This window comes from Chiloscyllium plagiosum, unplaced genomic scaffold, assembly GCF_037043375.1.
Source record: "Chiloscyllium plagiosum isolate Xiang-an unplaced genomic scaffold, Cpla_swu_hap1 HiC_scaffold_1, whole genome shotgun sequence".
Lineage (NCBI taxonomy): Eukaryota > Metazoa > Chordata > Chondrichthyes > Orectolobiformes > Hemiscylliidae > Chiloscyllium > Chiloscyllium plagiosum.
In genome coordinates, this window is record NW_028270139.1 from 159,707,950 (window position 1) to 159,996,307 (window position 288,358).

The 288,358-nt window shown below is 49.3% G+C and overlaps 1 protein-coding gene across 1 annotated transcript; it reads right to left on the reverse strand.

Moving 5' to 3' along the window:
- Nucleotides 1-274,635: 274,635 nt before the first annotated feature.
- On the reverse strand, nt 274,636-275,690 carry nanos1 (nanos homolog 1). Its single transcript, XM_043700915.2, has one exon. It carries the CDS (start codon nt 275,556-275,558, stop codon nt 274,887-274,889), a length of 672 nt encoding a protein of 223 aa, XP_043556850.1. The 5' UTR covers nt 275,559-275,690; the 3' UTR covers nt 274,636-274,886.
- Nucleotides 275,691-288,358: the final 12,668 nt, after the last annotated feature.

Here is a 288,358-nt window from a genome sequence, read left to right on the forward strand (position 1 = left end):
CAGAGGTTAACATGACCAATCGCCCACAGAGGGAAGAGAGGTTAGATACAGAGCTGAAAATGTGTTGCTGGGAAAGCTCAGCAGGTCAGGCAGCATCCAAACAGAAGGAGAATCGACGTTTCGGGCGTGAGCCCTTCTTCAGGAATGCCCAAAACGTCGATTCTCCTGCTCCTTGAATGCTGCCTGACCTGCTGCGCTTTTCCAGCAACACATTTTCAGCTCTGATCTCCAGCATCTGCAGTCCTCACTTTCTCCTTCCAGGTTAGATACAGAGTAAAGCTCCCTCTATAATCTCCCCATCAATCACTCCCAGGACAGGGATAGCACGTGGTTAGATACAGATTAAAGCTCTCTCTACACTGTCCCCCATCAAACACTCCCAAGACAGGGATAGCACGCGGTTAGATACAGAGTAAAGCTCCCTCTACACTGCCCATATCAAATACTCCCAGGACACGGACAGTGCGGGGTTAGATACAGAGTAAAGCACCTTCTACACTGTCCCCATCAAACCCTCCCAAGACAGGGACAGCACGGGGTTAGATACAGAGTAAAGCTGCCTCTACACTGTCCCCATCAAACATTCCCAGGACAGGTACAGCACGGGGTTAGATACAGAGTAAAGCTGCCTCTACACTGTCTCCATCAAACACACCCAGCATTGGGACAGCGCGGGGTTAGATACAGAGAAAAAGTTGCCTTGACATAGTGCCACACAATTCTCCTTGGCCACCTGCAACATGGGATGGGATATGGGGTAAAAACCCCCCTCTTCACCACCATCCTGATGAAGGCTGTCCTGAGGGGACTGGATTTAGACCATCCCTCCAATCTCACAGGGAGTTGATCCTGAAGCTCGAAATTGGAGTTAACCTGGGCTGGAAGCAAATTGCAAATTGTGCAAACTCAGGAGCAAGGACAGGCTTTGGATGAATGACAATAGGCAGAGCAGAAATCATGGCCCTTCCAGTACATTAATCATCCGGTGAGTAGGCACTGATAATCAAGAGTCAAGATTTCAAAGGTATTTCTTCATGCCTTCAGAATAAAATTAGTTTTCCGACTCACTAAGCTGTGACAAGCTTCAATCATGCACCATTTTTTTCCGATGTTACCCTACAGCCTGCTCTGCGTTGTATTTTTATCTGCTGCTCTGGATTCTTTCAGTTTTCTTTATCTAGTGGGGAGATGCAGTTGCCTGATAGGCAAGGACACATGGTCACTATCTCAGCCCTCCCGCTGATGACATTCATGCTGACAAAGTGCTAATGAATGGGGAATAAATGAGCAATTGAATTCAGCAGCTCCCGATTAAAATTTATTGCGGTTTCAGCATTTGCTGACATTCTTTATGCTATTTGTGAGAACCCACAGTCGGTGCAGCTTGTACAAAAGGGGCTGATCTCTCAGTTAAAATCCTCCTGTGGCTCCTCTTTTATCATTCCCACCTCAGTTTCCAGTCCCAATCACACCGTCACCTTTAAATTCTCGTCCTTTCTTTCTGATCACCTGTCCGCAGATCACATAAGGTGTGATATTTCATTTGACTATCCGCCTGGGTTGACATTTTATTGTGTTTAAGGGTCCATGTCAGTGCAGTTTGTTTGGGTGAACTGAGAGTGATGTCAGAAATAGACAAGCAGGAGGCTGGAAGTACACAGCAAACTAGGCAAGTAGAGAAGTCAATGTTTCAGATTAAAAATCACGCAACACCAGGTTATCGTCCACCAGGTTTAATTGGAAGCACTAGCTGTCGGTGCGTCGCTCCTTCATCAGGTGATTTTCCCACAACCACCTGATGAAGGAGCGACGCTCCGAAAGCTAGTGTGCTTCCAATTAAACCTGTTGGACTATAACCTGGTGTTGCGTGATTTTTAACTTTGTACACCCCAGTCCAACACCGGCACCTCCAAATAATGTTTCAGGTGTAACTTTTCTTCAAGGACCGCGTTTAACCCTGTGTGACAGCAATACAGGGCATTATGGGAGTCAGGGGAAACCCTGATTGGTCAGAAACATAGCTGGCACACAGGAAGACAGACATTAATGTTGGAAGTCAGCCATCCCAGCTCCAGGACATCTCTGCAGCAGTTCCTCAGGGTAGTGTCCTAGGCCCGACCATCTTCAGCTGCTTCATCAATGACCTTCCCTCCATCATAAGGTCAGAACTGGGGATGTTCACCAATGATTGCACAATGTTCGGCACCATTCACGACTCCTCAGATACTGAAGCGGTCCATGTTCAAATGCATCAAGATCTGGATAATATCCAGGCTTGGGCTGACAAGTAGCAGTTAAGACTCACGCCACAAAAATGCCAAGCTATTGACCATCACCAAGAAGAGTGAATGTAACCACTGCCCCATGACATTCAATGGTGTTACCATTGCTGACTATCAACATCTTGTGAATGAAAAGAGCAAAAGCTTTTGTGAGGTAACCTGGGATTCTTCTGTGCTGAGCTAGGTAGCCAGTTGGCACCTGCCACCCTGACCAATGAGGATCACTTGACTTTGGAGAGACATTGAAGTCCAACTCTTATTCAATACACATTCCACCAAACATCGATGAACAGGACCGCCATCTGAAGCAGCCCTTCCCTTATGGAGACCATTTCAGACTCAATGCCATTTTGATTGCACGCAGTTTAATTCTGACAGCTTCTTTATGCGCACAGGTTGGCATATTTACCCCGTTGAGTGAGAAAGAGACACCTTGTTTCTAGAATCCCTTTTGTAACCATAACATGCCTCAAAACATTTCCCAGCCAATGAGCTGCTTTTGAGACGTAGCCATGGTTACTGGATATGAAAGGCAGCAGCCACTTGCTGCACAGAAAACTCCCATACACAAAAATGCCAAAGACCTGATGATTTTATTCATAGGGGACGTTGGCTGAGGGATAAATACTGGCCACAGGACAACAGAGAGAATTGGTATTCTCCTGTTCCAATACCGTGGGATCTTTTACCTCAGTCTGAAGGTCAGAAAAGATCACCTATGAAACATCTACATACTAGCTCTTTCCGTGGCAAAGTACAGACTTGATGGGCCAAATGGCCTCCTTCCGTAGTGTCACATTCTATGATTCTAAGACTTGGGAGCAGGAGGTTTTTCATTCAGGAGGTTGTGCGTGTGTGGAATGAGGTACCAGAGAAAGTGGCGGAGGCTGGCACAATTACAGCATTTAGAAGGCATCTGGATGGGTATATGAATAGAAGAGGTTAGAGGGATATGGGCCAAATGCTGGCAAATGGAACTGGATTAATTTAGTCAGTATGGACGAGTTGGACTGAAAGGTCTGTTTCCGTGTTGTATAACTCTACGACTCGAAGACTCGATTTGGGCCTGCTCCCCCATTTTAGAGGATCAGGGATGATTGTGTGCCTCTATGTGCGTGCTCCTAAACCTTCCCCCCGTTGTGACCCTACTCAGAGGCGGGAAAATTGTCACGAGCCCATAGCGGGACCTGAGAGAGCAGGGGGCTGGTTAGAGCAGGCGCTCAGCTCTTCCTACCTTGCTGACAGCTCCTGGCATTGCAACCTCAGAACTCCCCCCACCCCCGACACACACGCGCACACAGATGTTTCAGCTCGCTTCGGGAATGCGTTTGCATCCCCCCCCCCGCCAGGCAGGGTGAGAGGTCTGGAGGACGGGGTGATGGGGTTGCGGGTGGGGGAGGGGGCACGGTTCTCAGAGGCAAAGCTGGGAGCATCACTTCGGGACAGTGGTCTCTGAGCTGAAGGGTGAGAAATGTTCCAAAAGTTCACACTGAAGCGTCGGGGAAGGAGAGATCGCTATCAAGTGAGAAAAATGAGGTGCGATACGGGTCATAGCAGAGAGCTGTTCGGAAGTGGGAGGAAAGGTTAAGGAAGGTATGGAGTAGGATAAATGACGAGGCAGGGGGGGAGATAAAAGAGACGGATGAGGTGGCAATCTAACTTAACTCAGCCGAGCTAAAGAGATGCTGCCTTTTGCTCTGGTAAACCCATTTATTGCTTACACACATGTCCATTTAAAAAGCAGGGGTCACACAGTGTGTTCACAGCCTGGCTTGGTCTCTCTATTCATTGCAATAACTGGGCACCAGGTCCATCTGGTGCCCACTGTAGAGTGGGCAGTAAATCAGCATCCAAACAGCAAAGCTGATGATTATTATCATGCTCCACCCCCACCACGTTACCCTGACTGCAAGGGGCTCGTTTGGTCAAGACTTGGCCATCCAAGGGGAGAATGGCAGGTGGGTGACCGGGTGGGTGAGGGTGCAATGCCATAAAAATAGGCACCGTGCCAGCAGCGCAGTTCCCAGTGCCAGGCCAACAGCTGCTGCCTTCGAAGCAATTGTACCAGCTGGTGTCCAACCATCAGTGACCTCGCCAATGGTGGGCATGAGGCCTTTCTCAAACTGGCTGTTTTTCTATAATTCAGTCACATGTCGCTGGCTGGGCCGGCATTGACTGCCCGTCCGTGTTACCCAGAAGGCAATTAAGAGTCAGTCACATTGCTGTGGTCTGGAGTCACATGCAGGCCGGGCCAGGCCAGGGAAGGACAGTGGGTTTCCTTCCCTCAAAGACGTCAGTGAACCAGATGGATTCTTCCAACAATTGTTGAAGAGTGTTTTAGACTGGGAGACTGAGAGCGGCACTGTGGCTCAGTGGCCAGATGGCTGCCTGGGGACCCAGGTTCGATTCCAGCCCCTGGTGAGTGTCCGTGTGGACGTTCTCCCCATGTCAGTGTGGGTTAGGTGGACAGGCCGTGGGAATGCAGGGTTATGGGGTGGAACTGGGTCTGGCCGGGATACTCTTTGGAAGGCTGGGGCAGGCTCGATGGGCTGAATGGCCTGCTTCCACAATGTAGGGATTCTGTGGTTCTATGACAGGCAAAGAGCTAAGTTGAGGAAAGCAAGTCCATACGATGGAGGAGCAGAATTAGGCCATTTGGCCCATCCGAGACTACTCTGAAATCCCATCATAACTGATGTGGTTCTCAATCCTACCTTCTCCCTGTAACTCTTGACTCCCCCTTACTAATCAAGACCCTATCTAGCTCTGTCTTCAATACACTCAATGATGCAGCCTCCACAGCCCTCTGCCACAATCTCCCGGTCTGTCCAAGTCCTTCTGCAGCCTCCTCACTTCCTCAACACTACCCTGTTCCTCCAAGTATCTTTCTGTCATCTGCACAATGCCCTCAGTTCCTTCATCCAGATCGTTAGTGTATAATGTGAATAGTTGTGGTCCCAACACTGACCCTGGTGGAACTCCACTAGTCACCGGCTGCCATCCTGAAAAAGACCCTACTCTCTGCCTTCTGCCAGTCAGCCAATCCTCTATCTATGCTAATACAGAGCAGAGGACGCAGCCACCAACAGTGGAGAGATTAACGTTAGGAATGCTTAAGTGATGGAATCCAGCGAAGGATGAGATCTCCCTCATGAAACCCTCCGCATCCGCTCCGAATCCGTGAAAATGGTGGAAACCCATCTGCTGCCAATGCCCCTTGAAGAAGGTCATCCCTGAGCTTGGTTCAGCCCTTGTGTGAGGGCTTGGCTCAAATCCAACTCCACCATCCTGAGAGTGAAAGTTGTGGCCACTCACGGCATGGCACTGAGAGAGTGCAGCAAGGCTGAAGAGGCCATTCCTTAGGCAAGGCAGTGAGCTCAGGCACAGGGCTGCTGGCTGTTAAAGATGCTGTGCCTCCAGTGAGAGGAGCGGGAGTGGTACTCCCTGTTGTTCTACAACCTAGTATAATTACCTCCCTATTTCTCCCTTTTTTTAGCTTTGACAAAGGGTCAGTTAGACTCGAAACATCAGCTCTTTTCTCTCCTTACAGATGCTGCCAGACCTGCTGAGATTTTCCAGCATTTTCTCGTTTGGTTTCAGATTCCAGCATCCGCAGTAATTTGCTTTTATTTTAGCACCATATTGATGTTTGTGGGGAGCTTGCTATGGCTGTTTGACTGCTACATTCCTGATGAAGGGCTGATGTCTGAAACGTCAACTCTCCTGCTCCTCGGATGCTGCCTGACCTGCTGTGCTTTTCCAGCACCACCCTTTTCAGCTCTGACCCTCCAGTATCTGCAGGCCTCACTTTCTCCTACTCCTCCCTGCTACATTTTTGACATGACAACCACGGTTACAGTTCAGTTGAGCCTTGGGGGGTGTTCTGCAGTTGTAAATGATACTATGGAAACCCAAATTCTTTCAAAAGGGGACCTGGTTGAGCTCAGAGCCCTGTAAGCTGAACACAGCGCTGACACGTGGTTTTCAGCAAACCCAGGAATGGCCTGGAGTCCCAGGACACTGTGGAAAAACGGAGGAGAGGCAGCCGCACAACAAAACAGAATAGCACGGCATTAATTTCTTCAATGATCATCGTTTACTTATTTTCAAGATGGTGGGCCGGGAGAGCGGAGAATGAAATGGCTGTCCAACAAGAGATGGCAGCTCTCACTGCTGGCATGGGTCCAATGGGAGAGTGTGACTGGGCAATCGGAACCGGGAAGCTTTTAGCTACGCAGGTCTGTACCAGGTTCCGTGTCTCTCCTCAGTTGCTGCTCCCACTATCTCCTGCAGCTGGGAGAACAGCAGAGAGGCTGTTATGTAACTGCTTGATTCTGGGCCAGGCCATTTGTCTCTACTCCAAAGAAAGCTCTCCTTTAAAGGAACGGGCATCGTATTTCAAACAAACTCACTCTGATGTACAGCCACAAAGATAATCTCAACAGCAAAAGGTGGATTTACAGGAACAGGTCCCAACCTCATTGTCTTGACTGATTGCAGTAACAGTATCTTGTTTTAATACACAGTTGAAAACACACCATTAAACCTCGCATCAGATATCATGGCAGTCGATTCACAGAGATGATCTGGACAAGGATAACGTTAACCTCTGCGAGAAGGAAGGGGGCCCCGTTGATCTGGAAATGTTTTCAGAAAGACAGCAATGTGTCTCAATGCAATCACTTTGACTATGAATTCTAAACCACACCCCGAAGAGAATACAGCTCCAGTAGTTGCTGCCCGCAATGCCATAATGAGGGAGTGCTGCACTGTCTGAGGGTCAGTACTGAGGGAGTGCTGCACTGTCAGAGGGTCAGTACTGAGGGAGTGCTGCACTGTCAGAGGGTCAGTACTGAGGGAGTGCTGCACTGTCTGAGGGTCAGTACTGAGGGAGTGCTGCACTGTCAGAGGGTCAGTACTGAGGGAGTGCTGCACTGTCAGAGGGTCAGTACTGAGGGAGTGCTGCACTGTCAGAGTGTCTCTACTGAGGGAATGCCGCACTGTCAGAGTGTCTCTACTGAGGGAATGCCGCACTGTCAGAGGGTCAGTACTGAGGGAGTGCTGCACTGTCAGAGGGTCAACACTGAGGAAGTGCAGCGCTGCCTGAGCGTCAGTACTGAGGGAGTGCTGCACTGTCAGAGTGTCAGCACTGAGGGAGTGCCGCACTGTCAGAGTGTCAGCACTGAGGGAATGCTGCACTGTCATAAGGTCAGTACTGAGGGAGTGCTGCACTGTCATAGGGTCAGTACTGAGGGAGTGCTGCACTGTCAGAGGGTCAGTACTGAGGGAGTGCTGCACTGTCAGAGGGTCAGTACTGAGGGAGTGCTGCACTGTCTGAGGGTCAGTACTGAGGGAGTGCTGCACTGTCAGAGGGTCAGTACTGAGGGAGTGCTGCACTGTCAGAGGGTCAGTACTGAGGGAGTGCTGCACTGTCAGAGTGTCTCTACTGAGGGAATGCCGCACTGTCAGAGTGTCTCTACTGAGGGAATGCCGCACTGTCAGAGGGTCAGTACTGAGGGAGTGCTGCACTGTCAGAGGGTCAACACTGAGGAAGTGCAGCGCTGCCTGAGCGTCAGTACTGAGGGAGTGCTGCACTGTCAGAGTGTCAGCACTGAGGGAGTGCCGCACTGTCAGAGTGTCAGCACTGAGGGAATGCTGCACTGTCATAAGGTCAGTACTGAGGGAGTGCTGCACTGTCATAGGGTCAGTACTGAGGGAGTGCTGCACTGTCAGAAGGTCAGTACTGAGGGTGTGCTGCACTGTCAGAAGGTCAGTACTGAGGGTGTGCTGCACTGTCATAGGGTCAGTACTGAGGGAGTGCTGCACTGTCAGAAGGTCAGTACTGAGGGAATGCTGCACTGTCAGAAGGTCAGTACTGAGGGAGTGGCGCACTGTCAGAGGGTCAGTACTGAGGGAGTGCTGCACTGTCAGAGTGTCAGTACTGAGGGCGTGCCGTGCTGTCAGAGGGTCAGTGCTGAGGGAGTGCCACTCTGTCAAACGGTCAGTACTTAGGGTGTGCTGCACTGTTAAAGATTCAGTACTGAGGGAATGCCCCCCTGTCAGTGGGTCAGCACTGAAGGGGTGCTATACTGTCAGGGGGTCAGTACTGAGGGAATGCTGCACTGTCAAAGTGTCAGTACTGAGGGAATGCTGCACTGTCAGAGGGTCAGTACTGAGGGTACTGCTGCACTGTCAGAGGGTAAGCACTGAGGGAGTGCTGCAGTGTCAGAAGGTCAGTACTGAGGGAGTCCTGCATTGTCAGAAGGTCAGTACGGAGAGAGTGCTGCACTGTCAGAAGTTCAGAGTGAGGGAGTGCTGCACTGTCAGAGTGTCAGTCCTGAGGGAATACAGCATAGAACATAGAACATAGAACAATACAGCACAGAATAGGCCCTTCGGCCCACGATATTGTGCCGAACATTTGTCCTAGTTTAAGCACCCATCCATGTACCTATCTAATTGCCGCTTAAAGGTCACCAATGATTCTGACTCTGCCACTCCCACAGGAAGCTCATTCCATGCCCCCACCACTCTCTGGGTAAAGAACCTACCCCTGACATCCCCCCTATACCTTCCACCCTTCACCTTAAATTTATGTCCCCTTGTAACACTCTGTTGTACCCGGGGAAAAAGTTTCTGACTGTCTACTCTATCTATTCCCCTGATCATCTTATAAACCTCTATCAAGTTACCCCTCATCCTTTGCCGTTCCAATGAGAAAGGGCCTAGCACTCTCAACCTATCCTCGTACAACCTATTCTCCATTCCAGGCAACATCCTGGTAAATCTCCTCTGCACCCTCTCCAAAGCTTCCACATCTTTCCTAAAGTGAGGCGACCAGAGCTGCACACAGTACTCCAAATGTGGCCTAACCAAAGTCCTGTACAGCTGTAACATCACTTCACGACTCTTGAATTCAATCCCTCTGCTAATGAACGCTAATACACCATAGGCCTCCTTACAAGCTCTATCCACCTGAGTGGCAACTTTCAAACATCTACGAACATAGACCCCAAGATCCCTCTGCTCCTCCACCTCACTAAGAACCCTACCGTTAATCCTGTATTCCGCATTCTTATTTGTCTTTCCAAAATGGACAACCTCACACTTGGCAGGGTTAAACTCCATCTGCCACTCCTCAGCCCAGCTCTGCATCATATCTAAGTCCCTTTGCAGCCGACAACAGCCCTCCTCACGATCCACAACTCCACCAATCTTCGTATCGTCTGCAAATTTACTGACCCACCCTTCGACTCCCTCTTCCAAGTCATTAATAAACATTACAAACAGCAGAGAACCCAGAACTGATCCCTGCGGAACTCCACTTGTAACTGGGCTCCAGGCTGAATATTTACCATTTACCACCACTCTCTGACTTCGACCGGTTAGCCAGTTTTCTATCCAACTGGCCAAATCTCCCACTATCCCGAGCCTCCTGACTTTCCGCATACCCCTACCTAGGGGAACCTTATCAAATGCCTTACTAAAATCCACGTACACTACATCCACTGCTCTACCCTCATCCACATGTTGGTCACCTCCTCAAAGAATTCAATAAGACTTGTAAGGCAAGACCTACCCCTCACAAATCCGTGCTGGCTGTCCCTAATCAAGCAGTGTCTTTCCAGATACTGATAAATCCTATCCCTCAGTACCCTTTCCATTACTTTGCCTACCGCCGAAGTAAGACTAACTGGCCTGTAATTCCCGGGGTTATCCCTATTCCCTTTTTTGAACAGGGGCACAACATTCGCCACTCTCCAGTCCCCTGGTACCACCCCCGTTGACAGTGAAGACGAAAAGATCATTGCCAACGGCTCTGCAATTTCCTCTCTTGCTTCCCACATAATCTTAGGATATATCCCGTCAGGCCCGGGGGACTTGTCTATCCTCAAGTTTTTCAAAGTGCCCATCACATCTTCCTTCCTAACAAGTATCTCCTCTAGCTTACCAGTCCGTTACACACTTTCCTCTTCAACAATACGGTTCCTCTCATTTGTAAATACTGAAGAAAAGTACTCATTCAAGACCTCTCCTATCTCTTCCAACTCAATACACAGTCTCCCACTACTGTCCTTGATCGGACCTACCCTCGTTCTCGTCATTCTCATGTTTCTCACATACGCATAAAAGGCCTTGGGGTTATCCTTGATCCTACCCGCCAAAGATTTTTCATGCCCTCTCTTAGCTCTCCTAATCCCTTTCTTCAGCTCCCTCCTGGCTATCCTGTATCCCTCCAACGCACTGTCTGAATCTTGTTTCCTCAGCCTTATGTAAGCCTCCTTCTTCCTCCTTACAAGACATTCAACCTCCCTCATCAGCCAAGGATCCCTCACACAACCATCTCTTTCCTGCCTGACAGATACATACATATCAAGGACACGTAGTATCTGTTCCTTGAAAAAGCTCCACATTTCAACGACATCCTTCCCTGACAGCCTGTGCTCCCAACTGTCAGATTGGAATCATAGGCTGCACTGTCAGAGGGTCCATACTGAGGGCATGCTGCACTGTCAGAAGATCAGCACTGAAGGAGGGCTGCACTGTCATAAGGTCAGTACTGAGGGACTGCCGCACTGTCAGAGGGTCAGCACTGAAGGAGTGCTGCACTGTCAGAGGTTCAGTACTGAGGGAGTGCTGCACTGTCAGAGGGTCAGTACTGAGGGAGTGCCGCACTGTCAGAGGTTTAGTACTGAGGGAGTGCCGCACTGTCAGAATGTCAGTACTGAGGGAGTGCTGCACTGTTAGAGGGTCAGTAGTGAGGGAGCGCTGCACTGTCAGGGTCTCCGTACTGAGGGAATGCTGCACTGTCATAAGGTCAGTACTGAGGGAGTGCTGCACTGTCAGAGGGTCAGTACAGAGGGAGTGCTGCATTGTCAGAAGGTCAGTACTAAGGGTGTGCTGCACTGTCAGAGGGTCAGTACTGAGGGTGTGCTGCACTGTCAGAAGGTCAGTACTGAGGGTGTGCCGCACTGTCAGAGTGTCAGTACTGAGGGAATGCTGCACTGTCAGAAGGTCAGTACTGAGGGTGTGCTGCACTGTCAGAGTGTCAGTACTGTGGGAATGCTGCACTGTCAGAAGGTCAGTACTGAGGGTGTGCTGCACTGTCAGAAGGTCAGTACTGAGGGAATGCTGCACTGTCAGAAGGTCAGTACTGAGGGTGTGCTGCACTGTCAGAAGGTCAGTACTGAGGGAATGCTGCACTGTCAGAAGGTCAGTACTGAGGGAGTGCCGCACTGTCAGAGGGACAGTACTGAGGGAGTGCTGCACTGTCAGAGGGTCAGTACTGAGGGAGTGCTGCACTGTCAGAGGGTCAGTACTGAGGGAGTGATGCACTGTTAGAAGGTCAGTAGTAAGGGAATGCTGCACTGTCAGAAGGTCAGTACTGAGGGTGTGCTGCACTGTCAGAAGGTCAGTACTGAGGGAGTGGCGCACTGTCAGAGGCGCAGTACTAAGGGAGTGCTGCACTGTCAGAGTGTCAGTACTGAGGGCGTGCCGTGCTGTCAGAGGATCAGTACTGAGGGAGTGCAGCACTGTCAGAAGGTCAGTACTGAGGGAGTGGCGCACTGTCAGAGGGTCAGTACTGAGGGCGTGCCGTGCTGTCAGAGGGTCAGTGCTGAGGGAGTGCCACTCTGTCAAACGGTCAGTACTTAGGGTGTGCTGCACTGTTAAAGATTCAGTACTGAGGGAATGCCCCCCTGTCAGTGGGTCAGCACTGAAGGGGTGCTATACTGTCAGGGGGTCAGTACTGAGGGAATGCTGCACTGTCAAAGTGTCAGTACTGAGGGAATGCTGCACTGTCAGAGGGTCAGTACTGAGGGTACTGCTGCACTGTCAGAGGGTAAGCACTGAGGGAGTGCTGCAGTGTCAGAAGGTCAGTACTGAGGGAGTCCTGCATTGTCAGAAGGTCAGTACGGAGGGAGTGCTGCACTGTCAGAAGTTCAGAGTGAGGGAGTGCTGCACTGTCAGAGTGTCAGTCCTGAGGGAATAGAGCATAGAACATAGAACATAGAACAATACAGCACAGAATAGGCCCTTCGGCCCACGATATTGTGCCGAACATTTGTCCTAGCTTAAGCACCCATCCATGTACCTATCTAATTGCCGCTTAAAGGTCACCAATGATTCTGACTCTGCCACTCCCACAGGAAGCTCATTCCATGCCCCCACCACTCTCTGGGTAAAGAACCTACCCCTGACATCCCCCCTATACCTTCCACCCTTCACCTTAAATTTATGTCCCCTTGTAACACTCTGTTGTACCCGGGGAAAAAGTTTCTGACTGTCTACTCTATCTATTCCCCTGATCATCTTATAAACCTCTATCAAGTCACCCCTCATCCTTTGCCGTTCCAATGAGAAAAGGCCTAGCACTCTCAACCTATCCTCGTACAACCTATTCTCCATTCCAGGCAACATCCTGGTAAATCTCCTCTGCACCCTCTCCAAAGCTTCCACATCTTTCCTAAAGTGAGGCGACCAGAACTGCACACAGTACTCCAAATGTGGCCTAACCAAAGTCCTGTACAGCTGTAACATCACTTCACGACTCTTGAATTCAATCCCTCTGCTAATGAACGCTAATACACCATAGGCCTTCTTACAAGCTCAATCCACCTGAGTGGCAACTTTCAAAGATCTATGAACATAGACCCTAAGATCCCTCTGCTCCTCCACCTTACTAAGAACCCTACCGTTAATCCTGTATTCCGCATTCTTATTTGTCTTTCCAAAATGGACAACCTCACACTTGGCAGGGTTAAACTCCATCTGCCACTCCTCAGCCCAGCTCTGCATCATATCTAAGCCCTCCTCACTATCCACAACTCCACCAATCTTCGTATCGTCTGCAAATTTACTGACCCACCCTTCGACTCCCTCTTCCAAGTCATTAATAAACATTACAAACAGCAGAGAACCCAGAACTGATCCCTGCGGAACTCCACTTGTAACTGGGCTCCAGGCTGAATATTTACCATCTACCACCACTCTCTGACTTCGACCGGTTAGCCAGTTTTCTATCCAACTGGCCAAATCTCCCACTATCCCGAGCCTCCTGACTTTCCGCATACCCCTACCTAGGGGAACCTTATCAAATGCCTTACTAAAATCCACGTACACTACATCCACTGCTCTACCCTCATCCACATGTTGGTCACCTCCTCAAAGAATTCAATAAGACTTGTAAGGCAAGACCTACCCCTCACAAATCCGTGCTGGCTGTCCCTAATCAAGCAGTGTCTTTCCAGATACTGATAAATCCTATCCCTCAGTACCCTTTCCATTACTTTGCCTACCACCGAAGTAAGACTAACTGGCCTGTAATTCCCGGGGTTATCCCTATTCCCTTTTTTGAACAGGGGCACAACATTCGCCACTCTCCAGTCCCCTGGTACCACCCCCGTTGACAGTGAAGACGAAAAGATCATTGCCAACGGCTCTGCAATTTCCTCTCTTGCTTCCCACATAATCTTAGGATATATCCCGTTAGGCCCGGGGAACTTGTCTATCCTCAAGTTTTTCAAAGTGCCCATCACATCTTCCTTCCTAACAAGTATCTCCTCTAGCTTACCAGTCCGTTACACACTTTCCTCTTCAACAATACGGTCCTTCTCATTTGTAAATACTGAAGAAAAGTACTCATTCAAGACCTCTCCTATCTCTTCCAACTCAATACACAGTCTCCCACTACTGTCCTTGATCGGACCTACCCTCGTTCTCGTCATTCTCATGTTTCTCACATACGCATAAAAGGCCTTGGGGTTATCCTTGATCCTACCCGCCAAAGATTTTTCATGCCCTCTCTTAGCTCTCCTAATCCCTTTCTTCAGCTCCCTCCTGGCTATCCTGTATCCCTCCAAAGCACTGTCTGAATCTTGTTTCCTCAGCCTTATGTAAGCCTCCTTCTTCCTCCTTACAAGACATTCAACCTCCCTCATCAGCCAAGGATCCCTCACACAACCATCTCTTTCCTGCCTGACAGATACATACATATCAAGGACACGTAGTATCTGTTCCTTGAAAAAGCTCCACATTTCAACGACATCCTTCCCTGACAGCCTGTGCTCCCAACTGTCAGATTGGAATCATAGGCTGCACTGTCAGAGGGTCCATACTGAGGGCATGCTGCACTGTCAGAAGATCAGCACTGAAGGAGGGCTGCACTGTCATAAGGTCAGTACTGAGGGACTGCCGCACTGTCAGAGGGTCAGCACTGAAGGAGTGCTGCACTGTCAGGGGGTCCGAACTGAGAGAGTGCTGCATTGTCAGAGGGTCAGCACTGAGGGAGTGCCACACTGTCAGAGGTTCTGTATTGAGGGAGTGCTGCACTGTCAGAGGGTCAGTACTGAGGGAGTGCCGCACTGTCAGAGGTTTAGTACTGAGGGAGTGCCGCACTGTCAGAATGTCAGTACTGAGGGAGTGCTGCACTGTTAGAGGGTCAGTAGTGAGGGAGCGCTGCACTGTCAGGGTCTCCGTACCGAGGGAATGCTGCACTGTCATAAGGTCAGTACTGAGGGAGCGCTGCATTGTCATAGGGTCAGTACTGAGGGTGTGCTGCACTGTCAGAAGGTCAGTACTGAGGGTGTGCTGCACTGTCAGAAGGTCAGTACTGAGGGTGTGCTGCACTGTCAGAAGGTCAGTACTGAGGGAGTGGCGCACTGTCAGAGGGTCAGTACTAAGGGAGTGCTGCACTGTCAGAGTGTCAGTACTGAGGGCGTGCCGTGCTGTCAAAGGATCAGTACTGAGGGAGTGCAGCACTGTCAGAAGGTCAGTACTGAGGGAGTGGCGCACTGTCAGAGGGTCAGTACTGAGGGCGTGCCGTGCTGTCAGAGGGTCAGTGCTGAGGGAGTGCCACTCTGTCAAACGGTCAGTACTTAGGGTGTGCTGCACTGTTAAAGATTCAGTACTGAGGGAATGCCCCCCTGTCAGTGGGTCAGCACTGAAGGGGTGCTATACTGTCAGGGGGTCAGTACTGAGGGAATGCTGCACTGTCAAAGTGTCAGTACTGAGGGAATGCTGCACTGTCAGAGGGTCAGTACTGAGGGTACTGCTGCACTGTCAGAGGGTAAGCACTGAGGGAGTGCTGCAGTGTCAGAAGGTCAGTACTGAGGGAGTCCTGCATTGTCAGAAGGTCAGTACGGAGGGAGTGCTGCACTGTCAGAAGTTCAGAGTGAGGGAGTGCTGCACTGTCAGAGTGTCAGTCCTGAGGGAATAGAGCATAGAACATAGAACATAGAACAATACAGCACAGAATAGGCCCTTCGGCCCACGATATTGTGCCGAACATTTGTCCTAGCTTAAGCACCCATCCATGTACCTATCTAATTGCCGCTTAAAGGTCACCAATGATTCTGACTCTGCCACTCCCACAGGAAGCTCATTCCATGCCCCCACCACTCTCTGGGTAAAGAACCTACCCCTGACATCCCCCCTATACCTTCCACCCTTCACCTTAAATTTATGTCCCCTTGTAACACTCTGTTGTACCCGGGGAAAAAGTTTCTGACTGTCTACTCTATCTATTCCCCTGATCATCTTATAAACCTCTATCAAGTCACCCCTCATCCTTTGCCGTTCCAATGAGAAAAGGCCTAGCACTCTCAACCTATCCTCGTACAACCTATTCTCCATTCCAGGCAACATCCTGGTAAATCTCCTCTGCACCCTCTCCAAAGCTTCCACATCTTTCCTAAAGTGAGGCGACCAGAACTGCACACAGTACTCCAAATGTGGCCTAACCAAAGTCCTGTACAGCTGTAACATCACTTCACGACTCTTGAATTCAATCCCTCTGCTAATGAACGCTAATACACCATAGGCCTTCTTACAAGCTCAATCCACCTGAGTGGCAACTTTCAAAGATCTATGTACATAGACCCCAAGATCCCTCTGCTCCTCCACCTTACTAAGAACCCTACTGTTAACCCTGTATTCCGCATTCTTATTTGTCTTTCCAAAATGGACAACCTCACACTTGGCAGGGTTAAACTCCATCTGCCACTCCTCAGCCCAGCTCTGCATCATATCTAAGTCCCTTTGCAGCCGACAACAGCCCTCCTCACTATCCACAACTCCACCAATCTTCGTATCGTCTGCAAATTTACTGACCCACCCTTCGACTCCCTCTTCCAAGTCATTAATAAACATTACAAACAGCAGAGAACCCAGAACTGATCCCTGCGGAACTCCACTTGTAACTGGGCTCCAGGCTGAATATTTACCATTTACCACCACTCTCTGACTTCGACCGGTTAGCCAGTTTTCTATCCAACTGGCCAAATCTCCCACTATCCCGAGCCTCCTGACTTTCCGCATACCCCTACCTAGGGGAACCTTATCAAATGCCTTACTAAAATCCACGTACACTACATCCACTGCTCTACCCTCATCCACATGTTGGTCACCTCCTCAAAGAATTCAATAAGACTTGTAAGGCAAGACCTACCCCTCACAAATCCGTGCTGGCTGTCCCTAATCAAGCAGTGTCTTTCCAGATACTGATAAATCCTATCCCTCAGTACCCTTTCCATTACTTTGCCTACCACCGAAGTAAGACTAACTGGCCTGTAATTCCCGGGGTTATCCCTATTCCCTTTTTTGAACAGGGGCACAACATTCGCCACTCTCCAGTCCCCTGGTACCACCCCCGTTGACAGTGAAGACGAAAAGATCATTGCCAACGGCTCTGCAATTTCCTCTCTTGCTTCCCACATAATCTTAGGATATATCCCGTTAGGCCTGGGGAACTTGTCTATCCTCAAGTTTTTCAAAGTGTCCAACACATCTTCCTTCCTAACAAGTATCTCCTCTAGCTTACCAGTCCGTTACACACTTTCCTCTTCAACAATACGGTCCTTCTCATTTGTAAATACTGAAGAAAAGTACTCATTCAAGACCTCTCCTATCTCTTCCGACTCAATACACAGTCTCCCACTACTGTCCTTGATCGGACCTACCCTCGTTCTCGTCATTCTCATGTTTCTCACATACGCATAAAAGGCCTTGGGGTTATCCTTGATCCTACCCGCTTAAGATTTTTCATGCCCTCTCTTAGCTCTCCTAATCCCTTTCTTCAGCTCCCTCCTGGCTATCCTGTATCCCTCCAACGCTCTGTCTGAATCTTGTTTCCTCAGCCTTATGTAAGCCTCCTTCTTCCTCCTTACAAGACATTCAACCTCCCTCATCAGCCAAGGATCCCTCACACAACCATCTCTTTCCTGCCTGACAGATACATACATATCAAGGACACGTAGTATCTGTTCCTTGAAAAAGCTCCACATTTCAACGACATCCTTCCCTGACAGCCTGTGCTCCCAACTGTCAGATTGGAATCATAGGCTGCACTGTCAGAGGGTCCATACTGAGGGCATGCTGCACTGTCAGAATATCAGCACTGAAGGAGGGCTGCACTGTCATAAGGTCAGTACTGAGGGACTGCCGCACTGTCAGAGGGTCAGCACTGAAGGAGTGCTGCACTGTCAGGGGGTCCGTACTGAGAGAGTGCTGCATTGTCAGAGGGTCAGCACTGAGGGAGTGCCGCACTGTCAGAGGTTCAGTACTGAGGGAGTGCTGCACTGTCAGAGGGTCAGTACTGAGGGAGTGCCGCACTGTCAGAGGTTTAGTACTGAGGGAGTGCCGCACTGTCAGAATGTCAGTACTGAGGGAGTGCTGCACTGTTAGAGGGTCAGTAGTGAGGGAGCGCTGCACTGTCAGGGTCTCCGTACTGAGGGAATGCTGCACTGTCATAAGGTCAGTACTGAGGGAGTGCTGCACTGTCAGAGGGTCAGTACTTATGGAATGCTGCACAGTTAACGATTCAGTACCAAGTGATTGCTGTACTGTCAGAGAGTCTTACTGAGGGTGTGCCGCACTGTCAAAGGGTCAGCCCTGAGGGACTGCCGCACTTTCATTGGGCCAGTACTGAGGGAGCGCAGCACTGTCAGAGGGTCAGCACTGAGTGATTGCTGCACTGTCAGAGATTAACACTGAAGGTGTGCCGCACTGTCAGAGGGTCAGCACTGAGGGAGTGCCACACTGTCAGAGCATCAGTCCTGGGGGGGTGCTGCACTGATACAGGGTCAGTACTGAGGGAGAGCTGTACTGTCAGATGGTCAGTACAGAGGGAGTGCTGCACTGTCAGAGGGTCATACTTAGGGAGTGCTGCACTGTCAGAGCGTCTGTACTGAGGGTGTGCCGCACTGTCAAAGGGCCAGCACTGAGGGACTGCCGCACTTTCAGCGGGTCAGAACTGAGGGATTGCTGCACTGTCAGATGGTCAGTACTGAGGGAGTGCCGCACTGTCAGAGGATCAGTACTGAGGGAGTTCTGCACTGTCAGAGTGTCAGTACTGAGGGAATGCTGCACTGTCAGAGGGTCAGTACTGAGGGAGTGCTGCACTGTCAGAAGGTCAGTACTGAGGGAGTGCTGCACTGACACAGGGTCAGTACTGAGGGAGTCTTATACCCTCAGAGGGTCAGTACAGAGGGAGTGCCGCACTGTCAGAGGGTCAGAACTGAGGGAGTGCTGCAGTGTCAGAGGATCAGGACTGAGGGAGTGCTGCACTGTCAGAGAGTCAGTACTGATGGAGTGGTGCACTGTCAGAGGATCAGCTTGGAGGGAATGCTGCACTGTCAGATCGTCAGCACTGAGGGAGTACCACACTGTCAGAGGGTCAGTACTGATGGTGTTCTGCACTTTCAGAGGGTCAGTACTGAGGGAGTGCCGCGCTGTCAGACGGTCAGTCCAGAGGGAGTGCCGCACTGTCAGAGGGTCAATACTGAGGGAGTGCGGCACTGTCAAAGATTCAGTACTGAGTGAGTGCAGCACTGTCAGAGAGTCATACTGACAGAGTGCTGCTCTGTCAGAGGGTCAGCACTGAGGGATTGCTGCACTTTCAGAGGGTCAGTACTGAGAGTACGCTGCACTGTCAGAGGGTCAGCACTGAGGGAGTGTTGAACAGTCAGAGGGTCAGTACTGAGGGTGTGCTGCACTGTCAGAGGGCCAGCACTGAGGGAGTGCCGCAATGACAGAAGGTATGTGCTGAGTGAGTGCTGTACTGTCGGAGGGTCAGTACTGAGTGAGTGCTGGACTGTCAGTGGGACAGCATTGAGGGTCTGCAGCATTCTCAGAGGGTCAACACTGAGGGAGTGCCGCACTCTCAGAGGGTCAGTGCTGAGGGAGTTTTACACGGTCAGAGGGTCGGTACTTAGGGAGGGATGCACTGTCAGATGGTCAGTACTGAGGGAGTGCTGCACTGTCAGAAGGTCAGTACTGAGGGAGTGGTGCACTGTCAGAGGGTCAGTCCTGAGGGTGTGCCGCACTGTCAGAGGGCCAGGACTGAGGGAGTGCCGCAATGACAGAAGGTCAGTACTGAAGGTGTGCTGTACTGTCGGAGGGTCAGTACTGAGTGAGTGCTGGACTGTCAGAGGGTCAGTTCTGAAGGAGTGCTGTACTGTCAGAGGGTCAGTACCGAGGGAATGCCGCACTGTCAGAAGGTCAATACTGAGGGAGTGCTGCACTGTCAGAGGGTCAGTACTGAGGAATTGCTGCAGTGTCAGAGGGTCAATACTGAGGGAGTGCCTCACTGTCAGAGGGTCAATACTGAGGGAGTGCCGCACTGTCAGAGGTCAGTACTGAGGGAGTGCCACACTGTCAGAGGGTCAGTACTGAGCAAGTGCTGCACTGTTAGAGGGTCAGTACAGAGGGAATGCTGTACTGTCAGAGGGTCAGTAGTGAGGAATTGCTGCACTGTCAGAGGGTCAATACTGAGGGAGTGCCGCATTGTCAGAGGGTCAGTACTGAGGGAGTGCCACACTGTCAGAGGGTCAGTACTGAGTGAGTGCCGCAATGTCAGAGGGTCCGCACTGAGGGAGTGCCACACTGTCAGAGGGTCAGTACTGAGTGAGTGCCGCAATGTCAGAGGGTCCGCACTGAGGGAGTGCCGAACTATCAGAGGGTAAGTACTGCAGGAGTGCTGTATGTCAGACGGCCAGTACTGAGGGACTGCTGCACTTTTGGAAGGTCAGTACTGAGGGAGTGCTGCCCTGTCAGAGGGTCAGTACTGAGGGAGTGCTGTACTATCAGACAGCCAATACTGAGCGAGTGCAGCACTGTCACATGGTTAGTGCTGAGTGAGTTCTGCACTATCAGAGGGTCTGTACTCAGGGAGTGATGCACTGTCAGAGGGTTAGTACTGATGGAATGCCGCATTGTCAGAGGGACATTATTGAGAGATTGTGCACTGTCAGACAGTCATACTGAGGGAGTGCCGCACTGTCAAAGGGTCAGTACTGAGGGAGTGCCACACTGTTAGAGTGTCAGTACTGAGGGAGTGCTGCCCTGTCAGAGGGTCAGTATTGAGGGCGTGTGTACTGTCAGACGGTCAGTGCTGAGGGAGTGCTGCACTGTCAGAGGGTCAGTACTGAGGGAGTGCAGCACTGTCAGAGGGTCTGCGCAGAGGGATTGCTGCACTGTCAGAGGGCCATACTGAGGAAGTGCCGCGTGGCCAGAAGGTCAGTGGTAAGGAAGTCTGCACTGTCAGAGGGTCAGTACTGAGGGAGTGCCGCATTGTCAGAGGGTCAGTACTGAGAGTGCAGCACTGTCAGAGGGTCAGTACAGAGGGAGTGCAGCACTGTCAGAGAGTCAGTACTGAGGGAATACCGCAATGTCAGAGGGTCAGTACTGAGGGAGTGCAGCACTGTCAGTGGGTCAGTACGGAGGGAGTGCTCCGCTGTCACAGGGTCAGTTCTGAGTGAGTGCCACACTGTCAGAGGGTCAGTACTGAGGAATGGCTGCACTGTCAGAGGGTCAGTACTGATGGAGGGCCGCATTGTCAGAGGGTCATTATTGTGGGATTGTGCACTGTCAGACAGTCATACTGAGGGAGTGCCGCACAGTCAGAGAGTCAGTACTGAGGGAGTGCCTCACTGTCAGAGGGTCAGTGCTGAGGAAGTGCCTCACTGTCAGAGAGTTGGCACTGAGGGAGTGCCTCACTGTCAGAGGGTCAGTGCTGAGGGAGTGCCTCGCTGTTAGAGGGTCAGTGCTGAGGGAGTGCCTCACTGTCAGAGAGTCAGTACTGAGGGAGTGCCTCACTGTCAGAGGGTCAGCGCTGAGTGAGTGCTGCACTGTCAGATGGGCAGTACTGAGGGAGATCCGCACTGTTAGAGGGTCAGTACAGAGGGAATGCTGTTCTGTCAGAGGGTCAGTACAGAGGGAGTGCCGCACTATCAGAGGGCAAGTACTGAGGGTGTGCCACACTGTCAGATGGTCAGTACTGAGGGAGTGCTGTACTGTCAGCTGGCCAGTACTGAGGGAGTGCTGCACTTTTGGAAGGTTAGTACTGAGGGAGTGCTCCACTGTCAGAGGGTCAATACTGAGGGAGTGCTGCACTGTCTCTGTCAGTACTGAGGGAGTGCTGTACTGTCAGAGGGTCAGTACTTAGGGAGTGATGCACTGTCAGAGTGTTCCAGAGGGAGTGCTGCTCTGTGAGCAGGTCAGTACTGAGGGAGTGCTGCACTGTCAGAGGGTCAGTACTGATGGAGCTCCGCACTGTCAGAGGGTCAGTACTGAGGGATTGCTGCACTGTCAGAGGGTCAGTACTGAGGGATTGCTGCACTGTCAGAGGGTCAGTACTGAGGGAGTGCTGTACTGTCAGAGGGTCAGTACCGAGGGAATGCCGCACTGTCAGAAGGTCAATACTGAGGGAGTGCTGCACTGTCAGAGGGTCAGTACTGAGGAATTGCTGCAGTGTCAGAGGGTCAATACTGAGGGAGTGCCTCACTGTCAGAGGGTCAATACTGAGGGAGTGCCGCACTGTCAGAGGTCAGTACTGAGGGAGTGCCACACTGTCAGAGGGTCAGTACTGAGCAAGTGCTGCACTGTTAGAGGGTCAGTACAGAGGGAATGCTGTACTGTCAGAGGGTCAGTAGTGAGGAATTGCTGCACTGTCAGAGGGTCAATACTGAGGGAGTGCCGCACTGTCAGAGGTCAGCACTGAGGGAGTGCTGCGCTGTCATTGGATCAGTACTAAGTGAGTGCTGCACTGTCACGGGGTCAGTTCTGAGGGAGTGCCGCACTGTCAGAGGGTCAGTACTGTGGGAGTGCCACACTGTCAGAGGGTCAGTGCTGAGGGAGTGCAGCAATGTCAGAGGGTCAGTACTGTGGGAGTGCCGCATTGTCAGAGGGTCAGTACTGAGGGAGTGCCACACTGTCAGAGGGTCAGTACTGAGTGAGTGCCGCAATGTCAGAGGGTCCGCACTGAGGGAGTGCCACACTGTCAGAGGGTCAGTACTGAGTGAGTGCCGCAATGTCAGAGGGTCCGCACTGAGGGAGTGCCGAACTATCAGAGGGTAAGTACTGCAGGAGTGCTGTATGTCAGACGGCCAGTACTGAGGGACTGCTGCACTTTTGGAAGGTCAGTACTGAGGGAGTGCTGCCCTGTCAGAGGGTCAGTACTGAGGGAGTGCTGTACTATCAGACAGCCAATACTGAGCGAGTGCAGCACTGTCACATGGTTAGTGCTGAGTGAGTTCTGCACTATCAGAGGGTCTGTACTCAGGGAGTGATGCACTGTCAGAGGGTCAGTACTGATGGAATGCCGCATTGTCAGAGGGACATTATTGAGAGATTGTGCACTGTCAGACAGTCATACTGAGGGAGTGCCGCACTGTCAAAGGGTCAGTACTGAGGGAGTGCCACACTGTTAGAGTGTCAGTACTGAGGGAGTGCTGCCCTGTCAGAGGGTCAGTATTGAGGGCGTGTGTACTGTCAGACGGTCAGTGCTGAGGGAGTGCTGCACTGTCAGAGGGTCAGTACTGAGGGAGTGCAGCACTGTCAGAGGGTCTGCGCAGAGGGATTGCTGCACTGTCAGAGGGCCATACTGAGGAAGTGCCGCGTGGCCAGAAGGTCAGTGGTAAGGAAGTCTGCACTGTCAGAGGGTCAGTACTGAGGGAGTGCCGCATTGTCAGAGGGTCAGTACTGAGAGTGCAGCACTGTCAGAGGGTCAGTACAGAGGGAGTGCAGCACTGTCAGAGAGTCAGTACTGAGGGAATACCGCAATGTCAGAGGGTCAGTACTGAGGGAGTGCAGCACTGTCAGTGGGTCAGTACGGAGGGAGTGCTCCGCTGTCACAGGGTCAGTTCTGAGTGAGTGCCACACTGTCAGAGGGTCAGTACTGAGGAATTGCTGCACTGTCAGAGGGTCAGTACTGATGGAGGGCCGCATTGTCAGAGGGTCATTATTGTGGGATTGTGCACTGTCAGACAGTCATACTGAGGGAGTGCCGCACAGTCAGAGAGTCAGTACTGAGGGAGTGCCTCACTGTCAGAGGGTCAGTGCTGAGGAAGTGCCTCACTGTCAGAGAGTTAGCACTGAGGGAGTGCCTCACTGTCAGAGGGTCAGTGCTGAGGGAGTGCCTCGCTGTTAGAGGGTCAGTGCTGAGGGAGTGCCTCACTGTCAGAGAGTCAGTACTGAGGGAGTGCCTCACTGTCAGAGGGTCAGCGCTGAGTGAGTGCTGCACTGTCAGATGGGCAGTACTGAGGGAGATCCGCACTGTTAGAGGGTCAGTACAGAGGGAATGCTGTTCTGTCAGAGGGTCAGTACAGAGGGAGTGCCGTACTATCAGAGGGCAAGTACTGAGGGTGTGCCACACTGTCAGATGGTCAGTACTGAGGGAGTGCTGTACTGTCAGATGGCCAGTACTGAGGGAGTGCTGCACTTTTGGAAGGTTAGTACTGAGGGAGTGCTCCACTGTCAGAGTGTCAGTACTGAGGGAGTGCTGCACTGTCAGAGGGTCAATACTGAGGGAGTGCTGTACTGTCAGAGGGTCAGTACTTAGGGAGTGATGCACTGTCAGAGTGTTCCAGAGGGAGTGCTGCTCTGTGAGCAGGTCAGTACTGAGGGAGTGCTGCACTGTCAGAGGGTCAGTACTGATGGAGCTCCGCACTGTCAGAGGGTCAGTACTGAGGGATTGCTGCACTGTCAGAGGGTCAGTACTGAGGGATTGCTGCACTGTCAGAGGTTCAGTACTGAGGGAGTGCTGCACTATCAGAGGGTCAGCGCTGAGGGAGTGCTGCACTGTTGGAGGGTCAGTACTGAGGGTGAGCTGCACTGTCAGAGGGTCAGTTCTGAGGGAGTGCTGCACTGTTGGAGGGTAAGTACTGAGGGCGTGCCACACTGTCAAAGGGTCCGTACTGAGGATGTGCTGTACTGTCAGTGGGTCAGTAGTGGGTTAGTGTAGCATTGTCTGAGGGTCAGTACTGAGGGTGTGCTGCACTGTCAGAGTGTCAGTACTGAGGGAGTGCCACACTGTCAAAGGGTCAGCACTGAGGGCGTGCAGCACGGTCAGAGGGTCAGTACTGAGGGAGTGCAGCACTGTCAGAGGTGCAGTATCGAGGGAGTGCTGCACTGTCACAGGGTCCGCACTGAGGGAGTGCTGCACTGTCAGCGGGTCAGTACTGAGGGATTGCTGCATTGTTTCAGGGTCTTTACTGAGGGAGTGCCACACTGTAAGAGGGTCAGTACTGAGGGAGTGCTGCACTGTCAGAGGGTCAGTACTGAGGCAGTGCTGCCCTGTCAGAGGGTCAGCACTGAGGGAGTGCCACACTGTAAGAGGGTCAGTACTGAGGGGTTGCTGCCCTGTCGGAGGGCCAATACTGAGGGAGTGCTGCACTGTCAGAGGGTCAGAACTGAGGGAGTGCTGCACTGTCACAGTGTCACGAGTGAGGAAGTGCAGCACTCTCAGGGGGTCAGTACTGAGGGAGTGCTGCACTGTCAGAGGGTCAGTACTGAGGGAGTGCCGCACTGTCAGCGGGTCAGTACTGAGGGAGTGCCGCACTGTCAGAGGGTCACTACTGAGAGAGCGCAGCAATGTCAGAGGGTCAGTACTGAGGGAATGCTGCACTGTTTCAGGGTCAGTACTGAGGGAGTGCCACACTGTAAGAGGGTCAGTACAGAGCGAGTGCTGCACTGTCAGCGGGTCAGTACTGAGGGATTGCTGCACTATTTCAGGTCAGTACTGAGGGAGTGCCACACTGTAAGAGGGTCAGTACTGAGGGAGTGCTGCACTGTCAGAGAGTCAGTACTCAGGGAGTGCTGCCCTGTCAGAGGGTCAGCACTGAGGGAGTGCCACACTGTAAGAGGGTCAGTACAGAGGGATTGCTGCCCTGTCAGAGGGTCAGCACTTCGGAGTGCCACACTGTCAGAGGGTTAGCACTGAGGTAGTGCTGCACTGTCACAGTGGCACTAGTGAGGTAGTGCTGCACAGTCAGAGGGTCAGTACTGTGGGAGTGCTGCACTGTCAGAGTGTCTGTACTGAGGGAGTGCTGCACTGTCAGAGGGTCAGTTCTGAGGGAGTGCTGCACTGTTGGAGGGTCAGTACTGAGGGTGTGCTGCACTGTCAGAGGGTCAGTTCTGAGGGAGTGCTGCACTATTGGAGTGTAAGTACTGAGGGGGTGCCACACTGTCAAAGGGTCCGTACTGAGGGTGTGCTGCACTGTCAGTGGGTCAGTACTGAGGTAGTGCCGCATTGTCTCAGGGTCAGTACTGAGGGTGTGCCGCACTGTCAGAGGACCATACTGAGGAAGTGCCGCGTGGCCAGAAGGTCAGTGGTAAGGAAGTCTGCACTGTCAGAGGGTCAGTACTGAGGGAGTGCCGCATTGTCAGAGGGTCAGTACTGAGGGAGTGCAGCACTGTCAGAGGGTCAGTACTGAGGGAGTGCCGCATTGTCAGAGAGTCAGTACTGAGGGAATACCGCAATGTCAGAGGGTCAGTACTGAGGGAGTGCAGCACTGTCAGTGGGTCAGTACGGAGGGAGTGCTCCGCTGTCACAGGGTCAGTTCTGAGTGAGTGCCACACTGTCAGAGAGTCAGTACTGAGGGAATACCGCAATGTCAGAGGGTCAGTACTGAGGGAGTGCCGCACAGTCAGAGAGTCAGTACTGAGGGAGTGCCTCACTGTCAGAGGGTCAGTGCTGAGGAAGTGCCTCACTGTCAGAGAGTCAGCACTGAGGGAGTGCCTCACTGTCAGAGGGTCAGTGCTGAGGGAGTGCCTCACTGTTAGAGGGTCAGTGCTGAGGGAGTGCCTCACTGTCAGAGAGTCAGTACTGAGGGAGTGCCTCACTGTCAGAGGGTCAGCGCTGAGTGAGTGCTGCACTGTCAGATGGGCAGTACTGAGGGAGATCCGCACTGTTAGAGGGTCAGTACAGAGGGAATGCTGTTCTGTCAGAGGGTCAGTACAGAGGGAGTGCCGCACTATCAGAGGGCAAGTACTGAGGGTGTGCCACACTGTCAGATGGTCAGTACTGAGGGAGTGCTGTACTGTCAGATGGCCAGTACTGAGGGAGTGCTGCACTTTTGGAAGGTTAGTACTGAGGGAGTGCTCCACTGTCAGAGGGTCAGTACTTAGGGAGTGATGCACTGTCAGAGTGTTCCAGAGGGAGTGCTGCTCTGTGAGCAGGTCAGTACTGAGGGAGTGCTGCACTGTCAGAGGGTCAGTACTGATGGAGCTCCGCACTGTCAGAGGGTCAGTACTGAGGGATTGCTGCACTGTCAGAGGGTCAGTACTGAGGGATTGCTGCACTGTCAAAGGGTCAGTACTGAGGGAGTGCTGCACTATCAGAGGGTCAGTTCTGAGGGAGTGCTGCACTGTTGGAGGGTCAGTACTGAGGGTGAGCTGCACTGTCAGAGGGTCAGTTCTGAGGGAGTGCTGCACTGTTGGAGGGTAAGTACTGAGGGCGTGCCACACTGTCAAAGGGTCCGTACTGAGGATGTGCTGTACTGTCAGTGGGTCAGTAGTGGGTTAGTGTAGCATTGTCTGAGGGTCAGTACTGAGGGAGTGCCACACTGTCAAAGGGTCAGCACTGAGGGCGTGCAGCACGGTCAGAGGGTCAGTACTGAGGGAGTGCAGCACTGTCAGAGGTGCAGTATCGAGGGAGTGCTGCACTGTCACAGGGTCCGCACTGAGGGAGTGCTGCACTGTCAGCGGGTCAGTACTGAGGGATTGCTGCATTGTTTCAGGGTCTTTACTGAGGGAGTGCCACACTGTAAGAGGGTCAGTACTGAGGGAGTGCTGCACTGTCAGAGGGTCAGTACTGAGGCAGTGCTGCCCTGTCAGAGGGTCAGCACTGAGGGAGTGCCACACTGTAAGAGGGTCAGTACTGAGGGGTTGCTGCCCTGTCAGAGGGCCAATACTGAGGGTGTGCTGCACTGTCAGAGGGTCAGTACTGAGGGAGTGCTGCACTGTCAGAGGGTCAGTACTGAGGGAGTGCTGCACTGTCACAGTGTCACGAGTGAGGAAGTGCAGCACTGTCAGGGGGTCAGTACTGAGGGAGTGCTGCACTGTCAGAGGGTCAGTACTGAGGGAGTGCCGCACTGTCAGCGGGTCAGTACTGAGGGAGTGCCGCACTGTCAGAGGGTCACTACTGAGAGAGCGCAGCAATGTCAGAGGGTCAGTACTGAGGGAATGCTGTACTGTCAGAGGGTCAGTACAGTAGGAGTGCTGCACTGTCAGAGGGTCAGTACAGAGGGGGTGTTGCACTGTCATAGGGTCAGTACTGAGGGAGTGCTGCACTGTCATAGGGTCAGTACTGAGGCAGTGCTGCACTGTCATAGGGTCAGTACTGAGGCAGTGCTGCACTGTCAGATTGTCAGTACTGAGGGAATACCGCAATGTCAGAGGGTCAGTACTGAGGGAGTGCTACGCTGTCATAGGGTCAGTACTGAGGGAATGCCATGCTATCAGAGGGTAAGGACTGAGATTGTGCCACATTGACAGATGTCAGTACTGAGGGAGTGTTGTACTGTCAGACGGCCAGCAATGAGGGAGTGCTGTACTGTCAGAGGGTCAGTACTGAGGGAGTGCTGCACTGTCACATTGTCACTAGTGAGGAAGTGCTACCCTATCAGAGGGTCAGTATTGTGGGAGCACCACACTGTCAGAGGGTCAGTTCTGAGGGAATGCTGCACTGTCAGAAGTGCAGTATCGAGGGAGTGCCACACTGTCAGAGGGTCATATTGGCGGAGTTCTGCACTGTTGGAGGGTCAGTACAGAGGGAGTGCTGCACTGTCAGCGGGTCAGTACTGAGGGATTGCTGCACTGTTTCAGGGTCAGTACTGAGGGAGTGCCACACTGTAAGAGGGTCAGTACTGAGGGTGTGCTGCACTGTCAGTGGGTCAGTACTGAGGTAGTGCCGCATTGTCTCAGGGTCAGTACTGAGGCAGTGCTGCACTGTCAGAGGGTTAGTTCTGAGGGAGTGCTGCACTGCTGGAGGGTCAGTACTGAGGGTGTGCTGCACTGTCACAGGGTCAGTTCTGAGGGAGTGCTGCACTTTTGGAGGGTAAGTACTGAGGGGGTGCCACACTGTCAAAGGGTCCGTACTGAGGGTGTGCCGCACTTTAAGAGGGTCAGTACTGAGGGAGTGCCACACTGTCAGAGGGTCAGCACTGAGGCCGTGCAGCACTGTCAGAGGGTCAGCACTGAGGGAGTGCAGCACTGTCAGAGGTGCCGTATCGAGGGACTGCTGCACTGTCAGAGGGTCATATTGGGGGAGATCTGCACTGTTGGAGGGTCAGTACAGAGCGAGTGCTGCACTGTCAGCGGGTCAGTACTGAGGGATTGCTGCACTGTTGGAGGGTCAGTACTGAGGGAGTGCCACACTGTAAGAGGGTCAGTACTGAGGGAGTGCTGCACTGTCAGAGAGTCAGTACTGAGGGAGTGCTGCCCTGTCAGAGGGTCAGCATTGAGGGAGTGCCACACTGTAAGAGGGTCAGTACTGAGGGGTTGCTGCCCTGTCAGAGGGTCAGCACTTCGGGAGTGCCACACTGTCAGAGGGGTAGCACTGAGGTAGTGCTGCACTGTCACAGTGGCACTAGTGAGGTAGTGCTGCACTGTCAGAGGGTCAGTACTGTGGGTGTGCTGCACTGTCAGAGTGTCTGTACTGAGGGAGTGCTGTTCTGTCAGAGGGTCAGTTCTGAGGGAGTGCTGCACTATTGGAGTGTAAGTACTGAGGGGGTGCCACACTGTCAAAGGGTCCGTACTGAGGATGTGCTGCACTGTCAGTGGGTCAGTACTGAGGTAGTGCCGCATTGTCTCAGGGTCAGTACTGAGGGAGTGCTGCACTGTCAGAGGATCAGTTCTGAGGGAGTCCTGCACTGCTGGAGGGTCAGTACTGAGGGTGTGCTGCACTGTCACAGGGTCAGTTCTGAGGGAGTGCTGCACTATTGGAGGGTAAGTACTGAGGGGGTGCCACACTGTCAAAGGGTCCGTACTGAGGTTGTGCTGCACTGTCAGTGGGTCAGTACTGGGTTAGTGCAGCATTGTCAGAGGGTCAGTACTGAGGGTGTGCCGCACTGTCAGAGGGTCAGTACTGAGGGAGTGCCACACTGTCAGAGGGTCAGCACTGAGGCCGTGCAGCACTGTCAGAGGGTCAGTACTGAGGGAGTGCAGCACTGTCAGAGGTGGAGTATCGAGCGACTGCTGCACTGTCAGAGGGTCATATTGGGGGAGATCTGCACTGTTGGAGGGTCAGTACAGAGCGACTGCTGCACTGTCAGTGGGTCAGTACTGAGGGATTGCTGCACTGTTGGAGGGTCAGTACTGAGGGAGTGCCGCACTGTAAGAGGGTCAGTACTGAGGGAGTGCTGCACAGTCAGAGGGTCAGTACTGAGGGAGTGCTGCACAGTCAGAGGGTCAGTACTGAGGGAGTGCTGCCCTGTCAGAGGGTCAGCACTGAAGGATTGCCACACTGTAAGAGGGTCAGTACTGAGGGGTTGTTGCCCTGTCAGAGGGTCAGCTCTTAGGGAGTGCCACACTGTCAGAGGGTCAGCACTGAGGGAGTGCTGCACTGTCACAGTGTCACTAGTGAGGAAGTGCTGTCCTGTCAGGGGGTCAGTACTGTGGGAGTGCAGCACTGTCAGCGGGTCAGTACTGAGGGAGTGTTCCGCTGTCACAGGGTCAGTTCTGAGGGAGTGCCGCACTGTCAGAGGGCCAGTACTGAGGGAGTGCCGCACTGTCAGAGGGTCATTACTGAGGGAGTGCCACACTGTTAGCAGGTCAGTACTGAGGGATTGCTGCACTGTCACAGGGTCCGCACTGAGAGAGTGCTGCACTGTCAGCGGGTCAGTACTGAGGGATTGCTGCACTGTTTCAGGGTCAGTGCTGAGGGAGTGCCACACTGTAAGAGGGTCAGTACTGAGGGAGTGCTGCACTGTCAGAGGGTCAGTACTGAGGGAGTGCTGCCCTGTCAGAGAGTCAGCACTGAAGGAGTGCCACACTGTCAGAGGGTCAGCACTGTGGGCGTGCAGCACGGTCAGAGGGTCAGTACTGAGGGAGTGCTGCACTGTCACAGTGTCACTAGTGAGGAAGTGCTGCCCTGTCAGAGGGTCAGCACTTAGGGAGTGCCACACAGTCAGAGGGTCAGTACTGAGGGAGTGCTGCACTGTCAGCGGGTCAGTACTGAGGGAGTGCCGCAATGTCAGAGGGTCACTGCTGAGAGAGCGCAGCAATGTCAGAGGGTCAGTACTGAGGGAATGCTGTACTGTCAGAGGGTCAGTACAGAGGGAGTGCCGCACTGTCAGATGGCCAGTACTGTGGAAGTTTTGCACTGTCAGAGGTCAGTACAGAGGGAGTGCCGCTCAGTCATAGGGTCAGTACTGAGGGCACTGTCAGAGGGTCAGTACAGTAGGAGTGCTGCACTGTCAGAGGGTCAGAACTGAGGGAATGTTGCACTGTCATAGGGTCAGTACTGAGGGAGTGCTGCACTGTCATAGAGTCAGTAATGAGGGAATGCCGCGATGTCAGAGGGTCAGTACTGAGGGAATGTCGTGCTATCAGAGGGTAAGGACTGAGGGTGTGCCACATTGACAGATGTTAGTACTGAGGGAGTGCTGTACTGTCAGATGGCTAGTACTGAGGGAGTGCTGCACTTTTGGAAGGTCAATACTGAGGGAGTGCTGCATTGTCAGAGGGTCAGTACTGAGGGAGTGCTGCACTGTCAGAGGGTCAATACAGATGGAGTGCTGCACTGTCAGAGGGTCAGTACTGAGGGAGTGCTGCACTGTCACAGTGTCACGAGTGAGGAAGTGCAGCACTGTCAGGGGGTCAGTACTGAGGGAGTGCTGCACTGTCAGAGGGTCAGTACTGAGGGAGTGCCGCACTGTCAGCGGGTCTGTACTGAGGGCGTGCCGCACTGTCAGAGGGTCACTACTGAGAGAGCGCAGCAATGTCAGAGGGTCAGTACTGAGGGAATGCTGTACTGTCAGAGGGTCAGTACAGAGGGAGTGCCGCACTGTCAGCTGGTCAGTACTGTGGAAGTGTTGCACTGTCAGAGGTCAGTACAGAGGGAGTGCCGCCCTGTCATAGGGTCAGTACTGAGGGCACTGTCAGAGGGTCAGTACAGTAGGAGTGCTGCACTGTCATAGGGTCAGTACTGAGGGAGTGCTGAGGGAATGCCGCAATGTCAGAGGGTCAGTACTGAGGGAGTGTCGTGCTATCAGAGGGCAAGGACTGAGGGTGCGCCACATTGACAGATGTTAGTACTGAGGGAGTGCTGTACTGTCAGATGGCTAGTACTGAGGGAGTGCTGCACTTTTGGAAGGTCAATACTGAGGGAGTGCTGCATTGTCAGAGGGTCAGTACTGAGGGAGTGCTGCACTGTCAGAGGGTCAATACTGAGGGAGTGCTGCACTGTCAGAGGGTCAATACTGAGGGAGTGCTGCACTGTCAGAGTGTCAGTACTGAGGGAGTGCTGCACTGTCAGAGTGTCAGTAATGAGGGAGTGCTGCACTTTTGGAAGGTCAGTACAGAGGGAGTGCTACACTGTCAGAGGGTGAGTACTGTGGAAGTGTTGCACTGTCAGAGGTCAGTACTGAAGGAGTGCCGCACTGTCATAGGGTCAGTACTGAGGGCTCTGTCAGAGGGTCAGTACAGTAGGAGAGCTGCACTGTCAGAGGGTCAGTACTGTGGAAGTGTTGCACTGTCATAGGCTCAGTACTGAGGGAGTGCCACACTGTCAGAGGGTCACTACTGAGAGAGCACAGCAATGTCAGAGGGTCAGTACTGAGGGAATGCTGTACTGTCAGAGGGTCAGTACAGAGGGATTGCCGCACTGTCATAGGGTCAGTACTGAGGGCACTGTTGGAGGGTCAGTACTGAGGGAGTGCCGCACTGTAAGAGGGTCAGTACTGAGGGAGTGCTGCACAGTCAGAGGGTCAGTACTGAGGGAGTGCTGCACTGTCAGCGGGTCAGTACTGAGGGAGTGCCGCACTGTCAGAGTGTCACTGCTGAGAGAGCGCAGCAATGTCAGAGGGTCAGCACTGAGGGTGCGCCACATTGACAGATGTCAGTACAGAGCGAGTGCTGTACTGTCAGATGGCTAGTACTGAGGGAGTGCTGCACTTTTGGAAGGTCAATACTGAGGGAGTGCTGCATTGTCAGAGAGTCAGTACTGAGGGAGTGCTGCACTGTCAGAGGGTCAATACTGAGGCAGTGCTGCACTGTCAGAGGGTCAATACTGAGGGAGTGCTGCACTGTCAGAGTGTCAGTACTGAGGGAGTGCTGCACTTTTGGAAGGTCAGTACAGAGGGAGTGCTACACTGTCAGAGGGTCAGTACTGTGGAAGTGTTGCACTGTCAGAGGTCAGTACTGAAGGAGTGCCGCACTGTCATAGGGTCAGTACTGAGGGCACTGTCAGAGGGTCAGTACAGTCGGAGTGCTGCACTGTCAGAGGGTCAGTACTGTGGAAGTGTTGCACTGTCATAGGCTCAGTACTGAGGGAGTGCCACACTGTCAGAGGGTCACTACTGAGAGAGCACAGCAATGTCAGAGGGTCAGTACTGAGGGAATGCTGTACTGTCAGAGGGTCAGTACAGAGGCAATGCCGCACTATCAGATGGTCAGTACTGTGGAAGTGTTGCACTGTCAGAGGTCAGTACTGAGGGAGTGCCGCAGTGTCATAGGGTCAGTACTGAGGGCACTGTCAGAGGGTCAGTACAGTAGGAGTGCTGCACTGTCAGAGGGTCAGTTCTGAGGGAGTGCTGTACTGTCAGAGGGTCGGTACTGAGGGAGTGCTGCACTGTCAAAGTATCACTAGTGAGGAAGTGCTACCCTATCAGAGGGTCAGTACTGTGGGAGCACCACACTGTCAGAGGGTCAGTACTGAGGGAGTGCAGAACTGTCAGCAGGTCAGTACAGAGGGAGTGCTCCGCTGTCACAGGGTCAGTTCTGAAAGAGTGCCGCACTGTCAGAAGATCAGTACTGAGGAATTGCTGCACAGTCAGAGGGTCAGTACAGAGAGAATGCTGCACTGTCAGAGGGTCAGTACTGAGGGAGTGCCGCACTGTCAGAGGGTCAGTACTGAGGGAGTGCTGCACTGTCAGCGGGTCACTACTGAGAGAGCGCAGCAATGTCAGAGGGTCAGTACTGAGGGAATGCTGTACTGTCAGAGGGTCAGTACAGAGAGAATGCTGCACTGTCAGAGGGTCAGTACTGAGGGAGTGCCGCATTGTCAGCGGGTCAGTACTGAGGGAGTGCTGCACTGTCAGAGGGTCACTACTGAGAGAGCGCAGCAATGTCAGAGGGTCAGTACTGAGGGAATGCTGTACTGTCAGAGGGTCAGTACAGAGGGAGTGCCGCACTGTCAGCTGGTCAGTACTGTGGAAGTGTTGCACTGTCAGAGGTCAGTACAGAGGGAGTGCCGCACTGTCATAGGGTCAGTACTGAGGGCACTGTCAGAGGGTCAGTACAGTAGGAGTGCTGCACTGTCAGAGGGTCAGAACTGAGGGAGTGCTGCACTGTCATAGAGTCAGTACTGAGGGAATGCCGCAATGTCAGAGGGTCAGTACTGAGGGAGTGTCGTGCTATCAGAGGGCAAGGACTGAGGGTGCGCCACTTTGACAGATGTTAGTACTGAGGGAGTGCTGTACTGTCAGATGGCTAGTACTGAGGGAGTGCTGCACTTTTGGAAGGTCAATACTGAGGGAGTGCTGCATTGTCAGAGGGTCAGTACTGAGGGAGTGCTGCACTGTCAGAGGGTCAGTACTGAGGGAGTGCCACACTGTCAGAGGGTCAGCACTGAGGCCGTGCAGCACTGTCAGAGGGTCAGTACTGAGGGAGTGCAGCACTGTCAGAGGTGGAGTATCGAGCGACTGCTGCACTGTCAGAGGGTCATATTGGGGGAGATCTGCACTGTTGGAGGGTCAGTACAGAGCGAGTGCTGCACTGTCAGTGGGTCAGTACTGAGGGATTGCTGCACTGTTGGAGGGTCAGTACTAAGGGAGTGCCGCACTTTAAGAGGGTCAGTACTGAGGGAGTGCTGCACAGTCAGAGGGTCAGTACTGAGGGAGTGCTGCACAGTCAGAGGGTCAGTACTGAGGGAGTGCTGCCCTGTCAGAGGGTCAGCACTGAAGGAGTGCCACATTGTAAGAGGGTCAGTACTGAGGGGTTGTTGCCCTGTCAGAGGGTCAGCACATAGGGAGTGCCACACTGTCAGAGGGTCAGCACTGAGGGAGTGCTGCACTGTCACAGTGTCACTAGTGAGGAAGTGCTGTCCTGTCAGGGGGTCAGTACTGTGGGAGTGCAGCACTGTCAGCGGGTCAGTACTGAGGGAGTGTTCCGCTGTCACAGGGTCAGTTCTGAGGGAGTGCCGCACTGTCAGAGGGCCAGTACTGAGGGAGTGCCGCACTGTCAGAGGGTCAGTACTGAGGGAGTGCCGCACTGTCAGCGGGTCAGTACTGAGGGAGTGCCGCACTGTCAGAGTGTCACTGCTGAGAGAGCGCAGCAATGTCAGAGGGTCAGCACTGAGGGAATGCTGTACTGTCAGAGGGTCAGTACAGAGCGAATGCTGCACTGTCAGTGGGTCAGTACTGAGGGATTGCTGCACTGTTGGAGGGTCAGTACTGAGGGAGTGCCGCACTGTAAGAGGGTCAGTACTGAGGGAGTGCTGCACAGTCAGAGGGTCAGTACTGAGGGAGTGCTGCACAGTCAGAGGGTCAGTACTGAGGGAGTGCTGCCCTGTCAGAGGGTCAGCACTGAAGGAGTGCCACACTGTAAGAGGGTCAGTACTGAGGGGTTGTTGCCCTGTCAGAGGGTCAGCACTTAGGGAGTGCCACACTGTCAGAGGGTCAGCACTGAGGGAGTGCTGCACTGTCACAGTGTCACTAGTGAGGAAGTGCTGTCCTGTCAGGGGGTCAGTACTGTGGGAGTGCAGCACTGTCAGCGGGTCAGTACTGAGGGAGTGTTCCGCTGTCACAGGGTCAGTTCTGAGGGAGTGCCGCACTGTCAGAGGGCCAGTACTGAGGGAGTGCCGCACTGTCAGAGGGTCATTCCTGAGGGAGTGCCACACTGTTAGCAGGTCAGTACTGAGGGATTGCTGCACTGTCACAGGGTCCGCACTGAGGGAGTGCTGCACTGTCAGCGGGTCAGTACTGAGGGATTGCTGCACTGTTTCAGGGTCAGTGCTGAGGGAGTGCCACACTGTAAGAGGGTCAGTACTGAGGGAGTGCTGCACTGTCAGAGGGTCAGTACTGAGGGAGTGCTGCCCTGTCAGAGAGTCAGCACTGAAGGAGTGCCACACTGTCAGAGGGTCAGCACTGTGGGCGTGCAGCACGGTCAGAGGGTCAGTACTGAGGGAGTGCTGCACTGTCACAGTGTCACTAGTGAGGAAGTGCTGCCCTGTCAGAGGGTCAGCACTTAGGGAGTGCCACACTGTCAGAGGGTCAGTACTGAGGGAGTGCCGCACTGTCAGCGGGTCAGTACTGAGGGAGTGCCGCACTGTCAGAGGGTCACTGCTGAGAGAGCGCAGCAATGTCAGAGGGTCAGTACTGAGGGAATGCTGTACTGTCAGAGGGTCAGTACAGAGGGAGTGCCGCACTGTCAGATGGTCAGTACTGTGGAAGTGTTGCACTGTCAGAGGTCAGTACAGAGGGAGTGCCGCACAGTCATAGGGTCAGTACTGAGGGCACTGTCAGAGGGTCAGTACAGTAGGAGTGCTGCACTGTCAGAGGGTCAGAACTGAGGGAGTGTTGCACTGTCATAGGGTCAGTCCTGAGGGAGTGTTGCACTGTCATAGAGTCAGTAATGAGGGAATGCCGCGATGTCAGAGGTTCAGTACTGAGGGAATGTCGTGCTATCAGAGGGTAAGGACTGAGGGTGTGCCACATTGACAGATGTCAGTATTGAGGGAGTGCTGCACTTTTGGAAGGTCAATACTGAGGGAGTGCTGCATTGTCAGAGGGTCAGTACTGAGGGAGTGCTGCACTGTCAGAGGGTCAATACTGAGGGATTGCTGCACTGTCAGAGGGTCAGTACTGAGGGAGTGCTGCACTGTCACAGTGTCACGAGTGAGGAAGTGCAGCACTGTCAGGGGGTCAGTACTGAGGGAGTGCTGCACTGTCAGAGGATCAGTACTGAGGGAGTGCCGCACTGTCAGCGGGTCAGTACTGAGGGAGTGCCGCACTGTCAGAGGGTCACTACTGAGAGAGCGCAGCAATGTCAGAGGGTCAGTACTGAGGGAGTGCTGTACTGTCAGAGGGTCAGTACAGAGGGAGTGCCGCACTGTCAGCTGGTCAGTACTGTGGAAGTGTTGCACTGTCAGAGGTCAGTACAGAGGGAGTGCCGCACTGTCATAGGGTCAGTACTGAGGGCACTGTCAGAGGATCAGTACAGTAGGAGTGCTGCACTGTCAGAGGGTCAGAACTGAGGGAGTGTTGCACTGTCATAGGGTCAGTACTGAGGGAGTGCTGCACTGTCATAGAGTCAGTACTGAGGGAGTGCTGCACTGTCATAGAGTCAGTACTGAGGGAATGCCGCAATGTCAGAGGGCAAGGACTGAGGGTGCGCCACATTGACAGATGTTAGTACTGAGGGAGTGCTGTACTGTCAGATGGCTAGTACTGAGGGAGTGCTGCACTTTTGGAAGGTCAATACTGAGGGAGTGCTGCATTGTCAGAGGGTCAGTACTGAGGGAGTGCTGCACTGTCAGAGGGTCAATACTGAGGGAGTGCTGCACTGTCAGAGGGTCAATACTGAGGGAGTGCTGCACTGTCAGAGTGTCAGTACTGAGGGAGTGCTGCACTTTTGGAAGGTCAGTACAGAGGGAGTGCTACACTGTCAGAGGGTCAGTACTGTGGAAGTGTTGCACTGTCAGAGGTCAGTACTGAAGGAGTGCCGCACTGTCATAGGGTCAGTACTGAGGGCACTGTCAGAGGGTCAGTACAGTAGGAGTGCTGCACTGTCAGAGGGTCAGTACTGTGGAAATGTTGCACTGTCAGAGGGTCAGTACTGAGGGAGTGCCACACTGTCAGAGGGTCACTACTGAGAGAGCACAGCAATGTCAGAGGGTCAGTACTGAGGGAATGCTGTACTGTCAGAGGGTCAGTACAGAGGGAGTGCCGCACTGTCATAGGGTTAGTACTGAGGGCACTGTCAGAGGGTCAGTACAGTAGGAGTGCTGCACTGTCAGAGGGTCAGAACTGAGGGAGTGTTGCACTGTCATAGGGTCAGTACAGTAGGAGTGCTGCACTGTCATAGGGTCAGTACTGAGGGAATGCCGCAATGTCAGAGGGTCAGTACTGAGGGAGTGTCGTGCTATCAGAGGGTAAGGACTGAGGGTGCGCCACATTGACAGATGTCAGTACTGAGGGAGTGCTGTACTGTCAGATGGCTAGTACTGAGGGAGTGCTGCACTTTTGGAAGGTCAATACTGAGGGAGTGCTGCATTGTCAGAGAGTCAGTACTAAGGGAGTGCTGCACTGTCAGAGGGTCAATACTGAGGCAGTGCTGCACTGTCAGAGGGTCAATACTGAGGGAGTGCTGCACTGTCAGAGGGTCAGTACTGAGGGAGTGCTGCATTTTTGGAAGGTCAGTACAGAGGGAGTGCTACAGTGTCAGAGGGTCAGTACTGTGGAAGTGTTGCACTGTCAGAGGTCAGTACTGAAGGAGTGCCGCACTGTCATAGGGTCAGTACTGAGGGCACTGTCAGAGGGTCAGTACAGTAGGAGTGTCGCACTGTCAGAGGGTCAGAACTGAGGGAGTGTTGCACTGTCATAGGGTCAGTACTGAGGGAGTGCCGCAATGTCAGAGGGTCAGTACTGAGGGAATGCTGTACTGTCAGAGGGTCAGTACAGAGGGAATGCTGTACTGTCAGAGGGTCAGTACTGTGGAAGTGTTGCACTGTCAGAGGTCAGTACTGAAGGAGTGCCGCACTGTCATAGGGTCAGTACTGAGGGCACTGTCAGAGGGTCAGTACAGTCGGAGTGCTGCACTGTCAGAGGGTCAGTACTGTGGAAGTGTTGCACTGTCATAGGCTCAGTACTGAGGGAGTGCCACACTGTCAGAGGGTCACTACTGAGAGAGCACAGCAATGTCAGAGGGTCAGTACTGAGGGAATGCTGTACTGTCAGAGGGTCAGTACAGAGGCAATGCCGCACTATCAGATGGTCAGTACTGTGGAAGTGTTGCACTGTCAGAGGTCAGTACTGAGGGAGTGCCGCAGTGTCATAGGGTCAGTACTGAGGGCACTGTCAGAGGGTCAGTACAGTAGGAGTGCTGCACTGTCAGAGGGTCAGTTCTGAGGGAGTGCTGTACTGTCAGAGGGTCGGTACTGAGGGAGTGCTGCACTGTCAAAGTATCACTAGTGAGGAAGTGCTACCCTATCAGAGGGTCAGTACTGTGGGAGCACCACACTGTCAGAGGGTCAGTACTGAGGGAGTGCAGAACTGTCAGCAGGTCAGTACAGAGGGAGTGCTCCGCTGTCACAGGGTCAGTTCTGAAAGAGTGCCGCACTGTCAGAAGATCAGTACTGAGGAATTGCTGCACAGTCAGAGGGTCAGTACAGAGAGAATGCTGCACTGTCAGAGGGTCAGTACTGAGGGAGTGCCGCACTGTCAGAGGGTCAGTACTGAGGGAGTGCTGCACTGTCAGCGGGTCACTACTGAGAGAGCGCAGCAATGTCAGAGGGTCAGTACTGAGGGAGTGCTGTACTGTCAGAGGGTCGGTACTGAGGGAGTGCTGCACTGTCACAGTATCACTAGTGAGGAAGTGCTACCCTATCAGAGGGTCAGTACTGTGGGAGCACCACACTGTCAGAGGGTCAGTACTGAGGGAGTGCAGCACTGTCATCAGGTCAGTACAGAGGGAGTGCTCCGCTGTCACAGGGTCAGTTCTGAGGGAGTGCCGCACTGTCAGAAGATCAGTACTGAGGAATTGCTGCACAGTCAGAGGGTCAGTACAGAGAGAATGCTGCACTGTCAGAGGGTCAGTAATGAGGGAGTGCTGCACTGTCAGAGGGTCAGTACTGAGGGAGTGCCGCACTGTCAGCGGGTCAGTACTGAGGGAGTGCTGCACTGTCAGAGGGTCAGTACTGAGGGAGTGCCGCACTGTCAGCGGGTCAGTACTGAGGGAGTGCCGCACTGTCAGAGGGTCACTACTGAGAGAGCGCAGCAATGTCAGAGGGTCAGTACTGAGGGAATGCTGTACTGTCAGAGGGTCAGTACAGAGGGAGTGCCGCACTGTCAGCTGGTCAGTACTGTGGAAGTGTTGCACTGTCAGAGGTCAGTACAGAGGGAGTGCCGCACTGTCATAGGGTCAGTGCTGAGGGCACTGTCAGAGGGTCAGTACTGAGGGAGTGCTGCACTGTCACAGTATCACTAGTGAGGAAGTGCTACCCTATCAGAGGGTCAGTACTGTAGGAGCACCACACTGTCAGAGGGTCAGTACTGAGGGAGTGCAGCACTGTCAGCAGGTCAGTACAGAGGGAGTGCTCCGCTGTCACAGGGTCAGTTCTGAGGGAGTGCCGCACTGTCAGAAGATCAGTACTGAGGAATTGCTGCACAGTCAGAGGGTCAGTACAGAGAGAATGCTGCACTGTCAGAGGGTCAGTACTGAGGGAGTGCCGCACTGTCAGAGAGTCAGTTCTGAGGGTGTGCCGCACTGTCAGAGAGTCAGTGCTGAGGGAGTGCTGCACTGTCAGAGGGGCAGTACTGAGGGAGTGCCGCACTGTTAGAGGGTCAGTACAGAGGGAATTCTGTACTGTCAGAGGGTAAGTATTGAGGATGTGCCACACTGTCAGATGGTCAGTACTGAGGGAGTGCTGTACTGTCAGATGGTCAGTACTGAGGGAGTGCTGCACTTTTGGAAAGTTAGTACTGAGGGTGTGCTCCACTGTCAGAGGGTCAGTACTTAGGGAGTGATGCACTGTCAGAGGGTCAGTACTGAGGGAGTGCTGCACTGTCAGAGGGTCAGTACTGAGGGAGTGCTACACTGTCAGAGGGAGAGTACTGAGGGAGTGCTGCACTGTCATAGGGTCAGTACTGAGGGAGTGCTACACTGTCAGAGGGAGAGTACTGAGGGAGTGCCGCACTGTCAGAGGGTCAGTACTGAGGGAGTGCCACACTGTCAGAGGGTCCGCACTGAGGCCGTGCAGCACGGTCAAAGGGTCAGTACTGAGGGAGTGCAGCACTGTCAGAGGTGCAGTATCGAGGGAGTGCTACACTGTCAGAGGGTCATATTGGGGGAGTTCTGCACTGTTGGAGGGTCAGTACTGAGGGAGTGCTGCACTGTCAGAGGTTCAGTACTGAGGGATTGCTGCACTGTTTCAGGGTCAGTACTGAGGGAGTGCCACACTGTAAGAGGGTCAGTACTGAGGGAGTGCTGCACTGTCAGAGGGTCAGCACTGAGGGAGTGCCACACTGTCAGAGGGTCAGTATGAGGGGTTGCTGCCCTGTCAGAGGGTCAGTACTGAGGGAGTGCCACACTGTCAGAGGGTCACTGCTGAGAGAGCGCAGCAATGTCAGAGGGTCCGCACTGAGGCCGTGCAGCATGGTCAAAGGGTCAGTACTGAAGGAGTGCAGCACTGTCAGAGGTGCAGTATCGAGGGAGTGCTGCACTGTCAGAGGGTCATATTGGGGGAGTTCTGCACTGTTGGAGGGTCAGTACAGAGGGAGTGCTGCACTGTCAGCGGGTCAGTACTGAGGGATTGCTGCACTGTTTCAGGGTCAGTACTGAGGGAGTGCCACACTGTAAGAGGGTCAGTACTGAGGGAGTGCTGCACTGTCAGAGGGTCAGTACTGAGGGAGTGCCGCACTTCGTAGAGTCAGTACTGAGAGCACTGTCAGAGGGTCAGTACAGTAGGAGTGCCGCACTGCCATACGGTCAGTACTGAGGGCACTGTCAGAGGGTCAGTACAGTAGGAGTGCTGCACTGTCAGAGGGTCAGTTCTGAGGGAGTGTTGCACTGTCATAGGGTCAGTACTGAGGGAGTGCTGCACTGTCATAGGGTCAGTACTGAGGGAATGCCGCAATGTCAGAGGGTCAGTACTGAGGGAGTGCCGCGCTATCAGAGGATAAGGACTGAGGGTGTGCCACATTGTCAGATGTCAGTACTGAGGGAGTGCTGTACTGTCAGACAGCCAGTACTGAGGGAGTGCTGCACTGTCAGAGAGTCAATACTGTGGGAGTGCTGCACTGTCAGAGTTTCAGTACTGAGGGAGTGCCGCACTGTCGTAGGGTCAATACTGTGGGCGAACCGCACTGGCAGAGGTTCAGTATTGAGCGAGTGCTGCACTGTCAGAATGTCTTTACTGAGGGACTGCTGCGCTGTGAGACGGTTAGTACTGAGGGAGTGACGCACTATCAGAGGGTCAGTACTGAGGGAGTGTTGCATTATCAGAGGATTAGTACTGAGGGAGTGACGCACTGTCAGAGGGTCAGTACCGAGGGAGTGCTGCACTGTCAGAGTGTCAGTACTGAGGGAGTGCCGCACTGTCAGAGGGTCAGTACTGAGGGAGTGACGCACTGTCTCAGGGTCAGTACTGAGGGAGTGACTCACTGTCAGAGGGTCAGTACAGTAGGAGTGCCGCACTGTCAGATGGTCAGTACTGTCGGAGTGCCGCAATGTCCAAGTGTCAGTACTGAGGGAGTGTCGCACTGTCAGAGAGTCAGTACTGAGGGAGTGCCGCACTGTCAGAGGGTCAGTACTGAGGGATTGTTGCGCTGTCAGAGGGTCAGTACCGAGGGAGTGACGCACTGTCAGAGGGTCAGTACTGAGGGAGTGACGCACTGTCAGAGGGTCAGTACTGAGGAAGTGACGCACTGTCAGAGGGTCAGTACTGAGGGAGTGTTGAGGAGAAAGTGAGGTCTGCAGATGCTGGAGATCAGAGCTGGAAATGTGTTGCTGGAAAAGCGCAGCAGGTCAGGCAGCATCCAGGGAACAGGAGAATTGACGTTTCAGGCATAAGCCCTTCTTCAGGAATTCCTGAAGATCATTCCTGAAGAAGGGCTTCTGCCCGAAACGTCGATTCTCCTGTTCCCTGGATGCTGACTGAGGGAGTGTTGCGCTGTCAGAGGGTCAGTACTGAAGGAGTGCCGCACTGTCAGAGGGTCAGTACTGAGGGAGTGCCGCACTGTCAGAGGGTCAGTACTGAAGGAGTGCCGCACTGTCAGAGGGTCAGTACTGAGGGAGTGCCGCACTGTCAGAGGGTCAGTACTGAGGGAGTGTTGCGCTGTCAGAGGGTCAGTACTGAGGGAGTGCCGCACTGTCAGAGGGTCAGTACTGAGGGAGTGTTGCGCTGTCAGAGGGTCAGTACTGAGGGAGTGCCGCACTGTCAGAGGTTCAGTAGTGGGGGAGTTCTGCACTGCCAGACGTGCCCTCTAACCACTGATGTTGTTAGAGCAACGCTCCATTTCCACTCTCTCCAGGATCCTCGCCAATAATTACCCCTCAATCACAAAGATTGGGTCTCAGAGAGTCCTGAGACTGTGAAATTGATTTAGCTCGGTGGACAGTTTTTGTGCGGAGTTAAATACATTATTAACCAAAAACAGGAATCACTGGGACACTCAGCTGATCTGACAACATCTGTGGGGAAAAAGCAGAGTCAGCATTTAGGATCCAGGGACGCTTTCTCAGTGATCCTTTGTTTGGATAAACTCTTGTCTGACAAAAGGTATGGGGTGAAGGTGTCAAGTCAGGCAGGTAATCGAGGCCACAATCAAGTCAGCCATGATCCCATCAAATGGCAGACTAGGATTGATGGGCCGAATGTTCTACTGCTGCTCTCAATTCATATGGTGGCACATTCAAATTCTTCTCTGGTAATGACCATATTGCTGTTGGTGGGAGTTTACTATTTGCTTGCTAGTGTCCTGTACTCCAAAAGTGCTGACTGACACACCAAAAGCTCGACTTCAGATGACCACGTAACCACAGTTGTTTGTCATAATGAGAGCATCCCTACAGTGTGGAAGCAGGCCATTCTGCCCATAACGTCCATACCAACCCTCCAAAGAGAAAACTAAATCTCCCTCCCCAGCCTGTCCCTGCAACATTGCATTTCCCATGGTTAACCCACCTAGCCTGCACATCATCGGTGAGGCTGCACTTGGAGTATTGTGTACAGTTTTGGTCACCCCGTTATAGGAAAGACATAATTACACTGGAAAGAGTGTAAAGGAGATTTATGAGGCCGCTGCCAGAACTAGTAGGCCTGAGTTAAATGGAGAGGTTGGCCAAGTTAGGACTTTATTCCTTGGAACGTAGGAGAATGAGGGGTGACCTTATTGAATTGTATAAAATCATGAGGGGCATAGATAGGATGAATACAGATAGTCTTTTTTCCCAGGGTTGGGGAATTAAAAAGGAGAGGGCAAAGGTGAGAGGTGAGAGGGGAAAGGTTTAAGAAGGACCTGAGGGGTAACTTCTTCACCCACAGAGTGCTGTGTATATGGAATGGGCTGCCAGAGAAAATGGTTGAGGCAGGTGCAATAGCAATATTTAAAAAAAACGTTAGGATAGGTACATGGATGGGAAGGGTCTAGAGGGATAAGGGCCAAATGTGGGAAATTGGAACTAACTGAGTGAGAACCATGGTCAGTATGGACCAGTTTGGGCCGAAGGGCCTGTTTCCATGCTCTATTACTCCATGACTCTATCCCTGATCACCTACGGGCAATTGAGTATGGCCAATCCACTTCACCAGTACACCTTTGGATTATGGGAGGAAACCGGAGCACCCAGAGGAAACCCACGCAGAGATGGGGAGAATGTGCAAACCCCACACAGACAGTCGCCTGAGGCTGGAATCACAGTAGAAGGGAGGAACACAGCAGGTTGAGTGCCTTGCGATTCCCATGTGAACACTGTCACTTTCCTGCAGCTCCCAATGTCACACCACAATGGTACTGCCTCTGTCAGATGTGTTCACACTTAAAACACAATGGGAACTACCATGGCCATCAGTCCTACTGAGGGTACTTCACAGCCAGGAGAATGGACAGAGCCAACAGGCTTTCACCAAAGGTTTGTAATGGGCCAAGGGCACCAGCCCAAAGGTGATTTCAGGATGAGGAACTGATGCACATGTCAAGCACACTCCTCTCATAACACGATTATTTTGTATCAACTGTATCTGTTTGCTAACACAGAAACGTTAATACCTAATGTCCCTATACTACATTCTTTTTAATCAGAACACAAACACACAGACACACGCACACACATACACGCACACACATACACGCACACACACACTCACAGTTCGAGGGATTGACATCTCTATCTACATGCTTTTATGTACATATGTTTATGTAGAGTGTTTATGTATACTTGTTTATGTACATGTGTTTATGTGCACGCGTTTATGTAGAGTGTTTATGTATACGTGTTTATGTACATGTGTCTATGTACAGTGTTTATGTATAGTGTTTATATACACATGTTTATGTATAGTGTTTATGTACACGTGTTTATGTAGTGTTTATGTTTACATGTTTATGTACATGTGTTTATGTATAGTGTTTATGTAGTGTTTATGTATAGCGTTTATGTATACGTGTTTATATTCACATGTTTATGTATAGTGTTTATATATACGTGTTTATGTATAGTGTTCATGTATACATGTTTATGTACACGTGTTTATGTATGTGCATTTATGTATACGTGTTTATGTACATGTGTTAACGTATACATGTTTATGCACACATGCTAAAGTCTAGAGGTAACCCCCTCCCACAGGAGAAAGTTCACTATAAGCACAATGTTCCCAGAACAGGCCCTGGGGGATTGGAAAGCTGGATACAAAGCTCTTTAGTCATGTCCACAGACAGGTTGCCTCAATGGTGGGTAAGCTCGAGGAACATGCCAGTGCTGAAGGGGACATTGGCTATCTTGTGAGAAACTCCCAGCTGTACATCAAGCAATAAATAAGGTAACATAAGTCAACCAAAGCAGCAGAAAGAGAACGTGAGGGAAAGTAGGGTTAAGGCACATCAGCACAGCTAAATCAAGTAGAATGGCATGGCCTGGGATATTGGAAGGCCATGTGCTCCTAGCTGCAGGAACCTGGTCTCTGGAGCTGGAGACACAGTGTCTCATTGAGAGTTACACAGACAGGACATTCAAAGAAGTACTCATGCTGCAGCTTAACGGCCAGGAGACAGGAAGGGAATGGGTGCCACTGAGCTGTCCAAGAGGAATGGAAAGGTAATGCAGGGGTCTCCCGGGGTCCCAACCACAAACCGGCTTCCTGATAAAGGGCTTTAGTCTGAAACATTGACTCTCCTGCTCCTCGGATGCTGCCTGACCTGCTCTGTTTTGCCAGCACCACACTCTGAACACCAGGTTATAGTCCAACAGCTTTATTTGGAAGCACTAGCTTTCGGAGCGCCGCTCCTTCATCAGGTGGTTGTGAACTTTCTACCTTGTTCTTCAGTTTTTACACCTCAGTGTTTGTACGTAAGACGCCACTGTGTTTGGCAAACATCAAAAACTTTTCACTGTACTGTTGCACTTTTCTGCTTTAGACAATAAAGTCTAAATCGAGTCCTAGAGTCATAGAGATGTACAGCATGGAAACAGACCCTCTGTCCAACCTGTCCATGCCGACCAGTATCCCAACCCAATCTAGTCCCACCTGCCAGCACCCGGCCCATATCCCTCCAAACCCTTCCTATTCATATACCCATCCAAATGCCTCTTAAATGTTGCAATTGTACCAGCCTCTACCACATCCTCTGGCAGCTGTATATATTTATTTAGATTTACATACGCACTTAGAAAAGACTAAAAAGAAAAGGCAGATCATCTGTGGAAAAAGCAGGGGAGTGGTACTAAATAGATTTTTGTTTTTTACAAAGCCCTGGCATAGGCTCGCTGAGCTGAAAGGTCTCCCCCTTACGGTTCGCAAAATGCCCAAGGCCACCACAATCTGGACAGGGGTGGCATCTTTAACTGGTTTCAATCTGGAATCTTGTCCAATGTCTGCAAACTGCTTAAACCGTTAAGGAGATGATAGAACTCAGCAAACAATAGTTTCAAAGTCACGATTTAGACAGGGACTTAAACAGGGAGCTAAATTAAACTCCTGTGGGATGGGTAATAGTAACATACTCTTTGAGAGGACTGGTAGGTTGAACATAGAGTCATAGAGTCATAGAGATGTATAGCATGGAAACAGACCCTTCGGTCCAACCCGTCCATGCCGACCAGATATCCCAACCCAATCTAGTCCCACCTGCCAGCACCCGGCCCGTATCCCTCCAAACCCTTCCTATTCATATACCCATCCAAATGCCTCTTAAATGTTGCAATTGTACCAGCCTCCACCATCCTCTGTCAGCTCATTCCATACACATACCACCCTCTGCGTGAAAACGTTGCCCCTTAGGTCTCTTTTATATCTTTCCCCTCTCACCCTAAACCTATGCCAACACCTTTGTTTACAACTCACAGCACAAACACAGGCCAATCAGCCTAAGCCTCTTCTTACACATTCATCTTTTCTCACCAAAATGTGCGACATATCTTGAAATTCAAGAAACACTGGAGTGTCAAAAATGTTTATAGACAAATGGCAGAGGAAACAGGGAGCAGGAACAAGGGAGTAAAGGGCTGCCAAATGCTTCAAGGTGTTAGTTGTTTTGTTTCGGAAGCACATTGGGGGCTACATGAGGGGGTTTTAGGATCCTGTGGATGAAGGAAGCAAAGGGGAATGAGTCCACTTAACTAGTCTTCAAGAACCAATGTCTCAAAAGCCGCCTGTCTTAATAATTAAATATTAGCAGAAATCTAAATCGAAAGTTTTCAAAACATAAGTACAAAAGAAAACTTGGCGTTTATGTCATCCATTTCACAACTTTGGATTGTTCCGAGTGCTTTCCTGTCGTTGTGAAGTGTCATAAATTGTTGTAGAAAACACAAGAACCAAATTTCACACAGCAAGATCCCACAATCAGCCCAGCTACTCAATCTAAAATGCTAACACCCACCACACCACTCCTCACCAAGTCTCGCACTATCCTGACTTGGAAATAGGTCGCCGTTCTTTCAGGGTGACTGGATTAAATCCTGGAATTCCTCCCTCAGGGCATTGTGGGTCCAGCTACACCATGTGGACTGCACTTAATCATGAAGGTGACTCACCTTGTGCAGGGAAGTTAGGGGGTGGGTAATAAATACTGGCCAAGTCAATGATGCCCACAGCCAAGATCAAATAAATCAAACAAAATGTCACGAGGCCTTGTAGTTTAGCAACTCTTTCTCGAGGTTTACCAAGGAATGGGACACCAAAGGAAAAAATATTCAACACATTTAGTTCTGGCACTTGGAGTTTGGGGTGTTCAGCAATTAAAGCTCTGAAATCTCAAATTCCTTCCCTCAGCTGCTTTACCTCTCCAGCTCCCCTTGTGTGAAATTCTTTACCACAGAGGACTGTTGAGGCTGGCATTATTAATTGTATTCAAGGCTGAGAGAGACAGATCAGTAAGGATCATGGGGGGAGGGAGGAGAGAGGAGGCAAGTGGAGTTGAGGATTTTCAGATCTGCCGTTGACTGGGGGAGCTGACTCAATGGGTCGAATGGCCTACTTCTGCACCTACGATCTTAAACGCTCGCCTCTACTCAGCTAAGGTGAATGTATCCTTAATAATGACGGCTTCCCCTAGGGGGAGCCTGGTCAGATACTCGACTGGAAGAAGATCAACCTGACGGAGGGGGCGAGGGGTGGACTGGAAGGGGGTAGGAGTGAAATGGAAAGAGAATGACTCAGTTCTGTGGCCCTTCTTACCCTCCCCACCCCCACCCCACCATCTAGAAAAAAAGAGGGAGGCGTTCCAGCCTTGAATTCCCATCTGTTGGCATCTGTAGAAGCAAGTAAATCCTCTGCAGACATAATGATTGATGGATTCAAACAAAACCCTTTGATGCCTAATTAAGAGAGTAAGACGGACAGCACTTAAGATAAAGAGAGAAGAGATACATGGGACTTTAATGCGATGTTCACTGACCTCAGATAACAGGCTGGGGTCCCCCAATAAAAAGGAAGCAGGCTTGTAACCAGGCAATTAGAAACCATTAAATCGCTATTGAACAGCCGTGGTAATATGAAGTGAAAGAGTTATAGCTGAGCTGGACTATGTCCATATTACTCGCTCGGGGAGATACTTCTGAAAGATTTATCTAAGGTCCAGTGTCAATGTGTGGCTTGTATTCTGATGACATTGCTTCATGTTTCTTCTCCAATGACCACGATCACAGAACCTGCTCCCCCCACAGTTATTCAACAATTGTCCACACATCACCTTGTTTTTGATTTTGCTACTGTTTACCTATTACTTACCTATCTACGCTACCTAACTCTGTGATCTGCCTGGATTGCTCGCAAGCTTTTCACTGTGCCTTGGTCCTCTCATTCTTGTTCTATCACATGATCTCCAGCTGCCCGGTCTCCACCCTCCCACCATTGGTTGTCTGACATGCCAATCCTCCCTGTGACCAGTCAGAAGTAGTTGTATGATGGGGTTTTTTTGCCCGCCCAGTCAGTCACTCATTACTAAAATAAAGCAAAGAACTGCACGTTGAAGAACAGGACATTGGTTCGGCCATTTTTGGAATATTGTGCGCAATTCTGGTCTCCTAGCAACTAGGAGAAAGATGCTGGAGAGTCAGAGTGGAAAAGTGCGGTGCTGGAAAAGCACAGCAGGTCAGGCAACATCCGAGGAGCAGGAGAGTCGATGTTTCAGGCATAAGCCCTTCCTATATCACTGCTACTGGAAGATGTTGTGAAACCTGAAAGGGTACAGAAAAGATTTACAAGGATGTTGCCAGGGTTGAAGGATCTGAGCTACAGGGAGAGGCTGAACAGACTGGGGCTGTTTTCCCTGGAGCGTCGGAGGCTGAGGGGCGACCTTATAGAGATTTATAAAATCATGAGGGGCATGGATAGGGGGAAGAGAAAGGTCTTTTCCTTGGGATGGGGGAGTCCACAACTAGAGGGCACACGTTTAGGGTGAGAGGGGAAAGATATAAAAGAGACCTGAGGGCAACTTTTTCATGCAGAGGGTGGTACGTGTATGGAATGAGTTGCCAGAGGATGTGGTGGAGGCTGGTAGAATTATAGCATTTTAAAGGCATTTGGCTGGGTATATGAAGAGGAAGGGTTTGGAGGGATATGGGCTGGGTGCTGGCAAATGGGACTAGATTAATTTAGTATATCTTGTCGACATGGACGAGTTGGACCGAAGGGTCTGTTTCCGTGCTGTACATCTCTATGACTCTATGACTCTATCTGAAACAAAAACAGAAATCACTGGAGAAACTCAGCAGGTCTGGTTGCATCTGCGGAGAGAGAAACAGAGTTAACGTTTCAAGCCAAGTGACCCTTCATCAGAACACTCTATCATGACCTGGTCCATCACAGTAAATCAGTGAGCTCAAAGAAAGATGTTGTGAAACTTGAAAGGGTTCAGAAAAGATTTACAAGGATGTTGCCAGGGTTGGAGGATCTGAGCTACTGGGAGAAGTTGAATAGGCTGGAGCTGTTTTCCCTGGAGCGTTGGAGGCTGAGGGGTGACCTTATTGAGGTTTATAAAATCATGAGGGGCATGGATAGGATAAATAGACAAAGTCTCTTCCCTGGAGTAGGGGAGTACAGAACTAGAGGGCATAGGTTTAGGATGAGAGGGGAAAGACATAAAAGACACCTAAGGGGCAACTTTTTCACACAGAGGGTGGTACGTGTATGGAATGAGCTGCCAGAGGAAGTGGTGGAGGCTGGTACAATTGCAACATTTAAGAGGCATCTGGATGGGTATATGAATAGGAAGGGTTTGGAGGGATATGGGCCGAGTGCTGGCAGGTGGGACTAGATTGGGTTGGGATATCTGGTCGGCATGGACGGGTCGGACCGAAGGGTCTGTTTCCGTGCTGTATGTCTCTATGACTCTATGTCCTCTCCTGAAAACAATTACTTCAATGAGGCTGTGATTTCAACCCAGGATTTTGTTCTCTGTCGTGTCCCAGACAGTAATCTTGAAGCCCTGGAGGAGACTTGTTGCAGAGTTGGCAATCACAGCGCTGTCGACTTCTACTGCAGGTGGAGAGTGAGAGACAAATCGAAAAGTGTTTGGAGAAACGATTAACACTCAGCTCCTTTGCATCTGTTGCAGCAGCTCCAGTTGAATGCAGTTTCACTTTATTAAGTAGCAAACACATTGACGTTGTTATAAACACACTGACATCGTTAAATATAGACTTTACAAAAACTCATGGCCCCCAGCCAAGCGCCCTGGATACTGTGGCTAAGTACGCCACTCCCAGATAGCATCTGTGCTAATCAGGTGCTGCTGAATGATAACTAACTCTGAGCAGCATCTGTTTCTGTGTTCCTCACACTGCACTGTGAGGCATGGAGAGAGAAACAGCTAGATTAGAAAGACATGCAAAGGGAGAGACAGAGAAGTTGTAGCAAAAGAGACAGAGAGAGAGAGAGAAACAGAAATGAGAGAGAAAGACAGGCAGCGGGAGAGACAGAGAAAGAGACAGAGAGTGAGAAAAAAAAAGAGAGAAAGACAGGCAGAGAGAGTGGGAGACACAGAGACGTTAGAGAGGAAGAGACAGAAGTTAGACAAAATGATAGGCAAAGAGAGAGAGACAGAGAAATTACGTTCAGGAAGAGACAGACAGACAGACAGAGAGAAATTAGACAGGGCTGAGAGAGAGAAAAAATAAAAATATAAACACAGAGAGACAGAGAGATATTAGAAAGACACAGAGAGACAGATGGAGAGAGAGAGAATATAGAGAAAAAGAGAGAGACAGAGTGAAAAATTAGAAAGATAGGCAGAGAGACAGATGGAGAGACAGAGAATTTAAAGAGAAAGAGATAAAGAGGGAGAGACCGAAAGAAAAAATATAGAGAGACAGGCAGGGAGAGAGGGAGAGAGACAGGGAAATTAGAACAACAAAACCAGAGATTGCTGGAGAAACTCAGCAGGTCTGGCAGCATAAGTCGGAAGAATGCAGAGTTCACGTTTCTCTGTAATGTCTGTGAGGATGCAAAGAGCATCACCAAAGGGGCAGCAATCTCTTCCCACTTCCCACAGCAACCTTGGATATATCCCGTCTGGCCCAGGGGATTTATCCATCCTTACATTTTTCAAAATTTCCACCATATCCTCTTTCTTACCATCAACGTGTTTGAGCATGTCAGTTTGCTTTACGCTGTCCTCACACACGTCAAGGTCCCTCTCAGGAGTGAATACTGAAGCAAAGTATTCATTAAGGCCCTCCCCTACCTCCTCTGACTCCAGGCACAATTTCCCTCCACTATCCTTGATTGGCCCCATCCTGACTCTGGCTATCCTCTTGTTCCTTACACAAGTGTAGAATGCCTTAGGGTTTTCCTTAATCCTACATGCAAGTCTTTTGACTCTCCTAAGTCCATTCTTCAGTTCCTTCCTGGCTACCTTGTAACCATCTAGAGCCCTGTCTGATCCTTGCCTCTTCAACCCTAAGTAAGCTTCCTCTTCCTCTTGACTAGATGTTCCACATTCCTTGTCACCCAAGGTTCCTTCACTCTACCATCCCTTCCTTGCCTCAGTGGGGACAAACCTGTCCAGCACAATCAGCGAGTACTTCCGAAACAACCTCCCATTTCTGTTGTGCATTTCCCTGAGAATATCTGTTCCCAATTTATGCTCCACACTTCCTGCCTAATAACATTGTAATTCTCCCTCCCCCAATTAAATACTTTCCCAAGCCATCTGCTCCTATCCCTCTCCATGGCTATGATAAAGGTCAGGGAGTTGTGATCACTATCATTGAAATGCTCTCCCACTGAGAGATCTGACACCTGGTATGGTTTGTTGCTAAACATCAAATCCAATATGGCCTCCCCTCTAGTCGGCCTATCTACATATTGAGTCAGGAACCCTTCCTGGACACACCTGACAAAAACTGTTCCATCCAAACTATTTGCACTAAGGAAGTTCTAATCAATATTAGGGAAGTTGAAGTCACCCATGACAACAACCCTGTTATTTCTTCACCTTTCCAAAATCTGTCTCCCAATCTCACCCTCCATGACTCTGTTGCTATTGGGGGGGTCTGTAGAAAACTCCCAATAAAGTGATTGCTCCTTTCCTGTTTCTGACTTCCACCCATACTGACTCTGTATATAAATTCTCCCCAATGACCTCCCTTTCTGCAGCTGTGATACTCTCCCTGATTAGCAATGCCACTCCCCACCTCTTTTACCTTCCCCCCTATTGCTTTTGCAACATCTAAACCCTGGAACATCCAACAACCATTCCTGCCCCTGTGATATCCATGTCTCCATAATGGCCACAACATTGTAGCTCCCAGTACTGATCCATGCTCTAAGTTCATCACCCTTATTTCTGATACTTTGAACCCATCAATTTCCCGTGGCCAATCCACATAACCTGTGGGAGGAAACCAGAGCACCTGGGAGAAACCTACACAGACACGAGGAAAATGTGCCAACTCCACACAGACGGTGTCTCCTTATAATTCAAACCTTCCAGTCCACGCAGCATCCTAGTAAATCTATTATGCATTGATTTGTTGATGTTCCTATATTGCAAGAGTGACTGTGCTTCGAAAAGCTCTTCACTGACTGCAAACTGTTTTGAAACATCCTGAGGTCCTGCTGTATAGATGTAAGTACCTATTACATCCAAGTCTCCGTCTAATGACGCAAAGACAGAAATTGCTGGAGAAGCTCAGCAGGTCTGACAGCATCTATGAAGAGAGAAACAGAGTGAACTGGGTCACTGGGCTCGAAACATTCGAATGAACTCAGAATGTTACCTCTGCTTTCTCTCCACAGATGCTGCCAGACCTGCTGGGTTTCTCCAGCAATTTCTGTTTCTGTTTCAGATTTCCAGCATCCCCAATTCTTTGATTTTCTTTTCATTTGATGACCCTGCCTCCTCATCATTGGTGAACAGAACAGCATTCTTGAATTATTGCACTGACTCCCAATCTGTGCGAATGTTCTTGTGAAAGGTGACAAGTAAATGCAGACAAAGACAAATTGAACTTCACTGGGGTAGGGCGAGCAAGAGAAAGAAGGCTTCTGCTGTGATATAATTCTTTTCAACCCCCTTCCCAACTAATTCTGTAAAGCAAGCCCCATCAATCACACCCTCAGAGGAATCCTCGCTTCCCCAGAGTTAACCTTCAGGGCCCCAGGTCTTCTCTGAACCTGCATTTCATCCACATCAGCTCCGAGATCACATTCCGATAGGGAGTAGCACGGTCACAAGAGTGGTTACCCTTGCTAATTAACCTTTTCAACATCAGCCACAAATATCTTCGTCGAACACTTTGGAGGGCAACTCCAAAATGCTTGAGACATTTCTCTCAGACCAATCCCCATTTCCTGCCTTCATTAGTCATCAGTGAGCCGGGTTCTGATGAAGAGGGCCAGACTACAAGAGCAGGGATGTACTGCTGAAGCTGTATCAGGCTCTGATCAGACTGCATTCGCAGTACTGTGGGCAGTTTTGGGTCCCATATCTAAGGAGGGATGTGTTGGCATTGGAGGGGGTCCAGAGGAGGTTTACAGGATTGATTCCAGGGATGAAGGGCTTGACATATGAGGAGCGGTTGAGGACCCGGGGTCTGTACGCGATGGGGTTTAGAAGGATGAGGAGGGATCTTAAAGTTATAGAGTCATAGAGATGTACAGCACGAAATGGACTCTTCGGTCCAACTCATCCATAACGATCAGATATCCTAAAATAATCTAGTCCCACCTGCCAGCATCTGGCCCATATCCCTCCAAGTGCTTCCTATTCATATACCCATCCAGATATCTTTTAAATGTTGCAATTGTACCAGCCTCCACCACATCCTCTGGCAGCACATTCCATACACGTACCACCCTCTGCGTGAAAAGGTTGCCCCATAGGTCTCTTTTAAATTTTCCCCCCTCACCCTAAACCTATGCCCTCTAGTTCTGGACTCCCTGACCCCAGGGAAAAGACTTTGTCTATTTATCCCATCCATGCCCCTCATGATTTTATAAACCTCTATAAGGTCACCCCTCAGCCTCCAATGCTCCAGGGAAAACAACCCCAGTCTGTTCAGCCTCTCCCTGTAGCTCAAACCCTCCAACGCTGGCAACATCCTTGTAAATCTTTTCTGAACCCTTTCAGGTTTCACAACGGCCTGCATAGAGTGGATGTGGAGATGTTTCCACTAGAGACTGGGTGAGACTAGAACCCAAGGGCACAGCCTCAGAGTGAAGGGATGGCCCTTTGTAACTGAGATGAGAAGGAATTTCTTCAGCCAGAGGGTGGGGAATCTGTGGAACTCACTGTCACAGAGGGGCACGGAGGCCAAGTCATCAAGTTTATTTAAGACAGAGATGGTTAGGTTATGATTGGTAAAGGGATCAATGGAGAGAATGGATTGAGAAATAGATCAGCCATGATTGAATGGAAGATCAGACTTGATGGGCAGAATGGTCTCTTTCTATTCCTGTATTTTGTTGAGTTATGGAGTGCTTCATTTTAAATCTTATGTTCCAACAGGCAGATCTCTTTGTTCAATGTTTCTCACAAAGCTCTCTGTTTCCTGTCTCCAAGGTGATGTGTCAGCCAGTCCCTTCCCTGAGACAGCTATGGACTTTGGGGTGGGGAGGGGGGGGGAAGCAGGGGCTCTGACGGGGAATGAGATAGCAATGGGTTTTTTTTTGTTTGAAAGAAAGATTTGCCTTCAGTCAACATCTTTCACAACCTAAAGGCTGTTTAAAGCCAATGGACAGAACGCTGTAGAGGGCTGAGCAATGGTGAGAGGTGGATGAGAGTCCAATCGGGACCATCTTGATGCCAGAGGCACATCTTTTCTGCTGTTGCCAAGTGATGGGGTGACTTTCTCTCTAGGGACCAATAGGCTGCCCATTAAGGGGAATTGAAAGTCGCTAAGCACCTCATGAATGCCATTTCCTGCTTTTTGTCTTACCCAAACCAGCAGGACATTAAGAATTTTCCACACGCAGGTATCCGGGCGAAGGTGAAGACTACAGATATTGGAGAGCCAGAATCGAAAAGTATGGCGCTGTGAAAGCATAGCAGTATCCGAGGAGCAGGAGAATTGACATTTCGGGCATAAGCCCTTCATTAGGAATGTGGGGGTGGGGCGTGGAGGAAGGGGGCTGAAAGATAAACAGGGGGTGGGGATGGAGCTGGGGGAAAGTAGCTGGGAAGGTGATAGGTGGATTCAGGTGAGGGAATAATTGTGATAGGTCGATGGGGAGGGTGGAGCAGATAGATGGGAAGGAATTTGTACAGGTAGGATAGCCTTTGGAGAGGGTGCAGAGGAGGTTCACCAGGATGTTGCCTGGTACGGAGCACACTAGCTATGAAGAGAGGTTGAATAGATTAAGATTATTTTCATTAGAAAGATGGATGTTGAGGGGGGAACTTGATTGAGATCTACAAAATCATGAGAGGTATAAATAGGGTGGATGGCAAGTAGCTTTTTCCCAGAGTCCGGAACTCAAATACTAGGGGTCACGAGTTCAAAGTGAGAGGGGAAAAGTTTAAGGGAGATAGGCAGAGAGTGGCGGTTGCCTGGAACACGTTGCCAGCGGAGGTGGTATAGGTGGGCACGATAGCATCATTTAAGATGTATCTAGACAGGTACATGAATGGGCAGGGAGCAGAGGGACACAGATCCTTAGAAAATAGGCAACAAGTTGGATAGAGGATCTGGATTGGCTCAGGCTTGGAGAGTTGAAGAGCCTGTTCCTGTGCTGTAATTATCTTTCTTCTTAGTTCTTTGACAGGCCCCATGCTGGGTGCCTTCATTTAGGATGGCACGGTGCCTCAGTGGTTAGCACTGCTGTCTCACAGCGCCAGAGACCCGAGTTCAATTCCCGCCTCGGGCAACTGTGTGGAGTTTACACATTCTCCCTGCGTCTGCGTGGGTTTCCTCCGGGTGCTCTGGTTTCCTCCCACAATCCAAAGATTTGCAGGTTAGAGTGGATTGGCCATGCTAAATTGCCCATAGTGTTCAGGGATATGTAGGTTAGGTGCCCTAGTCAGGGGTAAATGTCGAGTAATATGGTAAGGGAATAGGTCTGAGTGGGATACACTTCGGAGGGTCGGTGTGGGCTTGTTGGTCCGAAGAACCTGTTTCCTCACTGCAGGGATGCTATGATTCTATGACCTTCATGTTGGACACCATGGGCAGTACAGTCACAATCAATGTCTACAGACATGTGCCAACCTTTAAACACATCTCTGATCCACTTACAGGGAGTCCCTTTGCTTCATGGACACATCTCAGAGGACAGCAGCAACCATCATTGGAATGCTGCAGCAAGGACAGTGTAAGTCCAGCGAGAGAGAGAGACAGAGAGAGAGAGAGAGAGAGAGAGAGAAGGGGGTTGGAGAAATACTGGTCAGACTGGTTTTCCAATCCCTTTAATGGCCTTGCCGCCCCTCTAGTCCTCTGGAATACCTGTCCTCCTGCTCCTGTTCGTCTTCTTATGTATTCTCAATCTGAATTTCGTCAGGGTTGCTGGCTGTGGCTTCAATTACTGAGACTCCGTGCTGCACGATGACCCACAATGATGTTAGGGAGGAAATTCCAGGATTTTGACCCAGCCACACTGAAGGAGCGACTGCATATTCCCGAGTCAGGAGGGTGAGTGGGCCGCAGCTCTCTTCTGTCTTTTCCCAGGCGATAAGGGACGGACAATAAATCCAGCCAACAACACCCACATCCCACTCCTCGAGGATTGTTCTTGATTCCGCAGGAATGAAAGATAACTGTCCTGGAAGATGTGGTTTGCAATCTGGACAAATATGGGAGCAAAGTGGGCCAGATGAGTTAAGATATTGCCATGATGTCACTGAAGGAGGAATAGGATAAGTCTTAGGTGGTACTAAAAACTATTTCCTTTGATGTTTCTTATTTCGTGGTTCAAAAACTATTGGAACAGAGTTTGCTGAGCTGGTTGGCAATGGGTCTAAAAGGATGCTACAGGCAGAAACGCTCAGGACGTTAAAGAACTGTTTAAATGAGCATTTGTAACGCCAGAGTATGCAAGGGTACGGGCCAAGCACTGGGAAATGGGATTAGAATAGTTGGGTATCTGAGGATAGGCACAGACACGATGGGCTAAATGGCCTCTATTTATCATGCTATTCTTATCTGAACAAGATTGTCCAATCAGGCTGAGGGTGGACATAGGAGTGACAAATGGCAGGCTTGATTGGCTAGAGGTGGAAGGCCATGTATGACGTCAAGGATACATCAAATCAGAGCTGACGACACTGAAGGGGTGGCCCAATTGTTAAGTGTAAAGGGAAGTGTGAATCTGTAAATCTGAGCATGTGACTGCTGGGAGATGCTTCTCTCTGGAGGCCTCATGTGAAGTCCTGTCCTGTTTGTAGCCAATCATCATCAAGTTAACTAGAAGTTAGAAGAAGTAAAGAGACCTTGGAGTGTAGGTTCATAGCTCCTTGAAAGCAGAGTCGCAGGTGGATAGGGTAGTGAAGAAGGCATTTGGTATGCTTTCCTTTATTGGTCAGAGTATTGAGTACAGGAGTTGGGAGGTCATGTTGCGGCTGTACAGGACATTGTTTAGGCCACTGTTGGAATATTACATTCAATTCTGGTCTCCTTCCTATCGGAAAGATGTTGTGAAACTTGAAAGGGTTTAGAAAAGATTTATAAATATGTTGCCAGGGTTGGAGGGTTTGAGCTACAGGGAGAGGTTGAGTAGGCTCGGGTAGTTTTCCCCGGAGCGTCGGAGGCTGAGGGGTGACCTTATTGAGGTTTATATAATGATGAGGGGCATGGATAGGATAAATAGGCAAAGTCTTTTCCCTGGGGTCGGGGAGTCCGGAACTAGAGGGCATAGGTTTAGGTTGAAAAGGGAAAGATATAAAAGGAACCTGAGGGGCAATGTTTTCATGCAGAGGGTGGTATGTGTATGGATTGAGCTGCCAGAGGATGTGGTGGAGGCTGGTACAATTGCAACATTTAAAAGGCATCTGGATGGGTATATGAACAGGAAGAGTCTAGAGGGATTTGGGCCAAATGCTGGCAAATTGGATTAGATTCATCTAGGATATCTGGTCGGCATGCACGGATTGGACGGAAGGGTCTGTTTCTGTGCTGGACATCTCAATGACTGTATAGTGTCTGCAAGCAAGCCCCCAATAATCTTTATTGGACCCACTTCCAGCACACAACCAGACATCCGAATACAGAATCACACAAAATGGTGAAGACGGTGTCTTTGGGAAGAGATGAGAATTCAGTTCAGGCTGTGGCTGAAGATTTGAAGACCCTAAGGAAAGCTTCTCACTAACATTTGTCCCCACTTCACAGCTTCCATCCCACAACCCCACAAACTCACCCCCTGCAAAATAACAAGCTGTTCATGTGGGCGAGATCCAACTCCGCGCAAAATGGCCGATACCATGAAACTATCGTTGGCTGGTGAAATAATTCATTCAATGCAAACAAAGACAGTGGAACATCCCTCTGATGTGATACGTCTTGAGTGAATATCTTCAATGTTTGAACGTAACAGCAGGAAGAAAACAGAAAGTAAAATGCCTCTGTCTACAGTTGGAGGATGCATTGAATTTTGACCTGTCGATGGTGGGGCCAAGGCCCACCGTTGCTGTTGCCCTGGTGACCAAATCTCGGCCTGTAGAAAAAAATCAGGCCTGCACAATCCACAAGGAATAATGTCTCCAGCACCAATGTGTTTCACAGCAATTGCTGATTGATTTAAGCTGTTCGCATTTATCTTCATTATAAGGTAGGGAGCTCAAGTCAGAAGCAAAGACACGTTTCCCCCCACTTTGACTAAAATAAATGATCATTAATTTGCTGACTGCTTGCAGGAATTTCCTCTTTCTTAAAGAATCTCGGTGTCCTGGTACAATGTCAAGGCCTTTTACCCAAAACTGGCTTCACTCCGAGGAGCGTGGGTTGGTCAGGCTGAGGACAGGTCAGGAATTTTGAACAGAGCAGAGACTGGAACTCAATCTTTGGACAAGTTTAAAATTAGAGCCAGGCTCACTGTGGGTGATGTCGTCAAGGGCGATTAAAGGTTTCGTAATTGAGATTGAGTGACTATTGTTGGATAAGACCAGTCTGTACTCGTTGACGGATTCTTTATTGTTGCCTGGGTCAAACTCCAGGAGCTCCCTTCCTGAAAGCACTGTGGGTGTACCGACACCATATCCATGGCCGCAGTTCATGAACGCAGTGTACAGTCCCTCTATCTGGGGCAATTGGGTTTTAGTTTAAATCCCTCCTGAGCCTTGCAGCGTCCCTCACTAGGTAACCTCTTCAAAACCCACAAGCTCCAATAACTCAAATAAAATCACTGAATCTCCCACTAACAACATCCTGGGGGCTATTGTGGACCAGAAACTCAACGGGACTCACCACATAAACACAATGGCTACAAGAGCAGGTCAGAGGCTAGGAATACTGCTGCAAGTAACTCACCTCCTGACTCCCCAAAGCCTGTCCACCATCTACAAGGCACAAGTCAGGACGGTGATGGAAAAGTCCCCACTTGCCTGGATGGGTGCAGCTCCAACAACACTCGAGAAGCTTGACACCATCCAGGACAAAGCAGCCCACTTCATTGGCACCACATCCACAAGCATCCACTCCCTCCACTACGACGCTCAGTAGCAGCACTGTGTACTATTTACAAGATGCACTGCAGAAATTCACCAAAGATCCTCAGACACCACCTTCCAGACCCACGACCACTTCCATCTAGAAGGACAAGGGCAGCAGATACATGGAAACACCACCCCCTGCAAGTTCCCCTCCCATCCTGACTTGGAAATATATTGCCGTTCCTTCACTGTCACTGAGTCAAAATCCTGGAATTGTGGGTCAACCCTCAGCAGGGGGACTGCAGTGGTTCAAGAAGGCAGCTCACCCCCACCTTCTCAAGGGGCAACTAGGGACGGGCAATAACTGGTGGGCCCAGCCAGTGACACCCACAACCAACAAACAAATACATTTTAAAAATTAAACAAAAAGTTGCAGGTGCTGGAAATCTGAAACAAAAACAGACATTTCTGGAGAAACTGCAGGTCTGGCAGCATCTGTGGAGATAGAAAAAGCCATGCTGTAGGCTTTGAAGGAACTCCACTCCAAAAGCTTGTTGGACTATAACCTGGTGTCATGTAACTTCTAAGGCAGAAACAGAGTCACCATTTTTAGTCCAGTGATCCTTCTGTGGAACATCACCATTATCTCGATGTTCTTCCAGCCCTTACACATCTTCAAGTTCCTTTCCCCATCGTTGATGGTCAGGACATCAAATTCTCAGGCCTTCCCCTCTTGACCTTTGTCTTCCCCTTAAAGATGTTTCCACGGCTGAGGGAAGGTCACTGAGTGTGATGGGGAAGTGTCTTTTAACTCAGAGGGTGGTGAACCTGTGGAATTCTCCACCTCAGAGTGCTGTGGAAGCTCAGCCATTGAGAATGCTTAAGATCGATTAATGTGTGGATACTAAAAACATTAATGGATGTGCCTTGGTGTTCGACAGTGGGATTGGAAGATTAGCCATGGTCTAGTTGAATGGTACAGTAATCTCGATGGGCTGAATCCTGCTCCTGCTTCCCTTTGTTCCAATGTTTCTTAAAATGTAATATTTCCTTCTTTGGCCTCAAGACAGTTTCCTTTTCTAGACAGTTGTATTGTGTAACAGATGATACTAATCGATTCTGTGCAGAAGAGAATCAGAGAAGCCCTCCAGTGCAGATTTACACCACTTGGTCCATTGAGTCTGTACCAACCCACTGAACAGCTTTCTACCCAGAACTCCCCTCAGACTGTCACCCAAGTTTAGGGTAGGACCCAGGTCCCTGGGATGATGAGGCAGCAGTGCCACCTTGCTGCCCCCTCCCCTTAGACTAAGAAACTAATTAGATTAGATTCCCTACAGTGTGGAAACAGGCCCTTCGGCCCAACAAGTCCCTCCGAAGAGTAACCCACCAGGACCCATTTCCCTCTGACTCATGCACCTAACACTGTGGGCAATCTAACATGGCCGATTCCCCTGACCTGCACATCGTTTGGACTGTGGGAGGAACCGGAGCACCCGGAGGAAACCCACGCAGCCACGGGGAGGATGTGCAAGCTCCACACAGACAGTCGCCTGAGACGGGAATCAGAGCGAGTTAAGTCAGAGCGAGTACCTGGCAAATCCAGCTCGTCACCTGCCCCGGAGACCTTTGTAAAGTACCTAGATGGACACGGAACATGTGAGCAGGAGGAGGCCATTCAGCCCCTTGAACCTGCTCCACCTCGACGGCATGGTGGCACAGTGGTTAGCACTGCTGCCTCACAGCGCCAGAGACCCGGGTTCAATTCCCGCCTCTGGCGACTGACTGTGTGGAGTTTGCACATCCTCCCCGTGTCTGCATGGGTTTCCTCTGGTTTCCTCCCAAAGATGTGCAGGTTAGGTGAATTGGCCATGCTAAATTGCCTGTAGTATTGGGCGAAGGGGTAAATGTAGGCGAATGGGTCTGGGTGGGTTGTGCTTCGGAGGGTTGGTGTGGACTTGTTGGGCCAAAGGGCCTGTTTCCACACTGTAAGTAATCTATGCTAATCGTTCAATAAGATCATGGCTCATGTGCAGCCTACCTCCATATGCCTGCTGTGGGTTAAATTTAACTATTTGCCCTGGTGGGACCCAGGCTTCCCAGAATGTTCCCTCAGTCTCTGGACGAATAGTCTAGCAATACTTCCACTAGTCCATCGCTTCCCCATTTCTTAACGTCATAACATTCAAGGTTACGGTCCTGTTCCCAGGAGTTGAGACTGGGTCGATTTAGTGTGGCGTTGGCAGTATAGACTTGATTGGCTGAATGGTCTTTCCTGGACAATTCAATTTCACACCCTCCATGTTGGACTCCTGACCACCAACATCTCGGGCATGCTCCATGGGTAGTGGGCATCCCTCGACGAAGAGCACTGGCATCCGAAATGGGTGGAGTCAAATGGGGGTGGTGCCATAGGAGAGGGGTAGGTAGTTAATGAGATGAGTTTGGTGAGTGACAGCACAGAAACCCGAAAGACCCTGCAAAGAGAAACTCAAAAAGCCCAACACGATTGTCCCGTAGCCAAAGAAAAGCATAAACGCATTCTAATTTTGTTAAAAATAAAAGTTCTTGTATATATTCTTTCACCTCCCATTACTATTACTGGGCTAGTCCGTATTAGGATAATTGATGTCCTATGCTATCATCACTTCTAGCCTTGTATTTCAATATGTTTCATCTCCTTCTCACCCTCTGGTATTCATTACAGAACATCCATTAGTGTAATAGCTCATCTACCTTTCCTGAATTCGAACAAAGCAGCTTTTGCCTCTGACTCCCTCAACTACAGAGGATCCAGGAGCAGAAATAGCCCCTCGAATCTGTATCACCATCAGGTAAGGTGACTGATCTTCCACTCCAACATCCATTCTCCTCATCTCCCTCGATGTCTGAGAAACCTATTGAGCTCAGGTTTGCACATGCTCAATAACTGAGCTTCCACAGAATTCTGGGCAGAGAATTCCAAAGATCCATGTCAGTCCTGAATGGCTCGCCTCTTGTCCTCGGCTGTCTAATGAGCCAGTTGTAGCACCATTCCTGCATCTCCCCGTGCCAACCAGGAATATAAAGGGGGGAGGCAGTGGTCTAGTGGTATTATCACTGGGCTGTTAACCCAGAGACCCAGGTAATGACCTGGGGACCCAGGTTTGAACCCCACCATGGCAAATGGTGGAATTTGAATTCAGTAACAATCTGTAATTAAGAATCTAATGATGACCATGAATCCATTGTCGATTGTTGGCAACCCTATCTGGGTCACTAATGTTTCTTGGAAAGGAAACTGCCTTCCTTACCTGGCCTGGCCTACTTGTGACTCCAGACCCACAGCAATGTGGTTGACTTTTAAAAATAGGGATGGGCAATAAATGCTGCCAAGCTAGCAATGCTCTCATCCTGTGAATGAATTAAGCAAAAAAGAAGCTATTGCCTTTGTATTGTATTCGTAGAGTCATAAATTTGTACAGCATGGAAACAGACCCTTCTGTTGACCCAGGCTGACCAAATATCCTAAATTAATCTAGTCCTATTTGCCAGCATTTGGCCCAGATCCCTCTAAACCCTTGCTATGCACATAACCATCCAGATGCCTTTTAAATGTTATAATTGTACCAGCCTCCACCACTTCCTCTGGCAGCTCATTCCATACACGTACCACCCTCTGTGTGAAAAAGTTGGTTCCCCTTTAAATCTTTCCCCTCTCACCCTAAACCTATGCCCACTAGTTCTGGACTCGCCCAACCCCAGGGAAGAGATCTTGTCTATTTATCCTACCCATGCACCTCATGATTTTATAAACCTCTATAAGGTCACCTCTCAGCCTCCGATGCTCCAGGGAAAACAGCCCCAGTCTATTCAGCCTCTCCCTATATCTCAAACCCTGGAAACATCTTTGTAAATCTTTTCTGAACCTTTTCAAGTTTGACAACATCCTTCCTATAGCAGAGGACCAGAAGTGAACGTAATATTCCAGTAGTGATTAGATTAGATTCCCTACAGTGTGGAAACAGGCCCTTTGGCCCAACAAGCTCATACTGACCCTCCGAACAGTGACCCACCCAAACCCCTCTGACTAATGCATCTAACCCTATGGACAATTTAGCATGGCCAATTCACCTCACCTGCACATCTTTGTGACTGTGGGAGGAAACCCGGAGGGGACCCACGCAGACACGGGGAGAATGTGCAAACTCCACACAGACAGTCACCCAAGGCTGGGATTGAACCCAGGACCCTGGCGCTGTGAGGCAGCAGTGCTAACCACTGAGCCACTGTGCTGCCTAAGCAATGTCCTGTACAGCTGCAACATGACCTCTCAACTCTTGTACTCACATGATGCATTGGTCACCAAACTTATTTGTCATTTTCCAGGCATTTTCACACAGACACTCCAACTCTCACATTCTTCTGCAGCCAGCCTATGACCCATTTTTTGCTGCAAGGTTATTTTTACTTCCTCTTCCAGTTTCTGTGTACCTTTCTCCTTGCTCAGCTTTCAGCCTGTGCCCAGTTGCTTTGCCAAGTGGAGAGTGAAGCCCATTAGCTTCGTGTCTCACCAGCATCTTGCCAAGCGTCGTTCGTATGAAGCCAACGTCGCAATGGGCTGGAAGACGAAAGCCAGACCCTGAGAAAAATTCACTTCTCTCATCCCTCACATTCCCCGTTCCCCAACAATCCCCCAGCCAACTCCCCACAGAACGATCCAGAAATCGAGACAGAAAGGGTTGGAAAATTTCACAGCGAGTGACTGGTGTTGAATGGAATGTGACTTATGGGGATAGTCCGCAGGGAAGCTGTGGTTTTCCAGCCTGCCCATCAATACCCTTTGCCTTGACTGCCTCGTGCTCCTGGGTCACAGGGAGCTGTTGCATGTCTTCCCTCATATCCCATTTGTACAAATTAGCAAGGTCTGGACAAACCACACGTAATCAAATTGGACAGCAATTTCCTGGAGGCAGTGTATGGTGTGTGTGCGTTTATGTATGTTTATGTATATATTTGTGTCGGTGTATATTATAGGTGCATGTGTGTTTTTGTAGATGTAAACCTACGAAAATGTGTGTTATAGTCCTCAGGGCTAAAGAATATGGGGGAGCTTGTGGGAATAGGGGACTGAGTTGGATGATCAGCCCATGATCATATTGAATGGCAGAGCAATTTTGAAGGGCCGAATGGCCTGCTCCTGCTCCTATTTTCTAAGTCAGACACACCCCATTCAATAAGATGTTGGTTGGTGATTACTCCATCTACCCTTTTTTTTAGTTCATTCATGGGATGAGGGCATCACTGACTAGGCCAGCATTTATTGCCCATCCCTAATTACCCAGAGGACAGTTAAGAGTCACCCACATTGCTGTGGGTCTGGAGTCACATATAGGCCAGATTGCAGTTTTTATGATGATTGACAATGGATTCATGGTCATTATTAGACACTTAATTCCAGACATTTTTTTGAAAACTGCATTCTAATTCCATCATTTGCCGTGGTGGGATTTGAACCTTGTTCCCCGGAATATTCTGGATCAATAGTCTAGTGATAATACTGGACCCTCATGTCCTCGATATGCATCACCTCCCCTCACCTACAATAACCTTTCATCCTGGTGCTTATCAAGAAACTGTCTACCTCTGCCAGACAAGTGTCCCAACTCTGCTTCCAAATCCTTCGGGAAGAGGAATTCTAAAGACAGACACCACTCTGTGAGTCAAACATTCTCTTCACCTCCGTCTTACATGGGTGACCCTTGTTTTGAATCAGTGGCCCCCTACTTCTACATGCCCACAGAAGAGTTAACATCCTTTCCCCACCTCCACTGGTAAGACCCCTCACAATCTTCAATCAAGTCGCCTTTTACTCTCCTGAACTCTGGCCTGACCTATCTGACATTTTCGAGGAGAAAGTGAGGTCTGCAGATGCTGGAGATCAAAGTTGAAACTTTATTGCTGGAACAGCACAGCAGGTCAGGCAGCATCCAGGGAACAGGAGATTCGGGCACAGGCCCTTCTTCAGGAATGAGCAGAGAGTGTTCAGCAGGAGAAGATAAAAGGTAGGGAGGAGGGACTTGGAGGAGGGGCGTTGGAAATGTGATAGGTGGAAAGAGGTCAAGGTGAGGGTGATAGGTCGGAGTAGGATGGAGGCGGAGAGGTCAAGAAGAAGACTGCAGGTCAGGAAGGTGGTGCCGGGCTGGAGGGATTCGGCTGAGACAAGGTGGGGGGAGGGGGGATGAAGAAACTGGTGAAGTCCAAGTTCATCCCCTGTGGTTGGAGGGTTCCCAGTCGGAAGATAAGACGCTCCTCCTCCGACCGTCGCGTTGTTGTGGTTTGGCGGTGGATGAGTCCAATGACCTGCATATCCTCGGTGGAGTGGGAGGGGGAGTTGAAATGCTGTACTACAGGGTGGTTGGGTTGGTTCGTCCGGGTGGCCCAGAGGTGCTCTCTGAATCGCTCCGCAAGTAGGCGGCCTGTCTCCCCAATATAGAGGAGGCCACACCGGCTGCAGCGGATGCAGTAGATGATGTGGGTGGAGGTGCAGGTGAATCTGTGGTGGATATGGAAGTTTCCTTTGGGGCCTTGGAGAGAAGTGAGGGGGGAGGTGTGGGCGCAAGTGTTGCACCTCCTGCGGTTGCAAGGGAAGGTGCCGGGAGTGGAGGTTGGGTCGGTGGGGGGTGTGGATCTGACAAGGGAGTCGCGGAGGGAGTGGTCTCTACGGAAAGCTGATAGGGGAGGGGAGGGAAATATATCCTTGGTGCTGGGGTCTGTTTGGAGGTGGCGGAAGTGACGGCGGATGATGCGCTGTACATGGAGATTGGTGGGGTGGTAGGTGAGGACCAGTGGGGTTCTGTCCTGGTGGCGGTTGGAGGGGCGGGGCTCAAGGGCGGAGGAGCGGGAAGTGGAGGAGATGCGGTGGAGGGCACCGTCGACCACGTCGGGGGGGAAATTGCGGTCCTTGAAGAAGGAGGCCATCTGGGTTGTACGTATTTTGAACTGGTCCTCCTGGGAGCAGATGCGGCGGAGACGAAGGAATTGGGAGAATGGGATGGCGTTTTTACAGGGGGCAGGATGGGAGGAGGTGTAGTCCAGGTAGCTGTGGGCGTCGGTTGGTTTGTAGTAGATGTCCGTGTTGATTCGGTCGCCTGAGATAGAAACAGAAAGGTCTAGGAAGGGGAGGGAGGAGTCCGAGACTGTCCAGGTGAATTTGAGGTCGGGGTGGAATGTGTTAGTGTAGTGGATGAACTGTTCAACCTCCTCGTGGGAGCACGAGGTAGCGCCGATACAGTCATCAATGTAGCGAAGGAAAAGATGGGGGGTGGGGCCAGTGTAGTTGCGGAAGATGGATTGTTCCACATACCCTACGAAGAGGCAGGCATAGCTGGGGCCCATGCGGGTGCCCATGGCTACTCCTTTTGTTTGGAGAAAGTGGGAGGATTGGAAAGAAAAGTTGTTCAGGGTGAGGACCAGTTCGGTCAGTCGAAGGAGGGTGTCGGTGGAAGGGTACTGGGTGGTACGGCGGGAAAGGAAGAAGCGGAGTGCTTTGAGTCCTTCGTGATGGGGGATGGAGGTGTACAGGGACTGGATGTCCATGGCGAAGATGAGGCGTTGGGGACCGGGGAAGCGGAAATCCTGGAGGAGGTGGAGGGCGTGGGTGGTGTCACGAACGTAGGTGGGGAGTTCTTGGACTAATGGGGACAGGACCGTGTCGAGGTATGCCGAGATGAGTTCGGTTAGGCAGGAGCAGGCTGAGACGATGGGTCGTCCGGGGCAGTCAGGTTTGTGGATTTTGGGCAGGAGGTAGAAACGGGCGGTGCGGGGTTGTGGGACTATGAGGTTGGAGGCGGTGGATGGGAGGTCCCCTGAGGTGATGAGGTTATGGATGGTCTGGGAGATGATGGTTTGGTGGTGGGGGGTGGGGTCATGGTCAAGGGGACGGTAGGAGGAGGTATCTGCGAGCTGGCGTTTGGCCTCAGTGGTGTAAAGGTCAGTGCGCCAAACTACTACTGCGCCTCCCTTGTCAGCTGGTTTGATAGTGAGGTTGGGGTTGGAACGGAGGGAGTGGAGGGCTGCGCGTTCCGAGGGTGAGAGGTTGGAGTGGGTGGGAGGGGTGTGGGAGTTCAGGTAGCAGTTAATATCGCGGCGGCAGTTTGCTATGAAGAGGTCGAGGGCAGGTAGGAGGCCAGCACGGGGTGTCCAGGTGGACGGGGTGTGTTGGAGGTGGGAGAAGGGGTCGTCAGAGGGTGGGCGAGAGTCTTGATTGAAGAAGAAGGCACGGAGGCGAAGGCGGCGGAAGAATTGTTCGGTGTCACTCCGTGTATTGAATTCATTGACCCGAGAACGTGTCAGAACGAAGGTGAGACCTCTGCTGAGGACTGATCTTTCATCCTCAGAGAGGGGCAAGTCTGGAGGGATGGTGAACACACAGCAGGGCGGGGAGCTAGGACCTGGTGTGGGGCTGGAGCTGGATGTGGGGGCGGGGTTAGGCCTGGGGGCGGGGACAGAGGTCGGCGTGGGGGCGGAGTTGGACATGGTGATGGAGACCGGCGGGGGGGCGGGGTTAGGCGCGGTTTCCCCATCTCAGGTGTACATTTAATGACCTTCTTTGAATTGCTTCCAATGCATTTGTGTTCTTCCATAAATAAGGTGTTCGATACTTTATATAGTATCCCAGATGTGGTCTCTCCAGTGATCTATATAGATGGAACAAAGCTGAAAATGGTTGCTGGAAAAGCGCAGCAGGTCAGGCAGCACCCAAGGAGCAGGAGAATCGACGTTTCGGGCATGAGCCCTTCTTCATTCATGAAGAAGGGCTCATGCCCGAAACGTCGATTCTCCTGCTCCTTGGATGCTGCCTGACCTGCTGTGCTTTTCCAGCAATACATTTTCAGCTCTGATCTCCAGCATCTGCAGTCCTCACTTTCTCATAGTTGGGACAAAACCTTCCTACTTTTGTAATCAGTTCCCCCTCATGATAATTGATAACATTCTATCAGCTTTCCTAATACTTTGCTGTATTTGCTTACTCTTCTGGTCTGACTCACGCACGAGGTCACCCAGATCTTTCCACATCTCAGAGCTCTGCAGCCTCTCTCCTTTTAGATAACGTATCAGAAGGATGTTGTGAAACTTGAAAGGGTTCACAAAAGATTTACAAAGATGTTGGCAAGGTTGGAGGGTTTCATCTACAGGGAGAGGTTGAATAGCCTGGGGCTATTTCCACTGGAGAATGAAAGATGACCATAGAGCTTTATTAGTCATGAGGGGCATGGATAGGGTGAATAGCCAAGGTTGTTTTCCCAGGGGTGAGAGAATCCAAAAGACTATGGCAGAGGTTTAAGGTTAAAAATCACACAACACCAGCTTTAGCCCAACAGGTTTATTTGGAACCACTAGCTTTCAGAGCACTGCTCCTTCGTCAGGTGACTGTCCACAACCATCTGGTGAAGGAGCAGCGTTCCGAAAGCTAGTGCTTCCAATTAAACCTATTGGGCTATAACCTGGTGTTGTGTGATTTTTAACTGTGTACACCCCAGTCCAACACCGGCACCTCCAAGTCAGTTTTAAGGTGAGAGAGGAAAAATTTAAAAGGGTCCTAAGGGTCAACTTTTTCAGACAGAGGGAGGTACATGTATGGAATGAGCTGCCAGAGGAAGTGGTGGTCGCTGGTACAATTACAGATTTGCAGTTTGGTTAAATTTTGCAGTTTGGAATCCATTTGTCCACAGTTTCTGGAGAGGGCATGAAGTAAGCAGAAATCTGAGCTCTGTATCCAACCTGCAGTTAACCTGCCCTGGAGGAACTTTGCCAGGACGTTGTCAGAAAGGTTTCTACTTCCATCAGTCTTTGATCGTCTATTCCATAAACGTTCCACATTCTGTTGAAGAGGTTCCACATGGCAGACTGGTCAATAAAATTAAAGCCCGCCATTTTCACGGGAATGTGATGTGGAGGAGACAAAATGAGTTCAGTCACAGGAAATAAAGGTTAATGATCAACAATGTATTTTGCAAGTGGTAGGTGGCTTCCGGCAATGTTCAACTGGGCTCATTGGTCAGTCCCCCGCTCTTTGTCGTGTGTGTTGATAATTTACACTTAAATGTGGGAGACTTGATAGGGGAATATGCAGAACACAATATAATTGGCCAGGTGCTCGATGGTTAAAAGGATGGCCATTGACTGTGGTAAAACATTAATGGTCAGGTTGAGTCCATGGAAAAGTGCCAAATGGAATTCCATCTGGAAAAGTGCAAGGTTATGAATGGGGGGCGGGGCGGGGGGAGGGGGAATGTGGGTGGGTATGTAATCAAAGCAGCTCAGCAAATCCAGCTTAGTACTGTCCCCATGACCTGTCCTACCTGCCCATCTCCCTTCCTAGCTATCCACTCCACCCTCCTCTCTGACCTATCACCTCCATCCCCACCCCCATTCACCTATTGTACTCTTTGCTACCTTCCCCCGCCCTCCTTTCTGACCTATCACCTCCATCCCCACCCCCATTCATCTAGTGTACTCTTTGCTACCTTCTCCCCAGCCCCACCCCCGCCATTTATCGCTCCACCTTGGAGGCTTCCTGCCTCTATTCCTGATGAAGAGCTTTTGCCCGAAACATCAATTTTCCTGCTCCTCCAATGCTGCCTGACCTGCTGTGCGTTTCCAGCACCATTCTAATCTAGACTCTGTTTTCCAGCATCTGCAGGCCTCACTTTTGCCCTGTGTAATCAAAGCAACGGAACAACTAAGAGAGGGCATTGAGAGGGGTAGAGGAGGTGAGAGACCTTAATAGTGCATTTCCACAGGTTCCTGAAGGTGACAGGACAGGTAGACGATGTGGGAAAGGCAGTGTTTGGGATGCTTCCTTCATTGGAGCAAGGAGGTAATGTTGGAACTATGGAAGACACTGGTGAGCTGGAGTTGTGTATACAGCTGTAATCACCAACTTTCAGGAAGGGCATAATTGTTCAAGACAGAGACAGAATGCGAGCATGGAGGGGATTTACAAAAATGTTGCCGAGACTTGGAAATAATGAGGAAAGACTGGATAGTGTATGGTCATTTATCTTCGAACAGAAGGGGACTGAGAGGTGACTTAATCGAGTGGAACAACATAATGAGGGGCTTGGCTCGAGTGAACAGAGAAGAGCTGTTTCCAAGGGGCACTGTTTTAGGTAGTTTGTAGAAGAATTTGTGGGTGTTTGAAATTCTCTGTCCAGTTCGGTGGGTGAGGTACAAACCCTCAATTCATTAAAAAGGAACCGGGGGCCATAGCTACTGGCAAGACCATGGAGTAGCTGCTGGAAAATGGGATTTGAATGGGTTATTTGGCTAGTACAGATATGATGGGCTGAATGGCCCCTTTCTGTGCTGTAACGTTTCTGCGCTTCTGTGACAGATCTAAGAAATCTGTTTCCAATTTTTGAGAGTTCAAGAATAAAGATTATTTAGGTATGTTTGATCTGAAACAGAACCTCGGAATTGTTATAGCGCAGCAGAGCGCCATTCAGCCCATCATGCCTGTACTGATTTTCCGAATGGTGTCTCACCATTCTTCTGCTTTTACCTAAAACCTACAAATCCTTCCTTTTCACATAACCATCGAATTCCCTTCTGAATGCTTCACTTGAATCAGCCACCACTCGCCTCTTATGCATTGAATTCCCAATACAAACAACTTAAAACTTGAAAAAGATTTCACTCATATTTTCTTTCCTTCTTTTGTTAATTATTTAAATCTGTGCCCTGTTGTTCTCAACCTCCTTCCACCAGTGGGATCATTTTTCTGCCTGCTTACTTTGTCTAGAGCTATCATAATTTTGACTATGTTAATCTGCTCTCTTGTAGCCTTCTCTTCAAGACAAAACAGTGCTAATTCCTCTAATCCATCTTCTTCAAAACATTTTCATAAATCTCTTCTGCACTCTCTGTGTTCACATCCTTCCTAAAGTGAGTCGCTCAGAACTGTACACAATATTCCAACTGAGGCCGAACTAATGACACACATAAGTTCAACATAACCTCCCTGTTGTTGTTCATAAAGCCCATAATACTGTATGTCTTGTTAACTGCTCTGTCAGACTGTATATATGTGCACACATACACAGGTCCCTCTCTCCTCCTGTTTGAGTCGTGCCCTCTATCTTATATTGTCTCGACATCTTTTTCCTACTGAAACGTATCGCCTCATATTTCTCCACGTTGAACTTCAACAGACACTTGTCTGCCCGTTCCAACAACTTTATTGCATCCTTTTAAAGTTCTCCATTGCCCTCCTGCCATTGCATCCAAGATTTATATCATCTGCAAATTTGAAATCATAGCTCCAAGTCTAGGGCATTAGTATAAATCAGAAAATACTGACCCCTGGGGGGTTCTACTGCCAGCCTTCCAGCTCAAAGGACATCCAGTCAATTCCACTGTCTCAGTCAATTCCATATCCAGTCAATTTCACTCTCTCAGTCAATTTCACTCTCTCAGTCAATTCCACTCTCTCAGTCAATTCCACTCTCTCAGTCAATTTCACTCTCTCAGTCAATTCCACTCTCTCAGTCAATTTCACTCTCTCAGTCAATTCCATATCCAGTCAATTCCATATCCAGTCAATTCCGCTCTCTCAGTCAATTCCATATCCAGTCAATTCCACTCTCTCAGTCAATTCCACTCTCTCAGTCAATTCCATGTCTAGTCAATTCCATATCCAGTCAATTCCACTTTCTCAGTCAATTCCATATCCAGTCAATTCCACTCTCTCAGTCAATTCCATATCCAGTCAATTCCATATCCAGTCAATTCCACTCTCTCAGTCAATTCCATATCCAGTCAATTCCACTCTCTCAGTCAATTCCATATCCAGTCAATTCCATATCCAGTCATTTCCACTCTCTCAGTCAATTCCACGTCCAGTCAATTCCATATCCAGTCAATTCCACTCTCTCAGTCAATTCCATATCCAGTCAATTCCATATCCAGTCAATTCCACTCTCTAAGTCAATTCCATTTTCAGTCAATTCCATATCCATGTAGCTGCTGTCCCTGTTTTCCATGCGCTATGAGTTGATTGTCCCATCTGTGGCATTGTTATGCAACAGCATTGACCTATCAACCTTCAAGTTACCTTGTCAAAAAACATCAGCAGTTGAAACTTTATTGCTGGGACAGCACAGCAGGTCAGGCAGCATCCAGGGAACAGGAGATTCGACGTTTCGGGCACAGGCCCTTCTTCAGCTGACCTGCTGTGCTGTTCCAGCAATAAAGTTTCAACTTTGATCTCCAGCATCTGCAGACCTCACTTTCTCCTCAAAAAACATCAGCATGTTAGTTAAACACATTTTTTTCCTTATGAAGTCCATGTTAACTCTCCTTAATTCACCTACATTTGTTCATCATCCTATTTATTTTCTCCCCGATTACTGTTTCGGAACATTCCCCCTCCGCCAAAGTTAAATTGTCACTGTGCAGCCACAGGATGATCTTTGCTCTCCCTTTGGAACAAGGGTGTAAGGTTTGCAATTCTCAAGTCCTTTGGCAGAAAAATGATGGTCAGTGTCTCTGCAGTTTTCACCCTCACTTCCCTCATTGTCCATGGGCTCATCTCATTACATCCTGGTGCCTTATTAACACTAACAACAGGCAGCCAATCCACTCCCTTTTTCTTATCAGTTGTAAACCTTTTTAGTGACTGACTTACTGCTTTCCCCACAGGGTGTACAGCACCTAGATGTATGTGAAATAACCCTTTATCACCTCAGTTTTGCCCTGCTTTCTGAGTTTACGTCCCTAATTTTTTTTATGCAGGAGTGTACAGGATGTGGGTGTTTTAGATTAGATTCCCTACAGTGTGGAAACAGACCCTTTGGCCCAACAAGTCCACACTGACCTGCCGAAGCGCAACCCACCCAGACCCATTCCCCTACATTTACTCCTTCACCTAACACTACGGGCAATTTAGCGTGACCAATTCACCTGACCTGCACATCTTTGGACTTTGGGAGGAAACCGGAGCACCCAGAGGAAACCCAAGCAGACACGGGGAGAATGTGCAAACTCCACCCAGACAGTCGCCTGAGGTGGGAATTGAACCCAGGTCTCTGGCGCTGTGGGCCAACATTTATTACCCATCCCTAACTGCTCAGAGGGCAGTTAAGAGTCAGCGACATTGCGGTGGATCTAGAGACACATGTTGGCCAGACCAGGTAAGGATGGCAGTTTCCTTTCCTGAAGGACATTACTGAACCAGATGGGATTTTCCTGACAATTGACAACAGATTCATAGTCATCAGTAGATTCTCAAACCTGCCATGTTAGGATTTGAACCCAGAATGTTATGTGGGTCTCTGGATTAACAGTCAAGATTAGAGTGGTGCTAGAAAAGCACAGCAAGTCAGGCAGCATCTGAGGAGCAAGAATATTGACTTTTCGAGCAAAAGCCTCATCCCTGTTGAAGGGCTTTTGCCCGAAACGTCAATTTTCCTGCTCCTCAGATGCTGTCTGACCTGCTGTGCTTTTCCAACACCACTCTAATCTGGACTCTGATCTCCAGCATCTGCAGTCCTCACTTTCGCCTCTCTGGATTAGCAGCCCAGTGAAAATACCATTTGGCCATTGCCTCCTCTGGCTCTACTCCTCCTTTAACCATCCTTTTAGTATTTTTCTGCCTGTCACAGACTTTGGGATTATCTTTTCTGTTGACTGCCAGTCTCTTTTCACGCTCTACCTTTATTTCTCTTCTTTGGTTATTCACTTTTTGCGTCTGATCTTCTAAGCTTAGCTGCTTCGCTATTGCATTCTCTGCCTGATACCCGTCATAAACACACAGTTTCTTCCTATCATAATTTCTAACTCTGGCCAGCAAAGGCAGCTTTGCAAAGAGAGGAAGCAAGGTCTCTTGTCAAGCTGAGGTTCTCCTGCATTTTAAGTGTCTCCCTGTTGTCCTATTTCTGTGCCTTCGTCCCTGACCACTTTGTACTGAAGCAACATTGCCCCCTCTTCCTATAGCACTAAGCCTGAAAAAGTACCGTCTATTTCAAATCCCCTTTTTTGGTCCTCACCACTCTTTTACTCTTAATCTGCTCAAAGAAGATGTTTAATTTCCATTTATATTAGCTGCCGGTCTCTCCTCATGCTCTCCCTTTGGTTCTCCTATTTGGTTTTGCACTCCTCTCTAAGTTTGGTTCACCCCTCAACTATATTTCCTAGCTGACATCCATTATATGCACATGTTTCTGCCTCATCTTAATCTCGATATCTTTTGTCCTCCAGAGTCACCTGAATTTATTTACATTCCTGTTCCCTCTGTGTACCTCGATTGTACTTTTTTTAAAGGAAACCTATTGTTCAGCTGCCATTTTGCCTGTTAATCTCTTATTGCAATAGATCTGGCCTGATTCATTCTAACCCTGTTGAAATTGTATTTATCTCATTTAATTATTCCTACTTTGGGATGTTTCTGCTGTTTTTCCATTGCTAAACTTATGATATAAGTACCACTGTCCCTAAAGCGCTCCCCCCTCGACACTTGGTCTATTTGGTCTTCTCAACACAAGAACCAAGAACAGAAATTCTAAACTTCTGGGGTTTTAAATCTGTGGGGGATATGTTCTAAGACCTACCATGGAAGCTCAAAACCGGGAATAGTAGTGAACCCATTCATTTCAATGGGAAATGTGCCTCCCCGGCAGCCCCCTGTCCCTGTTTCTAGAAAGTTCCATGTAATATGTTTGGGCCATGGCAAACCGCTGGTAACTGAAACCGTGGAAATCGACTCTGCATGCTGGTGACCCTGTATACTGAATACTGTCATTTCCTGTTGTCCAACTGGCGGAGCCTTTAGGAAGTGAATACTTTGGTTCTGGAAGGAAGATGATATTGTGAACTCTGATATAACTGTCAACCAGCCATAAAGGTCGACAGAAAAAAGGCCCTTCATCCTATTGCGTCCCTGCTGCTCAAAAGCAACCACCTAAGGATTCCAATCCCATTTCCCAGCACTTGGCCCATAACCATGTATACCTTAGACACATCTAAATCCTTCTTCAATCTGATGCGGGTCTCTGCCCCTCCCACCCTTACAAGCAGTGAGATCCACATTCCAAAAGATTTCTGGGTTAAAAAAAATCTTTTCCTCACATCCTCTGGAAACCTGTTGTGCCTTCCCTTCAATCTGTGCCCCCAGGCAGTTGATCCCTCCATCAAGGGGAAAATGTTCCTTCCTGTCTACCCTGTCCATGCTTCTCATAGTTTTCCACATCGCAACCATGTCCCCTCCTAATCTCTGCTCTGAGGAAAACAGCCCCAGTCATAGAGTCATAGAGATGTACAGCATGGAAACAGACCCTTCGGTCCAACCCGTCCCACCTGCCAGCACCTGTCCCTCCAAACCCTTCCTATTCATATACCCATCCAAATGCCTCTTAAGTGTTGCAATTGTACCAGCCTCCACCACATGTGGGCGGCACGGTGGCACAGTGGTTAGCACTGCTGCCTCGCAGCGCCAGAGACCCGGGTTCAATTCCCGCCTCAGGCGACTGACTGTGTGGAGTTTGCACGTTCTCCCCGTGTCTGCGTGGGTTTCCTCCGGGTGCTCCGGTTTCCTCCCACAGTCCAAAGATGTGCAGGTCAGGTGAATTGGCCATGCTAAATTGCCCGTAGTGTTAGGTAAGGGGTAAATGTAGGGATATGGGTGGGTTACGCTTCGGCGGGTCGGTGTGGACTTGTTGGGCCGAAGGGCCTGTTTCCACACTGTAAAGTAATCTAATCTAATCTAATCTAATCCTCTGGCAGCTCATTCCATCCTCCAAGATCAGTTGTGAATTTCACTGTTTGTTAATTTTCCCAGACGCACTCCGATGTCCAGCGATACACGAATTCAAACAGCAAAGGCAGTAACTGTGCAGGTTCTCTCTCTCTCTCTCTCGCACTGTCCTCACCATATGCTTCCTTTGTCTGTTCTTCTCCCTTTTAAAATTGCTGTTGTTTTGACTTTTTTTTTCCAAAATTCCAAAACAATGCAACAGCATATAAACCAGTAATTACTGCTCCTGGAATTCGAGAGAATCACCTCCAGCACCTAAAATACCTCAAAAAAGGAGCAGCTGTTACAGCCAGAAATTCTTCCCGTTCCTCCATCTTGGATTACCCAGAATCCTTGTTTGTCCAATCTCTCTTTTCACTGACTCCAGCCCCAGGAAACATCCTGGGAAATCTCTGTACACTCTCCCAGTGCTTCCTGTAATGTGGATGCCAGAATTGCACACAATACTCCAGCTGGGGGCCGGCCAATGTTTTGTACAGTTCTGGCATCACCTCCCTACTCTCCAACTCAGTGAATAATGGCCACTATCCCATCTGCCATTTTACCCATGTTATTGACCTGCCCTGATACTGTAAGGGGATCAGTGGACATGAACTCCAAGGTGCCTCTGATCCTCAGTGCTCCTTGGGGTTGAGGAGCATATATGATTCAATGTCAGCCACGCCTCAGTCAGTGGTTCTGTTCTCCCCTACTCATGTCCCAGTCCAGACGTCTGAGTGCAAACTCGAGGCTGATGTCCCTGCGCGGAAATGAGGGAGGTCCGCGTTACTGGAGGGGTTGGTTATCAGGTGACAGACTAACCTGAGCTCTGATGGCTCTGTTTCAAAGAGGATCCTGGGGTCCACCCTTAAACTTGGCCAATTTTAATCCTTCTGCCATTGTCATTCAAACAGAAACAATAGCACACACCATGCTGCTGCACATGGAACTTGCTATATACATGTTAGCTGCTGCATTGCAAGTTTTAAAAGAACTTTCCTTATTTTTCTAACCAAACTGTTCAGAGATGTAATTACACACTTGTGGAGCAGGTGGGATTTGACCCCCATGTCTTCAAGTCCAGGGTTAGGAATAGAATAGAATAGAACAGAATTAATTTTATTGTCACACGTACCCAATGAGTACAGTCAAAATGTTTACATGTCACCACGTACATCGCCATCTTAGGTACAAAGGCATTTCTTTAGTTACAGATCTTAGAAAATAGTGAAGTACGATGTCCAGCATTGCAGAAATAAATTTCAAAAATGGCGGTCCTCCAACACATACCCCACTGGTACCCAGCCTCCAGACCATGCCGGGCTTCACCTTGATGATCATCAACATAGAACATAGAACATTACAGCGCAGTACAGGCCCTTCGGCCGTCGATGTCGCGTCGCCCTGTCATACTAATCTGAAGCCCATCCCACCTACACTAATTCCATGTACGTCCATATGCCTGTCCCGCCGGGAGATTACTTCAGACCGCCAAGCCAGGCTGAGAGGATGCCCTAGGAGGTCACTAAGCCAGGCTGGGAGGCTGCCATATTATGCCAGGAGGACAGCATACCACACCAGGAGGACACAACACCAGGCCGTGAGGCCCCACTTTGTGTCTGTACTGAGGCCAGGAGTCATTGGAGGCCGGGAATTGTAGTTGGTGGCTGGGAGTCGATACCACTGTGCCACAAGGCTTCTTAAATGCACTTTTTTTTCAACCTATTTTTCTAATTAACCTGTTCAGTGTTTATGCACCGCTGGAGCAGGTGGGACTTGAACTGGACCTCTCAGTCAGGGGCAGGGACACTACCATTGTGCCACAAGAGGATCGCTGTAAGTTAATTTGGAACATCTGGAGGTTATGAGAGACGCTATATAAATGCAAGTCTTTCTTGTTGTGTGGGATGAATGGTAGGGAGCGGGTGACCCTCTGAATTTACTTTGGTGAGGATAAAAATCAAGAGAGAGATGCAGAGGAGATTCTGGCTGGCCCTCTCATGTTCGACAGCATCTCGGAAAGGTTACAGCGACACCAAGCAGTCAGCCATCAACTGGCACTTACAGGTGAAAAGCCTTGACTACTCCTCATTAACAGCAGGTAGCTCCTTTATGCTGCTTTGCATTTTCAGAACAACACCATCTTGCATTGAGGTAGCACCTTCATGGGAGCACTTCAAAGGAAGAGGGAGAAGGGAAAGAGAGGGCAGATTTTAGCCCAAGTCAGTGGAGAGACAAAACAGAGCAGAATGAGAGGAGCACAGAGCTCTCAGAGGCTCAACAGCATTTGGCCCATCAAGTCTGCAGAGTCCCACTTTCAGCATTTGGTTTGGAAGGGTTATCAGGTGGGAGGGGATTTCAGAGATACATGGTCGCGGGGGGGGGGGGGCGGGCAGGGTTCAGGGGAAAGAAGGGATTTGAAAACAATGATGATCCTTTTAAAACAGAGACAACCCAAAATCAAATCAAATGCAGATCACACAATCACAGGGATGACTAGGACGTAGTGTGAGTTCACCTGCAAGCAGCATAGAGTCAAAGAGTCATACAGCATGGAAAAAGACCCTTCGCTCCAGCCAGTCCATGCTGACCATAATCCCACTGGGACCAAAGCTATGCGCCCGGCCCATACCCCTCTAAACCCTTCCTGTTCATCTACTTATCCAAATGTCTTTTAAATGTTGCAACCGTACCTGCATCCACCACTTCCTCTGATAGCTCATTCCACACACGCAACACTCTCTCTGTTGAAAAGTTGCCCCTCATGTCGTTTTAAATCTTTCAAATCTCCCCTTAAAAAAATGCCCCCTCACTTTGAACTCCCCCACTCTAAAGAAAAAACCCTTGTCATTCACCTTATCTGTGCTTCTCATGGTTTAAAACCTCCAAAAAAGTCACCCCTCAACTTCCTACACTCCAGTGAAAAAAAATTCCTAGTCTTTCCAGTCTATTTTTAATAACTCAAATCCTCCATTCCCGGCAACATCCTGGTAATTTTTTTCTGAACCCTCTCCGGTTTAATAATATCCTTCCCATTACAAGGTGACCAGAACTGCACACAGTATTCCAGAAGAGGACTGACCAATGTCCTGTACAACCTCAACACGATGTCCCAGCACCAATACGCAAAGGTCTGAGCAATGAAGGCAAGTGAGCAGACCCGAAGGGCACTGGAATTGTCAAGTCTCGAGAGGTAAACAAAGGGTTTCAGAAACGGTTGAGTCGAAACTATTAAATCTGAGCAACTAATCCGCGAAACATTGTAAAGGTTTGTGAAAGACACACAAAATATAAAATACGCTGAAGGTCATCAAAGATGTCCCTCAGCCCTGGTGAAAGCAAATACTTCTGGCACTCTTGAACTAACACATCGAATTCTCCAGGCAATGCTCCGCAGAACCAAGACATGGGAGGTAGTCTTCAAGCCTCCGCTGACAAGAGGGTCTCACAACAGGAAGCTGTGGAGGGGAGGAAGGGGGGATAGATGGGGGAGATGTGTCAGAAGCTACAGGAGCAGGAAGAGTAATGATGTGAGTGGACTGGGAGCCTGATGGGTGGGAGGGCTGCTTAGCTAAGTCTTGCCATGCCTCGGTGCTGTTTTATGCATAAATTAGACTCGGAGACTGATTGATGTGCAATATTTGGACGCCAGCCCAGTTTCATAAATCATCGTGTAACTAAATCTAAATTAAAACCACATAAAACTCTTTGGTAACAACTCCTGACCTTCCCTGTCAGTTCTATTTTCTTTCCTGTATTCACCCCTCTACTCTCACTTCCGCTCTGCAACAATCTCTCTTTCTTTCCTTCATGTCTTTCCAACACATTACGGGCAATTTGCAGCACAGAGTGGCTCAGTCCCGTGTTTATGTTCTTTCTTCATTGAGATCCATCAGCTTATAATCTGCATGCCTTTGTGGCTTTATCCAACTTCCCTTGACCTACATTATTCGCCCCCAGCTAAGCTTGCAAGCTCCACCCTCTCTGGCTAAAGACCTGAATTCCCTATTGGCTTTATTAGTGACATTTCTGACCCTCTCATTCTGGTCTCGCTCCGAAGTGGAAACATCTTCCCTGACTCTTAAAAGACTTTCCTGAGATTTCTATCAGGTTATGACTCAGTCTGTAAAGAAACAGGCTGTGGTCTCTTCAGCCTTTCCTGACAGCTCGAGCCCATCATCTTGACTTGGGTTCAGATAGCTCCATTTTCCCCTGAGGTCCATACTTCCTTCTCTCTGTTGATGGCGGGAGTACACCATTCCAACCCTTCTTCAGTCTCAGTGACAGAGCTCTGACCAATTTTTTTAAAACTAACAGCAACTTTTGCATCTCCCCAAGAATTTACGAGGATCAGTTGTTTACACAAAAATTTATTTTTAATCCTTTGCATTGTGTTCAATTTCTGCTGTACCCTGACACCCTTTTCCTTCTCTCTCTCTCTGTCTCTTTCTCTCTCTCTGTCTGTCTCTCTCTCTCTCTTTCTCTCTGTCGCTCTCTCTCCCTCTCTCTCCCTCTATCTCTCTTTCTATCTTTCTCCCTCTCTCTCTCTCTGTCGCTCTCTCTCTTTCTCTCTTTCTGTCTCTCCAGAACAGGACATGGGTGAGACTGCATCTCGAATACTGGGTGCTGTTTCAGTCTCCTTATTGAGGGAAGGCTGTATTGGAGGCTTCAGAGGAGATTGATACTTGGAATGAGTGGATTGTCTCACGAGGCTAGGTTGGACAGCCTGGGCTTTGTTTCCAATGCGGTCTGAAGAGTGCGGAGTGACTTGATTGAAGTTGGTCACACAGTCAAATGTGATGAAAACCTCCTTTGCAAAGAAAAGAGGGGTCAGGATGCTTGAACTGGTTATCCCTGGCTTTACTTTCAAGAGCTGTTTTTGTTTTTTGGCCTGTGTTATTGTGAGATTGTGAACTGTCATGGCGAGGTGACTGTGCAAGGATCTTTCTCCTCCCCGACCTGAATTAAGGTAGAGATGAGGAGGTGTTCGCTTCTCTCACACCTTTGGAACTTCCTGCCTCAGGAAACAGAGGAAGCAGAGTCAGGAAATATTGTTACGACGGTGCTGGATAGAGTTTTGCTAAGCAGGGTTGTTCTGGATGGATAGTCATGTTTCATTTGAAAGGCTGAGCAGGCCCAATGGGCCGAATGGCCCTGAACACGTGGATTCAGAAAGATTCAGGCAGATCCCTGGGAGTCCCGGGTGCTTCACAAAACAATCCTTGCTCCTGCGTTGAATCCACTGACATTGCCGCCCCTCAACAATTCGATCGGAGATGGGGACTTCACCGTGATGGCCTGGTCCTGTCGAGACAGCGCCAGCAGCAAGATTCCCTTCCCAAATATCAGGAACTTTCTTTCAGGAAGACCAAGGGAGCGATCGAAGGAATCAAGGCGTCTTGCGTTGTTGACCAGGAAGCAATCCCATGAGACTGCAAGGTCGGCCCAGTGCCATTTGCCTTATGGTCAGAAGTCGAGGGAAAGGTCAGGAAACCGGGAAGTGAAGGAATCATCAAACCAGTCCCAGTTTGTGGAATGGGCAGTGCCGGTGTCACTGATTATGGAGCCTGATTGGTCAGTTCACTTTTATGGGGCTTTTAAACAAACATGGAACCATTTCTCACAGCTGGATACATACACAATCCCTTGCACAGAGGGCGAAAACACAAAACTGGTGGGGTGTCTGTCCTTCACAAAGCTGCTAATGAGCCACACGTCCCTGCAATTGTGGTTAGACAAGGATTCCCAGAGGTATGCTACGATTAATACCCATAAGGGCTTGTCCCAATATGCAAGACTGCCATTTGGGGTATCGTCAGCCTCTCCAACTTGTCAATGGACGACGGTGAACATTTTACAAGGTCTACCACAGGTCGCTATTTGACGTGCTAATAATAGGGAACACCAATAAGGAGCACCTGGAGAACTTGGACATAGGCCTTACATGTTTCTCCCATGCGGGCGTACACCATAGAAGGGAAGAATGTGTGTTCCATGCACCTCAAGTCACCTACTCGGGCTAGAGAGTTAACAATTCTGAGTCACACCCATTGGAAGAGAAGATGAGGGCAAACACAGATATGTCAATTCCCATGTCTCCACCAGAGCTTAAATCTTTCCTTAGGCTTGTGAATTATTATGGAAAATTCACACATGACCTGGCCTCCATCCTGGCACCTTTGTATCACCTCTTAATAAAGGGTCAGCCTTGGAAATGGTCACATAGCCAAGCAAGTTTTCAGGGAAGTGACAAAACAGCTAACATCTTCTGAGGTGTTGATACACTATGATCCCAAGTGAGATCTGGTATTAACATGAGATGCCTGGCACAGGGCATCGGGGTAGTATTAGCTCATAGGTGATCCAATGAAGAGGAACGTCTGACAGCGTGTGCACCCAGGACCTAGGCTAATGCAGAGCGTAAATACGCCCAGATAGAGAAGGAAGGTTTGGCCATCATATTTGGAGTCAGGAAGTTCCACCAATACCATAACGAGCATAAATTTGTGATAATAACAGACCACAAACCCCTGCTGGATCTATTTAGAGAGAACAAGCCAGTACCACCCATAGCTTCAGGCCAAATTCAGTGATGGAATCTAATGCTAAGTGTCTATAATTACAACTTAGAATACTGTCCGGGAGGCCAAGTAGCGAATGCAGATGCATTGAGCCACCTTCTGCTTGCAGATACACCCCCGATACTACAGCTACTGGAAGAGTCCATAATGGTTTTAAATTTTCTGGACACACATCCGGTCATAACTGATAATATCAGACTTTGGATGCAGAAAGATCCAGTCTTGGCAAAATTGAAACAGCTGGTGGTGATGGGAGAAACCAAAGAGCCATTACAACCAGAATTGAAACGGTTTTGGACCCAGAGAGACCAGATCACAGCATAGGATGGCATATTATTATTGGGAGCAAGACTGATTGACCTGAGCAAAGGTCGCCGCTAGATATTGGCTAAACTCCACCAGGGTCACCCAGGGGTTACCAAAATGAAAACATTGGTGAAAAGTTGTGTCTGGTGGCCACAATTGGATACCAATGCAGCCATGTTGGTGGGTCAGTGCCCAGAGTGCCAACAAGGACACATGTAATCACCAGCTGCTCCCTCACATTCATGGGAATAGCCGGATATACCCTGGACTCAGTTACACACCGACAACGCAGGTCCTTTCATGGGCTCAATGTTCTTTGTGATTGCAGATGCCCACTCAAAATGGTCAAGGATGGTGATGGAGAAACTGCACGCACCGACTCCAGGAAGTGTTGGTCACAGATAATGGGCCATTGTTTCCCAGCAGGGCATTTGAGTATTTTCTAAAGTTGAATGACATTCAATATATAAAGACAGCTCCATACTATCCATCATCCAATGGTCTGGCGGAAAGAGCAGTCCAAACTTTGAAGACAGGCTTAAATAAACAGCCTATAGTTTCACTCAATAACAAGCTGTCCCAGTTCCTTCCAGAAGTTCCTCCTTGATTATAGGACCATCCCTCATCCAACTACAGGGATAACTCCAGCAGCTTGGTAATGGGGAGAAGATTCTGCACCAGGTTAAATCTGACCTTCCCAGACCCTGGGAGGGTGAAACAGCATCAGAAACGCCAATGCCAGTCACAAGACTTTGCTAAGTGAGAGAAACAGTTTACCTTTAGGGAAGTGGCTTATTGCCCATTCCTAAAGGCAGTTGAGAGTCAACCATATTGCTGTGGGTCTGGAGTCAAATGTAGATCAGCCCAGGTAAGGATAGCAGTTTCCTTCCCTGAAGGACATTACTGACCCAGATAGGTTTTTCCCTGAGTGTCAACAACAATTACACAGTCATCGATAGGGTATAAATTTCAGATTTTTAATGAATTGAATTGCATTGAATTGAATTTATTGTCACGTGTACCGAGGCACCCGGGTCTCTGGCGCTGTGAGGCAGCAGTGCTAACCACTGTGCCACCGTGCTGCCAGAGGGCTGTGGCGCTCTGGGAACTGGGAAGCGGCAATGCCACGGATGGGTTAGTACATGAGTGGGAAGATACAATCGTTTGGCTGTTTGTGATGGTGTTCTTTCTACCTGGTTGCTGGCAGTCAGCGGACTGCTTTACCTGGTCAGGATGTGGCCTCACTGAAATGATTTCAGTTTGATTTGTTGGATATTTCGATTGTGAATCAGCAGTGGACTGTGGTTCCAACACGAACATTGGATCAGGGTGATGTGATCAGCTATTTCCAGTGAATGGCTTGACCATTGGCTCCATCTGTCCAGGTCCATGCAGTTGCTGAATCCGCTGTCTGATGTGCTGTTCCTCGTGTACACTGAAGAAGCATTTCCTGTTAACTTTAAATTCTCTTCGTCACACCTCCACCTGTCAGCTCATTCTGCTGAATTCTGGATTAGTGGTGCTGGAAGAGCACAGCAATTCAGGCAGCATCCGAGGACAGGCAAAATCAACGTTTTGGGCAAAAGCCCTTCATCAGGAATAAAGGCAGAGAGCCTGAAGCGTGGAGAGATAAGCTAGAGGAGGGTGGGGGTGGGGAGAGAGTAGCATAGAGTACAATAGGTCAGTGGGGAAGGAGATGAAGGTGATAGGTCAGGGAGGAGAGGGTGGAGTGGATAGGTGGAAAAGGAGCTGGGCAGGTCGGACAAGTCCGGACAAGTCAGGGGATCGAGTTGCTGGAGGTTAGAAACTAGGATGAGGTGGGGGAAGGGGAAATGAGGAAACTGTTGAAATCCACATTGATGCCCTGGGGTTGAAGTGTTCCGAGGCGGAAGATGAGGCGTTCTTCCTCCAGGCGTCTGGTGGTGAGGGAGCGGCGGTGGAGGAGGCCCAGCACCTCCATATCCTCGGCAGAGTGGGAGGGGGAGTTGAAATGTTGAGCCACAGGGCGATTTGGTTGATTGGTGCGGGTGTCTCGGAGATGTTCCCTAAAGCGCTCTGCTAGGAGGCGCCCAGTCTCCCCAATGTAGAGGAGACCGCATCGGGAGCAACGGATACAATAGATGATATTAGTGGATGTGCAGGTAAAACTTTGATGGATGTGGAAGGCTCCTTTAGGGCCTTGGATGGAGGTGAGGGAGGAGGTGTGGGCACAGGTTTTACAGTTCCTGCGGTGGCAGAGGAAAGTGCCAGGATGGGACGGTGGGTCGTAGGGGGGGCGTGGACCTGACCAGGTAGTCACGGAGGGAACGATCTTTGCGGAAGGCGGAGAGGGGTGGGGAGGGAAATATATCCCTGGTGGTGGGGTCTGTTTGGAGGTGGCGGAAATGTCGGCGGATGATTTGGTTTATGCGAAGGTTGGTAGGGTGGAAGGTGAGCACCAGGGGCGTTCTGTCCTTGTTGCGGTTGGAGGGGTGGGGTCTGAGGGCGGAGGTGCGGGATGTAGACAAGATGCGTTGGAGGGCATCTTTAACCACGTGGGAAGGGAAATTGCGGTCTCTAAAGAAGGAGGCCATCTGGTGTGTTCTATGGTGGAACTGGTCCTCCTGGGAGCAGATACGGCGGAGGCGGAGGAATTGGGAATACGGGATGGCATTTTTGCAAGAGGTAGGGTGGGAAGAGGTGTAATCCAGGTAGCTGTGGGAGTCGGTGGGTTTGTAAAAAATGTCAGTGTCAAGTCGGTCGTCACTGATGGAGATGGAGAGGTCCAGGAAGGGGAGGGAGGTGTCAGAGATGGTCCAGGTAAATTTAAGGTCAGGGTGGAATGTGTTGGTGCAGTTGATGAATTGCTCAACCTCCTCGCGGGAGCACGAGGTGGCGCCAATGCAGTCATCAATGTAGCGGAGGAAGAGGTGGGGAGTGGTTCTGCTGAATGTACAGTCCTCTTATCCTTCCTCAATCACACCTAGCAAACAAAACGCTCCAAATGTCATTCACAGCTTGCCCTTGCCATTCTTAGATGTTAATTGTAGAACCCGTAAAGTGCAGAAAGAGGCCATTCGGCCCATCAAATCTTCACCATCCCTCCAAAGAGACCGCTTTTCTACAGACCCCTAACAGCAGTAGAGAGATTGAGGATCTCATAAGCCGGCAGATTTTGGGAAAATGCAGAAGTAGCAGGGTTGTCATTATGGGTGATTTCAACTTTCCCAATATCGATTGGAACCTCCTTAGTGCAGATGGTTTGGATGGAGCCGTTTTTGTCAGGTGTGTTCAGGAGGGTTTCCTTACTCAGTACGTAGACAGGCCGAGGATGGGAGAGGCCATTTTGGATTTGGTGCTCGGCAACGAGCTAGGACAGGTGTCAGATCTCGCGGTGGGAGAACATTTTGGTGACAGTGATCATAATTGCCAAACATTTAACATAGCCTTGGAGAGGGAAAGGAGCAGTTACTGAGGGAAGATATTTAATCGGGGAAAACGAAATTATGATGCTATTGAACAGGAGTTGGGAAGTACAGAATAAAAACAATTGTTTCACAGAAAGGGCATAGCAGAGATGTGGAGACTATTTAAGGAGCAGTTGTTGCGAGTGATGCACGAATTTGTTCCTCTGAGACAGGATTAAGGAACCTTGGATAATGAAAACAGAGGAGCTTCTCGTCAAAAGGAAGAAGGCAGCTTACGTAAGTGGAGGAAGGAAGGATCCAGCATAGCTTTAGAGGATTACAGGCTTGCTAGAAAGGAGCTCAGAAATGGACTGAGGAGAGCCAGGAGGGGGCACGAGAAAGGCTTGGCAAGAAGGATTAGAGAGAACCCAAAGGCATTTTACTCATATGTGAGGAATAAGAAAATGATCAGGGAGAAGGTAGGGCTGACCAGGGATAGTGGAGGGAACTTGTGTGTGGAGTCTGAGCACATAGGGAAAGCCCTAAATGAGTATTTTGCTTCAGTTTTCTCGAAGGAAAGGGAACTTGATGTGAATGAGAACTTTGAGGAGCAGGGATACAGGCTTGACCAGACCAAGATTGATGAAGCTGATGCGCGATGTCACGTAGTATCTGAGCATAATTAGGTCCAGCACGGAGTGAGGGCAGTTCACAGCCTGGCTCTGCTTGGTATGGTTACAGCCCCTGCACCATAAGGGACACACATTCACAAAGACATCGAGTTTGGTACATTTCCCTGACACACGCTCCGTTGAACTACGCTTACCTGAGGTGATCCTACTTGCTTTGCTTTCGGAATGGAAAGGATGGGCAGAATGGTCTCCTTCCGCCCCATGTGTTTCTGCGACAGAATTTACAGCGTTGGGAAGGGAAAAGAGAAGAGACAGGGAGAGGGAGAGAAAGAAATAACAACTAAATAATATGGAAAAGCAGAAGGAATGGGAAGAGAATGAGAGGAGAGGAAAGAAAGGATACATTAAAGAATTTAAAAGGAAGGGAGAGGAAGCCAGGGAGAAGGAGATGTTTTGGGAAGGAAGCATGTTATTGCAGCTGGGGCAGTGCCCTCTGACCCTGAACAACACTTGGTCTAAGTGACTCTGCCTGTGTTTTTCTTGCTGAGGGTGAAGGAGAGCTCCAATCTCAGCTCCTTTCTCTGGGGGGGTTGCTCATTGTCTCTTGGATTTGTGTTGCTCCCCCTCTGTGCAGAGAGCCTCCCGTTGGGAAAAGCCGATTAATTCCTGAAGGATTGGGTCTTTTGCATTTGCTTCTTGCCCCAGTGATGGTGCACTCCAGCGACCTGCGGTGACCTTTTGACTCTTTCCCCTCCCTCCAGTGTGAGGCCATTAATCACTCGTTAATGACCCGTAATCATGCTCAGATTATCTCAAAATGTTCCTTCCCCCTCCTCTGACTTTGCCAGTTTTCACCACTCCATGCGCTGGGTCAAATATTCGCCCAGCACTTCAGCGAATGTCTCTGGTTCAGTGGCTAACCCTCAATTGGAAATTGCTGGGTTCCAGCATTGACCCAGGAGGGAGGAACCTCTTATCTAGGATGTTGCTAGGGTTTGAGCTCTGGGGAGAGGCTGAGTAGGCAAGGGCTGCTTTCCCTGGAACATCAGAGGCTGAGGGGTGGCCTTGTAGAGGTTTATAAAATCATGAAGGGCATGGATAGGATAAATAGACAAAGTCTTTTCCCTGGGGTGGGGGAGTCCAGAACTAGAGGGCATAGGTTTCGGGTGGGAGGGGAAAGATTTAAAAGGGACCTAAGGGGCAACATTTTTCACACAGAGGGTGGTGCATGTATGGAATGAGCTTATGGTGGAGTGGTGGAGGCTGGTAACATTACAACATTTAAAAGGTATCTGGGTGGGTAGATCAACAAGGAAGAGGTTAGAGGGATATGGGTCAAGGGATGGCAAATGGGACTGGATTAGGTTAGGATATCTGGTCGAGTTGGACTGAAGGGTCTGTTTCTGTACTGTACAGCTCTATGTCTCTATGGCACTCACACTATCGACTACAGAGGCCTCATTGTATACCACTTTAGGGTGGAGAGTTAAACTGAGGCTCTGCGTCTTCTCTCAGATGGATAAACAATGTTTTGTCTTGAAGAGGAACCAGGGCTGTTCTCCCTGGTGTCGTGGGTTGACACATCTTTGGTGGAGAAAATGAGCAACCAGGCATTGTCACATTGCTCTTTGTTGGATCTTACTGTTTGAAAATGAGCTGGTATCGCAGCAACATTCCCTTGACGTGAGTGCCCCGTGGTGGTAAAGTGCCGTTTGAGGAGATTGTGAAAGGCACCAGGGAAAAGGACAAGGCTCAGCCAAAACAGTCACCAACCAAAGTGCAGGCAGCAGCTAACTGATGCTGAGGTTCCCTTGTCTTGTTCCCGATTTGTGTTGTACAAGGCAGTGAGGATCTGAAAAGGTTAACTACTGATTGGGGTAGCAAGGATTGCTCCTAGGAGGCCTTTCTCCATGTGTCAACCTGTGCCTTGTTGCATTTTGGATGTAAGTTTGCTCACTGAGCTGGAAGGTTCACAGGAAATGACATCACCAACCCAAACATGTAAATAGAAAGCAGGAATCATCAGCAGTGCTTCGCCCAGAGGCCCACTGAAGATGTTACCTAGTATGGTGACGAAACGTCTGGAAATGAACCTTCCAGCTCAGCGAGCAAACCTACATCCAGAACCTCAACCTGAGCTAGAAATCTTCTCAAAGCCCTCTCATTGCATTTTCCCAGTGTTAATCGCACATTCATTCTTTAGCTCTGAACAGGGGGTCACCGAACCCCAAACGCTAAATCAGTTTTCTCTCTCTCCTGGTGCTGCCAGACCGGTGGAGTTTCTCCAGTGATTTCTTTCTTTGTCTCAGATCTCCAGCTGCTCTTTGTTTTGTTTTAGCTAAAATAAGACCTGGACAAAAGCTGAGGGGGAGATGTTGTGGAATGAAGATAGAAGCTGTAAAGGTGATCTGGCATCACAAGATAAGCTCTGCTCAACAGGTTGTGAAGGACAGTTCCTGGGAGGAGCTAAGACTGATTGGACTGAAGGGTTTATTTCTGTGCTGTATGACTCTATGAATCTAGCAACCCAATCTAGTCCCACCTGCCAGCACCCGGCCCATATCCCTCCAAACCCTTCCTATTCATATACCCATCCAAATGCCTCTTAAATGTTGTAATTGTACCAGCCTCCACCACATCCTCTGGCAGCTCATTCCATACACGTACCACCCTCTGTGTGAAAACATTGCCCCTTAGGTCTCTTTTATATCTTTCCCCTCTCACCCTAAAACTATGCCCTCTAGTTCTGGACTCCCCAACCCCAAGTAAAAGACTTTGTCTATTTATCCTATCCATGCCCCTCATAATTTTGTAAACTTCTATAAGGTCACCCCTCAGCCTCCGACGCTCCAGGGAAAACAGCCGCGGCCTGTTCAGCCCCTCCCTATAGCTCAAACCCTCCAACCCTGGCAACATCCTTGTAAATCTTTTCTGAACCCTTTCAAGTTTCACAACATCTTTCTGATAGGAAGGGGACCTTGTTCTAGATTTTCCACCTAGAACATAATAAACAAATATTTACCCTGATAAAAATCTTTATGGATTTTACATGTTTCAATTAGATCAGCTTTCAATCCTCTCTGTGTAGCAGTAGTATCCCTGTCTCTGAACCCGGAGACCCAGATTCAAGCCCCTCTTACCCCAGAGATCTGTCACAACCTCTCGGAACAAGTTGATTAGAAAATATCTCGAAAGGCCAGAGAAAGTGGGCCTGCACAGCTCAATGCCTCCTCATTACACATCCCCCCCGTCAGAGGAATTAATTGAATACCAGCATCGACAGGAGGATATGACCTGGGAAATCATATCCCAGTCAATCTTTTGGAAGATTGGAGGGGAAGAGGTCAAAGAGAAATGGATTTTTAAAGGATATTTCTGAAGCAATTCATTATTGATCAGTAATGCTGACTAGACTGAAGCAACACACAGCCACACAGTGCGTTAGTTTCATGCCTGGTGTAATCTGTAAGTAAAGGCATTGATTTTTTTTGTTGGCTTTTTAATTTGCTCTTTCCCTCCACTTGCTTTTTTCAGTTCTGCCTTTTGAGTTGATACCATCTCTCAAAATCAAACTGTAATGTTGCCAACATGATTCACTGTTACCAAGTGAAGAGTTGTGGCTAGATCTGAGCCTGACATCCACAGCCTGACCCATATTTAAATGGTTTCTCAGGCAGACAAGAACATAGAAACCTTACAGTGTGGAAACAGGCCACTCAGCCCATCCAGTCCACACTGACCCTCCGAAGAGCATCCCTTCCAGACCCAACCCTATATTTTGCAAGGCTAATCTACCCAGCCTGAACACTGTGGGCAATTTAACATGGCCAATTCACCTAACCTGCATGTCTTTGGACTGTGGGAGGAAACCCATGCGGACACGAGGAGAATGTGCAAACTCCACACAGGCAGTTGCCTGAGGCTGGAATTGAACTGTGAGGTAGCGCTGTGAGGTAGCAGTACTAACCACTGAGCCACCGTGCCACCCACCAGGGTCAGGAATGGCAGCAGTGACTGATTTGTTTGTGGATCTCTCAACAAATTTACAGACAGGAAAAGGCACATCAACCTCTTCATCACTGGATCAAGGCCTTCCCTATTGGCGCAATGTCAACTTGAGCCTACCTCAAGTTTCATCGAGTCAGAAGTCACACGACATCAGGTTAAAGTCCAACAGGTTTATTTGAAATCGCAAACTTTCAGAGCGCTGCTCCTTCATCAGGTGACTTCAAACAAACTTGTTGGGTTATAACTTCGTGTCACATGACTCCTGACTTTGTCGATGCCAGTCCAACACCAGGATGTCCACATCAAACTTTCACAGAGGCAGCAAAACCACTCTATTCAACTTGTAGACATTCCCTGGCATTCAGACTTTTGGTTTTATTCATTCGCAGGATGTGGGTGTCACTGTCAAGGCCTGCAGTTATTGCCCATCCCTAATTGCCCGGAGGGCAGTTAAAAGTCAACCACAGTGCTGTGGGTCTGGAGCCACATGTAGGCCAGCCCAGGTAAGGATGGCAGTTTCCTTCCAGAAAGGATATTAGTGACCCAGATGCGTTTTTCCATTAATGGTTTCATGGTCATCATTAGATCAATAATTCCAGATTTTTATTGAATTCAAATTCGGCCAACTACCAAGGCAGGATTTGAACCCAGAACATTGCCTTGCTCAATAGCTTGATAATCATACCATGAAGCCATTGGCTTCCTGATATGGATCATTGGACGATACAGCACAAATGGAGGCTATTCAGCCCAATGTATCTGCGCTGGCTTTTTCATCCCTTCATTATCTCAAGCCCCCATCTTTGGGACCTCTTCAACCTCCAAGCTACAGCCCACTGAGATCACCACACTCCTCTGAATCCTGCATCATGCACAGACCCCATTTCCATGGACCCAGCATTGACCTCTGACCTTTAACTGCCCAGGCCACAAATGCTGAAATCCCCATTCTGAACCTCTACCTCACTCAAAAGGGACCTAAGGGGCAACTTTTTCACCCAGAGGGTGGTGCATGTGTAATGAGCTCTTAGAGGAAGTGGTGGGGGCCGGTACAGTTACAGCATTTAAAAGGCATCTGGATGGGTATATGAATCGGAAGGGTTTGGAGGGATACGGGCCAAGTGCTGTCAAATGGGACTAGATTAATTTAGGATATCTGGTTGGCATGGATGGGTTGGACCAAAGGGGCTGTTTCCGTTCTATGCATCCCGATGACTCTAGATTCCTCCTTTAATATGTTACTTGCAATCATTAACTCATACTGGACAGAGCAAGCCTCAGGTTAGAGAGCGGATGATGGTATCTGGACACTTGGGTTACTTTTAGTTATCCTTCCATAGGTTGCAGATGTTGCTGGCATAGGCCAGCTTTTACTGCCCACCCATGGTTGCCATGGCGAAGATGGTGGTGAGTCACCTTCTTGAACCGCTGCAGTCAATGGGACAGAGGTACACCCACAATGCTTATGGAAAGGGAGTTCCAGGTTACAGTGCAGTAACACCAGTTTAGCACCAAGTTAGATTTAGATTCAGGTTTTAAGTCACGTGTACTCAAGTACAGGGCACAAGAGCACAATGATAAGTGTAAAATGTCACCACAGATGCCGCCATCTTAAGTACAAAGTACCGAGCTACAATGTCGTAGTTACAGAAATAGAAAAACAAAGAAATAAAATATAAAATTTAGCACAACAGTTTTCTTATGATGAAAGTAGAAAAATAAGAAACAAAGTTTAAAATGTCAAACATTACAGTCCTTTCTTAAGATGGCGTGTTTCTTGGAGGGGAACTTGCAAGTGGTGGTTGTCCCTTGTACCTGCTGCCCCATTGTCTCATCCGTGAGAATATTGTACCAGTATCAAAAGGCACCTCAAATCATTCTTGATGCTATCAATCAGAAAGTGCGAGACTGAGAAACAACAGCATAACGACTCCTTACCGACATATTCATTGGGAAATTCACAGCACAATTTACTCCAGTTTCCCTGCCCTGTATCCATTCCGGCAAATGTTACTGGGTGGGAATGATGTTGTACTTTGCTCCTGGGGAGCAGGGCTCTCGATATTACACACGACTGTCATCTTGCGATTCCTCCCCCACCACTGTCACCCCCTCACCATCAGTCCCCACCCCCTGACACTGTTGTCAAGTCTGCTCGACAGTGCAGTGCAATAAAGCTGCAATAATTTGTAATAACCGCCCGTGAGCTCCCGAAATGAAATTGTCACTTGACATACGTCTGAAGGTCCGTGTTGAGGTGGATACATTATTTTTTGCTGTAATTGCAAAGTTCCAAGCTAGGCCCCTGAGGTGTTAATCCTAATTGCTGGCCTCCTAATTGTGTTTATTATGTGGGAAGTTTGTCTGTGTCAGCTGGGGGTTTTTTTTGTTTATTTTGCCGGAGTTTAAAGGCCTATCTGATTTTATGTTTTTGTGACTTTACAATCCAGCTGGTTGTGTTTCTCTCATTTCACTCCCCCCCCCCCCCCCCACCCCGTCGTTATTCCAGAATCCAAATTCTCTTGAAGGAGCTTATTGCAGTGAATCCACCCAAAGTGCCCATCAGTCAGAGCCCTGATGGAGATTGCTGTCCTGCTTTGTGCCCATTGAGCCCATCAAAACCGTCTTACCACTCAATTAGCTTACAGCCAATCTGTGTTTTAACTCTATTCAGCAGCTTTTGGGCCCTTAATACACTTAACCAACAGAACACGGCACGGTGGCTCAGTGGTTAGCACTGCTGCCTCACAGCGCCAGGGACCAGAGTTCAATTCCTGCCTCGGGCAACTGCCTATGTGGAGTTTGCACATTCTCCCCGTGTCAGCGTGGGTTTGCTCCGGTTTCCTCACACCGTGCAAAGATGTGCAGGTCAGGTTAACTGGCCATGCTAAATCGCCCATAGTGCTAGTTGCATCAGTCAGAGGGAAATGGGTCTGGGTGTGTTACTCTTCAGAGGGTCGGTGTGGACTGGTTGGGCCGAAGAGCCTGTTTCCGCACTGAAGGGAATCTAATCTAAATTGCCCATAGTGTTAGGTGCATTAGTCAGGGGTAAATGCAGGGGAATGGGTCTGGGTGAGTTACTCTTTGGAGGGTCAGTGTGCACTTGTTGGGCCGAAGGGCGTGTTTCCACACTGTAGGGAATCTCATCTAATCTATGATTTGGAGATGCCGAATCTAATCTAAAACACCACTAGTCTCATTTCTGAAATGATCCCAACTCCTTGCCCATGTATTGAGATTTTATTTTGTTCTTGGATAGGGTTTCAGATTTTCCTCACCTGTTGTCCGTAGAAGTTGCCTCTGAGTTTCACCAATTCGACTGGGACGATGTATCCATCCTAGGACAAGTCAGACGGAGACATGCAAGGGGATTCCTGGAGGCCTGGCACTCAATCTGGAACTGAATTAACACACCTGTAGAGCTGGATCCCATGTACCAACTACTAAGAGTCATAACCAACAACAAAACCAGAAATGACACCTCCCAACCCCAGCAGACCCAGAGACATAAATAGCAAGTGGGACAGAACACCAACGCTTTCCCACAGGCTCACTGATGATGCTACCTCACATGGTGACGAAACGTCTGTGAATAAACTTACCAGCTCAGTGAGCAAGTTGGCAACCCCATTCTTTAACCACCCGAATCCAACCCTGTAGCCACAAGCACTGTCTCATGATTGGGTCTTGCTGGTGCTACCTCTGACCTCTGCACTTTGCACCCTGTTATATTTGGTTGTAATGTCTATAGCGAGCTAGGATTGAATTAGCCAGGAATGAATTGTAGGTGTTCCAGGAGGGTACAGTCATGGCTGCAGTGGAGAGTCATGTGATGTGTCTCAGGCTACCTGCCTAAAGTAGTCTTCTTCCTGGGTGATGTAGGGCGGGTCAAATGAAGCACAAACAGCTCTAACGTGTTCTAACGTATGGGAACTAGAATAGCCAACATGAGGACATCATACCTCACCCCTTGCCAAACAGCCCAAATGAAATTGGCCAAATACTACACAGACCTGGGTTTAGAGTGTAAGCTGGCCTGTTGAAGGCTCCCAATTCGTTTCAGTATTCCATTCACTAGCATTAGTTCGTCATTCAAGAGATTGTGGTCCCCATTCTTAGGAACAAAGGAACATACGTCATTTGGCCCTGCAGACCTGCTCTCACTACTGAGGAAGGTCATGCCTGACCTGACTGTGCTCTCAGCTTGACTTCCCTACCTGCACCCTGATAACTCTTCACTCTCCTGTCTGCTGGGAGAAGAAAAATCCATCTAGAAAAGTTATCCATTCATCCAGAAGCCTTGAATAAGCTGTTATGCTTTCTGGTTCCTAGCAGTTAAATCTAATCACATCAAAGGTGGATTTTTAGTGTGGTGGATGTGGGTACAGTTGCAACATTTAAAACGCATTTGGGTAAGTACATGAATAGAGAAGGTTTGGAGGGATATGGCCCGGAGTAGGCAGGTGGGACTAGTTTAGTTTGAGATTACGTTCGGCATGGAATGGTTGGACCGAAGGGTCTGTTTCCGTTTTCGTTTACACATTCTCCCTGTGTCTGCGTGGGTTGCCTCTGGGTGCTCTGGCTTCCTCCCACAATCCAGAGACATGCCAGTTAGGTGGATTGGCCATGGGACATTGCTCGTAGTGGCCAGGCATGTGCAGGTTAGGTGGGTTAGCCATTGTGAGAATAAAAAGGACAGGGATATGGGTTAGGGTGGGGGTAATGGGCTGGGTGGAATACCCTTTGAAGGATTGGTCCTGTCTGAATGGGCTGAGTGGCCTCCCTCTACACTGTAGGGAGTCTATGGTTCTTCTATGGTTCTATGTATTCCTACAGTACTGCTTGCCATTTGACCGATCAGTTACTTGTCATGTGACTGCACTGTGGTAATCTGAAATATATTTCGAATTTTAGTTCTTTAACAAATATACAAGAGAGACCAACACTGCATTGCAGCGCAGAGCTGAGGGAGCACCGGACTTTCTCAAGTTCGATTTCCCAAAATGGAAGAGGCCACGGGTTTGCCTTTAAGGAGCTTTCCTCCAGCTCTCAGTCTAACCAGTTTAAAAGCTCATGAATGACACACAATTCCTCACAGCTCCTTTGGCCGTTGTCAACAGGTAACTACTTCTTTTTTCAATTCCCCTCTCCCTCTCTTGGTTCTGTCTTTCAGCTCCTGTTTCTGGCGAAAGAGGGTAGAGGTGAGGCTGGGAGGTTGGTGAAGTCTGCAGTTTATCAGTGATAGGCTGGCTGCGCTCTGATTAATGCAGCAGACAGTTAACTATTTACGACAGAAGTCATGGTATGGCCTTTCCTTCATCAATAGGGAGAAGCCTCCACCAGACTCTCACATCCATCTTCATTGAAAGTTTGAAAGAACAGCAGATGCTGTAAATCAGAAACCATGCGGCATGGTGGCACAGTGGTTAGCACTGCTGCCTCACAGCGCCAGAGACCCGGGTTCAATTCCTGCCTCAGGAGACTGATGTGTGCAGTTTGCACATTCTCCCCATGTCTGCGTGGGTTTCCTCCGGGTGCTCCGGTTTCCTCCCACAATCTAAAGATGTGCAGGTCAGGTGAATTGGCCACACTAAATTGCCTGTAGTGTTAGATGAAGGGGTAAATGTAGGGGTATGGGTGGGTTGCGCTTCGGAGGGTCGGTGTGGACTTATTGGGCCAAAGGGCCTGTTTCCACACTGTAGGGAATCTAATCTAAAAATGGAAATTGCTGGAAAAGCTCAACAGGTCTGGCAACATAGGTGGAGAGAAATCAGAATTAACGTTTCAGATCACTTTCAATCAGAGTTGATTTTTCTCCGCAGAAGCTGCCAGACTGGCTGAGCTTTGCTAGCAATTCCTGTGTTAATTGAAATGTCTGCCTGTTCTGAAGCCATATTAAGAGATGTCATGGAGTCATAGAATTATACAGGGCGGAAACAGACCCTCCGGTCTAACTCGTCCATTAACCTAATCCCATTTGCCAGCGTTCGGCCTGTATCCCCCTGGGGCTGGCATCACTTGTGGCGATCAATGTGTTGGGACATTCATCGCTGCTTTATTCTGTGTGTGAGAAGCAATTTGGGAATGAGAGTTGTCCAGTTTAGATTAGAGATTAGATTAGATTCTCTATAGTGTGGAAACAGGCCCTTCGGCCCAACTAGTCCACACCGACCTTCCGAAGAATAACCCACCCAGACCCATTCCCCCTAACTAATGCACCTAACACTACGGGCAATTTAGCATGGCCAATTCACCTGACCTGCACATCTTTGGATTGTGGGAGGAAACCTACGCAGACGCGGGGAGAATGTGCAAACTCCACATAGACAGTCACCCGAGGCTGGAATCGAACCCAGGTCCCTGGTGCTGTGAGGCAGCAGTGCTAACCACTGAACCACCTCTTTGGTTTGACCCTCCTCTTTACAATGCCACCCGTGCCCCCATCTCACCAACTCAGAGACCACAGGATACCAGTCTGGTGTGATTCGACGTGGTGAGAGGTGGGAGTGCTGAGCAGAGACTGTCTCTCCACCCTGTTCAGCCCGTCCATTCCACCAGCATCCAGTACAGGCGCCTGTCCTATAAGTACTACTGTCCTTCAGTGTGACACAGCCATATCATGGGCTCTGAGCTGCAAGACTTTCCCCTCCCTTTTTCCGAAAGACCTTGCATTTGGATGAGACACAGAGACTTAATCTCCATTAATGTGCACGAACAGTGGGAGCATTTGGAGTCCCTGTGGATACTGTACCTGGGACCCCTGTCCATGGAAACAGTCAGACACTCTCCTGTTTGGTCAGGCCACACTCAGCACGCTTGGGCCCTCGCCATAGGTGTCCCAGAGATGCCTGAACAAAACTCCAGGGCCAATAGGCTGCAGTGTAGGGTAGGTTCCCTCTGTCAACCCCGGGACTGCTACAAGATGTACAGGGAGGGATGTACAAGAAGGGAGAGAAGTTCTGAGAGCACACCAGTGGCACAGATGACCCGGCGCTGTAAATACGTTCTCACATTTGTAAATACGTGTTCGCTTCTCACCATCAGCAGTGTGGGTAAATGTCACTGTAACACTGAGTGTAGCTATCCTTAGCACATTGCAGTGTTTGATGACTCAGGGGGAGGATGTGACGAGCTCCTGTATCTTGTGCAGGCGATTGGTAAATCACAGGTGATTGTTACCTTGGCAACAATCTGTCCAGGTGATATCACAGCCATTTGCGGGACTGGTGCCTAATGCTGCATTGTGTGGTCAGGAATGCCTAGGGGCCCAGGATTTCGGACTACTGAAGATGTCATCTAGACAGGGAATGAAACGTCTACAAATCAACTTCCCAGCTCAGCGAACATACCCAGCATTTGGGACTACACTCAGTGAGTTAATGCTTAGCGTACACAAAGCACGCAGTGCCCATGGATATGAGTTTACATTTTAAAGAGTTTCATATCACACAAATTGGAAGCCTTTTCCCTCACCAAATGAAACACAGCAGACAAAGGAGCGCTGGATTCAATTCATTAACTCTGCTTGTCTCTCAGCTGCCCGATCCGTTGAGTTCCTATAAAGCTTCCCGTTGGTGTTCCTCTCCTGGCTGACTGACTGACTTCCAGTACTCAGAGCGAGAGACTGATTTATTTCCTTTTATCTGTAGCACAGAGTGCTTAACGGCTGCCCTACACAACACACAAGCTTATAAACCTGCACATCAATCCTCTAACACACACGCACACCCGCGCACATACATACACCCGCGCGCACATACACACACACGCACACCCGCGCGCACACACACACACACGCACACCCGCGCGCATACACACACACACACGCACGTACACACACACGCACACATACACGCACACACACACGCACATACACACACACACATGCACATACACACACACACACACACACGCACATACACACACACACACCCGCGCACATACACACACCCGCGTGCACACACACACCCGCGTGCACACACACACCCGCACACCCGCGCACACACCCACGCACATACACACACACATAGACACATGCACGCGCGCACACACACCCGCGCACACACACACACCCGCACACCCGCGCACTCACACACACCCACGCACATACACACACACATAGACACATGCGCGCGCGCACATACACACATGCACAAACAAGGGGGTAACAGTTAGTTTTTAACTCCATGATTTGTGTATTTTTGAAAGGGTAAAACACAAAGATGGATTTGACTCATGTACAATGTCTGGAATATCACTGACAGGAGATGTTGCTGTTGAGAGGAGGTAATTCGATCACCTCAACTCTGCCTTCTGCACTCTCGGTCTTTAAATTTTCTTTGGCGCACGACAAGGAGCAACCTTCCAGGGGTTCTCACAGAGAATCGTTCAACAGTCAGTGAATTTCATTTAGGAGTTACCTTATCAGCCAGACTGGTGTACAGTCTGTGTTTTTAAAATAAAATGCATCCTGTCCAACATGGCTGGGAATATTTCAGATCTGTCTTCATGACACGATAGTACACACAGCCTTCTCTAAATCATATAAACTCTCTGAAAAAATCCAGATTCCCAGGTGTTAACATGTAGATCATAAGATATAGGAGCAGATTTAGGCCATTCAGCCCATCGAGTCTGCACCACCAGTCGATCATGGCTGACATGTTTTGCAGCCCCATTCTCCTGCCTTCTCCCTTGATCCCTTTACTTTTGCCAGGTGCTACCTGTCTCTGCATAAGATCAGGAGATACAGGAGCAGAATTAGACACACACCCATCTCTACATACAACATGCAGCCAACACATTCAGCGTATTCAAATGTCCCAAGGCACTTCCCAGAACCTTTATCCAAACAAGATTCAAGGGGATTAGAGTATAGGTGTAAGGAAGTCTTACTGTAAATGTACAAGGTGCTGGTGAGACTGCACCCGGAACAATGTCTTCCTTATTTAAGGAACGATATTATCTCTTTGGAGGCAGTTCAGAGAAGGGTCACTAGGATGATCCCCTGTCTGGAGGGGTTGTTTCAGGAGCAAAAGCTGAACCAGTTGGGACTCTACTCACTGGAGTTTCAAACATTGGGGATTCTTAAGAAGCTAGACAGGGTAAATGCTGAGAGAATATTTCCCTCATGGGAGAGTCTAGGAGCAGAGGGCATAGTCTCAGAATAAAGAGGCACCAATTTAAGACTGAGATGAGGAGGAATTTCTTCAGGGGTGTGTAGGTTAGGTTAATCTTCTATGAAGATAAATGCTTGGCACACCAGGTGGGCCGAAGGGCCTGTACTGTGCTGTACTGTTCAATACTCAGAGGGTTGTGCGTGTTTGGAACTCCTTGCCCCAGAGAGCTGTGGGGTCAGAGTCCCTGGGTATATTTAAGGCTGAGTGAGATAGATTCTCGATCAGTCAGGGAATCATGAGTAACGGGGAAAGGACAGAAAAGTAGATGTCAGATGACCCTATCAAATGGCCTACTCATGCTCCTATTTCATATCGCCTGATGGTTTTATTTGACACTGAATCCACATGGGGAGACATTGGGATGGACAAGAGCTGGGCCGCGGAGGTAGATTTTAAAGCTGGATAATGAGGTTAAGAAGCAGGGAGGTTTTCCAGCTGGAATTCCGCAACTTCGTGCTCAGGCACGCAACAATTAAAATCAGGATTCTCTGGAGGCCTGCCGAAATCCTGGAGAGCTGTGGGACTGGCAGAGGTTCAGATGAGGAATGGGGGGGTATGCGAGGCCACGGACGGATTGAAAAGCCGCGACGAGACTTTTTAAATCGAGGTACTGCTTGACCGGGAGCCAACGTGGGCCCACAAATGGACGATAAATCTATACAATGTTAGTGACAGTCTCCAGAAGATGCAATGTGAAAGGCTGGTTCTGAAGTGCTCAATCAGCGCTGAATATCTGGCAGGCAATCAGAACGCCGAGTGTGATTTTGTGACTGACTACAATAGCTTTCAGTGGAGACAGTGACCAGCAGTTAACCCTGAGCATCGGGCTTCAGTAAAAGTTGACCCGAGATAGAGGAGCGGCCTACTCTCCCCCCACCTCCCCATCAGTCACATTCAAAGTCAATGACAAGCCTCAGTGGGGAGATCAACTTCTCTTCTCAGACGTGCCTCCTTTACCCTGGGATATAAAGTCCTGCAAGCTGTCAGGCGGTTCACAGAGTATCTATTCCACACCAGCTGTTACCTATTGCTCAGCCGAATGAGACTGAGCTCAAGCTAAGCTGCATCTCATACACAACAAGAAAAGACTCCAGTGCTGAAAGGGGGCTGCTGCTAAATAGACCACGTGATTTACGAGGCCCAAGGGCAGAGGTCAGGCTCGTTCAGGAGTTATGTTGGCCCACTTCGCTACAATCCTCAGCCTTTGATGGCCCGCCAATGGGAAAAGCAGGATACGGAGAAGAAACAGATATCCCAGTTGGAATCCAAAGCAAGGCTTCAGGTGGTTTACCTGGAGATGGGTGGACACCCAGAAATGAGTTACCGGCTGGAATCTAATCCAGGGGTTCACAAGTTTGCACATAGAACCATGGATATCTGAGAATGAGTCACAGGCCAGGATTTAATATTGAAGGGTTTGGTGAGATGTATACATAGAATAATCACAGAATCCCTACAGTGTGGAAACAGGCCATTTGGCCCAACAAGTCCACACCAACCCTCCGAAGAGTAACCCACCCAGACCCATTCCCCTACCCTATTACTCTACATTTCCCTTGACTAATGCACCTAGCCTACACACCCCAGAACACTATGGGCAGTTTGGCACGACCAATTCACCTAATCTGGAATGAGTTACAAGCTAAGATCTATGCAAAGGGTTCAGATCATGCATACAGACAAATAAATACACAGGAGTGAGTTCAGATTCGCATTTTTTTTGCATTCATGCCCAGGATAAGGGCATCGCTGGCTCGGTCAGCATTTATTACCCATCCCTAACTGTGCTGAGGGTAGTTAAGAGGTTTATAAAATCATGAGGGGCACAGGTAAGGTAAACAGCAAATGTCTTTTCCCCAGGATGGGGGTGTTCAAAACTGGATGCATATTTTTAAGGTGAGAGGAGAAAAGTTTAAAAGGAACCTGGGAGAGGAGGGGAACAACTTTTTGACACAGAGAGTCGCTCATATGTGGAATGACATGCCAGAGGAAGTGATAGTTGCAGGTACCGTTACAACATTTAAAAGACATTTGGACAAGTACATGAACAGGAAGGGTTTAGCGGGATATGGACCAAACACAGGCAGGTGGGGTGAGTTTAATTCAGGAGACGTGGTCAGCATGGCTGAGTTGGACCAAAGGGTCTGTTTCTGTGCTGCATGACTCAACCACATTGCTGTGGGTCTGGAGTCACATGTAGGCCAGACCAGGTAAGGATGGCATTTTCCTTCCCTAAAGGGATTAGTGAACCACGTGAGTTTTTCTGACCACTGTCAATGGAGTCATGGTCATCGTTAGACTCTTAATTCCATTTTTTCTCATTGAATTTAAATTCCACCATATGCTATAGTAAAAATTCAAACCCAGGTCCACACAACGTTACCTGGGTCTCTGGATTAGCATTCCAGTGATAATAGCACTAAGTCATCATTGCACCAGGCTGGGTACTGAGGAATTTAGATAATTTAGAGATAGAATAGTAATACTAATAAGCAGGTTATGGGCTGAAATCGAATCAGAATAGGTTGAGAAGTTTATCATTTTCACACAGAGGGTGGTACGTGTATGGAATGAGCTGCCAGAGGAAGTGGTGGAGGCTGGTACAATTGTAACATATAAGAGGCATTTGGATGGGTATATGAATAGGAAGCGTTTGGAGGGAAATGGACCGGGTGCTGGTTAGCTTAGGATATTTGGTCAGCATGGACGAGTTGGACCTAAGGATCTGTTTCTGTGCTGTACATCTCTATGACTCTATTAGGGATACCAACTAGTCAGTCAGAGACTGGGATCGAGTGAAAGGAGTTTTATATGTACAATAATAGACATCCTGGAGTGAATTACATACTGGAATTTAATTTGGAGGGCTTGAGTGTTTAGATGTAGAATAAAGAGATATTAACAAGTGAGCTACAGACGGGAGTCTAATCAAAGGGAGTTTGTATATAGAATTACAAATAGCCAGTTCTAATTCCCTGTGAGTCTTTAAATGCCTCGGTTTTTCATTCCTCCAAATTTGAAGTTTGTTGCTAGTTTCTTTTCTCTCCTCCATGCCCTTTGTACTTCCCAATAAAAAAATTCCAGGGCTGACCCTGAGACTCAATGATCTTGAAAGCTAACTGCACTGCTTTAAAGCCTGGGTGGGATTTGGGAGGGAGTTCAGAGGGCAGATTGGGTTGTTACAAGTACTTAAACAAATAATCATCTATCAAAGGGCCCAATGGTGAAACAGCTGCTCGGTTTGTCCTGGGTACAGTTTTCTCCATAATTCCTGACAGACGGAATTCCTTCACCTCTAGCAATCAAGAAGAGCATAATTTTATTAGTGATGTGTTCGCCACCTGTTAGCCGTCATCCTTGACTGGCTTCGAGATCAATCGGCCTGTCACCGTGCTGGGATTGGTACAGGCCCAAGTTCACCTTAGACATGGGAACGATCCCACAGTGTTACTGGCAGAAGAGAAGGAGGCTTCACTACTGACTTGGCAGATACCACACCTCCCACGTTTGATAGAGAAGATGTTTCCATTTCTGAGGGCAACACTGAAACCAGGGTTGAAACCATTTCAGAGAGTCATTCATAAATCCAACAAGGCCAGTGGTTAGAATGTGCATCAAATTGAATGGCACAGGGAGTGAGTTTCAGAACAGAGACCATGACAGTGAGCACAGAGAAAGACCCTTCGGCCCACCAATCAGATAAACACCTAATTACTCTAATCCCATTTTCTAGCACTTGGCTCAAATTCTGTATGGCTTGGGATTGCAAGCGCACATCTAAATATTTATTCAATGTTATGAGGGCTTCTGTCCCCTACCAGGGAGGCGATGGCCTAGTGGTATTGTCACTAGACTATTAGTCCAGAGACCCCTGTAATGTTCTGGGGACCCAGTTTCAAATCCTGCCATAGCAGGTGGTGGAATTTAAATTAGATTAAAAATCTGGAATTAAGTATCTGAAGATGACCATGAAAGGATTGTCAGGAAAGGCCCATCTGGTTTACTAATATCCTTGAGGGAAGGAAACTGCCATCCTTATTGGGTCTGGTCTACATGTGACTCATGACCCACAGCAATGTGGTTGACTCTTAACTGCCCTCTGGGCAATTAGGGATGGGCAATAAGTGCTGGCCTAACCAGTGACACCCTCATCCTGTAGAAGAAAGTGAGCACTGGAAAACAAAACTGCACACATAACTCTCAGTGTGTTCTCATAAATAGGCGAAAGTGAGGACTGCAGATACTGGAGATTAGAGTCAAAGAGTGTGGTGCTAGAAAAACACAGCAGGTCAGGCAGCTTCCGAGTAGCAGGAGAATCAACGTTACGGGCATAAGCCCTTCCTCGGATGCTGCCTGACCAGCTGTGCTTTTCCAGCATGCTCTCATCCTGTGAATGAATAAAAACAAGCCCTTGCAGACGCAATGTCACAGGAGGGGGCCATTCAGTAGTTTTTCAGTGGCCATTCAAGTCATTTTTTTTCTCTCACGGGGGAATGGGTGGTACTGGCAGGGCCCACACTTATTGGCCATCGCATCGTGGCCTGTAGAAGGTAGTGCCTTTATTCACTCACGGAAGGTGGGCATCGCTGGCTAGGCCAGCACTCGCAGCCCACGGACTCAGTGACTTGCTGGGCCCTTTCAGCAGGCAGCCATGAGTCAGTCACATTGCCGTGGGTCTGAAATCACATGTAGGCTGGACCAAGTAAGGATGGCTGATTCCAAACGTGAGGCAGATGAAGAGTTACACCGTTGCCATTGGGAGTTGAGGGATTTTGACCCAGCGACAGTGAAGAAATTGTGATCTATTTCTAAGTTCGATAAGTACCAGAGGGAGAAATCAAGAAGATGTGCTGATGGAAGATGCTCAAACAGAGATACAGGACAAGTGGGTCAGAAGTCGAAAAACATGGTGCTGAAAAAAGCACAGCAGGTCAAGCCACATCAGGACTGATGAAAAACTTATGCCCGAAACCTGCTCCTCGGATGCTGCCTGACCTGCTGTGCTTTTCCAGTGCGACACTTTTCAACTCTGACTCACCAGCATCAGCAATCCTCCCTTTATCCGAAATGGGTGAAAAGGCCCATTTCAATAATAGTATCGGAAAGATTTGAAGAAGCTCAGCAAGTCTGGCAGCATCTGTGGAGAGATACTCATCCTCAGAAACTAACAGGAAGCCAGACTGGACCTGAAATGTTAACTCTGATTTCTCTCGCTGCCAGACCTGGTGCGTTTTTCCAGCACTTCCCATTGTTATTTCAGATTCCCAGCATCCGCAGGATTTTGCTTTTGTCTGAATGATGTTTGTGGCTGGTGTAAATTATAAACAGACAAAAGCAAGCAAATTCTTTCTCCACTCACAGACGAGCCCTTATTTAGCCAGTTAGTCAATGCCATGATGGGCAACTCTGTCTTCACAATGCATGGCAATCTGCTTTCAACTTCCCAAACATCCACCAATTCCCATCAGTGGCACCATGCCTGGTTGATTGTGCCTTTACTGCACTGCCCCGAGATGGTTGCTCAGCCTCCTCCCAGTTGGGCTAGTGACTATGCAGAGGCTTGCTACCTCAATACAGCCCTCAGTAATGTTGGAATTACAAAGGAAGAAGAATAAGGACATTGCAACTCAAATGGCTCCACAATCACTGCCATCCCAACAACTAACAACCACAAAATAATCCCTTCACACAAATACACCACTTTACCGCAGGCTGATATCTTCCGACATGTTGTGTTCCACTGGTGGATCAGCATTCATTCAGTCGTTAATTGACCAATCAGACACTCCCAGGACAGGGACTGCAGGTACAGAGTAAAGCTCACTCTACACTCTTCGAGGAGAAAGTGAGGTCTGCAGATGCTGGAGATCAAAGTTGAAACTTTATTGCTGGAACAGCACAGCAGGTCAGGCAGCATCCAGGGAACAGGAGATTCGACGTTTCGGGCACAGGCCGAAACGTCGAATCTCCTGTTCCCTGGATGCTGCCTGACCTGCTGTGCTGTTCCAGCAATAAAGTTTCAACCTCCCTCTACACTCTCCCCACCAAACACTCCCGCGGACCGGGAGAGCACAGGGTTTGATACAGAGTAAAGCTCCCTCTACACTATCCCCATCAAACACTCCCAGGACAGGGACAGTATGGGGTTAGATGCAGAGTAAAGCTCCCTCTACACTGTCCCCATCAAACACTCCCAGGACAGGGACAGTATGGGGTTAGATGCAGAGTAAAGCTCCCTCTACACTGTCCCCATCAAACACTCACAGGATAGAGACAGCACGGGGTTAGATACAGAGTAAAGCTCCCTCTACACTGTCCCCATCAAACACTCCCAGGGGACAGGGAGAGCACGGGGTTAGATACACAGTAAATCTTCCTCTACATTGCCCCCATCAATCACTCACAGGATAGAGACAGCACGGGGTTAGACACAGAGTAAAGCTCTCTCTACACTGTCCCCCATCAAACATTCTCAGGACAGGGACAGCATGGGGTTAGATACAGAGTAAAGCTTCCTCCACACTTGACCCCATCCAACCCTCCCAGGACAGGGACAGCACAGGGTTAGAGTAAAGCTCCCTGAGTTTGTGTTTAGCCACGCAGTAAATGATTGTTTTATGTTTCACCATGAGCAAGCTAAACTCCCATTCTGCACTCTTATCGTACTCCAAGCTCTTTGTGTTAATTTGCTGATCCCTGATTCCATCCTATTCCATTTATTCATAGAGTCATAGAGATGTACAGCATGGAAACAGACCCTTCGGTCCAACCCATCCATGCCGACCAGATATCCCAACCCAATCTAGTCCCACCTGCCAGCACCCGGCCCATATCCCTCCAAACCCTTCCTATTCATATACCCATCCAAATGCTTTTTAAATGTTGCAATTGTACCAGCCTCCACCACATCATCTGGCAGCTCATTCCATACACAAACCACCCTCTGCATGAAAACGTTGCCCCTTAGGTCTCTTTTATATCTTTCCCCTCTCACCATAAACCTATGCCCTCTAGTTCGGGACTCCCCCACCCCAGGGAAAAGACTTTGTCTATTTATCCTATCCATGCCCCTCATAATTTTGTAAACCTCTATAAGGTCACCCCTCAGCCTCCGACGCTTCAGGGAAAACAGCCCCAGCCTATTCAGCACAAATCCTCAACCCTGGCAACATCCTTGTAAATCTTTTGTTAATCCTTTCAAGTTTTGCGACATCTTTCTGATAGGAAGGAGACCAGAATTGCATGCAATATTCCAACAGTGCCCTAACCAATGTCCTGCACAGCCGCAACATGACCTCCCAACTCCTGTACTCAATACTCTGACCAATAAAGGAAAGCATAACAAACGCCCCTTCACTATCCTATCTACCTGTGACTCCACTTTCAAGGAGCTATGAACTTGCACTCCAAGGTCTCTTTGTTCAGCAACACTCCCTAGGACCTTACCATTAAGTGTATAAGTTCTGCTAAGATTTGCTTTTCCAAAATGCAGCACCTCACATTTATCTGAATTAAACTCCATCTGCCACTTCTCAGCCCATTGGCCCACCTGTTGTAATCTGAGGTAACCCTCTTCGCTGTCCACTACACCTCCAATTTTGGTGTCATCTACAAACTTACTAACTGTACCTCTGATGCTCACATCCAAATCATTTATGTAAATGACGAAAAGTAGAGGACCCAGCACCGATCCTTGTGGCATTCCACTGCTCACAGGCCTCCAGTCTGAAAATCAACCCTCCACCACCACCCTCTGTCTTCTACCTTTGAGCCAGTTCTGCATCCAAATGGCTAGTTCTCCCTGTATTCCACGAGATCTAACCTTGTTAATCAGTCCCCCATGGGGAACCTTGTCGAACGCCTTACTAAAGTCCATATAGATCACATCTACCGCTCTGCCCTCATCAATCCTCTTTGTTACTTCTTCAAATAGTTCAATCAAGTTTGTGAGATATCATTTCCCACACACAAAGCCATGTTGACTATCCCTAATCAGTCCTAGCCTTTCCAAATACATGTATGTCCTGTCCCTCAGGATTCCCTCTGACAACATTGACATCAGAGTCTGTAGTTCCCTGGCTTGTCCTTACCTCCCTTCTTAAACAGTGGCACCACGTTAGCCAACCTCCAGCCTTCCGGCACCTTACCAGTGACTCTTCCCTTGCCTCACAGCCTCTCTTATTTATTCATTCTTGGTACGTGAGCATTGGTGTCAGCCTTTGAGGCCTGTGTGAGTCTTTCCCTCGAAGGAAGGGGTTAATAGGCAATGCCTGGAGCGTGAGGTTTTCTCTGGTCAGACACTGTAACCACAACTGCAATCCGACGCTCCAAACAAAGAAGCCTTAACTTTGAGCATCTCTGACCCTCCTGTCTGGGCTGCAACCAGATAGGATCACTGCGATAAAGCGTGTTTGTCTGACCGTTATGGCAGATTTATCAATACCCTTTACAAAAGCCCAATATTCTGGAGAAGTAATTAAAAGCATATCTTTGAGATCTTGCGCGTTTGGCTCTGGGAGCGAGAAGTCAAGGAGGGAGTTTATTTTACTCCTTTCTGCCTTGCTTCCCCCTCCCCAAGTGTTTTCATTCGAAAATTCTTTGAAGTTGGCAGGACAAGTCGAGAAGTTTGTTTAAAGATAAAACAGACATGATCCTTGGCTTTATAAACAAGAGGCATGCAGTCCCAAGCAGGAGAAGAGACAAGGGACTTTTATCCATCAGCAGCTTCTGGTACAGAAGGTAGTGTCTCTGCCTGTGAGTCATTGAGTCATAGAGATGTACAGCACGGAAATAGACCCTTCGTCCATGCCGACCAGATATTCCAACCCAATCTAGTTCTACCTGCCAGCACCTGGCCCATATCCCTCCAAACCCTTCCTATTCATATACCCATCCAAATGCCTCTTAAATGTTGCAATTGTACCAGCCTCCACCACTTCCTCTGGCAGCTCATTCCATACACACACCCACCCTATGAGTGAAAACGTTGCCCCTTAGGTCTCTTTTATATCTTTCCCCTCTCACCCTAAACCTATGCCCTCCAGTTCTGGACTCCCCCACCCCAGGGACAAGACTTGTCTACTTACCCTATCCATGCCCCTCATGATTTAATAAGGGGTGCCTCAGTGTCCAACACTCCAGAAAAAAAGAGTCCCAGCCTATTCAACTTCTCCCCATAGCTCAAATCCTCCAACTCTGGCAACATCCTTGTAAATCTTTTCTGAACCCTTTCAAGTTTCAGAACATCCTTCCAATAGGAAGGAGACCAGAATTGTGCACAATATTCCAAAAGTGGCCTAACCAATGTCCTGTACAGCCGCAACATGACCTCCCAACTCCTGTAGTCAATACTCTGACCAATAAAGGAAAGCATACCAAACGCCTTCTTCACTATCCTATCTACCTGCAACTCCACTTCCAAGGAGCTATGAACCTGCACTCCAAGGTCTCTTTGTTCAGCAACACTCCCTAGGACCTTATCATTAAGTGTTTAAGTCCTGCTAAGATTTGCTTTCCCAAAATACAGCACCTCGCATTTATCCGAATTAAACTCCATCTGCAACCTCAGACCATTAGCCCATCTGGTCAAGATCCCGATCTAGAGCCATTCCAGCACTCAGGGGCTAAGAAAGCTCCATTCATCACAGGGTGACAATGGCCTGGTGGTATTATCGCTAGACTGGTAATCCAGAGGAGGACTTGGGTTCAAATCGCACACAGCAAATGCTAGATTGTGAGCTCAGTAAACTCTGGAGTTAAAAGTCTAGTCATGGCTGAGACCCTATTGTCAATTGTTGGAAAAACCCATCTGGTTCACTAATGTCCTTTACGGAAGGAAACTGCCATCCTTACCTGGTCTGGCCTACATGTGACTCCAGACCCACAGGTTGACTCCTAACTGCCCTCTGGGCAATAAATGCTGGCTTGACCAACGATGGCCTCATCCCGAATGAAGAAAACAAATTATGTTCATCACTGTGTGCTCACAGATTCCTGATGAAGGGCTTATGCCTGAAATGTCGATTCTCCTGCTCCTCAGATGCTGCCTGACCTGCTGTGCTTTTCCAGCACCACACTCTTGACTATGTGCTCACTGTCAATCTGAAAATCTTCTAAAGTAGGTCAGAGTGGAAGAGATTCCTGGCTGGTGGAGAGATGATTGGAGTCTATCAGAGGAGAGCTGGAGTGGATTGGATCTGTACACGCTGGGGTTTAGAAGAATGAGGGCTGACCTTATTGAAACATCAAACATTTTTCAGGGCCCTGACAGGGTAGGTGTGGGAAGGTTGCGTCCCCTTGTGGGAGAGTCTGGGGCTAAAGGAGCTAATCTTAGAATCAGGGGTCACACATTTAAAACAGAGATGAGGAGAAATTTCTTCTTGCAGAGGGTTGTGAGTCTATGAAATTCTTTACCACAGAAGGCTGTTGAGGCTGGGTCATTGAGTATATGAGACAGATTTTTAATCAGTAAGTGGGGGTACTATCACTGAACTGTTAATCCAGAGACTCAGATAATGTTCTGAGGACCCGGGTTTGAATCCTGCCTCAGCAAATGGTGGAATCCGCATTCAATAAAAAATCTGGAATTAAAAGTCTAATGTTAATGTTTGATTGTTGGAAAAACCCATCTGGTTCACAGATGTCCTTTACGGAAGGAAACTGCCATCCTTACCTGGTCAGGCCTACACGTGACTCCAGACCCACAGCAATGTGGTTGACTCCTAACTGCCTGCCAGGCAATTAGGGATGGGCAATAAATGTCGGTTGAGCCAGTGATGCCCTCATCTCGTGAATGAATAAATAAAAACGATCAAGGGTTATGGGAAAAAGGCAGGAAAGTGAAGTTGAGGATTATCAAATCACAGGGGGCCTATTCTCACTGGAGTTTTGGAGAATAGGAATCAACAATAGGAATGATGGGTTAATGGCCGAATTGTCTAATGGTCATATGGTCTTACAACTGTTCAAGGCTCCAGACGACAATGTTAAACATGTATGTCGTCATAGCAACCTGGACTACTAGGGGCAGTGGCATGGGAACAGCCTGTTGGATGCCCTTGGTAGATCAGATAGAGGTAAAAACAATGACTGCAGATGCTGGAAACCAGATTCTGGATTAGTGATGCAGTTCAGGCAGCATCCAAGATACTGACAGCCCTCTTCTGGATTTGGGAGGCTGTCCTTTTCTCCCATCCCGGTGAATATCGCAGCGTTGTGGGGCGGACCAGTCTTCAGGCAGACAGCTCAAGAGGAAGAAATCAAGGTCTGACTCTGGGCCCTGTACTTGGGAAGGATGTCAGTGTTGTGGCGAGAGTGCAGACGGGATTTCCAGAAATGGGCCGAGTTATCTGCACCGAGTAGAGAAGCCTTCTTAGAGAACAGGAGGGTGAGAGGAGATTCCATGAGGAACCACAAATACAGGAAGACTGTCCCACTAAGAGAGCTGACAGAAACCAGACGATCCCATATTTAAGCTGTATAATAGAGGGTTCAGGATGAGGTGAGGCAAATTATTTTACCCAATGGGTTCTCAAGACTTGGGCTTGGGGGCATTTCATTCCGAACTCTTTCCAATGGGCAATATTTCAATTTTCAAAATTCTTAGCCTTTTTTTAAACATACTTCCCCGATTGCCCCACTCCCTATCTCACTAACATCCTCCAATCCCAGCCTCTGACACAGCTCTGAAGGCAATAGGAAACGAGGTGGTGGATTAACAATGATGTCATGGCACCAGAGACTCCTATTAATGCTGTGGGATCATGGGTTCCAATCTCACCACAGCATCTGCTGCAAATTGAAATAAATTAGTAATTCAGAATTAAAGCTGGCCAAGTGATGAATATGAAGCCAGTGTTGCATAACCCCTCAGGTTCACTCATACCATTTCGGGAAGGCAGTCTGTTACAAATCTTGTAGCCAGACTCCCCAGAACCAGTCATGAAGTTGTTACCATACCATGTCCACCTGAACACACACAGTTAGTTGTGTTTGAAAAAAACAGTCAAAACTCCATTCCTAAAAACACACATGAGACTGAAGACCCCAACATCCTCCCCACTGTGTGAATAAGGATATCAACTCAATCTGTTACGGAGCAGATAAAAACAAGGATTGCAGATGCTGGAAACCAGAGTTTAGATGAGAGTGGTGCTGGAAAAGCACAGCAGGTCAGGCAGCATCCGAGGAGCAGGAAAATCGATGTTTTTGGCAAACACCCTTCATCAGGAATAGAGGCAGGGTGCCTGCAGAGTAAAGAGATAAATGAGAGGGGGGGGTGGGGGTGGGGGTGGGGAGAAAGTAGCATAGAGTATAATAGGTGAATGGGGGTGGGGATGGAGGTGATAGGTCAGAGAGGAGAGTGGGAAAATGTAGCAAAGAGTACAATGGGTGGATGGGGGTGGGGATGAAGATGATAGGTTAGAGAGGAGGTTGGAGTGGATAGGGGAAAAGAAGATAGGCAGGTAGGATAGGTCATGGGTACAGTGCTGAGCTGGAAGTTTGGAACTGGGATAAGGTGGGGGGGGGAGGAGGGGAAATGAGGAAAATGTTGAAGTACACATTGATGCCCTGGGTTGAAGTGTTCTGAGGCAGAAGTTGAGACGTTCTTCCTCCAGGTATCGGGTGGTGAGGGAGCAGTGGTGGAAGATGCCCAGGACCTGCATGTCCTTGGCAGAGTGGGAGGGGGAGTTGAAATGTTTGGCCACGGAGCAGTGGGGTTGACTGGTGCGGGTGTCCTGGAGAAGTTCCATAAAGCGTCCTGCGAGGAGGCGTCCAGTCTCCCCAATATAGAGGAGGCCGCATCGGGAGCAACGGATACAATAAATGATATTAGTGGATGTGCAGGTAAAACTTTGATGGATGTGGCAGGGTTATTTAGGGACTTGGATGGAGGTGAGGGAGGAGGTGTGGGCACAGGGGCTGCATTTACTGTGGGGAAGGTGCCAGGATAGGCAGGTGGGTGTCACTGTGACGTGGATGTCAGTGTGATGTGGGTCTCACTGTGATGTGGGTCTCACTGTGATGTGGGTCACACTGTGATGTGGGTCTCACTGTGATGAGAGTCTCACTGTGATTTGGGTGTCTCTGTGATGTGGGTGTCTCTGTGATGTGGGTCTCACTGTGACGTGGGTGACTCTGTGATGTGGGTGTCTCTGTGATGTGGGTGTCACTGTGATGTGGGTGTCACTGTGATGTGGGTCACACTGTGATGTGGGTGTCTCTGTGATGTGGGTGTCTCTGTGATGAGGGTCACACTGTGATGTGGGTCACACTGTGATGTGGGTGTCTCTGTGATGAGGGACACACTGTGATGTGGGTCACACTGTGATGTGGGTGTCTCTGTGATGAGGGTGTCACTGTGATGGGGATCACACTGTGATGTGGGTCTCACTGTGATGTGGGTGTCTCTGTGATGTGGGTGTCACTGTAATGTGGGTCACACTGTGATGTGGGTCTCACTGTGAGGTGGGTGTCTCTGTGATGTGGGTGTCACTGTGATGTGGGTCACACTGTGACGTGGGTGTCTCTGTGATGTGGGTGTCTCTGTGATGAGGGTCACACTGTGATGTGGGTCACACTGTGATGTGGGTGTCTCTGTGATGTGGGTGTCTCTGTGATGAGGGACACACTGTGATGTGGGTCACACTGTGATGTGGGTGTCTCTGTCATGTGGGTGTCTCTGTGATAAGGGACACACTGTGATGTGGGTCACACTGTGATGTGGGTGTCTCTGTGATGCGGGTCTCACTGTGATATGGGTCACACTGTGATGTGGGTCTCACTGTGATGTGGGTGTCTCTGTGATGTGGGTGTCACTGTGATGTGGGTCACACTGTGATAGGGGTCTCACTGTGATGTGGGTGTCTCTGTGATGTGGGTGTCACTGTGATGTGGGTCACACTGTGATGTGGGACTCACTGTGATGTGGGTCTCACTGTGATGTGGGTCTCACTGTGATGTGGGTGTCTCTGTGATGTGGGTGTCACTGTGATGTGGGTCACACTGTGATGTGGGTGTCACTGTGATGTGGGTGTCTCTGTGATGTGGGTCTCACTGTGATGTGGGTGTCTCTGTGATGTGGGTGTCACTGTGATGTGGGTCACACTGTGATAGGGGTCTCACTGTGATGTGGGTGTCTCTGTGATGTGGGTGTCACTGTGATGTGGGTCACACTGTGATGTGGGACTCACTGTGATGTGGGTCTCACTGTGATGTGGGTCTCACTGTGATGTGGGTGTCTCTGTGATGTGGGTGTCACTGTGATGTGGGTCACACTGTGATGTGGGTGTCTCTGTGATGAGGGACACACTGTGATGTGGGTCACACTGTGATGTGGGTGTCTCTGTCATGTGGGTGTCTCTGTGATAAGGGACACACTGTGATGTGGGTCACACTGTGATGTGGGTGTCTCTGTGATGCGGGTCTCACTGTGATATGGGTCACACTGTGATGTGGGTCCCACTGTGATGTGGGTGTCTCTGTGATGTGGGTGTCACTGTGATGTGGGTCACACTGTGATAGGGGTCTCACTGTGATGTGGGTGTCTCTGTGATGTGGGTGTCACTGTGATGTGGGTCACACTGTGATGTGGGACTCACTGTGATGTGGGTCTCACTGTGATGTGGGTCTCACTGTGATGTGGGTGTCTCTGTGATGTGGGTGTCACTGTGATGTGGGTCACACTGTGATGTGGGTGTCACTGTGATGTGGGTGTCTCTGTGATGTGGGTCTCACTGTGATGTGGGTCTCACTGTGATGTGGGTGTCTCTGTGATGTGGGTGTCACTGTGATGTGGGTCACACTGTGATGTGGGTGTCACTGTGATGTGGGACTCATTGTGATGTGGGTCTCACTGTGATGTGGGTGTCACTGTGATGTGGGTCACACTGTGATGTGGGACTCACTGTGATGTGGGTCTCACTGTGATGAGGGTCTCACTGTGATGAGGGTCTCACTGAGATGTGGGTGTCACGTGATGTGGGTGTCTCTGTGATGAGGGTGACTCTGTGATGAGGGTCTAACTGTGATGAGGGTCTCACTGTGATGGGGGTGACTCTGTGATGTGGGTGTCCTTGTGATGTGGGTGTCACTGTGATGTGGGAGTCACTGTGATGTGGGTGTCTCTGTGATGTGGGTGTCACTGTGATGTGGGTGTCTCTGTGATGTGGGACTCACTGTGATGTGGGTGTCACTGTGATGTGGGTGTCACTGTGATGTGGGTGTCTCTGTGATGTGGGTGTCACTGTGATGTGGGTGTCACTGTGATGTGGGTGTCTCTGTGATGTGGGTGTCTCTGTGATGTGGGTCTCACTGTGATGTGGGTGTCTCTGTGATGTGGGTGTCACTGTGATGTGGGTCACACTGTGATAGGGGTCTCACTGTGATGTGGGTGTCTCTGTGATGTGGGTGTCACTGTGATGTGGGTCACACTGTGATGTGGGACTCACTGTGATGTGGGTCTCACTGTGATGTGGGTCTCACTGTGATGTGGGTGTCTCTGTGATGTGGGTGTCACTGTGATGTGGGTCACACTGTGATGTGGGTGTCTCTGTGATGAGGGACACACTGTGATGTGGGTCACACTGTGATGTGGGTGTCTCTGTCATGTGGGTGTCTCTGTGATAAGGGACACACTGTGATGTGGGTCACACTGTGATGTGGGTGTCTCTGTGATGCGGGTCTCACTGTGATATGGGTCACACTGTGATGTGGGTCCCACTGTGATGTGGGTGACTCTGTGATGTGGGTGTCACTGTGATGTGGGTCACACTGTGATAGGGGTCTCACTGTGATGTGGGTGTCTCTGTGATGTGGGTGTCACTGTGATGTGGGTCACACTGTGATGTGGGACTCACTGTGATGTGGGTCTCACTGTGATGTGGGTCTCACTGTGATGTGGGTGTCTCTGTGATGTGGGTGTCACTGTGATGTGGGTCACACTGTGATGTGGGTGTCACTGTGATGTGGGTGTCTCTGTGATGTGGGTCTCACTGTGATGTGGGTCTCACTGTGATGTGGGTGTCTCTGTGATGTGGGTGTCACTGTGATGTGGGTCACACTGTGATGTGGGTGTCACTGTGATGTGGGACTCATTGTGATGTGGGTCTCACTGTGATGTGGGTGTCACTGTGATGTGGGTCACACTGTGATGTGGGACTCACTGTGATGTGGGTCTCACTGTGATGAGGGTCTCACTGTGATGAGGGTCTCACTGAGATGTGGGTGTCACGTGATGTGGGTGTCTCTGTGATGAGGGTGACTCTGTGATGAGGGTCTAACTGTGATGAGGGTCTCACTGTGATGGGGGTGACTCTGTGATGTGGGTGTCCTTGTGATGTGGGTGTCACTGTGATGTGGGAGTCACTGTGATGTGGGTGTCTCTGTGATGTGGGTGTCACTGTGATGTGGGTGTCTCTGTGATGTGGGACTCACTGTGATGTGGGTGTCACTGTGATGTGGGTGTCACTGTGATGTGGGTGTCTCTGTGATGTGGGTGTCACTGTGATGTGGGTGTCACTGTGATGTGGGTGTCTCTGTGATGTGGGTGTCACGGTGATGTGGGTGTCTCTGTGATGTGGGACTCACTGTGATGTGGGTCACACTGTGATGTGGGTTTCACTGTGATGTGGGTGTCACTGTGATGTGGGTGTCTCTGTGATGTGGGTGTCACTGTGATGTGGGTGTCTCTGTGATGAGGGTGTCACTGTGATGTGGGTCACACTGTGATGCGGGTGTCAATGTGATGCGGGTGTCTCTGTGATGTGGGTGTCTCTGTGATGTGCGTGTCACTGTGATGCGGGTCAAACTGTGATGTGGGTGTCACTGTGATGTGGGACTCACTGTGATGTGGGACACACTGTGATTGTGGGTGTCTCTGTGATGTGGGTGTCTCTGTGATGTGGGACTCACTGTGAGCTGGGTCTCACTGTGATGTGGGTGTCTCTGTGATGTGGGTGTCTCTGTGATGTGGGTCTCACTGTGATGCGGGTGTCTCTGTGATGTGGGTGTCTCTGTGATGTGGGTCTCACTGTGATGCGGGTGTCACTGTGATGCGGGTCAAACCGTGATGTGGGTGTCACTGTGACATGGGACTCACTGTGATGTGGGACACACTGTGATGTGGGTGTCTCTGTGATGTGGGTGTCTCTGTGATGTGGGTGTCACTGTGATGTGGGTCACACTGTGATGTGGGACTCACTGTGATGTGGGTCTCACTGTGATGAGGGTCTCACTGTGATGAGGGTCTCACTGAGATGTGGGTGTCACGTGATGTGGGTGTCTCTGTGATGAGGGTGTCTCTATGATGAGGGTCTAACTGTGATGAGGGTCTCACTGTGATGGGAGTGACTCTGTGATGTGGGTGTCTCTGTGATGTGGGTGTCAGTGTGACGTGGGTGTCTCTGTGATGTGGGTCTCGTTGTGATGTGGGATTCGCTGTGATGTGGGTCTCGCTGTGATGTGGGTGTCACTGTGATTTGGGTGTCTCTGTGATGTGGGTCTCACTGTGATGTGGGTGTCTCTGTGATGTGGGTCACACTGTGATGTGGGTCTCACTGTGATGTGGGTGTCACTGTGAAATGGGTGTCACTATGATGTGGGTGTCTCTGTGATGTGGGTGTCACTGTGATGTGGGGGTCTCCGTGATGTGGGTGTCTCTGTGATGTGGGTCGCTCTGTGGTGAGGGTCTCACAGTGATGAGGGTCTCACTGTGATGTGGGTCTCACTGTGATGTGGGTGTCTCTGTGATGTGGGTGTCACTGTGATGTGGATCTCACTGTGATGTGGGTGTCACTGTGATGTGGGTGTCTCTGTGATGTGGGTCTCACTGTGATGTGGGTGTCACTGTGATGTGGGTGTCTCTGTGATGTGGGTCTCACTGTGATGTGGGTGTCTCTGTGATGTGGGTGCCACTGTGATGTGGGTCACACTGTGATGTGGGTGTCTCTGTGATGTGTGTGTCTCTGTGATGTGGGACTCACTGTGATGTGGGTCTCACTGTGATGTGGGTCTCACTGTGATGTGGGTGTCTCTGTGATGTGGATGTCTCTGTGATGTGGGTGTCTCTGTGATGTGGGTCACACTGTGATGTGGGTCTCACTGTGTTGTGGGTGTCTCTGTGATGTGGGTGTCACTGTGGTGTGGGTCACACTGTGATGTGGGTGTCACTGTGATGTGGGTGTCTCTGTGATGTGGGTCTCACTGTGATGTGGGTCTCACTGTGATGTGGGTGTCTCTGTGATGTGGGTGTCACTGTGATGTGGGTCACACTGTGATGTGGGTGTCACTGTGATGTGGGACTCACTGTGATGTGGGTCTCACTGTGATGTGGGTGTCACTGTGATGTGGGTGTCTCTGTGATGTGGGTGTCACTGTGATGTGGGACTCACTGTGATGTGGGTCTCACTGTGATGATGGTCTCACTGAGTTGTGGGTGTCACGTGATGTGGGTGTCTCTGTGAAGAGGGTGTCTCTGTGATGAGGGTCTCACTGTGATGTGGGAGTGACTGTGATGTGGGTCTCACTGTGATGAGGGTCTCACTGTGATGTGGGTGACTCTGTGATGTGGGTGTCACTGTGATGTGGGTGTCTCTGTGATGTGGGTGTCACTGTGATGTGGGTGTCTCTGTGATGTGGGACTCACTGTGATGTGGGTATCTCTGTGATGTGGGTGTCTCTGTGATGTGGTACTCACTGTGATGTGGGTCTCACTGTGATGTGGGTCTCACTGTGATGTGGGTGTCTCTGTGATGTGGGTGTCACTGTGATGTGGGTCTCACTGTGATGTGGGTGTCTCTGTGATGTGGGTGTCTCTATGATGTGGGTCTCACTGCGATGTGGGTGTCACTGCAATGTGGGTGTCTCTGTGATGTGGGTCTCACTGTGATATGGGTCTCAATGTGATGTGGGTCTCACTATGATTTGGGTGTCTCTGTGATGTGGGTGTCACTGTGATGTGGGTGTCTCCGTGATGTGGGTGTCTCTGTGATGTGGGTCGCTCTGTGGTGAGGGTCTCACTGTGATGAGGGTCTCACTGTGATGTGGGTCTCACTGTGATGTGGGTGTCTCTGTGATGTGGGTGTCACTGTGATGTGGATCTCACTGTGATGTGGGTATCACTGTGATGTGGGTGTCTCTGTGATGTGGGTCTCACTGTGATGTGGGTGTCACTGTGATGTGGGTGTCTCTGTGATGTGGGTCTCACTGTGATGTGGGTCTCACTGTGAGGTGGGTGTCTCTGTGATGTGGGTGTCACTGTGATGTGGGTCACACTGTGATGTGGGTGTCAATGTGATGTGGGTGTCTCTGTGATGTGGGTCTCACTGTGATGTGGGTGTCTCTGTGATGTGGGTCACACTGTGATGTGGGTCTCACTGTGTTGTGGGTGTCTCTGAGATGTGGGTTACACTGTGGTGTGGGTCACACTGTGATGTGGGTGTCACTGTGATGTGGGTGTCTCTGTGATGTGGGTCTCACTGTGATGTGGGTCTCACTGTGATGTGGGTGTCTCTGTGATGTGGGTGTCAGTGTGATGTGGGTCACACTGTGATGTGGGTGTCACTGTGATGTGGGACTCACTGTGATGTGGGTCTCACTGTGATGTGGGTCTCACTGTGATGTGGGTGTCTCTGTGATATGGGTCTCACTGTGATGTGGGTCTCACAGTGATGTGGGTGTCTCTGTGATGTGGGTGTCACTGTGATGTGGGTGTCTCTGTGATGTGGGTGGCTCAGTGATGTGGGTCACACTGTGATGTGGGTCTCACTGTGTTGTGGGTGTCTCTGTGATGTGGGTGTCACTGTGGTGTGGGTCACACTGTGATGTGGGTGTCACTGTGATGTGGGTGTCTCTGTGATGTGGGTCTCACTGTGATGTGGGTCTCACTGTGATGTGGGTGTCTCTGTGATGTGGGTGTCACTGTGATGTGGGTCACACTGTGATGTGGGTGTCACTGTGATGTGTGTCACTCTGTGATGTGGGACTCACTGTGATGTGGGTCTCACTGTGATGAGGGTCTCACTGAGATGTGGGTGTCACGTGATGTGGGTGTCTCTGTGATGAGGGTGTCTCTGTGATGAGGGTCTCACTGTGATGTGGGTGTCACTGTGATGTGGGTCTCACTGTGATGAGGGTCTCACTGTGATGTGGGTGACTCTGTGAGATGGGTGTCACTGTGATATGGGTGTCTCTGTGATATGGGTGTCACTGTGATGTGGGTGTCTCTGTGATGTGGGACTCACTGTGATGTGGGTGTCTCTGTGATGTGGGTCTCACTGTGATGTGGGTGTCACTGTGATGTGGGTGTCTCTGTGATGTGGGTGTCACTGTGATGTGGGTCACACTGTGATGCGGGTGTCACTGTGATGCGGGTGTCTCTGTGATGTGGGTGTCTCTGTGATGTGCGTGTCTCTGTGATGCGGGTCAAACTGTGATGTGGGTGTCAATGTGATGTGGGTGTCACTGTGATGTGGGACTCACTGTGATGTGGGACACACTGTGATTGTGGGTGTCTCTGTGATGTCGGACTCACTGTGATGTGGGTCACACTGTGAGCTGGGTCTCACTGTGATGTGGGTGTCTCTGTGATGTGGGTGTCTCTGTGATGTGGGTGTCACTGTGATGTGGGTCACACTGTGATGCGGGTGTCTCTGTGATGCGGGTCAAACTGTGATGTGGGTGTCACTGTGACATGGGACTCACTGTGATGTGGGACACACTGTGATGTGGGTGTCTCTGTGATGTGGGTGTCTCTGTGATGTGGGTCTCACTGTGATATGGGTGTCTCTGTGATGTGGGTGTCAGTGTGATGTGGGTGTCTCTGTGATGTGGGTGTCAGTGTGATGTGGGTGTCTCTGTGATGTGGGTCTCGTTGTGATGTGGGATTCGCTGTGATGTGGGACTCGCTGTGCTGTGGGTCTCGCTGTGATGTGGGTGTCAATGTGATGAGGGTGTCTCTGTGATGTGGGTCTCACTGTGATGTGGGTGTCTCTGTGATGTGGGTCACACTGTGATGTGGGTGTCACTGTGATGTGGGTGTCACTGTGATGTGGGTGTCACTGTGAAATGGGTGTCACTGTGATGCGGGACTCACTGTGATGTGGGTGTCACTGTGAAATGGGTGTCACTGTGATGTGGGTCTCACTGTGATGTGGGTGTCACTGTGATGAGGGTCTCACTGTGATGTGGGTGTCACTGTGATGTGGGTCTCACTGTGATGAGGGTCTCACTGTGATGTGGGTGACTCTGTGATGTGGGTGTCACTGTGATGTGGGTGTCTCTGTGATGTGGGTGTCTTAATGATGTGGGTCTCACTGCGATGTGGGTGTCACTGCAATGTGGTTGTCTCTGTGATGTGGGTCTCACTGTGATGTGGGTCTCAATGTGATGTGGGTCTCACTATGATGTGGGTGTCTCTGTGATGTGGGTGTCACTGTGATGTGGGTGTCTCCGTGATGTGGGTGTCTCTGTGATGTGGGTCGCTCTGTGGTGAGGGTCTCACTGTGATATGGGCCTCACTGTGATGTGGGTGTCTCTGTGATGTGGGTCTCACTGTGATGTGGGTGTATCTGTGATGTGGGTCTCACTGTGATGTGGGTGTCTCTGTGATGTGGGTGTCTCTGTGATGTGGGTCTCACTGTGATGTGGGTGTCTCTGTGATGTGGGTGTATCTGTGATGTGGGTCTCACTGTGATGTGGGTGTCTCTGTGATGTGGGTCTCACTGTGATGTTGGTGTCTCTGTGATGTGGGTGTATCTGTGATGTGGGTCTCACTGTGATGTGGGTGTCTCTGTGATGCGGGACTCCCTGTGATGTGGGTGTCTCTGTGATGTGGGTGTATCTGTGATGTGGGTCTCACTGTGATGTGGGTGTCTCAGTGATGTAGGACTCACTGTGATGTAGGACTCACAGTGATGTGGGTCTCACTGTGATGTGGGTCTCACTGGGATGTGGGTGTCTCTGTGATGTGGGTGTCACTGTGATGTGGGTCTCACTGTGATGTGGGTGTCTCTGTGATGTGGGTGTCTCTGTGATGTGGGTCACGCTGTGATGTAGGTCTCAATGTGATGTGGGTCTCACTGTGATGTGGGTGTCTCTGTGATGTGGGTGTCACTGTGATGTGGGTGTCTCCGTGATGTGTGTGTCTCTGTGATGTGGGTCGCTCTGTGGTGAGGGTCTCACTGTGATGAGGGTCTCACTGTGATGTGGGTGTCTCTGTGATGTGGGTCTCACTGTGATGTGGGTGTCTCTGTGATGTCGATCTCACTGTGAAGTGGGTCTCACTGTGATGTGGGTGTCTCTGTGATGTGGGTGTCTCTGTGATGTGGGTCGCTCTGTGGTGAGGGTCTCACTGTGATGAGGGTCTCACTGTGATGTGGGTGTCTCTGTGATGTGGGTCTCACTGTGATGTGGGTGTCTCTGTGATGTCGATCTCACTGTGAAGTGGGTCTCACTGTGAAGTGGGTCTCACTGTGATGTGGGTGTCACTGTGATGTGTGTGTCTCTGTGATGTGGGTCTCACTGTGATGTAGGTCTCACTGTGATGTGGATGTCTCTGTGATGTGGGTGTCACTGTGATGTGGGTGTCTCTGTGATGTGGGTGTCTCTGTGATGTGGGTATCACTGTGATGAGGGTGTCACTGTGATGTCGGTCTCACTGTGATCTGGGTGTCTCTGTGATGTGGGTGTCACTGTGATGTGGGTCTCACTGTGATGTGGGTCTCACTGTGATGAGGTCTCACTGTGATGTGGGTGTCTCTGTGATGTGGGTGTCTCTGTGATGAGGGTCACACTGTGATGTGGGTCACACTGTGATGTGGGTGTCTCTGTGAGGAGGGACACATTGTGATGTGGGTCACACTGTGATGTCGGTGTCTCTGTGATGTGGGTGTCTCTGTGATAAGGGACACACTGTGAAGTGGGTCACACTGTGATGTGGGTGTCTCTGTGATGTGGGTGTCTCTGTGATGAGGGACACACTGTGAAGTGGGTCACACTGTGATGTGGGTCACACTGTGATGTGGGTCACACTGTGATGTGGGTGTCTCTGTGATGAGGGTGTCACTGTGATGTGGGTCTCACTGTGATGTGGGTCACACTGTGATGTGGGTGTCTCTGTGATGTGGGTGTCTCTGTGATGAGGGTCACACTGTGATGTGGGTCACACTGTGATGTGGCTGTCTCTGTGATGAGGGACACACTGTGATGCGGGTCACACTGTGATGTGGGTGTCTCTGTGATGTGGGTGTCACTGTGATGTGGGTCACACTGTGATGTGGATCTCACTGTGATGTGGGTGTCTCTGTGATGTGGGTGTCTCTGTGATGAGGGTCACACTGTGATGTGGGTCACACTGTGATGTGGGTCTCAATGTGATGTGGGTCACACTGTGATGTGGGTGTCTCTGTGATGTGGGTGTCTCTGTGATGAGGGTCACACTGTGATGTGGGTCACACTGTGATGTGGCTGTCTCTGTGATGAGGGACACACTGTGATGCGGGTCACACTGTGATGTGGGTGTCACTGTGATGTGGGTCACACTGTGATGTGGATCTCACTGTGATGTGGGTGTCTCTGTGATGTGGGTGTCACTGTGATGTGGGTCACACTGTGTTGTGGGTCTCACTGTGATGTGGGCGTCTCTGTGATGTGGGAGTCACTGTGATGTGGGTCACACTGTGACGTGGGTGTCTCTGTGATGTGGGTGTCTCTGTGATGAGGGTCACACTGTGATGTGGGTCACACTGTGATGTGGGTGTCTCTGTGATGAGGGACACACTGTGATGTGGGTCACACTGTGATGTGCGTGTCTCTGTGATATGGGACACACTGTGATGTGGGACACACTGTGATGTGGGTGTCTCTGTGATGTGGGTCTCACTGTGATATGGGTCACACTGTGATGTGGGTCTTACTGTGATGTGGGTGTCTCTGTGATGTGGGTCACACTGTGATGTGGGTCTCTCTGTGATGTGGGTCTCACTGTGATGTGGGTGTCTCTGTGATGTTGGTGTCACTGTGATGTGGGTCACACTGTGATGTGGGACTCATTGTGATGTGGGTCTCACTGTGATGTGGGTCTCATGGGGTGTGGGTGTCTCTGTGATGTGGGTCTCACTGTGATGTGGGTGTCACTGTGATGTGGGTGTCTCTGTGATGTGGGTGTCACTGTGATGCAGGTGTCACTGTGATGTGGGCCTCACTGTGATGTGGGTGTCTCTGTGATGTGCGTGTCTCTGTGATGCGGGTCAAACTGTGATGTGGGTGTCACTGTGAGGTCGGTCACACTGTGATGTGGGAGTCACTGTGATGCGGGTGTCTCTGTGATGTGGGTGTCTCTGTGATGAGCGTGTCTCTGTGATGCGGGTCAAACTGTGATGTGGGTGTCACTGTGATGTGGGTGTCACTGTGATGTGGGTGTCTCTGTGATGTGGGTGTCTCTGTGATGTGGGTCACGCTGTGATGTGGGTGTTTCTGTGATGTGGGTGTCACTGTGATGTGGGTGTCTCCGTGATGTGGGTGTCTCTGTGATGTGGGTCGCTCAGTGGTGAGGGTCTCACTGTGATGAGGGTCTCACTGTGATGTGGGTGTCTCTGTTATGTGGGTCTCACTGTGATGTGGGTGTCTCTGTGATGTGGGTCTCACTGCGATGTGGGTGTCACTGTGATGTGGGTGTCTCTGTGATGTGGGTCTCACTGTGATGTGGATCTCACTGTGATGTGGATGTCTCTGTGATGTGGGTGTCACTGTGATGTGGGTGTCTCTGTGATGTGGGTCTCACTGTGATGAAGGTGTCACTGTGATGTGGGTGTCTCTGTGATGTGGGTGTCACTGTGATGTGGGTCTCACTGTGATGTGGGTCTCACTGTGATGTGGGTGTCTCTGTGATGAGGGTCACACTGTGATGTGGGTCACACTTTGATGTGTGTGTCTCTGTGATGAGGGACACACTGTGATGTGGGTCACACTGTGATGTGGTGTCTCTGTGACGTGGGTGTCTCTGTGATAAGGGACACACTGTGATGTGGGTCACACTGTGATGTGGGTGTCTCTGTGATGTGGGTGTCTCTGTGATGAGGGACACACTGTGATGTGGGTCACACTGTGATGTGGGTGTCTCTGTGATGAGGTTGTCACTGTGATGTGGGTCACACTGTGATGTGGGTCTCACTGTGATGTGGGTGTCTCTGTGATGTGGGTGTCACTGTGATGTGGGTCACACTGTGATGTGGGTCTCACTGTGATGTGGGTGTCTCTGTGATGTGGGTGTCACTGTGATGTGGGTCACACTGTGACGTGGGTGTCTCTGTGATGTGGGTGTCTCTGTGATGAGGGTCACACTGTGATGTGGGTCACACTGTGATGTGGGTGTCTCTGTGATGTGGGTGTCTCTGTGATGAGGGTCACACTGTGATGTGGGTCTCACTGTGATGTGGGCCTCACTGTGATGTGGGTCACACTGTGATGTGGGTGTCTCTATGATGTGGGTGTCTCTGTGATGAGGGTTACACTGTGATGTGGGTCACACTGTGATGTGGGTGTCTCTGTGATGAGGGACACACTGTGATGTGGGTCACACTGTGATGTGGGTGTCTCTGTGATGTGGGTGTCTCTGTGATGAGGGACACACTGTGATGTGGGTCACACTGTGATGTGGGTGTCTCTGTGATGTGGGTGTCTCTGTGATGCAGGACACACTGTGATGTGGGTCACACTGTGATGTGGGTCTCACTGTGATGTGGGTGTCTCTGTGATGTGGGTGTCACTGTGATGTGGGTCACACTGTGATGTTGGTCTCACTGTGATGTGGGTGTCTCTGTGATGTGGGTGTCACTGTGATGTGGGTCACACTGTGATGTGGATCTCACTGTGATGTGGGTGTCTCTGTGATGTGGGTGTCACTGTGATGTGGGTCACACTGTGATGTGGGTCTCACTGTGATGTGGGTGTCTCTGTGATGTGGGTGTCACTGTGATGTGGGTCACACTGTGACGTGGGTGTCTCTGTGATGTGGGTGTCTCTGTGATGAGGGTCACACTGTGATGTGGGTCACACTGTGATGTGGGTGTCTCTGTGATGAGGGACACACTGTGATGTGGGTCACACTGTGATGTGCGTGTCTCTGTGATAAGGGACACACTGTGATGTGGGACACACTGTGATGTGGGTGTCTCTGTGATGTGGGTCTCACTGTGATATGGGTCACACTGTGATGTGGGTCTCACTGTGATGTGGGTGTCTCTGTGATGTGGGTGTCACTGTGATGTGGGTCACACTGTGATGTGGGTCTCACTGTGATGTTGGTCTCACTGTGATGTTGGTGTCACTGTGATGTGGGTCACACTGTGATGTGGGACTCACTGTGTTGTGGGTCTCACTGTGATGTGGGTGTCACTGTGATGTGGGTGTCTCTGTGATGTGGGTCTCACTGTGATGTGCGTGTCACTGTGATGTGGGTGTCTCTGTGATGTGGGTGTCACTGTGATGCTGGTGTCACTGTGATGTGGGCCTCACAGTGATGTGGGTGTCTCTGTGATGTGCGTGTCTCTGTGATGTGCGTGTCTCTGTGATGCGGGTCAAACTGTGATGTGGGTGTCACTGTGATGTGGGTCACACTGTGATGTGGGTGTCACTGTGATGCGGGTGTCTCTGTGATGTGGGTGTCCCTGTGATGTGCGTGTCTCTGTGATGCGGGTCAAACTGTGATGTGGGTGTCAGTGTGATGTGGGTGTCACTTTGATGTGGCTGTCTCTGTGATGTGGGTGTCTCTGTGATGTGGGTCACGCTGTGATGTGGGTCTCAATGTGATGTGGGTCTCACTGTGATGTGGGTGTCTCTGTGATGTGGATCTCACTGTGAAGTGGGTCTCACTGTGATGTGGGTGTCTCTGTGATGTGGGTGTCTCTGTGATGTGGGTCTCACTGCGATGTGGGTGTCAATGTGATGTGGGTGTCTCTGTGATGTGGGTCTCACTGTGATGTGGGTCTCACTGTGATGTGGATGTCTCTGTGATGTGGGTGTCACTGTGATGAGGGTGTCTCTGTGATGTGGGTGTCTCTGTGATGTGGGTGTCACTGTGATGTGGGTCTCACTGTGATGTGGGTCTCACTGTGATGTGGGTGTCTCTGTGATGAGGGTCACACTGTGATGTGGGTCTCACTGTGATGGGGGTGTCTCTGTGATGAGGGACACACTGTGATGTGGGTCATACTGTGATGTGGGTGTCTCTGTGATGTGGGTGTCTCTGTGATGTGGGTGTCACTGTGATGTGGGTGTCACTGTGATGTGGGTGTCTCTGTGATGTGGGTGTCTCTGTGATGTGGGTCACGCTGTGATGTGGGTGTTTCTGTGATGTGGGTGTCACTGTGATGTGGGTGTCTCCGTGATGTGGGTGTCTCTGTGATGTGGGTCGCTCAGTGGTGAGGGTCTCACTGTGATGAGGGTCTCACTGTGATGTGGGTGTCTCTGTTATGTGGGTCTCACTGTGATGTGGGTGTCTCTGTGATGTGGGTCTCACTGCGATGTGGGTGTCACTGTGATGTGGGTGTCTCTGTGATGTGGGTCTCACTGTGATGTGGATCTCACTGTGATGTGGATGTCTCTGTGATGTGGGTGTCACTGTGATGTGGGTGTCTCTGTGATGTGGGTGTCTCTGTGATGTGGGTCACGCTGTGATGTGGGTGTTTCTGTGATGTGGGTGTCACTGTGATGTGGGTGTCTCCGTGATGTGGGTGTCTCTGTGATGTGGGTCGCTCAGTGGTGAGGGTCTCACTGTGATGAGGGTCTCACTGTGATGTGGGTGTCTCTGTTATGTGGGTCTCACTGTGATGTGGGTGTCTCTGTGATGTGGGTCTCACTGCGATGTGGGTGTCACTGTGATGTGGGTGTCTCTGTGATGTGGGTCTCACTGTGATGTGGATCTCACTGTGATGTGGATGTCTCTGTGATGTGGGTGTCACTGTGATGTGGGTGTCTCTGTGATGTGGGTCTCACTGTGATGAAGGTGTCACTGTGATGTGGGTGTCTCTGTGATGTGGGTGTCACTGTGATGTGGGTCTCACTGTGATGTGGGTCTCACTGTGATGTGGGTGTCTCTGTGATGAGGGTCACACTGTGATGTGGGTCACACTTTGATGTGTGTGTCTCTGTGATGAGGGACACACTGTGATGTGGGTCACACTGTGATGTGGTGTCTCTGTGACGTGGGTGTCTCTGTGATAAGGGACACACTGTGATGTGGGTCACACTGTGATGTGGGTGTCTCTGTGATGTGGGTGTCTCTGTGATGAGGGACACACTGTGATGTGGGTCACACTGTGATGTGGGTGTCTCTGTGATGAGGTTGTCACTGTGATGTGGGTCACACTGTGATGTGGGTCTCACTGTGATGTGGGTGTCTCTGTGATGTGGGTGTCACTGTGATGTGGGTCACACTGTGATGTGGGTCTCACTGTGATGTGGGTGTCTCTGTGATGTGGGTGTCACTGTGATGTGGGTCACACTGTGACGTGGGTGTCTCTGTGATGTGGGTGTCTCTGTGATGAGGGTCACACTGTGATGTGGGTCACACTGTGATGTGGGTGTCTCTGTGATGTGGGTGTCTCTGTGATGAGGGTCACACTGTGATGTGGGTCTCACTGTGATGTGGGCCTCACTGTGATGTGGGTCACACTGTGATGTGGGTGTCTCTATGATGTGGGTGTCTCTGTGATGAGGGTCACACTGTGATGTTGGTCACACTGTGATGTGGGTGTCTCTGTGATGAGGGACACACTGTGATGTGGGTCACACTGTGATGTGGGTGTCTCTGTGATGTGGGTGTCTCTGTGATGAGGGACACACTGTGATGTGGGTCACACTGTGATGTGGGTGTCTCTGTGATGTGGGTGTCTCTGTGATGCAGGACACACTGTGATGTGGGTCACACTGTGATGTGGGTCTCACTGTGATGTGGGTGTCTCTGTGATGTGGGTGTCACTGTGATGTGGGTCACACTGTGATGTTGGTCTCACTGTGATGTGGGTGTCTCTGTGATGTGGGTGTCACTGTGATGTGGGTCACACTGTGATGTGGATCTCACTGTGATGTGGGTGTCTCTGTGATGTGGGTGTCACTGTGATGTGGGTCACACTGTGATGTGGGTCTCACTGTGATGTGGGTGTCTCTGTGATGTGGGTGTCACTGTGATGTGGGTCACACTGTGACGTGGGTGTCTCTGTGATGTGGGTGTCTCTGTGATGAGGGTCACACTGTGATGTGGGTCACACTGTGATGTGGGTGTCTCTGTGATGAGGGACACACTGTGATGTGGGTCACACTGTGATGTGCGTGTCTCTGTGATAAGGGACACACTGTGATGTGGGACACACTGTGATGTGGGTGTCTCTGTGATGTGGGTCTCACTGTGATATGGGTCACACTGTGATGTGGGTCTCACTGTGATGTGGGTGTCTCTGTGATGTGGGTGTCACTGTGATGTGGGTCACACTGTGATGTGGGTCTCACTGTGATGTGGGTCTCACTGTGATGTTGGTGTCACTGTGATGTGGGTCACACTGTGATGTGGGACTCACTGTGTTGTGGGTCTCACTGTGATGTGGGTGTCACTGTGATGTGGGTGTCTCTGTGATGTGGGTCTCACTGTGATGTGCGTGTCACTGTGATGTGGGTGTCTCTGTGATGTGGGTGTCACTGTGATGCTGGTGTCACTGTGATGTGGGCCTCACAGTGATGTGGGTGTCTCTGTGATGTGCGTGTCTCTGTGATGTGCGTGTCTCTGTGATGCGGGTCAAACTGTGATGTGGGTGTCACTGTGATGTGGGTCACACTGTGATGTGGGTGTCACTGTGATGCGGGTGTCTCTGTGATGTGGGTGTCCCTGTGATGTGCGTGTCTCTGTGATGCGGGTCAAACTGTGATGTGGGTGTCAGTGTGATGTGGGTGTCACTTTGATGTGGCTGTCTCTGTGATGTGGGTGTCTCTGTGATGTGGGTCACGCTGTGATGTGGGTCTCAATGTGATGTGGGTCTCACTGTGATGTGGGTGTCTCTGTGATGTGGATCTCACTGTGAAGTGGGTCTCACTGTGATGTGGGTGTCTCTGTGATGTGGGTCTCACTGCGATGTGGGTGTCAATGTGATGTGGGTGTCTCTGTGATGTGGGTCTCACTGTGATGTGGGTCTCACTGTGATGTGGATGTCTCTGTGATGTGGGTGTCACTGTGATGAGGGTGTCTCTGTGATGTGGGTGTCTCTGTGATGTGGGTGTCACTGTGATGTGGGTCTCACTGTGATGTGGGTCTCACTGTGATGTGGGTGTCTCTGTGATGAGGGTCACACTGTGATGTGGGTCTCACTGTGATGGGGGTGTCTCTGTGATGAGGGACACACTGTGATGTGGGTCATACTGTGATGTGGGTGTCTCTGTGATGTGGGTGTCTCTGTGATAAGGGACACACTGTGATGTGGGTCACACTGTGATGTGGGTGTCTCTGTGATGTGGGTGTCTCTGTGATGAGGGTGTCACTGTGATGTGGGTCACACTGTGATGTGGGTCTCACTGTGATGTGGGTGTCTCTGTGATGTGGGTGTCACTGTGATGTGGGTCACACTGTGACGTGGGTGTCTCTGTGATGTGGGTGTCTCTGTGATGAGGGTCACACTGTGATGTGGGTCACACTGTGATGTGGGTGTCTCTGTGATGTGGGTGTCTCTGTGATGAGGGTCACACTGTGATGTGGGTCATACTGTGATGTGGGTCTCACTGTGATTTGGGTCACACTGTGATATGGGTTACACTGTGATGTGGGCGTCTCTGTGATGTGGGTGTCTCTGTGATGAGGGTCACACTGTGATGTGGGTCATACTGTGATGTGGGTGTCTCTGTGATGTGGGTGTCTCTGTGATGCAGGACACACTGTGATGTGGGTCACACTGTGATGTGGGTGTCTCTGTGATGAGGGTGTCACTGTGATGTGGGTCACACTGTGATGTGGGTCTCACTGTGATGTGGGTGTCTCTGTGATGTGGGTGTCACTGTGATGTGGGTCACACTGTGATGTTGGTCTCACTGTGATGTGGGTGTCTCTGCGATGTGGGTGTCACTGTGATGTGGGTCACACTGTGACGTGGGTGTCTCTGTGATATGGGTGTCACTGTGATGAGGGTCACACTGTGATGTGGGTCACACTGTGATGTGGGTGTCTCTGTGATGAGGGACACACTGTGATGTGCGTCACACTGTGATGTGCGTCACACTGTGATGTGCGTGTCTCTGTGATGTGGGTGTCTCTGTGATAAGGGACACACTGTGATGTGGGACACACTGTGATTTGGGTCTCACTGAGATGTGGGTGTCACGTGATGTGGGTGTCTCTGTGATGAGTGTGTCTCTGTGATGAGGGTCTCACTGTGATGTGGGTGTCACTGTGATGTGGGTCTCACTGTGATGAGGGTCTCACTGTGATGTGGGTGACTCTGTGACGTGGGTATCTATGTGATGTGGGTGTCACTGTGATGTGGGTGTCTCTGTGATGTGGGTGTCACTGTGATATGGGTGTCTCTTTGATGTGGGACTCACTGTGATGTGGGTGTCTCTGTGATGTGGGTGTCACTGTGATGTGGGTGTCACTGTGATGTGGGTGTCTCTGTGATGTGGGTGTCATTGTGATGTGGGTGTCTCTGTGATGTGGGACTCACTGTGATATGGGTTTCACTGTGATGTGGGTGTCTCTGTGATGTGGGTGTCTCTGTGATGTGGGTGTCACTGTGATGTGGGTCACACTGTGATGCGGGTGTCACTGTGATGTGGGTGTCTCTGTGATGTGGGTGTCTCTGTGATGTGGGTGTCACTGTGATGTGGGTGTCTCTGTGATGTGGGTCACACTGTGATGTCGGTGTCACTGTGATGTGGGTGTCTCTGTGATGTGGGTGTCACTGTGATGTGGGTCACACTGTGATGCGGGTGTCACTATGATGCGGGTGTCTCTGTGATGTGGGTGTCACAGTGATGTGGGTGTCACTGTGATGTGGGACTCACTGTGATGTGGGACACACTGTGATTGTGGGTGTCTCTGTGATGTGGGTGTCTCAGTGATGTGGGACTCACTGTGATGTGGGTGTGTCTGTGATGTGGGACTCACTGTGATGTGGGTGTGTCTGTGATGTGGGACACACTGTGATTGTGGGTGTCTCTGTGATGTGGGTGTCTCTGTGATGTGGGTCACACTGTGACGTGGGTGTCACTGTGATGCGGGTGTCTCTGTGATGTGGGTGTCTCTGTGATGCGGGTCAAACTGTGATGTGGGTGTCACTGTGACATGGGACTCACTGTGATGTGGGACACACTGTGATGTGGGTGTCTCTGTGATGTGGGTGTCTCTGTGCTGTGGGTCTCACTGGTGATGTGGGTGTCTCTGTGATGTGGGTGTCAGTGTGATGTGGGTGTCTCTGTGATGTGCGTATCTCTGTGATGTGGGTCTCGTTGTGATGTGGGATTCGCTGTGATGTGGGATTCGCTGTGCAGTGGGTCTCGCTGTGATGTGGGTGTCACTGTGATGAGGGTGTCTCTGTGATGTGGGTCTCACTGTGATGTGGGTGTCTCTGTGATGTGGGTCACACTGTGATGTGGGTCTCACTGTGATGTGGGACTGACTGTGATGTGGGACTCACTGTGATGTGGGTGTCACTGTGAAATGGGTGTCACTGTGATGTGGGTCTCACTGTGATGTGGTACTCACTGTGATGTGTTACTCACTGTGATGTGGGTGTCTCTGTGAAGTGGGTGTCTCTGTGATGAGGGTCACACTGTGATGTGGGTCTCACTGTGATGTGGGTCTCACTGTGATGTGGGTGTCTCTGTGATGTGGGTGTCACTGTGATGTGGGTCACACTGTGATGTGGGTCACACTGTGATATGGGTCTCACTGTGATGTGCATGTCTCTGTGATGCGGGTCTCACTGTGATGTGGGTGTCACTATGATATGGGACTCACTGTGATGTGGGACTCACTGTGATGTGGGTGTCTCTGTGATGTGGGTGTATCTGTGATGTGGGTCTCACTGTGATGTGGGTGTCTCTGTGATGTGGGTGTCTCTGTGATGTGGGTGTCACTGTGATGTGGGTCACACTGTGATGCGGGTGTCACTGTGATGTGGGTGTCTCTGTGATGTGGGTGTCTCTGTGATGTGGGTGTCACTGTGACGTGGGTGTCTCTGTGATGTGGGTCACACTGTGATGTCGGTGTCACTGTGATGCGGGTGTCTGTGTGATGTGGGTCTCACTGTGATGTGGGTGTCACTGTGATGTGGGTGTCTCTGTGATGTGTATGTCACTGTGATGTGGGTCTCACTGTGATGTGGGTCTCACTGCGATGTGGGTGTCTCCGTGATGTGGGTGTCTCTGTGATGTGGGTGTCTCTGTGATGTGGGTCTCACTGCGATGTGGGTGTCTCTGTGATGTGGGTGTCACTGTGATGTGGGTCACACTGTGATGCGGGTGTCACTGTGATGTGGGTGTCTCTGTGATGTGGGTGTCTCTGTGATGTGGGTGTCACTGTGACGTGGGTGTCTCTGTGATGTGGGTCACACTGTGATGTCGGTGTCACTGTGATTCGGGCGTCTGTGTGATGTGGGTCTCACTGTGATGTGGGTGTCACTGTGATGTGGGTGTCTCTGTGATGTGTATGTCACTGTGATGTGGGTCTCACTGTGATGTGGGTGTCTCTGTGATGTGGGTGTCTCTGTGATGTGGGTCTCACTGCGATGTGGGTGTCCCCGTGATGTGGGTGTCTCTGTGATGTGGGTCGCTCTGTGGTGAGGGTCTCACTGTGATGAGGGTCTCACTGTGATGTGGGTGTCAATGTGATGTGGGTCTCACTGTGATGTGGGTGTCTCTGTGATGTGGGTCTCACTGTGATGTGGGTCTCACTGTGATGTGGATGTCTCTGTGATGTGGGTGTCACTGTGATGTGGGTGTCTCTGTGATGTGGGTGCCTCTGTGATGTGGGTCTCACTGTGATGAGGGTGTCACTGAAATGTTGGTCTCATTGTGATCTGGGTGTCTCTGTGGTGTGGGTGTCACTGTGATGTGGGTCTCACTGTGATGTGGGTCTCACTGTGATGAGGTCTCACTGTGATGTGGGTGTCTCTGTGGTGTGGGTGTCTCTGTGATGTGGGTGTCACTGTGATCTGGGTGTCTCTGTGATGTGGGTGTCACTGTGATGTGGGTCTCACTCTGATGTGGGTCTCACTGTGATGAGGTCTCACTGTGATCTGGGTGTCTCTGTGATGTGGGTGTCTCTGTGATGTGGGTCACACTGTGATGTGGGTCTCACTGTGATGGGGGTGTCTCTGTGATGAGGGACACACTGTGATGTGGGTCATACTGTGATGTGGGTGTCTCTGTGATGTGGGTGTCTCTGTGATGTGGGTGTCACTGTGATGTGGGTGTCACTGTGATGTGGGTGTCTCTGTGATGTGGGTGTCTCTGTGATGTGGGTCACGCTGTGATGTGGGTGTTTCTGTGATGTGGGTGTCACTGTGATGTAGGTGTCTCCGTGATGTGGGTGTCTCTGTGATGTGGGTCGCTCAGTGGTGAGGGTCTCACTGTGATGAGGGTCTCACTGTGATGTGGGTGTCTCTGTTATGTGGGTCTCACTGTGATGTGGGTGTCTCTGTGATGTGGGTCTCACTGCGATGTGGGTGTCACTGTGATGTGGGTGTCTCTGTGATGTGGGTCTCACTGTGATGTGGATCTCACTGTGATGTGGATGTCTCTGTGATGTGGGTGTCACTGTGATGTGGGTGTCTCTGTGATGTGGGTGTCTCTGTGATGTGGGTCACGCTGTGATGTGGGTGTTTCTGTGATGTGGGTGTCACTGTGATGTGGGTGTCTCCGTGATGTGGGTGTCTCTGTGATGTGGGTCGCTCAGTGGTGAGGGTCTCACTGTGATGAGGGTCTCACTGTGATGTGGGTGTCTCTGTTATGTGGGTCTCACTGTGATGTGGGTGTCTCTGTGATGTGGGTCTCACTGCGATGTGGGTGTCACTGTGATGTGGGTGTCTCTGTGATGTGGGTCTCACTGTGATGTGGATCTCACTGTGATGTGGATGTCTCTGTGATGTGGGTGTCACTGTGATGTGGGTGTCTCTGTGATGTGGGTCTCACTGTGATGAAGGTGTCACTGTGATGTGGGTGTCTCTGTGATGTGGGTGTCACTGTGATGTGGGTCTCACTGTGATGTGGGTCTCACTGTGATGTGGGTGTCTCTGTGATGAGGGTCACACTGTGATGTGGGTCACACTTTGATGTGTGTGTCTCTGTGATGAGGGACACACTGTGATGTGGGTCACACTGTGATGTGGTGTCTCTGTGACGTGGGTGTCTCTGTGATAAGGGACACACTGTGATGTGGGTCACACTGTGATGTGGGTGTCTCTGTGATGTGGGTGTCTCTGTGATGAGGGACACACTGTGATGTGGGTCACACTGTGATGTGGGTGTCTCTGTGATGAGGTTGTCACTGTGATGTGGGTCACACTGTGATGTGGGTCTCACTGTGATGTGGGTGTCTCTGTGATGTGGGTGTCACTGTGATGTGGATCACACTGTGATGTGGGTCTCACTGTGATGTGGGTGTCTCTGTGATGTGGGTGTCACTGTGATGTGGGTCACACTGTGACGTGGGTGTCTCTGTGATGTGGGTGTCTCTGTGATGAGGGTCACACTGTGATGTGGGTCACACTGTGATGTGGGTGTCTCTGTGATATGGGTGTCTCTGTGATGAGGGTCACACTGTGATGTGGGTCTCACTGTGATGTGGGCCTCACTGTGATGTGGGTCACACTGTGATGTGGGTGTCTTTATGATGTGGGTGTCTCTGTGATGAGGGTCACACTGTGATGTGGGTCACACTGTGATGTGGGTGTCTCTGTGATGAGGGACACACTGTGATGTGGGTCACACTGTGATGTGGGTGTCTCTGTGATGTGGGTGTCTCTGTGATGAGGGACACACTGTGATGTGGGTCACACTGTGATGTGGGTGTCTCTGTGATGTGGGTGTCTCTGTGATGCAGGACACACTGTGATGTGGGTCACACTGTGATGTGGGTCTCACTGTGATGTGGGTGTCTCTGTGATGTGGGTGTCACTGTGATGTGGGTCACACTGTGATGTTGGTCTCACTGTGATGTGGGTGTCTCTGTGATGTGGGTGTCACTGTGATGTGGGTCACACTGTGATGTGGATCTCACTGTGATGTGGGTGTCTCTGTGATGTGGGTGTCACTGTGATGTGGGTCACACTGTGATGTGGGTCTCACTGTGATGTGGGTGTCTCTGTGATGTGGGTGTCACTGTGATGTGGGTCACACTGTGACGTGGGTGTCTCTGTGATGTGGGTGTCTCTGTGATGTGGGTCACACTGTGATGTGCGTGTCTCTGTGATAAGGGACACACTGTGATGTGGGACACACTGTGATGTGGGTGTCTCTGTGATGTGGGTCTCACTGTGATATGGGTCACACTGTGATGTGGGTCTCACTGTGATGTGGGTGTCTCTGTGATGTGGGTGTCACTGTGATGTGGGTCTCACTGTGATGTGGGTCTCACTGTGATGTTGGTGTCACTGTGATGTGGGTCACACTGTGATGTGGGACTCACTGTGTTGTGGGTCTCACTGTGATGTGGGTGTCACTGTGATGTGGGTGTCTCTGTGATGTGGGTCTCACTGTGATGTGCGTGTCACTGTGATGTGGGTGTCTCTGTGATGTGGGTGTCACTGTGATGCTGGTGTCACTGTGATGTGGGCCTCACAGTGATGTGGGTGTCTCTGTGATGTGCGTGTCTCTGTGATGTGCGTGTCTCTGTGATGCGGGTCAAACTGTGATGTGGGTGTCACTGTGATGTGGGTCACACTGTGATGTGGGTGTCACTGTGATGCGGGTGTCTCTGTGATGTGGGTGTCCCTGTGATGTGCGTGTCTCTGTGATGCGGGTCAAACTGTGATGTGGGTGTCAGTGTGATGTGGGTGTCACTTTGATGTGGCTGTCACTGTGATGTGGGTGTCTCTGTGATGTGGGTGCCTCTGTGATGTGGGTCTCACTGTGATGAGGGTGTCACTGAAATGTTGGTCTCATTGTGATCTGGGTGTCTCTGTGGTGTGGGTGTCACTGTGATGTGGGTCTCACTGTGATGTGGGTCTCACTGTGATGAGGTCTCACTGTGATGTGGGTGTCTCTGTGATGTGGGTGTCTCTGTGATGTGGGTGTCACTGTGATCTGGGTGTCTCTGTGATGTGGGTGTCACTGTGATGTGGGTCTCACTCTGATGTGGGTCTCACTGTGATGAGGTCTCACTGTGATCTGGGTGTCTCTGTGATGTGGGTGTCTCTGTGATGTGGGTCACACTGTGATGTGGGTCTCACTGTGATGGGGGTGTCTCTGTGATGAGGGACACACTGTGATGTGGGTCATACTGTGATGTGGGTGTCTCTGTGATGTGGGTGTCTCTGTGATGTGGGTGTCACTGTGATGTGGGTGTCACTGTGATGTGGGTGTCTCTGTGATGTGGGTGTCTCTGTGATGTGGGTCACGCTGTGATGTGGGTGTTTCTGTGATGTGGGTGTCACTGTGATGTGGGTGTCTCCGTGATGTGGGTGTCTCTGTGATGTGGGTCGCTCAGTGGTGAGGGTCTCACTGTGATGAGGGTCTCACTGTGATGTGGGTGTCTCTGTTATGTGGGTCTCACTGTGATGTGGGTGTCTCTGTGATGTGGGTCTCACTGCGATGTGGGTGTCACTGTGATGTGGGTGTCTCTGTGATGTGGGTCTCACTGTGATGTGGATCTCACTGTGATGTGGATGTCTCTGTGATGTGGGTGTCACTGTGATGTGGGTGTCTCTGTGATGTGGGTCTCACTGTGATGAAGGTGTCACTGTGATGTGGGTGTCTCTGTGATGTGGGTGTCACTGTGATGTGGGTCTCACTGTGATGTGGGTCTCACTGTGATGTGGGTGTCTCTGTGATGAGGGTCACACTGTGATGTGGGTCACACTTTGATGTGTGTGTCTCTGTGATGAGGGACACACTGTGATGTGGGTCACACTGTGATGTGGTGTCTCTGTGACGTGGGTGTCTCTGTGATAAGGGACACACTGTGATGTGGGTCACACTGTGATGTGGGTGTCTCTGTGATGTGGGTGTCTCTGTGATGAGGGACACACTGTGATGTGGGTCACACTGTGATGTGGGTGTCTCTGTGATGAGGTTGTCACTGTGATGTGGGTCACACTGTGATGTGGGTCTCACTGTGATGTGGGTGTCTCTGTGATGTGGGTGTCACTGTGATGTGGGTCACACTGTGATGTGGGTCTCACTGTGATGTGGGTGTCTCTGTGATGTGGGTGTCACTGTGATGTGGGTCACACTGTGACGTGGGTGTCTCTGTGATGTGGGTGTCTCTGTGATGAGGGTCACACTGTGATGTGGGTCACACTGTGATGTGGGTGTCTCTGTGATGTGGGTGTCTCTGTGATGAGGGTCACACTGTGATGTGGGTCTCACTGTGATGTGGGCCTCACTGTGATGTGGGTCACACTGTGATGTGGGTGTCTCTATGATGTGGGTGTCTCTGTGATGAGGGTCACACTGTGATGTGGGTCACACTGTGATGTGGGTGTCTCTGTGATGAGGGACACACTGTGATGTGGGTCACACTGTGATGTGGGTGTCTCTGTGATGTGGGTGTCTCTGTGATGAGGGACACACTGTGATGTGGGTCACACTGTGATGTGGGTGTCTCTGTGATGTGGGTGTCTCTGTGATGCAGGACACACTGTGATGTGGGTCACACTGTGATGTGGGTCTCACTGTGATGTGGGTGTCTCTGTGATGTGGGTGTCACTGTGATGTGGGTCACACTGTGATGTTGGTCTCACTGTGATGTGGGTGTCTCTGTGATGTGGGTGTCACTGTGATGTGGGTCACACTGTGATGTGGATCTCACTGTGATGTGGGTGTCTCTGTGATGTGGGTGTCACTGTGATGTGGGTCACACTGTGATGTGGGTCTCACTGTGATGTGGGTGTCTCTGTGATGTGGGTGTCACTGTGATGTGGGTCACACTGTGACGTGGGTGTCTCTGTGATGTGGGTGTCTCTGTGATGAGGGTCACACTGTGATGTGGGTCACACTGTGATGTGGGTGTCTCTGTGATGAGGGACACACTGTGATGTGGGTCACACTGTGATGTGCGTGTCTCTGTGATAAGGGACACACTGTGATGTGGGACACACTGTGATGTGGGTGTCTCTGTGATGTGGGTCTCACTGTGATATGGGTCACACTGTGATGTGGGTCTCACTGTGATGTGGGTGTCTCTGTGATGTGGGTGTCACTGTGATGTGGGTCACACTGTGATGTGGGTCTCACTGTGATGTGGGTCTCACTGTGATGTTGGTGTCACTGTGATGTGGGTCACACTGTGATGTGGGACTCACTGTGTTGTGGGTCTCACTGTGATGTGGGTGTCACTGTGATGTGGGTGTCTCTGTGATGTGGGTCTCACTGTGATGTGCGTGTCACTGTGATGTGGGTGTCTCTGTGATGTGGGTGTCACTGTGATGCTGGTGTCACTGTGATGTGGGCCTCACAGTGATGTGGGTGTCTCTGTGATGTGCGTGTCTCTGTGATGTGCGTGTCTCTGTGATGCGGGTCAAACTGTGATGTGGGTGTCACTGTGATGTGGGTCACACTGTGATGTGGGTGTCACTGTGATGCGGGTGTCTCTGTGATGTGGGTGTCCCTGTGATGTGCGTGTCTCTGTGATGCGGGTCAAACTGTGATGTGGGTGTCAGTGTGATGTGGGTGTCACTTTGATGTGGCTGTCTCTGTGATGTGGGTGTCTCTGTGATGTGGGTCACGCTGTGATGTGGGTCTCAATGTGATGTGGGTCTCACTGTGATGTGGGTGTCTCTGTGATGTGGATCTCACTGTGAAGTGGGTCTCACTGTGATGTGGGTGTCTCTGTGATGTGGGTGTCTCTGTGATGTGGGTCTCACTGCGATGTGGGTGTCAATGTGATGTGGGTGTCTCTGTGATGTGGGTCTCACTGTGATGTGGGTCTCACTGTGATGTGGATGTCTCTGTGATGTGGGTGTCACTGTGATGAGGGTGTCTCTGTGATGTGGGTGTCTCTGTGATGTGGGTGTCACTGTGATGTGGGTCTCACTGTGATGTGGGTCTCACTGTGATGTGGGTGTCTCTGTGATGAGGGTCACACTGTGATGTGGGTCTCACTGTGATGGGGGTGTCTCTGTGATGAGGGACACACTGTGATGTGGGTCATACTGTGATGTGGGTGTCTCTGTGATGTGGGTGTCTCTGTGATAAGGGACACACTGTGATGTGGGTCACACTGTGATGTGGGTGTCTCTGTGATGTGGGTGTCTCTGTGATGAGGGTGTCACAGTGATGTGGGTCACACTTTGATGTGGGTCTCACTGTGATGTGGGTGTCTCTGTGATGTGGGTGTCACTGTGATGTGGGTCACACTGTGATGTGGGTCTCACTGTGATGTGGGTGTCTCTGTGATGTGGGTGTCACTGTGATGTGGGTCACACTGTGACGTGGGTGTCTCTGTGATGTGGGTGTCTCTGTGATGAGGGTCACACTGTGATGTGGGTCACACTGTGATGTGGGTGTCTCTGTGATGTGGGTGTCTCTGTGATGAGGGTCACACTGTGATGTGGGTCATACTGTGATGTGGGTCTCACTGTGATTTGGGTCACACTGTGATATGGGTTACACTGTGATGTGGGCGTCTCTGTGATGTGGGTGTCTCTGTGATGAGGGTCACACTGTGATGTGGGTCATACTGTGATGTGGGTGTCTCTGTGATGTGGGTGTCTCTGTGATGCAGGACACACTGTGATGTGGGTCACACTGTGATGTGGGTGTCTCTGTGATGAGGGTGTCACTGTGATGTGGGTCACACTGTGATGTGGGTCTCACTGTGATGTGGGTGTCTCTGTGATGTGGGTGTCACTGTGATGTGGGTCACACTGTGATGTTGGTCTCACTGTGATGTGGGTGTCTCTGCGATGTGGGTGTCACTGTGATGTGGGTCACACTGTGACGTGGGTGTCTCTGTGATATGGGTGTCACTGTGATGAGGGTCACACTGTGATGTGGGTCACACTGTGATGTGGGTGTCTCTGTGATGAGGGACACACTGTGATGTGGGTCACACTGTGATGTGCGTGTCTCTGTGATGTGGGTGTCTCTGTGATAAGGGACACACTGTGATGTGGGACACACTGTGATTTGGGTCTCACTGAGATGTGGGTGTCACGTGATGTGGGTGTCTCTGTGATGAGTGTGTCTCTGTGATGAGGGTCTCACTGTGATGTGGGTGTCACTGTGATGTGGGTCTCACTGTGATGAGGGTCTCACTGTGATGTGGGTGACTCTGTGATGTGGGTATCTATGTGATGTGGGTGTCACTGTGATGTGGGTGTCTCTGTGATGTGGGTGTCACTGTGATATGGGTGTCTCTTTGATGTGGGACTCACTGTGATGTGGGTGTCTCTGTGATGTGGGTGTCACTGTGATGTGGGTGTCACTGTGATGTGGGTGTCTCTGTGATGTGGGTGTCATTGTGATGTGGGTGTCTCTGTGATGTGGGACTCACTGTGATATGGGTTTCACTGTGATGTGGGTGTCTCTGTGATGTGGGTGTCTCTGTGATGTGGGTGTCACTGTGATGTGGGTCACACTGTGATGCGGGTGTCACTGTGATGTGGGTGTCTCTGTGATGTGGGTGTCTCTGTGATGTGGGTGTCACTGTGATGTGGGTGTCTCTGTGATGTGGGTCACACTGTGATGTCGGTGTCACTGTGATGTGGGTGTCTCTGTGATGTGGGTGTCACTGTGATGTGGGTCACACTGTGATGCGGGTGTCACTATGATGCGGGTGTCTCTGTGATGTGGGTGTCACAGTGATGTGGGTGTCACTGTGATGTGGGACTCACTGTGATGTGGGACACACTGTGATTGTGGGTGTCTCTGTGATGTGGGTGTCTCAGTGATGTGGGACTCACTGTGATGTGGGTGTGTCTGTGATGTGGGACTCACTGTGATGTGGGTGTGTCTGTGATGTGGGACACACTGTGATTGTGGGTGTCTCTGTGATGTGGGTGTCTCTGTGATGTGGGTCACACTGTGATGTGGGTGTCACTGTGATGCGGGTGTCTCTGTGATGTGGGTGTCTCTGTGATGCGGGTCAAACTGTGATGTGGGTGTCACTGTGACATGGGACTCACTGTGATGTGGGACACACTGTGATGTGGGTGTCTCTGTGATGTGGGTGTCTCTGTGCTGTGGGTCTCACTGGTGATGTGGGTGTCTCTGTGATGTGGGTGTCAGTGTGATGTGGGTGTCTCTGTGATGTGCGTATCTCTGTGATGTGGGTCTCGTTGTGATGTGGGATTCGCTGTGATGTGGGATTCGCTGTGCAGTGGGTCTCGCTGTGATGTGGGTGTCACTGTGATGAGGGTGTCTCTGTGATGTGGGTCTCACTGTGATGTGGGTGTCTCTGTGATGTGGGTCACACTGTGATGTGGGTCTCACTGTGATGTGGGACTGACTGTGATGTGGGACTCACTGTGATGTGGGTGTCACTGTGAAATGGGTGTCACTGTGATGTGGGTCTCACTGTGATGTGGTACTCACTGTGATGTGTTACTCACTGTGATGTGGGTGTCTCTGTGAAGTGGGTGTCTCTGTGATGAGGGTCACACTGTGATGTGGGTCTCACTGTGATGTGGGTCTCACTGTGATGTGGGTGTCTCTGTGATGTGGGTGTCACTGTGATGTGGGTGTCACTATGATATGGGACTCACTGTGATGTGGGACTCACTGTGATGTGGGTGTCTCTGTGATGTGGGTGTATCTGTGATGTGGGTCTCACTGTGATGTGGGTGTCTCTGTGATGTGGGTCTCACTGTGATGTGGGTCACACTGTGATGTGGGTCACACTGTGATATGGGTCTCACTGTGATGTGCATGTCTCTGTGATGCAGGTCTCACTGTGATGTGGGTGTCACTATGATATGGGACTCACTGTGATGTGGGACTCACTGTGATGTGGGTGTCTCTGTGATGTGGGTGTATCTGTGATGTGGGTCTCACTGTGATGTGGGTGTCTCTGTGATGTGGGTGTCTCTGTGATGTGGGTGTCACTGTGATGTGGGTCACACTGTGATGCGGGTGTCACTGTGATGTGGGTGTCTCTGTGATGTGGGTGTCTCTGTGATGTGGGTGTCACTGTGACGTGGGTGTCTCTGTGATGTGGGTCACACTGTGATGTCGGTGTCACTGTGATGCGGGTGTCTGTGTGATGTGGGTCTCACTGTGATGTGGGTGTCACTGTGATGTGGGTGTCTCTGTGATGTGTATGTCACTGTGATGTGGGTCTCACTGTGATGTGGGTCTCACTGCGATGTGGGTGTCTCCGTGATGTGGGTGTCTCTGTGATGTGGGTGTCTCTGTGATGTGGGTCTCACTGCGATGTGGGTGTCTCTGTGATGTGGGTGTCACTGTGATGTGGGTCACACTGTGATGCGGGTGTCACTGTGATGTGGGTGTCTCTGTGATGTGGGTGTCTCTGTGATGTGGGTGTCACTGTGACGTGGGTGTCTCTGTGATGTGGGTCACACTGTGATGTCGGTGTCACTGTGATTCGGGCGTCTGTGTGATGTGGGTCTCACTGTGATGTGGGTGTCACTGTGATGTGGGTGTCTCTGTGATGTGTATGTCACTGTGATGTGGGTCTCACTGTGATGTGGGTGTCTCTGTGATGTGGGTGTCTCTGTGATGTGGGTCTCACTGCGATGTGGGTGTCCCCGTGATGTGGGTGTCTCTGTGATGTGGGTCGCTCTGTGGTGAGGGTCTCACTGTGATGAGGGTCTCACTGTGATGTGGGTGTCAATGTGATGTGGGTCTCACTGTGATGTGGGTGTCTCTGTGATGTGGGTCTCACTGTGATGTGGGTCTCACTGTGATGTGGATGTCTCTGTGATGTGGGTGTCACTGTGATGTGGGTGTCTCTGTGATGTGGGTGCCTCTGTGATGTGGGTCTCACTGTGATGAGGGTGTCACTGAAATGTTGGTCTCATTGTGATCTGGGTGTCTCTGTGGTGTGGGTGTCACTGTGATGTGGGTCTCACTGTGATGTGGGTCTCACTGTGATGAGGTCTCACTGTGATGTGGGTGTCTCTGTGATGTGGGTGTCTCTGTGATGTGGGTGTCACTGTGATCTGGGTGTCTCTGTGATGTGGGTGTCACTGTGATGTGGGTCTCACTCTGATGTGGGTCTCACTGTGATGAGGTCTCACTGTGATCTGGGTGTCTCTGTGATATGGGTGTCTCTGTGATGTGGGTCTCACTGTGATCTGGGTGTCTCTTTGATGTGGGTGTCTCTGTGATGTGGTTCTCACTGTGATGAGGGTCTCACTGTGATGTGGGTGTCTCTGTGATGTGGGTGTCTCACTGATGTGGGTCTCACTGTGATGTGTGTGTCACTGTGATGTGGGTCTCACTGTGATGTGTGTGTCACTGTGATGTGGGTCTCACTGTGATGTGGGTGTCACTGTGATGTGGGTGTCTCTGTGATGTGGGAGTCACTGTGATGTGGGTCACACTGTGATGTGGGTGTCACTGTGATGTGGGTGTCTCTGTGATGTGGGTGTCTCTGTGATGTGGGTCTCACTGTGATGTGGGTTTCACAGTGATGTCGGTGTCACTGTGATGTGGGTGACTCTGTGATGCGGGTCAAACTGTGATGTGGGTGTCACTGTGACATGGGACTCACTGTGATGTGGGACACACTGTGATGTGGGTGTCTCTGTGATGTGGGTGTCTCTGTGATGTGGGTTTCACTGTGATGTGGGTGTCACTGTGATGTGGGTGTCAGTGTGATGTGTGTGTCTCTGTGATGTGAGTGTCTCTCTGATGTGGATCTCACTGTGATGTGGGTCTCACTGTGATGTGGGTCACACTGTGATGTGGGTCTCACTGTGATGTGGGACTCGCTGTGATGTGGGACTAGCTGTGATGTGGGTCTCGCTGTGATGTGGGTGTCACTGTGACGAGGGTGTCTCTGTGATGTGGGTCCCACTGTGATGTGGGTGTCTCTGTGATGTGGGTCACACTGTGATGTGGGTCTCACTGAGATGTGGGTCTCACTGTGATGTGGGACTCACTGTGATGTGGGTGTCACTGTGATGTGGGTGTCTCTGTGATGTGGGACTCACTGAGATGTGGGTGTCACTGTGATGTGGGTGTCACTGTGATTTGGGTGTCTCTGTGATGTGGGTCTCACTGTGATGTGGTACTCACTGTGATATGGTACTCACTGTGATATGGGTGTCTCTGTGATGTGGGTGTCTCTGTGATGTGGGTGTCACTGTGATGTGGGTGTCACTGTGATGTGGGTGTCTCCGTAATGTGGGTGTCACTGTGATGTGGGTGTCACTGTGATGTGGGTCTCACTGTGATGTGGGTGTCTCTGTGATGTGGGTGTCTCTGTGATGTGGGTCCCACTGTGATGTGGGTCTCACTGTGATGTGAGTGTCACTGTGATGTGGGTGTCTCTGTGATGTGAGTGTCTCTCTGATGTGGATCTCACTGTGATGTGGGTGTGACTGTGATGTGGGTGTCACTGCGATATGGGTGTCACTGTGATGTGGGACTCACTGTGATGTGGGTGTCACTTTGATGTGGGTGTCTCTGTGATGTGGGTTACACTGTGATGTGGGTCTCAATGTGATGTGGGTGTCACTGTGATTTGTGTCTCACTGTGTTGTGGGTCTCAATGTGATGTGGGTCCAAATGTGATGTGGGTGTCTCTGGGATGTGGGTGTCACTGTGATGTGGGTGTCTCGGTGATGTGGGTGTCTCTGTGATGTGGGTCGCTCTGTGGTGAGGGTCTCACTGTGATGAGGGTCTCACTGTGGTGTGGGTGTCTCTGTGATTTGGGTCTCACTGTGCTGTGGGTCTCAATGTGATGTGGGTCTCAATGTGATGTGGGTGTCTCTGGGATGTGGGTGTCACTGTGATGTGGGTGTCTCGGTGATGTGGGTGTCTCTGTGATGTGGGTCGCTCTGTGGTGAGGGTCTCACTGTGATGAGGGTCTCACTGTGATGTGGGTGTCTCTGTGATTTGAGTCTCAATGTGATGTGGGTGTCTCTGTGATGTGGGTCTCACTGTGATGTGGGTCTCACTGTGATGTGGGTGTCTCTGTGATGTGGGTGTCTCTGTGATGTGGGTCTCACTGTGATGTGGGTCTCACTGTGATGTGGATGTCTCTGTGATGTGGGTGTCACTGTGATGTGGGTGTCTCTGTGATGTGGGTGTCTCTGTGATGTGGGTCTCACTGTGATGAGGGTATCTCTGTGATGTGGGTCTCACTGTGATCTGGGTGTCTCTGTGATGTGGGTGTCACTGAGATGAGGGTCTCACTGTGATGTGGGTGTCTCTGTGATGTGGGTGTCTCTGTGATGTGGGTGTTACTGTGATCTGGGTGACTCTGTGATGTGGGTGTCACTGTGATGTGGGTCTCACTGTGATGTGGGTCTCACTGTGATGAGGTCTCACTGTGATCTGGGTGTCTCTGTGATGTGGGTGTCACTGTGATGTGGGACTCACTGCGATGTGGGTCTCACTGTGATGTGGGTGTCTCTGTGATGTGGGTCTCACTGTGATGTGGGTGTCTCTGTGATGTGGGTGTCTCAGTGATGTGGGTCTCACTGTGATGTGGGTCTCACTGTGATGTGGGTCTCACTGTGATATGGGTGTCTCTGTGATGTGGGTGTCTCAGTGATGTGGGTCTCACTGTGATGTGGGTCTCACTGTGATGTGTGTGTCACTGTGATGTGGGTCTCACTGTGATGTGTGTGTCACTGTGATGTGGGTGTCTCTGTGATGTGGGTGTCACTGTGATGTGGGTCACAGTGTGATATGGGTCTCACTGTGATGTGGGTGTCTCTGTGATTTGGGTCTCACTGTGATGTGGGTCTCAATGTGATGTGGGTCTCAATGTGATGTGGGTGTCTCTGGGATTTGGGTGTCACTGTGATGTGGGTGTCTCTGTGATGTGGGTCGCTCTGTGGTGAGGGTCTCACTGTGATGAGGGTCTCACTGTGATGTGGGTGTCTCTGTGATGTGGGTGTCTCTGTGATGTGGGTCTCACTGTGATGAGGGTATCTCTGTGATGTGGGTCTCACTGTGATGTGGGTGTCTCTGTGATGTGGGTGTCACTGAGATGAGGGTCTCACTGTGATGTGGGTGTCTCTGTGATGTGGGTGTCTCTGTGATGTGGGTCTCACTGTGATGAGGTCTCACTGTGATCTGGGTGTCTCTGTGATGTGGGTGTCACTGTGATGTGGGACTCACTGCGATGTGGGTCTCACTGAGATGTGGGTGTCTCTGTGATGTGGGTCTCACTGTGATGTGGGTGTCATTGTGATGTGGGACTCACTGTGATGTGGGTCTCACTGTGATATGGGTGTCACTGTGATGTGGGTGTCTCAGTCATGTGGGTCTCACTGTGATGTGGGTCTCACTGTGATGTGTGTGTCACTGTGATGTGGGTCTCACTGTGATGTGGGTGTCACTGTGATGTGGGTGTCTCTGTGATGTGGGTGTCACTGTGATGTGGGTCACACTGTGATATGGGTCTCACTGTGATGAGGGTGTCTCTGTGATGCGGGTCTCACTGTGATGTGGGTGTCTCTGTGATGTGGGTCTCGCTGTGATGTGGGACTCGCTGTGATGTGGGTGTCACTGTGACGAGGGTGTCTCTGTGATGTGGGTCCCACTGTGATGTGGGTGTCTCTGTGATGTGGGTCACACAGTGATGTGGGTCTCACAGTGATGTGGGTCTCACTGTGATGTGGGACTCTCTGTGATGTGGGACTAACTGTGATGTGGGTGTCTCTGTGATGTGGGTCACACAGTGATGTGGGTCACACAGTGATGTGGGTCTCACTGTGATGTGGGTCACACAGTGATGTGGGTGTCTCTGTGATGTGGGTGTCACTGTGATGTGGGTGTCTCTGTGATGTGGGACCCACTGAGATGTGGGTGTCACTGTGATGTGGGTGTCACTGTGAAATGGGTGTCTCTGTGATGTGGGTCTCATTGTGATGTGGAACTCACTGTGATGTGGTACTCACTGTGATGTGGGTGTCTCTGTGATGTGGGTGTCACTGTGAAGTGGGTCTCACTGTGATGAGGGTGTCTCTGTGATCTGGGTCTCACTGTGATCTGGGTGTCTCTGTGATGTGTGTGTCACTGTGATGTGGGTCTCACTGTGATGTGGGTGTCTCTGTGATGTGGGTGTCTCTGTGATGTGGGTCTCACTGTGATGTGGGTCTCACTGTGATGTGGGTGTCTCTGTGATGTGGGTGTCTCTGTGATGTGGGTCTCACTGCGATGTGGGTCTCGCTGTGATGTGGGTGTCTCTGTGATGTGGGTCTCACTGTGATGTGGGTCTCACTGTGATCAGGATGTCTCTGTGATGTGGGTGTCACTGTGATGAGGGTGTCTCTGTGATGTGGGTGTCTCTGTGATGTGGGTCTCACTGTGATGAGGGTGTCTCTGTGATGTGGGTCTCACTGTGTTGTGGGTCTCACTGTGATGTGGGTGTTTCTGTGATGTGGGTGTCTCTGTGATGTGGGTGTCACTGTGATGTGGGTCTCACTGTGATGTGGGTCTCACTGTGATGAGGTCTCACTGTGATCTGGGTGTCTCTGTGATGTGGGTATCACTGTGATGTGGGTGACTCTGAGATGTGGGACTCACTGTGATGTGGGACTCACTGTTATGTGGGTCTCACTGTGATGTGGGTGTCACTGTGATGTGGGTGTGTCTGTGATGTGGGTGTCACTGTGATGTGGGACTCACTGTGATGTGGGTCTCACTGTGATGTGGGTCTCACTGTGATGTGGGTGTCTCTGTGATGTGGGTGTCACTGTGATGTGCGACTCACTGTGATGTGGGACTCACTGTAATTTGGATGTCTCTGTGATGTGGGTGTCTCAGTGATGTGGGTGTCACTGTGATGTGGGTGTCTCTGTGATGTGGGTGTCACTGTGATGTGGGTGTCTCTGTGATGTGGGTGTCTCTGCGATGTGGGTGTCTCTGTGATGTGGGAGTCACTGTGATGTGGGTGTCACTGTGATGTGGGACTCACTGTGATGTGGGTCTCACTGTGATGTGGGACTCACTTGTGATGTGAGTGTCTCTGTGATGTGGGTGTCTCTGTGATGTGGGTCTCACTGGGATGTGGGTCTCACTGGGATGTGGGTCTCACTGTGAAGTGGGTCTCACTTGTGATGTGAGTGTCTCTGTGATGTGGGTGTCTCTGTGATGTGGGTGTCTCTGTGATGGGGGTCTCACTGTGATGTGGGTCTCTCTGTGATGTGGGTGTTGTTGTGATGTGGGTCTCACTGTGATGTGGGTGTCACTGTGATGTGGGTATCCCTGTGATGTGGGTGTCACTGTGATGTGGGTGTCACTGTGATGTGGGTCTCACTGTGATGTGGGTCTCACTGTAATGTGCGACTCACTGTGATGTGTGACTCACTGTAATGTGGGTGTCTCTGTGATGTGGGTGTCTCTGTGATGTGGGTGTCACTGTGATGTGGGTGTCACTGTGAGGTGGGTGTCTCTGTGATGTGGGTCTCACTGCAATGTGGGTCACACTTCGATGTGGGACTCACTGGAAGGTGGGTGTCTCTGTGATGTGGGTGTCTCTGCGATGTGGGTGCTCTGTGATGTGGGTCTCACTGTGTTGAGGGTGTCTCTGTGATGTGGGTCTCACTGTGTTGTGGGTCTCACTGTGATGTGGGTGTCTCTGTGATGTGGGTGTCTCTGTGATGTGGGTGTCACTGTGATGTGGGTCTCACTGTGATGTGGGTCTCACTGTGATGAGGTCTCACTGTGATCTGGGTGTCTCTGATGTGGGTGTTACTGTGATGTGGGTGACTCTGAGATGTGGGACTCACTGTGATGTGGGACTCACTGTTATGTGGGTCTCACTGTGATGTGGGTGTCACTGTGATGTGGGTGTGTCTGTGATGTGGGTGTCACTTTGATGTGGGACTCACTGTGATGTGGGTCTCACTGTGATGTGGGTCTCACTGTGATGTGGATGTCTCTGTGATGTGGGTGTCACTGTGATGTGCGACTCACTGTGATGTGGGACTCACTGTAATTTGGATGTCTCTGTGATGTGGGTGTCTCAGTGATGTGGGTGTCACTGTGATGTGGGTGTCTCTGTGATGTGGGTGTCTCTGCGATGTGGGTGTCTCTGTGATGTGGGTGTCACTGTGATGTGGGTGTCACTGTGATGTGGGACTCACTGTGATGTGGGTGTCACTGTGATGTGGGTCTCACTGTGATGTGGGACTCACTGTGATGTCGGAGTCTCTGTGATGTGGGTGTCTCTGTGATGTGGGTGTCACTGTGATGTGGGTCTCACTGGGATGTGGGTGTCACTGTGATGTGGGTGTGTCTGTGATGTGGGTGTCACTGTGATGTGGGTCTCACTGTGATGTGGGTCTCACTGTGAAGTGGGTCTCACTTGTGATGTGAGTGTCTCTGTGATGTGGGTGTCTCTGTGATGTGGGTGTCTCTGTGATGGGGGTCTCACTGTGATGTGGGTCTCTCTGTGATGTGGGTGTTGTTGTGATGTGGGTCTCACTGTGATGTGGGTGTCACTGTGATGTGGGTATCCCTGTGATGTGGGTGTCACTGTGATGTGGGTGTCACTGTGATGTGGGTCTCACTGTGATCTGGGTCTCACTGTAATGTGCGACTCACTGTGATGTGTGACTCACTGTGACGAGGGTGTCTCTGTGATGTGGGTCTCACTGTGATGTCGGTGTCTCTGTGATGTGGGTCTCGCTGTGATGTGGGACTCGCTGTGATGTGGGTGTCTCTGTGATGTGGGTCACACAGTGATGTGGGTCACACTGTGATGTGGGTGTCTCTGTGATGTGGGTCTCACTGTGATGTCGGTGTCTCTGTGATGTGGGTCTCACTGTGATGTGGGTCTCACTGTGACGAGGGTGTCTCTGTGATGTGGGTCTCACTGTGATGTCGGTGTCTCTGTGATGTGGGTCTCACTGTGATGTGGGTCTCACTGTGATGTGGGTGTCTCTGTGATGTGGGTCACACAGTGATGTGGGTCACACTGTGATGTGGGTGTCACTGTGATGTGGGTCTCACTGTGATGTGGGTGTCTCTGTGATGTGGGTCACACAGTGATGTGGGTCACACTGTGATGTGGGTCTCACTGTGATGTGGGTCTCACTGTGATGTGGGTGTCTCTGTGATGTGGGTCACACAGTGATGTGGGTCACACAGTGATGTGGGTCACACTGTGATGTGGGTGACTCTGAGATGTGGGACTCACTGTGATGTGGGACTCACTGTTATGTGGGTCTCACTGTGATGTGGGTGTCACTGTGATGTGGGTGTGTCTGTGATGTGGGTGTCACTGTGATGTGGGACTCACTGTGATGTGGGACTCACTGTGATGTGGGTGTCTCTGTGATGTGGATGTCACTGTGATGTGCGACTCACTGTGATGTGGGACTCACTGTAATTTGGATGTCTCTGTGATGTGGGTGTCTCAGTGATGTGGGTGTCACTGTGATGTGGGTGTCTCTGTGATGTGGGTGTCACTGTGATGTGGGTGTCTCTGTGATGTGGGTGTCTCTGTGATGTGGGTCTCACTGCAATGTGGGTCTCACTTCGATGTGGGACTCACTGTAAAGTGGGTGTCTCTGTGATGTGGGTGTCCCTGCGATGTGGGTGTCTCTGTGATGTGGGTGTCTCTGTGATGTGGGTGTCTCTGCGATGTGGGTGTCTCTGTGATGTGGGTGTCACTGTGATGTGGGACTCACTGTGATGTGGGTGTCACTGTGATGTGGGTCTCACTGTGATGTGGGACTCACTGTGATGTTGGAGTCTCTGTGATGTGGGTGTCTCTGTGATGTGGGTGTCACTGTGATGTGGGTCTCACTGGAATGTGGGTCTCACTGTGAAGTGGGTCTCACTTGTGATGTGAGTGTCTCTGTGATGTGGGTGTCTCTGTGATGTGGGTGTCTCTGTGATGGGGGTCTCACTGTGATGTGGGTCTCTCTGTGATGTGGGTGTTGTTGTGATGTGGGTCTCACTGTGATGTGGGTGTCACTGTGATGTGGGTATCCCTGTGATGTGGGTGTCACTGTGATGTGGGTGTCACTGTGATGTGGGTCTCACTGTGATGTGGGTCTCACTGTTCTGTGCGACTCACTGTGATGTGTGACTCACTGTAATGTGGGTGTCTCTGTGATGTGGGTGTCTCTGTGATGTGGGTGTCACTGTGATGTGGGTGTCACTGTGATGTGGGTCTCACTGTGATGTGGGTCTCACTGTAATGTGGGTCTCACTGTTCTGTGCGACTCACTGTGATGTGTGACTCACTGTAATGTGGGTGTCTCTGTGATGTGGGTGTCTCTGTGAGGTGGGTGTCTCTGTGATGTGGGTGTCACTGTGATGTGGGTCTCACTGGGATGTGGGTCTCACTGTGAAGTGGGTCTCACTTGTGATGTGAGTGTCTCTGTGATGTGGGTGTCTCTGTGATGTGGGTGTCTCTGTGATGGGGGTCTCACTGTGATGTGGGTCTCTCTGTGATGTGGGTGTTGTTGTGATGTGGGTCTCACTGTGATGTGGGTGTCACTGTGATGTGGGTATCCCTGTGATGTGGGTGTCACTGTGATGTGGGTGTCACTGTGATGTGGGTCTCACTGTGATCTGGGTCTCACTGTAATGTGCGACTCACTGTGATGTGTGACTCACTGTAATGTGGGTGTCTCTGTGATGTGGGTGTCTCTGTGATGTGGGTGTCACTGTGATGTGGGTGTCACTGTGATGTGGGTGTCTCTGTGATGTGGGTCTCACTGCAATGTGGGTCACACTTCGATGTGGGACTCACTGGAAGGTGGGTGTCTCTGTGATGTGGGTGTCTCTGCGATGTGGGTGCTCTGTGATGTGGGTGTCTGTGTGATGTGGGTCTCACTGTGATTTGGGTGTCTCTGTGATGTGGGTGTCAGTGTGATGTGGGTCTCACTGTGATGTGGGTCTCACTGTGATGTGTGTGTCTCTGTGATGTGTGACTCACTGTGATGTGGGTCTCACTGTGATGTGCAACTCACTGTGATGTGGGTCTCACTGTGATGAGTTCTCACTGTGATCTGGGTGTCTCTGTGATGTGGGTGTCACTGTGATGTGGGACTCACTGCGATGTGGGTCTCACTGTAATGTGGGTGTCTCTGTGATGTGGGTCTCACTGTGATGTGGGTGTCTCTGTGATGTGGGTGTCTTAGTGATGTGGGTCTCACTGTGATGTGGATCTCACTGTGATGTGTGTGTCACTGTGATGTGGGTCTCACTGTGATGTGGGTGTCACTGAGATGTGGGTGTCTCTGTGATGTGGGTGTCACTGTGATGTGGGTGTCTCTGTGATGTGGGTGTCTCTGTGATGTGGGACTCACTATGATGTGGGACGCACTGTGATGTGGGTCTCACTGTGATGTGGGTCTCACTTTGATATGGGTGTCTCTGTGATGTGGGTGTCTCAGTGATGTGGGTCTCACTGTGATATGAGTCTCACTGTGATGTGTGTGTCACTGTGATGTGGGTCTCACTGTGATGTGGGTGTCACTATGATGTGGGTGTCTCTGTGATGTGGGTGTCACTGTGATGTGGGTCACACTGTGATGTGGGTCTCACTGTGATGTGGGTGTCTCTGTGATGCGGGTCTCACTGTGATGTGGGTGTCTCTGTGATGTGGGTCTCGCTGTGATGTGGGACTCGCTGTGAAGTGGGTGTCTCTGTGATGTGGGTCACACAGTGATGTGGGTCACACTGTGATGTGGGTGTCTCTGTGATGTGGGTCTCACTGTGATGTCGGTGTCTCTGTGATGTGGGTCTCACTGTGATGTGGGTCTCACTGTGACGAGGGTGTCTCTGTGATGTGGGTCTCACTGTGATGTCGGTGTCTCTGTGATGTGGGTCTCACTGTGATGTGGGTCTCACTGTGATGTGGGTGTCTCTGTGATGTGGGTCACACAGTGATGTGGGTCACACTGTGATGTGGGTGTCACTGTGATGTGGGTGTCTCTGTGATGTGGGTGTCTCAGTGATTTGGGTGTCACTGTTATGTGGGACTCACTGTGATGTGGGTGACTCTGAGATGTGGGACTCACTGTGATGTGGGACTCACTGTTATGTGGGTCTCACTGTGATGTGGGTGTCACTGTGATGTGGGTGTCTCTGTGATGTGGGTGTCACTGTGATGTGGGACTCACTGTGATGTGGGACTCACTGTGATGTGGGTGTCTCTGTGATGTGGGTGTCACTGTGATGTGCGACTCACTGTGATGTGGGACTCACTGTAATTTGGATGTCTCTGTGATGTGGGTGTCTCAGTGATGTGGGTGTCACTGTGATGTGGGTGTCTCTGTGATGTGGGTGTCACTGTGATGTGGGTGTCTCTGTGATGTGGGTGTCTCTGTGATGTGGGTCTCACTGCAATGTGGGTCTCACTTCGATGTGGGACTCACTGTAAAGTGGGTGTCTCTGTGATGTGGGTGTCTCTGCGATGTGGGTGTCTCTGTGATGTGGGTGTCTCTGTGATGTGGGTGTCTCTGCGATGTGGGTGTCTCTGTGATGTGGGTGTCACTGTGATGTGGGACTCACTGTGATGTGGGTGTCACTGTGATGTGGGTCTCACTGTGATGTGGGACTCACTGTGATGTTGGAGTCTCTGTGATGTGGGTGTCTCTGTGATGTGGGTGTCACTGTGATGTGGGTCTCACTGGGATGTGGGTCTCACTGTGAAGTGGGTCTCACTTGTGATGTGAGTGTCTCTGTGATGTGGGTGTCTCTGTGATGTGGGTGTCTCTGTGATGGGGGTCTCACTGTGATGTGGGTCTCTCTGTGATGTGGGTGTTGTTGTGATGTGGGTCTCACTGTGATGTGGGTGTCACTGTGATGTGGGTATCCCTGTGATGTGGGTGTCACTGTGATGTGGGTGTCACTGTGATGTGGGTCTCACTGTGATGTGGGTCTCACTGTTCTGTGCGACTCACTGTGATGTGTGACTCACTGTAATGTGGGTGTCTCTGTGATGTGGGTGTCTCTGTGATGTGGGTGTCACTGTGATGTGGGTGTCACTGTGATGTGGGTCTCACTGTGATGTGGGTCTCACTGTAATGTGCGACTCACTGTGATGTGTGACTCACTGTAATGTGGGTGTCTCTGTGATGTGGGTGTCTCTGTGATGTGGGTGTCACTGTGATGTGGGTGTCACTGTGATGTGGGTGTCTCTGTGATGTGGGTCTCACTGCAATGTGGGTCACACTTCGATGTGGGACTCACTGGAAGGTGGGTGTCTCTGTGATGTGGGTGTCTCTGCGATGTGGGTGCTCTGTGATGTGGGTGTCTGTGTGATGTGGGTCTCACTGTGATTTGGGTGTCTCTGTGATGTGGGTGTCAGTGTGATGTGGGTCTCACTGTGATGTGGGTCTCACTGTGATGTGTGTGTCTCTGTGATGTGTGACTCACTGTGATGTGGGTCTCACTGTGATGTGCGACTCACTGTGATGTGGGACTCACTGTGATGTGGGTCTCACTGTGATGTGGGTCTCTCTGTGATGTGGGTCTCACTGTGATTTTGGGTGTCACTCTAATGTGGGTGTCTCTGTGATGTGGGTGTCTCTGTGATGTGGGTGTCACTGTGATGTGGGTCTCACTGTGATGTGGGTCTCACTGCGATGTGGGTGTCTCTGCGATGTGGGTGTCTCTGTGATGTGGGTCTCACTGTGATGTGGGACTCTGTGATGTGGGTCTCACTGTGATGTGGGTGTCTCTGTGATGTGGGTGTCTCGGTGATGTGGGTCTCACTGTGATTTGGGTGTCACTTTGATGTGGGTCTCACTGTGATGTGGGACTCTGTGATGTGGGTCTCACTGTGATGTGGGTGTCTCTGCGATGTGGGTGTCTCTGCGATGTGGGTGTCTCTGTGATGTGGGTCTCACTGTGATGTGGGTGTCACTTTGATGTGGGTCTCACTGTGATGTGGGACTCTGTGATGTGGGTCTCACTGTGATGTGGGTGTCTCTGCGATGTGGGTGTCTCTGCGATGTGGGTGTCTCTGTGATGTGGGTCTTACTGTGATGTGGGACTCACTGTGATGTGCGTCTCAATGTGATGTGAGTCTCACTGTGATGTCGGTGTCTCTGTGATGTGGGTCTCACTGGGATGTGGGTCTCACTGTGATGTGGGTGTCTCTGTGATGTGGGTCTCACTGTGAAGTGGGTCTCACTGTGATGTGTATGTCCCTGTGATTTGGGTCTCACTGCGTTGTGGGTCTCACTGTGATGTGGGTGTCTCTGTGATGTGGGTCTCACTGTGATGTGGGTCTCACTGTGATGTGGGTCTCAATTGTGATGTGAGTGTCTCTGTCATGTGGGTGTCTCTGTGATGGGGGTGTCCCTGAAATGGGGGTCTCACTGTGATGTGGGTCTCTCTGTGATGTGGGTCTCACTGCGATGTGGGTGTCTCTGCGATGTGGGTGTCTCTGTGATGTGGTTCTCACTGTGATGTGGGACTCTGTGATGTGGGTCTCACTGTGATGTGGGTGTCTCTGCGATGTGGGTGTCTCTGCGATGTGGGTGTCTCTGTGATGTGGGTCTCACTGAGATGTGGGACTCACTGTGATGTGGGTCTCAATGTGATGTGGGTCTCACTGTGACGTCGGTGTCTCTGTGATGTGGGTCTCACTGTGATGTGGGTGTCTCTGTGATGTGGGTCTCAATTGTGATGTGAGTGTCTCTGTGATGTGGGTGTCTCTGCGATGTGGGTCTCACTGTGATGTGGGTGTCTCTGTGATGTGGGTCTCACTGTGATGTGGGTCTCACTGTGATGTGGGTCTCAATTGTGATGTGAGTGTCTCTGTGATGTGGGTGTCTCTGTGATGGGGGTGTCCCTGTGATGGGGGTCTCACTGTGATGTGGGTCTCTCTGTGATGTGGGTGTTGTTGTGATGTGGGTCTCACTGTGATGTGTGTCTCACTGTGATATGGGTGTCACTGTGATGTGGGTGTCTCTGTGATGTGGGACTCACTGCGATGTGGGACTCACTGTGATGTGGGTCTCACTGTGATGTGGGTGTCTCTGTGGTGTGGGTGTCACTGTGATGTGGGACTCACTGTGATGTGGGTCTCTCTGTGATGTGGGACTCACTGTGATCTGGGTCTCACTGTGATATGGGTCTTACTGTGATGTGGGTGTCTCTGTGATGTGGGTGTCTCTGTGATGTGGGTGTCACTGTGATGTGGGACTCACTGTGATGTGGGTCTCACTGTGATGTGGGACTCACTGTGATGTGGGTCTCACTGTGATATGGGTCTCACTGTGATGTGGGTCTCACTGTGATGTGGGTGTCTCTGTGATGTGGGACTCACTGTGATGTGGGTGTCACTGTGATGTGGGACTCACTGTGATGTGGGTGTCACTGTGATGTGCGACACACTGTGATGTGGGTCTCACTGTGATATGGGTCTCACTGTGATGTGGGTCTCACTGTGAAGTGGGTGTCTCTGTGATGTGGGTGTCTCTGTGATGTGGGTGTCACTGTGATGTGGGTCTCACTGGGATGTGGGTCTCACTGTGAAGTGGGTCTCACTTGTGATGTGAGTGTCTCTGTGATGTGGGTGTCTCTGTGATGTGGGTGTCTCTGTGATGGGGGTCTCACTGTGATGTGGGTCTCTCTGTGATGTGGGTGTTGTTGTGATGTGGGTCTCACTGTGATGTGGGTGTCACTGTGATGTGGGTATCCCTGTGATGTGGGTGTCACTGTGATGTGGGTGTCACTGTGATGTGGGTCTCACTGTGATGTGGGTCTCACTGTAATGTGCGACTCACTGTGATGTGTGACTCACTGTAATGTGGGTGTCTCTGTGATGTGGGTGTCTCTGTGATGTGGGTGTCACTGTGATGTGGGTGTCACTGTGATGTGGGTCTCACTGTGATGTGGGTCTCACTGTAATGTGCAACTGACTGTCATGTGTGACTCACTGAAATGTGGGTGTCTCTGTGATGTGGGTGTCTCTGTGATGTGGGTGTCTCTGTGATGTGGGTGTCTCTGTGATGTGGGTGTCACTGTGATGTGGGTGTCACTGTGATGTGGGTCTCACTGTGATGTGGGTCTCACTGTAATGTGCAACTGACTGTCATGTGTGACTCACTGAAATGTGGGTGTCTCTGTGATGTGGGTGTCTCTGTGATGTGGGTGTCACTGTGATGTGGGTGTCTCTGTGATGTGGGTGTCTCTGTGATGGGGGTGTCCCTGAAATGGGGGTCTCACTGTGATGTGGGTCTCTCTGTGATTTGGGTCTCACTGCGATGTGGGTGTCTCTGCCATGTGGGTGTCTCTGTGATGTGGGTCTCACTGTGATGTGGGTGTCTCTGTGATGTGGGTGTCTCTGTGATGTGGGTCTCACTGTGATGTGGGTGTCACTGTGATGTGTGTCTCACTGTGATGTGGGACTCTGTGATGTGGGTCTCACTGTGATGTGGGTGTCTCTGCGATGTGGGTGTCTCTGCGATGTGGGTGTCTCTGTGATGTGGGTCTCACTGTGATGTGGGACTCACTGTGATGTGGGTCTCAATGTGATGTGGGTCTCACTGTGACGTCGGTGTCTCTGTGATGTGGGTCTCACTGTGATGTGGGTGTCTCTGTGATGTGGGTCTCACTGTGATGTGGGTCTCACTGTGAAGTGGGTCTCTCTGTGATGTGGGTGTTGTTGTGATGTGGGTCTCACTGTGATGTGTATCTCACTGTGATATGGGTGTCACTGTGATGTGGGTGTCTCTGTGATGTGGGACTCACTGCGATGTGGGACTCACGGTGATGTGGGTCTCACTGTGATGTGGGTGTCTCTGTGGTGTGGGACTCACTGTGATGTGGGTCTCTCTGTGATGTGGGACTCACTGTGATGTGGGTCTCACTGTGATGTGGGACTCACTGTGATGTGGATCTCACTGTGATATGGGTCTCACTGTGATGTGCGTCTCACTGTGATGTGGGTGTCTCTGTGATGTGGGACTCACTGTGATGTGGGTGTCACTGTGATGTGGGACTCACTGTGATGTGGGTGTCACTGTGATGTGCGACACACTGTGATGTGGGTCTCACTGTGATATGGGTCTCACTGTGATGTGGGTCTCACTGTGAAGTGGGTGTCTCTGTGATGTGGGACTCACTGTGATGTGGGTGTCACTGTGATGTGGGTCTCACTGTAATTTGGGTGTCTCTGTGATGTGGGTGTCACTGTGATGTGGGTGTCTCTGTGATGTGGGTGTCTCTGTGATGTGGGTCTCACTGCAATGTGGGTCTCACTTCGATGTGGGACTCACTGTGATGTGGGTGTCTCTGTGATGTGGGTGTCTCTGCGATGTGGGTGTCTCTGTGATGTGGGTCTCACTGCAAAGTGGGTCTCACTTCGATGTGGGACTCACTGTAATGTGGGTGTCTCTGTGATGTGGGTGTCTCTGCGATGTGGGTGTCTCTGTGATGTGGGTGTCTCTGTGATGTGGGTCTCACTGTGATGTGGGAGTCTCTGTGATCTGGGTGTCTCTGTGATGTGGGTGTCTCTGCGATGTGGGTGTCTCTGTGATGTGGGTGTCTCTGTGATGTGGGTCTCACTGTGATGTGGGTGTCACTGTGATGTGGGTCTTACTGTGATGTGGATCTCACTCTGATGTCGGTGTCTCTGTGATGTGGGTGTCTCTGTGCTGTGGGTGTCACTGTGATGTGGGACTCACTGTGATGTGGGTGTCACTGTGATGTGGGTCTCACTGTGATGAGCGTCTCACTGTGATGTCGGTGTCTCTGTGATGTGGGTGTCTCTGTGATGTGGGTATCTCTGCGATGGGGGTCTCACTGTGATGTGGGTCTCTCTGTGATGTGGGTGTTGTTGTGATTTGTGTCTCACAGTGATATGGGTGTCACTGTGATATGGGTGTCTCTGTGATAAGGGTCACACTATGATGTGGGTCTCACTGTGATGTAGGTCTCACTGTGATGTGGGACTCACTGTGATGTGGGTGTCACTGTAATGTGGGTGTCTCTGTGATGTGGGTGTCTCTGTGATGTGGGTGTCACTGTGATGTGGGTGTCACTGTGATGTGGGTGTCTCTGTGATGTGGGAGTCACTGGGAGGTGCAACTCACTGTGATGTGGGACTCACTGTGATGTGGGACTCACTGTGATGTAGACGTCTCTGTGCTTTGGGTGTCTCTAAGATGTGTCTCCAATCACCTGATGAAGTACCGTCGGTCCTAAAGCTAGTGTGCTGACAATTAAACCTGTTGGACTATAACCCGGTGTGATGTTTGACTTTGTACACCACAGTCCAACACCGGCATCTCCGAATCATGTGATATGGGTGACACTGATTTGTGTCTCACTGTGATGTGGGTCTCACTGTGATGTGGGTGTCTCTGTGATGTGGGTGTCTCTGTGATGTGGGTCTCACTGTCACTTGGGTCACACTGTCACTTGGGTCACACTGTGATGTGGGTGTCTCTGCGATGTTGGTGTTTCTGTGATGTGGGTGTCACTGTGATGTGGGTGTCTCTGTGATGTGGGTGTCTCTGTGATGTGGGTGTCTCTGTGATGTGGGTCTCACTGTGATGTGGGTGTCTCTGTGATGTGGGTCTCACTGCGATGTGGGTGTCTCTGCGATGTGGGTGTTTCTGTGATGTGGGTGTCACTGTGATGTGGGTGTCACTGTGATGTGGGTGTCTCTGTGATGTGGGTGTCTCTGTGATGTGGGTGTCACTGTGATGTGGGTGTCACTGTAATGTGGGTCTCACTGCGATGTGGGTGTCTCTGTGATGTGGGACTCACTGTGATGTGGGTGTCACTGTGATGTGGGTCTCACTGTGATGTGGGACTCACTGTGATGTCGGTGTCTCTGTGATGTGGGTGTCTCTGTGATGTGGGTGTCACTGTGATGTGGGTCTCACTGTGATGTGGGTCTCACTGTGAAGTGGGTCTCACTTGTGATGTGAGTGTCTCTGTGATGTGGGTGTCTCTGTGATGTGGGTGTCTCTGTGATGGGGGTCTCACTGTGATGTGGGTCTCTCTGTGATGTGGGTGTTGTTGTGATGTGGGTCTCACTGTGATGTGGGTGTCACTGTGATGTGTGTCTCACTGTGATATGGGTGTCACTGTGATGTGGGTGTCTCTGTGATGTGGGTCACACTGTGATGTGGGTCTCACTGTGATGTAGGTCTCACTGTGATGAGGAACTCACTGTGATGTGGGTGTCACTCTAATGTGGGTGTCTCTGTGATGTGGGTGTCTCTGTGATGTGGGTGTCACTGTGATGTGGGTGTCACTGTGATGTGGGTCTCACTGTGATGTGGGACTCACTTTGATGTGGGTGTCACTCTAATGTGGGTGTCTCTGTGATGTGGGTATCTCTGTGATGTGGGTGTCACTGTGATATGGGTGTCACTGTGACGTGCGTCTCACTGTGATGTGCGTCTCACTGTGATGTGGGTCTCACTGTAATGTGCGACTCACTGTGATGTGTGACTCACTGTAATGTGGGTGTCTCTGTGATGTGGGTGTCTCTGTGATGTGGGTGTCACTGTGATGTGGGTGTCACTGTGATGTGCGTCTCACTGTGATGTGGGTCTCACTGTAATGTGCGACTCACTGTGATGTGTGACTCACTGTAATGTGGGTGTCTCTGTGATGTGGGTGTCTCTGTGATGTGGGTGTCACTGTGATGTGGGTGTCACTGTGATGTGGGTGTCTCTGTGATGTGGGTTTCACTGCAATGTGGGTCACACTTCGATGTGGGACTCACTGTAAGGTGGGTGTCTCTGTGATGTGGGTGTCTCTGCGATGTGGGTGTCTCTGTGATGTGGGTGTCTCTGTGATGTGGGTGTCTCTGCGATGTGGGTCTCACTGTGATGTGGGTGTCACTGTGATGTGCGTCTTACTGTGATGTGGATCTCACTCTGATGTCGGTGTCTCTGTGATGTGGGTGTCTCTGTGCTGTGGGTGTCACTGTGATGTGGGACTCACTGTGATGTGGGTGTCACTGTGATGTGGGTCTCACTGTGATGAGCGTCTCACTGTGATGTCGGTGTCTCTGTGATGTGGGTGTCTCTGTGATGTGGGTATCTCTGCGATGGGGGTCTCACTGTGATATGGGTGTCACTGTGATGTGGGTGTCTCTGTGATGTGGGTCACACTATGATGTGGGTCTCACTGTGATGTAGGTCTCACTGTGATGTGGGTCTTACTGTGATGTGGGTCTCACTCTGATGTCGGTGTCTCTGTGATGTGGGTGTCTCTGTGCTGTGGGTGTCACTGTGATGTGGGACTCACTGTGATGTGGGTGTCTCTGTGATGTGGGAGTCACTGGGAGGTGCAACTCACTGTGATGTGGGACTCACTGTGATGTGGGACTCACTGTGATGTGGGACTCACTGTGATGTAGACGTCTCTGTGCTTTGGGTGTCTCTAAGATGTGTCTCCAATCACCTGATGAAGTACCGTCGGTCCTAAAGCTAGTGTGCTGACAATTAAACCTGTTGGACTATAACCCGGTGTGATGTTTGACTTTGTACACCACAGTCCAACACCGGCATCTCCGAATCATGTGATATGGGTGACACTGATTTGTGTCTCACTGTGATGTGGGTCTCACTGTGATGTGGGTGTCTCTGTGATGTGGGTGTCTCTGTGATGTGGGTCTCACTGTCACTTGGGTCACACTGTCACTTGGGTCACACTGTGATGTGGGTGTCTCTGCGATGTTGGTGTTTCTGTGATGTGGGTGTCACTGTGATGTGGGTGTCTCTGTGATGTGGGTGTCTCTGTGATGTGGGTGTCTCTGTGATGTGGGTCTCACTGTGATGTGGGTGTCTCTGTGATGTGGGTCTCACTGCGATGTGGGTGTCTCTGCGATGTGGGTGTTTCTGTGATGTGGGTGTCACTGTGATGTGGGTGTCACTGTGATGTGGGTGTCTCTGTGATGTGGGTGTCTCTGTGATGTGGGTGTCACTGTGATGTGGGTGTCACTGTAATGTGGGTCTCACTGCGATGTGGGTGTCTCTGTGATGTGGGACTCACTGTGATGTGGGTGTCACTGTGATGTGGGTCTCACTGTGATGTGGGACTCACTGTGATGTCGGTGTCTCTGTGATGTGGGTGTCTCTGTGATGTGGGTGTCACTGTGATGTGGGTCTCACTGTGATGTGGGTCTCACTGTGAAGTGGGTCTCACTTGTGATGTGAGTGTCTCTGTGATGTGGGTGTCTCTGTGATGTGGGTGTCTCTGTGATGGGGGTCTCACTGTGATGTGGGTCTCTCTGTGATGTGGGTGTTGTTGTGATGTGGGTCTCACTGTGATGTGGGTGTCACTGTGATGTGTGTCTCACTGTGATATGGGTGTCACTGTGATGTGGGTGTCTCTGTGATGTGGGTCACACTGTGATGTGGGTCTCACTGTGATGTAGGTCTCACTGTGATGAGGAACTCACTGTGATGTGGGTGTCACTCTAATGTGGGTGTCTCTGTGATGTGGGTGTCTCTGTGATGTGGGTGTCACTGTGATGTGGGTGTCACTGTGATGTGGGTCTCACTGTGATGTGGGACTCACTTTGATGTGGGTGTCACTCTAATGTGGGTGTCTCTGTGATGTGGGTATCTCTGTGATGTGGGTGTCACTGTGATATGGGTGTCACTGTGATGTGCGTCTCACTGTGATGTGCGTCTCACTGTGATGTGGGTCTCACTGTAATGTGCGACTCACTGTGATGTGTGACTCACTGTAATGTGGGTGTCTCTGTGATGTGGGTGTCTCTGTGATGTGGGTGTCACTGTGATGTGGGTGTCACTGTGATGTGCGTCTCACTGTGATGTGGGTCTCACTGTAATGTGCGACTCACTGTGATGTGTGACTCACTGTAATGTGGGTGTCTCTGTGATGTGGGTGTCTCTGTGATGTGGGTGTCACTGTGATGTGGGTGTCACTGTGATGTGGGTGTCTCTGTGATGTGGGTTTCACTGCAATGTGGGTCACACTTCGATGTGGGACTCACTGTAAGGTGGGTGTCTCTGTGATGTGGGTGTCTCTGCGATGTGGGTGCTCTGTGATGTGGGTGTCTGTGTGATGTGGGTCTCACTGTGATTTGGGTGTCTCTGTGATGTGGGTGTCAGTGTGATGTGGGTCTCACTGTGATGTGGGTCTCACGGTGATGTGGGCGTCTCTGTGATGTGGGACTCACTGTGATGTGGGTCTCACTGTGATGTGCGACTCACTGTGATGTGGGACTCACTGTGATGTGGGTCTCACTGTGATGTGGGTCTCTCTGTTATGTTGGTGTCTCTGCGATGTGGGTGTCTCTGCGATGTGGGTGTCTCTGTGATGTGGGTCTCACTGTGATGTGGGACTCACTGTGATGTGGGTCTCAATGTGATGTGGGTCTCACTGTGATGTCGGTGTTTCTGTGATGTGGGTCACACTGGGATGTGGGTCTCACTGTGATGTGGGTGTCTCTGTGATGTGGGTCTCACTGTGGAGTGGGTCTCACTGTGATGTGTATGTCCCTGTGATTTGGGTCTCACTGCGTTGTGGGTCTCACTGTGATGTGGGTGTCTCTGTGATGTGGGTCTCACTGTGATGTGGGTCTCACTGTGATGTGGGTCTCAATTGTGATGTGAGTGTCTCTGTGATGTGGGTGTCTCTGTGATGGGGGTGTCCCTGAAATGGGGGTCTCACTGTGATGTGGGTCTCTCTGTGATGTGGGTCTCACTGCGATGTGGGTGTCTCTGCGATGTGGGTGTCTCTGTGATGTGGGTCTCACTGTGATGTGGGACTCTGTGATGTGGGTCTCACTGTGATGTGGGTGTCTCTGTGATGTGGGTGTCTCTGTGATGTGGGTCTCACTGTGATGTGGGTGTCACTTTGATGTGGGTCTCACTGTGATGTGGGACTCTGTGATGTGGGTCTCACTGTGATGTGGGTGTCTCTGCGATGTGGGTGTCTCTGCGATGTGGGTGTCTCTGTGATGTGGGTCTCACTGTGATGTGGGACTCTGTGATGTGGGTCTCACTGTGATGTGGGTGTCTCTGTGATGTGGGTGTCTCTGTGATGTGGGTCTCACTGTGATGTGGGTGTCACTGTGATGTGGGTCTCACTGTGATGTGGGACTCTGTGATGTGGGACTCACTGTGATGTGGGTGTCTCTGCGATGTGGGTGTCTCTGCGATGTGGGTGTCTCTGTGATGTGGGTCTCACTGTGATGTGGGACTCACTGTGATGTGGGTCTCAATGTGATGTGGGTCTCACTGTGATGTGGGTGTCTCTGTGATGTGGGTCTCACTGTGATGTGGGTCTCACTGTGATGTGGGTCTCAATTGTGATGTGAGTGTCTCTGTGATGTGGGTGACTCTGTGATGTGGGTCTCACTGTGATGTGGGTGTCTCTGTGATGTGGGTCTCACTGTGATGTGGGTGTCACTGTAATGTGGGTCTCAATTGTGATGTGAGTGTCTCTGTGATGTGGGTGTCTCTGTGATGGGGGTGTCCCTGTGATGGGGGTCTCACTGTGATGTGGGTCTCTCTGTGATGTGGGTGTTGTTGTGATGTGGGTCTCACTGTGATGTGTGTCTCACTGTGATATGGGTGTCACTGTGATGTGGGTGTCTCTGTGATGTGGGACTCACTGCGATGTGGGACTCACGGTGATGTGGGTCTCACTGTGATGTGGGTGTCTCTGTGGTGTGGGTGTCACTGTGATGTAGGACTCACTTTGATGTGGGTCTCACTGTGATGTGGGACTCACTGTGATGTGGGTCTCACTGTGATATGGGTCTTACTGTGATGTGGGTCTCACTGTGAGTTGGGTGTCTCTGTGATGTGGGTGTCACTGTGATGTGGGACTCACTGTGATGTGGGTCTCTGTGATGTGGGACTCACTGTGATGTGGGTCTCACTGTGATATGGGGCTCACTGTGATGTGGGTCTCACTGTGATGTGGGTGTCTCTGTGATGTGGGACTCACTGTAATGTGGGTGTCACTGTGATGTGGGACTCACTGTGATGTGGGTGTCACTGTGATGTGTGACACACTGTGATGTGGGTCTCACTGTGATATGGGTCTCACTGTGATGTGGGTCTCACTGTGAAGTGGGTGTCTCTGTGATGTGGGACTCACTGTGATGTGGGTGTCACTGTGATGTGGGACTCACTGTAATTTGGGTGTCTCTGTGATGTGGGTGTCTCTGTGATGTGGGTGTCACTGTGATGTGGGTGTCTCTGTGATGTGGGTGTCTCTGTGATGTGGGTCTCACTGCAATGTGGGTCTCACTTCGATGTGGGACTCACTGTGATGTGGGTGTCTCTGTGATGTGGGTGTCTCTGCGATGTGGGTGTCTCTGTGATGTGGGTCTCACTGCAATGTGGGTCTCACTTCGATGTGGGACTCACTGTGATGTGGGTGTCTCTGTGATGTGGGTGTCTCTACGATGTGGGTGTCTCTGTGATGTGGGTCTCACTGCAATGTGGGTCTCACTTCGATGTGGGACTCACTGTAATGTGGGTGTCTCTGTGATGTGGGTGTCTCTGCGATGTGGGTCTCACTGTGATGTGGGAGTCTCTGTGATCCGGGTGTCTCTGTGATGTGGGTGTCTCTGCGATGTGGGTGTCTCTGTGATGTGGGTGTCACTGTGATGTGGGTCTCACTGTGATGTGGGTGTCACTGTGATGTGGGTCTTACTGTGATGTGGATCTCACTCTGATGTCGGTGTCTCTGTGATGTGGGTGTCTCTGTGCTGTGGGTGTCACTGTGATGTGGGACTCACTGTGATGTGGGTGTCACTGTGATGTGGGTCTCACTGTGATGAGCGTCTCACTGTGATGTCGGTGTCTCTGTGATGTGGGTGTCTCTGTGATGTGGGTATCTCTGCGATGGGGGTCTCACTGTGATATGGGTGTCACTGTGATGTGGGTGTCTCTGTGATGTGGGTCACACTATGATGTGGGTCTCACTGTGATGTAGGTCTCACTGTGATGTGGGTCTTACTGTGATGTGGGTCTCACTCTGATGTCGGTGTCTCTGTGATGTGGGTGTCTCTGTGCTGTGGGTGTCACTGTGATGTGGGACTCACTGTGATGTCGGTGTCTCTGTGATGTGGGAGTCACTGGGAGGTGCAACTCACTGTGATGTGGGACTCACTGTGATGTGGGACTCACTGTGATGTGGGACTCACTGTGATGTAGACGTCTCTGTGCTTTGGGTGTCTCTAAGATGTGTCTCCAATCACCTGATGAAGTACCGTCGGTCCTAAAGCTAGTGTGCTGACAATTAAACCTGTTGGACTATAACCCGGTGTGATGTTTGACTTTGTACACCACAGTCCAACACCGGCATCTCCGAATCATGTGATATGGGTGACACTGATTTGTGTCTCACTGTGATGTGGGTCTCACTGTGATGTGGGTGTCTCTGTGATGTGGGTGTCTCTGTGATGTGGGTCTCACTGTCACTTGGGTCACACTGTCACTTGGGTCACACTGTGATGTGGGTGTCTCTGCGATGTTGGTGTTTCTGTGATGTGGGTGTCACTGTGATGTGGGTGTCTCTGTGATGTGGGTGTCTCTGTGATGTGGGTGTCTCTGTGATGTGGGTGTCACTGTGATGTGGTTCACACTGTGATTTAGGCCTCACTGTGATTTGGGTATCACTGTGATGAGGGTCTCACTGTGATGTGGGTCTCACTGTGATGTGGGTGTCTCAGTGATATGGGTGTCTCTATGATGTGGGTGTCTCTGTGATGTGGGTCTCACTGTGATGTGGGTCTCACTGTGATGTGGGTGTCTCAGTGATGTGGGTGTCTCTCAGATGTGGCTGTCTCTGTGATGTGGGTCTCACTGTGATGTGAGTGTCTCTGTGATGTGGGTGTCACTGTGATGTGGGTGTCTCTGTGATGTGGGTGTCTCTGTGATGTGGGACTCACTGTGATGTGGGTGTCTCCGTGATGTGGGTGTCTCTGTGATGTGGGTCTCACTGTGATGTGGGTGTCACTGTGATGTGGGTGTCACTGTGATGTGGGTCTCACTGTGATGTGGGTGTCTCTGTGATGTGGGTGTCTCTGTGATGTGGGTCTCACTGTGATGTGGGTGTCACTGTGATGTGGGTGTCACTGTGATTTGGGTCTCACTGTGATGTGGGTGTCTCTGTGATGTGGGTGTCTCTGTGATGTGGGTCTCACTGTGATGTGGGTGTCTCTGTGATGTGGGTGTCTCTGTGATGTGGGTCTCACTGTCACTTGGGTCACACTGTCACTTGGGTCACACTGTGATGTGGGTGTCTCTGCGATGTGGGTGTCTCTGTGATGTGGGTGTCTCTGTGATGTGGGTCTCACTGCGGTGTGGGTGTCTCTGTGATGTGGGTGTCTCTGTGATGTGGGTCTCACTGTGATGTGGGACTCACTGTGATGTGGGTCTCACTGTGATGTGGGTGTCTCTGTGATGTGGGTGTCTCTGTGATGTGGGTGTCACTGTGATGTGGGTCTCACTGCGGTGTGGGTGTCTCTGTGATGTGGGTGTCTCTGTGATGTGGGTCTCACTGTGATGTGGGACTCACTGTGATGTTGGACTGAATCTGATGTGGGTGTCTCTGTGCTGTGGGTGTCACTGTGATGTGGGCCTCACTGTGATGTGGGTGTCTCTGCGATGTGGGTGTCTCTGTGATGTGGGTGTCTCTGTGATGTGGGTCTCACTGTGATGTGGGTCTCACTGTGATGTGGGTCTCACTGTGAAGTGGGTCTCACTTGTGATGTGAGTGTCTCTGTGATGTGGGTGTCTCTATGATGGGGGTCTCACTGTGATGTGGGTCACTCTGTGATGTGGGTGTTGTTGTGATGTGGGTCTCACTGTGATGTGGGTGTCACTGTGATTTGTGTCTCACTGTGATATGGGTGTCACTGTGATGTGGGTCACACTGTGATGTGGGTCTCACTGTGATGTAGGTCTCACTGTGATGTGGGACTCACTGTGATGTGGGTGTCACTGTTATGTGGGTGTCTCTGTGATGTGGGTGTCTGTGTGATGTGGGTGTCACTGTGATGTGGGTGTCACTGTGATGTGGGTGTCTCTGTGATGTGGGAGTCACTGGGATGTGCAACTCACTGTGATGTGGGACTCACTGTGATGTGGGACTCACTGTGATGTGGGACTCACTGTGATGTAGACGTCTCTGTGCTTTGGGTGTCTCTAAGATGTGTCTCCAATCACCTGATGAAGTACCGTCGGTCCTAAAGCTAGTGTGCTGACAATTAAACCTGTTGGACTATAACCCGGTGTGATTTTTGACTTTGTACACCACAGTCCAACACCGGCATCTCCGAATCATGTGATATGGGTGACACTGATTTGTGTCTCACTGTGATGTGGGTCTCACTGTGATGTAGGTGTCTCTGTGATGTGGGTGTCTCTGTGATGTGGGTCTCACTGCGATGTGGGTGTCTCTGCGATGTGGGTGTTTCTGTGATGTGGGTGTCACTGTGATGTGGGTGTCACTGTAATGTGGGTCTCACTGCGATGTGGGGGTCTCTGCGATGTGGGTGTCTCTGTGATGTGGGTCTCACTGTGATGTGGGACTCACTGTGATGTGGGTCTCAATTGTGATGTGAGTGTCTCTGTGATTGGGTGTCTCTGTGATGGGGGTGTCCCTGTGTTGGGGGTCTCACTGTGATGTGGGTCTCTCTGTGATGTGGGTGTTGTTGTGATGTGGGTCTCACTGTGATGTGGGTGTCACTGTGATGTGCGTCTCACTGTGATATGGGTGTCACTGTGATGTGGGTGTCTCTGTGATGTGGGACTCACTGCGATGTGGGACTCACTGTGATGTGGGTGTCTGTGTGATGTTGGTGTCACTGTGATGTGGGTGTCACTGTGATGTGTGTCTCACTGTGATATGGGTGTCACTGTGATGTGGGTGTCACTGTGATGTGGGTGTCTCTGTGATGTGGGTCTCACGGTGATGTGGGTGTCTCTGTGATGCGGGTGTCTCTGCGATGAGCGTGTCTCTGTGATGTGGGTGTCTCTGTGATGTGGGTCTCACTGTCATGTGGGTGTCTCTGTGATGTGGGTGTCTCTGTGATGTGGGTCTCACTGTGATGTGGGTGTCACTGTGATGTGGGTCTTGCTGTGATGTGGGTCTCACTCTGATGTCGGTGTCTCTGTGATGTGGGTGTCTCTGTGCTGTGGGTGTCACTGTGATGTGGGACTCACTGTGATGTGGGTGTCACTGTGATGTGGGTCTCACTGTGATGTGGGTCTCACTGTGATGTGGGTGTCTCTGTGATGTGGGTGTCTCTGTGAAGTGGGTGTCACTGTGATGAAGTCGTCTCTGTGCTTTGGGTGTCTCTAAGATGTGTCTCCAATCACCTGATGAATTACCCTCGGTCCTAAAGCTAGTGTGCTGGCAATTAAACCTGTTGGACTATAACCCGGTGTGATTTTTGACTTTGTACACCACAGTCCAACACCGGCATCTCTGAATCATGTGATATGGGTGACACTGATTTGTGTCTCACAGTGATGTGGGTCTCACTGTGATGTGGGTGTCTCTGTGATGTGGGTGTCTCTGTGATGTGGGTCTCACTGTCACTTGGGTCACACTGTCACTTGGGTCACACTGTGATGTGGGTGTCTCTGCGATGTGGGTGTCTCTGTGATGTGGGTGTCACTGTGATGTGGGTGTCACTGTCACTTGGGTCACACTGTGATGTGGGTGTCTCTGTGATGTGGGTCTCACTGTGATGTGGGACTCACTGTGATGTGGGTCTCACTGTGATGTGGGTGTCTCTGTGATGTGGGTGTCTCTGTGATGTGGGTCTCACTGTCACTTGGGTCACACTGTCACTTGGGTCACACTGTGATGTGGGTGTCACTGTGATGTGGGTATCACTGTGATGTGGGTGTCTCTGTGATGTGGGTGTCTCTGTGATGTGGGTCTCACTGTGATGAGGGTCTCACTGTGATGTGGGTCTCACTGTGATGTGGGTCTCAATGTGATGTGGGTGTCTCAGTGATGTGGGTGTCTCTAAGATGTGGGTGTCTCTGTGATGTGGGACTCACTGTGATGTGGTTGTCTCTGTGATGTGGGTGTCTCTGTGATGTGGGTGTCTCTGTGATGTGGGTGTCACTGTGATGTGGTTCACACTGTGATGTAGGCCTCACTGTGATTTGGGTATCACTGTGATGAGGGTCTCACTGTGATGTGGGTCTCACTGTGATGTGGGTCTCACTGTGATGTGGGTGTCTCAGTGATGTGGGTGTCGCTATGATGTGGGTGTCTCTGTGATGTGGGTCTCACTGTGATGTGGGTCTCACTGTGATGTGGGTCTAACTGTGATGTGGGTGTCTCTCAGATGTGGGTGTCTCTGTGATGTGGGTCTCACTGTGATGTGAGTGTCTCTGTGATGTGGGTGTCACTGTGATGTGGGTGTCTCTGTGATGTGGGTGTCACTGTGATGTGGGTGTTACTGTGATGTGGGTCTCACTGTGATGTGGGTGTCTCCGTGATGTGGGTGTCTCTGTGATGTGGGTCTCACTGTGATGTGGGTGTCACTGTGATGTGGGTGTCACTGTGATGTGGGTCTCACTATGATGTGGGTGTCACTGTGATGTGGGACTCACTCTGATGTGGGTGTCTCTGTGATGTGGGTCTCACTGTGATGTGGTCTCACTGTGATGTGGGTGTCACTGTAATGTGGGTGTCTCTGTGATGTGGGTGTCACTGTTATGTGGGACTCACTGTGATGTGGGTCTCACTGTGATGTGGGCCTCACTGTGATGTGGGTCTCACTGTGATGTGGGTGTCTCTGTGATGTGGGTGTCTCTGTGATGTGGGTGTCACTGTGATGTGGGTCTCACTGTGATATGGGTGTCACTGTGGTGTGGGACTCACTGTGATTTGGGTGTCTGTGTGATGTTGGTGTCACTGTGATGTGGGACTCACTGTGATGTGGGTCTCACTGTGATATGGGCCTCACTGTGATGTGGGACTCACTGTAATTTGGGTGTCTCTGTGAATTGGGTGTCTCCGTGATGTGGGTGTCACTGTGATGTGGGTGTCTCTGTGAAGTGGGTCTCTCTGTGATGTGGGTGTTGTTGTGATGTGGGTCTCACTGTGATGTGGGTGTCTCTGTGATGTGTGTCTCACTGTGATATGGGTGTCACTGTGATGTGGGTGTCTCTGTGATGTGGGTCTCACGGTGATGTGGGTGTCTCGGTGATGCGGGTGTCTCTGCGATGAGCATGTCTCTGTGATGTGGGTGTCTCTGTGATGTGGGTCTCACTGTGATGTGGGTGTCTCTGTGATGTGGGTCTCACTGTGATGTGGGTGTCACTGTGATGTGGGTCTTACTGTGATGTGGGTCTCACTCTGATGTCGGTGTCTCTGTGATGTGGGTGTCTCTGTGCTGTGGGTGTCACTGTGATGTGGGACTCACTGTGATGTGGGTCTCACTGTGATGTCGGTGTCTCTGTGATTTGGGTGTCTCTGTGCTGTGGGTGTCACTGTGATGTGGGACTCACTGTGATGTGGGACTCACTGTGATGTGGGACTCACTGTGATGTAGACGTCTCTGTGCTTTGGGTGTCTCTAAGATGTGTCTCCAATCACCTGATGAAGTACCGTCGGTCCTAAAGCTAGTGTGCTGACAATTAAACCTGTTGGACTATAACCCGGTGTGATTTTTGACTTTGTACACCACAGTCCAACACCGGCATCTCCGAATCATGTGATATGGGTGACACTGATTTGTGTCTCACTGTGATGTGGGTGTCACTGTGATGTGGGTGTCACTGTGATGTGGGTGTTTCTGTGATGTGGGTCTCACTGTGATGTGGGTCTCACTGTGATGTGGGTGTCTCTGCGATGTGGGTGTTTCTGTGATGTGGGTGTCTCAGTGATGTGGGTGTCTCTGTGATGTGGGTGTCTCTGTCACTTGGGTCACACTGTCACTTGGGTTACACTGTGATGTGGGTGTCTCTGTGATGTGGGTCTCAGTGTGATGTGGGACTCACTGTGATGTGGGTCTCACTGTGATGTGGGTGTCTCTGTGATGTGGGTGTCTCTGTGATGTGGGTCTCACTGTGATGAGGGTCTCACTGTGATCTGGGTCTCACTGTGATGTGGGTCTCAATGTGATGTGGGTGTCTCAGTGATGTGGGTGTCTCTGTGATGTGGGTCTCACTGTGATGAGGGTCTCACTGTGATGTAGGCCTCACTGTGATTTGGGTATCACTGTGATGAGGGTCTCACTGTGATGTGGGTCTCACTGTGATGTGGGTGTCTCAGTGATATGGGTGTCTCTATGATGTGGGTGTCTCTGTGATGTGGGTCTCACTGTGATGTGGGTCTCACTGTGATGTGGGTCTCACTGTGATGTGGGTGTCTCTCAGATGTGGGTGTCTCTGTGATGTGGGTCTCACTGTGATGTGAGTGTCTCTGTGATGTGGGTGTCACTGTGATGTGGGTGTCTCTGTGATGTGGGTGTCTCTGTGATGTGGGTCTCACTGTGATGTGGGACTCACTGTGATGTGGGTGTCTCCGTGATGTGGGTGTCTCTGTGATGTGGGTCTCACTGTGACGTGGGTGTCACTGTGATGTCGGTGTCACTGTGATGTGGGTCTCACTGTGATGTGGGTGTCTCTGTGATGTGGGTGTCTCTGTGATGTGGGTCTCACTGTGATGTGGGTGTCACTGTGTTGTGGGTGTCACTGTGATGTGGGTCTCACTGTGATGTGGGTGTCTCTGTGATGTGGGTCTCACTGTGATGTGGGTGTCACTGTGATGTGGGTGTCACTGTGATGTGGGTCTCACTGTGATGTGGGTGTCTCTGTGATGTGGGTGTCTCTGTGATGTGGGTCTAACTGTGATGTAGGCCTCACTGTGATGTGGGTCTCACTGTGATGTGGGTCTCACTGTGATGTGGGTGTCTCTATGATGTGGGTGTCTCTGTGATGTGGGTCTCACTGTGATGTGGGTGTCACTGTGATGTCAGTGTCACTGTGATGTGAGTGTCTCTGTGATGTGGGTCTCACTGTGATGTGGGTTTCACTGTGATGTGGGTGTCACTGTGATGTGGGTCTCACTGTGATGTGGGTGTCTCTGTGATGTGGGTGTCTCTGTGATGTGTGTGTCACTGTGATGTGGGTGTCTCACTATGATGTGGGTCTGACTGTGATGTGGGTGTCTCTGTGATGTGGGTGTCACTGTGATATGGGTGTCACTTGATATGGGTGTCACTGTGATGTGGGTGTCACTGTGATGTGGGTGTCTCACTGTGATGTGGGTCTCACTGTGATGAGGGTCTCACTGTGATGTGGGTGTCTCTGTGATGAGGGTGTCTCTGTCATGTGGGTGTCACTGTGATGTGGGTGTCACTGTGATGTGGGTGTCTCTGTGATGTGGGTCTCACTGTGATGTGGGTCTCACTGTGATGTGGGACTCACTGTAAGGTGGGTGTCTCTGTGATGAGGATGTCTCTGTCATGTGGGTGTCACTGTGATGTGGGTGTCTCTGTGATGTGGGTGTCTCTTTGATGTGGGACTTACTGTGATGTGTGTGTCACTGTGATGTGTGTGTCACTGTGATGTGGGTGTCTCTGTGATGTGGGTGTACCTGTGATGTGGGTCTCACTGTGATGTGGGTGTCTCTGTGATGTGGGTCTCACTGTGATGTGGGTGTCTCTGTGATGTGGGTGTCTCTGTGATGTGGGTCTCACTGTGATGTGGGCCTCACTGTGATGTTGGTGTCTCTGTGATGTGGGTGTCCCTGTGATGTGGTCCTCACTGTGATGTGGGTGTCTCTGTGAAGTGGGTGTCTCTGTGATGTGGGTCTCACTGTGATGTGGGCCTCACTGTGATGTGGGTGTCACTGTGATGTGGGTGTCTCTGTGATGTGGGTGTCCCTGTGATGTGGGTGTCCCTGTGATGTGGGTCTCACTGTGATGTGGGTGTCTCTGTGATGTGGGTCTCACTGTGATGTGGGTGTCTCTGTGATGTCGGTGTCTCTGTGATGTGGGTGTCCCTGTGATGTGGGTGTCCCTGTGATGTGGGTCTTACTGTGATGTGGGTGTCTCTGTGATGTGGGTCTCACTGTGATGTGGGTGTCTCTGTGATGTGGGTGTCTCTGTGATGTGGGTCTCACTGTGATGTGGGTGTCTCTGTGATGTGGGTGTCCCTGTGATGTGGGCCTCACTGTGATGTGGGTGTCCCTGTGACGTGGGTCTCACTGTGATGTGGGTGTTTCTGTGAAGTGGGTGTCTCTGTGAATTGGGACTCACTGTGATGTGGGTGTCACTGTTATGTGCGGCTCACTTCGATGTGGGACTAACTGTAATGTGGGTGTCTCTGTGATGTGGGTGTCTCTGCGATGTGGGTGTCTCTCTGATGTGGATGTCTCTGTGATGTGGGTCTCACTGTGATGTGGGTGTCTCTGTGATGTGGGTGTCACTGTCATGTGGGTCTTCCTGTGATGTGGGTCTCACTCTGATGTCGGTGTCTCTGAGATGCGGGTGTCTCTGTGATGTGGGTGTCTCAGTGATGTTGGTCTCACTGTGATGTGGGTGTCACTGTGATGTGGGACTCACTGTAATGTGGGTCTCACTCTGATGTCGGTGACTCTGTGATGCGGGTGTCTCTGTGATGTGGGTGTCTCTGTGATGTGGGTCTCACTGTAATGTAGGCCTCACTGTGATGTGGGTCTCACTGCGATGAGGGTGTCACTGTGATGTGGGTCTCACTGTGATGTGGGTGTCTCTGTGATGAGGGTCACACTGTGATGTGGGTGTGCCTGTGATGTGGGTCACACTGTGATGTAGGCCTCACTGTGATGTGTGTCTCACTGCGATGAGGGTCTCACTGTGATGTGGGTCTCACTGTGATGTGGGTGTCTCTGTGATGTGGGTGTCTCTGTGATGTGAGTCTCACTGTGATGTGGGTCTCACTGTGATGTGAGTCTAACTGTGATGTGGGTGTCTCTTTGATGTGGGTGTCACCGTGATGTGGGTGTCACCGTGATGTGTGTGTCTCTGTGATGTGGGTCTCACTGTGATGTGGGTGTCTCTGTGATGTGGGTGTCTCTGTGATGTGGGTCTCACTGTGATGTGGGTCTCACAGTGATGTGGGTGTCTCTGTCATGTGGGTGTCTCTGTGATGTGGGTGTCTCTGTGATGTGGGACTCACTGTGATGTGTGTGTCACTGTGATGTGGGTGTCACTGTGATGTGGGTCTCACTGTGATGTGGGTGTCTCTGTGATGTGGGTGTCTCTGTGATGTGGTTCTCACTGTGATGTGGGCCTCACTGTGATGTCGTTGTCTCTGTGATGTGGGTGTCCCTGTGATGTGGGTCTCACTGTGACGTGGGTGTCTCTGTGATGTGGGTGTCTCTGTGATGTGGGTGTGTCTGTGATGTGGGTGTCTCAGTGATGGGGTTCTCACTGTGATGTGGGTCTCACTGTGATGTGGGACTCACTGTGATGTGGGTCTCACTGTGATGTGGGTGTCTCTGTGATGTGGGTGTGTCTGTGATGTGGGTGTCTCTGTAATGGGGGTCTCACTGTGATGTGGGTCTCACTGTGATGTGGGTCTCACTGTGATGTGGGACTCACTCTGATGTGGGTGTCTCTGTGATGTGGGTGTCACTGTGATGTGGGTGTCTCTGTGATGTGGGTATCACTGTGATGTGCGTGGCTCTGTGATGTGCATCTCACTGTGATGTGGGTGTCACTGTGATGTGGGTGTCACTGTGATGTGGGTATCACTGTGATGTGCGTGGCTCTGTGATGTGGGTCTCACAGTGATGTGGGTCTCACTGTGATGTGAGTCTAACTGTGATGTGGGTGTCTCTGTGATGTGGGTGTCTCTATGATGTGGGTGTCACCGTGATGTGGGTGCCACCGTGATGCGGGTCTCACCGTGATGCGGGTGTCTCTGTGATGTGAGTGTCTCTGTGATGTGGGTGTCTCTGTGATGTGGGTCTCACTGTGATGTGGGTGTCTCTGTGATGTGGGTGTCTCTGTGATGTGGGTCTCACTGTGATGTGGGCCTCACTGTGATGTTGGTGTCTCTGTGATGTGGGTGTCCCTGTGATGTGGTCCTCACTGTGATGTGGGTGTCTCTGTGAAGTGGGTGTCTCTGTGATGTGGGTCTCACTGTGATGTGGGCCTCACTGTGATGTGGGTGTCACTGTGATGTGGGTGTCTCTGTGATGTGGGTGTCCCTGTGATGTGGGTGTCCCTGTGATGTGGGTCTCACTGTGATGTGGGTGTCTCTGTGATGTGGGTCTCACTGTGATGTGGGTCTCTCTGTGATGTGGGTGTCTCTGTGATGTGGGTGTCCCTATGATGTGGGTGTCCCTGTGATGTGGGTCTCACTGTGATGTGGGTGTCTCTGTGATGTGGGTGTCTCTGTGATGTGGGCCTCACTGTGATGTTGGTGTCTCTGTGATGTGGGTGTCCCTGTGACGTGGGTCTCACTGTGATGTGGGTGTTTCTGTGAAGTGGGTGTCTCTGTGAATTGGGACTCACTGTGATGTGGGTGTCACTGTTATGTGCGGCTCACTTCGATGTGGGACTAACTGTAATGTGGGTGTCTCTGTGATGTGGGTGTCTCTGCGATGTGGGTGTCTCTCTGATGTGGATGTCTCTGTGATGTGGGTCTCACTGTGATGTGGGTGTCTCTGTGATGTGGGTGTCACTGTCATGTGGGTCTTACTGTGATGTGGGTCTCACTCTGATGTCGGTGTCTCTGAGATGCGGGTGTCTCTGTGATGTGGGTGTCTCAGTGATGTTGGTCTCACTGTGATGTGGGTGTCACTGTGATGTGGGACTCACTGTAATGTGGGTCTCACTCTGATGTCGGTGTCTCTGTGATGCGGGTGTCTCTGTGATGTGGGTGTCTCTGTGATGTGGGTCTCACTGTAATGTAGGCCTCACTGTGATGTGGGTCTCACTGCGATGAGGGTGTCACTGTGATGTGGGTCTCACTGTGATGTGGGTGTCTCTGTGATGAGGGTCACACTGTGATGTGGGTGTGCCTGTGATGTGGGTCACACTGTGATGTAGGCCTCACTGTGATGTGTGTCTCACTGCGATGAGGGTCTCACTGTGATGTGGGTCTCACTGTGATGTGGGTGTCTCTGTGATGTGGGTGTCTCTGTGATGTGGGTCTCACTGTGATGTGGGTCTCACTGTGATGTGAGTCTAACTGTGATGTGGGTGTCTCTTTGATGTGGGTGTCACCGTGATGTGGGTGTCACCGTGATGTGTGTGTCTCTGTGATGTGGGTCTCACTGTGATGTGGGTGTCTCTGTGATGTGGGTGTCTCTGTGATGTGGGTCTCACTGTGATGTGGGTCTCACTGTGATGTGGGTGTCTCTGTCATGTGGGTGTCTCTGTGATGTGGGTGTCTCTGTGATGTGGGACTCACTGTGATGTGTGTGTCACTGTGATGTGGGTGTCACTGTGATGTGGGTCTCACTGTGATGTGGGTGTATCTGTGATGTGGGTGTCTCTGTGATGTGGTTCTCACTGTGATGTGGGCCTCACTGTGATGTCGTTGTCTCTGTGATGTGGGTGTCCCTGTGATGTGGGTCTCACTGTGACGTGGGTGTCTCTGTGATGTGGGTGTCTCTGTGATGTGGGTCTCACTGCGATGTGGGACTCACTGTGATGTGGGTGTCTCTGTGATGTGGGTGTGTCTGTGATGTGGGTGTCTCAGTGATGGGGTTCTCACTGTGATGTGGGTCTCACTGTGATGTGGGTCTCACTGTGATGTGGGACTCACTGTGATGTGGGTCTCACTGTGATGTGGGTGTCTCTGTGATGTGGGTGTGTCTGTGATGTGGGTGTCTCTGTGATGGGGGTCTCACTGTGATGTGGGTCTCACTGTGATGTGGGTCTCACTGTGATGTGGGACTCACTCTGATGTGGGTGTCTCTGTGATGTGGGTGTCACTGTGATGTGGGTGTCTCTGTGATGTGGGTATCACTGTGATGTGCGTGGCTCTGTGATGTGCATCTCACTGTGATGTGGGTGTCACTGTGATGTGGGTGTCACTGTGATGTGGGTATCACTGTGATGTGCGTGGCTCTGTGATGTGGGTCTCACAGTGATGTGGGTCTCACTGTGATGTGAGTCTAACTGTGATGTGGGTGTCTCTGTGATGTGGGTGTCTCTATGATGTGGGTGTCACCATGATGTGGGTGTCACCGTGATGCGGGTCTCACCGTGATGCGTGTCTCACCGTGATGCGGGTGTCTCTGTGATGTGAGTGTCTCTGTGATGTGTGTCTCACTGTGATGTGGGACACACTGTGATGTGTGTGTCACTGTGATGTGGGTGTCTCTGTGATGTGGGACGCACTGTGATGTGTGTGTCAATGTGATGTGGGTGTCACTGTGATGTGGGTCTCACTGTGATGTGGGTGTCACTGTGATGTGGGTGTCTCTGTGATGTGGGTCTCACTGTGATGTGGGTGTCTCTGTGATGTGGGTGTCTCTGTGATGTGGGTCTCACTGTGATGTGGGCCTCACTGTGATGTGGGTGTCTCTGTGATGTGGGTGTCCCTGTGATGTGGGTCTCACTGTGATGTGGGTGTCCCTGTGATGTGGGTGTCCCTGTGATGTGGGTCTCACTGTGATGTGGGTCTCACTGTGATGTGGGTGTCTCTGTGATGTGGGTGTCTCTGTGATGTGGGTGTTAATGTGATGTGGGCCTCACTGTGATGTGGGTGTCTCTGTGATGTGGGTGTCCCTGTGATGTGGGTCTCACTGTGATGTGGGTGTCTCTGTGATGTGGGTGTCTCTGTGATGTGGGTCTCACTGTGATGTGGGACTCACTGTGATTTGGGACTCACTGTGATGTGGGTGTCTCTGTGATGGGGGTCTCACTGTGATGTCGGTCTCACTGTGATGTGGGTCTCACTGTGATGTGGGTGTCTCTGTGATGTGGGTGTCTCTGTGGTGTGGGTGTCTCTGTGATGTGGGTCTCCCTGTTATGTGTGTCTCACTGTGATGTGGGTGTCACTGTGATGTGGGTGTCACTGTGATGTGGGTATCATTGTGATGTGCGTGTCTCTGTGATGTGGGTCTCACAGTGATGTGGGTCTCACTGTGATGTGGGTCTCACTGTGATGTGGGAGTCTCTGTGATGTGGGACTCACTGTGATGTGAGTCTAACTGTGATGCGTGTCTCACCGTGATGCGGGTGTCTCTGTGATGTGAGTGTCTCTGTGATGTGGGTCTCACTGTGATGTGGGTCTCACTGTGATGTGGGTCTCACTGTGATGTGGGACTCACTGTGATGTGTGTGTCTCTGTGATGTGGGTCTCACTGTGATGTGGGTGTCTCTGTGATGTGGGTGTCTCTGTGATGTGGGTCTCACTGTGATGTGGGTCTCACTGTGATGTGGGTGTCTCTGTGATGTGGGTGTCTCTGTGATGTGGTTCTCACTGTGATGTGGGTCTCAATGTGATGTGGGTCTCACTGTGATGTGGGTCTCACTGTGATGTGGGACTCACTGTGATGTGTGTGTCTCTGTGATGTGGGTCTCACTGTGATGTGGGTGTCTCTGTGATGTGGGTGTCTCTGTGATGTGGGTCTCACTGTGATGTGGGTGTCTCTGTGATGTGGGTGTCTCTATGATTTGTGTCTCACTGTGATGTGGGACTCACTGTGATGTGTGTGTCTCTGTGATGTGGGTCTCACTGTGATCTGGGTGTCTCTGTGATGTGGTTGTCTCTGTGATGTGGGTCTCACTGTGATCTGGGTGTCTCTGTGATGCGGGTGTCTCTGTGATGTGGGTCTCACTGTGATGTGGGTGTCTCTGTGATGTGGGTGTCTCTGTGATGTGGGTCTCACTGTGATGTGGTTGTCACTGTGATGTGGGTGTCTCTGTGATGTGGGTCTCACTGTGATGTGGGTCTCACTGTGATGTGGGTGTCTCTGTGATGTGGGTCTCACTGTGATGTGGGTCTCACTGTGATTTGGGTGTCTCTGTTATGTGGGTGTCTCTGTGATGTGGGTCTCACTATGATGTGGGTGTCTCTGTGATGTGGGTGTCTCTGTGATGTGGGTCTCACTGTGATGTGGGTGTCACTGTGATGTGGGTCTCACTGTGATGTGGGTCACTCTGTGATGTGGGTCTCACTGTGATGTGGGTCTCACTGTGATGAGGGTCTCAATGTGATGTGTGTGTCTCTGTGATGTGGGTCTCGCTGTGAATTGGGTGTCTCTGTGATGTGGGTGTCTCTGTGATGTTGTTGTCTCTGTGATGTGGGTCTCACTGTGATGTGGGTGTCTCTGTGATGTGGGTGTCTCTGTGATGTGGGTCTCACTGTGATGTGGGTGTCACTGTGATGTGGGTCTCACTGTGATGTGGGTCACTCTGTGATGTGGGTCTCACTGTGATGTGGGTCTCACTGTGATGAGGGTCTCAATGTGATGTGTGTGTCTCTGTGATGTGGGTCTCGCTGTGAATTGGGTGTCTCTGTGATGTGGGTGTCTCTGTGATGTGGGTGTCATTGTGATGTGGGTCTCACTGTGATGTGGGTGTCTCTGTGATGTGGGTGTCTCTGTGATGTGGTTCTCACTGTGATGTGGGTCTCACTGTGATATGGGTCTCACTGTGATGAGGGTCTCAATGTGATGTGTGTGTCTCTGTGATGTGGGTCTCACTGTGATGTGGGTGTCTCTGTGATGTGGGTGTCTCTGGGATTTGGGACTCACTGTGATGTGGGTGTCTCTGTGATGGGGGTCTCACTGTGATGTGGGTTCACTGTGATGTGGGTGTCTCTGTGATGTGGGTGTCACTGTGATGTGTGTGTCTCTGTGGTGTGTGTGTCTCTGTGATGTGGGTCTCTCTGTGATGTGGGTGTCTCTGTGATGTGGGTCTCACTGTGATGTGGGCCTCACTGTGATGTTGGTGTCTCTGTGATGTGGGTGTCCCTGTGATGTGGTCCTCACTGTGATGTGGGTGTCTCTGTGATGTGGGTGTATCTGTGATGTGGGACTCACTGTGATGTGAGTCTAACTGTGATGTGGGTGTCACTGTGATGTGGGTGTCTCTGTGATGTGGGTGTCCCTGTGATGTGGTCCTCACTGTGATGTGGGTGTCTCTGTGAAGTGGGTGTCTCTGTGATGTGGGACTCACTGTGATGTGAGTCTAACTGTGATGTGGGTGTCACTGTGATGTGGGTGTCACTGTGATGTGGGTGTCTCTGTGATGTGGGTGTCCCTGTGATGTGGTCCTCACAGTGATGTGGGTGTCTCTGTGAAGTGGGTGTCTCTGTGATGTGGGTCTCACTGTGATGTGGGTGTCACTGTGATGTGGGTGTCTCTGTGATGTGGGCCTCACTGTGATGTGGGTGTCACTGTGATGTGGTCCTCACTGTGATGTGGGTGTCTCTGTGATGTGGGTGTCCCTGTGATGTGGGTCTCACTGTGATGTGGGTGTCACTGTGATGTGGGTGTCACTGTGATGTGGGTATCACTGTGATGTGCGTGTCTCTGTGATGTAGGTCTCACAGTGATGTAGGTCTCACTGTGATGTGAGTCTCACTGTGATGTGGGTCTCTCTGTGATGTGGGTCTCACTGTGATGTGGGTCTCACTGTGATGTGAGTCTAACTGTGATGTGGGTGTCTCTTTGATGTGGGTGTCACCGTGATGTGGGTGTCACCGTGATGCGGGTCTCACCGTGATGCGTGTCTCACCGTGATGCGGGTGTCTCTGTGATGTGAGTGTCTCTGTGATGTGGGTCTCACTGTGATGTGGGACACACTGTGATGTGGGTCTCACTGTGATGTGGGACTCACTGTGATGTGGGTCTCGCTGTGAATTGGGTGTCTCTGTGATGTGGGTGTCTCTGTGATGTGGGTGTCATTGTGATGTGGGTCTCACTGTGATGTGGGTGTCTCTGTGATGTGGGTCTCTCTGTGATCTGATTCTCACTGTGATCTGGGTCTCACTTTGATGTGGGTCTCACTGTGATGTGGGTGCCTCTGTGATGTGGGTGTCTCTATGATGTGGGTCTCACTGTGATGTGGGACTCACTGTGATGTGTGTGTCTCTGTGATGTGGGTCTCACTGTGATGTGGGTGTCTCTGTGATGTGGTTGTCTCTGTGATGTGGGTCTCACTGTGATGTGGGTCTCACTGTGATGTGGGTCACTCTGTGATGTGGGTCTCACTGTGATGTGGGTCTGACTGTGATGTGGGTGTCTCTGTGATGTGGGTGTCTCTGTGATGTGGTTCTCACTGTGATGTGGGTCTCACTGTGATGTGGGTGTCTCTGTGATGTGGGTCTCACTGTGATGTGGGTCTCACTGTGATGAGGGACTCAATGTGATGTGTGTGTCTCTGTGATGTGGGTCTCACTGTGATGTGGGTGTCTCTGTGATGTGGGTGTCTCTGTGATGTGGTTCTCACTGTGATGTGGGTCTCACTGTGATGTGGGTGTCTCTGTGATGTGGGTCTCACTGTGATGTGGGTCTCACTGTGATGTGGGTCACTCTGTGATGTGGCTCACACTGTGATGTGGGTCTCACTGTGATGAGGGTCTCACTGTGATGTGTGTGTCTCTGTGATGTGGGTCTCACTGTGATGTGGGTGTCTCTGTGATGTGGGTGTCTCTGTGATGTGGTTCTCACTGTGATGTGGGTGTCTCTGTGATGTGGGCGTCTCTGTGATGTGGGACTCACTGTGCTGTGGGTGTCTCTGTGATGTGGGTGTCTCTGTGATGTGGGTCTCACTGTGATGTGGGTGTCTCTGTGATGTGGGTGTCCCTGTGATGTGGGCCTCACTGTGATGTTGGTGTCTCTGTGATGTGGGTGTCCCTGTGACGTGGGTCTCACTGTGATGTGGGTGTTTCTGTGAAGTGGGTGTCTCTGTGAATTGGGACTCACTGTGATGTGGGTGTCACTGTTATGTGCGACTCACTTCGATGTGGGACTAACTGTAATGTGGGTGTCTCTGTGATGTGGGTGTCTCTGTGATGTGGGTCTCACTGTGATGTGGGTGTCTCTGTGATGTGGGTGTCACTGTCATGTGGGTCATACTGTGATGTGGGTCTCACTCAGATGTCGGTGTCTCTGAGATGCGGGTGTCTCTGTGATGTGGGTGTCTCAGTGATGTTGGTCTCACTGTGATGTGGGTGTCACTGTGATGTGGGACTCACTGTGATGTGGGTCTCACTCTGATGTCGGTGTCTCTGTGATGTGGGTGTCTCTGTGATGTGGGTGTCTCTGTGATGTGGGTCTCACTGTAATGTAGGCCTCACTGTGATGTGGGTCTCACTGCGATGAGGGTGTCACTGTGATGTGGGTCTCACTGTGATATGGGTGTCTCTGTGATGAGGTTGTCTCTGTCATGTGGGTGTCTCTGTGATGTGGGTGTCTCTGTGATGTGGGTCACACTGTGATGTGGGTGTCCCTGTGATGTGGGTCACACTGTGATGTAGGCCTCACTGTGATGTGTGTCTCACTGCGATGAGGGTCTCACTGTGATATGGGTCTCACTGTGATGTGGGTGTCTCTGTGATGTGGGTGTCTCTGTGATGAGGGTGTCTCTGTCATGTGGGTGTCTCTGTGATGTGGGACTCACTGTGATGTGTGTGTCACTGTGATGTGGGTGTCACTGTGATGTGGGTCTCACTGTGATGTGGGTGTCTCTGTGATGTGGGTGTCTCTGTGATGTGGTTCTCACTGTGATGTGGGCCTCACTGTGATGTCGTTGTCTCTGTGATGTGGTGTCCCTGTGATGTGGGTCTCACTGTGACGTGGATGTCTCTGTGATGTGGGTGTCTCTGTGATGTGGGTCTCACTGCGATGTGGGTCTCACTGTGATGTGGGTGTCTCTGTGATGTGGGTGTGTCTGTGATGTGGGTGTCTCAGTGATGGGGTTCTCACTGTGATGTGGGTCTCACTGTGATGTGGGTCTCACTGTGATGTGGGACTCACTGTGATGTGGGTCTCACTGTGATGTGGGTGTCTCTGTGATGTGGGTGTGTCTGTGATGTGGGTGTCTCTGTGATGGGGGTCTCACTGTGATGTGGGTTTCATTGTGATGTGGGTCTCACTGTGATGTGGGACTCACTCTGATGTGGGTGTCTCTGTGATGTGGGTGTCACTGTGATGTGGGTGTCTCTGTGATGTGGGTATCACTGTGATGTGCGTGGCTCTGTGATGTGCATCTCACTGTGATGTGGGTGTCACTGTGATGTGGGTGTCACTGTGATGTGGGTATCACTGTGATGTGCGTGGCTCTGTGATGTGGGTCTCACTGTGATGTGGGTCTCACTGTGATGTGAGTCTAACTGTGATGTGGGTGTCTCTGTGATGTGGGTCTCATTGTGATGTGGGTCTCACTGTGATGTGGGACTCACTCTGATGTGGGTGTCTCTGTGATGTGGGTGTCACTGTGATGTGGGTCTCACTGTGATGTGGGACTCACTCTGATGTGGGTGTCTCTGTGATGTGGGTGTCCCTGTGACGTGGGTCTCACTGTGATGTGGGTGTTTCTGTGAAGTGGGTGTCTCTGTGAATTGGGACTCACTGTGATGTGGGTGTCACTGTTATGTGCGACTCACTTCGATGTGGGACTAACTGTAATGTGGGTGTCTCTGTGATGTGGGTGTCTCTGTGATGTGGGTCTCACTGTGATGTGGGTGTCTCTGTGATGTGGGTGTCACTGTCATGTGGGTCTTACTGTGATGTGGGTCTCACTCAGATGTCGGTGTCTCTGAGATGCGGGTGTCTCTGTGATGTGGGTGTCTCAGTGATGTTGGTCTCACTGTGATGTGGGTGTCACTGTGATGTGGGACTCACTGTGATGTGGGTCTCACTCTGATGTCGGTGTCTCTGTGATGTGGGTGTCTCTGTGATGTGGGTGTCTCTGTGATGTGGGTGTCTCTGTGATGTGGGTCTCACTGTAATGTAGGCCTCACTGTGATGTGGGTCTCACTGCGATGAGGGTGTCACTGTGATGTGGGTCTCACTGTGATATGGGTGTCTCTGTGATGGGGTTGTCTCTGTCATGTGGGTGTCTCTGTGATGTGGGTGTCTCTGTGATGTGGGTCACACTGTGATGTGGGTGTCCCTGTGCTGTGGGTCACACTCTGATGTAGGCCTCACTGTGATGTGTGTCTCACTGCGATGAGGGTCTCACTGTGATATGGGTCTCACTGTGATGTGGGTGTCTCTGTGATGTGGGTGTCTCTGTGATGAGGGTGTCTCTGTCATGTGGGTGTCTCTGTGATGTGGGACTCACTGTGATGTGTGTGTCACTGTGATGTGGGTGTCACTGTGATGTGGGTCTCACTGTGATGTGGGTGTCTCTGTGATGTGGGTGTCTCTGTGATGTGGTTCTCACTGTGATGTGGGCCTCACTGTGATGTCGTTGTCTCTGTGATGTGGGTGTCCCTGTGATGTGGGTCTCACTGTGACGTGGATGTCTCTGTGATGTGGGTGTCTCTGTGATGTGGGTCTCACTGCGATGTGGGTCTCACTGTGATATGGGTGTCTCTGTGATGTGGGTGTGTCTGTGATGTGGGTGTCTCAGTGATGGGGTTCTCACTGTGATGTGGGTCTCACTGTGATGTGGGTCTCACTGTGATGTGGGACTCACTGTGATGTGGGTCTCACTGTGATGTGGGTGTCTCTGTGATGTGGGTGTGTCTGTGATGTGGGTGTCTCTGTGATGGGGGTCTCACTGTGATGTGGGTTTCATTGTGATGTGGGTCTCACTGTGATGTGGGACTCACTCTGATGTGGGTGTCTCTGTGATGTGGGTGTCACTGTGATGTGGGTGTCTCTGTGATGTGGGTATCACTGTGATGTGCGTGGCTCTGTGATGTGCATCTCACTGTGATGTGGGTGTCACTGTGATGTGGGTGTCACTGTGATGTGGGTATCACTGTGATGTGCGTGGCTCTGTGATGTGGGTCTCACAGTGATGTGGGTCTCACTGTGATGTGAGTCTAACTGTGATGTGGGTGTCTCTGTGATGTGGGTCTCATTGTGATGTGGGTCTCACTGTGATGTGGGACTCACTCTGATGTGGGTGTCTCTGTGATGTGGGTGTCACTGTGATGTGGGTCTCACTGTGATGTGGGACTCACTCTGATGTGGGTGTCTCTGTGATGTGGGTGTCACTGTGATGTGGGTGTCTCTGTGATGTGGGTATCACTGTGATGTGGGTCTCACTGTGATGTGGGTGTCACTGTGATGTGGGTGTCACTGTGATGTGGGTGTCTCTGTGATGTGGGTATCACTGTGATGTGGGTGTCACTGTGATGTGGGTATCACTGTGATGTGCGTGGCTCTGTGATGTGGGTCTCACTGTGATGTGGGTCTCACTGTGATGTGAGTCTAACTGTGATGTGGGTGTCTCTGTGATGTGGGTGTCTCTATGATGTGGGTGTCACCGTGATGTGGGTGTCACCGTGATGCGGGTCTCACCGTGATGCGTGTCTCACCGTGATGCGGGTGTCTCTGTGATGTGAGTGTCTCTGTGATGTGTGTCTCACTGTGATGTGGGACACACTGTGATGTGGGACACACTGTGATGTGGGTGTCTCTGTGATGTGGGACACACTGTGATGTGTGTGTCACTGTGATGTGGGTGTCACTGTGATGTGGGTGTCACTGTGATGTGGGTGTCTCTGTGATGTGGGTCTCACTGTGATGTGGGTGTCTCTGTGATGTGGGTGTCTCTGTGATGTGGGTCTCACTGTGATGTGGGCCTCACTGTGATGTGGGTGTCTCTGTGATGTGGGTGTCCCTGTGATATATATCTCACTGTGATGTGGGTGTCCCTGTGATGTGGGTGTCCCTGTGATGTGGGTCTCACTGTGATGTGGGTCTCACTGTGATGTGGGTGTCTCTGTGATGTGGGTGTCTCTGCGATGTGGGTGTTAATGTGATGTGGGCCTCACTGTGATGTGGGTGTCTCTTTGATGTGGGTGTCCCTGTGATGTGGGTCTCACTGTGATGTGGGTGTCTGTGTGATGTGGGTGTCTCTGTGATGTGGGTCTCACTGTGATGTGGGACTCACTGTGATTTGGGACTCACTGTGATGTGGGTGTCTCTGTGATGGGGGTCTCACTGTGATGTCGGTCTCACTGTGATGTGGGTCTCACTGTGATGTGGGTGTCCCTGTGATGTGGGTGTCTCTGTGGTGTGGGTGTCTCTGTGATGTGGGTCTCCCTGTTATGTGTGTCTCACTGTGATGTGGGTGTCACTGTGATGTGGGTGTCACTGTGATGTGGGTATCATTGTGATGTGCGTGTCTCTGTGATGTGGGTCTCACAGTGATGTGGGTCTCACTGTGATGTGGGTCTCACTGTGATGTGGGTCTCACTGTGATGTGGGAGTCTCTGTGATGTGGGACTCACTGTGATGTGAGTCTAACTGTGATGCGTGTCTCACCGTGATGCGGGTGTCTCTGTGATGTGAGTGTCTCTGTGATGTGGGTCTCACTGTGATGTGGGTCTCACTGTGATGTGGGTCTCACTGTGATGTGGGACTCACTGTGATGTGTGTGTCTCTGTGATGTGGGTCTCACTGTGATGTGGGTGTCTCTGTGATGTGGGTGTCTCTGTGATGTGGGTCTCACTGTGATGTGGGTCTCACTGTGATGTGGGTGTCTCTGTGATGTGGGTGTCTCTGTGATGTGGTTCTCACTGTGATGTGGGTCTCAATGTGATGTGGGTCTCACTGTGATGTGGGTCTCACTGTGATGTGGGACTCACTGTGATGTGTGTGTTTCTGTGATGTGGGTCTCACTGTGATGTGGGTGTCTCTGTGATGTGGGTGTCTCTGTGATGTGGGTCTCACTGTGATGTGGGTGTCTCTGTGATGTGGGTCTCACTGTGATGTGGGTCTCACTGTGATGTGGGTGTCTCTGTTATGTGGGTGTCTCTGTGATGTGGGTCTCACTGTGATGTGGGTGTCTCTGTGATGTGGGTGTCTCTGTGATGTGGGTCTCACTGTGATGTGGGTGTCACTGTGATGTGGGTCTCACTGTGATGTGGGACTCACTGTGATGTGTGTGTCTCTGTGATGTGGGTCTCACTGTGATGTGGGTGTCTCTGTGATGTGGGTGTCTCTGTGATGTGGGTCTCACTGTGATGTGGGTCTGACTGTGATGTGGGTGTCTCTGTGATGTGGGTGTCTCTGTGATGTGGTTCTCACTGTGATGTGGGTCTCAATGTGATGTGGGTCTCACTGTGATGTGGGTCTCACTGTGATGTGGGACTCACTGTGATGTGTGTGTTTCTGTGATGTGGGTCTCACTGTGATGTGGGTGTCTCTGTGATGTGGGTGTCTCTGTGATGTGGGTCTCACTGTGATGTGGGTGTCTCTGTGATGTGGGTCTCACTGTGATGTGGGTCTCACTGTGATGTGGGTGTCTCTGTTATGTGGGTGTCTCTGTGATGTGGGTCTCACTGTGATGTGGGTGTCTCTGTGATGTGGGTGTCTCTGTGATGTGGGTCTCACTGTGATGTGGGTGTCACTGTGATGTGGGTCTCACTGTGATGTGGGTCACTCTGTGATGTGGGTCTCACTGTGATGTGGGTCTCACTGTGATGAGGGTCTCAATGTGATGTGTGTGTCTCTGTGATGTGGGTCTCGCTGTGAATTGGGTGTCTCTGTGATGTGGGTGTCTCTGTGATGTTGTTGTCTCTGTGATGTGGGTCTCACTGTGATGTGGGTGTCTCTGTGATGTGGGTGTCTCTGTGATGTGGGTCTCACTGTGATGTGGGTGTCACTGTGATATGGGTCTCACTGTGATGTGGGTCACTCTGTGATGTGGGTCTCACTGTGATGTGGGTCTCACTGTGATGAGGGTCTCAATGTGATGTGTGTGTCTCTGTGATGTGGGTCTCGCTGTGAATTGGGTGTCTCTGTGATGTGGGTGTCTCTGTGATGTGGGTGTCACTGTGATGTGGGTGTCACTGTGATGTGTGTGTCACTGTGATGTGGGTGTCTCTGTGATGTGGGTCTCACTGTGATGTGGGTGTCTCTGTGATGTGGGTGTCTCTGTGATGTGGGTCTCACTGTGATGTGGGCCTCACTGTGATGTGGGTGTCTCTGTGATGTGGGTGTCCCTGTGATATGGGTCTCACTGTGATGTGGGTGTCCCTGTGATGTGGGTGTCCCTGTGATGTGGGTCTCACTGTGATGTGGGTCTCACTGTGATGTGGGTGTCTCTGTGATGTGGGTGTCTCTGTGATGTGGGTGTTAATGTGATGTGGGCCTCACTGTGATGTGGGTGTCTCTTTGATGTGGGTGTCCCTGTGATGTGGGTCTCACTGTGATGTGGTTGTCTCTGTGATGTGGGTGTCTCTGTGATGTGGGTCTCACTGTGATGTGGGACTCACTGTGATTTGGGACTCACTGTGATGTGGGTGTCTCTGTGATGGGGGTCTCACTGTGATGTCGGTCTCACTGTGATGTGGGTCTCACTGTGATGTGGGTGTCCCTGTGATGTGGGTGTCTCTGTGGTGTGGGTGTCTCTGTGATGTGGGTCTCCCTGTTATGTGTGTCTCACTGTGATGTGGGTGTCACTGTGATGTGGGTGTCACTGTGATGTGGGTATCATTGTGATGTGCGTGTCTCTGTGATGTGGGTCTCACAGTGATGTGGGTCTCACTGTGATGTGGGTCTCACTGTGATGTGGGTCTCACTGTGATGTGGGAGTCTCTGTGATGTGGGACTCACTGTGATGTGAGTCTAACTGTGATGCGTGTCTCACCGTGATGCGGGTGTCTCTGTGATGTGAGTGTCTCTGTGATGTGGGTCTCACTGTGATGTGGGTCTCACTGTGATGTGGGTCTCACTGTGATGTGGGTCTCACTGTGATGTGGGACTCACTGTGATGTGTGTGTCTCTGTGATGTGGGTCTCACTGTGATGTGGGTGTCTCTGTGATGTGGGTGTCTCTGTGATGTGGGTCTCACTGTGATGTGGGTCTCACTGTGATGTGGGTGTCTCTGTGATGTGGGTGTCTCTGTGATGTGGTTCTCACTGTGATGTGGGTCTCAATGTGATGTGGGTCTCACTGTGATGTGGGTCTCACTGTGATGTGGGACTCACTGTGATGTGTGTGTTTCTGTGATGTGGGTCTCACTGTGATGTGGGTCTCACTGTGATGTGGGTGTCTCTGTGATGTGGGTGTCTCTGTGATGTGGGTCTCACTGTGATGTGGGACTCACTGTGATTTGGGACTCACTGTGATGTGGGTGTCTCTGTGATGGGGGTCTCACTGTGATGTCGGTCTCACTGTGATGTGGGTCTCACTGTGATGTGGGTGTCCCTGTGATGTGGGTGTCTCTGTGGTGTGGGTGTCTCTGTGATGTGGGTCTCCCTGTTATGTGTGTCTCACTGTGATGTGGGTGTCACTGTGATGTGGGTGTCACTGTGATGTGGGTATCATTGTGATGTGCGTGTCTCTGTGATGTGGGTCTCACAGTGATGTGGGTCTCACTGTGATGTGGGTCTCACTGTGATGTGGGTCTCACTGTGATGTGGGAGTCTCTGTGATGTGGGACTCACTGTGATGTGAGTCTAACTGTGATGCGTGTCTCACCGTGATGCGGGTGTCTCTGTGATGTGAGTGTCTCTGTGATGTGGGTCTCACTGTGATGTGGGTCTCACTGTGATGTGGGTCTCACTGTGATGTGGGTCTCACTGTGATGTGGGACTCACTGTGATGTGTGTGTCTCTGTGATGTGGGTCTCACTGTGATGTGGGTGTCTCTGTGATGTGGGTGTCTCTGTGATGTGGGTCTCACTGTGATGTGGGTCTCACTGTGATGTGGGTGTCTCTGTGATGTGGGTGTCTCTGTGATGTGGTTCTCACTGTGATGTGGGTCTCAATGTGATGTGGGTCTCACTGTGATGTGGGTCTCACTGTGATGTGGGACTCACTGTGATGTGTGTGTTTCTGTGATGTGGGTCTCACTGTGATGTGGGTGTCTCTGTGATGTGGGTGTCTCTGTGATGTGGGTCTCACTGTGATGTGGGTGTCTCTGTGATGTGGGTCTCACTGTGATGTGGGTCTCACTGTGATGTGGGTCTCACTGTGATGAGGGTCTCAATGTGATGTGTGTGTCTCTGTGATGTGGGTCTCGCTGTGAATTGGGTGTCTCTGTGATGTGGGTGTCTCTGTGATGTTGTTGTCTCTGTGATGTGGGTCTCACTGTGATGTGGGTGTCTCTGTGATGTGGGTGTCTCTGTGATGTGGGTCTCACTGTGATGTGGGTGTCACTGTGATATGGGTCTCACTGTGATGTGGGTCACTCTGTGATGTGGGTCTCACTGTGATGTGGGTCTCACTGTGATGAGGGTCTCAATGTGATGTGTGTGTCTCTGTGATGTGGGTCTCGCTGTGAATTGGGTGTCTCTGTGATGTGGGTGTCTCTGTGATGTGGGTGTCATTGTGATGTGGGTCTCACTGTGATGTGGGTGTCTCTGTGATGTGGGTGTCTCTGTGATGTTGTTCTCACTGTGATGTGGGTCTCACTGTGATGTGGGTCTCACTGTGATGTGGGTGCCTCTGTGATGTGGGTGTCTCTATGATGTGGGTCTCACTGTGATGTGGGACTCACTGTGATGTGTGTGTCTCTGTGATGTGGGTCTCACTGTGATCTGGGTGTCTCTGTGATGTGGTTGTCTCTGTGATGTGGGTATCACTGTGATGTGGGTCTCACTGGGTTGTGGGTGTCTCTGTGATGTGGGTGTCTCTATGATGTGGGTCTCACTGTGATGTGGGTGTCTCTGTGATGTGGGTGTCTCTGTGATGTGGGTCTCACTGTGATGTGGGTGTCACTGTGATGTGGGTCTCACTGTGATATGGGTCTCACTGTGATGAGGGTCTCAATGTGATGTGTGTGTCTCTGTGATGTGGGTCTCACTGTGATGTGGGTGTCTCTGTGATGTGGGTGTCTCTGTGATGTGGGTCTCACTGTGATGTGGGACTCACTGTGATTTGGGACTCACTGTGATGTGGGTGTCTCTGTGATGGGGGTCTCACTGTGATGTGGGTCTCACTGTGATGTGGGTGTCTCTGTGATGTGGGTGTCACTGTGATGTGTGTGTCTCTGTGGTGTGTGTGTCTCTGTGATGTGGGTCTCTCTGTGATGTGGGTGTCTCTGTGATGTGGGTCTCACTGTGATGTGGGCCTCACTGTGATGTTGGTGTCTCTGTGATGTGGGTGTCCCTGTGATGTGGTCCTCACTGTGATGTGGGTGTCTCTGTGAAGTGGGTGTCTCTGTGATGTGGGACTCACTGTGATGTGAGTCTAACTGTGATGTGGGTCTCACTGTGATGTGGGTGTCTCTGTGATGTGGGTGTCCCTGTGATGTGGTCCTCACTGTGATGTGGGTGTCTCTGTGAAGTGGGTGTCTCTGTGAATGGGGACTCACTGTGATGTGAGTCTAACTGTGATGTGGGTGTCACTGTGATGTGGGTGTCACTGTGATGTGGGTGTCTCTGTGATGTGGGCGTCCCTGTGATGTGGTCCTCACTGTGATGTGGGTGTCTCTGTGAAGTGGGTGTCTCTGTGATGTGGGTCTCACTGTGATGTGGGTGTCACTGTGATGTGGGTGTCTCTGTGATGTGGGCCTCACTGTGATGTGGGTGTCACTGTGATGTGGTCCTCACTGTGATGTGGGTGTCTCTGTGATGTGGGTGTCCCTGTGATGTGGGTGTCCCTGTGATGTGGGTCTCACTGTGATGTGGGTGTCACTGTGATGTGGGTGTCACTGTGATGTGGGTATCACTGTGATGTGCGTGTCTCTGTGATGTAGGTCTCACAGTGATGTAGGTCTCACTGTGATGTGAGTCTCACTGTGATGTGGGTCTCTCTGTGATGTGGGTCTCACTGTGATGTGGGTCTCACTGTGATGTGAGTCGAACTGTGATGTGGGTGTCTCTTTGATGTGGGTGTCACCGTGATGTGGGTGTCACCGTGATGCGGGTCTCACCGTGATGCGTGTCTCACCGTGATGCGGGTGTCTCTGTGATGTGAGTGTCTCTGTGATGTGTGTCTCACTGTGATGTGGGACACACTGTGATGTGGGTCTCACTGTGATGTGGGACTCACTGTGATGTGGGTCTCGCTGTGAATTGGGTGTCTCTGTGATGTGGGTGTCTCTGTGATGTGGGTGTCATTGTGATGTGGGTCTCACTGTGATGTGGGTGTCTCTGTGATGTGGGTCTCTCTGTGATCTGATTCTCACTGTGATCTGGGTCTCACTTTGATGTGGGTCTCACTGTGATGTGGGTGCCTCTGTGATGTGGGTGTCTCTATGATGTGGGTCTCACTGTGATGTGGGACTCACTGTGATGTGTGTGTCTCTGTGATGTGGGTCTCACTGTGATCTGGGTGTCTCTGTGATGTGGTTGTCTCTGTGTTGTGGGTCTCACTGTGATGTGGGTCTCACTGTGATGTGGGTGTCTCTGTGATGTGGGTGTCTCTGTGATGTGCGTCTCACTGTAATGTGGGTGTCACTGTGATGTGGGTCACTCTGTGATGTGGGTCACTCTGTGATGTGGGTCTCACTGTGATGTGGGTCTGACTGTGATGTGGGTGTCTCTGTGATGTGGGTGTCTCTGTGATGTGGTTCTCACTGTGATGTGGGTCTCACTGTGATGTGGGTGTCTCTGTGATGTGGGTCTCACTGTGATGTGGGTCTCACTGTGATGAGGGACTCAATGTGATGTGTGTGTCTCTGTGATATGGGTCTCACTGTGATGTGGGTGTCTCTGTGATGTGGGTGTCTCTGTGATGTGGTTCTCACTGTGATGTGGGTCTCACTGTGATGTGGGTGTCTCTGTGATGTGGGTCTCACTGTGATGTGGGTCTCACTGTGATGTGGGTCACTCTGTGATGTGGCTCTCACTGTGATGTGGGTCTCACTGTGATGAGGGTCTCACTGTGATGTGTGTGTCTCTGTGATGTGGGTCTCACTGTGATGTGGGTGTCTCTGTGATGTGGGTGTCTCTGTGATGTGGTTCTCACTGTGATGTGGGTGTCTCTGTGATGTGGGCGTCTCTGTGATGTGGGACTCACTGTGATGTGGGTGTCTCTGTGATGTGGGTGTCTCTGTGATGTGGGTCTCACTGTGATGTGGGTGTCTCTGTGATGTGGGTGTCCCTGTGATGTGGGCCTCACTGTGATGTTGGTGTCTCTGTGATGTGGGTGTCCCTGTGACGTGGGTCTCACTGTGATGTGGGTGTTTCTGTGAAGTGGGTGTCTCTGTGAATTGGGACTCACTGTGATGTGGGTGTCACTGTTATGTGCGACTCACTTCGATGTGGGACTAACTGTAATGTGGGTGTCTCTGTGATGTGGGTGTCTCTGTGATGTGGGTCTCACTGTGATGTGGGTGTCTCTGTGATGTGGGTGTCACTGTCATGTGGGTCTTACTGTGATGTGGGTCTCACTCAGATGTCGGTGTCTCTGAGATGCGGGTGTCTCTGTGATGTGGGTGTCTCAGTGATGTTGGTCTCACTGTGATGTGGGTGTCACTGTGATGTGGGACTCACTGTGATGTGGGTCTCACTCTGATGTCGGTGTCTCTGTGATGTGGGTGTCTCTGTGATGTGGGTGTCTCTGTGATGTGGGTCTCACTGTAATGTAGGCCTCACTGTGATGTGGGTCTCACTGCGATGAGGGTGTCACTGTGATGTGGGTCTCACTGTGATATGGGTGTCTCTGTGATGAGGTTGTCTCTGTCATGTGGGTGTCTCTGTGATGTGGGTGTCTCTGTGATGTGGGTCACACTGTGATGTGGGTGTCCCTGTGATGTGGGTCACACTGTGATGTAGGCCTCACTGTGATGTGTGTCTCACTGCGATGAGGGTCTCACTGTGATATGGGTCTCACTGTGATGTGGGTGTCTCTGTGATGTGGGTGTCTCTGTGATGAGGGTGTCTCTGTCATGTGGGTGTCTCTGTGATGTGGGTGTCTCTGTGATGTGGGACTCACTGTGATGTGTGTGTCACTGTGATGTGGGTGTCACTGTGATGTGGGTCTCACTGTGATGTGGGTGTCTCTGTGATGTGGGTGTCTCTGTGATGTGGTTCTCACTGTGATGTGGGCCTCACTGTGATGTCGTTGTCTCTGTGATGTGGGTGTCCCTGTGATGTGGGTCTCACTGTGACGTGGGTGTCTCTGTGATGTGGGTGTCTCTGTGATGTGGGTCTCACTGCGATGTGGGACTCACTGTGATGTGGGTGTCTCTGTGATGTGGGTGTGTCTGTGATGTGGGTGTCTCAGTGATGGGGTTCTCACTGTGATGTGGGTCTCACTGTGATGTGGGTCTCACTGTGATGTGGGACTCACTGTGATGTGGGTCTCACTGTGATGTGGGTGTCTCTGTGATGTGGGTGTGTCTGTGATGTGGGTGTCTCTGTGATGGGGGTCTCACTGTGATGTGGGTCTCATTGTGATGTGGGTCTCACTGTGATGTGGGACTCACTCTGATGTGGGTGTCTCTGTGATGTGGGTGTCACTGTGATGTGGGTGTCTCTGTGATGTGGGTCTCACTGTGATGTGGGTGTCCCTGTGATGTGGGTCTCACTGTGATGTGGGTCTCACTGTGATGTGGGTGTCTCTGTGATGTGGGTCTCACTGTGATGTGGGTGTTAATGTGATGTGGGCCTCACTGTGATGTGGGTGTCTCTGTGATGTGGGTGTCCCTGTGATGTGGGTCTCACTGTGATGTGGGTGTCTCTGTGATGTGGGTGTCTCTGTGATGTGGGTCTCACTGTGATGTGGGACTCACTGTGATTTGGGACTCACTGTGATGTGGGTGTCTCTGTGATGGGGGTCTCACTGTGATGTCGGTCTCACTGTGATGTGGGTCTCACTGTGATGTGGGTGTCTCTGTGATGTGGGTGTCACTGTGATGTGGGTGTCTCTGTGGTGTGGGTGTCTCTGTGATGTGGGTCTCCCTGTTATGTGTGTCTCACTGTGATGTGGGTGTCACTGTGATGTGGGTGTCACTGTGATGTGGGTCTCACTGTGATGTGGGAGTCTCTGTGATGTGGGACTCACTGTGATGTGAGTCTAACTGTGATGCGTGTCTCACCGTGATGCGGGTGTCTCTGTGATGTGCGTGTCTCTGTGATGTGGGTCTCACTGTGATGTGGGTCTCACTGTGATGTGGGTGTCTCTGTGATGTGGGTGTCTCTGTGATGTGGTTCTCACTGTGATGTGGGTCTCAATGTGATGTGGGTCTCACTGTGATGTGGGTCTCACTGTGATGTGGGACTCACTGTGATGTGTGTGTCTCTGTGATGTGGGTCTCACTGTGATGTGGGTGTCTCTGTGATGTGGGTGTCTCTGTGATGTGGGTCTCACTGTGATCTGGGTGTCTCTGTGATGTGGTTGTCTCTGTGATGTGGGTCTCACTGTGATGTGGGACTCACTGTGATGTGGGTGTCTCTGTGATGTGGGTCTCACTGTGATGTGGGTGTCACTGTGATGTGGGTGTCACTGTGATGTGGGTGTCACTGTGATGTGGGTGTCTCTGTGATGTGGGTCTCACTGTGATCTGGGTGTCTCTGTGATGTGGTTGTCTCTGTGATGTGGGTCTCACTGTGATGTGGGACTCACTGTGATGTGGGTGTCTCTGTGATGTGGGTCTCACTGTGATGTGGGTGTCTCTGTGATGTGGGTGTCTCTGTGATGTGGGTCTCACTGTGATGTGGGTGTCACTGTGATGTGGGTGTGTCTGTGATGTGGGTCTCACTGTGATGTGGGTCTCACTGTGATGTGGGTGTCTCTGTGATGTGGGTCTCACTGTGATGTGGGTCTCACTGTGATGTGGGTGTCTCTGTTATGTGGGTGTCTCTGTGATGTGGGTCTCACTGTGATGTGGGTGTCTCTGTGATGTGGGTGTCTCTGTGATGTGGGTCTCACTGTGATGTGGGTGTCACTGTGATGTGGGTGTCTCTGTGATGTGGGTCTCACTGTGATGTGGGTGTCTCTGTGATGTGGGTGTCTCTGTGACGTGGGTCTCACTGTGATGTGGGCCTCACTGTGATGTGGGTGTCTCTGTGATGTGGGTGTCCCTGTGATGTGGGTCTCACTGTGATGTGGGTGTCCCTGTGATGTGGGTCTCACTGTGATGTGGGTCTCACTGTGATGTGGGTGTCTCTGTGATGTGGGTCTCACTGTGATGTGGGTGTTAATGTGATGTGGGCCTCACTGTGATGTGGATGTCTCTGTGATGTGGGTGTCCCTGTGATGTGGGTCTCACTGTGATGTGGGTGTCTCTGTGATGTGGGTGTCTCTGTGATGTGGGTCTCACTGTGATGTGGGACTCACTGTGATTTGGGACTCACTGTGATGTGGGTGTCTCTGTGATGGGGGTCTCACTGTGATGTCGGTCTCACTGTGATGTGGGTCTCACTGTGATGTGGGTGTCTCTGTGATGTGGGTGTCACTGTGATGTGGGTGTCTCTGTGGTGTGGGTGCCTCTGTGATGTGGGTGCCTCTGTGATGTGGGTCTCCCTGTTATGTGTGTCTCACTGTGATGTGGGTGTCACTGTGATGTGGGTGTCACTGTGATGTGGGTCTCACTGTGATGTGGGAGTCTCTGTGATGTGGGACTCACTGTGATGTGAGTCTAACTGTGATGCGTGTCTCACCGTGATGCGGGTGTCTCTGTGATGTGAGTGTCTCTGTGATGTGGGTCTCACTGTGATGTGGGTCTCACTGTGATGTGGGTGTCTCTGTGATGTGGGTGTCTCTGTGATGTGGTTCTCACTGTGATGTGGGTCTCAATGTGATGTGGGTCTCACTGTGATGTGGGTCTCACTGTGATGTGGGACTCACTGTGATGTGTGTGTCTCTGTGATGTGGGTCTCACTGTGATGTGGGTGTCTCTGTGATGTGGGTGTCTCTGTGATGTGGGTCTCACTGTGATGTGGGTGTCTCTGTGATGTGGGTGTCTCTATGATGTGTGTCTCACTGTGATGTGGGACTCACTGTGATGTGTGTGTCTCTGTGATGTGGGTCTCACTGTGATCTGGGTGTCTCTGTGATGTGGTTGTCTCTGTGATGTGGGTCTCACTGTGATGTGGGACTCACTGTGATGTGGGTGTCTCTGTGATGTGGGTCTCACTGTGATGTGGGTGTCTCTGTGATGTGGGTGTCTCTGTGATGTGGGTCTCACTGTGATGTGGGTGTCACTGTGATGTGGGTGTGTCTGTGATGTGGGTCTCACTGTGATGTGGGTCTCACTGTGATGTGGGTGTCTCTGTGATGTGGGTCTCACTGTGATGTGGGTCTCACTGTGATGTGGGTGTCTCTGTTATGTGGGTGTCTCTGTGATGTGGGTCTCACTGTGATGTGGGTGTCTCTGTGATGTGGGTGTCTCTGTGATGTGGGTCTCACTGTGATGTGGGTGTCACTGTGATGTGGGTCTCACTGTGATGTGGGTCACTCTGTGATGTGGGTCTCACTGTGATGTGGGTCTCACTGTGATGAGGGTCTCAATGTGATGTGTGTGTCTCTGTGATGTGGGTCTCGCTGTGAATTGGTTGTCTCTGTGATGTGGGTGTCTCTGTGATGTTGTTGTCTCTGTGATGTGGGTTTCACTGTGATGTGGGTGTCTCTGTGATGTGGGTGTCTCTGTGATGTGGGTCTCACTGTGATGTGGGTGTCACTGTGATGTGGGTCTCACTGTGATGTGGGTCACTCTGTGATGTGGGTCTCACTGTGATGTGGGTCTCACTGTGATTAGGGTCTCAATGTGATGTGTGTGTCTCTGTGATGTGGGTCTCGCTGTGAATTGGGTGTCTCTGTGATGTGGGTGTCTCTGTGATGTGGGTGTCATGGTGATGTGGGTCTCACTGTGATGTGGGTGTCTCTGTGATGTGGGTGTCTCTGTGATGTGGTTCTCACTGTGATGTGGGTCTCACTGTGATGTGGGTCTCACTGTGATGTGGGTGCCTCTGTGATGTGGGTGTCTCTATGATGTGGATCTCACTGTGATGTGGGACTCACTGTGATGTGTGTGTCTCTGTGATGTGGGTCTCACTGTGATCTGGGTGTCTCTGTGATGTGGTTGTCTCTGTGATGTGGGTATCACTGTGATGTGGGTCTCACTGTGATGTGGGTGTCTCTGTGATGTGGGTGTCTCTGTGATGTGGGTCTCACTGTGATGTGGGTGTCTCTGTGATGTGGGTGTCTCTGTGATGTGGGTCTCACTGTGATGTGGGTGTCACTGTGATGTGGGTCTCACTGTGATGTGGGTCTCACTGTGATGAGGGTCTCAATGTGATGTGTGTGTCTCTGTGATGTGGGTCTCACTGTGATGTGGGTGTCTCTGTGATGTGGGTGTCTCTGTGATGTGGGTCTCACTGTGATGTGGGACTCACTGTGATTTGGGACTCACTGTGATGTGGGTGTCTCTGTGATGGGGGTCTCACTGTGATGTGGGTCTCACTGTGATGTGGGTGTCTCTGTGATGTGGGTCTCACTGTGATGTGGTTGTCTCTGTGGTGTGTGTGTCTCTGTGATGTGGGTCTCTCTGTGATGTGGGTGTCTCTGTGATGTGGGTCTCACTGTGATGTGGGCCTCACTGTGATGTTGGTGTCTCTGTGATATGGGTGTCCCTGTGATGTGGTCCTCACTGTGATGTGGGTGTCTCTGTGAAGTGGGTGTCTCTGTGATGTGGGACTCACTGTGATGTGGGTCTCACTGTGATGTGGGACTCACTGTGATTTGGGACTCACTGTGATGTGGGTGTCTCTGTGATGGGGGTCTCACTGTGATGTGGGTCTCACTGTGATGTGGGTGTCTCTGTGATGTGGGTGTCACTGTGATGTGGGTGTCTCTGTGGTGTGTGTGTCTCTGTGATGTGGGTCTCTCTGTGATGTGGGTGCCTCTGTGATGTGGGCCTCACTGTGATGTTGGTGTCTCTGTGATGTGGGTGTCCCTGTGATGTGGTCCTCACTGTGATGTGGGTGTCTCTGTGAAGTGGGTGTCTCTGTGATGTGGGACTCACTGTGATGTGAGTCTAACTGTGATGTGGGTGTCACTGTGATGTGGGTGTCTCTGTGATGTGGGTGTCACTGTGATGTGGTCCTCACTGTGATGTGGGTGTCTCTGTGAAGTGGGTGTCTCTGTGATGTGGGACTCACTGTGATGTGAGTCTAACTGTGATGTGGGTGTCACTGTGATGTGGGTGTCTCTGTGATGTGGGTGTCCCTGTGATGTGGGTGTCCCTGTGATGTGGGTCTCACTGTGATGTGGGTGTCTCTGTGATGTGGGTGTCACTGTGATGTGGGTATCACTGTGATGTGCGTGTCTCTGTGATGTGGGTCTCACAGTGATGTAGGTCTCACTGTGATGTTGGTGTCTCTGTGATGTGGGTGTCCCTGTGATGTGGTCCTCACTGTGATGTGGGTGTCTCTGTGAAGTGGGTGTCTCTGTGATGTGGGTCTCACTGTGATGTGGGTGTCACTGTGATGTGGGTGTCTCTGTGATGTGGGTCTCACTGTGATGTGGGTGTCACTGTGATGTGGTCCTCACTGTGATGTGGGTGTCTCTGTGATGTGGGTGTCCCTGTGATGTGGGTGTCCCTGTGATGTGGGTCTCACTGTGATGTGGGTGTCACTGTGATGTGGGTGTCACTGTGATGTGGGTATCACTGTGATGTGCGTGTCTCTGTGATGTAGGTCTCACAGTGATGTAGGTCTCACTGTGATGTGAGTCTCACTGTGATGTGGGTCTCACTGTGATGTGGGTCTCACTGTGTTGTGGGTGTCTCTGTGATGTGGGACTCACTGTGATGTGAGTCTAACTGTGATGTGGGTCTCACTGTGATGTGAGTCTAACTGTGATGTGGGTGTCTCTATGATGTGGGTGTCACCGTGATGTGGGTGTCACCGTGATGCGGGTGTCTCTGTGATGTGGGACTCACTGTGATGTGAGTCTAACTGTGATGTGGGTCTCACTGTGATGTGAGTCTAACTGTGATGTGGGTGTCTCTATGATGTGGGTTTCACTGCGATGTGGGTGTCACTGTGATGCGGGTGTCTCTGTGATGTGAGTGTCTCTGTGATGTGGGTCTCACTGTGATGTGGGACACACTGTGATGTGGGTCTCACTGTGATGTGGGACACACTGTGATGTGGGTCTCACTGTGATGTGGGTCTCGCTGTGAATTGGGTGTCTCTGTGATGTGGGTGTCTCTGTGATGTGGGTGTCATTGTGATGTGGGTCTCACTGTGATGTGGGTGTCTCTGTGATGTGGGTCTCTCTGTGATCTGTTTCTCACTGTGATCTGGGTCTCACTTTGATGTGGGTCTCACTGTGATGTGGGTGCCTCTGTGATGTGGGTGTCTCTATGATGTGGGTCTCACTGTGATGTGGGACTCACTGTGATGTGTGTGTCTCTGTGATGTGGGTCTCACTGTGATCTGGGTGTCTCTGTGATGTGGTTGTCTCTGTGATGTGAGTCTCACTGTGATGTGGGTCTCACTGTGATGTGGGTGTCTCTGTGATGTGGGTGTCTCTGTGATGTGGGTCTCACTGTGATGTGGGTGTCTCTGTGATGTGAGTGTCTCTGTGATGTGGGTCTCACTGTGATGTGGGTGTCACTGTGATGTGGGTCACTCTGTGATGTGGGTCACTCTGTGATGTGGGTCTCACTGTGATGTGGGTCTGACTGTGATGTGGGTGTCTCTGTGATGTGGGTGTCTCTGTGATGTGGTTCTCACTGTGATGTGGGTCTCACTGTGATGTTGGTGTCTCTGTGATGTGGGTCTCACTGTGATGTGGGTCTCACTGTGATGAGGGTCTCAATGTGATGTGTGTGTCTCTGTGATGTGGGTCTCACTGTGATGTGGGTGTCTCTGTGATGTGGGTGTCTCTGTGATGTGGTTCTCACTGTGATGTGGGTCTCACTGTGATGTGGGTGTCTCTGTGATGTGGGTCTCACTGTGATGTGGGTCTCACTGTGATGAGGGTCTCAATGTGATGTGTGTGTCTCTGTGATGTCGGTCTCACTGTGATGTGGGTGTCTCTGTGATGTGGGTGTCTCTGTGATGTGGTTCTCACTGTGATGTGGGTGTCTCTGTGATGTGGGCGTCTCTGTGATGTGGGACTCACTGTGATGTGGGTGCCTCTGTGATGTGGGTGTCACTGTGATGTGGGATTCACTGTGATGTGGGTGTCTCTGTGATGTGGGTCTCACTGTGATGTGGGTCTCACTGTGATGTGGGTCACTCTGTGATGTGGGTCTCACTGTGATGTGGGTCTCACTGTGATGAGGGTCTCACTGTGATGTGAGTGTCTCTGTGATGTGGGTGTCACTGTGATGTGGGTCTCACTGTGATGTGGGTGTCTCTGTGATTTGGGTCTCACTGTGATGTGGGTCACTCTGTGACGTGGGTGTCACTGTGATGTGGGTGTCACTGTGATGTGGGTGTCTCTGTGATGTTGGTCTCACTGTGATGTGGGTGTCTCTGTGATGTGGGTGTCTCTGTGATGTGGGTCTCACTGTGATATGGGTCACACTGTGATGTGGGTGTCTCTGTGATGTGGGTCTCACTGTGATGTGGGTCACACTGTGATGTGGGTGTCTCTGTGATGTGGGTCTCACTGTGATGTGGTTCACACTGTGATGTGGGTGTCTCTGTGATGTGGGTCTCACTGTGATGTGTGTGTCCTTGTGTTGTGTGTGCTCTCGGTGTCACTCTGTACTGTCTTTGTTGATCACAGATCTTGGTCAGCTTTAAGTTTTTAAATGTTTGTAAAGCCAGTGTAAATGTCTGCCCAGAATCCCACATTTGGAATTGGACTCTGCACTTTGTGGGAATTCCTGGCCCAGCCTTTGTTAACAGGGCTTTCGCAGAATGGTATTCATCTGTGTGAAAGTTTCAATCTTGGCTTTTTTTTTCAATTTTGTCCTTTAGATCATGAAACTGATTGAATCCTGCATGAGGTTTGTAGCCAAGGGATTATGAGAAATTGAATGAATGAATATCATTGCATCAATACAAACTGCAGCAGCTTATTCTCTGCACCATCAGTCTTTGAAGAATTACTCCCTGACTGTGTGGACACAGCTGTAAAATCAGATCCATTTCGACCACTTCACTTCAGATCCCTCTCTCAATCACCAACCCTCTCCATTCTCTCCCAGGGAGAGAGTTGTACACTGACTGGTGTCTCTCTGTCCCTCTCTCAGGGAGGGAGCTGTACACTGACTGGTGTCTCTAAGGCTGCTATCTATACACTGGTTAGTCTCTCTCTCTCTCTCTCTCTCTCTATGTCTATCTCTCTATCTCTATCTCTCAGGAACAGAACTGTACACTGACTGGTGTCTCTAAGGCACGTATCTATACACTGGTTAGTCTCTCTCTCAGGGAGAGAGCTACACACTTACTGGTGTCTCTAAGGCAGCTATCTATACACTGGTTAGTCCCTCTATCAGGCAGAGAGCTGTACACTGACTGGTGTCTCTCTGTCCCTCTTTCAGGGAGAGATGTGTATACTAACTTGTGTCTCTCAGTCCCTCTCTCAGGGAAAGAGTTGTACACTGACTGGTGTCTCTCAGTCCCTCTCTCAAGGAGAAAGCTGTACACTGACTGGTGTCTCTCAGTCCCTCTCTCAGGGAGAGAGATGTACTCTGGCTGGTGTCTCTCAGTCCCTCTCTCAGGGAGAGAGATGTATTCTGGCTGGTGTCTCTCTGTCCTTCTCTCAGGGAGAGAGATGTACTCTGGCTAGTGTCTCTCAGTCCCTCTCTCAGAGAGAGAGCTGTACACTGACTGGTGTCTCTTAGTCCCTCTCTCAGGGAGAGAGATGTACACTGACTGGTGTCTCTCAGTTCCTCTGTCAGGGAGAGAGTTGTACACTGACTGGTGTCTCTCAGTCCCTCTCTCAGGGAGAGAGCTGTACACTGACTTGTGTCTCTCAATCCCTCTCTCAGGGAGAGAGTTGTACACTGACTTGTGTCTCTCAATCCCTCTCTCAGGGAGAGAGCTGCACACTGACTGGTGTCTCTCAGTCCCTCTCTCAGGGAGAGAGCTGTACACTGACTGGTGTCTCTCAGTCCCTCTCTCAGGGAGAGAGATGTATTCTCGCTGGTGTCTCTCAGTCCCTCTCTCAGGGAGAGAGATGTACACTGACTGGTGTCTCTCAGTCCCTCTCTCAGGGAGAGAGCTGTACACTGACTGGTGTCTCTCAGTCCCTCTCTCAGGGAGAGAGATGTACACTGACTGGTGTCTCTCAGTCCCTCTCTCAGGGAGAGAGCTGTACACTGACTTGTGTCTCTCAGTCCCTCTCTCAGGGAGAGAGCTGTACACTGACTGGTGTCTCTCAGTCCCTCTCTCAGGCAGAGAGATGTACACTGACTGGTATCTCTCAGTCCCTCTCTCAGGGAGAGAGCTGTACACTGACTTGTGTCTCTCAGTCCCTCTCTCAGGGAGAGAGTTGTACACTGACTGGTGTCTCTCAGTCCCTCTCTCAGGGAGAGAGTTGTACACTGACTGGTGTCTCTCAGTCCCTCTCTCAGGGAGAGAGTTGTACACTGACTGGTGTCTCTCAGTCCCTCTCTCAGGGAGAGAGTTGTACACTGACTGGTGTCTCTCAGTCCCTCTCTCAGGGAGAGATATCTTCACTAACCTGCGACTCTCAGCCCTTCTTTCTTTGGAATTAAATCTATTGATATCCTTATCCACCCAAAATCTCAAAATGTTCACTTTTCAATAACAGCGAGTACCAGTCCTCATCTCCTGGTTTTTTTGTCATGGTCTTCTCAAGAATTTGTCCTGAATTATATCACAAAATAATTTCTGATTGCGCCCCCATTTCTAAATTCTGCTACTGAAGAAATTAGTTTCTCACTATCTTCAGCATCCTGGGGACCCAACTCCTCCCTGGGAGATAGAATCGCACTGTTGGAAAAGGTTTAAATTAAGTTGACAAGAAGAGAGAACAAGAAGCTAACACCAAGGAAGGTGTGCCAAGTTGCACAGAATATTGGGAGAGACAGTTACCGGAGAATAATATAGTGTTTTCAGTGTCGGAGGGAAACAATAAAGTCTGAATTAGACTCACTGTGTTCAGTAGCAGCAGTGTGCACCATCTTAAAGGCGCACTGCAGTAACTAAGGTTTCTCTGACAGTGCCTTCCAAAGCCCCAACTTCTACAATCTGAAAGGACAACGCCAGCTGTTATATGGCAAACTCACCCCTCTGCAAGTTTCCCTCCAGGACACTCACTATCCTGACTTGGAAATAAATAGCAGAGAACTGCAACAGCTGTGCCAACTGCAAGCGACAATGTATTTTGTAGAGAACAGCATCCTCTGTCTATATTATGTTGAACAGCATCCCCTATGTATAACATAGAGAACATATAACATATACATCCACTATGTATATGAGAGAGAATAGCATCGTCTGTGCACAGAACAGAGAATAGCAATCGCTATGTATACTGTAGAGGAGAGCTGCCCGTATGTATATTCTAGAAAACAGCAAACCATGTGTTTATTACAGAGAATTGCAACCTTGAACATATCACAGAAAACAGTAAACCCTGTTTATATTATAGACAACAGCAGCCCCTGTACACGTTCTGGAGTACTGCAGCAGTGTGTATGTTATAGAGAATACCTGTCCCAGTTTATATTATGGAGAATAATAACTGTGGTGTATATTTTAGAGAATCAGAGCTGCTGTGTTTTACAAGGAGATTAGCATCTTGTGTGTACATTGTGATATATAATATTATCAAGAGTAGCAGAGGGAATAGCAGTCGCTGTGTGTATTATAGAGGATAGCAGTACCTGTGTATATTATAGAGAATAGCAGTCCCTGTGTATATTATAGAGAACGCCAGTCCCTGTGTATACTATAGAAAATAGCAGTCCCTGTGTGTATTGTAGAGAATAGCAGTCCCTGTGTATAGTATAGAGAATACCAGTCCCTGTGTGTATTGTAGAGAATAGCAGTCCCTGTGTGTATTGTAGAGAATAGCAGTCTCTGTGTATACTATAGAGAATAGCAGTCTCTGTGTATACTATAGAGAATAGCAGTCCCTGTGTATATTATAGAGAACGCCAGTCCCTGTGGAGAAAGTGAGGACTGCAGATGCTGGAGATCAGAGCTGTAAATGTGTTGCTGGAAAAGCGCAGCAGGTCAGGCAGCATCCAGGGAACAGGAGAATCGACGTTTCGGGCATAAGCCCTGAAGAAGCCCTGAAAAGCAGTCACTGTGTGTACTATAGAGAATAGCAGTCCCTGTGTGTATTATAAAGAATAGCAGTCCCTGTGTATACTATAGAGAATAGCAGTCCCTGTGTAAACTATAGAGAATAGCAGTCCCTATGTGTATTATAGAGAATAGCAGTCCCTATGTATATTGTAAAGAATAGCAGTCCCTGTGTATATTGTAAAGAATAGCAGTCCCTGTGTATATTGTAAAGAGTAGCAGCCCCTGTGTGTATTATAAAGAGTAGTAGTTCCTATGTATATTAGAGGGAATAGCAGTTGCTGTGTGTAATATAGAGAATAGCAGTCGCTGTGAATATTACAGAGAATATCAGCCCCTGACTGTATTATAGAGAATAGCAGTCCCTGTGTGTATTATAGAGAATAGCAGTTCCTGTGTCTATTGTAGAGAATAGCAGTTCCTATGTACATTAGAGGGAATAGCAGTTGCTGTTTGTATTATAGAGAATAGCAGCCCCTGTGTATATTGTAGAGAAAAACAGTCCCAGTGTATATTGTAGAGAATAGCAGTTCTTATGTTTATTACAGGGAATAGCAGTTGCTGTTTGCATTATAGAGAATAGCAGTCATTGCGTATACTATAGAGAATAGCAACCCTGTGTGTATTATAAAGAATAGCAGCCCCTGTGTGTATTATTGAGACTAGCAGTCCCAGTGTATATTGTAGAGAATTGCAGTTCCTATGTATATTAGAGGGAATAGCAGTTGCTGTGTGTATTATAGAGAATAGCCGTCCCACTGTGTATTATAGAGAATAGCAGTCCATGTGTATATTATAGAGAATAGCAGTCCAAGTGTGTATTATAGAGAATAGCAGTCCATGTGTATATTATAGAGAATAGCAGTCCATGTGTGTATTATAGAGAATAGCAGTCCCTGTGTGTATTGTAGAGAATAGCAGTCCCTGTGTGTACTGTAGAGAATAGCAGTCCCTGTGTATATTGTAGAGAATAGCAGCCCCTGTGTATATTATGAAGAATAGCAGTCCCTGTGTATATTGTAGAGAATAGCAGTCCCTGTGTATATTGTAGAGAATAGCAGTTCCTTTGTACATTAGAGGAAATAGCAGTTGCTGTGTGTATTATGGGGAATAGCAGTCCCTGTGTGTATCGTAGAGAATAGCAGTCCATGTGTGTATTATAAAGAATAGCAGTACATGTGCGTATTATAGAGAATAGCAGTCCCTGTGTATATTGTAGAGAATAGTAGTCCCTGTGTTTATTGTAGAGAATAGCAATCCCTGTGTGTATTGTAGAGAATAGCAGTCCCTGTGTGTACTGTAGAGAATAGCAGTCCCTGTGTGTACTGTAGAGAATAGCAGTCCCTGTGTATATTGTAGAGAATAGCAGTTCCTTTGTACATTAGAGGAAATAGCAGTTCATGTGTGTATTACAGGGAATAGCAGTCCATGTGTATATTATAGGGAATAGCAGTCCATGTGTGTATTGTAGAGAATAGCAGTCCCCATGTGTATTATAGAGAATAGCAGTCCCTGTGTATATTATAGGGAGTAGCAATCCCTATGTATATTGTAAAGCATAGCAGTCCCCGCGTATATTGTAGAGAATATCAGTCCCTGTGTGTATTATAAAGAATAGCAGTTCCTATGTATATTAGAGGGAATAGCAGGTGCTGTGTGTATTATAGAGAATAGCCGTCCCTGCGTACATTATAGACAATAGCAGCCCCTGTGTATACTATAGAGAATAGCCGTCCCTGCGTACATTATAGACAATAGCAGCCCCTGTGTATATTATAGAGAATAGCAGTCCCTGTGTATATTGTAGAGAATAGCAGTTCCTTTGTACATTAGAGGGAATAGCAGTTGCTGTTTGTATTATAGAGAATAGCAGCCCCTGTGTATATTATGGAGATAAGCAGTCACTGTGTGTACTATAGAGAATAGCAGTCCCTGTTTATATTATAGAGAATAGCAGCCCCTGTGTGTATTATAAAGAATAGCAGCCCTTGTGTGTATTATTGAGACTAGCAGTCCCAGTGTATATTGTAGAGAATTGCAGTTCCTATGTATATTAGAGGGAATAGCAGTTGCTGTGTGTATTATAGAGAATAGCCGTCCCACTGTGTATTATAGAGAATAGCAGTCCCTGTGTATACTATAGAGAATAGCAGCCCCTATGTGTATTATAGAGAATAGCCGTCCCACTGTGTATTATAGAGAATAGCAGTCCCTGTGTATACTATAGAGAATAGCAGCCCCTATGTGTATTATAGAGAATAGCAGTTCCTATGTATATTAGAGGGAATAGCAGTTGCTGTGTGTATTATAGAGAATAGCAGTCCCTGTGTATATTATAGAGAATAGCAGTCCCTGTGTCTATTGTAGAGAATAGCAGTCCCTGTCTGTATTATAGAGAATAGCTGTTCCTGTGTGTATTATAGAGAATAGCAGTCCTGTGTATATTATGGACAAAAGCAGTCACTGTGTGTACTATAGAGAATAGCAGTTCCTGTGTGTATTATAAAGAATAGCAGCCCCGTGTATATTTATGAGACTAGCAGTCCCAGTGTACATTGTAGAGAATTGCAGTTCCTATGTATATTAGAGGGAATAGCAATTGCTGTGTGTATTACAGAGAATAGCAGTTGCTGTGTGTATTATAGAGAATAGCCGTCCCTGTGTGTATTATACAGAATAGCAGTTCCTGTGTGTATTATAGAGAATAGCCATCCCTGTGTATATTATTGAGAATTGCAGTTCCTGTGTGTATTATAGAGAATAGCAGTCTCTGTCGCTATTGTAGAGACTAGCAGTCCCTGTGTATATTGTAGAGAACTGCAGTTCTTATGTATATTAGAGGGAATAGCAGTTGCTGTGTGTATTATAGAGAATAGCCGTCCCACTGTGTATTATAGAGAATAGCAGTCCATGTGTGCATTATAGAGAATAGCAGACCCTGTGTATATTATAGAGAATAGCAGTCCCTGTGTATACTGGAGAGAATAGCAGTCCCTGTGTATATTATCGGGAATAGCCGACCCTGTGTATAATATTGAGAATAGCAGTCGTTATGTATATTGTAGAGAATAGCAGTCCCTGTGTATATGATAGATAATATCAGTCTCTGAGTATACTGTAGGGAATAGCAGTTGCTGTGTGTATTATAGAGAATAGGAATTGCTGTGTGTATTATAGAGAATAGCAGTCCCTGTGTATATTATAGAGAATAGCAGTCCCTATGTATATTATAAAGAATAGCATCCCTGTGTATATTATAGGGAATAGCAGTCCCTGTGTATATTGTAGAGAATAGCAGTCCCTGTGTACATTATAGATAATAGCAGTCCCTGTGTATATCATAGGGAATAGCAGTCCCTGTGTATATTGTAGAGAATAGCAGTCCCTGTGTACATTATAGATAATAGCAGTCCCTGTGTATATTATTGAGAATAGCGTTAAAAATCACAACACCAGGTTATAGTCCAACAGGTTTAATTGGAAGCAGACTAGCTTTCGGAGCGACGCTCCTTCATCAGGCGATTGATGATAGCTAGTGTGCTTCCAATTAAACCTGTTGGACTATAACCTGGTGTTGTGTGATTTTTAACTTTGCACACCCAAGTCCAACACCAGCATCTCCGAATTGAGAATAGCAGTCCCTGGGTGTATTATAGAGAATAGCAGTCCCTGGGTGTATTATAGAGAATAGCAGTCCATTTGTATTATAAGGAATAGCAGTCCCTGTGTATATTGTAGATAATAGCAGTCCCTGTGTGTATTATAGGGAATAGCATTCCCTGTGTATATTGTAGAGAATAGCAGCCCCTGTGTACATGATGATAATAGCAGTCTCTGTATATACTATAGGGAATAGCAGTCCCTATGTGTATTAGAGGGAATAGCAGTTGCTGTGTGTATTAGAGAGAATAGCAGTCCATATGTGTATTACAGAGAATAGCAGTCCCAGTGTGTATTATACAGAATAGCAGTCCCAGTGTATATTATAAAGAACAGCAGTCCCAGTGTGTATTATATAGAATAGCAGTCCCTGTGTGTATCATAGAGAATAAAAGTCCCTGTGTATATTATAAAGAACAGCAGTCCCAGTGTGTATTATAGAGAATAGCAGTCCCTGGTTATATTGTAGAGAATAGCAGTCCCTATGTATATTATAGGGAATAGCAGTCCCTGTGTTTATTGTAGAGACTAGCAGTCTTTATGTATGTTATAGGGAATAGCAGTCCCTGTGTTTATTGTAGAGAATAGCATTCCCTGTGTATATTATAAAGAATAGCAGTCCCTGTGTATATCATGGGGAATTGCAGTCCCTGTGTATATTATAGGGAATGGCAGTCCCTGTGTATATCATAGGGAATGGCAGTCCCTGTGTATATCATAGGGAATGGCAGTCCCTGTGTATATTATTGAGAATAACAGTCACTATATATATTGTAGAGAATAGCAGTCTCTGTGTATATGATTGATAATAGCAGTCCTGTGTATACTATAGGGAATAGCTGTCCCTATGTATATTACAGAGAATAGCAGTCCCTGTGCGTATTATAGAGAATAGCAGTCCCTGTGTGTATTATAGAGAATGGCAGACCCTGTGTGTATTATAGGGAATAGCAGTCCCTGTGTGTATTATAGAGAATAGCAATCCCTGCGTATATTATAGGGAATAGCAGTCCCTGCGTATATTATAGGGAACAGCAGTTCCTATGTATATCAGAGGGAATAGCAGTTGCTCTGTGCGTTATAGAGAAGAGCAGTCCCTGTGTATATTATCGAGAATATCAGCCCCTGTGTATATTATAGAGAATAACAGTCCCTGTGTGTATTCTAGAGAATAGCAGTCCCTGTGTATATTGCAGAGAATTGCAGTTCCTATGTGTTTTAGAGGGATAGCATTTGCTGTGTATATTATAGAGAACATCAGTCCCTGTGTGAATTATAGAGAATAGCCGTCCCTGTGTGTATTATCGAGAATATCAGCCCCTGTGTATATTATAGTGAATAGCAGTCCCTGTGTGTATTATGGATAATAGCAGTCCCTGTGTGTATTATAGAGAATAGCAGTCCCTGTGTATATTGTAGAGAATTGCAGTTCCTATGTGCTTTAGAGGGATAGCATTTGCTGTGAGAGATCAGCAGTCCCTGTGTGAATTATAGAGAATAGCCGTCCCTGTGTGTATTACAGTGAATAGCAGTCCCTGTCTGTATTATAGATAATAGCAGTGTCTGTGTGTATTATAGAGAATAGCAGTCGCTGTGTGTATTATAGAGAATAGCCGTCCCTGTGTGTATTATAGTGAATAGCAGTCCCTGTGTGTATTATAGAGAATAGCAGTCCCTGTCTGTATTATAGATAATAGCAGTCTCTGTGTGTATTATAGAGAATAGCAGTCCCTGTCTGTATTATAGATAATAGCAGTCTCTGTGTGTATTATAGAGAATAGCAGTCGCTGTGTGTATTATAGAGAATAGCCGTCCCTGTGTGTATTATAGTGAATAGCAGTCCCTATGTGTATCATAGAGAATAGCAGTCCCTGTGTGTATTATAGAGAATAGCAGTCGCTGTGTGTATTATAGAGAATAGCAGTCCCTGTGAATATTATTGAGAATAGCAGTCCCTGTGAATATTATTGAGAATAGCAGTCGCTGTGTGTATTATAGACAATAGCAGCCCCTGTGTATATTATATGGAATAGCATCCCCGGTGTATATTATAGAGAATAGCAGTCCCTGTGTATACGACAGGGAATAGCAGTCCCAGTGTATATTGTAGATAATAGCAGTCCCTGCGTGTATTATAGAGAATAGCAGTCCCTGTGTGTATTGTAGAGAATAGCAGTCCCTATGTATATTATTGGGAATAGCATTCCCTGTGTATATCATGGGGAATTGCAGTCCCTGTGTATATTATAGGGAATGGCAGTCCCTTTGTATATCATAGGGAATGGCAGTCCCTTTGTATATCATAGGGAATGGCAGTCCCTGTGTATATTATTGAGAATAACAGTCACTATATATATTGTAGAGAATAGCAGTCTCTGTGTATATGATTGATAATAGCAGTCCTGTGTATACTATAGGGAATAGCTGTCCCTATGTATATTAGAGAGAGTAGCAGTCCCTGTGTGTATTATAGAGAATAGCAGTCCCTGTGTGTATTATAGAGAATGGCAGACCCTGTGTGTATTATAGGGAATAGCAGTCCCTGTGTGTATTATAGAGAATAGCAATCCCTGCGTATATTATAGGGAATAGCAGTCCCTGCGTATATTATAGGGAACAGCAGTTCCTATGTATATCAGAGGGAATAGCAGTTGCTCTGTGCGTTATAGAGAAGAGCAGTCCCTGTGTATATTATCGAGAATATCAGCCCCTGTGTATATTATAGAGAATAACAGTCCCTGTGTGTATTCTAGAGAATAGCAGTCCCTGTGTATATTGCAGAGAATTGCAGTTCCTATGTGTTTTAGAGGGATAGCATTTGCTGTGTATATTATAGAGAACATCAGTCCCTGTGTGAATTATAGAGAATAGCCGTCCCTGTGTGTATTATCGAGAATATCAGCCCCTGTGTATATTATAGTGAATAGCAGTCCCTGTGTGTATTATAGATAATAGCAGTCCCTGTGTGTATTATAGAGAATAGCAGTCCCTGTGTATATTGTAGAGAATTGCAGTTCCTATGTGCTTCAGAGGGATAGCATTTGCTGTGAGAGATCAGCAGTCCCTGTGTGAATTATAGAGAATAGCCGTCCCTGTGTGTATTACAGTGAATAGCAGTCCCTGTCTGTATTATAGATAATAGCAGTGTCTGTGTGTATTATAGATAATAGCAGTCTCTGTGTGTATTATAGAGAATAGCAGTCCCTGTCTGTATTATAAATAATAGCAGTCTCTGTGTGTATTATAGAGAATAGCAGTCGCTGTGTGTATTATAGAGAATAGCAGTCGCTGTGTGTATTATAGTGATTAGCAGTCCCTGTTTGTATTATAGAGAATAGCAGTCCCTGTGTGTATTATAGAGAATAGCAGTTGCTGTGTGTATTATAGAGAATAGCAGTCCCTGTGTATATTATTGAGAATAGCAGTCCCTGTGAATATTATTGAGAATAGCAGTCCCTGTATATATTATAGGGAATAGCCGTCCCTGTGTATATTATAGGGAATAGCAATCCCTGTTTGTATTATAGATAATAGCAGTCCCTGTGTGTATTGTAGAGAATAGCAGTCGCTGTGTATATTGTAGTGAATACCAGACCTGTGTATATTATAGAGAATACCAGGCCCTGTGTATGTTGTAGAGAATAGCAGTCCCTGTGTTTTTTAGAGAATAGCAGTCCCTGTGTGTATTATAGGGAATAGCAGTCTCTGTGTGTATTATAGGAAACAGCAGTCCCTGTGTATATTATAAGGAATAGCAGCATCTGTGTATTATAGAGAATTGCAGTCCCTGTGAATATTATTGAGAATAGCAGACCCTGTGTGTATTATAGATAATAGCAGTCTCTGTGTGTATTATAGAGAATAGCAGTCGCTGTGTGTATTATAGAGAATAGCCGTCCCTGTGTGTATTATAGTGAATAGCAGTCCCTGTGTGTATTATAGAGAATAGCAGTCCCTGTGTGTATTATAGAGAATAGCAGTCCCTGTCTGTATTATAGATAATAGCAGTCTCTGTGTGTATTATAGAGAATAGCAGTCGCTGTGTGTATTATAGAGAATAGCCGTCCCTGTGTGTATTATAGTGAATAGCAGTCCCTATGTGTATCATAGAGAATAGCAGTCCCTGTGTGTATTATAGAGAATAGCAGTCGCTGTGTGTATTATAGAGAATAGCAGTCCCTGTGAATATTATTGAGAATAGCAGTCCCTGTGTATATTATAGAGAATAGCAGTCCCTGTGTGTATTATAGAGAATAGCAGTCCCTGTCTGTATTATAGATAATAGCAGTCTCTGTGTGTATTATAGAGAATAGCAGTCGCTGTGTGTATTATAGAGAATAGCCGTCCCTGTGTGTATTATAGTGAATAGCAGTCCCTGTGTGTATCATAGAGAATAGCAGTCCCTGTGTGTATTGTAGAGAATAGCAGTCGCTGTGTGTATTATAGAGAATAGCAGTCCCTGTGAATATTATTGAGAATAGCAGTCCCTGTGAATATTATTGAGAATAGCAGTCCCTGTGTATATTATAGGGAATAGCAGTCCCTGTGTATATTATAGGGAATAGCAATCCCTGTTTGTATTATAGATAATAGCAGTCCCTGTGTGTATTGTAGAGAATAGCAGTCGCTGTGTATATTGTCGTGAATACCAGGCCTGTGTATATTATAGAGAATACCAGGCCCTATGTATGTTGTAGAGAATAGCAATCCCTGTGTTTTTTAGAGAATAGCAGTCCCTATGTGTATTATAGGGAATAGCAGTCCCTGTGTGTATTAAAGGGAATAGCCGTCCCTGTGTATATTATAAGGAATAGCAGTCTCTGTGTATTATAGAGAATTGCAGTCCCTGTGAATATTATTGAGAATAGCAGTCCCTGTGTATGTTGTAGAGAATAGCAGTCCCTGTGTTTTTTTAGAGAATAGCAGTCCCTGTGTGTATTATAGGGAATAGCAGTCCCTGTGTGTAATATAGAGAATAGCAGTCCCTGTGTATATTATAAAGAATAGCAGTCCCTGTGTATATAACAAGGAATAGCAGTCTCTGTGTATTATAGAGAATTGCAGTCCCTGTGAATATTATTGAGAATAGCAGTCACTGTGTGTATTATAGAGAATAGCAGTCCCTGTGAGTATTATAGAGAATAGCAGTCCGTGTGTATATTATAAGGAATAGCAGTCCTTGTGTATATTATTGAGAATAGCTGTCACTGTTATATTGTAGAGAATAGCAGTCCCTGTGTATATTATAGATAATTGCAGTCCCTGTGTGTACTATAGGAAATAGCCGTCCCTGTATATATTGTAGAGAATAGCATACTCTGTAGAACAGATAATAGCAGTTCCTGTGTGTATTATAGATAATAGCAGTCCCTATTTGTATTATAGAGAATAGCAGTCCATGTGTGTATTGTAGAAAATAGCATCCTCTGTCGAACAGATAATAGCAGTCCCTGTGTCATTTATAGATAATAGCAGTCCCTGTGTGTCCTGTAGGGAATAGCAGTCCCTGTGCATATTAAAGAGAATAGCAGTCCCTGTGTATATTTTGGAGAATAGCAGTCCCTGTGTATATTTTGGAGAATAGCAGTCCCTGTGCATATTATAGAGAATAGCAGTCCCTGTGTATATTATAGATAATAGCAGTCCCTGTTTGTATTATAGACAATAGCTGTCCCTGTGTATATTGTAGAGAATAGCATCCTCTGAAGAACAGAAAATAGCAGTCGCTGTGTATATTAGAGAGATTAGCAGTCCCTGGGTGTATTATAGATAATAGCAGACTTTGTGTGTACTGTAGGGTATAGCAGTCCCTGTGTATATTGTAGAGAATAGCATCCTCTGTCGAACAGATAATAGCAGTCGCTGTGTATATCAGAGAAATTAGCAGTCCCAGGGTTTATTATAGAGAATAGCAGTTGGTGTGTGTATTATAGAGAATAGCAGTCCATGTGTATATTGTAGAGAATAGCAGTCCCTGTGTATGTTGTAGAGAATAGCATCGTCTGTAGAACAGAAAATAGCAGTCTCTATGTATATTATACGGAATAGCAGTCCCTGTGTATATTATAGAGAATAGCAGTCCGTGTATACGACATTGAATAGCAGTCTCTGGGAGTATTATAGGGAATAGCAGCTCCAGTGTACATTATACACAATAGAAGCACCTGTGTATATTGTAGGGAATATCAGTCCCTGTGTATATTATGGGGAATAGCAGCACTTGCGTGTAATATAGAGAAAAGCAATCCCTGTGTGTATTATAGGGAATTGAAGTCCATGTGTATAGATTAGATTAGATTAGATTAAATTAGATTACAGTGTGGGAACAGGCCCTTCGGCCCAACAAGTCCACACCTATAGGGAATAGCAGTCCCTGCGTATATTGTAGAGAATAGCAGTCCCTATGTGTATTATTGAGAATATCAGCCCCTGTGTATATTATAGAGAATAGCAGTCCCTGTGTGTACTAAAGCAAATAGCAGTCCCTTTGTGTACTAAAGCGAATAGCAGTTCCTGTATGTATTATAGAGAATAGCAGTCGCTGTGGTTATTGTAGAGAATAGCAGTCCCTACGTATATTGTAGAGAATACCAGTCCCTGTGTGTATTATAGGGAATAGCAGTCCCTGTGTGTATTATAGGGAATAGCAATCCCTGTGTGTATTATAGGGAATAGCAGTCCCTTTGTGAATTATAGAGAATAGCAGTCCCTGTGTATATTATAGGAAATAGCAGTCCCTGTGTGTAGTTGAGGGAATGGCAGCCCCTATGTATATTATAAAGAATATCAGACGCTGTGTATATTATAAAGAATAGCAGTCCCTGTGTATATTATAGTGAATAGCAGTCCCTGTGTATTATAGAGAATAGCAGTCCCTGTGAATATTATAGAGAATAGCAGTCCTTGTGTATATTGTAAAGAATAGTCGTCCATGTGTGTATTACAGAGAATAGCAGTCCCACTATATATTATAGAGAATAACGGTCCCTGTGTATATTATAGGGAATAGCAGTCACTATGTATATTGGAGAGAATAGCAGTCCCTGTGTATATTGTAGAAAATAGCATCCTCTGTCGAACAGATAATAGCAGTTCCTGTATTATAAAGAATAGCAGTCCCTGTGTATACTATAGATAATACCAGACATTGTGTGTACTGTAGGGAATAGCAGTCCCTGTGTATATTATAGAGAATAGCAGTCCCTGTGTATATTATAGAGAATAGCAGACCTTGTGTGTACTGTAGGGAATAGCAGTCCCTGTGTATATTATAGAGAATAGCAGTCCCTGTGTATATTATAGAGAATAGCAGACCTTGTGTGTACTGTAGGGAATAGCAGTCCCTGTGTATATTATAGAGAATAGCAGTCCCTGTGTATATTGTAGAGAATAGCATCCTCTGTAGAACAGATAATAGCAGTCACTGTGTATATAATAAAGAATAGCAGTCCCTGTGTATTCTACAGGGAATAGCAGTCCCTGTGTATATTAGAGAGATTAGCAGTCCCTGGGTGTATTATGGAGAATAGCAGTCCCCGTGTATATTATAGGGAATAGCAGCCCCTGTGTATATTATAGAGAATAGCAGCCCCTGTGTGTACTATAGAGAATAGCAGCTCCTGTGTACATTATAGACAATAGCAGTCCCTGTGTATATTATAGACAATAGCAGCCCCTGTGTGTATTATAGAGAATCGCAGCTCCTGTGTACGTTATAGAGAATAGCAGTCCCTGTGTATATTGTAGACAATAGCAGCCCCTGTGTACATTATAGAGAATAGCAGTCCCTGTTTATATTATAGAGAATAGCAGTCCCTGTTTATATTATAGAGAATAGCAGTCCCTGTTTATACTATGGAGAATAGCAGTCCCTGTGTATATTGTAGACCATAGTAGCCCCTGTGTATATTATAGAGAACAGCAGTCCGTGTACATTATAGACAATAGCAGTCCCTGTGTATATTATAGGGAATAGCAATCCCTATGTATATTATAGGGAATAGCAATCCCTATGTATTATATATTTTAAAGACAAGCAGCCCCTGTGAATGTCATAAAGAGAGGCAGGCTGTGTGCGTACTATTGGCAAAGAAAACAGCTCCTGTTGATATTAGAGAGGATGTAAGTGAGGGTAATATGCAGCTGGCTTGATTTCTGCCCTTCAAAGCCTCCCACCATTTAAATAAGCACAGAGTGAGTGGAACAATAACAATCCTGTGGCTGTGTTGAAGACACCGTGTTGTCGGGTAATTCTCTCTCCTGGAAGAGCGGTAGGTTTTCGCAGCTAATGAATGCTCCCTGCTGTTTAACAGTCTCTGCCCTCATTTCATCCTGAACTTTGAAGTTCTGTTAGTCCAAGGGCAGCCTGTCGTGTTAGCAACCTCTGACAGACAGTTTTGACAAGTCCACCTTTGCTAGCACACCAAAATGTTTCTCTCTCCCCCACACCCTGTAAAAACCTGCGCCAATCCCTTCATCTCTTTCCCCGCTTTTTTTTTCACCTCTTCCCTGGTGAGTAGTTGCTGGGAAGCCATTAACCCATACAAGCCAAAAGGAAACAAGGAAAAACACAGCAAAGTTAAAAGACGCACCATATGGTCCCAGAGTGAGCAAGCAGCTCATTGACAGAAGAGAGGGAGGCTGATACTGATCTAGCTAGAAACTTCCCCAAAAGGCTAGACCAAGGCAAACAAACAGTCTACCCTTCCAGGTGACACGAAAGGACCAGACATTACAAGCAAAGTTCTGTGGATATTGAACATCTGAAATAAAAACTGGAGAAACTCAGCAAAACTGAAATTGTGGGAAGAGAAACAGAGTTAATGTTTCAAGTCCAGCATGATTTCTTTCACAGAACAGAACTAGTTGTAAAGGCGAGTCATATCGGAATGAAACGTTAACCCTACTACTCTCTTCACAAAAACTGCCAGACCTGCTGAGTTTCCCCAGCAATTGTCTGTTTTTTTTTATTGAGTAAGATAGACAGGTAGGAGGCTGGGTGAACATAGTAAGCCAGGCAGCATCAGGAGGTGGAAAAGTCAACGTTTTGGGTGTAACCCTTCTTCAGGACACACAATGTCCCTGCCTCAGCTGAGGGCCACACTCTCTCAGAATTGCAAAGGACCCACTCTGTACTACATCCTCAACAAACAGTATTTCAACTCCATCTCAAACATCAAAAACTGTAAGTACAACAAACTTTTATCTATCCACCTCCACAACCAGTGCTCCTAAAACATTCCAGAAGATTCCCCTGGTCTCTGGAACTATTTGGACTAAATTAGCCATGCGGCTGGTGCAGCTGCCACCCCCATGCTAATTGATGATGTCACTTCCGCCCCCATCATGGCCACTCCCACAACCACTTCCGCCCCTCACAATTCCTCATACACCACACGTGACATCACTTCCGCCCCTCACATCATCGCTGATGTCACACAATCAGTGACTTCCGCCACCCCTACCGCCTGTCTGCCACCACTTCTGTTTCCCCGGCCCCCAACGCCTCATCTTCACCATGGATATCCAATCCCTCTACACCTCCATCCGCCATGACTAGGGCCTCCAAGCCCTCCGTTTTTCCTCTCCAGACGTCCCCAACAGTACCCTTCCACCGACACTCTCATTTGTTTGGCCGAACTGGTCCTCACCCTTAACAACTTCTCCTTCAAATCCTCCCACTTCCTCCAGACCAAAGGGGTCGCCATGGGCACACGTATGGGCCCAGCTATGCCTTTCTCTTTGTTGGCTACGTAGAACAGTTGATCTTCCGTAATTACACCGGCACCACTCCCCACCTCTTCCTCCGCTACATTGATGACTGCATTGACGCCACCTCGTGCTCCCGCGAGGAGGTTGAGCAATTCATCAACTTCACCAACACATTCCACCCTGACCTTAAATTTACCTGGACCATCTCTGACACCTCCCTCCCCTTCCTGGACCTCTCCATCTCCATTAATGACGACCGACTTGACACTGACATTTTTTACAAACCCACCGACTCCCACAGCTACCTGGATTACACCTCTTCCCACCCTACCTCTTGCAAAAATGCCATCCCATATTCCCAATTCCTCCGCCTCCACCGTATCTGCTCCCAGGAGGACCAGTTCCACCACAGAACACACCAGACGGCCTCCTTCTTTAGAGACCACAATTTCCCTTCCCACGCGGTTAAAGATGCCCTCCAACGCATCTCGTCCACATCCCACACCTCCGCCCTCAGATCCCACCCCTCCAACCGTAACAAGGACAGAACGCCCCTGGTGCTCACCTTCCACCCTACTAACCTTCGCATAAACCAAATCATCCGCCGACATTTCCGCCACCTCCAAACGGACCCGACCACCAGGGATATATTTCCCTCCCCACCCCTTTCTGCCTTCCGCAAAGACCGTTCCCTCCATGACTCCCTGGTCAGGTCCACGCCCCCCTACAACCCACCCTCCCATCCTGGCACCTTCCCCTGCCATCGCAGGAACTGCAAAACCTGCGCCCACACCTCCTCCTCACCTCCATCCAAGGCCCTAAAGGAGCCTTCCACATCCATCAAAGTTTTACCTGCACATCCACTAATATCATTTATTGCATCCATTGCTCCCGATGCGGTCCCCTCTACATTGGGGAGACTAGGCGCCTCCTAGCAGATCGCTTTAGGGAACATCTCCGGGACACCCGCACCAATCAACCACACTGCCCTGTGGCCCAACATTTCAACTCCCCCTCTCACTCTGCCGAGGACATGGAGGTCCTGGGCCTCCTTCACCGCCGCTCCCTCACCACCAGACACCTGGAGGAAGAACACCTCATCTTCCGCCTCGGAACACTTCAACCCCAGGGCATCAATGTGGACTTCAACAGTTTCCACATTTCCCCTTCCCCCACCTCACCCCAATTCCAACCTTCCAGCTCAGCACTGTCCCCATGACTTGTCCTACCTGCCTATCTTCTTTTCCACCTATCCAATCCACCCTCCTCCCTGACCTATCACCTTCATCCCCTCCCCCACTCTCCTATTGTACTCCATGCTACTTTCTCCCACCCCCACCCTCCTCTCACTTATCTCTCCACCCTTCAGGCTCTCTGCCTTTATTCCTGATGAAGGGCTTTTGCCCAAAACATCGATTTTGCTGCTCCTCAGATGCTGCCTGAACTGCTGTGCTCTTCCAGCACCACTAATCCAAAAAATGTCCCAGTATCGTCATTATCTTATCTCAAGAGAGAACAAAAGAGACCCCAGTCCAATAGCTGTCCCCACTCCCCTCTGAGCCTCCAGCTTGCACTGTACACGCACTCAGCTGCTCCAAGCTAAGTTTTCTCCAGAACTCACGCTCCGCTCCAGCCTCTGCTCCGGGACTCACTCTCCGCTCCAGAACTCACTCCCCACTCCAGGACTAATTCCCTGCTCCAGCCTCTGCTCTGGGACTCACTCCCCATTCCGGTACTTACTCCCCACTCCAGGACTCCACTCCAGGACTTGCCTCCAGTGCTCTCCAGCTCCTCCATTCCCCTCCGGGCAACTCCAAGTCGTGGGATGAAAACAGAAGGAGGGAAAAGGAGAGAAATAAAGAAAATGAACATAGAGCGCAGAGGAGCTCCGGCTGGTGCATCTCACTCTGCCTCCATCTTGGTTTACGGCCAATCCAACTCATCTGCACATCTTTGGATTTAAAACAGGGTACAAGGAGGAGCTTTCCCCATTAATATCTTCCCTGCATGGAATTCCAGCCATTTTCTGTTGGGATTGAGAGCATGGAACTGCCACGTGGAGGGGTTGGCACAGACAGAATGGAGAGGTGGACGGAGAATCTGGGGGATAGGCAAATGGGAGAGGGGAACGGGGTGAGAAAAAGTAACCAGGATGTTGAAGAGGGACATCAGTGGTTGGGCTGAATGGTCTATTTCCGTGACGCTTAGTCTGTGATGGATGTCTGCACCTTTCCACATGTCCAGAGAAAATCCAGGCAGCTCCTTAAGCAGATGGAGCAGTCTTTAAGGAAAGGCCAAGGTGAACAATTCTCACCAAGCTCTCACCAAACGGTCAATCATCTGTTTCAGCACCGTATTGTTAGCCTTTGAAGAGTTCACACTTTTGTCTTCAGGCCGTCAGTTATATCCACAACAGGGTGATTTCCTGAGTACTCAAGGTTTGCACCCATGGGATTATTGGGTCGAAACAGTTTTGCCCTGTTGCTTTTGCCCATAGTTTTACATCCAAGGGACCATTGGCTCCCAGTGGACAGAGGAAGTGCCTTTTTTTTAAAGCTCTGGTTGAGATTTAAATCAGAGGTTTGGGAAATCACCATGAGGAAGCAGAAACCAGAGGAGTAAATAATGTTAGAAACATCAGTGTAAACGAGAAAGCCCAGTCCAGTAATCAGGAAACTCAAGGGAACAGGACTATGCCATTGGCATTTGGCCTCACAAAGAGACCTGTGCCATAGGGACTGCAGCCAAATCCACCCAGTTTATCGCATCGTGAACTTTCTCTTGCTGCTAATCTGGAACCTTTATGACATGCCCCATCAACAAGTTTCAACTGCTCTCTCATGATTGTACAACCGGCTTTGTCAGAGACTGGGCAGGTTAAAGTGATGCGCACAGAGGTATCTTCCATCATAGCATTTTCCTGATTAATTCATTTATGTTTTTACATAATTTTAATTACGTTTGACATGTCAGAATTTAATAGAGCAAGGCAGAAGGAGCTTTACTCTGTATCTAACCCCATGCTGTCCCTGTCCTGGGAGAGTTTGATGGGGACAGTGTAGAGGGAGCCTTACTCTGTATCTAACCCCCTGCTGACCTTGTCCTGGGAGAGTCTGAGATAGTGGTGCAGGGAGGTCCTCTTAATCTACAGTTGACACCATGTCGAAGTTCCAAACAGTTATACTGAACTCAAAATGTTAACTCTGTTTTTCTCTCCACTGAAGCTGCCAGACTTGCTGAATTTCTCCAGCAATTTTGGTTATTATTTCAAATCTTCAGCATCCACACTATTTTGCATTTATATATGATCCACAACTAAATGCACTGATCAGCCAGGAGGGACATTTTAAATGTACTGGAAGAAGGGGTAACCTTTAAACTGTGACCCTATCCTTCTGCTGAACAGAGAGAGTGACCTCCCCCCTCAGAAGACCCAGGGAGGGCACTGAAATGTTGAAGATTGTTTCACTAATGAGAGGCCGTGATAAATAGCAAAGTGGTGATTACTTATCCTTGTGTCCGGAATTTCTTCTGAACTTGGTATTGAAGGGGTTAAGGGTTATGGGAAGCAGGATAGTGACTACACGCTACTGAACTGGCTGGCTGTGTGTAGCATAATACCAGGCTGAAGACCAGTGCTCCCAGCAGGACCAGTGTCAGGCCTCTCAATCAAAGTAATCCTCTAATTCCCAGGGTACTCGCCTGACCTGTTTACACAGGCAATAGGCACCGTGTGGAGCTGATCTCAGCACACAGTACTTAACACCAGCCTTGGAAAGGTCAGCAACACGGAAAGCAATGGAGCGGGTGCAGGGAATGAGTTGGAGTTGGGGGTTGGAGAGGGAGCAGATCAGGTTCACTGGTCAGTGCCTGTCCTTTGACCCACTTCCTCAGGGGGTCACTCACTGTCATAAATCCCTGGATTGTTAAGAAGTGGTCCACTCGCATGCAGCTTCACAAGTAAATTGAGGGTGTCAACTCTGGAAAAGGACATGCTATTAAAACAAGCACATGTGGGTCTGTACCAGTTTGAATGGATGTGTGAGTCAGTGTGTGTGGGGGTCAGTGTATGTAAGTGGGTCAGTGTGTGTGTATGGGTCAGTGTATGTAAGTGGGTCAGTGTATGTGTGTGGGTGTGTATATCTGTGTGTGGGTCAGTGTATATGTGGGTCAGTGTTTGGGAGTCAGTGTATGTGCGTTTGTGTGTGTGTGTGACTTCATGTCTGTGCGTGTGCGTGTGCGTTCAGGTCTATATGTGTGTATGTGGGTCAGGTGAGTGTTCATGCCTGTGTGGGGGTGTTAGGTATTTTGTGTGTATATTTATGTCTGTGCAGGGGAGGGTTCCGTCTGTGTTTATGTCTCTGTGTGTCATTATATGTTTCCATCTATGTGTGTGTGTGTTCAGGTCGGTGTGCATATGGGTCTGCATGTGTATGTGGGTCTACGTGTGTGTTCATTATCTGTATGTGTAGATCTGTGTGTGTTCATGTCTGTGTGAGTGGGTCTGTGTATGTGTGTGGGTCTATGTGTGTGTGTTCATTAACTATGTGTGTAGATCTGTGTGTGTGTTTAGATTAGATTAGATTAGATTAGATTACTTACAGTGTGGAAACAGGCCCTTCGACCCAACAAGTTCACACCGCCCCGCCAAAGCGCAACCCACCCATACCCCTACATTTACCCCTTACCTAACACTACGGGCAATTTAGCATGGCCAATTCACCTGACCTGCACATCTTTGGACTCATGTCTGTGTCTGTGTGAGTCTATCTGTATGTATCTGTGAGCATGGGAATGTGGCTGGATCTTGTGAGGAAACATGATCCATGTTTGTACAGGCGTGTGGGTCGGTGTGTGGGAGAATTGGTGTGGATCTGTCTGTGCATGGGGCTTTGTGGTGATTTGAATGTCACTAGCAACACCAGCATGTGTTGTCCAACCCTAAATGGCTCATAAGATGTTGGTGGTGACTAGGTTTGTGGGTCACTAGAACTATAAACAGAACACAAGGTGATGGAGGGTAAACCTGAACAAAGGGAAAAGATTCTAGAAAAGCACAGCAGGTCAGGCAGCATCTGAGGAGCAGGAGAATCAACCTTTCGGGCAAACCCAAGGACACTTCATCACACTTTATCTCAACTCTACTGCCCCTCCAACTCCCATCTCTGGGTCACCTGACCCACTCTCTTAAAGGGACAACATGCACCCAACAACATACACCGTAGTGGTGAGTTGTCTTCTTGAACCATTGCTGTCTTTGGGGTGTAGGTGAACCCACAATGCCCTTAGGGAGAGAATTCCAGGATCTTGACCCAGTGACACTGAAGGAACAGCAATGTACTTCCAAGCTCATTGCCAGACAGAAGCAACAAAAGACAACCAAAACAGCAACTCATACCAAGTCAGATCACTTTCCACTCCTCAGTGTCCATGAATATTTGGTGATGAGGGGTTGGAGATGTGTTATATATCACTGGCTGTCCTGTCCATCAGTCTGTGTGTGGACACGGAGTGACAGGTCAATTCCCTAAAGAATAGAAGGTAAAGGGAGAGAGAGTTACTGAGAGAAAGAGACAGATAGAAGGTAACAGAGGCGAGAGAGAGTAAGGGAGCATCAGAGAAAGAGATGGGTACAGAGGGCTGCATTTTACAGATCACTGCCATCAGGGGACTCATTAAGTCTCTTTAACTCATAAACCTAGCTCATAAACCTTCCCGCCACCCACCCAGCCCTGACCCAGGAGTGCAGTTACAATGCAGAGTAAACAAGAGAGGAAAGTGGAATGGAGGAGAGTTTGCGATATGTATGGTCTCAATGACAGGGACAGAACAGGAAAGGTACAGAGGGAAACACAAGGTTCAGTGACCGACATAAGTGAGGAAGGAGAGCAGAACAACATTACCACGTTGTGTAGTGTCCTTACCATAGCAAAACGCTCATTGTCATTCACAGGAACATTATAAAACAATAAAACAGGAACATATCAAGGCAGGTGGCCAAACACTTAGTCAAACAGAGGTACAGCACGGAAACAAACCCTTCAGTCCAACTCGACCATGCTGACCAGATATCCTAACCTAATCTATTCTCATCTGGCCCATATCCCTCTAAACCCTTCCTTTTCAGCTATCCATCCAGATGCCTTTTAAATGTTGCAATTGTACCAGCCTCCACCACATGCTCTGGCAGCTCATTCCATACATATACCACTCTCCACGTGGAAAAGTTGACCCTTAGGTCTCTTTTATATCTTTCCTCTCTCACCCTAAACCTATGCCTTCTAGTTCTGGACTCCCCTAGCTCAGGGAAAAGAGCTTGTCTATTTATCCTATCTATGCCCCTCATGATTTTATAAACCTCAATAAGGTCACCTCTCAGCTTTCGACGCTCCAGGGAAAACAGCCCCAGCCTGATCAGCCTCTCCCTGTAGCTCAAATCCTCCAACCCTGGCAACATCCTTGTAACTCTTTTCTGAACCCTTTCAAGTCTCACAACATCCCTCTGATAGGAAGGAGACCAGAATTGCACACAATATTCCAACAGTGGCCTAACCAATGTCCAGTACACCAGCAACATGACCTCCCAACTCCTGTACTCAATACTCTGACCAATAAAAGAAAGCGTACCAAACGCCTTCTTCACTATCCTATCTACCTGCGACTCCACTTTCAAGGAGCTATGAACCGACACTCCAAGGTCTCTTTGTTCAGTAACACGCCCCAGGACCTTAACATTAAGTGTACAAGTCCTGCTCTGGCTTGCCTTTCCAAAATGCAGCATCTCTTCCAAAATAAATAAATGGACACACAAACATCGCCATTAAAGCAGAATAAGGCCATTTGGCCCCTCAAGTCTGCTCCATCATTCTATAAGGTCATGGCTGATCTGATTGTGACCTTGACTCTATACTGCTGCCTTCCCCAAATAGACATTGACTCCCTTCTCAGTCAAAGCTATATCCATGAACACAGCAAGCACTGGAGAAATTTAGCAGATCTGGCAGCATCTGTGGAGAGAAATAGAGTTACCCTTTCAAATCCAGTGACCCTTTGTCAGAATATATCTAGCTTAGTGTAATGATCCCTCTTTTACCACCCTCTGGTAAACCCATGACAGTGTGAAAAACATTATCCTCATGCCTACCTTAAATCTGGGTCCCCTTGACCTTGATCACGTCCCTTATAGTAGTCTCTCCCACTGGTGAATCCTCCTTTCAGTATGCATCCTCTGAGACCCCCTAAGGATCTGATATATTGCAACCAGATCAATCTTCATTCTTCTCAAGTCCAATAGATTCAGGCCTAGCCTTTCCTCATAAGATAAAATGTACACCCCAGGTCTGCGCCAAAGTGATTCTCATGCTTTTCCATCCTTCCTCAAATAGGGAGGACACAGAACTGCAGATGCGTGCACAGAAGCATTGCTCTACACAATTCCCATGCTGGCCAAACTGACCGTGAAGGTAACCCAATGGCAACTCCAGGTTAAACCAGCCACCAGCCATCTCTCTCTCTCTCTCTCACTCTCTCATTCATTCATGGGATGAGGGCATCATTGGCTGGGTCAGCATTTATTGCCCATCCCTAATTGCCCAGAGGGTAGTTAAGAGTCACCCACATTGCCGTGGGTCTGGAGTCACATGTAGGCCAGACCAGGTAAGAATGTCAGTTTCCTTCCTTAAAGGACATTAGTGACCCAGGTGGGTTTTTTACAACAATTGACAATGGATTCATGGTCATCATTAGACTCTTAATTCTAGATATTTATTTGAATTCAAATTCCACCATCTGCCATGGCAGGATTTGAACCTGGGTCCCCAGGGTGTTATCTGGGTCTCTGAATTAACAGTCCAGCGATAATACCACTAGGCCAACATCCCCACTCAAATATGATTACAGTGAAACACGGCCTGTTATATGTTCAATTCAATAAATTCAATTCAATTCAATTCAATTTCCTTCCCTTCCAGATAAACGATAATATTCTCTTTGCCTTCCCAACCACCTGCTGGATTAACTTCCTACAATCAATGGACCAGGAGCAGGCAGATCCCACTGAATCCTACAATCTCCCTTCATTTAAAAAAAAGTAACATTTGAATTTATTTTACCACATTTCCTGAACACAGGGTATCTCAACCAATTCAGTTATTTTTGAAACAAAGTCTCAACTGTAAAGTTGAAAATACAAGCATCAAATTTATAGAATCCCTACAGTGCAGATAGAGGCCATTCAGCCCATTGAGTCTGCACCAACCCTCTGTACAGTATCCCATCTACACCCACTCCCCCACCCCTAAAACCTCACATTTGCAATGGCTAACCCATCTAGCCTGCACATCCCTGGACACTTGGGGCAAGTTAATGTGGCCAATGCAGCCAACCTGCACATCATTGGACTGTGGGAGGAAACCCACACAGAAACGGGGAGAATGTACAAACTCCACACAGACGTTTGCCCGAGGCTGGAATCGAACCCGGGTCCCTGGCGCTGTGAGGCAGCAGTGCTGACTGCTGAGCCACTCACAGAGAACTTGCACGTAGCCAACTTCCAAGAACTGCAGTGCGATAATGAGCAGGTAAGTTGTTTCTTTCCTCTGCTGGGGGAAAGCTATTGGCCACAACACTGGGTGAGCTGGAGTATCTCGAAGGAGGAGTGAGATAGCGAAGAGAACGCAAAATCAACATGGATAGAAACTTTTTGCACGTAGCAAGTAGTTAAGGTCTGGAATGTACTGCCTGAGAGTGTGGTGGAGGCAGGTCTACCCAATGTTTTCTAATGGGATTAGACAGTTATTCAGAAAGGAAACCAGCATAGGGTTATGAGAAGAATGAGGAGAAAGTAAGGACTGCAGATGCCAGAGATCAGAGTCGAAAAGTGTGGTGCTGGAAAAGCACAGCAGGTCAGGCAGCATCCGAGGAGCAGGAGAGTCGACGTTTCAGGCATGAGCTCTTCATCAGGAATGCTACCTGCCTGTCTGTGCTTTTCCAGCACCACACTTTTCGACTATGGGGAAAATGACACCTCCGTAGACCTACCCCAGGGTTGATTAGTCAAATTGGCTGCCTCCCGCGCTGTAACAGTTCTGTTATTCTGTGGGGGAGATTTAGGGAGGGAATCCTAAAACTTACAGCCCCAGTAACCTGAAGACACAAACGTCTGTGGTGGTGGTTAGGGGAGAGAAGGTTGCATAGGCAAATGAGATGGAGAACTACCTCATGAAGAGCAGAAAGGGTCAGGATAGAAAGAGGCAAAGACAAAACAAACAGAGAGAAACAAAAATATAATTCAGGGAGTCTGTCCGATTGGACATGGAGCAGGATTTATAAACACAAGTGTGACTATATCAATCAACACCAGCTTGTTGAAATCAGTAATAACTTATGACCAGCCATGTGAATGGGAATTAGCATCATATTTCAGACTCTCTAGGACGTGTGCTAATTATACCACATATTCTAAATCTTACTGGTGTAGTTGTTTACTGCTACATTTACACAACATTCGAAAGCACTAAATTAGTTTTGCCCGTCACTAAAGTTTGCCAGGCATGCTGAGGCAATACATATCTCTGCTGTTCTTATGTTGACCGGGCTACTGAGCTTGTGGGTAATGGTAGTCACTTCATTCAGAAGATTGGCCTGGATTTTCCAATGGAGAGATAATCGTTATTCCAGGATCAGTGGGAGCTGTGCATGGGAACCCTGAAGTCAAATCCAAAGGAAATTGTCCGGAAAACTGAAAATTCCATTGAGCAATTCCCCAAAACTGAAATCTTGCAATAGTATGCCCCTAAATCTGAGACTCCAAAGGTTTCCACTGAAGTTCAATAAATAGTTCCTCGGGATAAATTAGATGATTAAATGGCGAGTCTCATACTTATGTAATTATGAAACTGACCAGCAGCTTGTCCACCATCTACAAGGCACAAGTCAGGAGGGTGATGGAATACTCCCCCCTTGCCTGGATGGGTGCAGCTCCAACAACACTCGAGAAGCTTGACACCATCCGGGACAAAGCAGCCCGCTTGATTGGCACCACATCCACAAGCATCCACTGCCCCCACTACCAACGCTCAGTAGCAGCGGTGTGTACGAACTACAAGATGCACTGCAGAAATTCACCAAATATCCTCAGACAGCACCTTCCAAACCCACGACCACTTCCATCTAGAAGGAAAAGGGCAGCAGGGGGAACACCACCCCCTGCAAATTCCCCGCCAAGCCACTCACCATCCTGATTTGAAAACATATCGCCGTTCCTTCACTGTCACTGGGTCAAAATCCGGGAATTACTGTCCCCACCCCCTCCCAACACCTCCCCCGCCCCCCCCCACAGTAGCATTGACCTAGAACACATGGACTGCAGTGGTTCAAGAAGGGTAATAAATGCTGGCCAAAGCAGTGATGCCCATGTCCCATATTAATTGAGAAATGTAGAGATAATTATTTCAGGGATGAGTGAAAGGGCATTGAGTGATATAGTGAAAGCATTTAAGGAATATATGGATTTTGGTTTCATGGATATAGTGACGATGGTCAGAGGGATACTGTTTTTCAGCAGCAGCAGCAACTCGAAGAGGGGGAGCTTGGACCAGGGGCCTGCCGGGAGCAGTAAGTCACTGATTTGAGCTTTTATATTTGAAATCAGAGAGCAGAGGTTTCTGGGAAAGGAGGAACTTCTTATTTTTATTTCCATCCAGCTATTTAAGTCAGTGTTTTCTCAACCTGAGACCCTACCTTTGTACGGCCTCCCACCCAACCACCTCCTCTAACCTTAAAGACCAGGGTCATAACAGGTAAGCGTCTCTTCGTTTTTAACCTTGTGATAAGGGGACTAGCAGGGATGGCAGAGCAGGGAGAGCAATGTTCCTCCTGCATGATGTTTGAGGTGAGAGACGCTATTAGTGTCCCATCCAAGTACATCTGCAGGAAGTGCACCCAACTCTCGCTCCTCCAAGACCGTGTTAGGGAATGGGAGCGGGAGCTGGATGAACTTCGGATCGTTCGGGAGGTAGAGGCTGTCATAGATAAGAGCTACAGGGAAGTAGTTATTCCTAGACACAAAGAAAGCTGGGTGACTGTTCGAAGGGGGAAATAGCAGTCAGTGGAGGGATCCCCTGTGGTCGTTCCCCTGAAAAACATGTATACCGTTTTGGATACTGTTGAGATGGACGACTTACCAGGGGCAAGCAGTGGGGCCCAGGTCGCTGGCATAGAGCCTGTCACTGTTGCACAGATGGGAAGAAGGGAAAGGAGGAGAGTGTTAGTCATTGGGGACTCAATAGTTAGAGGGTCAGATAGAAGGTTTGTTGGGAACGTACGGGACTCATGGTTGGTGTGTTGCCTCCCAGGTGCCAGGGTCCGTGATGTTTCGCATCGTATCTTTGGGGTCCGGAAGGGAGACGGTAACCAGCCTCAAGTCGTGATCCATGTAGGTACCAATGACATAGGTTGAAAGAGGGATAGGGATGTAAGACAGGATTTCAGGGAGCTAGGGTGGAAGCTGAGAGCGAGAACAAAGTTGTTATCACTGGTTTGTTACCTGTGCCACATGATAGCGAGGCAAGGAATAGGGAGAGATATCAGCTGAACATGTGGCTGCAGGGATGGTGCAGGAGGGAGGGTTTCAGGTACTTGGATAATTGGGGCTCATTCTGGGGAAGGTGGGACTTGTACAAACATAACAGTCTTCACTTGAACCAGAGGGGTACTAATATCCTGGGTGGGAAATTTGCTGGTGCTATTTGGGTGGGTTTAAACTAGCTCAGCAGGGGATGGGAACCTGAGGTGTCGTTCCAGTACACAGGAGGATGAGATTAGGGAGGGCATGGACAGGATTTCAGGGTCACAGGAATGTGTTGGCAGACAGCAACCTGGTTTGAAGTGTGCTGAAAATGTGTTGCTGGAAAAGCGCAGCAGGTCAGGCAGCATCCAGGGAACAGGAGAATCGACGTTTCGGGCCTAAGCCCTTCTTCAGGAATCAAGGAATCTGGTTTGAAGTGTGTCTACTTCAATGCCAGAAGTATCCGAAATGATAGGTACCTGGGACTTCGATGTTGTGGCCATTTCGGAGACATGGATAGAGCAGGGTGAGGAATGGATGTTGCAGGTTCCAGGGTTTAGATCTTCCATTAAGAACAGGCAAGGCGGTAAAAGAGGGGGAGGTGTGGCCTTGTTAGTCAAAGATAGTATAACGGTGGCTGACAGAACTTTTGATGAGGACTCATCTACTGAGGTAATGTAGGCTGAGATTAGAAACAGGAGAGGAGAGGTCACACTGCTTGGAGTTTTTTATAGGCTTCTGCAGAGTTCCAGGGAGGTGGAAGAGAGGATTAGCAAAATTATTCTGGGTAGGAGTAAAAGGAACAGGGTGGTCATTATAAGGGACTTTAACTTCCCCAACATTGACTGGAAATGTTATAGCTCTTGTCCATCGGATGGATCCGTTTTTGGCTGATGTGTACAGGAGGGTTTCCTGATACAGTATGTCTAAGGGCCGACAAGAGGGGAGGCCACACTGGATCTGGTGCTTGGTAATGAACCTGGCCAGGTGTTTCATTTTGTTGCAGGTGAGCACTTTGGAGAGAGTGACCACAATTCAGTTACATTTAGTTTAGCGATGGAAAGGGATAGGTACATGCCACAGGTCAAGAGTTATCGATATAATGCGATTCAGCAAGTATTAGGATGCATAGACTGGGGTAGCAAAATGCAGGGGATGCAGACAGTGGAAATGTGGAGCTGGTTTAAGGAACAGATATTGCGTGTCCTTGATAGGTATGTCCCTGTCAGGCAGTGAGAAGTGATAAGGTAAGGGAACTGTGGTTTAATACAGAAATTGCATCTCTTGTTACGAAGAAGAGGCTTATGTGTTGATTAGACAAGATGGTTCAGATGAGGCGATGGAGAGTTACAGATCAGCTAGGAAGGATTTAAAGAGAGAGTTAACGAGAGCAAAGAGAGGACACAAGCAATCTTTAGCAAATAGAATAAAGAAGAACCCTAAAGCTTTCTATAGGTATGTGAGGAATAAACGGATGACTAGGGTAGGAATAGAGCCAGTCAAAGACAGAAGTGGGAAGTTGAGTGTGGACCCTGTGGAGATTGGAGAGGTGCTAAACGAACATTTCTCATCGGTTTTCACTCAGAAAAAGGAGAATATTGTAGAGGAGAAGAATAAAGTACGAGATATTAGACTAGAAAGGATCGAGGTTAGTTACAAACAGGTGTTATCAATTTTAAAAGGAGTGAAAGCAGACAAGTCCCCTGGGCCCAATGGGATCTATCCGGGGATTCTCTGGGAAGCTAGGGAGGAGATAGCAGAGCCATTGGCTTTGATATTTGAGTCGTCATTGTCTACAGGATTAGTACCAGAGGACTGGAGGATTGCAAATGTTGTGCCCTTGTCCAAGAAGGGCAGTAGAGATGACCCAGGTAATTATAGACCAGTGAGCCTTACATCTGCTGTAGGAAAAGTTTTGGAAAGGATTATAAGAGATAAGATTTATAATCATCTAGCAAGCAACAATTTGATTTCAGATAGTCAACATGGTTTCGTCAAGGGCAGGTCATATACACAAACCTCATTGAGTTTTTTGAGAAGGTGACCAAGCATGTAGATGAGGGGAGGGCAGTTGATGTGGTATACATGGACTTCAGTAAAGCCTTTGATAAGATTCCATACAGTAGGCTGTTGGAGAAAATGCAGAGGCATGGAATTGAGGGTGATTCAGCAGTTTGGATTAGAAACTGGCTTTCCGAAAGAAGGCAGTGAGTGGTGGTTGATGGAAAATATTCATCCTGGAGTCCAGTTACTAGTGGTGTGCCACAAGGATCTGTTTTGGGATCACTGCTGTTTGTCATTTTTATAAATGACTTAGACGCAGGCATAGGTGGATGGATTAGTAAATTTGCAGATGACACTAAAGTTGGTGGAGTAGTGGACAGTTTGGAAGAATGTACAGGCTGCAGGGGGACTTGGATAAACTTCAGAATTGGGCTGAGAGGTGGCAAATGGAGTTCAATGCAGCTATGTGTGAGGTGATGCACTTTGGGGGGAATAACAGGAACGGCAGAATGGAAAGATTCTTGGTAGTGTGGATGTACAGAGGGATCTTGGAGTCCATGTACATAGATCCCTGAAAGTTGCCACCCAGGTGGATAGTGCTGTTAAGAAGACATATGGTGTGTTAGGTTTCATTCGTAGAGGGATTGAGTTCCGGAGCCGTAATGTCATGCTGCAACTATACAAAAGACTAGTGCGGCCACACTTGGAATATTGTGTACAGTTCTGGTCGCCATATTTCGGGAAGGCTGTGGAAGCATTGGAAAAGATGCAGAGGAGATTTACCAGGATGTTGCCTGGTCTGGAGGGAAGGTCTTATGAGGAAAGGCTGAGAGACTTGGGTCTGTTCTCATTGGTAAGAAGAAGGCTAAGAGGGGATTTGATAGAGACGTACAAGATGATCAGAGGATTAGATAGGGTAGATGGTGAAAGTCTTTTTTCTAGGATGATGACGTCAGCTTGTACGAGGGGGCACAAATACAAATTGAGGGGTGATAGATTTAAGGCAAGTGTCAGAGGCAGGTTCTTTACTCAGAGAGTGGTAAAGGTGTGGAATGCCCTACCTGCCAATGTAGTCAACTCAGCCACAATAGGGAGATTTAAACAATCCTTGGATAAGCATATGGATGATGATGGGATAGTGTAGGGGACGAGCTGAGAATAGTTCACAGGTCGGCACGACATCAAGGGCCAAAGGGCCTGTTCTGCGCTGTATTGTCCTATGTTCTATGTTTTATGTTCTATAATAGGTTTAGGAATATTGTGACCATTGTTTGTGGGACATTGTGAAAATATTGATATTGATAATAATTTAAGTTTACAAGGATGTTGCCAGAGTTGGAAAATTTGAGCTAAAGAGAGAGGTTGAACAAGCTAGGGCTGTTTTCCCTTTAGCATCAGAGGCTGAGGGGTGACCTTATAGAGGTTTATAAAATCATGGGGGCACAGATAGGGTAAATAGACAAAATCTTTTCCCTGGAGTGCGGAAGGCATAGGTTTAGGGTGAGAGGGGAAAGATATAAAAGAGACCTAAGGGTCTCTTTGAGTGGATTGATGGTGTGATAGGCCTAATCGAGCCAATCTCTCTTCACATGTCAGTCCTGCCATCTCAGGTATCAATCTGGTAAACCTTTGGTGTATGCCCTGCATAGTCAGAATGCAGATAAGGAGCCAAAAGCAGCACACAATACTCCAGGAACAACAGCATAAATTGCTAGAAAACCTCAGCAGGTCTGGCAGCATCTGTGGAGAGAATAAGATTAATGTTTCACATCCAGTGACCCTTCATCAGAACTGGTCGTAGCGAGGAAAAGGTTATATGTTGAAGATGTGGTAGTAGGGAAGGGAGGAATAAACTGTTGGAGTTCTGAAGAAGGGTAACTGGATCTGAAACATTACCTCTGATTTCTCTCCATAAATTATGGCCAGACCACCTGAGCTTTTCCATCAATTTCTGGGTTTTTTTTTCTGATTTCCAGCATATGCAGTTCTTTCATTTTCTTTTTGTTACACTGCTCCAGAGTGGAGTGCCACAAGGATCGGTGCTGGGTCCACTATTTTTCGTCATTTATAGAAATGGTTTGGATGTGAACATAGGAGGTATATAGTTAGTAGGTTTGCAGATGACACCAAGATTGGAGGTGTAGTGGACAGCGAAGAAGGTTACCTCAGATTACAGGTGGGTTAATAAGCCGAGGAGTGGCAGATGGAGTTTAATTTAGGTAAATGTGAGGTGCTGCACACTTAATGGTAAGGTCCTGGAGAGTGTTGCTGAACAAAGAGACCTTGGAGTGCAGGTTCATAGCTCCTTGAAAGTGGAATCACAGGTGGATAGGATAGTGAAGAAGGCGTTTTCACATGAGGATGGTGCATGTATGGAATGAGCTGCCAGAGGAAGTGGTGGAGGCTGGTACAATTACAGTATTTAAAAGGCTAGATGGGTACATGAATAGGAAGGGTTTAGAGGGATATGGGCCAAGTGCTGGCAAATGGAACTAGATTAGGTTAGGATATCTGGTCGGCAGAAGTGGTACTGCAGATGCTGGAGATCAGAGTCAAGATTAAAGTGGTGCTGGAAAAGCACAGCAGGTCAGGCAGCATCCTGCTCCTCGGATGCTACCTGACCTGCTGTGCTTTTCCAGCACCTCTCTAATCTTGACTAGGAAATCTGGTCGGCATGGATGACTTGGACCAAAGGGTATATTTCCATGCTGTACATCTCTATGACTCTATATGGTCTAACCAAGGCCCTGTATAATTGCAGCAAGACATCCCTCCTCCTGTATGCGAATCGTCACGCTAAGTAGGCTAACATACCATTTACCTCCTTCATTGTCTGCTGCATCGTATACTTCCTCTCACTGACTGGTATAGAAGGATACCCAGGGTCATTTCACCTCCTCCTTTCCCAATCTATCATCATTGAAATAATGATCTATATTCCTGCCTTTGTTATCAAAGTGTGTAAGGATAACCTCACGCTTATCGACATTATACTTAATCGGCCATGCATTTGCGCACTCGCTCAGCCTATCCCAGATATAATTTTTTTTTGAGGATAATGTGGGCATTGACAGAGGAATATTGAGATGACAATGTAATAATGGATTAACGGGCATAATGATAATGTGTGAGGCTTACTGTCATAATGGAATAATGGAACTTAGCAATGATGAGTTGAGGAATATTGTAAAAACTGTGCCTTTATACTTATCTGCATTTTAAATTTTGGGCTGAAATAGGATTAAAAAGCCAAGATTACAGCAGTTGTTAAAGGCAAGTGAGCTGACACTCATTGTAAGCACCATTTACACAGCTATCTTGTTCAAGGAGAAGCTGAAATGTAGTTTGCAGAAGAGCTGGATCCAAGGGTTATATACAAAGTGGAGATTCACTTGCAACAGATAGCTTTACGGTCTGTGGACTAGTAACCACTTACCGATAACAACGGCCAGCAACTATGCGATTGGCTCTCAAGTTGGTCAACAGCTTTGACTGTGAACAAGACAGGGAGAAGTGATCAGCTCTCAACTAGTTCAGGAGCTGTCTGTTCTCTGCAGTAAAACCCACATTAATGCTGAAGAAAATTAGTCTAACCTTCCTTCAGCTGTAAGCTATAACTTTTAATTAATGCACCAGAGACCTTTAATAAGTGAACCAGCCACCCTGCGCCTCTTGAAAACCAGTGAAAAGATTCAACCAAGGAAGATGGAGAAGCAGTGTTCTGATCAGTCCAAGAACTCTCTCAGCAATCTCCATTGACAGAAACAATTGATTTTTTTTCCTCTGCAAATAAATGTTTTTCTTATGTTGTTCTTTCCTGTCAATGTCTAACTGTTCGGGTGTGTAAGGGGGAGTTTATAAGAGGTGACAGGTATACAGAGGAACCTCGATTATCTGAATATCAATTATACAAATTTCGGATTGTCCGAAGGGGATCTCAAGGTCCCGATAGAAAAATTACGTCAAAGAACTGTTTCACGTCTATTGTTTACAGGGATAGTGATTAAAAACGAACTCAGCTCACTGAAATGCTGCCGAGAACAGTCCTGGACAGTCCAGGCACCATCTCCAAATGACTGACCTTCTGCCATCTCTCTCTCTCTCTCTCTCTCCCCACACTTTCCCTTGAGTTCTACGCAGGGGTGAAATCTAAATCCCCCTTCCCTAGATAATTTCTCCAACATTGTGCTGTAGAGGGCAGAGGTGGAACCTGTCAAAAAGTTGCAGTAAAAAGTTGTGTGTGTGTGTGTGTGTGTATGTATGTATGTATGTGGCTGTGTGTGTATGTGTATGGTTGTGGCTGCCTGTGTGTGGCTGTGCGTGTGTGTGTGGCTGTGGGTGCATGTGCGTATGTGGCTCTGTGTGTGTGTGGCTGTCTGTGTATGTTTGTGTGGCTGTGTGTGTGTGTGTGTGGCTGTGTGTGTGTATTTGTGTGGCTGTGTGTGTATGCGTGTGGCTGTGTGTGTGTATGTGTGTGGCTGTGTGTGTGTATGTGTGTGGCTCTGTGTGTGTGTATGTGTGTGGCTGTGTGTGTATGTGTGTGGCTCTGTGTGTGTGTGGCTCTGTGTGTGTGTGTGTGGCTCTGTGTGTCTGTGTGAGTGTGTGTGGCTCTATGTGGCTGTGTGTGTGTGTGTGTGTGGCTGTGTGTGTTTGTGTGTGTGTGTGGCTGCGTGTGTGTGTGTGGGCGGGGCTGAGGAGGGTGGGCAGTGGGTGGGGACCGTAAACGGTGTGTGCTGCTGCCTCGTATCCTGAACAGGGAGCAGACTTCACAGAAAACTCCGAGCCCCAGAAAATATCAATCAACCGAATAATCAATTATCCAAACAAAATAGTGCCCGCCCATCTCATTCGGATAATCGAGGTTCCTCTGTAGTTATATGCCAATGGTTCATTGTAGCTAAAGACTATTTACATTTAATAAATAGTTATTCTTGTTCAGTCCAGAAAGCTCATGCTTTCCATCTGATAGACAAACAAATTGGGGAATTTTACCGACCTTTAAAAATCTTTAAGTTTTGAGACAACTACAAGAATATTGGGGGCTTGATTTCCAGTGCACTGTCCCAGTGGGGCAGGTATCTATTGGAGGGTGGCACGGTGCTTCAGTGGTTAGCACTGCTTTCCCTCAACGCCCGGGACCTGGGTTCGATTCCAGCCTTGGGCGATTGTGGGGTTTGCACATTCGCCCCGTGTCTGGGTTTCCTCCCACAGTCCAAAGATGAGCAGGTTAGGTGGATTGGTCAAGGGAAATGCAGGGTGGGCTGTGGGTGCGGAGTAGGCCGCACTAAGGTGAGGAAACAGTTCTTCACCCAGAGGGTGGTCAACTTGAGGAATTCTCTACCACGAAGACTGTGTAGACCGGGTCACTGACCGTGTTCAAGATAGAGATTGATTTTTCTTTAGATTTTAAGGGCATGAAGCAGGAAAGGGATAAAGAAGGCATATGCCATTGAATTGGAAGATCAGCCATATACACAGCATGGTGGCAGAGTGGTTGGCACTGCTACCTCACAGCACCAGAGACCCGGGTTCAATTCCCACCTCAGGCAACTGTGTGGAGTTTGCACATTCTCCCCGTGTCTGCGTGGGTTTCCTCTGGGTGCTCCGGTTTCCTCCCACAGTCCAAAGATGTGCAGGTCAGGTGAATTGGCCGTGCTAAATTGGCTGTAGTGTAAGGTGAAGGGGTAAACTTAGGGGAATGGGTCTGGGTGGGTTACTCTTTGGAGGGTCGGTGTGGACTTGGGCTGAAAGACCTGTTTCCACACTGTAAGAAATTTAATCTGATCATATCGAATGGTGTAGCAGACTTGAAGAGCTGAATGGCCTACTGCTGCTCCTCGTTTCTATATTTCTATAATGGGTTGAGGGATACAGTGACAATGTGTGAAGTGGTGTTGTGAGAATAATTGAGGGATTCAGTGAAAATGCGTCCAGAGATATAGTGGCAAGGTACTGCAGAGTATCATACTAATGGATGGAGAAATATAGTGAGTCTGTGTCATGAAATAGAGTGAAAATGATTGAGGGACATGGTGAAATGAGTTGAAGGATATAGTAATAGTGGATTGGGAAATATAGAGATGATGATTTTACAGATATACTGATATTGGATTGAGGAATGAAGTTATCATCAGTTGAGATATTTAATGTCCATAATTGAGGGGTGTAGTCTAATGGACTGAAGATGACAGCAATCTTAGTTTGAGGAATCTTGAGCAGTTGAGTTGGGGGACACAGTGATGAAGATATGGTAGTTCTCATGGAGTTCAGAGGGAGTGAGTATTATCAGATTGTGGGAGTTGTTGGCATTAATCTTGGGGATTGAAGGAAGTTGAGGGGCCATGTGCTGGACCGGTTTTGGAATCAGTGAGAGAGGGAGAAGTTTTGGCGTCTTCCTCTGCACCATCACAACTGGCTCCACCCCCTTGCTGCAGAGACACCCACGTTCACTGGGAGATCGGATGTGTGGATATTGGAGTGAGGGTCTCGGATGCAGCAGAGGGCTGGTGGAGGGTGACACTGTGGGTCTAACCGTCTGACAGACTCGGTGAACAGGGAGAGAGGTTGGTGGGAATAGATCTGGGGGCAGTGGGTGCTCAGTGAGGCAGGACACAATCTGGGCTCGGGTGATCAATCATCCACACACTGTCAGAATAATCCTGGAACAATAGGAGACAGGGCCACTGTCTGACTGCCAATTATACAGCACTGAGTGAAACAAATAGGGGGACAGGATGGCTCACTATACCGCTCACGGGGATGGTCTCTTTATAATTGGTTCCCTTTAACCATTATGTGGTCTTGGTTCTTGTTGTTTAGATTAGCGTATCTCTGGGAGTCTGTGGTCAAACTCATAATCAAAAAAGACAGATCTGAACAATGTGCTCCCCTCCCCCGGAACAAGACAGAAACTATCCCTCCCAACCCCAAGGAACACTTTCCAGTCCCAACCCACAAGCTCGGAAGCCAGTGAATTAAAAGTCACAAGTGCCTATATATAATTGACAAGAGAACAGCACTCGCACAAGAGTGAGATACAGACTGCAGTTTAATCAAAGATCGTGGCTGGGTTATACAGAGACTGAAATAAAATAAGGGATCATTGCAGTACAGACTGGAATCGAATCAAGGCGGTTGGGTGGTTTGTGTAGAACCTCCTGGACTTCAGCCGGCAATCAGATTTCCAGTCACACACTGAGACTGGGAGTTCCAGTCCCACACTGAGTCCGGGAGTTCCAGTCCCACACTGAGACCGGGAGTTCCAGTCCCACACTGAGACCGGGAGTTCCAGTCCCACACTGAGACCGGGAGTTCCAGTCCCACACTGAGACCGTGAGTTCCAGTCCCACACTGAGACTGGGAGTTCCAGTCCCACATTGAGACCGGGAGTTCCCGTCCCACACTGAGACCGGGAGTTCCAGTCCCACACTGAGACCGTGAGTTCCAGTCCCACATTGAGACCGGGAGTTCCAGTCCCACACTGAGACCGGGAGTTCCAGTCCCACACTGAGACCGGGAGTTCCAGTCCCACACTGAGGCCGGGAGTTCCAGTCCCACACTGAGACTGGGAGTTCCAGTCCCACACTGAGAGTGGGAGTTCCAGTCCCACACTGAGACCGGTTGAGGAAGACTGACCCCGGTTTGATGAAGAGTAACCCCGGTCTGATGAAGACTGACCCCAGTTTGATGGAGACTGACCCCGGTATGATGAAGAGTAACCCATTTGATGAAGACTGACCCTCGTTTGATGAAAAGTGAGCCCTGTTTGATGTAGAGCGATCCCGGTTTGATTAAGAGTAACCCCAGTTTGATGAAGAGTAACCCCGGTTTGATGAAGACTGACCCAGGTTTGATGAAGAGTGACCCCAGTTTGATGAAGGGTGACCCCGGTTTGATGAAGAGTAACCCCGGTTTGATGAAGAGTGACCCCGGTTTGATGAAGAGTGACCCCAGTTTGATGAAGAGTAACCCCGGTTTGATGAAGACTGACCCCGGTTTGATGAAGAGTGACCCCAGTTTGATGAAGGGTGACCCCGGTTTGATGAAGAGTAACCCCGGTTTGATGATGAGTAACCCCGGTTTGATGAAGAGTGAACCCGGTTTAATGAAGAGTGAACCCGGTTTGATGAAGAGTGGCCCCGGTTTGATGAAGACTGACCCCGGTTTGATGAAGACTGACCCCGGTTTGATGAAGAGTGAACCCGGTTTGATGAAGAGTGACCCCGGTTTGATGATGAGTAACCCCGGTTTGATGAAGAGTGAACCCGGTTTGATGAAGAGTGAACCCGGTTTGATGAAGAGTAACCCCGGTTTGATGATGGGTGAACCCGGTTTGATGATGAGTGAACCCAGTTTGATGAAGAGTGAACCCGGTTTGATGATGAGTGACCCCGGTTTGATGAAGAGTGAACCCGGTTTGATGAAGAGTGGCCCCGGTTTGATGAAGACTGACCCCGGTTTGATGAAGAGTGGCCCCGGTTTGATGAAGAGTGACCCCGGTTTGATGAAGACTGACCCCGGTTTGATGAAGAGTGGCCCCGGTTTGATGAAGACTGACCCCGGTTTGATGAAGAGTGAACCCGGTTTGATGATGAGTGACCCCGGTTTGATGAAGAGTAACCCCGGTTTGATGAAGAGTGAACCCGGTTTGATGATGAGTGACCCCGGTTTGATGAAGAGTGACCCCGGTTTGATGATGAGTGACCCTGGTTTGATGAAGAGTGAACCCGGTTTGATGAAGAGTGGCCCCGGTTTGATGAAGACTGACCCCGGTTTGATGAAGAGTGAACCCGGTTTGATGATGAGTGACCCCGGTTTGATGAAGAGTAACCCCGGTTTGATGAAGAGTGACCCCGGTTTGATGAAGAGTGACCCCGGTTTGATGAAGACTGACCCCGGTTTGATGAAGTCTGACCCCGGTTTGATGAAGAGTGAACCCGGTTTGATGATGAGTGAACCCGGTTTGATGATGAGTGACCCCGGTTTGATGAAGAGTAACCCCGGTTTGATGAAGACTGACCCCGGTTTGATGATGAGTGACCCCGGTTTGATGAAGACTGACCCCGGTTTGATGATGAGTGACCCCGGTTTGATGAAGACTGACCCCGGTTTGATGAAGTCTGACCCCGGTTTAATGAAGAGTGAACCCGGTTTGATGATGAGTGAACCCGGTTTGATGAAGAGTGAACCCGGTTTGATGAAGAGTGACCCCGGTTTGATGATGAGTGACCCCGGTTTGATGAAGACTGACCCCGGTTTGATGAAGACTGACCCTGGTTTGATGAAGAGTGACCCCGGTTTGATGATGAGTGACCCCGGTTTGATGAAGACTGACCCCGGTTTGATGAAGACTGACCCCGGTTTGATGAAGAGTAACCCCGGTTTGATGATGAGTGACCCCGGTTTGATGAAGAGTGACCCCGGTTTGATGAAGAATAACCCCGGTTTGATGAAGAGTAACCCCGGTTTGATGAAGACTGACCCCGGTTTGATGATGAGTGACCCCGGTTTGATGATGAGTGACCCCAGTTTGATGAAGAGTAACCCCGGTTTGATGAAGACTGACCCCGGTTTGATGAAGAGTAACCCCGGTTTGATGAAGAGTGACCCCGGTTTGATGAAGAGTGAACCCGGTTTGATGAAGACTGACCCCGGTTTGATGAAGACTGACCCCGGTTTGATGAAGAGTAACCCCGGTTTGATGAAGACTGACCCCGGTTTGATGAAGACTGACCCCGGTTTGATGAAGAGTAACCCCGGTTTGATGAAGAGTAACCCCGGTTTGATGAAGACTGACCCCGGTTTGATGAAGAGTAACCCCGGTTTGATGAAGACTGACCCCGGTTTGATGAAGACTGACCCCGGTTTGATGAAGAGTGACCCCGGTTTGATGAAGACTGACCCCGGTTTGATGAAGAGTGAACCCGGTTTGATGATGAGTGACCCCGGTTTGATGATGAGTGACCCCGGTTTGATGAAGACTGACCCTGGTTTGATGAAGTCTGACCCCGGTTTGATGAAGAGTAACCCCGGTTTGATGAAGAGTAACCCTGGTTTGATGATGAGTGACCCTGGTTTGATGATGAGTGACCCCGGTTTGATGATGAGTGACCCCGGTTTGATGAAGACTGACCCTGGTTTGATGAAGTCTGACCCCGGTTTGATGAAGAGTAACCCCGGTTTGATGAAGAGTAACCCCGGTTTGATGAAGACTGACCCCGGTTTGATGAAGAGTAACCCTGGTTTGATGATGAGTGACCCTGGTTTGATGATGAGTGACCCCGGTTTGATGAAGAGTAACCCCGGTTTGATGAAGACTGATCCCGGTTTGATGAAGAGTAACCCCGGTTTGATGAAGAGTAACCCCGGTTTGATGAAGAGTGACCCCAGTTTGATGAAGAGTGACCCCAGTTTGATGAAGAGTGACCCTGGTTTGATGAAGAGTGACCCCGGTTTGATGAAGAGTGACCCTGGTTTGATGAAGAGTGACCCCGGTTTGATGAAGAGTGACCCCGGTTTGATGAAGACTGACCCTGGTTTGATGAAGAGTGACCCCGGTTTGATGATGAGTAACCCCGGTTTGATGAAGAGTGGCCCCGGTTTGATGAAGTCTGACCCCGGTCTGATGAAGACTGACCCCGGTTTGATGAAGTCTGACCCCGGTCTGATGAAGAGTGACCCCGATTTGATGAAGTCAAAGTTTACAAGAGATTAGGCGATCATTTCTGTTGCTTCAAGAGTCTCAGGCCAGGCAGCAGAGGGAAAATATCTGAGCCACACCATTAACAGTGAAATTAAGAAACATATCTTCACTCAACAGCAATTAATGTTCAATCAAGTGGGAACTTAAGGAATAGATTTTAATTGTCCGCAGATATTACGATACAAGTGGGGAAAGCGGGTCTGTAGGGGAGGTGAATCTCGGATTCCTGCCTGTATTTCGGAGTAGATTGCGACTGGTACAGTATTGAGAGTCCACCAATTTCTACTCTTGCTTATGGGAGTATTGTGGAAATGTCACTGGGACCAGGTTCCAAGGAGATCCAGGCTAATGCTGTGGAGCTTTGAGTTCACGGGAGATCAGCAGGATTTGTAAGTGCGGGGTCAGAGGAAAAAAAGACAAGTTATGGAGAGAAGCTTCAAAATGCTTTGGTGTGCAGCGATGTGGGTTTTAGTAAACTGGGGTGCCAGTTCAGCAGGAAATAAGGAGGGTAAACAGAATCCTGGCATTAATTGCTAAAGGAATGGAGTATAAAAATGGAGTGTTGCTGCTACTATACAAGACATCAGTGAGACTGCATCTGGAGTATCCCATTCCAGTATTGTCCATTTGAGGAATCGTGTAATTGGGCTGGAAGCAGTTCAGGGAGGATTCACCAGATTGATTCCAGAGATGGAGAGTTTGTGTCCTGAGGAGAGATTAAGCAGTTAGGCCCATACTCTCTGGAGTCGATAGGAAGGAGAGGAGATCTCATTGAGGTCTATAAGACGCTAAAGGGGACGGACAAAGTAGATGTAGAAAGGACCTTTCCCCTTGTGGGGCAATCTGGAATGTGAGGTCATTGTTTTAGGATGGGTGGGTAGCAGATTTAAAAACAAACTTGAGGAGGAATTGTTTCTCTCAAAGGGTTATGAATCTGTGGAATTTATTCTCCCAGAGTGTGCTGGATGCTGGGACAAGATTAGAGTGGTGCTGGAAAAGCACAGCAGGTCAGGCAGCATCCGAGGAGCAGGAAAATCAACATTTCGGGCAGGAGCCATTCATCAGGAATGTGCTTTTCCAGCACCACTCTAATCTTGACTCAGATCTCCAGCATCTGCAGTACCCACTTTCACCTGAATGCTGGGACATAAGGAGAGGACAGACAGAGTAATTCGCAATGGAGTGAAGGGTTATGGGGAGCGAGCAGGGATGTGGAGTTGATGCCGAGATGAGATCAGCCATGATGGTATTAAATGTCGGAGAAGGCTGAAGGGGCTGAAGGGCCTGCTCCCAGCTCTGATATCCTGAAATTCAACGAATCAAATCTGGAGGTGGACGCTAATCTCAATGGAACGACCATCGATTGGATATAAAAACCCATGCACACACTGATGTCACCTCCAACAGCCCAAGAGCATGTTGTTTTACTGAGAGCTGCACAGGTGGGAAATATTCCCCAGGATATTCACGGGAAAAGTTACAGTTGATAATGTACGCCAGTAACTTGCGGGACTTTATAACATCTCTCACAAGAGGGGCGGGTTACAGGCTTGGCCAGTTTTGCTGTGGGTCTGGAGTCACATGGTGGCCAGACCAGGGCAGACATGCTGTCCCTGTCCTGAGAGTGTTTGATGGGGGTAGTGTAGAGGAATCTTTACTCTGTATCTAACCCCATGCTGTCCCTGTCCTGGGAGTGTTTGATGGGGGACAGTGTAGAGGGAGCTTTACTCTGTATCTAACCCCGTGCTATCCCTGTCCTGGGAGGGTTTGAGGGAACAGTGTAGAGGGAGCTTTATTCTGTATCTAACCCCATGCTGTCCCTGTCCTGGGAGGGTTTGAGGGGACAGTGTAGAGGGAACTTTACTCTGTATCCAACCCCATGCTGTCCATGTCCTGGGAGGGTTTGAGGGGACAGTGTAGAGGGAGCTTTACTCTGTATCTAATCCCGTGCTGTCCCTGTCCTGGGAGGGTTTGAGGGGACAGTGTAGAGGGAGCTTTACTCTGTATCTAACCCCGTGCTGTCCCTGTCCTGGGAGGGTTTGAGGGGACAGTGTAGAGGGAGCTTTACTCCGTATCTAACCCCATGCTGTCCCTGTTCCGGGATAGTGTTTGATGGGGGACAGTGTAGAGGGAGCTTTACTCTGTATCTAACCCCGTGCTGTCCCTGTCCTGGGAGTGTTTGATTGGAACAGTGTAGAGGGAGCTTTACTCTGTATCTAACCCCGTGCTGTCCCCTGTCCTGGGAGTGTTTGATGGGGGAACAGTGTAGAGGGAGCTTTACTCTGTATCTAACCCCATCCTGTCCCTGTCCTGGGAATGTTTGATGGGGCACAGTGTAGAGAGAGCTTTACTCTGTATCTAACCCCGTGCTGTCCCCTGTCCTGGGAGTGTTTGATGGGGGACAGTGTAGAGAGAGCTTTACTCTGTATCTAACCCCGTGCTGTCCCTGACCTGGGAGGGTTTGAGGGGACAGTGTAGGGGGAGCTTTACTCCGTATCTAACCCCATCCTGTCCCTGTTCCGGGATAGTGTTTGATGGGGGACAGTGTAGAGGGAGCTTTACTCTGTATCTAACCCCGTGCTGTCCCTGTCCTGGGAGTGTTTGATGGGAACAGTGTAGAGGGAGCTTTACTCTGTATCTAACCCCGTGCTGTCCCTGTCCTGGGAGTGTTTGATGGGAACAGTGTAGAGGGAGCTTTACTCTGTATCTAACCCCGTGCTGTCCCCTGTCCTGGGAGTGTTTGATGGGATCAGTGTTGAGGGAGCTTTACTCATTATCCAGCGCGCACACTCACATATTCAGGACGGCAGAGTTCCTGAAGAACATTGGTGAACCAGGTGGGATTTTGACAACAACTTGCAGCAATTCCATGGGTCACTCTGGCCTTTTAATTCCAGAATTTTATTCAATTCACCTTCCACCACCGACCATAGTAGGAATCAAACACCTAACCCAGATCCTGTGCCTAGGCCTCAGGATTAGTAGTCTGATAACATTCTGAATTCCCCACTGCCTTGCAGTACTTACACTGTAGTTAATACCCCACTATGGTTTACTGGAGCTTGACCAGAGAAAAGGTGACCAGAGCAGCTATTAAACCCAACTGATAGAAAGCTTTAAAGAGTTACATCTGGGGGAGAGGTAGAGAGGCCGAGAGATTCAGGACCTATCAGAAAGATGTTGCGAAACTTGAAAGGGCTCAGGAAAGATTTACAAGGATGTTGCCAGGGTTGGAGGATTTGAGCTATAGGGAGAGGCTGAACAGGTTGGGGCTGTTTTCCCTGGAGCATCGGAGGCTGAGGGGTGACCTTATAGAGGTTTATAAAATTATGAGGGGCATGGATTGGGTAAATAGACAAAGTCTTTTCCCTGGGGTCGGGGAGTACAGAACTAGAGGGCATAGGTTTAGGGTGAGAGGGGGAAGATATAAAAGGGACCTAAGGGGCAACTTTTTTCATACAGAGGGTGGTACGTGTATGGAATGAGCTGCCAGAGGATGTGGTGGAGGCTGGTACAATTGCAACATTTTAAAGGCACCTGGATGGGTATATGAATAGGAAGGGTTTGGAGAGATATGGGCCGGGTGCTGGCAAATGGGACTAGATTAGTTTCGGATATCTGGTCGGCATGGACGAGTTGGACCGAAGGGTCTGTTTCCATTCTGTACATCTCTGTGACTCAATGAGAATTCCTGAACTGGCCGTGGTAGAGTAACTTAAATTGGGGATATTCCAGAGGCCAGGATCACAGCAGCAAAGGTGTCTAAAGGTGTGTGAGGCTGAAGGAAGCCATGGATAAAAGATAACATCCTGATATTACTACACTCTGTCCCTGCATCTCAGCCTCGGCTTTGTGTCCAAGCCCCTCCATGTGCAGAGGCCAGAGAGTGACCCACAGCTCATGCCGTTCAAGGTTTCAGGAGGAGATTAGGAAGCAAGGCACATTTTCTTTCATGTTGGGCAGATCAAAGAGGGCAGAGTGTGACCCACAGTGTTTAGATTAGATTCCCTACAGTGTGGAAACAGGCCCTTCGGCCCAACCAGTCCACACCAACCCTCCGAAGAGAAACCCACCCAGACCCATTTCCCTCTGACTAATGCATCTAACACTACGGGCGATTTAGCTTGGGCGATTCACCTGACCTGCACATCTTTGTGACTGTGGGAGGAAACCGGAGTACCCAGAGGAAACCCACACTGACACGGGGAGAATGTGCAAACTCCACACAGACAGTCGCCCGAGGCTGGAATCGAACCTGGGACCCTGGTGCTGTGAGGCAGCAGTGCTAACCGCTGAGCCACCGTGCTGCCCAATACAGGATTTTGTTTCACAACAGTGATGAAATAACACCCTCCCTGAGCGCTCGACATTCCAGCTGGGGAGCGAACACGATCATGACAGCACAGACCAGAAAGCAAACTCACAATTTTGGTTGTTTTGAACTTAAGTACAGGGCACTTAAACACACAGCAGTGTTACACTTGATCCGCAGAAATGGCAGTGGGGGGATTCGAACCCACCTTAGAGACTGGATCTAGTGCCTTAGACTGCTCGGCCACACCACCAGCCAGCCAGTTGGAAAGGAACAATAAATAGTCAGCACATGTAGGAAGGAGAGACACTTCACTGAGCTCTCCCTGTCCTGGGAGGGATTGAGGGGCACAGTGGAGAGAGATTTTACTCTGTCTCTAACCCCATGCTCTCCTTGTGGTGGGCATGCACACACGCACGCACACGCCGCACACCGGCACATACACATACACACACACGCTCTCTCACATACACACACACACCTACACACACACTCTCACACATTCACACACTCTCTCACACACACACACACTCTCTTACACACACACACACTCTCTCACACACACACACTCTCTCACACCTACACACACACTCTCACACATTCACACACTCTCTCACACACACACACACTCTCTCACACTCACACACACATACACACTCACACACACTCTCACATACACACACACACCTACACACTCTCACACACACTCTCGCATATACACACACACTCTCACATACACACACTCTCACGTACACACCTACACACTCTCGCACATACACACACACACTCTCACACACACACACCTACACACTCTCACACACACACCTACACACTCTCACACACACTCTCGCACATACACACACACTCTCACATACACACACTCTCTCACATACACATACACACACATACACACGCACTCTTACAAACACACACTCTCTCATACATACACACACTCTCACACATACACATATTCTCTCACATACACACATTCTCTCACACACTCTCTCACATACACACACACTCTCACATACACACACACTCTCACACACTCTCTCACACACACACTCTCACACACACACTCACACACACACTCTCTCACACACACATATACACACACACTCGCTCACACACACATATACACACACACTCTCTCACACACACACAGAAATGCAGTGCTGATTATTTTCTCGTGTTGAATTTTAAACGGATGAAGTGAATGTCCCTATCCGGGGAAGTTACCCTCAGCAGCCAAATTAATCCAAGTTATGGTCTGGCTCATTTGTGCAGCCAGCCTGCTAACAATTCCCAGTGAGACATACTCTGTGTGAGTGATCCCTACTCACTCCGAAGTGAACAGTCACTCACTGCTGCCTCCACACTGCACCCCACCTCCCCCCCACCCCCGCCCCCGGCCCCATGGGGGGCAACTTCCTGGAAAGGTGGTCACTCTCAAGGGAGGCGCTATTTCTCAGATCAGATTAAAGTGGTGCTGGAAAAGCACAGCAGGTCAGGCAGTATCCGAGGAGCAGGAGAATCAATGTTTCGGGCAAAAGCCCTTCATTAGGCATAGAGGATTTCTCAGATCAGCAGAGAAATGGAAGCTCTGCCCTGCCATTGATAGCCTGATGTACGATAGGAGGAGGCCGTTCAGCCCCATTGTGATCAAGCTGGCTCTTAGAATCCCTATAGTGTGGAAACAGGCCATTTGGCCCAATAGGTCCACACCAACCCTCCACAGGGTAGCCCACCCAGAGCCATTCCCCTACCTTATTACTCTACACTTGCACCTCACCTACACAGCCCTGAACACTACGGGCAATTTAGCCTGGCCAATCCACCGAACCTGCACATCTTTGGACTGTGGGAGGAAACCCGCAGGGAGAACCACAAACTCCACACAGACAATCGGCCGAGGCAGGGATTGAACCCAGCTCTCTGGCACTGTGAGGCAGTAGTGCTAACCACTGAGCCACCATACCACTCCTTTCACATTCCAATGGCCCACGCTCACATTGAAACAGACGTTTTTTTTTGCTTTTTTGGATGGGGGTATCACTGGCCAGACTAGCAGTTAAGAGTCACCCACATCGCTGTGGGTCTGGAGTTTCATGTGTGGGCCAGACCAGGTAGGGATGGTAGTTTCCCTCCTGAAAGGGGCGGCACGGTGGCTCAGTGGTTAGCACTGTTGCCTCACAGCGCCAGAGACCCGGGTTCAGTGTGGAGTTTGCACATTCTCTCCGTGTCTGCGTGGGTTTCCTCCGGGTGCTCCAGTTTCCTCCCACAGTCCAAAGATGTGCGGGTCAGGTGAATTGGCCATGCTAAATTGCCCATAGTGTTAGGTAAGGGGAGAAAGTGAGGTCTGCAGATGCTGGAGATCAAAGTTGAAACTTTATTGCTGGAACAGCACAGCAGGTCAGGCAGCATCCAGGGAACAGGAGATTCGACGTTTCGGGCACAGGCCCTTCTTCAGGAAAGGGGTAAAGGTAGGGGTATGGGTCTGGGTGGATTACTCTTCAGAGGATTGGTGTGGACTTGTTGGACCGAAGGGCCTGTTCCCACACTGTAGGGAATATAATCTAATGGAGGGACTGCACACAAACAGGGTGGGCGCTAGGGGGTGATGCTCTGTAGGGAAGAGAGATCATAGAATTCCTACAATGTGGAAGCAGACCATTCAGCCCATCCGGTCCACGCTGGCCATCCTAAGGACATCCCATTCCACCTACCACCACCACCTCTCACCCCTCTTTGTAACCCTGCATTTCCCATGGCCAATCCACCCGAACCTGCACATCCCTGGTTGCTATGGGCAATTTAGTATGGCCAATCCACCCTAACCTGCACATCCCTGGTTGCTATGGGCAATTTAGTATGGCCAATCCACCCTAACCTGCACATCCCTGGTTGCTATGGGCAATTTAGTACAGCCAATCCACCCTAACCTGCACATCCCTGGTTGCTATGGGCAACTTAGTATGGCCAATCCACAGATGGTGGTATACTGTTGAATGTCACTGGATGGTCACTCAGAGGCCAAGGCTCATGTTCTGGATGTGTCGGTTCAAATCCCAACAATGGACTCTCGCTAAAATTCATCTCAGTTCATAAACTGGAATTGACAGCTAATGGTGGCCATGAAAAGTTGTCACAAAAACCTGTCTGTTCCACTTGTGGTTTTTCGGGAAGGAAACTGCCATCTTTGCCTGGTCTGGCCTACACGTGACTCCAGACCCACAGCAACATGGCTGACTCTTAACTGCCCTGTGAAATGGCCGAGCAGGCTGATCAGTTCAAGGGCAGTTAGGGGTGGGTAAGAAAGGTTGCCTTTGCAGGAGATTATACCCCATCCAAGAGCAAAAGGAAAACTATCCACAAAAGGTAGGCTTCATTGCAACTTCCCAACTGGTGACTGAGTTCACTGTCTCCAAAGCCTGCTCCCACCACCCTCCCCCACCCCACCCCAATCATTCTCAAACACTCTCAGTCTCTCAAACAATCCAATGTCACTTATTGACACTCATAGAATCATTGAGTCGTGCAGCATGAAAACAGACCCTTCGGTCCGACTAGTCCATGCTGAACAGCCTATCCAGTCTTTCTTTATAACTCAAATCCTCCACACCCGGCAACATCCTGGTAAATCTCTTCGGAACCCTCTCCAGTTTAATAATATCCTTCCTATAACTGGGTGACCAGAACTGGACACAGTATTCCAGAAGAGGCCTCAATATTCTTTACAACCTCAACGTGACTTTGCTCTTCTATTTATTTCTAGAGCAATCCTGCCCTCTGGTGTTCATACATGGTTGTTGCAGGAATATTTTGACATGCTAACTCCTCAGTCTCTCTGCAACAGAGCTGCCCTCTTCTTCAATCGTGTTGTTGTTCCCTGTTTTAGTGAGTCTTGGGATATGGAAACAAATATTCAAACACTCCCAGGACAGGGACAGCACGGGGTTAGATACAGAGTAAAGCTCCCTCTATACTGTCCTCAGCAAACACTCCCAGGACCAGGCCAACACGGCCGTCTGGCCCCACGAGCCTGCTGCACTATTCAATAAGATCATGGGAGATCTTTTCATGGACTCAGCTCCACTGACCCACCCTCTCACCGTAACATTTAATTCTTTCATCGTTCTATCTTAGCTTTAAAAACATTTACCGAAATAGTGTCAACCACTTCACAGGGCAGGAACTCCATCGATCCATAGCCCTCTGGGTGAAGACGTTCCTTCTTAATTCAGTCCAAAATCGGCTCTCTCTAATTTTGAGATTATGCCCTCTTGTCCTAGTCACATTCTTTGGAAGTCGATAGTATATGGGATGCAGGAATTTATGAAGAGATTCCAGATTTCAGATATCAGCAACAATCTGTACATGACAATGTTTGAACAGTAATACAACCAACAATACATCTCCGTCCAGCGTTAAATGTGTTAAACAGGGCTACTCTGCGGGGAGTGAATAACTGACAGAGCATATTAAACGGCAAATTGAATCAAGGCAGATTGCAGAGATTTTCTGGAGCCAGGAAACTGCGATCCAAAACTGACTCAATTACCCACTCACTCTCGGCTCTTCCCCAACAGTTAGTCTTACCGAGACCATCCTGCTCCTCGGTTTCATCACCCTCCCCCAATCTCCAACTCTTGCTCTGTTACATCAAGAGGATGACGGCGATGATCCAAATCCAACTCTCTCCACTGCAGTGAAAGTCTAAGACTAATAAGGTGCTTTTTTGTAAAGTTCATGGGACATGGGCATCACTGGCTAAGATAGCATTTCTTGCCCATCGCTAATTGCCCAGATGCCATCAGCATCATCTGCTCTGAACTTGGAGTCACGCGTAGATCAGACCAGGTACGGGCAGCAGATTTCCTTCTCTAAAGAACAATAGTGAACCCAATGGGTGTTTGCAAAGATCAATAATGGCAACACCAGACCATCTTCATTTTTAATTCTTGTTGAATTCAGGCTTCCAATGGGTGGATGGTTTTCAAGGTATGTCAACCCACTAGTTCTCATTGAATCCTGTCTCTGACGGGCTGCATAGGGACGAGAGTGTGGTGCTGGAAAAGCACAGCAGGTCAGGCAGCATCCGAGGAGCAGGAGAATCAACGTTTCAGACAAAAGCCCCTTCATCAGGAATGAGCCCCCGATGAAGGGCTCCGGCCTGAAACGTCGATTCTCTTGTTCCTCAGACGCTGCCTGACCTGCTGTGCTTGTCCAGCACCACACCCTCGACTCCGATCTCCAGCATCTGCAGTCCTCACTTTCTCTGGGCTGCACAGGCTGTGCTCCCTCAACAGCATGTTTGTTAAGCTCCTCTGTACCCCCAACATTCTTTTAGAGGTGCAGAACACCTTCCACACCCACTGCCAATCCATCCAGAAAGACAAGGGCAGCAGATACATGGGAACACCAACCCCCTGCAAGTTCCCCTCCAAGCCACTCACCATCCTGACTTGGAAATATCTTGCTATTCCTTCGCTGTCGCTGGGTCAAGATCTTGGAATTCCCTCCCCTCAGGGCATTGTGGGTATCCCTAAACTCCACAGCTTGCAAGAAGGTTCAGGAAGGCAGCTCACCACCATGTTCTCCAGGGTAACTAGGGATGGGCAATGAATATCAGTCAGCCAGCAATGCCCATATTGCAGTAATGATCCACACCAATGTGCTGCCAGTCTCTGGGATAGGAGACAGCTTTCCCTCTGTCCCTCTGTGTCCCCTCCATGAAGCTGAGCAGGTTTGGCAAGAGATCGGAGGGAAGTGCCTGAACTGATATTTGAACAATCTCCTGGATTGGTTTCAATCCCCCGAGCAAGATGGAATTATCCAGATTTCTATTTATATTCCCATCTTTGTTCCTTTTCCTTCAGCGTCTCTCTGAGTTTACACAGAGGGCAGAATGCCATGAGGAAATATATGGTCAGGGTGTTTGAGTGTATATCTCTGCACACGCTCTGCAATCTCTCTGTGGCAGCCTTCAGTTTCTCACACACAGACACAGGCACATACACACACACATACGCACTCTCTCACACACACACACACACACACACACACACACACACACATATATATGTACTGACACACCCGCACACAGACAGACTCACACACAGGCAGATACATGCACACACACACAAATACATGCACACACCCACTTGTATACATGCACACACACATGCATGCATACACACACATACTTGCGCACACATGCACACTCCTGCACGCACACTCACTCGCACACACACATAAGCACACACATACATACACACAAACACACTCTCACATGCACACACACAAACATACACACACACACACACTAACACACAAATGGGAGAGATCGGTGCAGGGGTAATGTGACAGAGGAAACTGGCACAATTTAAAGACTACTAATAATTCTGGAATTGAAGACTAGACTATATGACTCTCTGACTGTAGTGACTGAGAAACTATCATTAATTGTTGTGAAAACCCATCAGTTTCGCTGATGCCCTTTCGGGAGGGATTTCTGTCCTTGATGCCGAGTCTCACCTGCACATGACTCCAGACCCAGTCGGATCCTGCAGTGGGTTCTGTACGTCTCCATGGTTACCTTCCCAGCTCGGTGAGGTGGGGGGGGAGGGCATGGAGGGGTTTGTTTTGTTTTGGTTACCCTGGGGCCTCCTCCTACAGGAGCCCAGGACCCCATGTATCTCCAGCCCTGCTCCATCTCGGATAATGGCCCCGGAGGGCTGTCAGTCAATGCCCACTGTCAGAGGAGGCCGCAGGACCCTCACAGCGTGACCATCCCCAGCTCTCAGAGGCTGCAGCCGGGGAAACGATAGTAGCAGCAGGAAAAGAGTACTTTGTCAGGATTGCAGGGACACTGTCAGACAGCGGTGACTGGAGCAGCAGAGAGAGGCTAAAGTCTACCAACAGGGAAAGATGAACTTTAGAAGCTGTTCCCGCTTTAGTAATATCAATTTAATATTAATTTATTAAGTACTGTACTGTCTATACGACTTATTCAGTAATTTTATTCTATAATTCAAGATGACGCCAGAACGTGGCAACATATTCTGCTTGTCACTGCATTTAGGGACAAGTGACAATATTAAATAAATCTAAATCAGACCCACGCCAAAAATCAGACTCAACTGCCTTCTGAAATGGCCGAACAGTTCATGGGCAATTCAGGATAAACAGCAAATATTGCCCTTGACAGCTGTTCCCACATCCCATGGAAGAATAAATATTTAAAACCACACACATGCACACTCACACAAACATTTACAGTCACTGCCACATACACACACAAACACATACAGACACACACATATACACATATGCACACACTCTCTCTCACACACACACACAGATACACACACACACCCTTTCTCACACACACACAGATACACACACACACTCTCTCTCACACACATACCCTCTCTCTCACACACACAGACACACATGCACACACTCTCTCTCTCGCTCTCTCTTTCACACACTCCGTGACACACACAGTTTCTCTGACACCCCCACCCACTCTCTGACACCCCCACCCACTTTCTGACACACCCACACACTCTCAATCTCTGACACTCTCTCTGACACACACTATCTGGCACACATACATACTCTCTCTGACACACCCACTTCTGACACACCCACACACTCTCTCTCTGACACACACATACTCCCTGACAGAACACATACTCTCACTGACACTCACTCACACACTCTTGCCCTCTAATACACACACTCTCTCTCTCTACACATCCACACACTCTCTCTCTAATACACACACACTCTCTTTGACACACACACACTCTCTGACACACACTCTCTCTCTGACACACATACATACTCTCTCTGACACACCCACTTTCTGACACACCCACATACTCTCTCTGTCTGACACTCTCTCTGACACACACACACTCTCTCTATCTCTCTCTCTAATACACACACACACACTCTCTCTGACACACACTCTCTCTCTCTCTAATACACACACACACTCTCTCTGACATAGACACAGTCTCTGTCTCAAACACAAACACACTCTCTTTCCAACATACATGTGCACACTCTCTGACAAGCACATCCTCTCTGACACACAGTGCTGTCATACAATTGCAGTACATTTCATTGTCACAAGGTGGAGCTTGAGCTCCATATGCTCACAAGTGGTCACTGAACTTTTTTTCCAAGTATTTTGAAGGTGGCAGGGACCACCAACCCTCACCAACTTTGCTACCAATCTCACTCCATGCGACCAGCCCTTTAAGCCCCTTCCCACTGTCACTCACAGTCGCCCGGATACCTCAGTGGTTCAAATCTCAGCAGCAGCCACCACGTTGTTGGTACCCCCTCGATCACTGGAGTAAGATCAGTCATCCCATATTCCCAATTCCTCTGCCTCCGCCGCATCTGCTCCCAGGAGGACCAGTTCCAATACTGAACAACCCAGATGGCCTCCTTCTTCAAAGACCGCAATTTCCCCTCAGACGTGGTCGACGATGCCCTCCACCGCATCTCCTCCACTTCCCGCTCCTCCGCCCTTGAGCCCCGCCCCTCCAATCGCCACCAGGACAGAACCCCACTGGTCCTCACCTACCACCCCACCAACCTCTGGATACACCGAATCATCCGCCGTCATTTCTGCCACCTCCAAACAGACCCCACCACCAAGGGATATATTTCCCTCCCCTCCCCTATCAGCATTCAGGAGAGACCACTCCCTCCGCGACTCCCTCGTCAGGTCCACACCCCCCACCAACCCAACCTCCACTCCCGGCACCTTCCCCTGCAATCGCAAGAAATGCAAAACGTGCGCCCACACCTCACCCCTCACCTCCCTCCGAGGCCCGAAGGGATCCTTCCATATCCGCCACAAATTCACCTGCACCTCCACACACATCATTTACTGCATCCGCTGCACCCGATGTGGCCTCCTCTACATTGGGGAGACAGGCCGCCTACTTGCGGAACATTTCAGGGAATACCTCTGGGACACCCGCACCAACCAGCCCAACCACCCCGTGGCTGAACACTTTAACTCCCCCCTCCCACTCCGCCAAGGACATGCAGGTCCTTGGCCTCCTCCATCGGCAGACCCTGACCCCACAACGCCTGGAGGATAAATGCCTCATCTTCCGCCGAGGAATCCTCCAACCACACGGGATGACTGTAGATTTCTCCAGCTTCCTCATTTCCCCCCCCCCCCCCAACCCCCACCATATCTCAGTCCCAACCCCCGGATTCAGCACCGCCCTCTTGACCTGCAATCTTCTTCCTGACCTCTCCGCCCCCACCCCCTCTCCGGCCTATCACCCTCACCTCCTTCCACCTATTGCATTTCCCTCCCCCAAATTCGCTCCCCCCTACCTTTTATCTCATCCCGCTTGGCACACCAGCCTCATTCCTGAAGAAGGGCTTATGCCCGAAATGTCGATTCTCCTGCTCCTCGGATGCTGCCTGGCCTGCTGTGTTTTTCCAGCAATACATTTTTCAACTAAGATCAGTCAATACCCAGTCAGGAATAGCTCCTGGCACCAAGGTAGAGAATGGCCATCAGAATGACAGAGAGTGGGAAGTGATGCCCCACAATGATTGGTCCATGGCTGTTCATATTTCACATCATCGGTTTGGAATTTGGTATCAAAAGCCCGATTCCTAAATTTGTTAAAGACACAGAGGTGGTTCCACACACGTACCACCCTCTGCATGAAAGAGTTACCCCTTAGGTCTCTTTAAAATCTTTTCCCTCTCACGCTAAACCTATGCCCTCTAGTTCTGGACTCCCCCCACCCCAGGGAAGAGACTTTGTCTATTTACCCTATCCATGCCCCTCATGATTTTATCAACCTCTATAAGGTCACCCCTCAGCCTCTGACACTCCAGGAAAACAGCCCCAGCCTGTTCAGCCTCTCCCTATAGCTCAAACCCTCCAGTCCCGGTAACATCAGAAGATGTTCAGGAACACTATTTGGAGAGGAAAGTCCCATATCAGGGAGACAAGGCACCCTTTCAGAGAGAATTAATGTCGACTAGGATTGTTAACAACAGACACCGATGTACATAAAAACTGAAGGATTCTGGGTAATACAAGATGGAGAATGGGGAAAAGTTGTGGCTGTTAGAGCTGTTCCTTTTTATGAGGTATTTTTCTGTGTTGGAGTTGATTTCCTTGAATTCCAGGAGCAGTAATTACTGATCCATTGTTTTGGAACTTTAAGGAAAAAAGACCAAATAATGACACTTTAAACAGGAGGAAGAGAGACAAGGGCATGAGAGCACATGGGAAGTGATTGAAATGGAGAAAGAGACCCACACTGCTGTCTGACCCGGCTGTGAATCTGCACAGCTCCTGTCTTTGGTGTCTGGTTTCAAGTATTTCTGGACATCGGAGTGCATCGAAGAAAAATGAACAAACAGCGAACTTCACAGCTGACCTTGAAGAAACCTGTGTATGGGAGCTCACAGCAAAGGAGCAGCTAAGGGGCTAGTTTTTAATGTAACCTCACTGTGTTTATATATCGACAATAGTGAGTATAGTGGGTTCTTTTTGGGATCTGTTTCTTGGTTACTTTAAAATTGGAGTCATAGAGTCATAGAGATGTACAGTATAGAAACAAACCCTTCAGTCCAACCCGTCCATGCTGACCAGATGTCCTGTCCCAATCTATTCCCATTTTCCAGCACCCGGCCCATATCCCTCCAAACCCTTCCTATTCATATACCCATCCAGGTGCCTTTTAAATGTTGCAAATGTACCAGCCTCCACCACTTCCTCTGGCAGCTCATTCCATACATGTACCACCCTCTGTGTGAACAAGTTGACCCTTAGGTCTCTTTTATATCTTTCCCATCTCACCCTAAACCTATACCCTCTAGTTCTGGACTCCCCCAGCCGGGGAAAAAAACTTTGTCTATTCACCCTATCCATGCCCCTCTTGATTTTATAAACCTCAAGAAGCTCACCCCTCAGCCTCCCATGCTCCAGGGAAAACAGCCCCAACCTGTTCAGCCTCTCCCTGTAGCTCAGATCCTCCAACCCTGGCAACATCCTTGTGAATCTTTTCTGAACCCGTTCAAGTTTCACAACATCTTTCTGATAGAAAGGAGATCAGAATTGCATGCAATATTCCAACAGTGGCCTAACCAATGTCCTGTACAGCCACAACATGACCTCCCAACTCCTGTACTCAATACTCTGACCAATAAAGGAAAGAATACCAAACGCCTTCTTCAGTGGTTAGCACTGCTGCCTCACCAGCACCAGGGTCTCAGGTTCAATTCCAGCCTCGGGAGTGTCTGTGTGGCGTTTGCGCATTCTCCCCGTATCTGCGTGGGTTTGCTCCGGATGCTCCAGTTTCCTCCCACAGTCCAAAGATGTGCAGGTCAGGTGAATTGGCCATGCTAAATTGTCCATAGTGTTAGGTGAGGAGAAAGTGAGATCTGCAGATGCTGGAGATCAGAGCTGAAAATGTGTTGCTGGAAAAGTGCAGCAGGTCAGGCAGCATCCAGAGAACAGGAGAATCGACGTTTCGGGCATAAGCCCTTCTTCAGGTATATTAGTCAGAGAGAAATGGAACTGGGTGGGTTACTCTTTGGAGGGTCGATGTGGACTGGTTGGGCCGAAGGGCCTGTTTCCACACTGTAGGGAATTTAATCTAATCTAATCTATCCTATCTACCTGCGACTTCATGTTCAAGGAGCTATGAATCTGCACGCCAAGGTCTCTTTACTAAGTTTGCGTAGAGCAGTGTTTTTTCGAGCAGTAAGACTGTTATTTACTGTAGATTGTTAAGGGACAAAGATGACCTTTAGTAGAATGATGTGCTCTTCCTGTTGGATGTGGGAGTTAGGGAGAGTTTCCATGTTACTGATGATTATGTCTGCAGGAAGTGTGTTTGGTTGTGAATCCTATCAGATCGCATGGAACTGTTAGAGTGGCAGTTAGAGGCAATGAGGAGCTAGAGGGTGTGATTGATGACAGTTGTAGGGGGTGGAGAAAAAATGCAGATAGATGGGTTACTGACAGGAAAGGTAGGAGTGGGAGGCAGGTAGTGCAGGAGTCTCCTGTGGCTATCCCCATCTCAAACAAGCACGTTGTTTTGGAAAATGTTGGGGGTGATGGACTCTCAGGGGAATATCACACTGACAGCCAAGTTTCTGATATCGAGACTGGCTGTAGTGTAAAGAGGGATATGTCAGGTTCCAAAGGATCGATTGTGATAGGGGACTCTCTGGTCAGAGGCACAGACAGACGTTTCTGCAGTTGAAGGTGAGACATCAGAATGATGTGTTGCCTTCCTGGCGCTAGGATCAAAGATATCTCGGAGAGGGTACAGAATATTCTCAAAGGGAAATAGGACCAGCAGGAAGTCATTGTAAACATTGGAACCAACAAGGGAAAAGGATGAGATTCTGAAGGGAGACGATCAGAAGTTAGGCAGGAATTCAAAAAAGGAGTCCTCAAGGGTAGGATTATCTGGAAGCCCTTGAGGTAGGATTACTCCCAATGCTCCGAGCTAGTGAGGGTAGGAATAGGAGGATGGAGCTAGTGTAGGGGAGAAGGGTTTACATTTTTGGTTCATTGGAATCTCTTCTGGGGTAGAAGTGACCTGTACAAGAAGGACAGATTGCACCTGAATTGGAAGGGGTATAATGTACTGGCAGGAAGATTTGCTAGAGCTGCTCAGGCTGATTTAAACTAGTAAATTAATGGGAAACATTTGAGGACTCTGGGACTATACTCGATGAATGTTCAAAGGATGAGGGGGGATTCTGATTGAAAGTTACAGAATACTGAATGGCCTGGACTGAATAGATTTTGGGAAGATGTTTCCATTGGTAGGAGAGATTAGGACCCAAGAGCACAGCCTTAGAGTAAAGGGAAGACCTCTTAGAATGGAGATAAGGAGAAACATCTTCAGCCAGAGAGTGGGGAATCTATGGAACTCACTGTCACAGAAGGCTGTGGAGGCCTGAGATAGACAGATTTTGATTACCAAGGGGATCAAAGGTGAGAACTGGGGTTGAAAAACCTATCAGCCATGATTGAATGGTGGAGCAGACTGGATGGGCCCAATGGCCTAACTTCTGCTTCTATATCTTATGGTTCTTATGGTCAAAAGGATGGGGTGGGACCCGATAAGATAGTGAGGAAAGAGATCAATCTGAGACTGTATAGTTAGGAAAAGGAGCAAGTCAAACTGTCAGGGCAGGCAGGGACAAAGCAGAGAATGAAGTAGGACTGATCAATTAATCTACATTTATTTCAATGTAATAGGCGTAACAGGTAAAGCAGATAAATTCGGGCATGGTTAGGAACATGGGACTGGAATATCACAGCAATTACAGAAACATGGCTCAGGGAGGGACAGGATTGGCAGCTTAATGTTCCAGGATACAAATGCTACAGGAAGGATAGAAAGGGAGGCTAGAGAGGAGGGGGAGTGGCACATTTGATAAGGGATAGCTTTACAACTGTGCTGAGGGAGGATATTCCCGGATATACATCCAGGGAGGTTATTTGGGTGGAACTGAGAAATAAAAAAGGGATGATCACCTTATTGGGATTGACCTATAAACCCCACAATAGTCAGCAGAAAATTGAGAAACAAATTTGTAAGGAGATCTCAGCTATCTGGAAGAATAATATGGTAGTTATGGTAGGGGATTTTAACTTTCCAAACATAGACTGGGACTGCTATAGTGTTTAAGGGTTTAGATGGAGAGGAATTTGTTAAATGTGTACAAGACAATTTTCTGATTCAGTCTGTGGATGTACCTACTAGAGAAGGTGCAAAACTTGACCTACTCTTGGGAAATAAGGCAGGGCAGGTAACTGAGGTGTCAGTAGGGGAGCACTTTGGGGCCAGCGACCATAATTCTATTAGATTTAAGATAGTGATGGAAAAGGATAGGCCAAATCTAAAAATTAAAGTTCTAAATTGGAGAAAGGCCAATTTTGACATTATTGGGCAAGAACTTTCAAAAGCTGATTGGGGGCAGATGTTTGCAAGTAAAGGGATGGCTGGAAAATGGGAAGCCTTCAGGTATGAGATAACGAGAATCCAGAGAAAGTATATTCCTGTCAGGGTGAAAGGAAAGGCTGATAGGTATAGGGAATGCTGGATGACTAGAGAAAATGAGGTTTTGTCAAGAATAAAAAGGAAGCATGTGTCAGGTATAGACAGCAGAGAACAAATGAATCCTTAGGAAGTAGGAATATACTTAAGAGGGAAATCAGGAGGGCAAAAAGGAGACATGAGGTAGCTTTGACAAATAGAGTTAAGGAGAATCCAAAGAGTTTTTACAAATACATTAAGGACAAAAGGATAACAAAGATCAGCAAGGCAGCCTTTGTGTGGAACTGCGGGAGATGAGGCAGATACTAAACGAGTATTTTGCATCAGTGTTTACTGTGGAAAAAGAGATGGAAGATATAGAATATAAGGAAATAGATGGGGCTAATGCCCGAAACGTCGATTCTCCTGCTCCTTGGATGCTGCCTGACCTGCTGCGCTTTTCCAGCAACACATTTTTCAGCTCTGATCTCCAGCATCTGCAGTCCTCACTTTCTCCTCGAACATCTTGAAAAATGTCTATTTTGCAGAGGAGAAGGTGCTAAATGTCTTAAAACACATAAAGGTGGATAAATATCCGGAACCTGATCAGGTCTACCCTAGAACTCTGTGGGAAGCTAGGGAAGTGATTGCTGGGCCCTTTGCTGAGATATTTGTATCATCGATAGTCACAGGTGAGGTGCTGGAAGACAAGAGTCCTACAGCTCGGAGACAGGCTCTTTGGCCCAAACCAACCCAAACCGACCAAAATGGCCGTCCACACTAACCCCATTTCCCTGCACTTGGCCCATATCCTTCTAAACCTTTCCTATCCATGTATTTGTCCAAATGCCAATTAAATGTTGTTAATGTACCCGCCTCAACCACTTCCGCTGGCAGCTCATTCCACATACATACCACCTTCTGTGTAATAAAGTTGCCCCTCAGGTTCCCTTTTATTCTTTCCCCCTTAACCTTAAACTGATGCCCTCTAGTCCTCGATTCCCCAACCCTGGGAAAAAGACTGAGTGCATTTACCCTATCCATGCCTCTCATGACCTTATACACTTCTATAAAATCCCCCCTCTGTCTCCTATGCTCTAAAGAAAAAGGTCCTAGCTTGTCCAACCTCTCCCTATAACTCAGACCATTGACTCCTGGTAACAGCCTTGTAAATTTCTTCTGTACTCTTTCCAGTTTAATAACACCCTTCCAATAGCAAGATGACCAAAACTGAACACAATATTCCAAGTGTGGCCTCACCAACGTCCTGTTTAACTGCAAAATAACTTACCCAACTTCTATACTCAATGCCCTGACTGATGATGGCCAGTGTGTCAAAAGCCTTCTTCACTGCCCTGACTACCTGGGACTCCACTTTCAGAGAACCGTGCACCTGAACTCCAAGATCCCTCTGTTCCATTACACTCCTTAAGGCCCTACCATTCACCATGAAACTCCTACCTTGATTTGACTTTCCAAAGTGCAAGACCTCACACTTGTCTATATTAAACCCCATCTGCCATTTCTCAGCCCACTTCCCCACCTGATCAAGGTCCTGCTGCAATTTCTGATAACCTTCCTCACTGTCCACAATACTGCCTATTTTAGTGTCATCTGCAAACTTACTGATGATGTCCATTCTCATCCAATCACTGATATAGATAACAAACAGTAATGGGCCCAGCACCGATCCCTGAGGCACGCCACTAGTCAAAGGTCTCCGGTCCACAGACTTCCCCTCTGCTTCCTACCATCGAGCCAATTGTGTGTCCAATTTGCCAGCTCTCTCAGGATTCCATGCGATCTAACCTTCCAGAGCAGCCTACCATGTGGAATCTTATCAAAGGCCTTACTGAAATCCATATAGGCTACGTCTACTGCCCTGCCCTCGTCAACCTTCCTGGTCACACCATCAAAAAACTATAACAAATTTGTAAAGCATGATCTTCCACTCAATACACTAAGCTGACTACTCCTAATCAAAGGAGAAAGTGAGGACTGCAGATGCTGGAGATCAGAACTGAAAATGTTCTGAGTTCATTCCTTGTGGTTGGAGGGTTCCTAGGCGGAAGATGAGGCGCTCTTCCTCCAGCCGTCGTGTTGCTATGGTCTGGCGATGGAGGAGTCCAAGGACCTGCATGTCCTTGGTGGAGTGGGAGGGGGAGTTGAAGTGTTGAGCCACGTTCTGAGTTCAGCCCTTGTGGTTGGAGGGTTCCTAGGTTCTGAGTTCATCTAATCAAACCCTAGCTTTCCAAATGTATCTTATCCCTCAGAACCTCCTCAGATGTTACATTTACTGGTCTATAGTTCCCAGGCTTTTCTTGGCAGCCCTTCTTGCACAACACTCGCTACTTTCCAAACTTCTGGGACCCCCCTGTAGCTAACAATGATGCAAAAATGTTCTAAATTGGGGCAAGGCGGATTTTGATGGAATTAGACAGGAGCTTGCTGTTTCTTCTCTAGCCTCTTGCAGTGTTCTTAGATATATCTGTTTAGGACCAAGAGATTTATCCACCTTCATACATTCTAATACATCCAACACCTCTTCTACTGTGACATGGACTGTCCCCCAAGATATCTCCACTAACCCCCCCAAGATATCTCCACTAACCCCCCCAAGATATCTCCACTAACCCCCCCAAGTTCTCAAGCCTTTATGTCTTTCTCCATGGGAAACACAGAGAAGAAATTCATTGAGGCCCTCGCCCATCTCCTGCGGTTCTACACATACGTATCCACTTTGGTCCTTGAGGGGCCCTATTGGCTCACTGGTTATTCTTTTTCCTTTAATATATTTAAAGAACCTCTTTGGATTCACCCTAATCTCTCAGCCAAGGCTACTTCGTGCCCCCTTTTCCACCATTCTCTTTTCCCTCTTCAGTAAACTCCTTTATTCCATTTGTACCTCCAGGCGTTCCCTTGATCCCAGCTACCTCTACCTGAGCCACACCTTCTCCTTTTTTCTGGTGAAAGTCTCAATTTCTCTAGTCATCCACTGTTCCCTATTCCAGCCAAACTTGCCCTTCCTCCCAGGAACATTTCGACCTTGTACTCTCGCTATCTCACTTTTAAAGGCCTCCCACTTGCCGGAGGTCCCTTTGCCTGCAAACAAACTACTCCAACCAACCCCTGCAAGTTCCTGTCTAATTCCATCAAAATTCGCCTTGCCCCAATTTAGAACTTGAACCTTTGGACTTTTTTTTATCCCTCTCTGTAACTATTCTACAATTAATAGAATTATGGTCACTGGTCCCAAAGTGCTCCCCCAAATTGGATGTGTAGTGGACAATGAAGAAGGTTAGAGTTAAGAGAGTGGTGCTGGAAAAGCACAGCAGGTCAGGCAGCACCTGAGGAGCAGGAAAATCGACATTTCGGGCAAAAGCCCTTCATCAGGAATCCTGATAAAGGGCTTTTGTCTGAAACGTCGATTCTCCTGCTCCTCGAATGCTGCTTGACCTGCTGTGCTTTTCCAGCACCACGTTCTTGACTCTAATCTCTAGCATCTGTAGTCCTCACTTTCACCTAGTGAAGAAGGTTACCTCAGACTACAACTGGATCTTGATCAGATGGGCTAATGTGCCAAAGAGTGGCAGATGGAGTTTAATTTCAATAAATATGAGGTGCTACATTTTGGAACAGCAAATCAGGACAGGACTTTATACACTTAATTGAATTGAATTTATTGTCGCGTGTACCGAGGCACAGTGAAAAGCTTTGTCTTGCGAGCGATACAGGCAGATCACAGAGTTAAGTAGCACAGATAGGTAAATAATAGGTAAACAGCGGCAAAAACAAAAACACAGGTACAGGTGAATGTTAAGAGTTTGTGAGTCCATTCAGTAGTCAGTATATTCTGCAAAGTGAATGAGACTCAGAGATTCAGCAAAGCAGTCTCATGGAGCATGGGATGGCTTGCTGTCCCTGTGTGTACAGTGTCTTTGAGTATAGGAGTTAGGACGTCATGTTGAGGTTGTGCAGGACGCTGGTGAGGCCTCTCCTGGAATAGTGTCCAGTTCTTGCCCTGTTATAGGAAGGATATTATTAAGCTGGAGAGAGTTACCAGGATGTTGCCAGGAATTAGGGGGTTTGAGTTGCAGGGAGAGGCTGGGTAGGCTGGGTTCTTTTTCACTGGAGCAAAGGAGGTTGAGGGGTGACTTTGTAGGGGTTCATAAAATCATGAGGGGAATAGATAGGGTGAACAGCAGGTGTCTTTTCCTTAGGACAAGGGATTTCAAGACTTTGGGAAATATTTTTAAGAGGAGAAAGATTTAAGAAGGACATTAGGGGCAATCTTTTTTACACAGGGTGTGGATCGTGTGTGGAATGAATTTCCAGAGGAAGTGGTGGATGTGGGTGCAGTTACACAATTTAAAAGACATTTGGATAAGTACGTGAATAAGAAAGGTTTGGAGGGATATGGACCAGGTGCAGGCAGGTGGGACTGGTTTAATTTGGGATTATGGTTAACATGGACTGGTTGGGCCGAAGGGTCTGGTTCTGTGCTGTATGACTCTATCACTATTTTGTTTGGCCCTGCTTCCTGAGGGAAAAGTGTTCACTCTACATATTCTCTTCCTTTCTATAAATTTAATAAAGCTGGCTTTATTTTTCTTTGCTCTGATTGTACTTATTTTCCCCCTTTTATCGTTTTTTTCGTTGACGCTTTGCTGGATTCCAAAACACACCCAATCACTGTTCTTCATAAAATGAGAAGCTTCTTCGTTTAACTTAACTTCCTGATCGAGCCATGGATTGATCTTTCTCACTGAGCTTTTGTTCTTCAATGGGATGTACATTTGTCGTGCACTTGAAATAATTCTTCAGGAGGTTTCCTACTATTTGGATATGGCCACAGATTGGAATCTACTCAGTTCATCAATCACAGGCATCACTCCCTTCATGCCTGAGTCATTGGCCTAACATAGAGCATAGAACATTATATACACATCGATGTTGTGCCGACCTGTGGAACCAATCTGAAGCCTATCTATCCAACACTATTCCATTTTCATCCATATGTTTCTCCAATGACCATTTAAATGCCTTTAAAGTTGGCGAGCCTACTACTGTTGAAGGCAGTGTGTTCCACTCCCCTACTACTCTCTGAGTAAAGAAACCATCTCTGACATCTGTCCTATAATCTATCGCCACTCCATTTAAAGCTATGGCCCCTCGTGCTAGACATTACCATCCAAGGGAAGAGGCTCTCACTGTCCACCCTATTATCTGATTACTAGATTACTTACAGTGTGGAAACAGGCCCTTCGGCCCAACAAGTCCACACCGCCCCGCCGAAGCGCAACCCACCCATACCCCTACATTTACCCCTTACCTAACACTACGGGCAATTTAGCATGGCCAATTCACCTGACCTGCGCATCTTTGGACTGTGGGAGGAAACCGGAGCACCCGGAGGAAACCCACGCAGACACGGGGAGAACGTGCAAACTCCACACAGTCAGTCGCCTGAGGCGGGAATTGAACCCAGGTCTCTGGTGCTGTGAGGCAGTAGTGCTAACCACTGTGCCACCGTGCCGCCCACTTATATGTTTCTTTGTTTAAGATTCTTGTTTGTGATTGTGATTAGAATACCTCACTTTCAAATTAACATGGGATTCATTGTATTGAGCACTAGTTCCCAATTGATTTTTTTCAGAGCAGGAGTAGACCATTCAGCCCCTCAAGCCTGTTCCACCATTCAGTGGCTGATCTGTGGCTTAACTCCATGTAACTGCCTTTGGCCCATATCCCTTCATACCTTTGCTTAACAAGAATTTATCTATTTAAGATTTAAAAAAGGACAACTGCCTTTTGTGGATGAGAATTCTAAACCTTTGTGTATAGAAGTTCTTCCTCACATCTCTCCTGAACACTCTGGCCCTAATTCTCAGACTATGTCTCCTAATTCTAGAATCCCCAATAAGTGGAAATAGTTTATCTTTGTCTACTCCTGTTAATATCTTGAAGACCTCGATCACAGAGAAACTGGCCTAATTTGTGTAATTTCTCCTTATAACTTAACTCCTGAAGTCCAGGTATCATTGTTGTAAAGCTGTGATGTACTCTCTCCAGAGGCCAGTCTAACCTTCCTAAGATGTAGTGTCCAGGTCTGCTCACTGTACCTCGGGTGGAGTGTATCTCGGGTTTCGTATGGCTGTGATATTACTAATAAAGGGCTGTCACATTACAAAGAACACAATCTAAAATAGTTTTACCTCCAGTCCACTCCACAAAATATTGATCCAGAAAACTCATGAAACTATTCAACAAATCTGTTTCTGGGCCATCTTTGCCAAAGCGATTGTTCACGCTCTAGAATTAAAGATCAAAGTTCTTCCCTGTTATTGGCTTTGTTACCAACACTGAAATTTTCTTTTAGTCAAACTTTTGCCACTGTCCTGAGGGAACCCGTAATCAACTGCCACTAATGTTTTCTGACTCCTATTGCAAGTTCAACCCCCCTCCCCAATTATACTGTGTCATGGTCTTCTAAGGTCATGTCCTTTCTCATAAATGTCCCCCTGTCCTTGGGGTGGTTCAGTGGTTAGCACTGCTGCCTCACAGCACCAGGGACCTTGGTTTGATTCCACGTGACTGTCTATGTGGAGTCTGCATGTTCTCCCCATGTATGTGTTGGTTTCTTCTGGGTGCTCCGGTTTCCTCCCACAGTCCAAAGATGTCTGGGTTAGCCAGGGGAAATGCAGGATTACAGAGATTGGGTGGGATTCTCTTCAGAGGTTTAGTGTGGACTTGATGGGCTGAATGGCCTGCTCCCACACCGTAGGGATTCTATGATTTTATCCTTTATTATCAGGGCCACCACAACTCCTTTGCCATTCAGTCTATCTTTTAGAAATATTGTTTCCCTTAACTTACACTCACACATCACTCTTATTACTGTTTTAGTATTATGCAGCATAACATCGGTGCTATCTAGTATATTGGTGGGGTTATACACAAGGGTTATACATAGCCCAAACCCAACAGATCATATATAATCGGAGTTTACACACCTGCAGTTGATATTCGATGAGATTCAGTACCACCACTCGCTCCTCTTCATGGTCCTTCAGTCCCTCGTGCTCTGGGGCTTATTTCTGTTGCAATTTAACATAATGAACTGAAAAATGGCACCTCTGCCAGTGCAACACTCCCTCAGTACCGTTCCTACCTAGATTTGATGTGCTCATGTATTTGGGTGAGACCCAAACCATTCAATCTCTGACTCTGAAAACGGAGAGCTCCCCTTGATCCCTGGCTGAGGGATTGGTACCTGTGTGAATCATTTGAAGTACATTTCACGGACCTGCAAATATATTCACACCCCTGTCCCCTTCTCTACTTCAAGCTGTTCAGCAATGCCTTATGATGTTAAAATCTGATGAAACATTATCTCAAAGGTTTCTCTCCACAGATGTAGCCAGACCAGCTGAGTTTCTCCAACAATTTGTTTTTGTTTCAGAACCTCTCAATTATTTGTTTAATTTAAAATTTGCATCCTTGTTGCACAAATTTCATCCAAGATCTCACTCATCCTGTCTCTCTACATAGCTCAGTGTGAACTCTCCCAACCCCAGCGTTCCTCCAATCCTTTGCAGTTCTGAGAGAGTGTGGCCCTCTTTGCGATTTATGTAGAGGTGGGTGGGGTGGAAGGTGAGGACCGGGGGGGAGGGGGGTTTGCGGTTGGAGGGGTGGGGGCTCGAGGGCGGAGATGCGGGAAGTGAATGAGAGGCACCGGAGGGCATCATCAACCAGGTGGGAGGGGAAATTACAGTCTCTAAAAGGAGGATGCCATCTGGTGTGTTCTGTGGTGGAACTGGTCCTCCTGGGAGCAGATACGGCGGAGGCAGAGGAATTGGGAATAAGGGATGGCATTTTTACAGGAGGCAGGTTAGGAGGAGGTGTAATCCAGGTAGCTGTGAGAGTCGGTGGGTTTGTAGAAGATGTCAGTGTTGAGTTGGTCACCGTTGATGGAGATGGAGAGGTCCAGGGAAGGGGAGGGAGGTGGCAGAGATGGTCCAGTTGAAGTTATCTTGACTTCTCCCAATCCTGTCAACTCATACATGCCTTATAAAGGACTTGACTGGCTGTAAAGCTGTTTGGGGTGTCTGGTGGCTGTGAAAGGGTGCTATACGAATGCAAGTATTTCTTCCTTACCATGTCAGACCGGTGAGGTCTGCCCTCAATTGCGTGGTGCGCATCTCAATTCAGACCCCAGGGGGAGCCATGTACTCAAGTATTGAGTGCAAAAAGATTTAAGAAGTCATCTCAATGATTCTTCAATATGCCATTTTATTACCTTCAGTAAACAATATCATTCTTTCTGTGCTGCAGCATACAGAAACAGTAACACCATTGTATAAATAAGAATTAAACTGGTACCTTAATCAAGATTTCTTTTGTAAAAAAAACTCTATGCAAAGAAAGGCCAACAATTTACAACACAAATTCAGAAAGAAAATAATTGTGAATTATATTTACAGAAACTTAAGTGCGAAATGAATTGCTTAAAAGCGGCATTCATTTTTAAATTTTTCCTGCAGCCGTAATGTGAAAAATACAGATTTCTTATATAAAATTCAAAAAAATATTATTACAAAACCTTTTAGAAATGGCAGTGTGTCATTTATAAACTGGTTATTTATTGAATCTGATATTTAATTTTTTTTGATAGAAATTTAATGCATCTCTCAAGCATTAATCTTTTGAGGTAGAGCCCTCTTTAAATCAGCATATGATCAAAATACTGAATATACATTACAGACAAGTTCTTATTTACATATAATTCTCTTACAACTTGTATAACTGCTTTGGTAAATAAAAGGAAAGACTCAATTTCATTGTGCAGTCCTGCAAGAATCATGTCTTCAGAACAATTCCCGACTGTTAAAATGTTACATTCACTATAAAGAAGGAAACTGCAATTGTTTTTTAAAAATATATTTGGATTAAGTGTTCAGACAGTACGCAACAAAGAGACGTTTGACTACTTATCCAACAATTTTTTTGTTTAAAATCGTGCTTGCATCTGAGAAAGACGACACAAAAAACAAATCCGCAGTCTTGCTTTAAGACAAGTTCATGAGACTGAATTGTCCACAAAAGGTTCTTTCTCCCCTCCCCACTACATAGTCCCAGCCAGACCCCAGCCCAAGTCCTGTCGTCCTCGTGTTCAAACCAAATCCTGTTTCTGTGTACCAATCTGTGATTTCGGGAACAAGAATAAAGATTGGAGCTATGGCAAAACAGACTCTAATCCCAAGTCTTCGTTGAGTTCCAAGATTATATGTCAGGGTGTGACTTTACAGTGCAGGTTAGAGACTTACCAAGTTGGAAATTGAATCACAAATGATATTAAATTCAAATGATATTAAATTCAAAAAGCTCTCCCAAAAAGATGCACTTTTGAAAATGTTCCAACCTTCCATTTCAGCCCAAGAATAGAAATCCTACTTTTGCCCTTTTTTAAAATTCTGGCCTGTGTCCAAAATTACATTCCTGAACAAAAAAAGCTCTTCACCAACCTAGCAACTCTGCAGAAAATTCCAAACAGTTTTCAGAGAGGGGTGGGGAGGGTGGAATTTGTCTTAAAATTTGTCAGTGACATTTTAAATGGGACAGGGGAAGAGGGTGAAATAAAGTGATGGATATCAATGGAACACCAAAATGTTTCTGTCCATTAACATAAATCTCGTTTTTCAGCACAAAAAAACACCACATTGCCTTATGTCAACAAGTAAAAGTTACCAGGGAGAAATGACCAGTTTCTTCTCTCATTCTGTCTTTGCCAAAACCTACCACATTTTGAAAGATGAAGACAATACGGTTTTTCTTCCCCCAAAATTCGATTCTTGATCCATAAAACGATGGGACCTTAAGAAATGTTTTTCAAGACCAGGTATTTACTTTCCTGAAACAAGGTTGAGTTTTGGGGGGAAAGGGAGGGAAGTGGGGATGTTGGAGATGAGGAGGTGGGGGTGGTGTTGGAGATAGGGGGGGAGAGTTGGAGATGGGGGTTAGGAGATGGGGGGGGTTGGAGATGGGGGGGCTTGGAGATGGGGGGTTGGAGATGGGGGGTTTGGAGAGGAAGGTTTGGAGGTTGGGGGGTCTAGGAGATGGGGAAGTTGGAGATGGGGGGTTTGGAGAGGAAGGTTTGGAGGTTGGGGGGTCTAGGAGATGGGGAGGTCGGAGATGGAGGGTTGGATATTGGGGGGGGGGTTTGGAGATGGAGGGTTGGAGGTGGGGGGTTTAGATGGGGAGGCTTGGAGATTGAGGGGGTTGAAGATGGAAGGTTTGGAAATTGGGAGGGGGGCGTCGGAAGTCTTAGGTCCCAAAAAGGTTCTGTTTCTCACGGAAGAAGGCTTCGAGTCTAGAAGATCTTGAGCCTCTTGCCCCCGCCGACCGCTCTGCCCCCCTTCAGCACCCTCTGGGGCGGCTGGTCTTTGGAGAGGGGGCAGTATTTGATGGTGTGAGCGTTGTCTCCGTTGGCGTGGCACAGGGGGCAAGTGTAGGCCCTCAGGATGGGGCAGGTGACCCTGCCGTCGGGGGTCTTCAGCACATGAGAGGAGTAGACATCATCGGGGGCGCCGTTGTTCCGGCAGAAGACACAGATCTTGGGCTCTTGCTTGGCCCGGCCGCCGCCGCTGCTGCTCCTCCTGAACCCCCTCCTCTCCAGCCCCAGCAGATCCAGGGGGGCAAAGGGGTCGAGGAGCAGCTCAGGCTCCTGGGGGGCTGGGAAGGGACGGACGGGGTCGAGCAGGGAGAAGGGGTCGTCCAGCTCCAGCCAGTTCCTGGACGCGTTGGGCGAGCAGCAGCAACAGCAATGCAGGGGTGCATCCCCGTCGGCGGCCAGGCAAGGGCAAGCAGGGTCCCTCAGCCCCAGAGTGGCCTTCAGCGACTCAGTGATGGAGTTGGGGGAGCGGCTCACATTCCTGCGGCTCTTCATCACCAGCGCGGACAAGCCCAGGTAGTCCGTCCAGAAGTTAAAGGTGTAATCGTAGGTGCCTCCAGGGCTCAGGTACTTGGAGTTCAACAAATCCATGGCGACCCTCAGGATGCCCCCAATCCCCTTCTCTCTTGGAGTTCAGGCTGGGGGAGAATGTCCCTGGGACCTCAGTGCACTGGCCCCCCTCTCTCTCTCTCTCTCTGTGTGTGTCCCCCCAGCTCTCAGGTCTGAATGAGCTTCTCTCTATGTGTGTGTGTGTATTTATAACGGGGTGGGGGATATATAGAGAGAGAGACAGAGAACAGCACTGCCTCTCACTACAGGGGGAGGAGCCATCCCAGCTCCTGAAAGATCTCACTGCATTCCTGCAGAGAGCCAGAGAGAGAGAGAGAGAGAGAGACAGAGAGGGAGAGTTGGAAAAGGTGCCACGGATCGGCCGCAGGAACCGAGCCGGAGTCTGAACCGCTGCTGTTGGGAAAGGGAAGGAAAGCAGGCCCTTCAGCCCATCCGTTCCGATGAACAGTCACCTAGACTCTCTCCCTGTCTCACATTCACACTCTCCCTCTCCATCTCTCTCCCCTCTCCCTCTATCACATTGACTCACTCTATTTCTCCCCCACCGTCTCTCACATTCTCACACTCCGTCTCTCTCCCCTCCCTCTCTCACACTCACCACTCTCCCTCTTTCTATCTCTCCCCGCTCTCTCTCACATTCACTCTCCCTCTCTCTCTCCCTCTCTCACATTCACACTCTCCCTCTCTCACCCTCTCCTTTCTCTCCCCATCTTCCTCTTCTACATTCACATTCTCCTTCTCTCACATTCACACACTCCCTCTCTCCCTCTCCACCCTGAATCGTCCTCTCTCACATTCACACTCTCCCTCTCCCCCTCCCTCTCTCATCTTCACACTCTCCCTCTCTCTCCCCCTCCCTCTCACATTCACACTCTCCCTCTCTGTCTCCCCCGTCCTCTCCCACATTCACACTCTCCTTCTCTCTCCCTCTCTCACATTCACACTCTCCCTCTATCTCTCTCACTCTCCCTCTCCCTCTCTCACGTTCACATTCTCCCTCTATCCCCCTCTCCCCCCACTCTCCCTCTCTCACATTCACACTCTCCCTCTATCTCCCTCTCTCTCGCTCTTCCACATTCACATGCTCCCTCTCTCTCCCCTCATTCTCCCTCTCTCACATTCACACTCTCCCTCCCTCTCTCTCCCTCTCTCTCTCACATTCACACTCTCCCTTCCTCTCCCTCTATCTCCCTCTCCCTCACATTCACACTCTCCCTCTCTCCCATTCACACTCTCCCTCTCTCTCCCTCTCCCTCTCCCACATTTACATGCTCCCTCTCTCTCTCCCACTCTCCCTCTCTCACATTCACACTCTCCCTCTCTCTCCCTCTCCCCCCTCCCTCTCCTTCTCCCACTATCACACTCTCCTTCTCCCTCTCCCTCTCTCACATTCACATTCTCCCTCTTATCTCCCTTTCTCTCCTTCTCCCTCTCCCACATTCACATGCTCCCTCTCTCTCCCTCTCCCCCTCACTCTCCCTCTCTCACATTCACACTCTCCCTCTCTCTCCCTTTCCCTCTCTCACAATCACATTCTCCCTCTCTCTCCCTCTCCCCCTCTCCCGCTCTCCCTTTCTCACATTCACTCTCTCCCTCTCCCCCTTTCCTTGTCCCTCTCCTCTCCCTCCTTCTCCTCCCCTCCCTCTCCCTCTGTCACATTCACACTCTCCCCTGTTTCTCTCTCTCTCTCCATGGATGCTGCCTGACCCACTGTGATCTCCAACATTTCTACTTTTCAGCCTGTGCTAGTCAATAGCAATCCCCTAACTTCTCCAATGTCATTTTACAGCACTTGGCCCTCAGCCTTGTGTACCTGTGCACTACAGGAGTATATAATTCATCGGATCCCGACAGTATGAAAGCTGGCCATTCAGCCCAGCCAGTCCATGCTGACCCTCCAAAGGGCAGCCCACTCAGACCCACCCCCATTACTATAACCCAGCATTTCCCATGGCTAACCCACCTAGCCTGCACTTCCCTGAACACTATGGGCAATTTAACATTGCCAATTCACCTAACCTGCACATCTTTGGACTGTGGATGGACCAGAGCACACAAGGAAACTTATGCAGACACGGGGAGAATGTGCAAACTCCACAGACAGTCACGCTGGTCACTGGCACTGTGAGGCAGCAGTGCTAACCACTGAGCCACCCATCTGCACACTTCAATATTATGAGGGCTTTCTTCATTCTTTCACAAGATGAGGGTGTCGCTGGCTAGGTTGGCATTTCTTGCCCATCCCTAATTGCCCAGAGGGCAGGTAAGAGCCAACCACATTGCTGTGGGTCTGGAGTCACATGGAGGCCAGACCAGGTAAGGATGGCAGTTTCCTTCCCTGAAGGATGTTAGTGAACCAGGTGGGTCATTCCAATAATTGGCAATGGATTCAAGTCATTGAAGACTCTTAATTCCAGATTTTCCATTGAATTCAAATCCCACCATCCGCCATGGCGGGATTCTAACCCAGGTCGGTAACAGGGAGAAAGTGAGGACTGCAGGTGCTGGTGAGTCAGAGTCGAAAACTGTGGAGCTGGAAAAGTACAGCCGGTCAGACAGGTAATCACTGTGCTGGCGAAACGAGTATGGGAAGCATCATGGCACCCCTTGTATAGGCTGTGTTCCATCGCTATCATTGGTCTCGCTGCAGCAAGCAGGAACTCAATCAAAAGGGCGGCACGGTGGCTCAGTGGTTAGCACTGCTGCCTCACAGCACCAGGGTCCCAGGTCGATTCCAGCTTCAGGCGACTGTCTGGGTGGAGTTTGCACATTCTCCCCGTGTCTGCGTGGGTTTCCTCTGGGTGCTCCGGTATCCTCCCACAGATCTAAGATGCGCAGGTTAGGTGAATTGGCCATGCTAAATTGCCCGCAGTGTTAGTCAGAAGGAAACAGGCCTGGGTGGGTTACTCATCGGAGGATCGGTGTGGACTGATTGGGCCGAAGGGCCTGTTTCCACACTGTAGGGAATCGAATCTAATCAATTTTCCTGCAATCGGATGTTTCCTGACCTGCTGTGCTTTTCCAGAGCCACACTTTTCAACTCTGGATTAACAGTCCCATGATAATCCAGCTGGGCATGACCTCTCCTGGTTTCTGCCTCTCCCCCTCTTACAAGCAAGGAATTCCCACCAGTCTCTGGGTGAAAACTTCCTTCCTCACATTCCCTCTCAACCTCTGACCTTTTAACTTGATTCCATGCTCACTGATCCCTCCATCAGGGGGAAACCTTCTTTCCTGTTTACACCTCATAATTTTGTGCATTTCAATCCTGTTCCCTCTCAATCTCCTCTGCTATCGGGAAAACCACCCCAGTCTGTCCAATCTCTCTTCATCACTGAGACTCTCCAGTCCAGGCAACATCCTGGGAAATCTCCTCTGCACTCTCTCCAGTGCTAGCACATCCCTCCTATAATGTGGATTCCAGTTCTGCTCACAATACTCTAGCTGTGACTGAACCAATATTTTATGCAGTTCCAGCATAGCCTCCCTGCTCTTAAACGCTATGCCTCAGCTAATAAAAGCATGTATCCTATTATAACGACCTGTCCTGCCATCTAAAGGGACTGGAGGGCATGTACACCAAGGTCCATCTCATCCTCAGTCTTTCCCAGAATCTTATTGTCAGGCTACAGAGTGGATACAGAGAACATTGAGTCTATTTGGCCCACTGAATCTGTACTAGCTCTGTGCAATAGGAATTTCAATAGTCCCACCACCTTTCCTGTTGGTGCTGGACAATGTTTTGTCTTTGGGTCCAATGTCTTTCTGAAAGCCTGGATCGATTCTGTGCCTACCACACGCTCTTCCAGACTCGAGCCAACCACGCCGTAAGATGGATTCCTCCTTGTGTTGACACTGATTCATTTGGCAGTTACATTACATCTGTCTCCTCTGGCTGTACACCCTTCCTGCAATGGGAACAGCCTTTTCTTCTAGTTTTCTCTGTCCCGACTTCTCATGATCTTCAACTCCTTGACCAGAGCTCCTCTAAACATTCTCTTTTCAAAGAACAGACCCAACTCTCCAGTCTGTCCACAAAACTGCAGTCCCTCATTCATGGAGCAATCCTTTCTGAATCGAGTAGATTAAGTTTAGAAGGATTTAGAAGAATGAGTGGAGGTATAGTTGAGGTTAATAAGATGCGCAGGGAAACTGGCTAAGCGGATGTAGCGAAGATGTTGGAGGGCAAAAAGGGGACATGAGATAGCTTTGGCAAATAGAATTAAGGAGAATCCAAAGAGTTTTTACAAATACATTAAGGACAAAAGGGTAGCCAGAGAGAGAATAGGGCCCCTGAAAGATCAGCAAGGCGGCCTTTGTGTGGAGCCACAGAAAATGGGGGAGATACTAAACAAGTATTTTGCATCAGTATTTACTGTGGAGAAGGACATGGAAGATACAGAAAATAGGGAAATAGATGGTGACATCTTGCAAAATGTCCAAATTACAGAGGAGGAAGTGCTGGATGTTTTGAAACGCATAAAGGTGGATAGATCCCCAGGACCTGATCAGGTGTACCCTAGAGCTCTGTGGGAAGCTAGAGAAGTGATTGCTGGGCCTCTTGCTGAGATATTTGCATCATCGATAGTCACAGGTGAGGTGCCGGAAGACTGGAGGTTGGCTGACGTGGTGCCACTGTTTAAGAGGGGCGGTAAAGACAAGTCAGGGAACTATAGACCAGTGAGCCTGACGTCGATGGTGGGCAAGTTGTTGGAGGGAATCCTGAAGGACAGGATGTACATGTATTTGGAAAGGCAAGGTCTGCTTAGGGATAGTCAGCATGGCTTTGTGCGTGGGAAATCATGTCTCACAAACTTGATTGAGTTTTTTGAAGAAGTAACAAAGAAGATTGATGAGGGCAGAGCGGTAGATGTGATCTATATGGACTTCAGTAAGGCGTTCGACAAGGTTCCCCATGGGAGACTGATTAGCAAGGTTACATCTCATGGAATACAGGGAGAACTAGCCATTTGGATACAGAACTGGCTCAAAGGTAGAAGACAGAGGGTGATGGTGGAGGGTTGATTTTCAGACTGGAGGCCTGTGACCAGTGGAGTGCCACAAGGATCGGTGCTGGGTCCTCTACGTTTTGTCATTTACATAAATGATTTGGATGCGAGCATAAGAGATACATTTGCAGATGACACCAAAATTGGAAGTGTAGTGGACAGCGAAGAGGGTTACCTCAGATTACAACAGGATCTTGACCAGATGGGGCAATGGGCTGAGAAGTGGCAGATGGAGTTTAATTCTGATAAATGCGAGGTGCTGCATTTTGGGAAAGCAAATCTTAGCAGGACCTATACAGTTAATGGTAAGGTCCTAGGGAGTGTTGCTGAACAAAGTGACCTTTGGGTGCAAGTTCATAGCTCCTTGAAAGTGGAGTTGCAGGTAGATAGGTTAGTAAAGAAGACGTTTGGTATGCTTTCCTTTATTGGTCAGAGCATTGAGTACAGGAGTTGGGAGGTCATGTTGCGGCTGTACAGGACATTGGTTAGGCCACTGTTGGAATATTGTGTGCAATTCTGGTCTCCTTCCTATCGGAAAGATGTTGTGAAACTTGAAAGGGTTCAGAAAAGATTTACAAGGATGTTGCCAGGGTTGGAGGATCTAAGCTACACAGAGAGGCTGAACAGTCTGGGGCTGTTTTCCCTGGAGCGTCAGAGGCTGAGGGGTGACCTTATAGAGGTTTACAAAATTATGTGGGGCATGGATTGGATAAATAGACAAAGTCTTTTCCCTGGGTGGGGGAGTCCAGAACTAGAGGGCATAGGTTTAAGGTGAGAGGGGAAAGATATAAAAGAGACCTAAGGGGAAACGTTTTCACGAAGAGGGTGGTATGTGTATGGAATGAGCTGCCAGAGGCTGTGGTGGAAGCTGATACAATTGCAACATTTAAGAGGCATTTGGATGGGTATATGAATAGGAAGTGTTTGGAGGGATATGGGCCGGGTGCTGGCAGGTGGGACTAGATTGGGTTGGGATATCTGGTCGGCGTGGACGGGTTGGACCGAAGGGTCTGTTTCCATGCTGTACATCTCTATGACTCGTGGGGTATTCCAGAGTGAAAGGCCGTAGTTATAGGATAAGAGACAGCAGATGTAAGACAAATGTTTTATTCATTGGATGAATGCTTTGCTGACGAGGCCAGTATTAATTGTCCACGCCTAATTATTCAGAAAACATTTAAGAGTCAACCTCATTTTCTGTGGGTCTGGAGTCACATGTAGGCCTACCCAGGTAAGACAGCAGTTCCTTTCCCTGAAGGGAATTAGTGAACTAGATGAGGTTTCTCCCCTGATAATTGACAATGCATTCATGCTCACCATTAGACTCCTAACTCCAGGAGTGGCCCGGTGGCTCAGTGGTTAGCACTGATGCCTCAAAGCTGCAGGGATCAGGGTTCAATTCCAGCCTCAGGCGACTCTGTGGAGTTTGCACATTCTCCCCGTGTCTGCATGGGTTTTCTCTGGGTGCTCTGGTTTCCTCCCACAATCCAAAGATGTTAGGGTTAGGTGGCCATACCGTAGTGTCCAGGGATGTGTGGGTTAAATGGAATAGTCAGGGGGACGTATAGAGTAATAGGGCAGGGTGGGATACTCTTTGGAGGGTGGATGTGGACTTGTTGGGCCAAAGGGCCTGTTTCCATACTGTAGGGAATCTATGAATTCAAATTACACCATCTATCAGGGTGGTATTCAAACTCAGGTCCACAGGTCATTACCTGGTTCTCTGGATTAATTCCTGATGAAGGGTTTATGCCTGAAACGTCGTTTCTCCTGCTCCTTGGATGCTGTCTGACCTGCTGTACTTTTCCAGCAACACACTCTTCCCCTCTGGATTAACGGCCCAATGACATCGCTAGGCCATCGCTTCCTAAGTGCTTCTCTCAAAGGGTCGTCAATCTGTGGAATCCACTACCGCACAGTGTGGGAGATGCTGGGACTTTGAGTAAACTTAAGGGAGAGATGGATAGCCTTTTAATTAGCAATGGATTGAAGGGTGATGGGGAGCAGACAGGAAAATGGACTAAAGAACGAGATGAGATTAGCCATGATTGGATTAAGTGGTGGACCAGGATCAAGGGGCTGAATAGCCTACTCCTGCTCCTGGTCCTAATGTTCTGATATTCTTCCTGCACCTTCTCAAGCACCCCACATTCTTCCTAAAGTGAGGCACCCAGAATTGGATCCAAAACCTCTGCGTATACCTTGAAAGTGGAGTCGCACGTCGCTAGGATAGTGAAGCAGGCATTTGGTATACTTACCTTTACTGATGTGGAGATGCCAGTGTGGGACTGGGGCAGACAAAGTTAAAAATCAGCATCAAAGGAGCAGGAGAGTCGATGTTTCGGGCATAAGCCCTTCTTGAGCAAGATTCCTGAAGAAGGGCTTATGCCCGAAATGTCGATTCTCCTGCTCCTTTGATGCTGCCTGACCTGCTGCGCTTTTCCAGCAACACATTTTTCAGCTCTGATCTCCAACATCTGCAGTCCTCACTTTCTCAAAGTTAAAAATCACACAACACCAGATTGTAATCCAACAGGTCTATTTGGAAGCTCTAGCTTTCGGAGCGCCACTCTTTCATCAGGTGGCTGTGGACTGCATTCCGATAGCTAGTACTTCTAAATAAACCTGTTGGACTATAACCGGGTATTGTGTGATTTTTAATTTTGCCTTTATTGGTCAGAGCATTGAATATAGGAGTTGGGAGGTCATGTTGCAGCTATACAGGACATTGGTTAGACCATTGTTGGAGTACTGCATGCAATTCTGGTCTCCCTTCTATAAGAAGGACGTTGTGAAACTTGAAAGGATTCAGAAAAAAATTACAAGGATGTTGCCAGGGTTGGAGGATTTGATCTTCAGGGGGAGGATGACTAGGCTGGGGCTGTTTTCCCTGGAGCGTCAGAGGTTGAGGAGTGACCTATAAAGGCTTATAAAATCATGAGAGGCATGGATAGGATAAATAGACAAGGTCTTTACCCCGGGTTGGGGGATTCCAAAACTAGAAGAGATAGGTTTAACATGAGAAGGATGTTGGAGAGAGGGCCGTAGTAATGTACAAGAATGGTTCCAGGGTGTTGTGTTATGAGAATTGATTGGTGACGTTGGGACTGTTTGTTTTGGAGTGGAGAAGGCTTAGAGAAGATCTCTGGGTTACATGGAAGTTTTCAAAATCATGATCAGCAGAAACAGCTCCCACTTGTAAAGGGAACAAGAGAGTACAGAGTTAAAATAGCCTGGGCGGCACGGTGGCTCAGTGGTTAGCACTGCTGCCTCACGGGACCCGGGTTCAATTCCAGCCTCAGGTGACTGTGTGGATGTGCAGATTAGGTGAATTGGCAATAGTGTTAGGTGCATTAGTCAGAGGGAAATGGGTCTGAGTGGGTTACTCTTTGGAGGTTTGGTGTGGATTTGTTGGGCCAAAGGTTCCTGCAGGGAATCTAATTTTTTTTTAAAAAGCAGTGAAGTGAGGAAAGACATATTCGTGCAGTGAGTAGTTATGGCATGGAAAGCACTGCCTGGAAATATTCACGAAGTAGGTTCAATTGAGGCATTCAAGAGGGTGTTGGGTAATTATTTGGATTAAAAACAAATGTGCAACAATGTGCGAAAAAGCAGGAGATTGGTACAAGGTAATGAGGCTTAAACAGGCTGGTACAAGCATGATGGGCCAAATGGTCTCTATCTGCACTGTAACTCTTCTATGATTCTGGCTACATGAATGGTTGTATGTATGTGAATGGTTGTGTATGTACGTGAATGGTTGTATGTATGTGAATGGCTGTATGTATGTGAATGGCTGTATGTATGTGAATGGTTGTGTATATGTGAATGATCATGTATGAATAGTTGTATATGTGTGAATGATCACAGTAGATGTGTATGTGTGACCAATTACCTGAGCTGATCCCAGTTATACCTAGAAGGAGTGTGAGCATGCATGAGGGAATGGTAAGTTTCACTGTATATGTGAGGCCAAACAAATGCAGAGAATGGTGGAAACACTCAGCAAGTCTGGCAGCCTCTGTGGAGAGAGAACCCAAGTTAACATTTCAAGTCTAACATGATTTTTCTCCAGAACACTGAGTTGCTGACTCTCTCCTGCATTTTCTGTGTTTGCTTCAGACTTCCAGCATCTGTCGTAGTTTGTTTTTAGACAGGTGTGTTAGAATGTATGTGTGTGTGTCTGTGCGTGTGTGTGTGTGTGTGAGGGAGAATGAGAGAGAGAACATTCTGCATCTGTCCATCAATGAGTTCAATGTCTAGGAGACCTTTTCCATCGGATATGGTCAAACTTACACATTTTAACCAGGATCAGATTATGGTTTGTGACATTGAAACCTCGGAATCTTGTTCCAAGGAGTACTCAGGGGATTCCGGTATTACTGTTCATCTGTTTCCACCCTCAGTACCTCTCACACTCCTCATGCGCTTTCCCCTCCAATATTCACCTAGCTTAGGCTTGAATCTGCTAACAATGTCCCCAGTGCCTTCCCATACATGATCCACTATCTCCTTTATCCTCTTCATCCCCTCCATCCCCAGTCACATCCCATAACCCTACGCCCCTTCTCACAATTAGCATCACCCCGTTGTGTAAGACATTGGTGACGGATTCAAGGAAGAGGAAAATAAAAGAGTTTTGATGCATTGATTCCTGAACTGGGGACACCTCAAAGTGCTTTATAACCAATGCCATACTTTTAAGGTGTTGACCATCCCCCTTTCAGACAAAGAGAAACTGGAATGGAGACCAGCATATGAAAAACTTTGGCTGAATATAGTGTCAGCTACCTGGCCAGGATTTGATCTCCTAATCTAGACAGGTACACCAGCCCCAGTCTGGTGAAGTCTAATCTTTCTGTTGAAACACTGGTCTCCGGTTTAAGCATAGAAAACCCTGTGGAATTGTCTGAAAATGTTTGTAGGGGTTTATCAGGATTATGTTCATCCCTCAATCAATGTTACCAAGAAAAACTGCTTCAAATGACATTGCTCTTAGTGGGAACTTGCTGTGTCAAAATGAATACAACTGTCTGATTATGTATTATTTTGATAATATATATTTGGATATATATTTGAAAGTGATGGACGCATATTTAAAAGTGATGACGTTTGAGGGCTATGGAGATAAGACTGGTGAATGGGACCAGCTGGGTAGCTCTTTTAGGAGCCAGTATAGACATGATGGGTTGAAAGGCCTCCTTCTGCACTGTAAATTCACTATGATACTTCATCAGCCACAATGCATTGTAGGATTTCCCAAAGTTGCAAAAGGCATTCGAGAAGAGCACATTCTTACAACAATATCAACTTGCATTAGTATGGAGCCTCCAATACAGTATCATGGCCCAAGGAGCTTCTTCACAGGAAAAACAAGCAGAAAATAATAACTGATTCTGAGCCATAGGGGGAGTCGTCAGGACGAGGTAGTGGGCACAGTGTTGGTTTAAAGGGACTATCTCTTAGAGACGTGCGGACGTGGAGAAGTTTAGGGAAGGAGTTCCGAAGTTTTTGTCCCAGCCAGCTGGACGCATGGCTACCAATACTGGAGTGATCAAAACTCGAGCTTGGTCACTCCACCCACCCCCAGTGCCCCAAACCCCACCCTGCTTCCCCATCCCCCGACCAACAGGCTATACAATCTGGCTCTTTTTTTTCCAAAAAGTAGGATGAACCTAGTAAAACCTGCTAAGAAGCAGGAAGAGCTCAAGCACCTCAGGTTCTGTGAAGATGGATTATGGTGGGGGTGTGGATGTTAGCCAAATCCAAAAGTAATGTTGGCTGGACCAGGAGTCAAAGTCGGTCCGTGTGATAGGTCAGCAGGAGCTGATGCAAGGGGTGGGCAATGGCTTAGTGATATTTTCACTGGATTGTTCATCCAGAGACCCAAGTAACGTACTGGGGACCAAGGTTCAAATCCTGCCACAGCAGATGGTGGAATTTGAATGGATTTTTTTTTAAATCTAGAATTAAGAGTCTTATGAAGACCATTGTCAGGGAAAAATATACATCTGGTTCACTAATTTCATTTGGGGAAGAAAATCTGCCAGACCATATGTGACTCCAAACCCACACCAATATGATTGACTCTTAACTGCTCTCTGGGCAATCAATCGTTAGGTGCATTAGTCAGGGGTAAATATAGGGTAGGGGAATGGGTTTGGGTGGGTTTCTCTTCGGAGGGGCAGTGTGGACTTGTTGGGCCGAAAGGCCTTTTTCCACACTGTAGAGAATCTAAATCTAAATGCTAGCCCATCCAGCAATGTCCTTATCCCGTGAATGAATACAAAATGGATGGGTAATAATGGCTGTTTTCATTGGAGAAAAGAAGGTTTAGGGGTGACTTGATAGAGGTGTACAAGATGATTAGGGGTTTAGATAGGGTTGACCATGAGAACCTTTTTTCACGTATGGAGTCAGCTATTACGAGGGGGTATAGCTTTAAATTAAGGGGTGGTAGGTATAGGACAGATGTTAGGGGTAGATTCTTTACTCAGCGAGTCGTGAGTTCATGGAATGCCCTGCCAGTAGCAGTGGTGGACTCTCCCTCTTTATGGGCATTTAAACGGGTATTGGATAGACATATGGAGGATAGTGGGCTAGTGTAGGTTAGGTGGGCTTGGATCGGCGCAACATCGAGGGCCAAAGGGCCTGTACTGCACTGTATTTTTCTATGTTCTATGTTCTAAATGTTGGCCCAGCCAGTGATGCCCTCAGGCTATGAATGAATTTTTTAAAAGAATTCAGGACTACAGGCAGTATAGTTTAGAAGAAAGCATAAAATGAAATAAAAGCAGATATCTGAATGGTACCCGGAGATTTATTGACGCTTTTGCCACCTTGCTCTGCCATTGCAGTCGGCTGATGAATCCTGATCCAGCCGTGTTAAATCCTGATTTTCCATCTACCTCTTCCCTCTATCCAGACATGTCAGTCCCATCAAGTGACTTCTGAAGAGGGATCTAGACTGCAAGACGCTGGGGTGTCACGTGACAGGAGCAGGCGTTCAATCAATTCCTGCAACATCCATTTCTTTTCAGCCCTGCATCCCTGGGTGACGGTGGAGGGAAAGAGTTGGGGGGAGGTGGGAAACATTTGTGAGCTTTTCAGTCCTCCCTTTCCCTGCAGCTTTCCTGTTGCGCAGGGAACAGAGTTCAGCTTTGCAAAAGACCTTTGTAATCTTCACATATTTCCATAATCAGAGCATTTTATGCAAAGTTACTTCAGTGATAATTTGACCCCCCCACACACACACACACACACACAAAGGTCAAACTGTGTCTGGCTCTCAAGGTAATAAACCTGTTCTGCACTCCTTAAAGCAAGGCTCTCACAGTATTGTTGTTGAGATTTTCTGGCCAACATTTAAAACTGGTTCTGGATTAGTGGTGCTGGAAGAGCACAGCAGTTGTGCCAATTACCTTTCTTGATTGGATGGTTTTTCAAACCAAGCTTGTGTTTCTGTACCATTTTAACCATCCTTGCTGACACAATGGTCGTATGAGTTTAAACACACAACTCATTTAGTTCTTTGCCAATCCAGACCAGTGCATCTCCAGAAAATTATCAATATGGATCAATATCAGACCCACTCAGAGCCAAGCCAAACTAATGCCCAATCCAGATCAGTGTCAAACTTGATCAATGTGAATCTAGATCAATACCAATAGTTTATAGAGGTCTGACTTACATATGTTTGTACCTAAAAACACGATCATTGACAGGGGTATATTATTTACTCACACTAACCAACAGTTATCTTACAGTGTCCTGCATTATGTTCTGACCAGCATACAAACCTGTTTGTCATCT

Excerpts from the sequence above, each read along its gene's own strand:
- nanos1 (XM_043700915.2), bottom strand. The coding sequence starts at position 275,558 with ATGGATTTGTTGAACTCCAAGTACCTGAGCCCTGGAGGCACCTACGAT.